General features: G+C 39.2%; 23 protein-coding genes, 3 long non-coding RNA genes and 3 pseudogenes across 37 annotated transcripts; 16 read left to right on the plus strand and 13 right to left on the minus strand.

The window, feature by feature from the left end:
* The first annotated feature begins 3,909 nt into the window (after positions 1 to 3,909).
* LOC121804203 (agamous-like MADS-box protein AGL62) lies at positions 3,910 to 4,709 on the plus strand. Its single transcript, XM_042203732.1, has one exon. It carries the CDS (start codon positions 3,960 to 3,962, stop codon positions 4,707 to 4,709), a length of 750 nt encoding a protein of 249 aa, XP_042059666.1. The 5' UTR covers positions 3,910 to 3,959.
* Positions 4,710 to 4,985: 276 nt separating this feature from the next.
* LOC121804205 lies at positions 4,986 to 17,659 on the minus strand (annotated as a pseudogene).
* A 13,483-nt stretch (positions 17,660 to 31,142) lies between these two features.
* LOC121804206 (agamous-like MADS-box protein AGL61) lies at positions 31,143 to 31,787 on the plus strand. The gene has a single exon (XM_042203733.1). It carries the CDS (start codon positions 31,143 to 31,145, stop codon positions 31,785 to 31,787), a length of 645 nt encoding a protein of 214 aa, XP_042059667.1.
* An 18,417-nt stretch (positions 31,788 to 50,204) lies between these two features.
* LOC121804207 lies at positions 50,205 to 51,686 on the minus strand. Its single transcript, XM_042203735.1, has one exon. The coding sequence runs from the start codon at positions 51,684 to 51,686 to the stop codon at positions 50,205 to 50,207; it is 1,482 nt and encodes a 493-aa protein (XP_042059669.1).
* Positions 51,687 to 56,655: 4,969 nt separating this feature from the next.
* LOC121805783 lies at positions 56,656 to 58,552 on the plus strand. Its single transcript, XM_042205780.1, has 2 exons — positions 56,656 to 57,282; positions 57,690 to 58,552. Exons 1-2 carry the CDS (start codon positions 56,720 to 56,722, stop codon positions 58,378 to 58,380), a joined length of 1,254 nt encoding a protein of 417 aa, XP_042061714.1. The 5' UTR covers positions 56,656 to 56,719; the 3' UTR covers positions 58,381 to 58,552.
* Positions 58,553 to 63,537: 4,985 nt separating this feature from the next.
* On the minus strand, positions 63,538 to 67,331 carry LOC121805653 (dentin sialophosphoprotein-like). The gene is made up of 2 exons (XM_042205595.1): positions 67,074 to 67,331; positions 63,538 to 65,305 (listed from the first exon to the last, which is right to left on the minus strand). Exon 2 carries the CDS (start codon positions 65,256 to 65,258, stop codon positions 63,798 to 63,800), a length of 1,461 nt encoding a protein of 486 aa, XP_042061529.1. The 5' UTR covers positions 65,259 to 65,305; positions 67,074 to 67,331; the 3' UTR covers positions 63,538 to 63,797.
* Positions 67,332 to 68,206: 875 nt separating this feature from the next.
* On the minus strand, positions 68,207 to 71,911 carry LOC121804208 (pathogenesis-related leaf protein 6-like). Its single transcript, XM_042203736.1, has 2 exons — positions 71,868 to 71,911; positions 68,207 to 68,756 (listed from the first exon to the last, which is right to left on the minus strand). Exons 1-2 carry the CDS (start codon positions 71,909 to 71,911, stop codon positions 68,207 to 68,209), a joined length of 594 nt encoding a protein of 197 aa, XP_042059670.1.
* A 2,523-nt stretch (positions 71,912 to 74,434) lies between these two features.
* LOC121804209 (pathogenesis-related leaf protein 6-like) lies at positions 74,435 to 75,114 on the minus strand. The gene has a single exon (XM_042203737.1). It carries the CDS (start codon positions 75,112 to 75,114, stop codon positions 74,620 to 74,622), a length of 495 nt encoding a protein of 164 aa, XP_042059671.1. The 3' UTR covers positions 74,435 to 74,619.
* Positions 75,115 to 76,798: 1,684 nt separating this feature from the next.
* On the minus strand, positions 76,799 to 80,115 carry LOC121802045 (protein trichome birefringence-like 13). The gene is made up of 6 exons (XM_042201589.1): positions 79,666 to 80,115; positions 79,155 to 79,332; positions 78,328 to 78,465; positions 77,801 to 77,921; positions 77,386 to 77,520; positions 76,799 to 77,210 (listed from the first exon to the last, which is right to left on the minus strand). The coding sequence occupies exons 1-6, from the start codon at positions 80,084 to 80,086 to the stop codon at positions 76,947 to 76,949; spliced, it is 1,257 nt and encodes a 418-aa protein (XP_042057523.1). The 5' UTR covers positions 80,087 to 80,115; the 3' UTR covers positions 76,799 to 76,946.
* Positions 80,116 to 81,515: 1,400 nt separating this feature from the next.
* LOC121805655 (probable pectin methylesterase CGR3) lies at positions 81,516 to 85,513 on the minus strand. Of its 4 annotated transcripts, none has more exons than XM_042205599.1 (7): positions 85,409 to 85,513; positions 84,551 to 84,686; positions 84,302 to 84,341; positions 84,079 to 84,120; positions 83,011 to 83,385; positions 82,282 to 82,337; positions 81,516 to 81,795 (listed from the first exon to the last, which is right to left on the minus strand). In XM_042205599.1, the coding sequence occupies exons 2-7, from the start codon at positions 84,668 to 84,670 to the stop codon at positions 81,643 to 81,645; spliced, it is 786 nt and encodes a 261-aa protein (XP_042061533.1). In that variant the 5' UTR covers positions 84,671 to 84,686; positions 85,409 to 85,513; the 3' UTR covers positions 81,516 to 81,642. The 4 variants fall into 4 exon arrangements, with proteins under 4 accessions (XP_042061533.1, XP_042061534.1, XP_042061532.1 ...); XM_042205600.1 differs by having other exon boundaries at positions 84,551 to 84,689; positions 85,409 to 85,490; XM_042205598.1 differs by lacking the exon at positions 85,409 to 85,513 and adding an exon at positions 85,113 to 85,402 and having other exon boundaries at positions 84,551 to 85,030.
* A 1,956-nt stretch (positions 85,514 to 87,469) lies between these two features.
* LOC121805320 (probable LL-diaminopimelate aminotransferase, chloroplastic) lies at positions 87,470 to 91,534 on the plus strand. Its single transcript, XM_042205128.1, has 9 exons — positions 87,470 to 87,765; positions 87,917 to 87,984; positions 88,589 to 88,705; positions 89,112 to 89,174; positions 89,339 to 89,443; positions 89,549 to 89,599; positions 89,986 to 90,306; positions 90,666 to 90,872; positions 91,030 to 91,534. The coding sequence occupies exons 1-9, from the start codon at positions 87,603 to 87,605 to the stop codon at positions 91,321 to 91,323; spliced, it is 1,389 nt and encodes a 462-aa protein (XP_042061062.1). The 5' UTR covers positions 87,470 to 87,602; the 3' UTR covers positions 91,324 to 91,534.
* Positions 91,535 to 91,793: 259 nt separating this feature from the next.
* Positions 91,794 to 93,405, plus strand: LOC121802291 (UDP-glucose flavonoid 3-O-glucosyltransferase 6-like). The gene has a single exon (XM_042201926.1). It carries the CDS (start codon positions 91,915 to 91,917, stop codon positions 93,325 to 93,327), a length of 1,413 nt encoding a protein of 470 aa, XP_042057860.1. The 5' UTR covers positions 91,794 to 91,914; the 3' UTR covers positions 93,328 to 93,405.
* A 5,607-nt stretch (positions 93,406 to 99,012) lies between these two features.
* LOC121803500 lies at positions 99,013 to 101,916 on the plus strand. Its single transcript, XR_006051028.1, has 7 exons — positions 99,013 to 99,278; positions 99,917 to 99,981; positions 100,064 to 100,125; positions 100,209 to 101,097; positions 101,190 to 101,268; positions 101,346 to 101,459; positions 101,533 to 101,916. It is a non-coding gene; the product is annotated as an uncharacterized LOC121803500 (long non-coding RNA).
* Positions 101,917 to 117,434: 15,518 nt separating this feature from the next.
* LOC121804210 (protein ACCELERATED CELL DEATH 6-like) lies at positions 117,435 to 119,157 on the plus strand. The gene is made up of 4 exons (XM_042203738.1): positions 117,435 to 117,834; positions 118,019 to 118,545; positions 118,622 to 118,685; positions 118,727 to 119,157. The coding sequence occupies exons 1-4, from the start codon at positions 117,435 to 117,437 to the stop codon at positions 119,155 to 119,157; spliced, it is 1,422 nt and encodes a 473-aa protein (XP_042059672.1).
* A 516-nt stretch (positions 119,158 to 119,673) lies between these two features.
* Positions 119,674 to 121,760, plus strand: LOC121805371 (malate dehydrogenase, glyoxysomal-like). The gene is made up of 9 exons (XM_042205189.1): positions 119,674 to 119,831; positions 119,908 to 120,117; positions 120,209 to 120,523; positions 120,761 to 120,850; positions 120,940 to 121,023; positions 121,102 to 121,137; positions 121,214 to 121,303; positions 121,380 to 121,474; positions 121,568 to 121,760. Exons 1-9 carry the CDS (start codon positions 119,772 to 119,774, stop codon positions 121,638 to 121,640), a joined length of 1,053 nt encoding a protein of 350 aa, XP_042061123.1. The 5' UTR covers positions 119,674 to 119,771; the 3' UTR covers positions 121,641 to 121,760.
* A 978-nt stretch (positions 121,761 to 122,738) lies between these two features.
* Positions 122,739 to 129,041, plus strand: LOC121804211 (annotated as a pseudogene).
* Positions 129,042 to 129,902: 861 nt separating this feature from the next.
* On the plus strand, positions 129,903 to 132,428 carry LOC121805512 (L-galactose dehydrogenase-like). Its single transcript, XM_042205396.1, has 5 exons — positions 129,903 to 130,141; positions 130,369 to 130,597; positions 130,909 to 131,208; positions 131,402 to 131,530; positions 132,098 to 132,428. The coding sequence occupies exons 1-5, from the start codon at positions 129,966 to 129,968 to the stop codon at positions 132,227 to 132,229; spliced, it is 966 nt and encodes a 321-aa protein (XP_042061330.1). The 5' UTR covers positions 129,903 to 129,965; the 3' UTR covers positions 132,230 to 132,428.
* A 4,854-nt stretch (positions 132,429 to 137,282) lies between these two features.
* LOC121801862 (soluble inorganic pyrophosphatase 6, chloroplastic-like) lies at positions 137,283 to 140,001 on the plus strand. Its single transcript, XM_042201303.1, has 6 exons — positions 137,283 to 137,639; positions 138,164 to 138,324; positions 138,706 to 138,806; positions 138,934 to 139,115; positions 139,533 to 139,631; positions 139,733 to 140,001. The coding sequence occupies exons 1-6, from the start codon at positions 137,394 to 137,396 to the stop codon at positions 139,823 to 139,825; spliced, it is 882 nt and encodes a 293-aa protein (XP_042057237.1). The 5' UTR covers positions 137,283 to 137,393; the 3' UTR covers positions 139,826 to 140,001.
* A 1,809-nt stretch (positions 140,002 to 141,810) lies between these two features.
* LOC121805661 (probable sphingolipid transporter spinster homolog 2) lies at positions 141,811 to 149,242 on the minus strand. Its single transcript, XM_042205609.1, has 16 exons — positions 148,911 to 149,242; positions 148,401 to 148,532; positions 147,434 to 147,535; positions 146,674 to 146,778; positions 146,502 to 146,577; positions 145,831 to 145,905; positions 145,537 to 145,636; positions 145,403 to 145,465; positions 144,941 to 144,995; positions 144,702 to 144,778; positions 144,422 to 144,498; positions 143,574 to 143,687; positions 143,292 to 143,411; positions 142,980 to 143,108; positions 142,715 to 142,793; positions 141,811 to 142,197 (listed from the first exon to the last, which is right to left on the minus strand). The coding sequence occupies exons 1-16, from the start codon at positions 149,114 to 149,116 to the stop codon at positions 142,082 to 142,084; spliced, it is 1,626 nt and encodes a 541-aa protein (XP_042061543.1). The 5' UTR covers positions 149,117 to 149,242; the 3' UTR covers positions 141,811 to 142,081.
* Positions 149,243 to 152,190: 2,948 nt separating this feature from the next.
* LOC121805662 (disease resistance protein RPP13-like) lies at positions 152,191 to 159,696 on the minus strand. The gene is made up of 2 exons (XM_042205610.1): positions 159,106 to 159,696; positions 152,191 to 153,867 (listed from the first exon to the last, which is right to left on the minus strand). The coding sequence occupies exons 1-2, from the start codon at positions 159,218 to 159,220 to the stop codon at positions 153,083 to 153,085; spliced, it is 900 nt and encodes a 299-aa protein (XP_042061544.1). The 5' UTR covers positions 159,221 to 159,696; the 3' UTR covers positions 152,191 to 153,082.
* Positions 159,697 to 166,109: 6,413 nt separating this feature from the next.
* LOC121802503 lies at positions 166,110 to 169,754 on the plus strand. 5 transcript variants are annotated; one of them, XR_006050787.1, is made up of 6 exons: positions 166,110 to 166,612; positions 166,845 to 166,871; positions 166,951 to 167,042; positions 167,968 to 169,141; positions 169,241 to 169,297; positions 169,392 to 169,754. XR_006050787.1 is itself a non-coding variant. In XM_042202185.1 (4 exons), exons 2-4 carry the CDS (start codon positions 169,097 to 169,099, stop codon positions 169,659 to 169,661), a joined length of 381 nt encoding a protein of 126 aa, XP_042058119.1. In that variant the 5' UTR covers positions 166,110 to 167,042; positions 167,968 to 169,096; the 3' UTR covers positions 169,662 to 169,754. The 5 variants fall into 5 exon arrangements, 2 of the variants coding, with proteins under 2 accessions (XP_042058119.1, XP_042058120.1); XR_006050789.1 differs by having other exon boundaries at positions 166,110 to 167,042; positions 167,968 to 168,627; positions 168,970 to 169,141; XR_006050788.1 differs by having other exon boundaries at positions 166,110 to 166,871.
* Positions 169,755 to 174,348: 4,594 nt separating this feature from the next.
* LOC121803090 (MADS-box transcription factor 23-like) lies at positions 174,349 to 180,895 on the plus strand. Its single transcript, XM_042202799.1, has 9 exons — positions 174,349 to 174,431; positions 174,530 to 174,749; positions 177,830 to 177,908; positions 178,635 to 178,696; positions 179,907 to 180,006; positions 180,083 to 180,124; positions 180,207 to 180,290; positions 180,384 to 180,511; positions 180,599 to 180,895. The coding sequence occupies exons 2-9, from the start codon at positions 174,568 to 174,570 to the stop codon at positions 180,612 to 180,614; spliced, it is 693 nt and encodes a 230-aa protein (XP_042058733.1). The 5' UTR covers positions 174,349 to 174,431; positions 174,530 to 174,567; the 3' UTR covers positions 180,615 to 180,895.
* A 15,966-nt stretch (positions 180,896 to 196,861) lies between these two features.
* LOC121802740 (zinc transport protein ZntB-like) lies at positions 196,862 to 201,337 on the plus strand. 2 transcript variants are annotated; one of them, XM_042202434.1, is made up of 5 exons: positions 196,862 to 197,304; positions 197,487 to 198,387; positions 199,815 to 199,894; positions 200,310 to 200,574; positions 200,661 to 201,337. In XM_042202434.1, the coding sequence occupies exons 2-5, from the start codon at positions 197,640 to 197,642 to the stop codon at positions 200,927 to 200,929; spliced, it is 1,362 nt and encodes a 453-aa protein (XP_042058368.1). In that variant the 5' UTR covers positions 196,862 to 197,304; positions 197,487 to 197,639; the 3' UTR covers positions 200,930 to 201,337. The 2 variants fall into 2 exon arrangements, with proteins under 2 accessions (XP_042058368.1, XP_042058369.1); XM_042202435.1 differs by having other exon boundaries at positions 196,862 to 197,100.
* Positions 201,338 to 209,569: 8,232 nt separating this feature from the next.
* Positions 209,570 to 212,868, plus strand: LOC121805666 (heat shock 70 kDa protein, mitochondrial-like). The gene is made up of 6 exons (XM_042205613.1): positions 209,570 to 209,747; positions 210,298 to 210,365; positions 210,455 to 210,533; positions 210,629 to 211,195; positions 211,274 to 211,894; positions 212,015 to 212,868. Exons 1-6 carry the CDS (start codon positions 209,673 to 209,675, stop codon positions 212,639 to 212,641), a joined length of 2,037 nt encoding a protein of 678 aa, XP_042061547.1. The 5' UTR covers positions 209,570 to 209,672; the 3' UTR covers positions 212,642 to 212,868.
* Positions 212,869 to 213,785: 917 nt separating this feature from the next.
* LOC121803473 lies at positions 213,786 to 220,552 on the plus strand (annotated as a pseudogene).
* A 244-nt stretch (positions 220,553 to 220,796) lies between these two features.
* LOC121805668 (transcription factor GTE2-like) lies at positions 220,797 to 223,439 on the minus strand. Its single transcript, XM_042205614.1, has 4 exons — positions 221,702 to 223,439; positions 221,379 to 221,619; positions 221,122 to 221,276; positions 220,797 to 221,043 (listed from the first exon to the last, which is right to left on the minus strand). Exons 1-3 carry the CDS (start codon positions 223,226 to 223,228, stop codon positions 221,218 to 221,220), a joined length of 1,827 nt encoding a protein of 608 aa, XP_042061548.1. The 5' UTR covers positions 223,229 to 223,439; the 3' UTR covers positions 220,797 to 221,043; positions 221,122 to 221,217.
* A 10,817-nt stretch (positions 223,440 to 234,256) lies between these two features.
* On the minus strand, positions 234,257 to 236,837 carry LOC121802332 (transcription factor GTE2-like). 2 transcript variants are annotated; one of them, XR_006050763.1, is made up of 4 exons: positions 235,038 to 236,837; positions 234,717 to 234,957; positions 234,496 to 234,627; positions 234,257 to 234,429 (listed from the first exon to the last, which is right to left on the minus strand). XR_006050763.1 is itself a non-coding variant. In XM_042201977.1 (3 exons), the coding sequence occupies exons 1-3, from the start codon at positions 236,592 to 236,594 to the stop codon at positions 234,569 to 234,571; spliced, it is 1,857 nt and encodes a 618-aa protein (XP_042057911.1). In that variant the 5' UTR covers positions 236,595 to 236,837; the 3' UTR covers positions 234,257 to 234,568. The 2 variants fall into 2 exon arrangements, 1 of the variants encoding a protein (XP_042057911.1); XM_042201977.1 differs by having other exon boundaries at positions 234,257 to 234,627.
* A 9,012-nt stretch (positions 236,838 to 245,849) lies between these two features.
* Positions 245,850 to 246,890, minus strand: LOC121803267. Its single transcript, XR_006050947.1, has 3 exons — positions 246,677 to 246,890; positions 246,415 to 246,505; positions 245,850 to 246,016 (listed from the first exon to the last, which is right to left on the minus strand). It is a non-coding gene; the product is annotated as an uncharacterized LOC121803267 (long non-coding RNA).
* Positions 246,891 to 253,297: 6,407 nt separating this feature from the next.
* Positions 253,298 to 255,212, minus strand: LOC121803122. Of its 3 annotated transcripts, none has more exons than XR_006050917.1 (4): positions 254,994 to 255,212; positions 254,118 to 254,902; positions 253,835 to 253,955; positions 253,298 to 253,741 (listed from the first exon to the last, which is right to left on the minus strand). It is a non-coding gene; the product is annotated as an uncharacterized LOC121803122 (long non-coding RNA). The 3 variants fall into 3 exon arrangements; XR_006050918.1 differs by having other exon boundaries at positions 254,118 to 254,913; XR_006050916.1 differs by having other exon boundaries at positions 254,118 to 254,918.
* Between the last annotated feature and the right edge of the window lie 10,907 nt (positions 255,213 to 266,119).

Here is a 266,119-nt window from a genome sequence, read left to right on the forward strand (position 1 = left end):
ATACATGTACAAGTATTGGAGAACAAATTAAGACGATTAATTGTACAATCAAATTGATCATGTCTTGGTTTTTTCGATTAACCTGAAAGGTTAAAAAAACTTCACTCTTCATATTTCACACTTTTTAAAATGTTTAATTAGATTGATACGGTAATTTTTAAGTGACCCGATAATTATGTATGAAAACAAGCAAGTCAAGTGAGATAACCCTATAACCATCCGTCCAGAGCCTTTGGCAAGGAGCTTATATATTTTTGTATGAGGTGCTCGGGTTCGAGAAAAAAAACCCTATAACCATCCCCACTCTTGGTATTTAGAATAGCTCTATTTTCTTGAAAAGAGAACACATTTCCTATTCTATCCACATCTGCCCTCCAACAAAAGCATAGCTCGAAAAATTTCTGTATCGATTACCCATTCCTTCTTCAATAGTTCGACCTTCTTTCCAAGACTACCTCTCCGATGAGTACCTATCGTTCCGGCAAGCGTTGTAGGCCCCTGATTTCTGTAGCACCTCCGAATCAATATCGCTTGGAAATTCTTCCTTCAATCGACGAAGGAGATAACAATGAGTATAATTGGGATTAGATCGAAATCAATATTTCTAGTGTCATAACTATCTCATAAAATTGATGAACTATATCAAGCATTTTGTAGTTTGTAAAAAGATTGGATTTCATCTTTTTTTTGGGCGAGGGCAAAACACACGCACAATGAGCGCCACAACATTATTGGCTATGGCACACTGTACACAACATCTCGTCCTATTGTGCATGAATAAAAAAAGTCCAAGGGCTTTAGCAGCTTTGTGCTCCTGTAAGAGTACAACACGCACAATGGACACCACAACACTATCGGATATGGGCACACAAGATTTTACACAACATTATATGGCATGTGTACAACACATTACGATTAACAAATTACAAATCAGAGTTATAAACTTTCTAGGGTCTCAACCTGTTTTGAAATAATTTAAATTCGTTAATTTTTTCTGTCATTATATTTTAGATTTATAAACTGTTTTTAATTGTTATTTATATGGAGCATTTAAATATGCTTTGTATGTAAATTTTTTTTATCATTTTTATTTCTTAATTTATTTTTAAAAGATTTTAGATTTCTACATTTCTTGATTTTTTTGTGTTTCTGATTTCTTATTTTTTTTCCAGTATTACTTATATTAGTATTTTTAAATTGATTAAAAAACTATTAAAGAAAACAAATAAAAACTCATTTAATTTTATAATTTTAATTATGTGAAGTTATGCAGTATTAGATTTTTTTTGTAGTTTTCATTTTGAATTAAATAATTTTAGTATTTTAATCATATAATTTGTCGTTTCTATTGATCAATATTAGGATTTTAATCGTACAACTTTTATTTTCAATTAAAAGCATATTTTGTTTTAATTATAATACTGTAGTAGAATTCTAAATTACATGAAATAGAAATGAATTGGAAAATAAGAAACTAATTATATACTATACTTTTATTGTGCAATGATATAATTATAGGATTTGAATTATTTTTTTACGTTTAATTGTAATAAAAAAACGTATTTTATTTAATTACTATAAATCACCAACTGATCACACACATAAATCACCAGGTCTCTTAGAGCATCATTAACCCCGGCCCGGTTTCAGGACCCAAGTTCCCTCCACGTCATCATTCCCTCAAATTTGAGTCCCAGGCCTCAAATGCTCTAACCCTGCACGCCACAACCCGGGCCGCAACTAATAAATGACACTATTCACAACTTCAACCTATTTTACACGTAAAATAAAAAATGCCAGAAATTTATAACACGGAAAAGTTAATTTTCGATCGAAGATTGAAAATTACAACATAGAAATTTAAAAATACAAAAAAACCATTAAAAACATATCGTCAATGCCGGAACAGTTGGTGCGAGTCCAAATCTCTTCGATTAGATCGGCTTGGATGCGAGTGTGTTGTTCCTCTTGGCGCATCACAGCTGAACAAGCAATGACATTGCGGATGTCGGGAGGAAGGCCCTGCACGGGCGGGGCGGTGACAACGTAGTCACTCGCGGTGCTGGCGAGTGGATCGTCGCTCCACAAAGTGACATTTTCTTCATCGTCCTCAACGATCATGTTATGCATTACGATACATGCATACATGATGTCGGCGATGAGTGAACATTGCCAACCACGGGCCCGCTCCCTTCACAATAGCCCACCGTGCTTGGAGGACTCCGAATGCCCGCTCCACATCTTTCCGAGCCGCCTCTTGCCTTTGGGCAAACAATGCCCTCCGTTCCGTTGTCGGACATGTGATAGTCTTCAAGAACACGGGCCATCGAGGGTACGTCCCGCCTGCCAGATAGTACCCCATACTATACCGACGGAGGTTGGCCGTGAACTCTACGTTCGGCTCTCGCCTGACACACAAGTCATTGAACAATGGAGACTCATTCAACACATTGAGGTCATTGTTGGACCCCCGCGACACCAAAGTAGGCATGCCAGATCCACAATCGTTGGTCGGCTACGGCCTCCAACACAATCGCGGGATGTGTGCCCTTGTGCCCGCTAGTGTATTGTCCTCTCCAAGCCGTTGGACAATTCTTTCACTGCCAGTGCATACAGTCGATGCTGCCAAGCATCCCCGGGGAGCCGTGGGTCCGCTCGTGCAAGTTCACCAACTTCCTAACGTCGTCGGTCGTTGGCTTTCTCAAGTATGTATCCTTGAATGCTTCAACGACTGCCCGACAGAATTTAGCTAGGCACTCCCGTCCAGTATGCTCGCTTACATGGAGATACTCATCGAACATATCTGATGTAGTACCGTAAGCGAGTTGATGTATGGCAGAGGTGCATTTCTGCAACGTCGATATAATCTGCCGGCCCACATCATCGGTGGTTTGGCAGAAATACGAGTCGCGAGCTACAACTGCGTTGACAATGCGTAGGAACAAAGGCCTCCGCATCCGGAACCGGCGACGGAACATCTGATCACTCCATCGCGGATTGGTAGAGAAATAATCTGTGAAAATCCGCAAAGCAGCTTGTTTACGGTCTCGGTGAATATACATCCAAGAACGTGGTTCCCGGATTTGTTGTTCGTTCCCAGCTTGAATAGCAGCTTGGAATCGTTCCACTTCGTTGTTGATTTCTTCTTGGATTGTCGGCACCGCCTCTTCTAACAATCGGGACATTTCAGCTTCGTTGCGTCCCGTCCCGAACCATCTAACGCGAGCCTGGGCCGGACCCCGGGACCGTCCCCAGGCCGCAACTCCTCCCCCTCCAACGTGACGCTCGGGCCGGGACTCGCTTTTTGCGGCCCGGCCGCGAGCGTTAACGATGCTCTTAGTTTCACTCCAATTTCATTTATTAACGCCCACCTCACAATGTGCAGACACAATGATATGATTTTTTCTTAAGATAATTATTCTTCATTTTATATCGACAATGGTTTAATGACAATAAATAGAAAACTGTGCAGAAAACATGACTCTTTTCCAAATTAAAAGGTGCGTTCATTTTGGTTGTAAAAAATCTCATAAAAATATTAATTAATTATCACATTTATATGACGATCACTTGACGTTAATGTAATCTGAGTGCTGCTAAATACATTTTCAATTTTTTTACGCACCGAAATGGAGCTCTACCGGGTACAAATTCGAACACATTATTACCCAAATTAGCCTGAAGAGTGAAGAACACATACATTCAACCGAATTATTACCCAAATTAGCCTAAATAACATACATTCAACCTAAATAAATTTTGTCTCGCATCAATGTATCATCCCACTCATAAAAAAACACGAACAAAAGCAATTAACAACATACCTAAAAGAGACACATATTAACTCCAAAGACTTTGTGAAAACTCAAATACTCCTACCAATTTCAGATCAAAATCCTCCCCCATAAATACCTGAAATCCCACAAAATCATCAAACCAAAAATCACCAAACCATAGACATGAACTCCTCCTCTTCATCAAAGCAAAGCGCCCCAGCAAGAAAGAGCAAAGGCAGGCAAAAAGTTAAGATGGTGAAGATGGAGAATCACAGCAACCTCCAAGTGACCTTCTCGAAGCGCCGCGCAGGCCTCTTCAAGAAGGCCAGCGAGCTCTGCACCCTGTGCGGGGCCGAGGCCGCCATCGTGGTCTTCTCCCCTGCCAACAAGGTCTACTGCTTCGGCCACCCCAGCGTCGAGGACGTCGTCGACCGCCTCTCCGCCCCTCCCCCTCCCCCTCCCACCCACCTCCTCATGGAGGCCCACCGCAACTCCAACATCCGCGACCTCAACATCGACCTCACCCGCCTCGAGACCATGCTCCGATCCGAGAGGGCCCGGGCAGGGGAGATCGACCGCCTCAGGGAAGCCGGCCGCCACCAGGGCTGGCTCCCGGCCTCGCTAGATGGCTTCGACCACGCGCAGCTCGGCGCGTTGAAGGAGCGCGTGGCGGGATTTAAGAAGGAGCTTGATGATAAAGTGCAGAAGGAGATGGTTAGGGTTTCGGAGACGTCTCAGCGTTTGCATTGCCACAGTGGTGATCCTTCGTGGACGCTGTCGCTTGGATTCGATCATCTCTTGCCTTATTCTACGATGAGCAATGAAGGGTATTATCATGGGTGGAGTGGTGGTGGTGGTCATGTGTTTAATGGGAGTACTGATGGCGCCTCTTCATCTACACTTCCTAATCATATGTTTTTTCCTACTATTTAGATTCTTCCTTTTTTGTTAATTTGATTTTGATGTTTCCTTCCATACTACTCTATATTTGTTCTTCTTCAATTAATTCTTGTATGTGGAATCGGCAACTGATCAAAAGAGGAATCAATAATTAAATACTACTACTATAGTAGTATGTTGTTACCTACACACATATGATATGACTCACATAGGCATTGATTGTTCCATACTACTCAGGAGCATAATTAAGTAGCTAGGTATTATTCACCCACTTAGTTTAAACTAGGATTGTAGTATTACACATGTGTTTCAAGTAAAAGGGTGGAACAAGCAGGTGGTCATATTTCGATAAATTGTGTTGTGTGTTAAGCCATGTCCATCTCCATAGTGGTACATATACTGTGCCATCCTTCCCATATCCACTGCACATTCTATAAAATCCTTGCAAAACGGAGAATCCTTCGACACCCTCTCCTTGTTCATCGTCTTCCACATCTCCCCAATCACCCATTTCACATGCTCTCGCGCCTCTTCCTCCGTAGCATTGTTGTCGTTCATGTAGCACTGGATTGATTTTGGTACATCCCCTCTGCTAACTTCATGCTGACACAAAGTAATTAAAAGTAGGGTTAATTAATTGGTTGTAAATTACTCAAGAACTTGTTAAATCAATCAATGGAATTATATATGTTACCGAAGAGGTTCCTAGATCATCAGCAAGCCGCAAAATCATTGATGAGCAACGAACTAAATCGTTGTTTCCGAAAAATCTGTCGACAGTTCCTTTGTAAGAGATTGTGTTACTCCAAAAAATGCTGTGTTAGTACAAGAGGGCCTGACACTGAGGTCCATGAGTTATTCATATACTCTTCCAGACTTGGTTTGTACCCACTGTGGTACCACTTAGCCTCCACCAGATATGCCTCCACGAAATCCGTCCACTACAATTGTTATGATATAATAGAGTAATTGTGTAATCGAGACAAACAGAAATGTAAAGAGACACAAATTTAGAACAAATTGTATTCAGATTATTTTCGGATTACAGAGTTATGTGTCCTTTTTAAATAGGCACACTAGACGGGCTAGACCCAATATAACAATTAGGACCCAAAACAGAAACATAATTTGGCTAGCGGCAAAAAATAAAGATTTAAGGCATACTAACAGCAATTACCATATCATATTAATTAATTCATTTTATTCTTTTTCATTATTTGCTTAATGCAATTATCGATAATAAATTTTAATTTACCAATTTTCGTACCTATGGGATGATGTTGAAACCTTGCTGTAGGGATCAGACAAATTCCAGATTCACTATTTACCGAGACCTCTTTGGTCTTATTACAAGATGGCTCAGTCAAACCATCAACCAAGCGACTGATATATACAACGAGTCTAGCTATTACAGTCAAATACACAATAGCTACTACAAACTAAGTCCTTGAGCTTAATCACTCCAAGATAGGCTTTAACAACCCTACACACTCAAAACCCTCGTTAGAAACACAAGGTAACAGATCCACTCGGATCCAGTGCAAACAATTAAGGAATACCGAAAGAAACACAAAGAAGACAACAATCAACGACTCAGCCACCTGCCGATGATACAAGCCTATTCTCCAGAACACAGATCCAAAAGGAGCACAGCCGAATCTACCAGTGATTAACCTCACACTCCAGATTCCAGGCCTAACCGACTCCTACACCCCAGATCTACACCGTTCGAGAATAACCTCACACATAAACGCTCCGAACAGGAAACCCTAGTTCTCAACCAACACCAACAACCGAAGTGGTTGCCTCCTCTATTACTGTAGCAAGATCTGAAGCACTTTCAACCGTGCAAGATCACACAGAAATCACCAGAGAACCGTCGGAGAAGAAGGGAAGAAGAAGAGCGAAGAACTCTGAGAGAGAGAGAAATATCTGAAGAGAGAGAGTGAAGTGTGTAGAATGAATTAGGGAATCAGAAGACTCACACACATAACAAGCACACTTCGCAATCCTATGGCTGAGAGCCATGATCCGGGTGGGAGTACACGTGGCTGCATCTGGAGTGGAAGGCATAAGTTTTGGGCCAAGCCCAAATCAGCAACACATGGGCCAAACATAAAATCAGCCCAAATGAGAGTCCACCAAATATTCGACATGCTCCACCTTGGACTTCATTCTGGGAAACCAGCTTGCACCAAACGGCTAAGGTGTAAATTCATCACAGCCTACATGGTAGCCCCCTCAGCCCCAAAGAATAAAGTTCACTGGCATTTTGGGAACCACCAAGTTGCATCTAGACACCAGAGGGTTGAAAACCCATTAGTCTAAGAGGACTTGTTGCCTCAAGTCACCTATCACCATTACCACAGTAGATAAGGTACCTGAGGACTTTCTCCCCGGGACATGCAACCTATCCTAGATCAAAGTGTAAGAACTTTATGCAGAAGAGAAGTTTCTCAACATGTAAGCTTTTTGTCTCCATATCAGCAGGGTTTTTGTCAGTATGAACCTTTTAAAAAAACACTTCACCCTTTTCTACAATATCCCTAATGTAATGCAACCTTACATCAGTGTGCTTAGTTCTATCATGGAAAATAGGATTTTTACACAGTTGTATAGCAGATTGAGAATCAGAAACCACAACAGGAGGAGTTTTCACAAAGTTCAGTTCAGAAAGCACTCCCTTCAACCACACTGCCTCTTTCATAGCTTCTGTAATGGCAATGTATTATGACTCAGTAGTGGACAGAGCCACTATGTGCTGCAGTTGTGACTTCCAACTAATGCAAGATCTGCACATAGTAAAAACATAGGAAGTGGTGAACTTCATCTTATCTCTGTCATTAGCATAGTTAGAATCAACATAACCAGCAAGTTTAACACCTTCTTCACACCTAGAATAGCATAGACCATACTTAGCAGTATGCTTAAGGTATCTCAATAACCATTTCAAAGCTTCCCAATGCACAGGACCAGGATTGGACATATATCTACTCAAGCAAGACACAACATATGCAATATCAGGCCTGGTACTAACCATCAAGTACATCACAGATCCAATAGCATTAGCATAGGGAACCTTATTCATAGCATTGATGTCATGTTCAGTTTGAGGACAAAGGTCTTTACTTAACACAAAATGACCAGCAAGGGGTACTGAAACAGGTTTAGCTTCATGCATATTAAACTTTTTCAGAATTTTGTGCACATAGGGTTCCTGATGCAAAACAAGAGCATGTTTTTTTCTATTCCTGAAAATATTGATTCCTAATATTTTCTGAGCATCCCCTAAGTCTTTCATATCAAAATTCTCACTCAAAGCAGCTTGCACAACACTTATGGTTTTCAAACAAGGACCCATAATCAGCATGTCATCAACATACAAGAGCAGGAAAACAGGAACAGAACTCAGATTCTTCACATACAAGCAAGCATCAAAAGTACTTCTAACAAAGCCCAATTTATGCATACAAGTATTAAACTTAATGTTCCACTGCCTAGGAGACTGTTTTAGACCATATAAAGTTTTTTTCAACAAGCAAACATGATTAGGAAACTTTGGATCTACAAAACCTTCTGGCTGTCTCATATATATAGGTTTATCAAGATCACCATGCCAGAAAGCGGTTTTAACATCCATTTGCTTTAACTCCCAGTCAAAATGAGCACACAAAGTAAGCATCAACCTCACAGTAGTGAATTTAACCACAAGAGCAAATATTTCAGTGTAATCTACCCTCTCTTGTTGAGTAAAACCTTTGGCCACTAATCTGGCCTTATACCTCAGCCCCTCCACCTCATTCTTCAGTTTATACAACCACCTACAGTCAACCACAGAAGCACCCAGAGGCAGGGGCACAAGGATCCATGTAAGATTTATTTTCAGATAGTTCATTTCTTCCACCATAGCATTATACCATTTATTCCAGAACTTAGACTTTTTAGCCTGATTGTAGGTTTGAGGATCATCCCCATCAGATTCATGCACATTAAAAGCCAAGTTAATCAAATCAACAAGCCCTACATATCTAGTAGGTTTTTGCACATTCAGCCTTCTAGGCCTATCTCTGGAAAGCACATAGTCATTCAAATTTGGTGCATCAATAGCATTTTGAACTCCAGAAGGACTGTTTAACACATTCTGAGCAGGTAAGGGAACATTTACTCTTATAGGACTAGCATGCACATTGACATCAGGTAGAGGCACATTGTTAACAGTATCATCATGTAGATTTCCCTCATAGGGTGTGTCACTAGGAGTATAGGCTGACACTGAGTTCCAAAAAGGTTGCTCCACCTCACTTGAAGTATCCATTGGATGCTCCACATCAGTGGGTAAATCTGTGGACTCCACCTCACTTGGAGGGTCACTGTCCACACTCTCTAGAGCTGAATTATTAGTCAATTTCAGACAGGGAAATTCAACCTCATTGAACACAACATCCCTGCTGATAATGACCTTAAAACCAGGCTCATCTCTCAGCCAGATCCTATATCCTTTGACACCCTCAGGATATCCCAAGAAAACACCCTTTCTAGACCTAGGTTCAAGTTTGTCAGTCTTAGTATGCACAAAAGCAGAACATCCAAACACTCTTAGGTGAGAAAGTTTCAAGGGCTTTCCAGCAAACACATATTCAGGGCACTGCCCCAATAAAGGCACAGAGGGAGACCTATTTACCAGATATGCAGCAGTTAACAAAGCTTCACCCTAAAATTTCTTTGACAAACCAGATTTTGAAAGCATGCATCTAACCTTTTCAAGTAAAGTCCTATTCATTCTCTCAGCTACTCCATTTTGTTGAGGAGTATAGGGTACATTTCTATGCCTCTTAATTCCAAAACCAGCACACAGGTCATCCATTTGTTTATTACAAAATTCAAGACCATTGTCAGTTCTGATTCCTTTAATTCTCTTTCCAGTCTGGTTTTCTATCAAGGTTTTCTAAGTAGTAAATTTTCCAAACACATCATACTTATGTTTCATCAGAAAACACCACACTTTTCTTGAAAAGTCATCAATAACAAAAAGAAAATAGACTGAACCAGAGTGAGGTGACACAGAAGCAGGTCCCCACACATCCATATGCAGATATTCCAACACATTTCTACTCACATTAGCAGGAACATGAGTTGGAAAAGTCACTTTATGTTGTTTACCAAGCACAAATGTGTCACAGAAAGGTAATTCACCATGGACATCAGAATCAGACAGTATGGCATGTTTTTTCAGAATATTCATCCCCTTTTCACTCATATGACCTAGCCTATTATGTCACAACATTAATTTGTCAGTTTTTACAACATTGGCACAAGCTTTTTCACTAGTAAGAGGAACAGCAGTACAAACATACAAGCCACACTTTCTTTTAGCCTTAAACAGACACATAGACCCCTTACAAATTTTCATACAACCGTCCCCCCACTTACGACCCATTCCAGAGTTTTCAAGAGCAGTGCATGACATAAAATTATAGCATAGATCTGGAACATATCTAACATCCTTCAAGTTTAGCACATAGCCATTATCAAATTTCAAACACACAGTGCCAATACCAAGAATTTCACACTTCTTGTCATCAGCCATTGACACATAAGTATTTGACACATGCTTTATCTCAGTAAACACTTCTTTGAAGGGACTCACATGATAAGTACATCCAGAATCACATAACCAGTCATTTGAAGTAAAAGGACACATAGGGGAGGCATTTATATTCAGCAAATCATGCACCATAAAAACAGATTCATTGTCAGCCTCATATTTGACCATATTTGCAACATTTTCAATCTGGGGGTTGGAATTGTGGTTTATGTGATTATTATGGTTAGGAGGCCTATTTTTCTTTGGCTTAGTACACTCCTTCTTGTAGTGCCCAGTTTCTCCACAGTTATAGCATTTCCTTAAGGATTTAGGGTCCCTACTGTTAGACCTAGACCTGTTATTCCTCCTTTTAGAATTAGACCTAGAACTGGAACACCCATTAGATTCAAATCCCCCTCTTGAGTTAGATCTACCCCTAACATTAACACTTTGTTGGCAGTAGATTTGTCAAAACCCCTTTCCCTTAATTCAAGTTCCTTAGACTTAAGAGAGCTTATAATCAGTTCTAGAGGAGCAGAATCTCTGCCATATTTAATGGCAGCCTTTACATCACTATAGTTATCAGGAATGGCATTCATTAGAGCAATGCTAGTATATTCATCAATAGTCTTATCACCAGATATTTTTATATCTTGAACAAGCTTCTGAAACCTATCCACATTATCATCTATATCCTTAGACAAATCAAGCTTAAATTTGAACAGCTTTTCAAGCAAATACATTCTGGAGGACATGGAAGTTTTAGTGAACAAAGTATCAAGTAATTTCCACATTTCAGAAGCAGATTCAACATGATCAACCTTTCTAATCACAGAATCAGACAAATTGAGAATTATAGTAGCCCTGGCCATCTCATTCATTTCATCTTGTTTTTCAGGAGAAACATCATCAGACAAAGTACCATCAACAGACTTGAAAACCTTTTGCTGAATCAAAATACACTTCAATTTTTGTTTCCAAATCATAAAGTCATTTTTCCATTAAATGGAACCAAACCAATAGGCTGAGACATTTTGGACACCAATTCAGCCAAAACACAGTGAGCAAGGTAAGAACACACAACTTTGCACACAAGAGAGAACATAGACATGCACACAAGGCCAGAAACACAGATTCTCACATAAGTCACCCAAGAAAACAGAGAGCACAAGAACCACACAGGTCAGACCTCAATACCCTGACTATCACGAGCAACACTGGCTAAGGCTATCCCAGTTCGCAATCACTCACTCTTGGAGGGCGCAGGGGGTCACTTAGGCAGTATAAGATGCTTGGTGACCAGGTGAAATGAGATCAGAGATCAGAGAACACCAAGAAAACCACGGAAGCAAGTAAAACACACAGGGAAACACAGAGAAACCTTAAGCCTTGCCAAGGCTGTCTACCAGCAGCAAAAAACCCAAACCTAGAGTGGCACTAAACAGGAAAAACAAAACAGAGAAAGAGTCACAGCCAATTTACCAGAGCAAACCCCCACTCGAGGGAAGGTTCAACTTGCCCACCTCCTTATAGCGACTCGGCGTGCCGGAATCGTCCCCCCGTGGCTCTGATACCACTGTAGGGATCAGACAAATTCCAGATTCACTATTTACCGAGACCTCTTTGGTCTTATTACAAGATGGCTCAGTCAAACCATCAACCAAGCGACTGATATATACAACGAGTCTAGCTATTACAGTCAAATACACAATAGCTACTACAAACTAAGTCCTTGAGCTTAATCACTCCAAGATAGGCTTTAACAACCCTACACACTCAAAACCCTCGTTAGAAACACAAGGTAACAGATCCACTCGGATCCAGTGCAAACAATTAAGGAATACCGAAAGAAACACAAAGAAGACAACAATCAACGACTCAGCCACCTGCCGATGATACAAGCCTATTCTCCAGAACACAGATCCAAAAGGAGCACAGCCGAATCTACCAGTGATTAACCTCACACTCCAGATTCCAGGCCTAACCGACTCCTACACCCCAGATCTACACCGTTCGAGAACAACCTCGCACAGAAACGCTCCAAACAGGAAACCCTAGTTCTCAACCAACACCAGCAACTGAAGTGGTTGCCTCCTCTATTACTGTAGCAAGATCTGAAGCACTTTCAACCGTGCAAGATCACACAGAAATCACCAGAGAACCGTCGGAGAAGAAAGGAAGAAAAAGAGCGAAGAACTCTGAGAGAGAGAGAAATATCTGAAGAGAGAAAGTGAAGTGTGTAGAATGAATTAGGGAATCAGAAGACTCACACACATAACAAGCACACTTCGCAATCCTTCGGCTGAGAGCCATGATCCGGGTGGGAGTACAGGTGGCTGCATCTGGAGTGGAAGGCATAAGTTTTGGGCCAAGCCCAAATCAGCAACACATGGGCCAAAGATAAAACCAGCCCAAATGAGAGTCCACCAAATATTCGACACTTGCTCTTTCAGGACATCATAGGCTGTCATTGATAAAGTTGTCCAGTCCGAGAAAACACAATTGCATGTAGCTAGGAAGTTGGTCGATTGAATTGATATCCCATCTGAGATTAAATTAAATAACATTAGTGTTATGCAGAAAAATAGTTTCTCTATATATAAAAGTTGGTTTAAGGGGTGGTGGTGCACGATTAGAGTACACCTTCGTACGACCTGTGTGAATTGTTGGAGTTCTTCTAAGGTACCATAGACATCATAAACGTCGTCAATAACTGTTATAAGAATGATGGATTTGTCGACTGCCATTCTCCCCATTCCATGCTGACGAGGTTGCACGATCCCAACCAGGGGCGGATCTATGTAGTGTATTAGTGTGACAATTGCCCCTCCCCAAAAAATATATATCAATGCTATTTTTTTTTAAATTTACCAATGTACTTTTGATTTTCTCTTAAATGCCCCTTCTCAATATTTCAAAATTTGTTAGATAATATATTTTTGCCCCTTCTCACATCAATTCCAGGCTTCGTCCCTGATCCCAACGCCCCAATAGTAACATTCCACCAACCTGTCTCTCACGAAGGGGAGCATCTCCGCAAACCGGTCATTTCTCCACCACCTATATGTGGATAATCAAGGATTAATTAATGAAAATTTAATTAGTTAGTTAGTATATTTTCTCATTTTTCCTTCTTGATCTCAGCCCCACGATTTTATCACCCGACGGTTAGATTAGTGCCACGTCATTTAATAATGCAGATTTTCCGTTGAATAATGCACACCGACTAATAATGCACCATTATAGTGTAATAATGCAGATTTTTAGTTAAATAATGCACACCGACTAATAATGCACAATTATAGTGTAATAATGCAGATCATCTGGACCGTTGATGAATGAGATCTAACGGCTCATATAAGAAGAATAAAGGATCTAAGGGATGAATAGGAGAATAACGCTCCCCTATATATATATATATATATATATAGGTTAGTGATCAAGATATAACTAATTTTAAGTGTATAACTAGAGAACAAATCTCAGCCACTCATTATCTTAATCCAATGACCAAAATAAGTAAGCATTTTTAGTTAATAAAAACTGCATAGGGGTATTTTAGGAATCAACCTTATTCTCATATTTTCACATACACACTATTCACACTCACACACAAACACGCACTCTCTCCTTCTCTCACGAAAGAGGTGGCAGAGCAGCTTGCACCTCCTCTCCGGCGGCACCCTCCTCCGGCGCCGGAGGGAGAGTCCACAAGTGCGCCATCTGCCACAAGCGCTTCCCCACGGGGCAGGCATTGGGAGGGCACAAGCGCTGCCACTACTACGATGGCACCACCGCCGCCTCCAGTTCGTCGGAAGGGGTGGGGTCCACTGTTAGTCACCGGGATTTCGACCTCAACCTGCCGGCGTTCCCTGATCAGTTCTGGCGGAGATATATGTTGTTAAGGCAGCGAACCAATGGCGAGAGCTGATGCCGCTTATGCAGCGGCCGTCCGCAATTGTTGATGGCGAAAAATAAAAGATATAATAAAAGGATGCAAAGGGATGAAGAAAATGAGAGAAAAATGTGAATAAAAAGATATAAATGAATCAAATTATGATGCCAATTATATCATTGAATGATTTGTACGTAGTCCACTATATTAGCTTCGATTTCACCGATATAAGAATGGAAAGGTTCATAATTTGTCATTCAAAATTTAAAAAAAGTACGATCATATATGAATATAATTTGAATTAGATTGAATAATTTTAGCTACGATTATCTCATTTCATAATCATTTTCATACATCTAAATTTTGTTTGCCAACTCCACAAGGACCTCAATTCGTTGTTTATATCTTGATAATACGATTTTATCTGCTAATAACAGTTACTGTTTATTAAAAATTTTACAATGTTGTCGTTTCTTTACTTCACTCTTACTATGATTTTACTTCACTCTTGTTTGCAAAACACATCACTCTTAGCATGATTTTACTTCACTCTTGTTTACAAAACAATCACTCTTAACATGATTTTACTTCACTCTTGTTTACAAAACACTGATACTCTTTGCATGATTTTACTTCACTCTTGTTTGCAAAACACATCACTCTTAGCATGACTTTACTTCACTCTTGTTTACAAAACACATCACTGTTAGCATTATTTTACTTCACTCTTGTTTACAAAACACATCACTCTTATTATGATTTTACTTCACTCTTGTTTACAAAACACATCACTCTTAGCATGATTTTACTTCACTCTTGTTTACAAAACATGTCACTCTTATTATGATTTTACTTCACTCTTATTTACAAAACACGTCACTCTTAGCATGATTTTACTCCACTCTTGTTTACAAAACACATCACTCTTATTATGATTTCACTTCACTCTTGTTTACAAAACACATCACTCTTAGCATGATTTTACGAATCACATCACTCTCAGCATTAGTTCTATTGTTTACGAATCTTAGACCTTATTTCGGCTGCAACAGCTTCATGGATATGAGAAAATAAAATCACTCTTAGCATTAGTTCACTACACTGTTGTTCACAAATCACATCAGTCTTCGCATTAGTTCACTTCACTGTTGTTCACAAACCACATCACTCTTAGCATTAGTTCACTTCACTCTTGTTCACAAATCACATCACTCTTAGCATTAGTTCACTTCACTCTTGTTCACAAAGCACATCACTCTTAGCATTAGTTCACTTCACTCTTGTTTACAAATCACATCACTCTTAGCATTAGTTCACTTCACTCTTGTAAGCCACAAAGCATGGATAATTATCAAAATGAACATAATAATTTCTCTTGTAATAGAAAAGTAATCTCTGGCCTAATTAATACTAATATTATCACTGTATAAACCAGTCATACAAGAAAGTTTAACTATTTTTATTTCATCATCAACACTTTCTGCTATCTAGAATTCAGTACCAGATTTTTATCTTATGCCTTGGAATCATTCACATTACTATCATCAATCATCTTCATCTCTACTTCGCAAACTCCCTTCCACACAACCTCTTTCTCCAGTTTCTACTGCTTCAAATCCACCATCAACACGACCCTCAACGCCTTCCCCAACCTCAGTCCTATCATGTTCATCACCAGTATTCGGAGCTAACCAATGACTGCTGCTCCATCCTCTCCTCTGTTTACTTACCCTTTTGTCTTTCCAATTGCTCCTACGACCTACAGAATTCCAGTCTACACGCGAAAGTTTCATGGCGTTACCTCAAATTAGGGATTTCAAATTGTTGCTGCGCTCCGATTCAGTGGAGCCATTTAAATTCGAAAATCAATCAAATCAGCTTGGCAATCGTTGAATTTTGCAGACCTAACCTGATGTTGCGTAAATTCAATTGGATATGCAATGACCATAATACCCCTGCCTTGTTATTATGGAGTAAATTTGTGATTGATGGAACTAATTTATCCTTAAAATTCAAAAATTAACCCTAGCCCTTGATTTTGTTGATCTTGTGGCTGTGATTTGTTCTCTAGTTATAGGTTTAAGGGGATCTTGCCCTAAATCACTACTCTCTCTATATATATATATGTGTACGTTGCACTTGACTGTAAGACTTGTTTGAGTTCTTCTTGATATTGTGCTTGTACAATATTGGAGTCGAGTATGGCAAGCTCCAACACTGTTGGATTCATGTCGGGATTCTTCTTATATGAATCAATCCACACACTTGTGTTTAGCCTCTCAATCCTCCAATGGATTGGGATATCAAGAGAATAGCGTATCGATGATACTAGGTTAGAGTAATCAATATCACCATTCACTAGTTTTTGCTGCAGAATTTAGGTTGCAAATTCTCTAGCTAGCTTGAGCGTGCTTTCACCTTCCGTTAACAAGAATGAAGCTTCGTAGAGTTGCAACATGCCTCTTGTGTCATCAATAAGGCTTTGTTTGAACTCACCCTCCTCGTTCTTGAAGCTGTCAAACACATCTGCCAATAACGATCGAGGAATTAATTTTAACTGAAACGTAACATGAATTCATCAACTTGAATAATTAAATTTTGATATACCTTGACCAACTTGATAACCATGTTGTCTTAGGAGTTTGAAGGCAAGAGCTGTGGAGTACAAGTCCATATTACTCTTGTCATGTGTAGTATCCAAATATATAGAGTTTAAGATTTCTTTGAATTCATTCTGCAAATGCTGAGATAGACCTAGTCTTTGCAACTCATCGATCAACTCCAGCCGTCGGATGGGATGGTTTCTTTCTCCACCATCTTCTTCACTTGCATAACTAGCTCTTTTCCTGTGCCTTTCCTCCTGCAAAAATTGAATACTATTACTATATATCACACTAGAGAACTTATTCATCAGTGTATATATATCATATAGACATAGTAATTAATAGTACCTTATAATCACTGTGGAGTGATTGAATATAGTCGACATCCCAACGGGAAGGACTGTAGTTTCCAGATCGTCGTTCTGCAGCTGGGAGCTGATCAGCATTGAGTTGCAAGGAGCAACGGAGGCGGTGACAAGCATTACTAATTCTGTTAGTAGAGAGTTTTGAAGACTTGTTGTCTGAGTTATGAGAACGTTTAGTTGAGTTGCTAGGAAATGCCATTTGCATTACAAGGCTACACATTTTGATATTATAATCTTTTTAATTTCCTCTCTTGAACTGTGTTTTTTTATATTGGGGACATGTAATAGAGGGTGATGTTTCTTTCCTCACGTGCTTCAACTACCACGTACAATTGTCTGAGTTGGTTGTCTTCTATGCAACGCAACTCTACATTTAGAAATCGTTCGCTTCTCATTAATGGAATTGAATACTACTCCAATGAACAATGTTGAGAAAACCGGGTAATTTTCTCTCAAATAGTGAAATGAACCGATTTAGTAATTTCAGAGAACCCAATGGGGTCTACTCGATAAAATTACTTCTCCAAATAAATTCTTTGGAAAGACTGGCGGGGACACTGTTTCTCTTAAATACCAGATTCCTAACATAATTTATCAGTCGGTGTATTTATCACAATATAAAAACACCCAAAAGAACCGTACAAAACACTACTACCAAACCCGCAAATAATATTGAATACAATATCCCAACAGAAAATAAACCCAGAAATAAATGCGGAACAAAATGAATAATAAAGAAAGAACACACCCGAAACTTTGATAAAAGAGTTCGGCCAAATTGCCTACGTCTCCGAGCACCCTCTGCAGAGCCCGCTTATATATAGACGGAGAAGAGAATACAATATTTAGGGATGTGTTACAAAATGGGGGGTGAGCTCCTTTTATAGGCAGCCAACCCCCCCATATTTCCTACTCCCCACCGATGTGGGATGGAAAAATTTTGCCAATAACCAAAAGTCCACAATTGTGGGCTACAAATTAACAAATCTCCACCTTGGCAAAATTTCAAATCACACTGAACACAAATCTTCCCCATCCAAACAAACGACCTGCGGTGCTTTCATATTGGCGCAGTCAAGCGCCAACTCCAAATCGCAGAATATTAACCAAGTCCAAACAATGTTCAAACTTGGCCCTCGTCACCACCTTGGTCAACATATCTGCAGGATTCTCCAAAGTCGGAACCTTTCGGATGACAATTTTCTCTTCTTCGAGAATTTCCCGCACAAAATGATAGCGAACATCAATGTGCTTCGTCCTTGCATGAAAGACCTGATTCTTTGCTAAATGAATAGCACTCTGGCTGTCAGAATATACTTCAAGTTGTTTCTGACCAACACCCAATTCTTTCAGCAACCCATGAAGCCAAATCGCCTCCGTCACAGCTTCAGTAATGGCCATGTACTCTGCCTTTGTCGTAGACAAAGCTACCGTTGACTGCAAGGTAGACTTCCAACTAATTGGCGCACTCGCTAAAGTGAACAAATAGCCAGTAGTAGATCTTCGCTTATCCAAATCACCAGCATAGTCGGAATCACAATATCCAACTGCAAAATGACCAAGTAATTTATCCTGCTCAAACAACAAACCAATATCTACAGTATCTTTGATATACCGCAGAATCCATTTCACAGCTTGCCAATGACCCTTTCCTGGATCATGCATGTATCTGCTCACAATACCAACGGCCTGTGAAATGTTTGGTCTTGTACACACCATTGCATACATCAAGCTTCCAATTGCGTTAGCATAGGGAACTTTCGCCATATATTCTCGCTCATCTTCCGTTTTTGGAGATAACTGAGAACTAAGTTTCAAATGATGAGCAAGTGGGGTACTTACAGATTTGGAATCATCATTTACACCAAAACGTTGTAGTACTTTGATCAAATACTGCTTCTGTGTCAGCCAAAGCTTGCCTCCCTCTCTATCCCTTGTAATCTCCATACCGAGAATCTTCTTGGCTTCCCCCAAATCCTTCATCTCGAACTCTTTACTCAACTGAGCCTTCAATCTGTCAATTTCAACTTGGCTCTTTGATGCTATCAGCATATCATCAACGTATAAGAGTAGGTAGATGTAGGAACCATCTTGAAGTTTGCGCAAATACACACAGTGGTCGTATTTGCTTCTTGTGTACATCTGATCCTTCATAAATTTGTCAAACCGTTTGTACCACTGTCTTGAAGACTGCTTCAATCCGTACAATGATTTGTTCAACTTGCAAACCCAATTTTCTTTACCAGCAATCTTGAATCCCTCCGGTTGGGTCATATAGATTTCCTCCTTCAAATCACCATGTAAAAACGCGGTCTTCACATCAAGTTGAGCTAGCTCCAAATTCAACTGCGCTACCAAAGCCAACAAAATTCTAATGGATGAATGTTTAACAACATGAGAAAATACCTCATTGTAATCAATTCCCTCCTTCTGGGCGTAGCCTTTAGCTACCAATCTTGCTTTGTAGCGAACATCATCTTTGTCAGGAAATCCCTATTTCTTTGCAAAAACCCATTTACATCCAATTGCCTTCTTGCCTTTCGGCAATGGCATCAGCTTCCACGTCTTGTTCTTCTGAAGAGATTGCATCTCTTCTTCCAAAGCACCTTTCCAACCATCACTTTCTGAACTTTCAATAGCTTTCGAAAAGATACATGGAACATCATCAACAACTGGAAGCGCATATGCTACCATATCCGCAAATCGAGCAGGTTTCTTATTTTCCCGCCTCGTTCGCCTAACTGCAATTGGCTCTGATTGCTGCGAAGGTTCTTGGGGTGGAACCTCTTCATCATCTGACTCTTCTTCTTCCGTAGGATAGTCATTTGTGGTGTTCGTAGTTGGGATCACAACTGCTTCTTCGAACTCCACCTGCTTCGGTGTATACTCCACCTGCTGCGAAGTATCACTACTATTTGGATTTACCTTATTCAACATGGAAGATTCATCAAAGGTAACATCCCTACTTACAATCATCTTCTTAGACTCCAAACACCATAACCGATATCCTTTAACACCAGCACTGAAACCCATAAACAAAGCCTTCTTTGCACGTGGATCCAACTTTGATTCAGTCACATGATAATATGCAATAGAACAAAAAATATGCGAAGAATCATAATCAGTTGCAGGTTTACCGGACCATACCTCTAAAGGAGTCTTGCCATCAATGGCAGAACATGGCAAACGATTGACAATATGTTGAGCGTATGTGATGGCCTCAGCCCAAAATTTTCTGTCTAGCCCAGCATTAGACAGCATACAACGAACTTTCTCCACTAGTGTTCGATTCATACGCTCTGACACTCCATTCTGTTGTGGTGTATTTCTCACTGTGAAGTGCCGAACTATGCCACACTCTTGGCATACATCTTGGAAAGGATCACTCTTGTATTCTCCACCGTTGTCAGATCGGAGAACCTTGATCTTCCTCCCCATCTGATTTTCAACTTGAGCTTTCCATTTCAGAAAAATCCCAAGGACTTCATTTTTGCTCTTCATAGTGTACACCCAAACTCTCCTGGAAAAATCATCAACAAAAGTGACAAAATAGTGTCTACCTCCAAGTGACGGAGTCTTGGCAGGTCCCCACACATCTGAGTGCACGTAATCCAGAATTCCCTTCGTATTATGGATTGCAGTGCCAAATTTTACTCTTCGTTGTTTTCCCAGAATACAATGCTCGCAAAACTCTAATTTGCAAGACTTCGTACCTTTCAATAATCCTTGCTTGGCGAGAATTTGCAATGATCTCTCACCAGCATGTCCCAATCGCAAATGCCAAAGCTTCGTCGCCTCTGCATCCTTCTTATTACTCGAAGTTGCAGTTGCTATTGTCCCAACAACTGTACTACCTTGGTAGTAATACAAATTGTTCTTCCTCACGCCTTTCAACATCACCAATGCTCCTGAAGTTGCTTTAAGAATTCCATCTCGCATCATCACAACTAGGCCTTTAGATTCTAAGGCCCACAATGAGATGAGATTCTTCTTCAACTGGGGCACGTACCGCACATCCTTCAGAATTCTGGTGGATCCATCCTGATTCCGTAGCTTGATTGAGCCTATCCCGTCTGTCTTACATGGACTGTCGTTTCCCATGTAAACAAGTCCGCCATTGAGTTCTTCAAAATCAGAGAACCACTCCCTGATGAGACACATATGATAGGTGCAACCTGAATCCAATATCCACTCGTCTGGATGCGATGTTGAAGGTGAAACCGTCAAAGAACAATCTGACTCCGCATCATTTTTGCATTCAGCAACATTTGCATCTTGCGAAGCCTTTTCTTTCTTCTTCAACTTTGGGCAGTCTTTCTTCCAATGTCCTTTCTCATAACAGAAAGCACACTCATCTTTGGCAACTCGCCTTTTCGATTTGGACCTTCCTCTTCTCTCCTTTGATCGGCCTTGTTGACGACCTCTTGCCACTAATGCTTCATCTGTAACTGCTTTGCCTTTCATTTTATCTGCCTTTCGCAATTCATGACTATACAAAGCAGAACATACAGTATCTAAAGACACATTCTCTTTACCGTGGAGTAATGTGGTCTCCAGATGTTCAAATTCATCAGGTAGAGATGACAACAACATCAATGCCAGATCCTCATCCTCAAATTTCACATCTAAATTTAGCAGGTCTGCTACTAATTGGTTAAACAAAGTAATGTGTTCATTCATAGTGGTACCTGGTCGGTATTCAAATCGGAACAACCTTTTCTTCATAAGGAGCTTATTCTGACCACTTTTCTTCAGAAATTTGTCCTCAGTGTCTTCCACAATCTATGTGCAGAAGTCTCATTCTTGACAGCATACTTCTGCTCCCTGGACAGACACGACCGAATTGTTCCACAAGCTAACCGATTTATGGTACTCCAATCTTTATCATCTATATCTTATGGTTTCTTTTCTTCAATGGCAATGTCAAGACCCTGCTGGAAAAGAGAGTCTAGAACCTCCCCCTGCCACATATCAAAATGGCCAGTACCGTCAAATATCTCCACCGTCAATTTCATGTTTGACAGTGGAAACCTCGACCACGATGACGAAGAACTAGCCTTGTTTACTTGATCATTACCCTCCATTATAGACTCAAAATAAAGTATTCAATATTACAAACAAACAGAACCAAGGACGAACCTTTGGCTCTGATACCACTTGTTGAAAAAACCGGGTAATTTTCTCTCAAATAGTGAAATGAACCGATTCAGTAATTTCAGAGTTAACCCAATGGGGTCTACTCGATAAAATTACTTCTCCAAATAAATTCTTTGGAAAGACTGGCGGGGACACTGTCCCTCTTAAATACCAGATTCCTAACAGAATTTATCAGTCGGCGTATTTATCACAATATAAAAACACCCAAAAGAACCGTACAAAACACTACAACCAAACCCGCAAATAATATTGAATACAATATCCCAACAGAAAATAAACCCAGAAATAAATGCGGAACAAAATGAATAATAAAGAAAGAACACACCCGAAACTTTGATAACGGAGTTCGGCCAAATTGCCTACGTCTCCGAGCACCCTCTGCAGAGCCCGCTTATATATAAACGGAGAAGAGAATACAATATTTGGGGATGCGTTACAAAATGGGGGGTGAGCTCCTTTTATAGGCAGCCAACCCCCCATATTTCCTACTCCCCACCGATGTGGGATGGAAAATTTTTGCCAATAACCAAAAGTCCACAATGGTGGGCTACAAATTAACAAACAAAACCTCTCTAGCTATGAAAAAATCTTAAGTAGGTGTACTATTGTTGTCTCATTAATGGAGTAGTACTATATTTCGACTTAATTAGAGAGTAGTCAAATTGGATCCAAAACCTCTCTATGAAAAATTCTTTAATGCTTGGAGTTGGATGTCTCCAATGAACATTTCTCGAATTCACTTTAATATTTGAAAAAACTCAATAATACAAGACAACATTAATATCATGCAAAAAAAGACCTTGTTGTATGCATAAAATATCATACTCTGTATATCATTGTTTTTAGGTCGTCCGCGGAAGGGGAATGTGAAGCCAAGAGCCAAGCCAGATACCGGCAGGCGTGCTGTGCCTTCGCCCTCTCGACCAACGATGTGGGTGCGTGGACGACATGCGAATGAGATGCATCGATTTGTTGTTTTGTTGTTGCCGATTTTAATTGTACTTTTATTTTAAAAAATTGTCAATTGTTGCACTAGTTTTTTTAATTAATTTATAATTTGATTATTATTTTAATTATATAATTCTTTGTTTTAATTATGTAATTTTGGAAATTTTAATAATTTATTTTATATTTGGAATATCACAATTTAAATAATTATATCAAAATTGCAGATTAAGAAGGATGAATTAAAAATTAAGTGGCGAGACTATGAATAATTAAGGTATGATATAATTTGTTATTTGGTGGTCGTTGGTACTTGTGGAGTTGTAGTAAGGTATAAAAGCTGAAGTGAGGATTTAAGGTATAAATGATTTTTTATTTGAGATTTTGGATTGCCTTAGGGACAATTAATAGTTTTTTGTGTATACACAGTACTCCTTAATTAACACACTACATACTTAAATTACTACATTTAATTGTAAAATAATTTTATAACTTAATCCTTCATTTCCTTGAAAAGTATGAACTTAGTTTGACAAGGATATTTATATATAATTATAAAATATGAGAGAGATAAAGGGTAGTATATATGGTGTTAGTGGAGAGTGAACTCCACATCATTAGTATTGTAGTACTCCCTCTATCCACGAATATGAGTCTCGTTTTGCCATTTTGGTCCGTCCGCGAATAGGAGTCCCGGTTCATTATTTCTATAAATGGTAAAAGGTCTCACATTCCACCAACTCATTCCACTCACATATCATATAAAACTAATATATACAAGTGGGGTCCATATTCCACTAACTTTCTTTCACCCACAATTCTTAACATTTTTTAAAACCCGTGCTGGAAATGAATGAGACTCCTATTTGTGGACGAATGGAGTATAATAGTATAAGTTATAATTAAAATAATGTATAAGGGTAATATATTGTTTAACTATTTCAAATTTATATGAGTAAATTTATTCAAAATTCTAGTATTAACCAACAATTATGATACATATTTGAATTAAATCTATATCTTTCATATTTTAATCCAATAGATAAAATTTAGTCTTAATTATGTATTGTACTCCCTCCATTTCAACTAAGTTAAGTTAAAACTTTTGAGCATAGAGATTAAAAAATTGTGTTGAAAAGTAGGAGAACAGTTAATGAATAAAGTACGAAAAATAAAGAGAGAATAAAGTAAGTGATGGAATAAAGTAACAGTGATTAAATATTTTATTTTTTATCAAAAAAAGAAATGACTCAACTTAGCTGGGACATCTAAAAAAGTAATATGATTCAACTTAGTTAAGATAGAGAGAGTATTAAAGATGTGGTTTCACCTTAAAGTAGAAGATGGATCATGACAGAATTTTTCTTAAAGTCAAAACACAGACCTATATCATTTCACAAATACATTAATATCACAAAATATATCATTTTTTACTTAATATTAGTTCACTAATTCCTGAAATCAGTTTGAGAGTATTAAAGATGTGGTTTCACCTTAAAGTAGGAGTTGGATCATGACAGAATTTTTCTTAAAGTCAAAACACAGAACTATATAATTTCACAAATACATTAATATCAATTAGTAACACAAAACATATCATTTTTTACTTAATATTAGTTCGCTAATTCATGAAATCAGCTTGTTGTATTTTCTGACACAATATCTGTAACTGATATGTTGATTCATAAAATCATTTTCTGACTCAATATTAGTAATTGATAAGTTTTATGATGTCAAGGACAATGATAAGTTTTATGATGTCAAGGACAACCCTAATATCATTGTATCAAGGACAATGATATGATTTTTCAGTTTTTAAACTCATTCTAAAAAAATTCCCATCACTCCCCCTTGTAACTAATATCATTGTATCAATGACAATGATATGATTTTTCAGTTTTTAAACACATTCTAAAAATATTCCCATCACTCCCCCTTGTCGTAACATTATCATGTCTAGAAAATCAAAATCAGGTATACAAAATAAAGTAAAATTTTGGCAATTAACTTTGTAATTATTTTTTCCATGAAAGCTACTCACTTATATTCTCCCACACTAACCTAGAGCTCTAAGTGAGTTTTCCCGGCAGACCTACAATATATTAGCATAACTGCAATAAAGAAAAGGGTGTTATGAGTATATATAGACTAAACACATTCATAAATTAAGTTTTCCAACGTGTTTATTACACTAGTAGATCCAACTATTTTTATGTAGTAGTATTTAATGACACGAAACTTTAGGAGATATTGTTTTATGTATTATGTGGGGGAGAGAAAATATTTATATTAATATAAGAGAGATTAAAAAAAAAGAAATGTGATATTTTTTTTAGAAAAACTAAAAAAAGAAAGTGTGATGTTTATTATGTGATGGAGGGAGTACTATATATCAGGTGATATCCACCAAAATACTAGTACTACTATACAAATATATATATGATAATAAATTAAATTTTAATACATTGGGTCCTATGTTCATATATTTGTGCAATGAACTATATAAGAAAATTATTAAAAGAATTAAATATTCCTCGTTTCTTTTTTTTATCTAAAAATATTACTATGATAGTAAACAAAACTATAACTTTTGATGAGTAATCAAATAGTTAACATTTGTGAAAATTATTAAAAGAATTAATATTCTTCGTTTCCTTTTTTAACTAAAAAATATTACTATGACAATAAACAAAACTATAGCTTTTGATGAGTAATCAAATAGTTAACATATTTGTGAGATAAATATCTCCTGATAGTGATTTCTACGTTCTCACGATAAGAAAATTTCTAATTGAAATATTATAGGAGTAGTAGATAATTATATTTTGGAGTGAACTGCCTCAAAAATTTCTAACTATTTGGGCTGTGACATTATAGATCCCTAACAAAAATAAAATAGCGCCAGAAGACCCTAACATTAAATATAATCACGAAACATATTTTTTCGGACCAAAACACCCTCAGGCCCTAAAAGAGCATTTTTGTCACTTTATTATATTGCTGACACGTGATTTCTGTCACATTTCTGTCAGCAACTTCTTATGTAATTTTCTAATAAGTTCTGTTACTTTATACGTAATTAAAATTTTATCATTATTAAACTTTCTAAATTTTTTTATAATATACAGATTTATCATTATCTGCAGTAATTAATACAAAAATAATAAAATCAGACTCTTTCTTCCTTGTAAAACTCATTTTTCTGGTATTTTTCCGTGTTTTTATTTTCCCTAATTTTTATTTATTTTTACCTTGATTTATGGATCAATTTTATTTATTATGAAAATATCCCGATTTTACAGTATTAATTCATAAATTTACATTGTCTTAATTTCAAATGCTATTATTAATAAAAACCAATGATTATATAACTAATATCACATGCTTGAATATTTTCAAAATATTACTCATGTTTCAGTTTTATCATGAATGACAAGAAACTATGCAAATTTATATCTAAAGATTGAATGTTATGTTAAAAATTTCATTTTGAGCTAAACTAAAATTCTCAATAAAATATCAATCATAAAAATCGTCTTAAAGTTAGGCTTATAGTAACAAATTAGTTCGATGATATATAATGAAATAATATTTTAAATGTCAGTGTTTTCAAGAAAATAATTACTGTATCATTTAATTAAATGTGAAATATTTTTATTATGTGTATTATTGATTCGGATTTTGTTGCATAGATAACTTCACTTTTCATATTTTTTGTTGTTTCTCAATGAATTTTCTACATGATATAACTAGTATATTATTACCACTAACTAGAAATAGAGGGATATAAGAATTTTTTCTGTACAAATATTGACAAAGCTTTAATCACGTATGAAGTACCAGAACTTAATAGGAAATCACATAAGAAGTTGCTGACAAAAATGTGACAAAATTCATATGTCAACGAATTTAGGGATTGCCAAGAATGCCCTTCAAGCTATTTGGGCATTTTCGTCCGAAAAGTGGCTAAAATAACTTTATTCGTGATTATATTTAACGTTAGGGTCTTCCGAAGCTATTTTTTTTTTCGGGGTCTGTGGTGTCACAACCCAAAAAGTTAGGGACTTTTGAGGCTGTTCACTCTATATTTTGGGTCAGTTGCATGTAAGGGCTCAAACTTTTAACTTATTTTTTTTATTTTTATCTCAATTTTTTAAAAATCTAAATACATGAACTTTAAGTTTTTTTTTTCTCAAAAAATAATTTTTTTTTTCAAATTGAAGCTGGCGTATTCATCGGAAGTGCCAGCTTGGCATAAAACGGTGCCTATGAAAAAGCCGTCATTTGAATATAGAAGGGTAATTTGTCTAAAAATACATGAATTTTAAGATTTTCTAGAATTTCCCCCAAACTTACGGATTTTTTTTATTTTTCTTCTAACAATAGATTTTTTTCTCAATCGCTTAATGTCCAACACTTTAAAATTTGTGTGAGTGAATTTTAAAGCACATCATTTAACTAAAGAAGAATATATAATCAAAATATAATTTATGTGCAAATTTATATATAATTATGTTACTGTACATAATTTTATGTGCAAATTTTTATATAAATTTATGTGCACATAAATAAATTTGCACATAATTTCTTCTTTAGATTTATATAAAAATTTATGTGCATATAAATTATGTGCATAAAATTCTATTTATGTGCAAAATCTATTTTAAAGCACATCATTACTTCCTATAATTTACCGTTTTTTAAATTGTAATTTTTGGTTGTTTTAGAATTTTTTAAAAATTATGTAGAGAAAAGCCTGAACTAAATTATTCTGTCTCTTACTTTACACTCTCACCACTGTAAATATTTATTATTATTTTTTACAATACGAGTGCAGAAACTAAAAGTGACAAACTTTCAAGAACGGATGGAGTATTTAATATTGAATTATATTTTCCATGGTTTATTGATTTATCATACTTTTGCTTAGAATACTATTATATTTGATTTACTAGATTTTGGAAGGATATTATTGTATCCCCACATATTATAAATATGTGTAAGAGACCTTCATATTATTCATTCAAGAAATATCAATTCAGTTTATCTTTTATTGTTCATTTATCTTTTCTGCGTTATTTTCTTCTTCTGCAAGTTAACGAACCCTGCCCAACTCGACGAATCCCTCACCTCATCAACTGATTGGAGTAGCATCGTATCAACTATCAACAAATTACGGAAAAGATAATTCAATACTAAATAATAATAGGATATTAGGGATATTACCGAAGAAATGCTCGTATCATTCTCTCATTTCCTTTCTATTTTTCTCTAAATTTTTAGTTACAATCTTCCTCATTTCTCTGAAGTGAAAATGAAGCTACCTTTTGTGGGGTCTGGAGGCGGAGTTGCCCTCGGTTGAGTACAATATATAATTTTATTTGTAAATTAAATGCAAATAGTAACGATGATATTTATAGAATAACAAATAAATGTATGTGATATACTAAAAATGTTAACAAAAGCATCATCAAACAAATAATAATAATAAAAAAGTACTATATCCTTTCCACATTAAGTGTCACATTTAGAGTGGGCACGGGTTTGAAGAAATATAAAGAAGAGTGGGTTGAATAAGTTAGTGGATTATGGATCCCACTTATATATATAATAGTTTTATAATAAAATGTGAGTAGAATTGGTTGGTGGAATGTGAGGTCTACTTACCATTTATAGTAAAAATCAAATGAGACTCTTATTGTGGGACGGACCGAAATGATAAAATGTGACACTTATTGTGGGACGGAGATAGTATATAATAACGTACTGGTTTCATGATAAGGGGTATTCCCCTTATCACGACATCGGAAAAGATAAAAAGAAGTCTCGGGAGGTGAAATCTCGTCAACAACTAGGGTGAGGACAAATTGCGTAAAGAAACAAAAATGAATAAGCGAAAATTCTAATATTCATTGATTGGAAAAGAGTATCACACGCCTATTTATAATTCTAAGGACCCTAGGGTTGGTTCGGCATAGGTGCCGGGAAAGAACCAATAAAGAAAACCCGGTACAGAGCGTGGTATCTTGCTCGACACAATAGTTTAATTAACTGCAATAATTCCAAAAGAAATTAACTGGTAAATTTTTTTAAAATACTGCTTTTATATATGTAAAGATAAATAGATAAAATAATTTCACTAACAAATTTTTATTAATATGATATTTTTGTTTTTCGAAAACGTTTTTTTTTATATATGTATAGATTTCTACTAATTTTGGAGTTTCCTCCATACAAAGAATACATTTAAGTGATATAATCATGGAAAAATAGTACGTAATGATGTTTACTTTAACCAAACTAGTACTCCGTAACTTATTATTGAAAACTTTTTGTTGGGGTCAGTGATAAACAAATTCACAACTCAAAATCTATTTATCTGATTAAGTGGATTAACTTAATCCCGCAATTCAAATTCCAATTGAGGAGAAAATGTCAAAGTGGTCTTGTATTAGACTGTCTGTCTTCTCATAGTCGGATCCCCAAGTTTTTAGAATGCGCCAAATTCTACTTGAGCATCCAAATCGGGGTCAATGCCGGCACGTGGAATCCCGTGTTAATAAGCAAGGACCACCTTGCAAGGCTAAATACTCCCGGGTGATAGTAAACGACTTTTACCTCATTTTTTCTATTATTTCCCGTTTTTCTCCATTTTTGTCAAATTGAAGCCTAACGCAAATAGCTCATATCATACCTAATAAGTTTGTGCAAGAAGCCAATACCACCCATTTTATATATTTATGCGCAATGGCTATATATTAATTTTCTTTGTGGCCATTTCAATTATGGATGTTCCACATGCCACATCTATAACAATGAAACCTAGTATTTTACTTAGAACGGTCACACTTCTATTATTTAATATATTATGAGTTCATAACAAAATTCCTCGAATTGAAATTTGAAATCGAATACTACATAAACAAATTAATATGTGGTTCACACACCTTTAACTTTTTCTCTCTATTATATTTTTCAGATATTTAATTAAATATTGCAGACTTTATGAAGTAACGGATGCATTGCACTATTATGTTGAAATAACTTACAATCGTCTCTAAATAATCATTTCACTCTAGATCATGAGTATATCCTATCAATTTAATACATATGCTTTTAAAGAAAGTTTATGTTACAAAAGGGATTGAATTAATTCATGTTTTACTCTTCACAATCTGCATCAATGTCAAAATAAACGTTTCCCCTTCCTGATTCTCTTCCTTGATACAATACACAATAAAGTGATAAACAATTCGAAGGTTGACCAAGGCACAATAAAAACAAATAAATCATGCTAAAATCCCATGATGGTAAGAAACATTTTATATCATGTTGACCTGAGCTTCAAAATAATCAATTTAATTAATTAATCATCATTCAATAGGGACAACTATGAAACAAACTCACCAGAAAAAAATCCACCCAATAAAGGAGCAAGATCTCGAAACTCCCAAATCATATGCAAAGAAATGAGTTTTAATGATTGAATATGTTCCAATCTTTAATGATTCTAGTAATTTTATCCTAGTCTTTCAAATTTATCCATTTATTCCCAATTTTAATAATTATACTACTTATTTATATCTTAGATTAATTTTTTTTGGCCAATTTTTTCAATATTTTAAAAATAAAAATATCAATATTTCTGTATACAACCTATTTTTAGTGAAAAATAATAAATCGCACACATCCTTTTATTGGAGTGATATTCTAACAGAAAAAAAATACTAATACATGGAGTATTAAAAGATCCATTAAAACAATTAAAGATGAGAATGAATTCCATCATAAACCTCAAAAAATTGCAAGCTCCTTCCAAAAACACCTATAAATTCACCACAAACCTCCCATTCTCTTTCTCAAACCAACTCACATCACTCACCTTCTCACAAACACACAACAAATCACTCAACCACCATGGCAAAGAAGCCCAGCATGGGGAGACAAAAGATCAAGATCCAGAAAATAGAGGTGAAGAACCACCTCCAAGTGACCTTCTCGAAGCGTCGGTCAGGGCTCTTCAAGAAGGCGAGCGAGCTCTGCACGCTCTGTGGCGTGGAGATCGGCATCATTGTCTTCTCCCCGGCCGGGAAGGTCTTCTCCTTCGGCCACCCCAACGTGGAGTCCATCATCAACCGCTTCCTGACCCGCAACCCGGTCGCCAACGCCCACGACCCGTTCCAGCTTGTGGAGGCGCAGAGGAACGCCAGCGTGAGGGAGCTGAACCTGCAGTTAGGGCACATGCTCAACGAGATGGAGGCCGAGAGGAAGAGAGGGGAGAGCTTGGACGTGATGCGGAAGGCGAACCAGAGCCACTACTGGTGGGAGTCGCCGGTGAGTAAATTAGGGTTGGAGCAGCTGGAGCAGGTGAGGGACGCCATGGAGGAGCTCAAGAAGAATGTTAACCAGCAGGCCGCGGCGAACTCGGTTTTCATGGTGAATAGGGTTTTTGAGCAGTATGAGGCCAAACCGATGCCTAGCCATGGCTCTAATATTAATAATATTGCGGCGGCGGCGGCCGCTGCTAACTGCAGCTTTGGATATTGCCATGGATTTTTCTGATCGTTTTCCTTTGCTAGTATCTCACTACCTTTTTATTGTTTTTTTAATATATATATATATATATAATTATATATATATATATATATATATATATATATATATATATAATTATATTTTGTTAAGTTTGGCATCACAGGATTATATATATGTAAAGGCAAATAATGGTTGATACGGGTGTGGTCTTATTAATCATAGGCAGAAAAACTCTATTAAATTCAGATTCTGGAGTGGTTGCTGACCCTATCAAAGGTTGAAGGTCACTCTCGTTCTTGATGACAATCGACCACGAGATAGAATGATCACACGATAAAATGATAAAATTCACAAAAGCCTTAGCTTCAAGGAATTGTAATGAATCAATATCAAAAACTGCTGCAAAAACTGCTATTCCCACTATTTATAAGTGGTTCCAAAAACCCTAGAGATATGGAAGGAAATAATACGGAAATTAAAAGAAAATAACTAAAAATTTAATGAAAGTAAATTAGGAAACTCTTTCCCGCTGACTGCAACATACTCCCCCTCTTGAAGAAGACTCGACCTCGAGTCTGCCTTGGCCCCATCAGCTGCGTCGTCCCCTTCATCTGCGGCGTCGGCATCCTCGCCATGATACGGTGACAAAACTGCCACATTAAATGTAGCCGATACATTATACTTACCCCGCAGATCCACCTTGTTAGCGTTATCATTGATGCGCTTCACAATTCGAAAAGGGCCATCTGCTCATGGTTGCAACTTTCCCCAACGCCCTCCAGGAAAACGTTTCTTCCTTAGATGAATCCAAACCAGATCTCCCTCTTCGAAAGCCACCCTATTGCGCCTCCTATCAGCTCGCAACTTATAGCCATCATTCTGTCGGATAATGCGACGTCGAACCTCCTCATGCAACTCCTTAATCTGCTTGATCCGTTCCTCCGCATCACCACTAAACTGTGTCGTTGTAGGTATAGGTACCATATCCAATGGGGTAATTGGATTTCGTCCATAAACAATTTGAAACGGGCCCTTCCCTGTGGTTCTGTTCGTTGACCGATTATAGGAAAACTCTGCTTGTGCTAACACCAAGTCCCACTGCCGTGGATTATCTCCAATCAAACTGCGAAGAAGACTCCCCAAACTGCGATTAACAACTTCTGTTTGTCCATCTGTCTGCGGATGGTGTGAGCTACTAAATTTAAGCTGCGAACCCAGTCGTCTCCATAACGTGTGCCAAAAGTGACTCACAAACTTCACATCACGGTCAGAAGTTAGAGATTTGGGAACTCCATGCAGTTTCACGATGTTAAGAGCCTCCTGCTCCTAACGGTGAATTCCGTCCGAATTAACAACTATAACACCGCAATTCCGGCGCCCTCGTTTAAGGGTCAGCGGACAAACGATAGGGCTGGCGCGGAGGAGTCTCCGTCGGCAGCGTTGAGAGTTTAAATCCGTTGATTAATCCGGCGCCCAAGTCTTGGGTCGGCGGTGATCTCCGGAGATAGAGCTGGGCTCAAGAATGAATCTTGTCGACAGCGATAGATAATTTTGGATGCTTGATACTCCACAAGTGGGCAAACGATAATGATTTTATTAATTGATTGAATGAATAAAAAAGATGACAGTCTATCCTATTTATAAGGCTACTGACTTAATGAACAAGAAAACAAAGATATAGAAAAAGATATGCTAAATCCCTATAATATCTAAACTAAATAATAATAATAGAGGTTTGTATCAACTCCCCCACGGTTAAAATCCACTTGTCCTCAAGGTGGGAACCACGAAGCAAAAAGGAGAGTTGAAAGCAGAAGCTTCGGCGAGGCAACTCCTCCTGGATCAAACACACACCGAACAGATGAACGTCTCCCTTCTTCACTTCCATAAAAAATCAACAAAGGAGACCCAACTTTGTCGGAAAAATTCCTTGCCAAATCGAAAAGCTTGTCCACGCCTCCCAAAATGCCCAAGCATGGCATGTCATTACTCGGAGGGATCAACCTTGCATCTTTGTCGAGTGATGTTGATCGATGATTCATACTTGGAACATCACCGACATTCAAATCCACACAGACACAAGCAATTACGGGCAAATCGGTGTAAGCACCATCTCATTTCTTGCCCCAACAATTTCCAACAACATTTTTGGATGACACTTGAACAACATTGAGTGAGGCGATTATCTTCTCCACTTCACCAATAGAACCATCCTCCTCTTTATCTTCTAGCAACGTCTCCTCCTTTTCACCAATCTTCTCATCATATACCCCAACGAGCACTTGCGGTGGCTCACTGTTGTTCTTGACAATCCCTTTGTTCTTGAGGAACTCTCCAGGGAACTCGTTGTTTTGAACATCAAGAGGAGCGCCATCATTGTGAACATCGGCAAAGTCATGGGGAACATCATCACCGAATCCTATCGTGGGAGTATTATCAGTTTTCTCTTCGGCTAAATTCTCATCTCGAATGTTCTCCTCAAACTCCTCCCCATCATCCGCATAACAGAGAATGCGTTGTTTACACACATGTCCCATCACCCATTTCTCGGGACAGTGCCAGCAGAGACCCAACCTGGACCGTTCTGACTTCTCCGCCTGGGAGACTCATATTAGCGGCAGGCGTGGCTGCTCCGGAGTTTGACTGGTCACACGTGCGGGCTGACTGTACAGGTTCCGCGTTGGCTTTTCGGTGGAGTAGTGGGGCTGGTGGGAGGCGGGCTGGACTCGCGCTCTCCTCCCGAGGGCGAGGTCAGTCCCGGCACGTCTCCGAGCATCGGGGACGGTCAACGGTCAGGTAGCCGCAGTTCTGCTGTTGCGTCGGTGGGTCCCAGCACGTTGGGCGGTGCCGCTGCATTGCGGTTGTCGGGTAGCGATCAAACCCTAATTGGGTCTGATGATCTCTGCGATTAGATAGGTGGCCACCCCTCTCAATGTAGCCACCGCGGTGTCGAGGCCAAGCGTCTTGCGCGCGATCGCGGTACCCGATGGGCTGGTATCTCGGCCGTGGGCAATGATCAGGTGGATCCAAGTGGTGTGAGACGTAGGGTGATTCTGGATCAGGCCACGACGGCGGGCGGAGTACTTCCACCCGGATGCTCGGAGGGTCCCAACTGGTTACACGACGAGGTTGGGATGGATGGTAGGGACAGAATGGCCGTATGGCCTGATGATCGTCTGACTTCGATGCGGCACACTGGAATCCTCCCTGTCGGGCGTTGCAGAAGTAGTGTTGTCCTGCGGCTAGAGCTCGGCGGACAGGCGGGACTCGACCACCAAAGCAGTTGCTGTGCGCAGAATGTTTTCCGTCGGGCAGCGGTGTAGCTTAGGTTCGAGACGGTGGGAGGGTCAGCTCTCAATGAAAGCACCAGTTGTTAAGAGCCTCCTGCTCCTAACGGTGAATTCCGTCCGAATTCACAACTATAACACCACAATTCCGACGCCCTCGTTTAAGGGTCGGCGGACAAACGATAGGGCTGGCGCGGAGGAGTCTCCGTCGGCAGCGTTGAGAGTTTAAATCCGTTGATTAATCTGGCGCCCAAGTCTTGGGTCGGCGGTGATCTCCGGAGATAGAGCTGGGAGCAAGAATGAATCTTGTCGGCAGCGATAGATAATTTTGGATGCTTGATACTCCACAAGTGGGCAAACGATAATGATTTTATTAATTGATTGAATGAATAAAAAAGATGACAGTCTATCCTATTTATCATGCTACTGACTTAATGAACAAGAAAACAAAGATATAGAAAAAGATATGCTAAATCCCTATAATATCTAAACTAAATAATAATAATAGAGGTTCGTATCACACGATCTCCCGAAAATATAATAGTGCAACTTGACTAGCGTCGAACGTTTTATTGCAAGGAACAAAATGCGCCATCTTTGAGAATCTATCCACAACAACCATAACTGAGTCTTTCTGCCTCTGTTTACGTGGCAGCCCTAACACAAAATCCAAGCTGACATCCTCCCACGGTGCATTTGGAACATGAAGAGGTTTGTACAAACCGGCATTGGAGTGATGAGTCTTTGCGATGTGACATGCCCGACATATCTCCACAAATCGAGCCACATCTTGCTCCATTTGAGGCCAATAAAAATTAAGAGCAAGTAAGGAAACGGTCTTGTCCTTACCAAAGTGACCAGCAAGGCTGACAAACACAGATTTTGCATGTTTTCAAGGACTAGATTTGACTTGTTTTAAATGTCAATCATGCAAATTATGTTCTTAAATTGCAAATGTTATACATTTGGTATTTTTGACATGTTTGTTGATAAAAAGATAGAAAAAGGTGAAAAATGGCCAAAGTGCAGCAGCCTCTGTTCGATCCCATTCTGACAGCGATTTTGAAGTCCAGTCAGTGCTTACTACACTCCATTCTCTTCATCTTCAAAAGAGCTTCGCGTGAATATCTTGCAAGTCTCAATCGAAGTTCTGTGGAGAAAGTTATGACAATTCTACGAACGTTGCGTAGTGCAGTCAAAGCTGACGGGAATTTATGCGGAAATTCACGGAAGAAAAGAAATTATTATATTGTGAAGCCAAATCTCTCATATTTCTTGTAGGGCACAAAATTTATCAAAAATAAACTGTCACGACCGCCCTTTATGGTTAATAAAAGTGGGCGATCGTGATTAAAAGGACTTAATGAACAGACATAGAAGACTAGGGTTTCAATAAGTCTGACCAAGAATTTAAGTTTAATAAATAAAAAAAAACTAAAGGTTTAGCATTTATTCAAAAGATAATAAGTTTTCAAACATCCCAACAAACAGTTTCATAGTAAAAAAAAATAAGTAAAGAAAATATCACAGCGGAAACATCCAAGAGAATAGTGAAGTCATGTGTGAAGACACAACGACACTCGGAGTTTCAAAACAACCATAGTATATTATTAATTCTGCTCAACACCACCAACCGCTCGTCGCCGCTCAACCTGCACATAGGGAAAACACATGCAGGGCTGAGTACTATAAAAATACTCAGTGGCTCATGCCGAAAACATTTTAAATAAGCGTATATGTTATCATGCCATACGTAAGTAACCATCGGGGTTTGAGCTTTAGAAAGGCCCGAGGCACCCAAAATATTTTTCATTGTTCAAAATAGCGACTGCGCAGTCATTTTCCCATAGACGTCAACCATATCTGCTCATACATGACAAGGAATGCGGCCGCAAACAAGGTCACTAGAGCGGCCAGCCCGTACGCTAGCACACGGTCTACCATAGGTGTACACTAATCCTAGTAGAGTTTGCGGCTCTACAAGGATCCGAATTCGATTTATATAAAAATGGCAAAAGTCATTTCAGATAGGCACGTAAAAATCAAAGCACGCATGATAAGCATAATTTCATTTCCATTAATAAAATATTTAGGACGATGTCCTTATTTAAAAGAGAGCCCACCTCGACCGTTTAGATTTCAAGTACTGCTTTCCCTTTGTTATCACGCTTCGCGCACGAGTTATCACCTTTAGATAGTATGTATTACCAATCAGTCACAAACATTGACTCATAATTATGCATGTCCCCACGTTTTTCCTTTTTCTCCATCGACAAAAGGAAACACACCATAGCATACATCCTTGAATAACACATCACTTCATCATAGAGTGGTTCTTTAACACATATATAAATCATGTATATCACTTCACGTAACAACATAGTTGTTTTTTTGTAAAGACAGAAATCTGGCAGCACTGCGATATCATTTTGTAAAAATCATTAAAAATTTACCCGACTTCCGTTGGGGCTAAACCTTTAGAAGAAAGCAGTAGACTCATCAAATAACTTCCAGTTAAAAATTCACGTCAAAATAACCTTTTTAGGTCGGTCCAATCGAAAACGTAACCTACTGGTCGATAAGACATTTTCGGCAGAACTGCGCAGATAACTTCAAAAATTTACCAAAAATTCATCCTTTGTCCAAATGGGTTGAAATTCACTCACAACACATAAGACACCATGAGGTTTACACAGAAAAAGGAATCGAACAAAAATGAGTTCATTTGGTCGGTCAATACGCGTCAGAGCCTACTGTCCGAACTCACCGTTTTTTCATGTTTCAAAATTCGAATTAGGGTTTTATCCCCATTCATTCAAACACACCCTTTTAATGCTTCTAACACACAAACATGCTTAAAAGAGTCCTCACACTCATGTTTTCATATAATCACACATCATTCACCAATGATTTATTTAGACTTCACGTAATTGTATTCAAAACGCATACACACATACAAACACAAATTCCCCACCGATTACATTCTTAGATTTGAAATCCCTACACTCACTATATGCATGAGGGAGTCAAAAGAATGCTTGAATGGAGAGGATGAAGAATAGAGGTTTGATTGTACCTTTCTTGATTAAAACGATCGGTAGAACAAATATAAATCTCGATTCTTCAACAACTCTTGGCAATGAAAGAGTGGAGTAGAAGAACAAGTGGAGAGGATTGGAGAGGGGAGGGGCGTATGTGAGGGAGAGAGAGACGTGAGATTTGGGGTTAGGGTTCTCCTTCCCCTCTTATTTATAGGATTAGAATAGGCTCTCAATTAATTAGGAAGGTTTGGAGAATTAATTGCATGAATATTTGATGGAGATTTGGGGAGATTTGAGGGAGGTAAATCAACGTGAATTTGGGGAGAAATAAGAAGGGATTTTAAAAAATTATAGCTAATTAATTAGCCTATCATTTTATTTTGTACTTCATGGAGTAGAATAAAACAATACGGAGCAGAAAAATAATAAAATCCTCCCAAATTAATAGGAAGTAGGCGTGTGATTTTTGGTTCCTCCCCCAAGGAAAAATTTCTAAATCTTTAATAAAATAAAGTAAGGTAAGATTTGCTAGGATATTCCAATTCATTCATGGAGAGAAATAAAGAAGGAATCAATTATATAATAATTAATTTCTGCTCTCCCAAAATTAGGAGATTTCAAAAATCTCCATGAACAAGTCATAGGGGTCGAAATTTCCATGGAGGAAATAAAGAATAATTGGCGTTGGATTTAATTTGGATAATTATCCCAAGCAAATAATTAAATCCAAGAAAATAGAATTCCTCTCCATCAATTAACAGTGGTCAAAAATTTCTCAACAAAAGGGCAAGGTAATTATTGGTGATCCTATTTAAATCTCACTCCCCAAAAAAAATATAATTTACTGCAATATATATTTCATTCAGCATCAATTAATTAAAGCCACGTCATAAATCGACGAATTTGACTCGGTCAAAGAAGAATTAGGTCACCAAAGCAAATACATAACAATTTGTCATTTAATTGCAGCAATCAAAGAAATAAAAGCAATCGTCTTAGGTTTCGAAAATTAGGGTTCGAAAAGTGGGGCGTTACATCCTACCACTCTTAAAAGAAATTTCGTCCCGAAATTTGGTACCTTCATGGGAAGAGTTCTGGGTATAATTCCATCATCTTGTCCTCAAGCTCCCACGTGGCTTCTTCGTGCCCGTGGTTTCTCCACTGTACTTTCACGTAAGCAACTGGTTTATTTCTCACGTTCTGGACCTTTCGGTCAAAAATCGTTTGGGGTCTCTCCTCGTAGCTCAAGTCCGGGTTCAACGCGACTTCTTGGTAGTGAATCACGTGCTTTGGGTCAAACACGTATTTCCGTAATTGCGACACATGAAAGACGTTGTGCACGTTCCCAAGGCTTGGGGTAGCGCCAAACGGTAGGCAACAGGACCCACTCCTTCAAGGATTTCATAAGGCCCAATAAATCGCGGTTTCAATTTTCCCTTGACACCAAAGCGCGTTATCCCTTTCGACGGGGATACCTTGAGAAAGACCTTGTCGCCCGCTTGAAATTGTAAGTCGGTTCGTCGTGCATCCGCGTATGACTTCTGTCTGTCTTGAGCTTCTTTTATCCTCGCACGAATTTGTCCAACGATTCCAACCATTTCTTCGACTGCATCGGGCCCTAGTACCATTCTCTCACCAACTTCGTCCCAGTAGAGCGGGGATCTACACTTTCTCCCGTACAAGGCTTCGTACGGCGCCATGTTTATCGTTTCCTGGAAACTGTTGTTGTAGGCGAACTCAATTAGCATGGCTCTTAACATATCCTCGAGGGTTTGGATCATTCTTTCGGATTGCCCGTCCGTCTGCGGGTGAAATGCTGTGCTGAAGTTCAGTCGAGTGCCTAGCTCACGTTGTAGGCTGATCCAAAATCTTGATGTGAATTTTGGGTCACGGTCAGACGTGATCGTCACTGGGACTCCATGCAGTCGCACTATTTCCTTTATATACATTTGAGCTATCTTGTTTGATCCATAGGTTATGGGAATCGGTATGAAGTGTGCACTCTTGGTGAGTCGGTCTATAATCACCCATATGGCAGTATTCCCTCTTTGCGTCTTTGGCAATGTGCTCCCATTTCCACTCCAGGATTTCTAGTGGTTGCAACTTCTCGTACGATCGTTGATGTAGAGCCTTCACCTGTTGGCAGGCTAAGCAGCGCTCCACAAATGCCGCTATATCCCTCTTCATACCGTTCCACCAAAAGGACTTCTTCAAGTCTTGGTATATTTTCGTACTTCCTGGGTGGGCGGTGTAAGGAGTCTCATGTGCCTCGCTCATCACTTCGTTTTTGAGCTCCTCGTTGTCCGGCATGCATAGTCTTCCTTTGAAGGTAAGAGCATTGTCACCTTCTTCACTAAAGTTTCTAGATTCGCCGGTTCGCACCTCTACACGTATTTCCTCTAGTTTCGCATCCATCCGTTGTGCTTCAACAATTCTCGACCTTAGATCAGGTTCAACAACTAAAGTGGCGATTCGCGCTTCCACCGTTTCAGGTGCTTTCACTACTTCCAAACGCATCTTACTAAACTCGCGGACCAGGCTTTCTTTGTTGGTGAGAAAAGTGGCCAGTTAGGAATGACCCTTCCGGCTCAAGGCATCTGCCACTACATTTGCCTTGCTGGGGTGGTAATTGATGCCACAATCGTAGTCCTTCACCAATTCGAGCCACATTCGTTGTCGCATGTTTAAATCCTTTTGCTCAAAGAAATATTTCAGGCTTTTGTGGTCCGTAAAGATCTCACATCGAACTCCATAGAGATGATGTCTCTAAATCTTTAAGCTGCTAACTCCAAGTCGTGGGTTGGATAGTTCAACTCGTGTGGCCTCAATTGTCGGGATGCGTATGCAATCACCTTGTTGTTTTGCATCAAAACACATCCAATTCCCACCTTCGAAGCGTCCGTGTATACCACGTAGTTCACTCCAGGTTCTGGCACAGCTAAGATCGGTGCACTAGTTAGCTTTTCCTTCAAGAGTTGAAAACTTGCCTCGCACTCGGGAGTCCAATTGACTTTCACCCCCTTCTTGAGTTGTTGTGTCATGGGTCTCGCTATCTTAGAGAACCCTTCTATAAACCTTCGATAGTATCCCGCCAAACCTAGAAAACTCCGAATCTCATTTGGTGTTGAAGGTGCTTTCCATTATTGCACCGCCTCAACCTTAGCGGAATCTACTCGAATTCCTTCTGCCGACACGATGTGACCAAGGAAATTTACTTCCTTAAGCCAAAACTCGCACTTGCTGAATTTGGCGTACAACTTTTCGCTCCTCAAAGTCTCCAAGGTGATTCGCAGATGTTCCTCGTGCTCTTTCTTATTCTTCAAGTAAACAAGTACGTCATCTATGAACACCAAAACGAACTTATCCAAGTACGGATGAAACACTCGATTCATCAAGTCCATGAATACCGCATGTGCATTCGTCAATCCAAACGGCATTACGACAAACTCATAGTGACCATATCTCATTCGGAAGGTCGTCTTGGGTATATCCTCTCGTCGGACTCTCAACTGATGGTATCCGGACCTTAAGTCCATCTTCAAGAACACACCGGCTCCTCGAAGTTGATCGAATAGGTCATCTATCCTTAGCAGTGGATATTTATTCTTGAGAGTCATCTTGTTCAGCTCCCTATAATCGATGCACATTCTCATCGATCCATCCTTCTTTTTCACAAAAAGCACAGGCGCGCCCCACGGTGAAACACTGGGTCTAATAAAACCCAGGTCCATAAGCTCTTGGAGTTGTATCTTGAGTTCCTCCAACTCCTTAGGCGCCATTCGGTATGGTGCCTTGGACACAGGCGCCGACCCTAGCGCTAGGTCGATTGTGAACTCCAATTATCGATCTGGCGGTGGTCCAGGTAAAGCTTCGGGAAAAACGTCAAGAAATTCCCGTACGATGACTACGTCTTCCATTTTCCTTTCTCATTTCTTCTCTTCTTGTAGATAGACAAGATAAGCAGGACGTCATTTCCTCACCATCGTACTAGCTTGGAGCGCGGAGATGATAGAGGTTTGTCGGTTCATCGAGATTCCATGGTATATGGTGGGTCCCTTGCCTGGGGCTTGTAGAGATATTTGTCTCTCCTTACAACGAATCGTCACAAAATTCGAGGTCAACCAATCCATTCCTAAAATTACGTCAAAGTCTCCGATCGCCATAACTTGCAGATCATGAGCGACTATCTTAAGGCCTCCCATAACAATTTCTATGTTCGGGCATGTTCGTGAGATTTCTATTGTCCCACCCACTGGAGATGACACTACCATCTTATGTTCCGATTTGCTAACAGGCAAGCTCAAAGTATCCACACACAAGTCAGATATGAATGAATGCGATGCGCCCGTATCAAACAACACAACGATAGGAGTGTCGAGGATTTTTCCCATACCTGCCAGGTTTCCGTTCTCTTGATTCCCTTGTTCGATCTTTGGTTGTCTCCGACTCAAGGCATATGCTCGAGCCTGAGGAGGAAGTCTTGGCGATAGGGTTGTTGCTGTCGAGGAGGTTGATCGCGATTTCCCCTTGACTCTATTTGTGGCGCCCTTGGCTGCATGCGGGGTCCTTGAGTGTTCTGCCTCGACTCCATTGCCCCCCTCTTACTCGGACACTCTCTAGAGAAGTGGCCGGTTCCCCCACAGTTAAAGAACTTAGTGGTGCTCTGGATTCTACACTCTCCAAATTGGTACTTGGAGCACACGTTGCATTGGGGTGGCTTGGGTCGGAAGTTGCCTCTCTGGTTAGATGAGTTTTGCCCTCCCCCATACTGCGGTTGGTTCTGGGTGTGCTGATACCTCTTGTTCATATGGGATTCTGTTTCCTTCCCACTTCCTCTTCTCTCGGGAGTGGTGTGGTGGAGGTGGTGCCAAAGCGGTGTTATCCTTCACCCTCTCATGGGGCATAGCTGCCTCAATGTCTAGTGTAAGGGCCAAAGCTTCCGCGTAGGGTAGTTTCCCACGACTAGCCAACGACATCCTTATCTCAGGCCTTAGTCCTCCACGGAACTTTTCGGCCAGCTTTTCTTCGGTATCGGCCTGATCAGGTGCGTATCGAGTCATGCTGCTGAGTGCACGATCGTACTCGGTCACAGTCATGCGTCCTTGGGTCAGATTGTAGAATTCGGACGCCTTCGCCTTCCGATAGCTTTTGGGTACATACTTATTGTATATCTCGGTCTTGAAACCTTCCCAAGTCATCCCCGCTGCTTTCTCTCGGGGAATTATCTTCATTCGGGTATCCCACCAGAAGTGGGCGGCCTCGGTTAGTTGATAGGTCACACAGGTTAACCGTTCTCTATCGTTGCACCCCAGGATTGCGAAAATGCATTCCACTGAGCGTATCCATGATTCGGCCCTGGCCGGCTCTCCCATTCCATCAAAGACGGGAGGTTTCTGACCTAAGAACAACTTCACGATCTCACAGTCGACCAGAGGTGGAGGAGGTGGTGGCGGAGGGATGGGTTGTGTCACACTTCCTTCTACCGTCTGAGGGGTAGGTTCTGGGTTCTCACGCCTTATGTTACGTCTTGGCGGCATTCTGATTTATTATCACAAGAATTATTATTGCATGAAATCCCAAGAATGGTTATGTGGTATGGTTGAAAAGTGGGGATCAAGGGAGAATTGCATCATAGAATAATGAGGAGCTTTTGCAAAACAGGGTATCAAAATACAACTGTACAAGGTGATAGCAAGAGAGTAATTGCAGAGTAGCATACCAAGAGGCAATTGTGTCACAAGATGGCAAAAGAGGGATTGCTCCACAGAATAATAGAAGGTAATCGTTCAATAGTGTAATAGGAGACAATTTGTACAATAGAATGAAAAATCACAAGTATTCAACAGAACGTAAAAGACAACGATAGTATGGCAGTGTATGATTGTGCAATCGGATAGCAAAAACAGTTTGCATAATGGAATAGTTAGGATGATTTCAACTTATGGCAGGAAGCAATTGTACAATCGAGCAGCAAAGGTAGTATGTCAAAGGTAAATTGTGCAATTGGGAAAGGACAATTACAATATAGTATAGCGAAAGGTAATTGCGCCACAAGTTAGCAAAAAAGGAAATCGCACAATTAGATAATAAGGAATGGTACCAAAACATTGCACAATAGGATAGCAAAGACAAAATTTCCATAGAATTATCAAACGTCGCCTCCAAGAGGTCTTAGTTCCATCATGAAGAAAACAAAAGAGTAAAACAACGTGGAAAAAGAAATGCCAAAGTCAAGCAAAACGGTAAAGTATCAAAACGTGGGACATCGTAATAAGGTATTCTAGAACCATCATATCTAATCTTTTCCACCCCCATCCTCTTTCCCTTCGGTTTCTCCAACACCTTCTTCATTTGGGTCCTCCTCCTCCTCGTCTGGATCCTCCTCCTCACTTTCCTCCTCAGCACCTACGAGTGGAGGGGTCATCCCGAGCATCCCATTGACCTCTCTGTCTATTCTTAGAGGGGCTGAGATATGCATCCCGAGTCTCATTCTCTTAGGAACACGGGAGACATGTGGCTCCTTGTCACAGCGATTCTTCCGCATGCGGGCTTGAATCGGTGGATAGATATGTGGAGGTGGGTCACGTGGCGGTCCGTCAAATGCAGCTGTCATAGCCTGAAGTAGCACCTTTATAAGGCCAACCAAATCCCCCCGCGCGGTGTATTCGGGCGGGCTATACCATATGAAAAACTGAGATGCCTGAGCGGTCCACTCACTCCAAGGAGATGGTAGAGTGTGGATGAGCTTTTAGATCCCCTCGTGATGGGTGACTCCCCCATACGCATAGGCGTTCATCCATCTATCGTAAAATTCGGTGACGTAGGACATAAGGAAGCGCTTCCCATCCCACTCATAGTCTTGGTAACGCTCAACTGGGTGGTCCCTATTGCTGGAGTAGCGATTACGCATCGGGGCATAGTAATGATGGACCATCTAAAGGGAAAAACAAAGAAAACTCAGCATCAGTCCAAGGATAGAAGGAAACAATGGGGTTTAAGCTTAAAAAAAAGATGCTGAGAACATGATGCCTATGAAGATGGTTATATATCAAAAGACTTAGGTATGTAAGTAGCATCATGCCAAGAATTTATATCCCAAGGTTATTTGTTCGCGCGTTTTCGCATTTCGTCGAGTCGTAGTATGCTGACTTCCCCATAGGGCTAATAAAAGCGGGCGATCGTGATTAAGAGGACTTAATGAACAGACATAGAAGACTAGGGTTTCAATAAAATTCTGACCAAGAATTTAAGTTTAATAAATAAAAAAAACTAAAGGTTTAGCATTTATTCAAAAGATAATAAGTTTTCAAACATCCCAACAAACAGTTTCATAGTAAAAAAAAATAAGTAAAGAAAATATCACAGCGGAAGTATCCAAGAGAAGAGTGAAGTCATGTGTGAAGACACAACGACACTCGGAGTTTCAAAACAACCATAGTATATTATTAACTCTGCTCAACACCACCAACCGCTCGTCGCCGCTCAACCTGCACATAGGAAAAACACATGCAGGGCTGAGTACTATAAAAATACTCAGTGGCTCATGCCGAAAACATTTTAAATAAGAGTATATGTTATCATGCCATACGTAAGTAACCATCGGGGTTTGAGCTTTAGAAAGGCCCGAGGCACCCAAAATATTTTCCATTGTTCAAAATAGCGACTGCGCGGTCATTTTCCCATAGACGTCAACCATATCTGCTCATACATGACAAGGAATGCGGCCGCAAACCAGGTCACTAGAGCGGCCAGCCCGTACGCTAGCACACGGTCTACCATAGGTGTACACTAATCCAAGTAGAGTTTGCGGCTCTACAAGGATCCGAATTCGATTTATATAAAAATGGCAAAAGCCATTCAGATAGGCACGTAAAAATTAAAGCACGCAAGATAAGCATAATTTCATTTCCATTAATAAAATATTTAGGACGATGTCCTTATATAAAAGAGAGCCCACCTCGACCGTTTAGATTTCAAGTACTGCTTTCCCTTTGTTATCACGCTTCGCGCACGAGTTATCACCTTTAGATAGTATGTATTACCAATCAGTCACAAACATTGACTCATAATTATGCATGTCCCCACGTTTTTCCTTTTTTCCCATCGACAAAAGGAAACACACCATAGCATACATCCTTGAATAACACATCACTTCATCATAGAGTGGTTCTTTAACACATATATAAATCATGTATATCACTTCACATAACAACATAGTTGTTTTTTTGTAAAGACAGAAATCTGGCAGCACTGCGATATCATTTTGTAAAAATCATTAAAAATTCACCCGACTTCCGTTGGGGCTAAACCTTTACCACAAAGCAGTAGACTCATCAAATAACTTCCAGTTAAAAATTCACATCAAAATAACCTTTTTAGGTCGGTCCAATCGAAAATTGTTTTTCGGCAGAACTGCGCAGTTTTTTTTTTTTTTTTTTTTAAATTAACTTCATATATTTATATCTTATATATGAAGGAGGAAATTACAAATCAACTCCTATAACAAGGAGGAAAGACAAATTACGCCACCCAGGGTTCGAACTCGAGACCTCCAGGATAGACGCGGTATCCAGCACCCTTTACCGCTAGGCCAAGGGGCTTGGATAGCAGAACTGCGCAGTTAACTTCAAAAATTTACCAAAAATTCATCCTTTGTCCAAATGGGTTGAGATTCACTCACAACACAGAAGACACCATGAGGTTTACACAGAAAAATTCATTTGGTCGGTTAATACGCGTCGGAGCCTACTGTCCGAACTCACCGTTTTTTTCATGTTTCAAAATTCGAATTAGAGTTTTATCCCCATTCATTCAAACACACCATTTTCATGCTTCTAACACACAAACATGCTTAAAAGAGTCCTCACACTCATGTTTTCATATAATCACACATCATTCACCAATGATTTATTTAGACTTCACGCAATTGTATTCAAAACGCATACACACATACAAACACAAATTCCCCACCGATTAGATTCTTAGATTTGAAATCCATACACTCACTATATGCATGAGGGAGTCAAAAGAATGCTTGAATGGAGGTTTGATTGTACCTTTCTTGATTAAAACGATTGATCGAACAAATATAAATCTCGATTCTTCAACAACTCTTGGCAATGGAAGAGTGAAATAGAAGAACAAGTGGAGAGGATTGGAGAGGGGAGGGGCTTATGTGAGGGAGAGAGAGACGTGAGATTTGGGGTTAGGGTTCTCCTTCCCCTCTTATTTATAGGATTAGAATATGCTCTCAATTAATTAGGAAGATTTGGAGAATTAATTGCATGAATATTTGAAGGAGATTTGGGGAGATTTGAGGGAGGGAAATCAACGTGAATTTTGGGAGAAATAAGGAGAGATTTTCAAAAATTATATCTAATTAATTAGCCTATCATTTTATTTGGTACTTCATGGAGTATAATAGAATAATACGGAGCAGAAAAATAATAAAATCCTCCCAAATTAATAGGAAGTAGGCGTGTGATTTTTGGTTCCTCCCACATGGAAAAATTTCTAAATCTTTAATAAAATAAAGTAAGGTAAGATTTGCTAGGATATTCCAATTCATTCATGGAGAGAAATAAAGAAGGAATCAATTATAGAATAATTAATTTCTCCTCTCCCAAAATTAGGAGATTTCAAAAATCTCCATGAACAAGTCATAGGGGTCTAAATTTCCATGGAGGAAATAAAGAATAATTGGCTTTGGATTTAATTTGGATAATTATCTCAAGCAAATAATTAAATCCAAGAAAATAGAATTCCTCTCCATCAATTAACAGTGGTAGAAAATTTCTCAACAAAAGGGCAAGGTAATTATTGATTATCCTATTTAAATCTCACTCCCAAAAAAAAAAATTTATTGCAATATATATTTCATTCTGCATCAATTAATTAAAGCCATGTCATAAATCGACGAATTTGACTCGGTCAAATCAGAATTAGGTCACCAAAGCAAATACATAACAATTCGTCATTTAATTGCGGCAATCAAAGAAATAAAAACAATCGTCTTAGGGTTCGAAAATTAGGGTTCGAAAAGTGGGGCGTTACATAAACCTTTTTTCAGCATATAAATACCTCTGAACCTAATTCATAATCTTGAGCTCAGAGCCTCCAATCCTTCTCCCTCTCTACACTTCTTCCATTCCATATTCCACCCTTAAATTCATCCATCTTCCATTGGAGCGGGGTTCTGCAGATCCAGACAAGAGAAGACTGAAGATTGAAGATTCAACCTTGGATTTTATCAATTTCTTTCATGTCTCGTACTTTATTTGTAGTTTTTACTTGTCTATGAGTTAAACATCAATTGTGGAATTTTTGGTGAAGATATTCGATTGATTTTCCTTGTTAGCTCTTGTAGTTATTTGATTTATCCTTGCGCTTTCTATATTCAATTGATTAGCTACCTCTTGAATACATGTTAGAGTTTATTAGAGTACTCGGGCGACGAAATAGTTGACTTGAAAAATGGATAATTCACACTTTAATTCAATAGAACTCGGGAGAGTTGAGGTTTCACGTGAGGTCATTGGTCTTAACGATCTTTTAATTCAACACCTAATCTACGGATTTCTCACCTCGGGAGAGGGTTTACTCCAGTTAAGTGACCGACTTAATAACTCTAGAGACCGTAATTCAAGAAAGTCGATTGTGTTTTGGATCCTAATATTCTACATTCATATGTCTGCTTTGTATCATTGTTTACATGCTTTCTTTTTATTTGTTTATTTATTTTTCAGTCTAGTTTAATAAAATCAAACCCAAAAAAAAACATCTGTGTCTTTAAATAGTATATGACACTTAGTATATGATAGTCAGTTGCAATCTTATTCCCTATGTTCGATATCCCGGTATTGACCTTTAGCTATACTAGATCTACCCTGTAAACTTGCAAGTATTTTTAGTGCTAATAAATAGTGCATCAAGTTTTTGGCGTCGTTGCCGGGGAATATTATTACTTTAAGTTGATATTGTAGAACGGTTGATAATACTAATTTAGAGTACAATATTTGTATAGTTTTATTTTGATTTTTTTATCTGTTTTACAAGGGTTGCTATTTGAGAAGAGCACGAAGCACAACAATGGATTACCCTCCGCTCCGGTACAAAAGGCATCCCAAAGGAAGTCCCGAGAATGGGGGCTAACTTATGAGTTTCAAATAACGTCAAGCTAAAGACGTTAACCAAGCGCTTTTTGGGAGGCAACCCAACATCGGTATCATTTTTTTTCATATTTAATTTTGTTTTAGTTTAATGTGTTTTCTTAGTTTACTCACGTCCATACCGACTTTACAAACTTATTCTTAACTTAGTTTTGAATAAGTTTGGGGGGATGAAGTGGTGGACCGTGAGTTTAGTTGTTTTTTCTTATTTTTATTAGTTTTATTTTATTTAATAAACCCGAGGTGAATCTTGTCTTGAACATAACATAGAAAACTTAGAAATACTCATGTTTAGGGACATCAGACCGAGTTGCCTATGATAAAAATTTTGTTTATGTGTTGGTTGAGTTGACTTGATACATTGATTTGAGAGTTTTGTAAAAAGGTGCATACATAATGAATTGTTTGTTTGCCTTGAATCATGCTCATACCTTGTAAGACTTGAGCCATAAATTTATTTCTTGTGTGATTTATCTGCATTCATGTATTTGTTTCTAGAACTTGCTCCTAATCTGCCTAAGTTTACATAGTGTTTAAATGATAAAAGAGGACGTTAGGTCATCCTTCTTAGCTACTTTATATATCCAAATTTATGACCTTATTCAAAATATTTTTCCCTAGCTAGCCACTTTGAGCCTTTAAAGCCTTTTTCTTTGGAAGCTAAATAAAAGGGAATATCCATACACTCTTGGTGAATTTTAGTTTATATTTTGTGAAAAGAGTTGGAGAGATAAGGTAGAAAGAAAAGTAGTGTGCTTAGTTGTCAAAAGTGCATAGACATGTGTGATTTGAATAAGATAATTGGTTGTGCATAGAAAGAAAAAAAAAGATGTACAAAAGAAAAAAAAATCAATGGAATTTGGGAAGTGAGAAGAAATTTGATGGTAACCATCCACTCATACAACCCATCACGCGTCTTGAAGGCTGTTTTCCACTCGTCTCCCGGTCTTAGGCGAATCTGATGGTAACCACTGTGCAAGTCAATTTGGAGAATACTCGCGAACCATGAAGCTGATCCAACAAGTCATCAAACCGTGGGATGGGAAATCTGTATTTGATAGTGATCATGTTGATTGCTCTACTGTCCATACACATTCTCATTGACCCATTCGCTTTCGGAACCATTAACGCCGTGACAGCACACAGACTCATGCTCTCTCGAATGACACCTTTCTCCAATAACTCCAACACTTGCTTCTGTAACTCTTCATGCTCCTTTGGCCGCAAACGATACGCAGCCTTGTTAGGAATGGGTGAACTTGGAATCAGATCAATACAGTGTTGTATATCTCGCATAGGAGGCAAACCCGACGGAATGGCTGCTGGTAAAACATCCTCATACAAGTTCAAAAGTGGTTGCACTGCCTTAGGGATCTTCAACTCCACGCTGTTGCTCTCGACCACGACTAACACGTAGCATGTTGGCGCCTCCGATGCTGCTGCCACAAAAGCTGATCGTGTCAGCAGGTTACTATTCTCGTTAGCTGTTTTGTCAACAACAGTATCACACTTCTTATCCGGACAAGGGCACAAGGTGATAGTAGCACCATCTTTTTTTAATGTGTATGTATTTTTAAACCCATTATGCTTGACCCTACGATCAAATTGCCAAGGACGACCAAGCAAACTATGACAAGCATCCATAGGAATTACATCACACCAGACCTCATCTTTATATCGCTTCCCAATGGAAAATTGAACTAAACATCGCTTACTAACCTTCAATTCATTGCCTTTGATCAACCATGATAGCTTATAGGGCTGTGGATGAGCAATCGTACTTAATCCCAATTTTTCCACCATGATCGAAGAAACCACATTCTCACAACTACCCCCATCAATAATCACGTTGCATATCTTTCCTTGTGCAGTACACTCGGTCTGAAAAATATTATGCCTCAACCATAGCTCTTCCTCTGCAGCTGCTACATTCAACACACGGCGAACCACCAAAGTAGCCCCCTGATCCGCATACACCAACTCGGTACTCCCATCTGATAGTTCATCCTCGTCATCTGATTTGTCAAACGTAGGAATACTATCGTCACCCACAAACGTGATCATCTGTCGATTGGGGCAATCAGCTTGAATATGCCCAAAGCCTTGACATTTAAAGCATCGCACCGGTGTTCTTGATCGCTGCCCAGATTCTCTCGGTGTAACCGCCACTGGCTGTTTTGCTGTCGGAGCTGATGGCTTGGTTTGACCCGTGGTACTGCTACTGCCACGAAAAGGTGTTGCGTCTTTCCCTGACCAGCGGTTAACTGCCTTCTTCCTTGTCAACTGTTTCTCCACCTTCAAAGCTAGCCTGCACACGTCTTCATACGTCCAATATTGTTGTAACTGCACAACATCAGCGATTTCAGGGCGGAGTGCCCCAAAATATCGAGCAATCGTTTGCTCATCCTCCTCGTCAACATCGCAATGCATCTTCAACCGATCAAACTCATTCGTAAAATCCTCCACAGACAGATCCCCTTGCCTGCAGCCGTGATATTCAATAAAAGCCTCCTGCCTAAAGTGAGCTGGGAGAAATTTTTGACGCCATATTTTCTTCTTCTTTTCCCATGATTGAATTTTCTTTTTGCCATCCCTTGATCGTTGCCTTTTAGTGTGTTCCCACCAAATTGAAGCATGTTTCTTCAACTTAATTGCAACCAATTTCACCTTATCGCTATCACTGATGTGTTTAATATCAAACACCCGCTCAACCGTATTCAGTCAATCGATGAATTCGTCAGGCTGGGCTCGACCTTCAAATTTCGGAATCTCAACCCTCATGCCGATATCCCCTGCCGGATCACGTCTGTATTCACCACGTCGGGTACCGTTCAGGTGAGCGAATGGATTCTCATCTTCATCTTCGTTAATGAGGGACACATCTGTATCTGAATTTACGTCTGTCGAGGTCTCCAATCTATCCAAGCGCTCTTGGAGAACTCGCACTTGTCTTCGCAAATCGTCATTCTCGACGTCACGCAGATCTCGTTGTCGGTTCCCGTCATCAGCAGGGGGTTCCTCTCCACGACCGCTGCCGCCACGACTGCGTCCACGAGCACGTTCGGCCATGGATTATCAACCTGGATCACTGATACCACTTCATGACAATCGACCACGAGATAGAATGATCAAACGATAAAATTCACACAAGCCTTAGCTTCAAGGAATTGTAATTAATCAACGTCAAAAAATGCTTCAAAAACGGTTGCAAAAACCCTAGAGATATGGAAGGAAATAATACGGAAATTAAAAGAAAATAACTAAAAATTTAATGAAAGTAAATTAGGAAACTCTTTCCTGCTGACTGCATCAGTTCTTTGTCTGTCATGTCATTCGGTCGCACTGACATGCATCAGATGTTGCTAGCCACAATCTTAATTTAGTAACTACATGATGAGTATAAGGTATATATGGATTTTTGCTATATCAGTTTCCTAATGTGATAGGAGTATAAGTTGCACGGGTAACGGAAACCTATTTTGATTAATTCTAATGAAGGTAGTAATATCAATACACATACTACACAGAATCGATACACCCACACTAGAATTTGATGCACAGAGATAATTGACACACACTCTTCTAATTATTTCTTATTCTTTTCTATTTTGTGCTGCACTACACTATTAAAACTGAATAAATAGAGATTAATCAGGACCAAATGTATCCATTATTAATGAAGTTAATTATTACGGAGAAATACTTCTTCCGTCCATTAACGGGGACTTACTTTTTTAAGCCCAGGCTTTAAAAATGTGAAGAAATATCAATTGAGAATATTAATGGAACGTAAGTTTTATTTTTATATATTTATTTTATAATAAAATATGAATGAAATGGGTTAATAAAAATGAAATAATATTTTTATTGGGTAATCGTTCATAATGGCAAAAATAGATTTCTATTAACCTATCGATCAACTTAAATCATAAGTCAAGAGCCATATGTAGCAATCAAAAATATCATTTGTAGAACGGGTATATATACGTTTAAAATATGCTAGATGAGTCCAATGGTACAGCAGGTTTCAATTAATTTAGGCTTTCATTTCACTCTATTTTTTCTTACAACTATATTTTCCAAAAACTATTCTTATTTGCATTTGACTTTAAGAGTTCGATTCTTAAAGAATTATATTTTTTTTATCATTTATATTTTATTTGTTGAATTTTTTATTCTATATTTTTTACATTCCTAAAAATTAGAATTCAAGTCTTTCTTTTCTCCTAAAATTTATGTTTTTTCTTCATTTTTACTCTCATCTTTTCAGATAAACTTGATTTTGAACGATGTCATTGCTTTTATCAAGTGTTAACAATCACCCTACACATATATCTAATTTTTATATTGGTTCTCTAATTCGCGATGCTAAAAAAACACCATACTACTATGAACACTGGAATTGGACCCCAACTATTTGAAATCATCATTAAGTTCTCCAAATGTGATTGTTTTTGAAGTAGTTTGTTTTCTAATTATTTCCTAATTATTGTGCATAGTTATCAGCCGATTTGAGTTATATCTTTATGCAGTCTGACCACTTTTGTATGTCTACCGAATAATTTGGTGATTTCTAAATGCCAATTTTTCACAGTGGAAAACTGGGAATAATGTAACTGATTAGGAAATAAATACAAGAAGTCAGTATCTTTACCCCCCTCGTATAAAATCATGAATGCCAAATTGAAGCATTTTATTTCAATTAGTGATCATGATTTCTATAAGTGAGTGTATATAATGCATTCCAAGCTGGAATTTCTATAAACTATCATTAATCTTATCATTATTAGCAAGAATCACGAAAAATTCATAATAAATTTTTTTTATATCCCGATGGATTTGATGCTTTTACAGAATTCACAACTCTCGTTTGAGCAATTTAAATTTATTATTGTTTCTCTCTTAGAATCTCCAGCCTCTCTCAACACAATTTCTGTGACTTAGTTCGTTTCTTGCATAATTTCCACAATTAGTTACGATCTAAACGATTATGGAGTATATATTAAAACCTCAAATTATAAAACTTTTAATAATAATGTAGTATACTAGGATTCGATTTTTGGTAATGTAAAATCACTTGGCACACTAGAATGCAAACTGAATTTTAACAAAATAATTGGCTTAAAAGTTGCATCAAGATAAATATCATTGTTATGGGATCGAAACGGTGATGTTTTGGTGTCAATTTATTTTTAATTCTTTTCTCAAAATATATTCCAACTTTTGGAATGCCCGTAAAACTTTCATCGCCAATACCAAACCTCCTTTCTTAATATCGAAAATTTCGATTGTTCGGATATAGATGCTCCAATATTAGTAGATATCGCAGAAGAAGACCTAAAATTGGAAATTAAATACGTTTAAGCAAAACAATTAAAAAAATAGAAGCTGGTTGGCATGGTAGGTGAGGGTGGGTGATACGAGTCTTCATCTAGTTAGATATATTAGGGATTTGAATATCTTTCCATATATTATTTTCTTATTTGGTAAGTTAGGGTTTAGTATTATAAATAGGGAAGAATGAACTGTATCAAATTAAAATATATGTTGTAAAGCTTTCATCTTAAGTTATGGTTTTATGGATTGATAGATGATTTACTGATTAGGGCCCTAATCTCCTATACTCCTATCAAGAGTTATAGAATAATGTGTTTGACTTTATTTTCAATGGTTAAACCAAATAATAATAAAAGGAATCACTATAGTTGTGATTTGTGAAGCGCCATATTCAAGTTTAAACCAGTGGCGGACGCAGAAATATTTTTTGGCAGGGCTTCATTAGTATATGAAAAAATAATATTCTCCATGATTCATTTAAGATAACTCGTTTTCTTTTTTGACATTCTCTCTATTTTTTCCTTTCTTAACTTAACTCTAAATAAAAACCATATAAAATTATAGAAATTTCGCTTTAAGCAAAATATTAAAACTATTTATGTTGTATTTATATTTGTTATTGTTTGATATATATGTATTTACATAGATTGAATTATAAATTTTCTTAAAAGTGTATTATGATTTGAATCTACTTCAAAATATATATAACCTGGCATAAAAAATTTTAACCCTAACATTTTTAAGTCAAGCAAAATAATCATAAATTAATTATTTTTTAATAAATTATACTCCCTCCGTTCCATGTTAATAGAGTCATTTTTCTATTTTGAGAAGTTCTAAGTAAATTGAGTCATTTTTATTTTTGGCAAAAAGTAATTATAACTCTTCTTTTATTCTCTCTTCATCTCTCTTACTTTATTCTTTCTTACTTTTCTCACCATCCATTAACTCACTACTCTCAAACCTCGTGCCGAAGAGAAATGCATCTGTTAATAAGGAACGAAGGGAGTACAACTTTATATAAATTATATTATTATACATCCGATGCTTATTTTTTTTATATTTTATTCTCATATTTCCATAATAAAGTAAATATAAAGAATTATAAAAAAATAATGCTTACATAATTTAATAAAAATAAAAATCAAGAAAAACTGAACTTAAAAATCAAAATTGGCTAATGACAAATTTTAACTGATTTTGTGGGAATAAGTTGAGCCACTAAATTTCCCACAAACTATTGATCGACATCGATTTTTTTGTTTTTTTAGTAAATTAATGTGATTTATTATAGAAATATAATAGATATAGTATTTCTTTTAAGTAAAGTCAATAAATGTCAAAGGCACAGCAATCAATAAAGCATCACTTAAATTTTCACAAACCTTTTATAATATAATAATTCTATATTGATTGTCAGATGTCATCTTCTTCCTTCGTATGTTTACGTTTGGGCGGCCATTTTCTTTCTTTATTTTTCTCTTTACGTTTTCAATTTGCAGGTTCAATTCAGCCCTTCCTACCATTAAATTTTTGTTGATTTAGTCTTCAATGGCCCTATCTTGACATGAGCTGGAGCTTGCTTTTGAAATTTTCAAAAAGCTTTGAAGTAGAAAAAAGAGAAGAAAATAACTTGTTGGCAGGGGCTTAAGCCCTCCATTCTGTATTACTGTGTCCGCCACTGGTTTAAACGTTTTAACGAGCGTTAGAAAAAAGGTTCCAGCTATTAATTAAAGAAGCGGTGTTTTAGTTGAATTCATAATAAATTGAAGCTATACAGTTTATAAATAAAAAAATTTATTCGAATATTTGTTACTCTTTAGCATAAGATTGATAACCTTTTTTTTATGGAAAAAGGGGGATTATTACCATAAATAATCGAAAATGAGTTTTCGTTGCAGCATTAAATAAAACGATTTCTTCGTAATTCGGTTTCCTTGTATTGTATCCAATGAGAGACTAGTCTCGCCCAAGTCCAACCCTAGTCGATATGTTACGTGCACCTCCAGCTCATACCCCACGCACAGCCTGTCTCCACTCCATCCATCCATCCATCCATCCCCACTTTATATATATACCTCTCTCTCTCTCTACAATCCTTTCACGCCGTTTCCACTCTCATCACAATGGATCCCTGCCCTTTCCTGCGGATTGTCATCGCCAATTTGGCCCTCAAATTCCCCCCCAACTCCCAAACCCCTTCCTTCTCCCACTACTGCAAAATCAAATTCAAAGGCTTCCCCACTCAATTCGCCGACGTCTCGCTCCACGCCGACGCCCTCGACAGCCGAGTCCACGGCTGTTTCCTCTTCAGCAAGCCGGAGCTCGAAAAATTAGCCGCCAAATCGACCAAATTTTCGTCTCTCAAGATCGAGATTCACCGGCGGAGCGCCCGAGGCTGCGGATTCGGCAGCGGCGCCAAGCTGCTTGGCTATGCGGTGGTGCACTTGGATTTGAGGGGTATTCTCGACGATATGGGCAAATGCGTCATCCAAAACGGGTGGGTCGCGGTCGGCGGGTCGGGTGTCAAGTTGCACCTCAATGTGCGGGCCGAGCCCGACCCCAGATTTGTCTTCTTGTTCGACGGAGAGCCCGAGTGCAGCCCGCAGGTTTTTCAGGTCAATGGGAATGTTAAGCAGCCGGTTTTTACTTGCAAGTTCGGTTTGAGGAATTCTACCGAGAGATCTAGGTGAATATCTTCATTCAATTACTCTTTCAACTTTGAATTAGAACTCTAGCTAGTTTTATTGCATCATCAAACCTTTTTCTAAATCCTGAATTGTTTATTGAGTTGCTATAGTTGAAATTTGTGTCACATTCTAGGATTTAGGGTTCTGAATTGTTACTTGTTTGTGAATTTTTTTTGTATTAGATCACTGATATATCTAGGAAGGAAATTAAATTCAGATATTGTCCCAATTAGTAGTATGCATTACAACCAATATTCGATGAAGATTATGAACAGATGTAGAATTCATTGATGCTATATTAGTTTGTCAAATTGTACTTATTTGACAATTTTGATATTCGGATTCAATAATGGCACCTTAATTAGCAGTATTTGGTTAGTCTAATCGTTGATTTGTTGTTGAACAGATCTTCACTATCAGAACCAAGCACCTCAGTAAGCTGCTTCGGCTCCGGCGGCAAGGGGCATCCCATAAGAGAGAGAAAAGGATGGTCCATCACCATCCACGACTTGTCCGGATCCCCGGTTGCCGCCGCTTCAATGGTGACGCCGTTCGTGCCATCACCGGGAACAGACAGAGTGAGCCGGTCCAACCCTGGGGCGTGGCTGATCCTGAGGCCGGGGCACAGCACGTGGAGGCCGTGGGGACGGCTCGAGGCGTGGAGCGACGGCAACCACCTCGGTTACCGCTTCGACCTCATACCCGACGGCGGCATTGACACCATCACCCTCGCCAACTCCAGCATCCCCACCAAGAACGGCGGGAAATTCACCATCGACGTCAACAGCGGGCCAACGCCAATGACGAGCCCCAATAACAGCTTCGACCTCAGCTCGGGGTCGGGTTCCGGGTCGGATCTTGGCTCAGCATTGGGTTCCGGGTCATGGGCGCATCTGTTGTACAGAGGGTTCGTGATGTCATCGACAGTGCAAGGCAATGGCAGCCCGGAGGTGGAAGTCGGGGTGCAACACGTGAGTTGCACGGAGGATGCGGCGGCGTTCGTGGCGTTGGCAGCTGCGATGGATCTCAGCATGGATACTTGCAGGCCGTTTTCAAGAAAGCTCCGCAAAGAGCTGCGCCAACCGGATCTCGAATAGGTCCATACCCTCTTCAGTTCGGGTCGGATCGGGTCTATACCCTTTTGAAGTATACAATCATCGGCAGCTATTTGTTTTTTCTTCTTGAATCATTATTTCCACTGGGTCAATTCTTTTGTATTACATGAACGAGAAATTTTAATTGAGCAAGTATTTCTTTGGAATGCTGTTATTTGTGAGCTTAGCTAAGAATGAGAAAGAAAGTATTGGTGACAGGTTTGACATATATTTCAACGTGGTCAATATATGCATTGAAATTTTGTCTATTTTCATTTATAATAACTAGTTGAGAGTTCACATTTCTCACAACATTTTTAAAATTCAATCACATATACTTTGTAATCTTTTTGGGATATTATTTTGTCCATTTTAATTTACACAACTCATAGTATTCTTACATAGATTTCAAAATTCAATAATTATTCGTAGTACTACCAAATACCAATCCCAAATTAAAGATAATCTGAAACAAAATCTTAAGGATCTGCAACAGTTGTCTTACTTAATAGCATGCTCGTGTCGCTGGCATGACAGCGCGCGAACTCGTTGCTTCCCTCTGCCGTGCAGAGAGTTTCGTTCGATGGAACGGTACGACGTGCCCAATTCACGTGGCGTGACGCCCACTCGCCCCTCCGCTGCCAGTAGACGTCGTTTTTTATCTGGTTAATTTATATTTTTTAAAAAAATATCATAAAAATCAAAAAAATAACAGAAAAAAATCTAACTTTCAGACTATGACCTTTTTTTAAAAATCATTTTTTTAATTCTCAATTCATCCAAATAATCAATAAATACCCTCATTCACCACCCATTATTTTACATCAAACCAACCTATTTTTATTTTTTATTTCTAGGATTTAAATTATGCAATTTTAAACTTTTAGGATATAAATTATGTAAGTTTTAATTTTTTAGGAATTTGCAATGTTATATTCAAGGTTTTTAATGAAGTTTTATTATTAATGAAATTTAAGGGTAATTGTAGTTTAATAATAAATAATAGAATAGTGAGACTAGTGAAAAGCATAATCTTGAAAATAGCAGTTGTGTGTTATGCCTTAATTAAGAGCATAAAATAGTACTTCATCCGTCCCATAAAAATATGTGCACTTTCCATTTTCGCATGTCCCATAAAAATATGTGCATTCTATTTTTGAAAAGTTTTATCAATTTAATAATGTAGGTCTCACTATCCACTAACACTACTTTAACTATCATTCTCCCCATCTCTCTTATTTTACCATATCATTCTCCTTCTCTCTCTTACTTTACTAATTTTGTTTTAATTTCTGTGTCATACCCGTTGCCCATATTTTTATGTGACGAAGGAAATATATGAATAAAAATAAGATTAGATCCATAAACAGTGAAAAGCATACTTTGGAAAAGAAATCGGTGCTCATGCTCTAAGAGCATGCACAACCGTGCTCTTGCCAACGAGCACGGATGTGGGCCCGACCCATTTTTCTACCTCCTCTTAGGCAAGAGCACAACACCCACATCCGTGCTCTTCCGCAAGGACGAGCAGAAGGGTCTCACCATTCCATTATTCAATTTAAATAAAAACAATTCCACAAAATTAAAATACATTAAAAATATCCGGAATAATATTACAAAATACATTAAAAATTAAAAATTACATAATTAAAATCCTAAAAAATAAAAATTACATAATTAAAATCTTAAAAATTAAAAATTACATAATTAAAATCCTAATCAATAAAAAATACATAATTCAACTCCTAAAATAAAAAAAAACCACTACTCGTGGCCGAATTTCTCCTAAATATGTTTGATTAGGCCTTCTTGTAGCTCAACGTGGGTTCAGGTATCGCGCATTGTGTGCCTTGTTTCGATCCTCTCACCCACCGTCGTATGCACACCTCGGCGTGGGGGAGACCTCGCGCTTGAGCTTCCGGCTTCATCCTCGTCTTAAAAGCTAGCCGCCCTCGGTCATTCGTCAGCTATAATCATGTTGTGTAAGATAATACACGTGTACATGATGTCGGTGATAGTTTTCACGTATCACAACCGAGGCGGGGCCTTCACAATGTTGAATCGGGCTTGAAGGACCCCAAAGGCTCTTTCAACGTCTTTCCGCGCGGACTCTTGACGCTGCCCAAAAAGAACCCGTCTCGGGTCTTGCGGGTTGTTGAGCGTCTTCACGAAAGTCGACCACCTTGGGTAGATACCATCGGCGAGATAGTAACCCCATGTGGTATACATTTCCGTTGACAATGAAGTCGAGCGCCAGAACTACACCATTCAACACATCATTGAAGAGGGGTGAAGAATAGAGCACGTTCAAGTCGTTGTTGGATCCGGCAACACCGAAATATGCATGCCAAATCCATAGGCGGTAGTCGGCGACTGCTTCAAGGATAAGTGTTGGGCCGCCGCCTTTGTGGCTGCTTAAGTGTTGCCCCCTCCAAGCAGTCGGGCAATTCTTCCACCTCCAATGCATGCAGTCAATGCTGCCTAGCATACCGGGAAAGCCATGGACTGTTTCGTGAAGACGAAGCAACCGTTGACAATCATCGGTGGTGGGTGCCCGAAGGAATTCATCACCGAAAGTTGTACGAATGCCCTCGTAAAAATTTTTAAGACAAAGGATTCCAGTGGACTCACTGACATGCAAATACTCGTCGAAGAGCTCGGCCGTTTCCCCAGTAGCGAGTTGTCGGATGGCACACGTACACTTCTGCAACGCCGAGAGACTTTGCCGACCGGCTGCATCTGGACCTATTTGGAAGAATTCAACACGAGCGGACAATGTGTTGACAATACGCATAAACAAGCGCTTTGACATGCGAAAACGGCGCCTAAAGTAATCTTCCGGAAACCGCGGCGGGTCGGCAAAATAGTCGGCAACGAGCCTTTCGTGGGCTCCCTCCCGGTCACGATGGATGTAGCGGGGGCGACATATACTTCATAAGCGGCACGATGTTATTCGTAGTATTCTTGTTCTTCGTGTTCCGCTTCTGCAATGAGATGAGTGAAATCCATTTGAGGTTTTGAGTGAGAGATTAAGGTGTAGATATTAAGTTGTATGAAAAATATGAATGAGAGATGAATGAGAGATGATTTGATGTGAAAAATTGATGATGAATGTGTGTATTTATAGATGATTTTGGGGGAAAAAATAATTAAAAAAATACAGAAAAACCGGCAAAAAAACGACCATTTTTTTGGGATTGGGAAAATATTTTTTTTTTAATTTTATGGTATTATTTCAATTTTTTTAAAAAATAAATAAAAAAATGATTTTCCAACTGATATGTCGTTGGCCAATCACACGCTGCCACGTCGCTTGCACGCTGGCACGGACGTGTCGATGCATCGAGCAGCGCCGTGCCAGCGGTAAGAGAGCAGCGGCGGACAGCTCTTCCTCGCCGCTGGCACGGACGGACGGACGGACGAACACATGCTCTCCGTTGTGGATGCTCTAACGAGCATTCCAAGTTCCTTGTTTCTAGAAAATTCACTATGTTGGTAACCTTCTCTAAACAAACAAATAAAATAACAAGGATAATATGTAAAATCGTCCAATTATTAGTGGTTGACGGTTCAAATTGCACGGCTTTTTTCCTGCCCACATATGTTAACCTACCCACTTTATCGTTTATTTCATGAAAATTTACTATAGCTCGCCCCACTCATCCAATATGAACTTTATCTGTCCCAGTCTAAATATGACATTTTCCTTTTTGGCATCTTAACATTTTTTTTTGGTAATAATTAATTCGTTTATCTATTTTATTTTATTCTTTTATCTCTCTTATTTTTTTATTTCTTCTACATTATTCTTTCTTTCTCTTTCCTATTTTATTCTCATTTTTAATTTATTCTACAATTCTCCTTCTTAATTTAATATATCTCTTACTTTACTATTGATAAATTGCCTATTCATCATTACCTAAAATCTTGTGCTAAAATAGAAAACATCTCAATTTAATGGAGGGAGTGTTAGAATTTCAAAGTTATGTTTAATAAGAACTAAAAGCTTTTAAAATGATCAAATTTTAAGAGTTTCATTTCATGAGTGTAGGTTTCATTTTCTTTATAAGTACATTGATTTGGTTTGTATATGCGTCACTGTTTGATGTGGGATCAACTTTGCTACCAAACAGAATTGACAGCTTTGTAATTACTAGTAACAGACTGTATTTAATATAGCAATTTAATCAAATATGATCAATTACAATATCCAACTAATTGCCATCAAATGACGGACAAATTAAGAGTAGTTGTTATATGATGACTGACATCACAATCATAATATTTAGTTATTAAATGATAGTAGCTGGTTGTATAGTCCGGCTGATCAAACCAATAAAATCATCGATACCGACGGCAATAATAATATTTACAGGCAATTGTCGTATTTATTTCATATTTGAGCTCATTATTCAAATATGTTCCAATTTTTAAAGAATTCTCAAAATTAACCAACTAATATGTTTTAGAGTTACAAATGTTAGGATGGGACATTTTAGGCCAAAATATTAAGACGGTTAGATATAATTATGCATAGGTTGAGACATTTTAATCTGGAAACGATATGTTGGTTACTTTTAGAAAATTATAGTAAGCCATTTTCGAATAATGAGCTCAAATGATGAAATAAAATCAACCATTTATTCTACACCATATTTGTTTGAGGATAATCACGACTATGAGGTTGGATGAGCTTTCTATAATTTTTTTTCTACTTTTCAATCCCTCTTTTTTTTTTCTAAGGCTTAGTTTGAAGTTTTGAAGTGGATTAGATAAATTCTTGACTAGAACAAAAGTCTTCAATGCTTCCAGATGATGGTGCACCCAACCTGTACCATAATGGAGTAACAAATTCAACTATAAAATGGAGTATTAACTACTATTAACCACACCAAATATTTTGAAAATTGCATTCGAGAAAACATTGGAATTGATTAGCAAAATAAACAAGTACAAAAGTCCTTTCATACTAATTTTGATATAAATAACTTTACCTAATCTTAAACCAAACTACTACATGTCTAATGCTACACTATCTACAACACCACATTTTGTCTCCAAAGTGCAGCATCTTTGAGCCCCTAAATAGAGTTGGAAAACACAGTCCCTTTTTGTCAATGACTTCAAATGCCAAGCATGATTCATATAAAGTATGAAGGATTAAAGAACATGGTTGCAAACTTAGTAACTTAAGCAAAAACAACATGAGTTGGCTGATACATTATGAGCCAGAATCCGGTCGCCATCACCTTGCCTAAGTTCTACATGCAAAGTCGAAAGCAAAAGCTTAACATTTTCACACACAAGAAAAAGGACCAAAAATATACTATAAGGACCCTGATATTTAAGGAAGAATACATGGGGTGAAACTTAAATTCGAGGAAATTGATGTGATTAACAGTACCCTGCTACCTCTATATTCACTCTGCAGCAACATCTTCGCTACTACTTCCCTCTGTTTGTATGTCAGGGAGAGTGTCAAGATCCACCCGTACATCTTTCTCCTCCATGGAATTGGAAGTATCAGATATATCAATAGCATCCGCTTGAACTTCTTCTTCAGCATTATCAGCCGATGTAGAATCCAAGCTTTCATCTCTACCATCACTTGTATCTGATTTCTCAGCATCGAATTCATTGTTCTTTTCTGAGGAGGACTCTGTAGTGTTGTTCCCTTCTTCATTCGAAGCCTCTGATCTTAAATTTTCTGATACAGAAGAGTCTGTACTATTATCAGATAATTCCTCGGGGAGTAATCCTGCGTCTTTTGTTTCACCAGAGCTTGTTGAATTAGAGTTCGAATGAGTACTGTCCACAGTTAACATAGAATTACTGCCCTGCTCTGGATCAACAGTTTTATTGTCAGATCCTTCAGCAGAAGTACCCTCAGTGCCTAACTCAGGCTTGCTGTCTGTTGAATTATCTGAGGGCAACACCTTGCTCTCAAATGTAACCTCAGTAGTTGTGCTATTACTTATCAAAGGATCAGTGGATCCTTCTGTGGTTGCATTATTAGGAGTAGAACCATTCTCAGAGTCATGTAACGTGTCATCCTTGACTGAAGTGGTTGTGATATTTGGTTGATGAACATCACCAGCTGCCTCACTTCCATTCACCTCCAAATCTTTCCTGTTCTCACCTTCATAAGTTTCTTCACTATCATTCTCTTTCGTCTCCTCTTCTAAAATATTTCCAGGGTGTTCGTTAGAGTTCTCAACATGTTCATTCTCGTTTTCTGTCTCCATTTGTGTATCATGTGTCACAGCACTAGAAGCGTCATCTGCCTTGTAATGTTCCTCGCGTGCTTCGTGAGCACTCATATCTTTTGCATCATGATCAGTATCGTCAGAAGTACTTTCCTTCTCCGTTTGGTCATGACTTTCAGAATCTGTTTCTTGAATTTCATTATCCTCCCCATCTTCTCTCTCCCCACCATCAATCAAACTTTGTTCTTTATGAACTTCTGTATCAAGTTTCTCTTGTTCGTGCTCTTCCCTTTCATCCTCTCTATCTCCTGCCTCGTCGTCATCCCTCTCTTCGACCTTCTTGTCTTCTGAATCATCTTCACCATGCTTATCTTCCTCTCCTTCTTCAGTAGTTTCCTCTTCTTCTGATGTTTCATCATGAATCTCATTCTCAGAGTCCATTTTGTCAACTCGAAGACGGATATCTTTCCTTCCAAGTCTTATAAGTTCATCACTACTAGTTTTTTGAAGTGAGCTTTTGGCATCAGTTTCATCAAATCCTGTCTTCTTGTCATGGGAATGTTTAACTTGGTATAGCAACCAAAAGCATGCAGCCAGCAGCAAACAAACTTGCAGGACATACTTAACCTTAATCCCTTTTGATCTTTGGTTCCTGCTGGGTGATTGTCTGTACATAATGATCTCTTCACGTATTCTCTTTTCTCACTGCTATTTGAAAGAATCTGCCATTTAATAAAACTCTTTAAGAGAAAAACATCCACGTGAATTTAAATTTTACATATGAAACAAGACTTCTTACTCACTTTAAGAAGTTCACATAGAGCATATCAACATTTTCTAATTCTCTTTCAAATTACGTAAACAAATAAATGTGAAAAAAATATCATTGTCATGATTACGATCAATCACACATTTAAAAACTTGTGATGACCAGGAAACCCTTTCCACTAAGAAATTCACAGCATTGCATGTTAGAAGAGGATCATTCATGAAAAATATCTACCCATGGAAAATGGTTTTTATTCAAGACATGGTTTCATATATTTGGGTTCATGCAAGAAACAAGTTTGTAGACATGCCCAAAACAGAAATTTTGTGTCATATTCAATTGTATAGAAGCTTATATTTAACAGAAGTTAGAGGATGCTAAATTTATCATGACATAATTGATACAGAGACTGACAGACAGCAAAATATCAATATGCCAAGGGTGAGATGGACAAGGAGACTGATACACTCCTTAACTAGTGAGAGTGAGAAACTTTCCTAATACAGTTTACATCACCACAAAAGATCAAACTTCACCAAATTTCTAGTCAATCTCTCTTGCAGTGTTCCACAATATATGATTCGAGAATTCTTTATGTAGATGAATAGTTTTGTTTCTATCATTTTTCACCAGAGTACACAAAAAGGGGAATAACTGTACATGAAATTTTTTGGGACCCTATTTACATGAGTCATGACACTGAGTAACAAACCAAGCTCGGCCCATTACCATACCCCTTTAAACCACACTCCATGACATTGAGATGGTATTGTACCGGGAGAATTATAGAGTGCAAAAGCAATGGACTAAGTTGTACATATGGAATGTAAACCTCGCAGAAGCATCATTTTGAATAACATAACGACATAACATATAAAAAATGATACTCTTGTAAGGATAGTAGTTGCAGAATGCAATCTAGAAGAAGAAACAAAATTATACCACCCTTCTCTGTAAACATAGGGTATCTAAGAAGATACTAAAACCCCATTCCCTATATAATAAAAAGTTCTTTGGAACTTATGTGATTCAGTCAATAATTCTTCCATATTGCAAACTAAAACTTTATTCAGTGACCACCTTAACTACCTCGACCCCTCTGGAGAGCAAGCAAGCTTGCATTTGACTGAATCTTAAGATATACAGAAAAATTAGAGATCAAACTACTCCTAATGAAAGTAAATGCTGAAAGCTTCTTTTTAAGTAGCCTGATTAAATTATGCTCACTCATTATAGTTTTGACAAAGCCCTAAGAGCTCCACGTGCTTAATTCCAACAACAAGCCTCCCAGAAGTTCGCCCAGCATCTCAATCTAGCTTAGATTCTTAGGTTTTCTCTACCGTAGTCAACAAATGTAAAGAAAAAACAGAAATCTACCAGAGCAAGAATTTAGGCATAAATTAGAGCAGTCAATTGTAAAGGATCTAACCCAAGATACAAGCATATATAGAAAATGAGAAACTACAAAACATTCAACACACAACTCAACAAATCGTCGAAGCAAAATCTCAAGGAAATGAAGTCAAAATCGAACCTCCAAACATTTTCCAAAGCCAAGCCAGAAATAATTCATTAGAAACAAAATCACTACGACATTAAAGGTCGCATGATTCAGCTCATTCGGAATCCAAAACAGACCATAACTAAGTAAAAAAACAGTCAACAAATTGCGAATTAAATGATCAATTATGAAGTTAAAGAACACGAAAACAATGGCATACCTTCAGCGGATAAGAGGTCTGATAGAAAAACAGGAAATTGGTAAAAAAAAAAAGAAAAGAAAAAGGAGATGGATACTTAGAAACTCGAAATTGCTGGAAAATCAGTCTTAGCTGTATATAGAAGCCTAATCAGCTCCATCACCAGACTCTCTCTCACACACACACTCTTCTCTCACTCTTTCTCTCCCCTCTGATATACTGATAATAATGGAAGAAGGTTCTTCTTTGTTGCTACTGTAAAACGAAGACATACAGTTGGACTGGGACAGCACAGCGGCTTTAATTATTTCGGATTTCGGGTCACATAATGAACGGGTCATCTTCGGTTTCTTCCATACAGTACTTTACAATTTCGCTATAAGACGCTTTATAGTTAATGAACAGTATTTTAAGGCGGCAACAATGTTTAAATTCTGTTCAATTTTAATATTGAAATTTTAGTTTAGTGTGCTTACTATTATTAGTATTGCCTCAAACACCATATTTAATATACTTCAATTGATGCATTTGAGCAGACACATTTATTTAAATAGACCACTAAAGTTTGAGAATAATAACTAATGTTTAGTATGAAACTTATTTTAAATCAACTAATGTTTATAAAACAATTTTGAATGTAAAAAGTTTGGTTATGCATGTACAATTATGTATGTTTATCACTACCCAATTAATAATTATATTAGTACGTAGATGTTATTTTATTAATAATTACAGTAAGATTTACTAAACTAGTAAGGATTCAAATTATTTTCTTACATTTACGTTGCAACCTTTTATTACTAATTGACTAATATGGTTGCTTAATCCAAGCTGTTAATCCATAAATATGGTACTATAATTTGTAAGTTTGCCTTTACTAATAAACGTTATTTAAGGCCCACATCATATACTTATAAATTTAAATTATATAATAAAATCTAAAAAATAATGAGATTAATATTGCAAGACAAAAGTTGATCAACAATTACACATAACCAGAAACATTTGAGCTGCAATTAGCTAGCCCTTACAGTAATACATTAGTTTTTCTTCATGGCTATAAAAGAGTGCCTCAATTTATTATAGAGCAGAAACCTTATATTTCCACTGCTTTCATCTGTTTATAAATTAGCTTAATTATACTATTATAATTATTAATAAGGCATCTCCCCTTCCCAGTTGCCTGGTTGATGGTAGCTGCAGACGACGTAGTACCAGCCATTGTTGCACCGCACGCGGGCACACCCTATCTGGGTCGAGTCGTGCCACACCACTTGTGTGTAGTGAAGGCACTGGTTCGTGCCGATGCAGCAGTTGTTTGTGTGGTCATAATATTGCTTCTCCGCGGCCCACAAGTTCACCGCAGAGACGCCCGTGAAGGTGCTGCTGCTGCCCTTGGCTAGGTTTTCCCCGTAGGGGCCGTAGGAGTGTGTCAGCGCGCAGTCCCCAACCCTAGAGTTGGCGTAGTTTAAGGCGTACGTGGCCAGTGTGGCATTCCACGCCACCGCCCCCACGCCCACTTGGGTCCGGGGGCTATTATGCGCGTTCACATAGTCCTGCGCCGCGTTTTGGGCACGTGCAGTACTTATTAGGCCTAGAATGGAAACAAGGGTGATCAAGAAATAAGTGTGGCAAGCCATTGTCATTTGTGAATGTGTATGGAATGTTTTTGAATTTGAGTGATTGTGATGATGGAGGGATAACCTATTAGGTATTTATAGGGAATTATGTGGATTATTGTATGTAATTGTGCCCTAGTATTAAGCAAATGACATGTGCATGGAAAGGGGCATTTGTGACTGCATGTTATGTTACAACAATTTTAAGTAACCTAAAGTTGCTAATCTGAAACAACATTTGTTTATTACATATTGGGGGCCTATTAATTACTACAATATTCTAAATTGCAAAAGTTTGTGTACTAATTAGCAAAAGGAGTATAATTACTCCTTTTAGATGATAATTCAGTTTTACTAGAAGGAGGGAATTAAGTGTTGCTAAAGTGCCGGATAATTTCTTCAGGTGGTTGTACTTTGTTAAGTCTTCACTCAAATCCCTAGAAAAAGTACTTGGTGTATAAGCATAGTTTTTTTAATCAGATGCAGCTCACTTGGGGTATTATCAATTTTGACATTTTAATAGAATTGACCAACTTAATTTCAAAATAAAAAATATATGTAAATGCATGCACGTAATATAGGATTCTGCATAAGTGGCAAAAGGCTTAGTATGATTACAAACTTATTTGTTAGTGGTTAATAATCACAATATATGTTATCCTGCCTTTTTTAATATTTGTAATAATATTGGTCAAATAACTTTCTTAGAAGACACATAAGTTAACACAGTTTGAAAGAAAGAGGTATATATACCACGACTTTGAATGCAAATATTCTAAAAAGAAAGATCTTGTTGAAGCTAGATTTGCATTTAAATTCTAATAAATATACAAGAATGAAAAAGTTAAAATTTAGGGATGAAATCAAGTTGAAACAACAAAAGAAAGGGAGGTGGCTGTAATTTGTTAGTCTCTACTCAAACCCCTAGAAAATTTGTCAAGAGTAATTAGAGCCTGGTCAATTGAAAAAATTTGAACTATAATTTCAAAGTGAAGAGATAAGTAAATGCATGCATGGATCAATATGCATGAATTGCAAAATGCTTATAATTGGTTGAAACATATTTTTTTATAAGATATCCTATATTAAATATTTATAATAAAATCGGTCAAATAACTTTGCTTGAAAGACACACATTAACACCATTAAAGGATAGAGTCGCGTAGACCCGTAATGCATTGAAGTAGCTAGATTATAGCATATTCTTGTCATAACGAAACAAAAAAAAATTAAAGGAATACCTAGGGATTAGATTAATCAAGTTTAGCTTATTGATAATTTGGCAAAGAAACTTAATTAATGATGGCTTTAAAATTGTCGATTAACGCAGTTCAAGGCTATGGTTCAGTTGTCGTTTATCTGGTGGATGAGGTTTACAGCTAAAGTTAGGATGGTTCTGATACAGACCAAACGGGAGAACTCATCCCAAAATACTAGCCTGTTAGGAGAGAGAGCTCATTTAGTCTATATACCTCACATCAGTTGTTCTCACAACCGATGTGGGAATTGAGTCCGTAACATTCGACCCTCCTTTTAAGGGCTAACGTCCTCGTTGGTCACGGCCACGTTGGTCACGGCTGGTTCTTTGCCAGGCCACCACTCCGAGTTCTCGTTGGTCACGGCCACGTTGGTCACGGCGGATTCTTTGCCCGGCCACCACTCCGTGGGTCACCACTCCGAGCGGTCCCAAACGCACTCGTTGGTCACGGCGAGTTCGTTGCCCGGCCACCACTCCGAGCCGTTTGGGCTCTCAATGAAAGCACCAATTGATACAGACCAAACGGGAGAACTCATCCCAAAAGACTAGCCTGTTAAGAGAGAGAGTCCATTTAGTCTATATACCCCACATCAGTCGTTCCCTGTCCCTTTGCTTATTTTTCTTGTGCTCGTCATCTATACTTTTATGTAGTGGAGTAGTAGTTTTGGGTATAACGTTCATTTTTATCTGTACAATATCATCTTGACTTCGTTTTTGTTGTTGTTATATTCCAAATTGTTTATGTACCAGTACTCAGTGGCGGACGTAGAAAAAATTGTGATAGGGGCTGAATTGTATATACTTTCTTGTTCGCGAATAATTATCTCATACGAGTATTTTCTTATAGTCCATCATCGAAGAATAGTTATATCTATATCATCTTAGAGCATCCACAGTGGTGCGGATGTCTCGGTGGACATCCCGACGGACTTCCCAAAAACACCTTCTGCCATGCCATAAGGACCTCCCACTGCATTGCCACGTCATAAGGACATCCCACTGCACAATGGCAGACATCCACAAGGACATCCCGACGGACATCCACAACAATAAAATTCACAAATTCACCAAATTAAACAATTTACGGAATTAAACAAGTGGTGTGAATGAAATGAAGTTCAACGGGCCGTATATATAGAGTTTGTTTTTTAAAAAAAAATTAAAAATCGGGACGTCCATTGTGGCACCGCAATGGCTGACGTCACGATGGACGTCCCGACGGATGTCATCGGAAAGCCGTGGAACTCCGGTGTCCGCAATCGACGTCCACGTCCGCCGGTCCAACGTTCGCCAGGACGCCCACCGCTACGGATGCTCTTATACTTTGGTAATTCGGCTCCACATTTCATTAACTTCCATAACTCAAATTTTATGTAAATTAATATATAAAGTAGGAGTATTACATAAATTTCATGAATTTTTTCCACTCATATTTCTCTATAATTCTTTAAACTCGAACATAAATATAATAAAAAAATTAAAATAATATATCATGGACTGAGAATATTTTTATAGTAATATATATAATATATATGTGAAAAAATATATATGTATTAAATAAAAATATTAAAATTTCAATTAAAACACCTCAAGATCTAATTATAGAACTACAAACTCTATCCACGACATCTTAAACTTAAATCATGTCAAGATCAATTAATTACAAATCCTATACGAAATAAGTTACACATTCAATCCATGATATTTTTTTAAAATTTCATTTTTAATTTTTACACCAATAAAGTAAATATTAAAAATTCTTATAAAATAAATATTTACATAGTTGAATTGAAAAGAAAATGAATAAAAAGTTTAATTTATCACTAAACTTAATTACAAAATAGAAGTATGTACCAATTTGAAAATGTGAGACACGCACAACTCTAATTTGTAAAACTAAAATAACACTAATTAAAAATATCATTTATTAGTATTCACCTTGGGAATTGAGTCATCTTCTTCCCCAAAGCTATATCAGCCATTTTTATTTAACTTAAGTTCAGTTCCTCACAAACACACACAACAACCATTTTAAAAGTTTAGCCCTTCCTATAATTCAATTTTTAGAGATTTATTCTTCATTGGGAGGGGCTGATATGAGTACTTGAAAATTTTAAAATTTTTTAGAGTAGAAAAAAACACAAAAATTACTTCTTGGGAGGGGCTTAGGGGCTTAAGCTAGTAGAGACTCTGCTAGCTTATGTACTATACCTAATTGTTCGAGCTTACCATAAGCTGTAAACCTAGTTGTCCAATTTTAGCAGCACGAATAGGAACAACATGCAAACGACGCCCTTTATTTTTGAACTAACGTACCTTATCTATACTACTAAAAGGGACGGTTGGATGGAAAGTCAATGTTGCCATTTTTGGGTTGGAAATTTTGAAACTATTTTGTTTACCCTTTTGGTTATTTTGAGACATTTTTTGTGAGTGGTTTATGACTGTAGTTCTACACTCTAGAGCCATGTCAAAAATAATTGGACAAAAAATGGTCCAATCAAATGTAAACTTCTTGAAGAAGATTTAAAACACTTTTAAATAGATGGACTAGAATTTGCATTTTGTGGACTGATTTTCTGATTTGGTGATTGTAGTATAGCAAGTGTGGTTCTGCTTGGAATCCAGCGACAGCTGGCGGGTGAGGCGACGAGAGAGATGCCGGAGATGAAGAGGAAGTGGCGGCGATAATGCTGTGCAGGATGGGTTACAGCGGCGGCGGCGGAAGCGGAATAAAGAGAAGGAGAGCCGACGGCGGTGGCGGCTGGACTCGCACGCCGGCAAGCCCGATACCTGAGAGTTAAGAGAGAGAGGGGTTGGTGACCGGCAATGGTGGTTGGGTGGCGTGGAGGAGTCCTCAAGCCGGTGGCCGAGAGGTGGAACCGCGAGAAGGAGAGAAAGGAGAACGATAGGCGGCCGGCGTTGCCTGCCAAGAACAGTGAGACCGATAGTGCAGAGGCGCCACTGCCCTCTGTAATATCTGTACATGATTTTGAAATAGTAGGGTTTCACTTCTATTTAGTTGTTGGGCTTATTGTTTGGGCTAAAAATTATTTAATTGTTTTACTTCTATTTAGATGATGGGCTCTTTGTTTGGGCCATATTTAGAGGTATAGGAAGCATAGGGTTTAGGGAGCATACTCATACGAATTCGTTTTGCATGTCCAAGTACAAATACCAAATACTGAAAATTATATTTATCCTATGTTGAAATTAAATAGAGTCCAAGTTTTTAATTATTTATTTAGGTTATTTGCAGCCCTAATTTCAAATTTAATTTGTTCTTGCATTGAATTTGGATTTATATGATAATAATTAATCATTAATTAATTATTCATACACCCACATAAAATTGTTGGTTTAAATAAGAAATTAATTACTCTTTGGTATACTAAAATTATTATTAGCATATATTTGTATATAATTTTTATTTATAATTAATATACAAGCTATATAATATATACATAAATTATATATTTATATATACATATTTAAATTACTTAAGTTATTGTTATAATTGAGTTATACTTTGATTTATTCTATTAAATTATATATTGTTGTTCAAACCTTTTTCTGATATCATTTTTTAGATTTCTCAAATTTTATATATATATATGCTAATTTAGACTTTTAATTTATTGGACTTTGTATTTATTTTTAAAATTACCATATTATTTAATTAAATACATTGTTTATATATTAATTTACTGAATATTTTTTATTACTCCTTTGTATATTGAAATGATTTTTAGATTATATTTGTATATTGATTTTTATTTATATTTAATATTCAAGCTATATAATTTATAATAAATATATGTATACATATTTATGTTTTTGTTCCTATATACTACCTCCGTCCCACTTTAGGAGTCCCGGTTGAAATATTCCATAATTGGTAATAGGCCCCACATTCCATTCCCCTTTTTCCACTCACATTTTATTATAAAACTAATATATAAAAGTAGAACCCACATTCCATTATCTTTTTTCACCAACTTTCCTTTACATTTCTTAAAACCCGTGCCGAACTCAACCGGGACTCCTAAAGTGGGACGGAAGGAGTATGACTCTTTGTGTTTTGTTAATCACAATTGTTGAGCTATTTGTATATTCTAATTATCTGATTATTTCTCTTTGATCTCTACTCACACATATTTTCTTTATTTGTACTATATCTTATTCTGACTAATCAATACTAGTTGATCATTAGTCACACATTTCTTCCTTGCCATTTATTTTACTCCACTTATATTATAATAAATTGTTTAAAATCGTTTGCCGAATTTGAAATGTTTCATTTATTAGGGAGTAGTAAATTCTTCATTTAGAATGAGACAAGATAAGTACATTTCTGTAATCTTTATATTATTTTGAAGTCTTATTTTCTATATTTTCATTAGAATTTGTATTCATTATTTGAAAATTTTATGTCTCATGCATAGCATGGGTGTTAATACTAATTTAATTAAAATTCACACAATTTAAGTTAAATGCCTCGTTTATTTCCACTGCCTTAAAAAACATCTTCTCCAAATGCTACTAAACATGCAAAAACAAGCTAGATATATGTCCTAATTTTATAAGGTACACATTAACACAAAAATTAAGCAATAAAATGTCATGAGCTCAACTAGAAATCAGCGTTGAAAATGAAACAAAGCAAGAAAAAGCTACTCCACAAATTCATTTAATAAGGACGTTGGCCAATATAGTTCCCTGGAGGATCATAGTTGCAAGAGATGAACCACCAACCATCATTGCATCGAACTCTAGCGCAACCGACATGTGTCGAGTTGCGCCAAACCACCTGTGTGTAGTGGAGACACTGCCCACCAACACAAGAGTTGGAGGAATGAATATAGTTTGGTCGTTCCTTGACCCACAACTCCACGGCCGCACTACCGGTAAAATCTTTGCCGCCCTTGGCAAGATTCTCACCGTATGGCCTATTAGTAGAGTGGATAAGGTTGCAGTCCCCAACCCTTTGCCTGGCATAGTTACGGCCAAAAATCGCCACTTTTTCACTCCACATTATGGGCCCGACCCCTACCTTGGCTCGGGCAGCGTTGTGAACGTTGATGTAGTCTTGTCGAGAGTTTTGCCCTAGACATGAATATGGTACCATGGTGATGAGAAAATTGAACAAAATATTTGCAAGTGCAAACTTATTGTTCCTTTTCATTTTCAATAGTGACACGATGTTGGTTACGCAAATCTTTATTTGTATAAGAGTGGGTGGGTATTTATACCAAAAGAAAGTAGCCTTATCAATTTTCGGTCTTAGTTATATACATTCAAACGTGTAAAATGATTGACCGTGACTAGTTTTATTTGTGCATATATATGTATCAAATACCTTTTGCAATTGCTGCATCCGTGCTACTACTATAAAGCTAGAGGTTTAAGAGTCATTTATCATTAATTGCACTTAAAGTATGGCCGCATACTTGTAAATTTGTATATATAGCATTGCTTTGAAATTATGAATTAATATTTAATACTATTAGCATATTGACTTAACCCTAATTTAAGAGTATGATATATATTGTGCAAAAATCACATTGATGAAATGGTGTATTGTCGGAATACATATTAAGTACTAAAAAATACAGTTTCCTTTTTTGCGTCTAAAAGAAGATAAGACTAAGAGCTGGAATACATGAAACTAACAAACTTTTGGCGTACTTATTTTTTTCACAGACAGTTTTTTTTATGTAAATATACGAAGGTTAAATTTATCTAAAATTTCTCATGAACTGAATTATCTCTAAATTAATTATGATATACGGAAAAATTGAAATTGGGTAAGAATTAAAAAAACGTCATTCTAATATATTAATTTCATTTTTTACATCAAATTTTAAACAAAAAGTTAATGTGTTTACGTCCTAAAAGAAATTGGTCGTCGCGTACAAAATTGGTCGTACTAAACTATGTTAATGTAGGTAGCTAGTCCAACTAATTTGGCCAGTGTAATTAATTTGTTGCAAAATATAGGGTATGCTAATCCAGGTTAACTAGTTAAATAATTTAATTGAGCATTGAATGTTAATTCATTTAATGAAAGTCATACTAATAATGTCACGCTCAAGTGAACCACTGAAAATCCCAACTAAAACTAGCAGTAGGCTTCATGTATTACAATTTTTAATATGGCTGGTAGGCGATAGCAATGATTTAAAAACCATAAGGAAATCGGTGAAGCTAACGATTCACGATACATTAGTCGGATCAGTTTGAAAATATTATTAAATCTATATTATATAAAAACCCATTAAATTTAGTGAATGATAAAATATAAATTAATAATACTTATATCATAAAAATATTAAACTCATATATAATTAATCAATATATAGTATAAAATATTGCTACTAATAATAAAATATAATTCAACATGAATTATTAGTTCGTTAGTGTAGAAAAATATTGATGTTTTATAATACAAGTGTAGTTACTTTAAATTTAATGAACAATACATAGTATAATGTAGTGGATTATAATTAAACTATGAAAATAATTAATTATACACATAAAAATATATATATTTAAAACAAATCATTAGCTAGTGTAAAATTTTATAAATAAGTATATCATATTATTTCACAAAATAACCTGTTACGAGGTAAGTGTGCTTATTACAAGTACAAATTTAAGATTATACTAAAAAATATGAAAAAAATGATTCACGGTTTTCCGACCAAGGCCAATTCCACCAGTTTAAACGGCGCGATTGCCTAGCAGTTTTATAGGTAGAACCGGACCAGAGAAGACACTGATTTGCGGTCGCAACATCGGTCCGGCCAGATTTTCAAAACATTGACTAATGATTCCATAATTTAAAGGAAAGATGCTCAAAATCTTGATTTAATTAACATATAGTAGTATATCTAACTTTTCAACAAATAACATACATATACTAAAAGATACAGCAACGGTCGAACCAAATCTCATAAAAAACTACTCCTACAATGTTAAATAAATAGAATTATATCGAATGACATTTCGAATTAATCAGTGCCAACCTTTAATGCTGGTTAAATGTGCTATGAACAAGTCATTCCATGTATCGGTAAGTCCTGGTAAGCACCAGTGCATGCAATCGTCATGTCTTTTCCCACCAGCCGCAGATGGATGGGCATCAGCTCGGAACTCACTCATCCGGGTTATGTCTAATATTTGGAATTTCGAACCATCAAGCGCTTTGTATAGATGACCATTCACAAGTCGTGTTTCCACATTTGTTCCGTTGCTCTCAATAGAGAAAAGTTGTTCAACCTGGAGACAATAAAATGTGAAGTTCTTGTTTGGATATGCCAATACAGTGTGGTATGTAACTCAAAGACCTAAGATTCGGGTACATCCCGTAGCTCTATATTACAAGCATACATATAAACTCAATATGAATTGTGCAAACAGCACCTGACACAAAACACCAGAAGGAAAAGCTTACCTCTTTTGGTGCTAGAGGCTGTAAGCGAGGACATGAGCCACCTTGGTCCCAATCGCCTCCTTCAAAATGCCTTGGCGATTGTGTTCGAAAGAATAGAATAGCATTTTTCCGTGCATTCTTTTCCACAAAAGATACCTACATAAATACATTTCTGGCATGAATCTTGTAATAAGAATAAATGAAGCAACAGCCTAAAGAGGAAAACAATACTGAACTATCAAAAAGTAACATATTAAAAACATTAATTTTTTTTTCATAACAAAGAACACTTGGAGCAGCAAATGAATTGGGTAAAATGGAACAGCTTGAGTTTCAACGAAAATGAATCCATTTCTTCAAAGAACTGATTTAATATAGTTTAGTCAGGTATTAGATTCAAAGTCAGCATCTGACAAAGAGAAGCATGGAGTTATACCATGTGTCGTAACACCATATCAAGCCCAGCATCTGGGGGAAGTGGAGGAGTCACAGGTACACCGTTCTCAAAGAAGAGCATTGGTGTTTTCAATGGATCAAACTTTGAAGGAGCCCACCACCTAAAATATTAAGCAAAAAAAAAACAAATTAAAACCTATAAATTATGATATCATATGCAATGAAAAGAAAACAAAAGTATGATGCTTTAGTTTTTAAAAGGAAAACTACAAACGTGTAGAAAAAAATGACGCTATAACTTTCAAAAGATACTTTATAACTGCTTGGTTTGGGCCCATCCCTTGCCCTAGATATATTTATCAGTAACTCAGCAAAAGATATAATGTACGATTAATAACTAGCAGTTTCTAATCACCTAGTACTTCACAAGGCAGGAAAGGGCTTCAACTTAATAGAGAGATTTTCATGCAATATCAGTAATAGGTCCTAGTTATAAGAACACAAAGCTTTCTACAGCACTAACAATGATCCGTCTACTCAAACAAAACACATTAAACACTGAATTACCAGTGTCCTGTATTGAAAATGAGTATGTCGTGGAAACGTGGAGCAGCAACCCAAGTTCCGTCTGGTATATCAACATCAATTCTATACCCATCCTTATAGCCAAGTGACTCTAATATACCACTGGTACCACCTGTCCACCTGGAAAGAACACAAACAAAGAACTACAATGTCAAAAGGTAAAACGTACAGTATAGTGAAATTGTTATCTCTGTGTCATGATTTTATTGTACGCATATAACAAAAATTATATCTTAGCTCGAACTCATAAACAGAATGTAGGGGGACGCACGAGCAGGACTAATTTTTTATAGTTAAATCATCACAGGAAACACAAGTACCTAAATTTAACAAGAAACCACTCAAGCATATTTGCAATAAATATTCAGCAGGGCAAGTGACAACTCTGAAATGGACCTATCTATATGCACAAAATTTTATCAGTTTGCACTTAAAAGGAGAAGGTAAAAGGAAAGAGAATTCAAGCAATCAGCAGGTTTGCATAATGTCTTAATAGTAAAATTCATCTCACAGTGAAAACTCAATAATCTTCACTAAAATTCAATTTTTTAGTTCCCAAAGCAACCCTATCTAATACAACTTGACTGATAAATGAGTGACCTCCAAACACAATATGAAGATTCAATGCACCCATATAATCTTTATCAACATAATTAGCTCCAAACATAGCATGTCTTCTGAAGCACAACATCAACACAGTGTAATTATTTGTTCTCACTGGGAAGGTGAGAAATGGAAAGCAACACAATGTACCTACATCACCGGGGGGGAGGGGGTGGTCTTGACTCAAGTTGTTGTACTTAGCTTACCTACCATATCGAGCCAGAAGATTCGTTCGATGATATGCAATAGTTAGGTTGTACTTAAGGAAAGTAAAACCGCGATCAGCTCCTGCAGGACGCCACTTTTTCACCTCAGCAGAAACTTTTCTCAAAGCACAAAAAAGAGAAACAAACATGTTCCTATTCAAGGAGTCCCCAACAAATCCTGCACTGTTAAAGATACATTAGGTCTACAAGCAACTCTACTATTACACAACACAAAATTCGTAACACTAAGGAGTTGAAAGTTTATAGTGGCGACAGAGTTAAATACTAGGTATTGCTCCAATAGAATAACCTCCTTTACTAGAGTTTGTAAAATAACTAAGTATCAAATTAAAACCTTTTTCTCTACTCTGCTAATTGTTTCATAAAAAATCTCTAATTTAGAGTATCCGAATGCATACCAAGACGATGATTATAATACGGGATTCCTCAAGAAAAATTAAGCTGAAAATATATAACACTTCCAGTTAACATAATGCAGTGGTGCACTCACCAATGCTGGTGTCTCGAAATTGCTCAAGGAATCGTGACGGATCAAATGGCGGCAGATCGCAGCCGTGGGGTTTCCACCGCCACTTGATAATGTCGAGTGCGTTCGACTTGTTACCTGCGATGCAATTCCATCCTTTGAATATCTCCTTGCACGTGTGGTCATAGCGCGGCGGAGATCTGATTGATGGATCATAGATCCAGCGTCCGTCCGAGTAGTTGCAGGCACCGTTTGTCGTGGCAGGCACCACGGGGTAGAAAAACGACGGCGGCGGAGCATCCTTCCGGAAGAGAGAGAAGCAGAAGTAGAGAGAGACGGCGCAGAGGAGAGTGATAAGGGCGCGGGGTGCGAGTGAAGAATTGGAAGGAGCGGGTGGTTTCTTGGAGCCGTGAAGCGGTGCTCTAGTGGCCATGGCCAATGCCATCTAGCGCGACCGCTACTCACGCTATTGGATCTTAGATAAATCACCGACACGCAAAATTTATTTATATTCGATTAAGAATTTATTTTGTTCCAATTAGTAATCTTCGTAATATTTTATTTTACTAATCTTCGTGGTATTTTTTTTAGTAATCTTCGTAAACTATATTACAGGTTTTTATCATTTTGACTAATTAAGTGATATACTTAATTAATTAAAAATTAACAAAAAATTAAATGGTAGTATAAATTTAGGAGTTCCTCCGGTTTTAATTTTTGCTCACAACTCTTAAACTTGATTCTGAATACATAGATTTTACATTATTTCTAATTCTAATAATAGAAAATTACCAAATTTCATAAAATTAAAATAAATTTTATATTCATTTAGTGCACAGTTATAAAATCTAAAATATGTAATTTGTACTTTAACTTTTTATATAACTTATTTAGCATATTATTATCAGAAAAATATGTTTATATAACTTTTTTATATAACTTCGCCGTTAAAAATGTGGATATTAGATTTCACACCCACATTGCAAGGAAGAAAACAGAGTATTTAACTACGTGTTTTGTGCATAAATTGAAAATAAATACTTATTTATATAGTTAAGAGAATGGCCGGTCACAAGAATGGCAAGCCACAACGCATCGCGCCCATGCCCACGAGCCACTTCACCAAAATGGCAAGCCACAATTAGGGGTGAGCAAAAAAAACGAAAACCGAATATTCGAACCGAACCAAACCGAAATTTTGAAATTCAATTCGGTTCGGTTCGGTTCGGGCGAAAAAAAACCAAAAAACCGAATTATATTTTAAATATAATATTATATATATTTATTCTATTAATTTAGTACATTATATCATATATATAATATATATTCTTTTAATATATTTTTATATAATACGTATTATACATATTCTATTAATTTTATATTATATATATTTATATTCTATTAGTATATATAAAATAAAATGAATTATATATATTAATATAAACTATTTTTTTGGTTTTTTCGGTTTGGTTCAGTTTTTTAAGTTAGGTTTTTCGGTTTTTCGTTTCGGTTCGGTTTCAATTTTAGCCTAAATTCGGTTTTTCGGGTTCTGTTCGGTTTGGGCGAAAAACCGAACCGAAACCCGAATGCACACCCCTAGCCACAACGCGTCTCACAATGGGTTCCGAGTGACAGGACAAGCCAAATCAGGCGTGCTGCTGAGTGCTGATGGCTAGCTTTGATCCGATTTTAGTTTGTTGAACTTTGTTCAAATATTTAGAGGAAAAATGATGTGTGTAACTAAATTAAAATAAGCAGCTACCGAAACATTAGAGAACATTAATTGATTTATTTCTCAAGTGGAGAGGAGAAGCTACATTTGAGTTCCAAGTTCACTTACACAACAGAGAAGTACAATTTTGTATGACACTGAATTAAGATAAACAAAATTTTGAATTCAAGAATAGATCAATGTCTCGTGTACGTATACTATAACAGATTAACAACATACAATAACTTAACAGTGTAAGAACTAAGAAGCATGCATGCTAGATGGTTCCATTACTGCAAGGGTTTAAGGTGAAAAACTTGGCAGGCAGGCCTGTAAGATTGCTTCTTTGTCGCCTGTTCGAATTTCTTGTTCGCAGCTTCATTCTCTTCTAAGCTGGTTTGGATGAAAAACCTAATCCACCATGATGAGCTCCGGAATTTGGCCTGAATAACAAACACGCCCACTAGCAGATTCAAGGACTCGCTTATTTTGTTTTTTAAAGCAAACAAACACAAAAGAGAAAACCAGCAAAGATGAACCAGCTTTCCATCACCGAATTTTGTATAGCGGGATATTTATGGAAAACGTTGAAAGTTGGGGACTATTGATTAAAAAAAAGGAAATTTGGGACATTTTTTGGAATACACTGAAGGGATATGTTTATCAGGTGTTGTTCAAATTTTGGGGGCTGAACTAACAGTAGATTAAGTGCTTGTGTATTAAGAATTAGGAGAGGCACTCAGGCACAAGCCTCTGACCCCACTAAATTGAGGTGTGATCAGCCATTATCATTCTATAAGTCATTCTATAAGCATCCGATGGCATGGTTTATGTGCGTGGGAAGGTTGGTGAGTGAGAGAGCGAGTGTAAAAGTCGAATGTAAAGTTTCCAGGTTAAGAATTGCATGTAAAAAGATAGGATATACTTACAGGGCGTCCGAACTTGGACAGCTCAGCCAATTTAGCTCTTTGATGACCTGGATAACCTACAGTAACATAAAATTGGTAAACTCGGTTTTTGAAGTAACATGGGCACAGCAGGCAGTCATGCCATTATCTTATTCTACTAAAAGAGCCTAAACTTTTGCAGACAAAATAAAAAAAATCTGCATGGTACACATGGGGATTACCATGTAACAGCAGGAAATTACAAGTATGGTTAGGACTCGCTAGTCACTACCCTCAATCATTCGGTTAAAAGAGCTGTGACAAGCATCCTTGGATAAAGAGTGACAGAAATTGTTAATTATAAGCTTAGATAGGTACCAACAGAATACTTAAGATCTTTTATTGTGCACAAAACTAAGGAAATGAAAATGGTACTGTATCATTCATGTTTTCTCTATCTGCGTATTATGAATGTTTTATCACTGGGAAGCAGGAATCAGACTGGAAGGAGCACTGCATCACTTGATCACAGTAAGCACACACCTGATGCTACAAACCGGATAGGCATGACACTTTGGTACAAGACACAGTTCCTGCTACAGTGCTACTAGATGCAAAACTATGCCAATCAGAAAACTGGTAAACCTGCTCAACCATGTCCAACTTACAAAATGCTAAAGACTTGGTCAATTAAGATCAAAGAGATGAAAATATGATCACACAGACAAGACTCATCAAAGGAAATCAAAACCAAGATTTCTGAGAAATTACCAGATAATAAAACTAAGCCATCAGATGCCACTCGCGCTAAATCCGGAACAGTTTTATTAAGATATTTTGGTGACAAGTAATCCAATGCATCTGACACAACAACAAGAGAAAATGACTTGGGCTTGTATGGAAGGGGAAACTTGATATCAGCCACACGTACAACGGCCTTGCTCACAAGGCTCCTGCAGTTGGCATCAACATCATATAATTCATATGGCTCTACACCCCAAGCTTCAGTATCATCTTCTTTTAATATTTGAGAGACTATTGAGCATGTTTCTGGGCCAACATGCAGTACCTTCCGCATGCTGTCACCATATGATTTCTTAAGGATAGGTATCAATCTTTGAAGTTCTAGAGTACAGGAAACCCCACCTGCAGGAACAAATAAACCCAAGAGCAATCATCATATCAGAGGTGATTCGTCTATTCATGAAATAACTCTGAAAAAGATTAAGTAGTGTTCCAAGAATTATTTGAGCAGTTAAAAAGTAATGGAAACTCTATAGAATTCAGATCACATCAATAACATTACCTAGTAGACTAAATGCAGAATAGCTAGCAGAACTCACATGAGTTAATCCAGAGCCCTTCAGAATAAACTGCCCTATGTTTTTCATGTATTTTACCAGAAAAAGTATATTTTTCGGATTTCAATATTTGTAATAACAAAGTATACTTTTCAACATAATTACCAAAACTTGGCACTAGAGAAAAAAATTAATGGCAGCTAAAATTATTGCAATACAAGTTTGGAATTTTCTTATGCATTGCTTAATCCTGATTCTAGTGGAAAAGGAATGATGATATTAATTGAATGGAAGTACCATTGATGTACCAACAATGAATGACTACTTTTTGTAAGAGAGAGAAGAAGAGAGTGTTTTTTAAGAGGATGTCTTCATTGGTAACTAAGATATGACATTAATCCTTAAGCTTTGACAAAAAAATTGAAAAAATAAACACAAAAGAGTTTCCCTTATAGCAAAGAAAGGAAAAAAGAATGGAAGGAAGGAAGGAAGAAAGAAACTTCCTAAAACTAAAAGAAGGGGTGCGCTTGGCAGTTACCCTCGAGTCGATTCAAAGCGGCAATATCCCTACTCCTGCCACCTGTCAGGAAGCAGTTTAAAAGTCAATTAACACCAAAAAATAACTTAGTACCAAATTCTTCGAGGATTATCAAAAGCAACAGTAGCAGTCATTACGTGTTAAAAATCTTGCCCTGTCATAGCATATTTGATCATTTATCAATAAGATGTGCTTTTAAAGTCCAAACAGACCAATAACTAACCTGAACCATGATACATATACCCAACAATGAGCAATGCTCCCTGAAAAAATGCAGAAAAGCAAGTCACAAATTTTCTTGGGGTGAAATCTAAAGTTACAGTTACAGCCACCTCTATCAATGCCAGACAGATCTTACAAGAAGTGGAACAGTAAGAAAATGTGTTTACTTGTTAAGCAGTATGCATGAGGGTGCATACATGTTTAGGTGCACATGAGGTAATGCAAAAGTAAAAAAAGTCACAGTTTTTACCACCACAACGAGTCCTATAGATAGTAGAGGGGATGGACGAGACTTGTGATGCAATGCGCCCATAAAGGGAACACCACTATCTGTAAAGCGACGGGAAGTATTGGGTCTCCTTGACGTCATTTGCAGATGTAATAACCTGCTAGATATTGGATTAAAAGCACTATAAAATAAATCGAACTCTTTGTCATGATAAAAAAATGAACCAAATAAGTATGATAGATGTTCCAGACACAAAGATTCAAAAATTATCGACCGAATCAGCATGCACACGGACAAGCAATAGTAAAACAGCAATAGACGATCAGCTTTATTCAAATCTTAGTTCAATTAGGAAACACATATTCCTAGAGGTAATCTTGAAAACTTAGCTGATGCTAGCACACAGAAGAAGCTCAGAGTTGAAAACTGCAGTTGTATACTATAAGTTATATCGATCACAAAAGCTCAATACAAGTAAACCATATCTCTTCATCCGCTGATCTACAAACAGAAATCGAATATCAACCGATACGACCAAGGACACAACCGCATTATAAGCACATCAATCTTCCACAAGACTCACAAGCCAAGTAAATTTAAACTACAACAGAGGGTCGGCTAGTTCAAGTCGATCAAAATGGCGGGTAAATCTGCATTGAGGCGGGAAACTAATAATCTGTCAGCTAAACGCAGTGCTCTACAGCTCAATTTCACGCAATCAACAACCGAAAAACATAAAAAAACGAATCTATCATCCAGCAGAGATAAAATGCAGAATCTCTGGAACAAATATAGAAGTACAATTTAAATAAAAAATACACGAGAAATCATCAATTTAAATAGAAAATTAAGGAGAACAAAATTAAGCGAAGAAGCTACCGGGAATAGAAAATCTAAAGAAAGAGCACGAGAAGTGGATGTGGGATCTAGATCTGCGGATTCGCTTTGTGCTCCGAGTGAAAAAAGCGCTCTTACCTTTATACTCCATTTTTTCTTTTATTTTATTTACTTAATCCATTTACTACTAGTAGTACTAGTATTTTATTTTATTTTATTTTATTTTATTTTATTTTATTTTATTTTATTTTATTTTATTTTAGTTAATTAATGTACTCCTACTAGTTGATTAATGGCTAAATCAGTAAATCTCTTAATACTAGTACTAACTGTCTAAGTGAAAGGGTGATATATAATAATGAACTTAAGCATACGCCTGTGAGTCGTTGGTCTCTATGAACAGGCCATTTGGCGGCATTTTCAACGATAGACCAGTCGGCTGTGAGGTAATTTCACCTCTAAAACTAACTACATAGTTTAGAAGCAAACTCGTTAGCTCCTACTTGATAGGGATAATTATATTTTACATGCAAAATGTTTCATTAGGGCTTGATTGATTGCATGGAAAGGAAAATATAAGACATGATTGTAATAAGTTTTTCTAGATTATTTGGATAGAGTTAGTAATCTCAATCTAGTGTTTGATTACCTTAATTGGAATCCAACGTTTGACAAACGGGTGTTTGATTGGCATGGTAGCTAACTTGGTTTACCAATACATTTTCCCAAAAGTATCCTCAAAATAGCATATAGCGGGAATTAAAATTTCTCAAAAAATTTTCCCTCTCATTTCAGCAATGTCTTTTTAATCTGAAAACATCCATCAATTGAGAGAGGGCTTTCGCTGGCAATCGCAATGTCTCCCTCCTTCAACCAAGACTGGATCCGATGGGCTGCACTGCAAATGAGGACAAAAATTACAGAGATGACAAAAGAGAGTGATGTGTGTGCAACCTTCTACATCGACTCGTCTTCTGACCGAAACATGACAAACACAAGTTGTGCAGCTCTCGATTGAATTTTGGGTGAGAACACACGAAGAAGAAGAGGAGGAATTGGGGGCAATTTGGTCTGGAAAGGTTAAAAAATTGAATCTAGATTTTTGGGTTACACACAATCGCAGGGGTGGAGGTGGGTTTGGCTTATCTAGCTAAGGAAGATAAAAATCCAAAATTGAGCGGGTCAAAAAATGTATCCCGGGTCTTGTGGGTAGACAACCATCCCAATCAAACAGCTATAAAAGCATAGATAACTTTCTGTATCCAAGCTTTTCTAGGCAATCAATCAAGCCCTTAGTGTTTCAAAATAGTACAAAAAGTCATAATGTTATATAAATCATACAAAAAGTTTCATTAATGTTTTAAGTTGTTAAAAAAGTTTAAACATGGCTAGTTTTGTTAACTATCCTATTTAATTTATTAACAGAATAATAGGAGTACAAGAATTAATGAGTTAATGCAATTTATAAGTCTGAAGAGTATTACTCCGTATCAATTAGTGAACAAATTCGTTCCCACAATTCCACTACTCCAAAAATGAATCTGGAGCACATTTCTGTGGTTTACATGTGAAATGATTGACCCATAAAAATCTAACTAATTTGTCTACAGTTTTTGCTGGACTCTGAATATTACTATGCCTTTTATGATTTTCAACTTTCGATTAGTATTTTTATTTAAAAATAATGTCTAATGATTATCGTCGTGAGAACTGAGTTTATTTGACTTTTTGATGGAAAGTTTCGGAATGATTTTTTTGGCCAAACTTTTTTGCTTACTTTGGTTATTATATATTTCTCGTTCTTTTGGTTAACAAAACTAACGGTGTTTAAACTTTTTAACAGAATGTATTAACTTAAAATAACTTTTTATACTATTTTGAAACATTAATAAAACATTTGGTATGTAAAATGTAATTACCCCTACTTGATATGGTGGAATGGAATTGGAATGAAATGAAATTCCTACATCCATTCCTTTGCTTGATAATTTTTTTTTTTGTTAAGAATCACCGTTCCATTTCATTTTCATTTCTTCTTATTTAAATTTAATTTTAAATTTTTAATAATTCACACTCACACTCACACTCACACTCACTAGTCTCAAAGAATGTCTAGGGTTTGAACTAAAAAATTGCAAATCAAAAATCTCATTTCAATAGAGTTTATATTAACACAGTCTACTCTCTCATCTCCAGTTCTCCACACACACTATTTCTCTGAGCTGACTTTGCCAAAATGTCTGCGATTCTTCAAAATGTTTCCACCTCTCTCTCTGCATCGACCTCCACTTTTCTCGGTCACAACAATCTCAAGGCCATCAAGCCTTCTCATGTATCCATGGCGGGGAGAATGAGCGCGGTCGTTAAATGTGTCGCGTCGCCGTCAGCTGAGAAAACTGGTAACTGATTCACCTCGTTCTTAATGTGCTTTTTCCTCACGTTCTCATGTATCCGCTATGGAGTAATTTTTGTTGTATAGTTACACGAGTACTATTTAGGTTGTTCAGACTTAATTTGATATGCTGACTGTCGATGCTACTTTTAATGAAGCTTACAAGACAAATGTGGCACGGAATGAAAACCTAGCGAAACTTCAAGCTGGCTATCTCTTTCCCGAGGTCTGTTCAGAACTATTGTTTTTTTTCTAATTGTACATCTGTTTGGTAATACTTGTGTTATTTTTATCGGAATCTCAATTTGCCTGCGCTTCATTTCAATTTGCACATTAGCAAGTATTGCTTTCCTAAATCCTAATTTGGTTTTCCTAGTAGTTTATTTGAGAATCCTTGAAATCTTCGGAAGCTTCTACGGAAGTGCATAAAATGTTCCCTGTTAAACTGGAAAAAATATGTTATCCCGGTCTATCTTTAATTTTCGGGTCATTATTTATTTCCAGTCCCGAAAGTATTGTGGCTGCTCCAATTTCAGACACAGATTGTCAAACATTCTGTGAAACAAATATTTGATGTGTGTGGCTCTATTACACCTATATATGCTCAGAAGTTGCTGCATTCTGTTATTGCTTTCAGTATTACAGGCTACTAGTACCTTTTTTTATAAATGTATATGTACTATGTTTTTATTTATGCAGTAATGTGGTGGTTTCCTTTTGTTCTGGATTAAGAACCATCAGAGTCAGACATTTGTTTCTCTATAAGTATATTGTATCTAATATCAATATGTAATAACTGGATTAAAAGAATGCAATTTTGTAATTATTAGATAGCAAGGCGAAGAAATGCACACATTGCTAAAAATCCAGACGCTAAAGTTATCAGCCTTGGAATCGGTGACACAACTGAACCAATTCCAGAAGTCATTACCTCTGCAATGTCAAAGGTATTATTTTCTGAGCCTCATCAATAATTCATAGTTTTTCTGTTCTATGAGGGTAAGTTTGATGTGTCCATTGAGCATCTGCATCACCGTATCCTGCTTCTGGGCATGAAACCTCACTCTTATATAGGTGTGCCACCGTGTGCACATGAACTGTTACTCTGGGCAGTAAATTTAACCCGAGATTTATGTAATCGTGTATATTCTCCTTATGTGTGTTTGCAGCAGTGGAAATTGTGGTCCTGGTCCCACTCCAACCGGCTGTACTTGTGTAACAAGTTAAATCCAAATTTGTTAGACTGGGACATTGTTGTTTCTACATAGATAGCATTTATGTTTTCGTGCTCTTTTATCTTGTTGATTGCTGATGCTGTTTCCCGGATTATGATGAACTTTGTTCTCATATCAGAGATCAGAAGTGCTGTCAACGGTCGCTGGTTACAGTGGCTATGGTGCTGAACAAGGTGAACAGGTAGTAATCTTCACATCTTTCCTGTTTTGTGCTGTGTTTTCTTTCGCCCTCTTTTCCTCCACCAATGTTTTTTTTAACCTGAGTGTCCATTGATGTTTCTGGCTTCCATTATTCAACAGATGGAGAAACAAAGGAACTCACTTTTATAACTTTATTCTTAACAGAAATTGAGAGCTGCCATTGCCTCAACCTATTATGAAGGCCTTGGCATCGAAGAGCATGATATATTTGTATCTGATGGAGCGAAAAGTGACATATCTCGCCTCCAGGTTAGCTTTTTTCGCTTCTCTTACCGTCTTGCGGGTATAGATAGGGGTATTTGTTACTGGATATAACTTTGTTGGTTGCTAAAGTTTTTTTTCCTTTTCTGGCAGGTCCTTTTTGGTTCTAATGTGACGATGGCTGTTCAAGACCCATCTTACCCGGTAAATATATTATGCTTTATTTGGTGAATAAGAGTTTAGCTATTAATTTATTATTAAAATATAATTAGTCTTCCTGCATGAATGTTTAAACTTGAAGTGTCAGGGTCTATAATATTTTGATGTTGCCATCTTCTGTCCTGTTATTTGGTTTAACATGGTTAACATCAGAATCACCTTACACCTTATAAATTAAAAACTCATCATGATGAGGTAGCACACACACATACTGAATAACATCTTGCCTCCTTTTGTTAATTGTGTTACTGGTAGTGAACTGTTAAAACTGTTAGTAGCATGAGAATCTGTTGGCTGTTCCACAAATAACTTTTAACTTGTTATCTTGTCCTTCTTTGAAATTTTATAAAAAATTGCTTATCTGTATGTAGGCTTATGTGGATTCGAGCGTTATACTGGGTCAGACTGGTCTGTTTCAGAAGGATGTGGAAAAGTATGCCAATATTGAATATATGAAGTGCACAACAGAAAATGGGTTTTTTCCTGATTTATCCACTGTTCGTCGGACAGATATCATCTTCTTTTGTTCTCCGAATAACCCGACTGGTTCTGCTGCATCAAGAGAGCAACTAACCAAGCTTGTACAGTTTGCTAAAGAAAATGGTTCTATCATAGTCTATGATTCTGCTTATGCTATGTATGTCTCAGATGATAGTCCGAGATCAATTTTTGAGATTCCTGGAGCCAAAGAGGTTCGTGCTATATCTGAATTTTCTAGTCCATTATTTGTGTTATTGTCTCTTGTATTTGTGTGATGTTCCTCAGGTTCAGGAATTCTTTTTTACAGTAAACTCTAATCATGGTATTCTCGTTGTAAATATGTAAAAGCATTCTTAGTCAGCTAGTCGAATATTACATAAAGAACGAATGCCTTCTTGTGCACTGCATTTGCTTGTCCACTCGTGAAGATAGTTGCCCTTATCCCCTGACTAACTTTACTTCTCAAGTTGGTTATTTCTGTTGATTGACGTGCCAAATATAATTGAAAGATTTTAGCATTACTAATTTTTGAGAAGCATGAATCACATTTACTTCTTTATAATGGTTGCAGGTTGCACTTGAAGTTTCTTCCTTCTCCAAGTATGCTGGGTTCACTGGAGTTCGTCTTGGTTGGACAGCAATTCCGAAAGAGCTCCATTATTCTGATGGTTTTCCAGTGGCCAAGGACTTCAACCGCATAGTGTGTACTTGTTTCAATGGTGCATCTAACATTGCTCAAGCTGGTGGTCTGGCATGTGTTTCACCTGAAGGCATTACGGTAATTCCTTTTCGGTTTGCCTATTTAAAAGTTAAAATACCGTAAGCTACATAACATCAAACTCAAGAAAGCTTAAAGATGAGTGAAAAAGGCAACAACAGTGTCAGTAAGGCTGAAGTGATGCTTGGAGTAATGAGCATTAATCTGTCATGTGCAGGCAATGCATGAGGTTGTTGGTTTCTACAAGGAAAACACAGCTATCATCGTCGACACATTCAATTCCCTCGGGTTTAAGGTTTATGGGGGCAAAAATGCACCATATGTTTGGGTCCACTTTCCTGGCCGTAGCTCATGGGATGTGTTCAGTGAGATCCTGGAGAAGACTCATGTCGTCACCACTCCTGGAAGTGGTTTTGGACCTGGGGGTGAAGGGTTCGTCCGGGTCAGTGCTTTCGGGCACAGGGAGAATGTTATCGAGGCCTGTAGAAGATTCAAGGAGCTGTACAAGTAAACCTGAGGCTCCTCGGACGAATTCTTCTAGGATCAATCGGATTATGCATGTGAGTATGATGTCACCAGTGTTCGTAATGCTTGATTTGCACTTACTGACTTTTGTTTTTACAGGATTCTACCTTGTAAAAGTAATTTAATTTTTTATTTTGAAACTAATTTGTTTAATAGTTTATCTAATAAAAAGTACATGGGAAATTTAAGGACTCTTATTTTCTGATTTTTCTTAGGTATTTTTTTCTCGGATTTTAAAATTCTTATATTTTAAAATATTTAAACGTAGTACTATTTTATTAAACTAGAATACTCCATTAATATTAATTATTATTATTAATTTATTAAGCAAATTTAAGAATTCTTTCTTTTCCTTCCTAATTATTTACTACTACATGAATTATTGGAATGGTTATACTGTGCAATTTATTTATGAATCCATAGTTGAGCAAATCCCGAAAGTAATCATATAACATTTCCTGTTACCCCAATAATAAATTGAACCGTATACACTACTTTATTACATAGGAGTGCTATAAAATTGAAGCTCCCTACCACAAGAAGTAGAGGATAAGAAAATTGTGGTGGAGAAAAAAATATGAACAAATCCGAACTTGTATTCATTCCATCTCCCTCGCTAAGCCACCTCATCCCCACCGTGGAGACGGCCAAGCTCCTCCTCCTCCGCGACAGCCGCCTCTCCGCCACCATACTCCTCCCCCCTCCCATCTTCGCAATCGACACCAATGCTGAAACCTACGTAAAAGCCACCTCTTCAAACCCTACATTTTCCTCACGACTTAAATTCATCCGCCTCCCCCACATTCAACACTCAAACAAACATTTCTTCGAGCATTACAACGTCCAAATCCCCAACGTCCGTCAAGAAATCTCCAACCTCCTCACAAAAGACCAAAATCCCCGCCTCTCCGCCATCGTGCTCGACATTTTCTGCGCGGGGCTCGTCTCCGTCGCCGCCGAATTCGGCCTCCCGGCGTACCTTTTCTTCACCGGCGGCGCCATCTGCCTCGGCGTGTACCAACACCTCGTCTCGCTGCGATTCGACCATAACGAAGATGTCACGAGGTACCTAAACGCGGAGGTAGACTTGCCGGTGCCCTGCTTTTCTCTTGCGGTTCCGGCAAAAGTCTTGCCGGCGGTGACGGTGGATGAGACCTTCTCCCCAGAGATCTTCTTGAGCCATTTCAAGATGTTTTCTGAGGTAAATGGTGTTTTGATCAATACGTTTTACGACATGGAACCATACGCAGTTGAGTCGCTCTTGTCCGATGATAAGACGCCCGAGATTTATCCGGTTGGGCCGGTTTTGAAGGTGGAAAGCAAATGGTTTGACGAAGACGTCGATGTGAAGAAATGGCTTGACGATCAGCCGGAAAATTCAGTTGTTTTCTTGTGTTTCGGAAGCCTCGGTATATTTGGTGAAGAACAAGTGAGGGAAATCGCCAAGGGTTTGGAGAATAGTGGGAGTCATTTTTTGTGGTCGTTGAAGAAGAGTCACGATCCCAAGTTAGAGAGAGAAAGATCCGAATATTTCGAGGGTTTCTCGGAGAGGACTAAAGGGTTTGGGAGAGTGATGGGGTGGGCCCCGCAGGCGGCCGTGCTGGCGCATCCTGCGGTGGGAGGGTTTGTATCGCACTGTGGGTGGAACTCTACTCTCGAGAGTGTGTGGTTTGGAGTGCCGATGACTACTTTTCCTTTGCACGCGGAGCAGCAGCTGAATGCGTTTTATCTGGTCAAGGAGTTGGGGATGTCAGAGGCGATTACGTTGGATTATCAGATGGATTTCACGGGAGAGAAGCCGCCTGAGAGTGTGGGGTGGGAGGTGATTGCAGGGGGGATAAGGCGGCTGATGGCGGAGGAGGGAGGGAGTGGGGTGAGGAGGAAGGTGGAGGAGATGGGGAAAAAGGCGAGGGAAGCTTTGGTGGAAGGTGGATCTTCTTACAATGCTCTAACTCGTTTTATTGAGGATGTTATGAGAAGTATAGATTGATTATGCATTTGATTCTTGTATTTTTTAATATGAAGTTTGGTATTGCTAGAAGATTAACTAGAATAAATATTGTTATAGTAAAAATCTATTGAAGAAATTGATATTTAAAGATTAAATGATGAGAGAATAAAATAAGACTAAGAAAAAAAGAAATAGAAAGTAAATTTGAGAAAAAATAATTTTTTTTCAAAAAAAAGAACAAGTAGCCTAGGACAGAGGGAGTATTTAGTGAATTTAATTTTGATGGTATGCTCTTCATTCACAAAATTAAAACCTATTATTTATTTACTCCATCCATCCCTGAAAAGTACTCCCTTTGTCCTGCCGAAGATGATATACTTTCTTTTTTGGTTTGTCCCAACTAATATGACTTATTACTAAAAATGAAAATATTTTTATCTTTACTTTATTCTCTACTAAACACATAAAAGTAAAGTTGTATAAAATCATGTGCCGCCCAAGGACATATGTCATCTTCCTTGTGATGGAGGGAGTATGAACATTTGGTTCGGCATGAGTTTTAACGTATAATTGATAAAGTAAGAGATCCATAGAGATACAAAATAATTAAAGAGAGAAAAGACGGTTCAACCTCTTTAGAGAGAAAATACTCTTTAAAATTAGAATGGTCATACTTTTCAAAGACGGACTAAAAAAGAAATTATTTATATTTTGCAGGACCGAAGGGAGTATTTCGAAGCTGACGGTATGTATTTTAAATTTATATTATTTATTTTAAAATGCTATTTCTCTTATTATTCTCTGTTATAGTTTCGTAATGTTCATGTCGAGGTTATTTTGGCATCGTAAAAACTAAAAATATGTTACTCCCTCCGTCTCCCATTAGGAATATCGGTTGACCATTTTAATTTGTCCGCCATTAGAAGTCCCGACTCATTTTTACTATAAATGGTAGGTACACCTCACTTTCCACTAACTCATTCAACTCACATTATATTATAAAACTAATATATAAAAATAGGCTCCATATTCCATTATTTTTTCTGCTCCATTTTCCTTTATACTCTCTCCGTCCGTGAATAGGAGTCATGTTTTTCCATTTTAGTCTGTATGCGAATAGGAGTCCCGGTTCATTTTTACCATAAATGGTAATATGATCTCACCTTCCACTAATTCATTCTACTCACATTTCATTTAAAACTAATATATATAAGTGGAACTCTTATTCCACTAACTTTTTTCCATCCACTTTTCTTAACATTTCTTAAAACCCGTGCCGCCAAAAAATGAGACTCCTAATGATCAATGGATAGAGTATTACTTAAAATCCGTGTCGAACTCAAATAGGACTCCTAAGAGCATCCACAATGGCGGCGAGCGGACCGGCTAGCCGATTCCAGGCGGTGGCCGGTCCGCTCGCCGAACCATTGCAGCAGGCGAGCGCCAAATCGGCGAGAAAAACGGCGAGCGCACGCCGATTCCCGGGCGCTGCTCGATTCGCTCGCCGATCGGCTGGCTGCCATTGCAGGCTCCCGATCGGCGAGCGATCGGCCAGCCGATTTTTTTATTTTTTTATTTAATTTTCGAAACACTATATATACGCGATTTGCACGTCATTTTTATTCGCACCACTTGTTTTAACGAGTTTTCTCTCTATCTTAATTTCTGTACAAGAGCAACAACGCAAAATGGAGCACAACAACGAGTCTACTCCAGTGACGAGCGGGTCTCAAACTCCCACGATACCTGTGGGAACTGGATGGGGTCTGATGGCCGGGTACTACAACATGTACCATTGGCAGCAAATGATGCCCGGGATGGCATCCGGGGCTAGTATGCCGGGACGGCAGGGGATGCAGGCGGACCAGCAATGCCGGGCGGGCAGGGGGTACCCGGGATGCACCCCGGAATGCAGATGATGCCGGGGTGGCAGCCGGGGATGCAGGGGACGCCTGGGGGGGGGACAATGTCTATCGCCCCGGTTTTGATTTTTTGACTGCTTCTTCGCACACATCGACCCCATCGGAGACGCAGTTCACTGGGTGTGATACTTTCTCCTTAGAGGAGTTGGGGATAGATCTCGGGGATGCGGACACTCCCGTTCAAATGGGGGGAGTAAGGCGGGGTCAAGGCGCGCCAAAGAAGAAGAAGGGCAAGGGCAAGAGGGTGGTCGGCGAGTCGTCGCAGCCGGCTAATGACGAGAGCCCGGCACGGAGAAAGTGGACGGATGCAGAGAACGTCGCGCTGTCCAAGGCGTGGGTGAGTGTTTGCGATGATCCCCTCGCCTCGAACAATCAGAGGATCGTCAACTTGTGGGCTAAAATAGCAGCAGCCTACAAGGCATTTTGCCCGGAGGAGAGGCCACGTAGCGGGGAGGAGTGCCGGAAGGGGTGAGACCGAATTAGGGCTGCGGTCTCCCGATTTTCGGGCTTGTACACCAACGCCCTCCGCATACAGACCAGTGGCCAAACTGACGAGGACTGCAGGAGGATAGCGGAGAAAGCCTTCCCCGTGCCCGGGCTTTATAAGGAGTTCACCTACTGGAACTGCTATGAGGTGCTGATGGACTTTGAGAGTTTCGGGCAGGTGTCAATGCTGGCTGGCCGAAGAAGCAACGACTGAACTATACCGGTGATTACAGCGGCGGCAGCAGCGGCGGTTCCCACGACCTCCCCGAGGATATTCAGGAGTTCCCGTCCCCTCCTGCGTTTACTCGCCGTACTCGCCCGGTTGGTCAAAGGCGGGCGCAACGGGCTCGCCAGGGGTCCCGGGAGGTCCAGTCGGCATCCCCCCTGTTGGCAGGTCGACAGCCGAGCTCTCCTTCTTCGCACGTCAATAAATGCGGGCTCAGATGTACAAGATCTTAGCTGACTGGAAGGCGGCAACTGACCCCGAGGAGATGAGTTTTCTCCACTCAATGCTCGTGAGTATGCGGGCCGATTTGAATGCAGCCGCGGCACAGTTGGGTGGCTCAGACGCGGGCTCAGATGCCGCAGATTTGGGGGTCCCGGATAGCGGCGACAACGGCGGCGGCAACGGCGACAACGGCGAGGTGTGAGGCGGATGCGGGGGGGCTCGTGTGTGGATGAGGAGTTTTTTTATATTAATGTATTTTTTTTAAAATTAATGTACTTTTAAAAAATTTAATATTATTATTGAATTTTTCCGTATCTGTGTCGTAAATTTAATTCCGTATTTTGTGTGATTGTTAATTATTTGTTTTTTATAATTTTATTTATTGTGGCTAGGCTATGGCTGGCCTATTGCTTGTCCAGTTGCTTGTCCTGATGATGTGGCATGAGGAGTTTTTAGTGCTGATGATGTAGCAGGTGGAGTTTGTGGCTAGGCTATGGCTGAGCTATCGCTGACCTATCTCTATTGGAGATGTTCTAAGTCCTAAGAGCATCTCCAATAGCAATAGCCCAACCACAAACTCCTCCTGCCACATCATCAGCACTAAAACTCCTCATGCCACATCATCAGGACAATCAACTGGACAAGCAATAGCCCAGTCATATCCCAGGCATAATAAACAAAATTATAAAAATAACAATCACACAAAATACGGAATTCAACTTACGACACAGATACGGGAAAATGCAATAATTTCATTTAAATTAAAAAAAGGTACATTAAAAAATTACAAAAAAAAAACTAACGCCGTGCAGTCCTCCGCGCCCACAACTCTTCAATTAAATCCTTTTGGAGTCGAATATGAGCTTCCACTTGACGCATATCGGCATGTGCTTGGAGGCGGCCGGCTTCATCGTGAGGTACCCCACTTCATACGCTGGGGGTGGCCACGCCGTGGCTTGGACCGACTTCATTATCGTCGTTGGCCCAACTAGTCAGTTGTACACCTTCATCTTCGACAATCATGTTGTGCATGATAATACAGGCGTACATTATATCATCAATGCAGTCAACATGCCACAAACGCGTTGGACCCCTAATTGCCGCCCATCGAGACTGGAGCACACCAAATGCGCGCTCCACGTCCTTGCGCGCCGACTCCTGCCGTTCCGCAAAGTAGGCCTTCCCCGCATCTGATGCGCATCTGATCGTCTTCACAAAGACGGGCCACCTAGGATATATCTCATCCGCCAAGTAGTAGCCCATATCATGCTGGTTCCCGTTGGCGACAAAATTGATGGCCGGACCGATGCCCTGGCACTGCTCGTTGAAAAGGGGCGACGAATTGAGGACGTTGAGGTCGTTGTTCGACCCGGCTACCCCAAAATATGCATGCCAAATCCACAGCCGGTAATCAGCTACGGTCTCGAGGATCATCGTGGGATTCTTTCCCTTGTAGCCGGTCGTGTAGAACCCTTTCCAGGCAGGGGGGCAGTTCTTCCACTCCCAATGCATACAATCTATGCTGCCTACCATACCCGGGAACCCATGCTCGCCCCGTGCATCTGCATCAGCTCCTGGCAGTCTTCAGGGGTAGGGCTTCGAAGGTACTGATCACCGAATATTTCAACCACGCCCTGACAGAAATACTTCATACATTCAAGGGCTGTCGACTCGCCGATGTGGAGGTACTCGTCCAACATGTCTGCCGCGCCTCCGTAGGCTAACTGTCTGATTGCCGCAGTGCACTTTTGAATAGGTGTGTGGCCGGGTCTGCCAGCCGCATCGTGCCTGAAGCGGAAACACAGATATCGACGCTCTAAAGCGTCAACAATACGCATAAACAGGGCCCTACTCATCCTAAAACGCCGCCTGAAAATGTTGGTGTTAAACCACGGCTCCGGTGCGAAGTAGTCGTCAAATAGCCGCTGATGTGCAGCTGCGTGATCCCAATCAATCACTGTTCGGCGGTGGACAACGGGTCGAGGTCGAGGTACCGCCGGCTGCAAGGCCCGTTGTATCAGCCGATCGATCTCTCGGGACGTATAGGCCTCCAACTGTTTGTTCAAACGCCGTTCGAACTCCTCAGCATCCCCACCACTACCGCCACTACTACCACCTGCGTTACTCATTCCGCGTTGTTGATCTTGTACAGAAATTAAGATAGAGAGAAAACTCGTTAAAACAAGTGGTGCAAATGAAAATAACGTGCAGATCGCGTATATATAGTGTTTCGAAAATTAAATAATAATAAAAAAATTCCGCTCGCCGATCGCTCGCCGATCTGGAGCCTGCAATGGCGGCCAGGAGATCGGCGAGCGCATCGCCGAGCTCTCGGGAATCGGCGTGCGCTCGCCCGTTTTTCTCACCGATTTGGCGCTCGCCGGCTGCAATGGTTCGGCGAGCGCCAAGAATCGGCTAGCCGGTGCGCTCGCCGCTATTGGAAATGGCAAAGGAGGGAGTAACAAAAGTTAACATTAGTTTGTGTCAGTATCAAAATGCAGGATCCAGCATAAAATATACTCTTAAATCGGGGTGGGACCAATGTCAACTGATTAAAAACTTACATAAAATATACTCTTAAATCGGGGTTGGACCATGTCAACTGATTAAAAACTTATTTAACTCTTTTGAGTGAATGAAGAAAGAATGAAAATTGTTTTTCTAAGTTTTCAGAAATTTTACTCACAACTAACTACTCCATTTATTGAATGGCTTATTAACTGTATGTTGGCCCAACAATTGTAAGCCCAAATTGTATTCTCTTAGTAGTTCAAACCAACCACGTTATTCCAACGGCTACTTTCAAAGACGCCTCAAATTTGAAAATCTCTCTCAGTTCTTCTTATGCTGTCGCTTCATACAATCTCAACCCTCTGTATCCCTTCTTGCTTCATTAATTCACACACACTCACACACACTTATGTACATAGAGAGAGGTTCATAAACTGTAAAAGGATTAAATCATACTGCAAAAAATGGATGAGCATCTGGAAATTCCGAGTAAGTTGTTTTCGTCATCAGAAAATCGAGATTCGATCAGGTTTACGATAAAATCGAGGCACCGAAGTTTGTCGACTTCACTGTGCCCGATCACTACAGGCCCGATGATCGTTATTGGTTTTGCCTTCGCGTGGGTGAGTCTCCTCTTCCAGATTTCGTCTCTTTTCTCTACTTTCGAATTCCGATTTTTTTTCTCATACTAGCTTTTGCAGCTTGACTTAATTGTTTCTCAATCAGAGCGTTTCCTTGTTTACATAGATTCGTTTTGGATGGATGAGATTTGTTTCTGTTATTGATAACTTTGCCTGATCTCTACATATGGATGTAGAAGAATGAAAAGGAGAGTGATTTTTCCTCAGTTTACTGCAAATTTGCGAATTACGAGCTCACTCATTGTATTGTTGACTGAATTGGCATCAGAAATGGGGGATTTTACGATCTCTTTCAGTTCATCGGATACGGATATTTCTTCGATGATTTGGAATTCTTTTGTCTAATTACGATGGATCTGGTTTAGCAGTGAACCCTAAATTCCTTTTCAGAACAAAAAAACTGATTGGCATTGGATTAGATCTTATTTCACATATCGTATTTCACATAACTGATTGATTTTATTAGATAAAATCTTTCAAGCTATATGTCTATTCTTCTATAGATGTGTCAGAATTTTCAATTCCTGTGAAATTGATCTTCATTTTCTGGATAACATCCTGAAAATCATCATATAGTAAATAGTAGTGTTTAAGAAGAGGAAGACTGATTTGTGTTTCAGGATGTGATCAAAAGGATGAGGAAGAAATGGATTCTGAAGTAATCTACAACAATTTTGTTCTTCCGGTTAGTCATCAAATCATTGATTTCACTACTGCCTCTGGATTACTGAATCTTTTTTGCACTGCTATAATCTCTGCTCATACAGGTAATGACAGCCAAGAGTCCCAATGTAAGGCTTCGGAAATCACTTGATAAAAATGCTTCAAGGTACGTTTTAGATAGATTTTTCATTTCAATCTCGTTATCTTGCTTCTTGAGATGACTGCAATATCGTCAACTATGTTTTCCAGAACACCTATCAAATGACCACTTTCAGCTCCCCCTAAATCGTCCAAGCCAAGACTGTCAAGGATGGCTGTCATTTCATCGATTTCTAAGAAGATCGTCGAGGACAAGAAAAAGGTCGCCCGGCCCCTTTTGAAGCCTGGATCTACACCCGCTGACAAAGACGAAAACCAGTTGCTGCAAAGTATCTTACGACTCCAAGGAACAAAAAGAGCACATCAGATCAAAGTTCATTTCAAAGTGTTCAGCATCCAAAGTCTATCAATGTTGAAGTGCCAAAGAGTCTAATAGTGGCAAAGGCTTTGGTTTTTCGCTCTCCGAAGAAGGCCATTAAGGTAAAGACATCTGTTGAGCTGCGTACACCTGTCTCAAAATTATGCCAAGGGATGAACAGGCTTGATATTTCTAGTCAAGAAAGCGTGTCTTGGGCTATTCTTGCAACTCATCGAAGAAGTTGAGTGATAACTCATCAAGGAGACAGGTGAGCAGTCAGAAGTTGTAACCTAAGCCTGAAAAACCTCCTCAAACTTGCAAAGTTCAAGATGCTAAGTCTGAAAGATCGATTAGAACTAAGATCAAAGGATAGCTATCTCAGCAGAAGGAGACTAAGAGCTGGGAATCTAGTCTGGACTTCGAGAATCTAGTCATGAAGACACATGTAAGCGTTCAACAGTGCCACCAGTGACACAATGCTTGGATTCAGTCTCACTAGATTGCTCAAAAGGGGAAATTAGCCTTTTAATCTTAGAAAGAAGAGATGATCACGTCCGAAGTTACCAAAGCTCAGGAGAGTAGTGGTAATAATGGAAACAATTCCTATGAAGGGGAACGGAGCGGACTTGACTCTGAGGATGGAGATGATAAAGAAAATGCTGCAACCTCTGATGAGAACAGGTTCGAAACTCTATAAACATGTTGAAAACATACTTCCAGCAATTTTTGAACCTGTTCAAGTGATACTAATCAGTAACATATATCGTATGCAGGATATTAAACAGAATTCTGAAGCAAAATGGAAGAAAAATACTTGAAGTGCACGGGAAATGTGACAATGTTAGAAAAAAGGTTTATAATTTGGAACTATGTTGTTTACATTTATCGTGTATCGTGTTTCTGATTGAAATACACTGTTGATTGCATAGGGTACTCAACTACGGGATACTCTGAAAGAGGGTTCGTCAGTTTGTGTGGTCCAGTGACTTAAGTTGAAGAAACCAATGGCCACGAATCCTAAATCATTTAGACTAAGAACTGATGTAAGGATCATCCGTAGTTAGCACCTGAACTTTTGAAACAACAATCATAAATCTAATAACATTGTAATTTCAGGAGAGAGGAATCCTCAAAGAAACCATCTTGGATAAAAGAGTCGTCCATCCCCCAGCCTAGCCACTGTGAAAATGCAAATGTGAGTAGTACCCCAGGTGGGAAGTTACTGCAGAAAAGTATTCAAGTAGGCATTTTTGTTTCATGTGAGACTTCTGTGCATTTGGTGTAGTAGTGAAGAATGTAGGGGAAGAAGCTGACAAAGTTGAACTTTTGCTGAATGGGAGCATGGCAGTAGCTTTTAAGGCTCCAAAACGACAGGAGAGTTCAAAGTCAGCAGCTTCGATGAAACCAGAGAGTAATAAATCTAAGAGCATCCGCACCGGGATGATCTTCCGGACAGCGGAGCCGTGCCATCGGCACGGCGACGGATGGACACGTGGCGTTTTCGGCTGGGCAGTGACGCCCAATCACCCCCTGTGACTGGGAGTCCTGCCTAGCCGTTGTCAAATATTTTTTTTTATTTTTTTCAAAAAATTGAAAAATCTGAAAAATTGGATTTAAATAAAAAAAAATATTTTTTCACTTTCCAATAAAATATATCCGTTTTTTCCCCGCTATTGATTTATCTTTTCATTTTTTTACCCCAAACTTCACATTTTCATCTATAAATACCGGAGTTGACTCCAAAAAAATCTCGCCACGCCCAACAACTCTTTCTCAATCTCATTTTCTCTCAAATTCTCACTCTCTTCTCTCTCTTGCAAACATGTCCGGCGAATACCCCTTCGGCTCCGGCGGATGGAACCACGATTGGTTCGGCGGTTCGTCATCCGCCTCGCCGGATACGAATTTCTCGTCCCCTCTTCCTACCCAAGAGTCGGGTATTCCGGGTGGCTACTGACCTTATCTTGCGGCATAAAACGATAAACCGTGAGCGAGTTCGATGCACACGAACTTGCGAACGGAGATAGATTTTTCAGTCCCTCAAGTGCATTGTTCTCAGCGCGGGTGCATGGGTTAGGCCGGACCCTCTCATACCGTGATCGGATGTTTCTACCATCCACAATGTCGACAAGGTTTGTCCTTGGATCAGTAGTCGAGGCCCCTTCAGCCGGGTTGGCGTCGTCGTCCGCAATGAAAAGTTTACGACGCACACCTATTTTGGGGGTACAGCCGGAGAGTTTACCTCGTCTTTGTCGACATCCACATCCACGTACTCGACTTCATCTGATGAAGACATGTCATCATCCGAAGATGATATCTCTATCACGTTTACCGTCGGCGGCTCCCTTTTCTCCCCACTTCCGAACAGGTTACAAAGACGGTAATATTCAGGCTCGCCATGATAGTAGTACGCGGCTGCGAATGGGTGAAAGGACCTGGGTGCGTAGGTGTCGTTCAAGCAAGGATATATCCTACTGATCAGGATAGAGATCCTAACTAACCTAGACCTTGGTTTCAAAGATTCCTCAATCCACTTCTACTGATCAGTATAGTGGTGGTAAGGGTCGAATCCCACAGAGATAGTGCGTTCTTAAACTACCGTGGTGACAATTGGAAGATTTGGTTAGCTACCACGCTTGGGTTGAGTTTCTACCTAGGCTGGAACTTAAAGGAGGTGTTCTACTGGTCAGACGGTAAGGAAAACATTTGGAATGTAACTGTGTACGTGGAATGGGGAGACAATTTTGTAACAGAAAATATTTGGAAGGTACGGGTTTCTATTTTGGGCTAAACAGAATATTCAGAGTGTAGTGGAAGTTTGAAGACTAGGCTGACAGGGCTTAACTAAAAGTGAAGGACAAAAGCAAAAGCATCTCGAAAAGTAAGTGGTCCCCTCCAATTGAAATAGACATCATCTTCTTCAACAAACACTTCCAAAATTCAGATAACAATTCCAGATTCAACACGGAAAACTCAGATTAACAACTCACAAACACAGATCCAAAACTAAGAAATCAAACACTGAAACTGGACTTCTGCATACTGGTCAACATGAAAGAACGATTCAGAAATTAAAACTAAGCTTTGCATGCAACGATCTACTTTCCGATCAAACAGTACTTGTTTATCTATCCTAAAGAAATTTGTTACGTAAACGGAATTGAGAGATTCAGCACTTTAAACACCGAGAAACTTTAGATCTAAGCTAACTAGGCAAGGGAATTAAGAAACACCACAATAAACGAAACGGAAATCAACTTCATAGCATAAACACGTTCGGATCTTCAACAAAGTACTTCAAAAGCAGAAAATATCCAAAGGCAAACAAGATCCAACGTAAGGAAAACGAGAAATTTAAAACTACGAAAGCAATGTAAAAGTGTTTTGCCACTCCGGGCGATGAGACTCTAAACTACGATCTTGCTGGCTGGAATGGACGATGACTGGAATTCTGGGAACATCTGAACGTCAAGTGATCATGGCTACGGCGAGGCAAGAAGCGGGACACGGCTGAAAGACTGAAACTACCGAGAAAACTTTCTACCTAAAGATGGTGGTGAATGAGTGAATGTGTATATGTGTATATGTGTCTATGTGTATCTCCAATTTGGCTTCCTTTTATAGGGAGGCTACCCTTGATTTTAGGGTAAATCCTCGTTGCAATTTGACTTCTTTGCCCTTAATTGTGGGTAATCCGTCCCAGCTATCCGTCTTCTCCATCTCAAGCCGTTTTAGCACGAATACTGATCAGTATGAGATCATGCTGGCGCCTCCTTCACCTGAACATTCCGAAACTTCCCTACTGGCTAGAATGCTTAACCTGCACACTTTAAACAACTGTTTTGCAAATATAATCAATTAAGCACATCATACTGACCCGTAACCAAGGCCTAGAATACGACTTATCAATGGGTTGTTCTACAATTCCAACCCGGTGCAATATTTAATATCATAGAGATAAAAAAATGTTAACATTAGAGTTTAGGGATGTGTTTGCACCTCCATGATCGTAACTCAGACGGCGTCGGTGGCGTACACAATGTTGTCAACCCTATCCCAGTAGGTACCTTTTGCTGAGATGATCTCGTAGAATGTTCGGCGTGGGACGGCCAGGAAGCACTTGCGAACAACGAGTGGCGCCTCGGTAAATGCCAAGCCACACCTATCATGAATCTCCCGGGATACGTATGACATCAAATAGGTAGGAAAATCATCGTCTTTCCACCACGTTTCATTCTTAATCCGCAACATGGTGTCGATGAGCACTCCATCAACTTTGGCTGACTAATTTCCATTGTAGAAGTAGTGAGATTGCAATGGAACATTAAGCAAGGTACTGAGAGAGTTGTAAGGTGTGGTTAAAGGTCATGGATATGAATTGATCATCAACTAATGTGCTATATATATTAACAATAGGATTAGCATTTAATTTGTGATGGACTTCTAACTACTACAATCCATCATTAACCTATGTACTTATTACCACTATAGTCAACATATGCTTCGATTCCCACTTCCCCACTTCTAACTACTACAATCCATCATTAACCTTAAACCCGTTAGCCTTGTTATCTGGTCCCGGGTCTCCCTATTCTCCTCCACCATCTCCGCCACTGCCCAACCATGAGCAGACGTGTTACCGACAGAAGAGCTCAAGAGTGTAAAGAGGAAACTAGTGCTGAAGAACGATCCAAAAGCAAAGGGTCAACAACCGAAGCGTACATCAAAAAGACGCCTAGGGCGTGAACTAATGAAGAAGAAGGGGAGGTAGCGTGACCTCTGAAGCAGTGGAAATTTCAAGTGGAGAAGAGAGGGATTCTCCTACAAAACCTGGGGAGGATCCCCAATCAGTTACCGCCTTAGTCAGAAGCCCGCCAAGATTCTGAGCTCACGTCACCAGACCCTACAGGCCAGGGGAAGATGGGGAATCCTACAAAACCTGGGGAGAACCCAACTATAACTCCTCCCCAGCCTGCACAGGAGGTGACTGTTGAAGCCCAACCGACCAACCCTACTGCCCGGGAAGAGCCATCAGCATCAAAGAAAGTGAAGTCAGATAGTAAAGATGAGGAAGAACGATACCAGCTAGAAAGGAATAGGAAAGGAAAAGTGCCAGCAAAGAAGCAGCAAGAAATCGAGAGTAGTCCTCACAGCTGTGGTAATCCGAGAGCCGAGACAGGAGAGCCGGTAGCCACAGGCAAAGAGCAGTGATGAAGGATATACCTCCGACAAGGAATCAACCTTTGAGGCTGACATATCCTTAGAAGACGAGGAGTTTCATGACCAGAAGCTGGACAATGAGCACTTCGAGCTTGTCTACCCTCCCATCGAGAGGGTGGAGTACTTACCATGGCAAGTGGAGTTGGATGATGACCTGATGGAGGCCATGAAGCGCTTCGACACAAATAACCTACAAGTCGCATTTGAAGATAATGATGACAACAACAAGCAAGTAAATGCGGAAAGGTACTCTATTTTCCCCTCCCTTGATGAGTTGGTAGCTCGCGGTCCCTTTCTCTCTTACATGCATGCTTTGGGTTTAGATTGGTTACTTGAGAATGGAGATCCCAACATACCTGTTAGGTAGGCAAAAGAGTTTTTCACCACATTTAGGTTTAGGGTTACTACTGACTTGGATGAGGTGTCTATTACTTTTCGGGTATTTGGGAGGGAACTCTCTATGAGCCTGGTTGAGTGAATAGTAAAATTATGAATGTGTACTCTGGAAGAAGCGATCAGTCCTGAATGGAAAGACATGGAGAGAGGTATACCTAGGAGGCACGTCGATTTTGACCCCCAAGTAGCTTGGGAAGGAGTTAACTCACCCCACTGTTGGCCAGTTTGTTTCCATTCAATCCCGTTCCATCCATTTCAGCAACCCCATTTTCCGCCTTGTCCAACTGTACCTAGACTACAACCTTGTAGGCCAAACTAACTCTGTCGTAAGAACATCCATGACAGAGCTGTATCTCTTGTGGTGCGCGAGGCGCAATAGAATAATACACTTAGGATTCTAGACCGCGTACCAGTGCTACCTCATTACCACCCACCCAGCTAGAAACCTATCAATGTGCAACATCTTGGGAGCTTTTGTGCGCAATAATATTGCGATAATCAAAACCGAGTACCTCTCCCCGATGTTCATGGTAGATCCCCAGGCCTTTTTGATATACATTTTTTCACTCGTACACATACTGTATATAGGGGAAGACGTCCCCCATTTCTATACTATGGGTGAGGCTGCCATTCCAGCTGGTAGAGTGAATGCAGGTCAGGGAGGACAGGTATAGGAGTAGAAGCAAGCTGAGTTGGAGAGGGCAGTGGCAGAGATGGTGGAGGAGAATAGGGAGACTCAGAACCAGATAACAAGGCTAGCTGAGTGAATGAACCCCAAGAATCGGAAGAGGTGGCTGATGAATCCCAGGATTCCGAGGAGGACGCAAGTGAACAACCTGAGACTGTACCAGAGGCAAAAAACCGCACCAGGCTCCGGATTGAGGAGGAGCCGACGTAGGAGATGGCCAACCAGACTTACTGACCAGTTAGTTTTCTTTTTAGTTTTTATGTTTTTCTTTTTAGTTTAGTTGTGTTAGTTTTCTTTTTAGTTTTTCTATTTTTCTTTTAGTTTAGTTGTGTTAGTTTGTGTTATGTGTGTTCAGCATGCGTGAATCCCTCATTCATAACACTTAGCTTATTTTATAGTGTAAGTGTGAGAAGACGGAGGTTTGCAACGTTTGATGCAGGTTTAGAATGTTTCTTTGTTTTATGTTTTCTGTGAGTCCTTAGCCTTCTCCCACTTAGCCTATTGCATAGTCTAAGTGTGAGAAGTTTTTATGTACATAGTATGTTTTTCCTTGCTTTGTGTGATTTTGTGTTCCTGAGGGTCGTTATACTAGCCATCCTATTTTCCACTTCACCGCCCATGCTTGAGGGCAAGCAAATGTGAAGTGGGATGAGGGATAATGGCCAGTATAACATGTATATGTGTTGTCGTTTGTGTCAGTCCTTAGTTTAGGTTAATTTCTTTTTTAGGTTTTGTGTTAAAAGAATCGGCTTAAAACTCAACTGAGTCAAACTAATGGCGAGAGAAATTGATGGAAATAAAGTATGCTAAAAAGTAAAACCACCTCCCCCATTAGTTCTAGGCCAGTATAAACGAGGCGAGTTAAAAGCCTAAAGCAGAACACTTTCTGCTAAACACTTATAAGAGTGGCTACCATATGATGCTTAGGGTAAAGTGACTTCGAGTAGTAAGTCTTTAGGGCAGTAGGAAACCCCCCCTCCCAAAAAAAAGAGACACACATACCCATCTTTAGAAACCCATTCGAGCCTACTTTTAACACTTTCTTTCTGTAACCCAAAAAAAACCCACAAGGGACGTGTATGTGAAAGGTACGAGGCATGGGGCAACTGACCAGGAAGACAAAAGCACAGAAACCAACTGGAATAAAAGAAATAAAAAAAGAAAAGAAGAAAGGCAGAAGAACAATTGACCTGGAGATACACTTGGTCCCAAAAAGAAGAGAAGAAAAATAAATAAAAGAGAAAAGAAAAAGGAAGAAAATGACCAGGAGAAATGTATGGCCTCAAAAAGAGAAGGAACAAATAAAAAGGGCGAAACCACCGAAGGCCCTACTGACCAGTTGGTGGAGCAAAAATGCAATAATCAAGCCAAATCAAGAATGTTACCCTGCAAGATGCCTGAAACATACATGCTTCCTCCTTTCACCGCAATAAAAATAAATTTTGAACCTTAGAGCCTTAGGAACATCCTACCCGTACATTACAAACCTACAACCCCATTACAAACCTTGAAAGGCCCTTAAGAGCTACTTGTGAGATTTAAGTCTGACGCATCTATGGTCTAGCGTTGATGAGAGAATCAGTCCTAACATTTCTGGTGAGGCATGAGTGACTGAGTGAATCTATTGTTTAGCTGATAGTTTGGGCGATCTTGACAAGCAGATATACTGGCTAGGATTGAAAAGGGGGGTGGCAGAAGTTCGAGGCTGCTTACAGCCGGATTGAACTCAGACTAGAGGGGAGGATTGGTTGAAAATATATCCTGTTCTATATGTTTATGGTTTCTTTTCTTGTGTTTCCTTTCTTTTGTGTTTTTCGTTATGTCAGTAGGTGTTTTAGAATGTTTTGAGTTTTTTAGTTTTAGTCTTAGGTCAGTTGGTCAGGAAGAGTAACCAGGCTAGAATTCGACTTATTGCTTTATTTTGACTTGTTTCTTCATACTTGAGGACAAGTATATGTTAAGTTTGAGCAGTTTGATAAGTCGCATTCTAGGCCTTGGTTACAGGTCAGTATGATGTGCTTAACCGTATATTATGTACAAGAAAGTTGCTAAAGTGTGCAGGTTAAGGTACAAGCCAGGAAGAAATGTGTCGAAGTAATTCAGGTGAAAAGGACGCTGGAATGGTGCAATACTGACCAGGATGCACGCCGCAGAGCTCTAGCTGGAGAAGGAAAGGATCGCTAGAAAACGACCAACTATTGAAGGGACAAATACGACATTTCACATGAAGAGGCAGCCCTAGAAATTATGGCAAAACACCCTATAAATAGGAGGTCACATGAAGAAAGAAATGACTTTTTTGAGAGGTTTTGGCTTTCTAAATCTACTTGAAAGCAAAGCATCACGAACCAATCTTAACTACTTGTGTACGGGGCTACTGTAGCAAATAGTAAGCAAAAGTATTGTATCCACAGAGACAATGAGTATTAACCTAAGTACCACGAACCAATCTTAACTACTATCTAGAATCAGAAGGTTTTGGCTTTCTAAATCTACTTGAAAGCAAAGCATAAACAACAATTAAAGCAACTAAAAACAACTTAGACAAATAAAAGGTAACGAATGTAGATCAAGGACGAGGAAGGTTTCTTCCTACGGGATCGATAGCAACTATCCTATGCGCAACTAGTTTTCAAACTATGCCAACAAAGGGTTATTAAGCTATCACTACGGTAAAACTATATCTTCTCCCGAAGCATACAATTTGTAGACTGTTACCTAGAACCGAAGTGTCCTTCCTAGAACTAAGGCAACAACTCCTAAAAACTCCTAAGATACTTAGCTTCATTCAAAGGCTCAAATCTCCTGATTATATTGGCAAAGACATCAACTTCTCTTCTTTCAAATTAAACTACTCATCTCCCGATTATTATAGTAGAATCCACATGCATTTATAAAGTGATCGGTCAAATAAATGTATAAGCACAAGAGAAGTCAAAATAAACATATGAGCCAAGGCATAGAAAAAGGAAATCAATTAAACGTAAGAATCATTGTATCTCTCACGTAGAACTCTACGGAGGGTTTAGCTACTCATTCATCACAAAAGTCAAAGAAATATTCAAAAACATTGTTTGAACAAAAATAAAACTAAAATATGAACTCCTAGAATTGGATTAGGCAGATTGGAGGCCTCATCTTCAACGTTGCGATGATTACTCGTCCTCTGCTCGTTCTTCTCTTCTTCCTAGGTGAAAAACTGGTATTTTTTGGGGTAGGAGACGTGTAGAATCTGTTGGGAGGTGTTTCCTAGGCATATATATAACTAAGGTTGACTTTGGGTGCAAAATAAACTGTCGGTCGAACCTGGCGGGTCGCCAGGTTCGTTGTGCGTCGAAGCTGGCGAGTAGCTTTTGTTCAGATCCGAATGTTTCCTAGGCATATATATAACTAAGGCTGACTTTAAGTCCAGATCCAAATGTTGCAAGTTTAACTCGAGCTTTTGTTCATGGAGTCTTTGTTTCTCTGCATTTTCGTATTACTTGGTGAGGAAGATAATGTCACCATCTGATTTTGGGACCACTTTATTTTTTTAGCCACCTTTCACCTTTTGTCCTTTTACTTTTTTAGCTTTTTTTGCATATCTGATAGTTAGTTGGTCAGTGCAGTCTGATATTCTCTTTTACTTGTGTCTGTCCATTTATAGTAATTTATCACTTTTCACATGCACCCAAGCAGTCCAGCTCTTATTTTTACGTACACAACCATATCCCGAGATGATAGTAGCTTACTGGTAAGAATAGTATAGGTCCTCTTTCAGTTTCATGTCTTGATTAAACTAAATCCCAAGTGTGGTAGCAAACCAACTCTTCCAGAATGTCGTCTCAATTGTATTACGCCTACATCAATCTCTGTAGGATTCGACCTTTTACACCATTATACTAGCCAGTAGAAGTGGGTTGAGGTTTTGATAACAAGTTTTAGGTTTCGTGCTAACAACACGACTAGGTCTAGGTTCCCTCCTGCCTAGTTGAACACACGGCCCTGCACAAACTTGCTCTTTCAGGGTCGTTTTATACTACCCCTCTGTCCACGAAATAGTCTCATTTAGCCATTTAAAACCCGCGCAATCATCTACAAATGAGACTATTTTTATGGACTGAGGAAGCAGTGAAAAGCCCTAAAAATTACCATTTCTGGTCAAAGTCTCCCATTTGATAGCTAAGAATAACTTGCTAAGAGCCTTTGAGCTTTTAGTTTCTAGGTGTTTGTTGTGTTTTTAAACAATTTTTTTTGCTTAAATTTGAGATGCTTCTTGATGAAGATTTTTATTCCTCCGAGATACCAATTATAACTGGTCATGTTCTGTTGAGATTTTATGAATATGGTTGATTCAGCGTATTGTTATTTTTACTAAATAAACGTTGAATTTATGCAGTCCATAAATTGATAAGGAACTTGGCAGCATACTTACTGGCGATTTGTCAAAGATAAATATGAATCAGATAAAAAAGGCATTAATTGGAGGCTAAATATGTCATTGTCACCCCACTAATAATTACAGCTGAACCCATCAATATATCAAACTAAATTAACTAAATGACACCAACAAAGCCTAAATTATTTTTTGAAAATCATAATCAGAAAATAAGAACGCATTTTTCTGGTCAAATTCGCAATTCTTTCTGCTCGAGCCCTATTCTTGACTACACTATCAAACGATTACAACAAAAAAGAAAAACTGAATACTTGGTATGACAAATTGCAGGTAGCTATCCTCCTCGTTCAACTAAGAATCACTGGAGTAATTAGATAATTTAAATTACTCCTTTATCAAAGAATCTTGTCGCCATGGTCTTGCACTGCATCATCTTCTACTCGAATTATAAATTAAATACAAAGAAAATTAGAACGCATAATAATAAAATATCAATCCTTGGAGTTTAATAAATTAAAGTCCCACTTTAATTGTGGACATTTAACTTAAAGCTGCGCGAGCTGCATGTGGAATTGGTTCACTCCTAATATTCTTCTTTTGTGTTCCCACATAATTTGTATTCAAGATTCATTTCTTCTTTTGAATTCCCACACAATTTCGATTTTCAATATCTCAACACAAAATCATTCTATCTATAAATCGCGAGCAGATGCAGATGCTGTTGGAAATTATTTATCATAATATATTCAAGAATACATAATTGAATATGAATAAAGCAAGATCTTTGAACATCATGTATTTCACGTATTAATCATAAACATAATGGATCGGAAACTTACCTTTATGATACATAGCGGAAGCGATTGGGGAAGACGAAGAGAACTTCCTCGGACTTTCTTTGGCTTAGTGACGCAACTCCAAGGATATGTTTCTCTCTCTTTCCCTCGTTTATGTGTTCTCTATAATGTGTGTAATTTGATGGGATTACCACACTTGTATTTATAGGCAGAGAGATGACAAACCCTAATTATCAAACCTTAACGCCCTTTCCATCAAAGTGGCTGCTTTCTTATTGATCAAGAATACTATTGATCACAATTAATCAATATGCGCGTTTCATTGGTACTACTAATTTGATCACATTCAATTATTGCAATCATTGCCATATATATTCAATCTTATTGTGAACGGCTACATCAAACATAATATATACACACCCATTTAACTTGATAGTAATAGGAATAAAATATTCTTTTTACTTATGGCAACATACCTTTTGATTTTTGCCAATTAATGGTTTTGTATATTAGGCAATAACATTCGGCCAATTAAGACGTTAAATTGATTGAATACCAATTTGAAAACGTCTCATTTCTGTCCCAATAAATAATTAATTGATAGCTAATTAGGGAAAATGTGTCTTATACCAAATTCATGTATTATATTAAAAAATCCAATTTTATTTAGGATTTTATCACATGTCACATATGTGTGACATAAAACTTACATTCTCCCACTTGGCGAACATGTGGGACACAAAGTTTTCGATTCTCCCACTTGTCACACTTGACAGAGCCACAGTAAAATAGACATAATAAACATAAGGCGTGCATAATATTGGGCTTTATAAATACTTTCTTCATTGGCAAACATAAGTATTATATTAGAGAGACTACTAATGTGGGTCATGGCGGGCGTATATCATTTAATTGACATAGTTCCTTCCATGTACCACATCACCAATAACTGCACTAATATAATCTATAAGTGACACAATGTCCATAATTGTCTTATTTCAAGACCTCCTGCATTAATACTAAAAACGTATATATGCATATCAATAATAAGTTTATGCAGGAAAAATAGAAACAACTTTATTGAATTCAAAATATCCATAACTTAAGTGTCTGAACCGACATGGAAACATAAAGATTAGACGTTTCCATACCCAAGACCCATTCTGTTAACTTATTCCATAAATGTCTTAGGAGGTAACGCCTTAATCAATGGATCAACTACTATAAGCTGTGTGCTTATATATTTCATAGATATTATTTGTTCCCAAACTTCATCTTTCACGATAAGAAACTTTAATTCCATATGTTTAGCTCCTTTGAATACTTGTCATTCTTACAGAAAGATACAATTGCACTATTATCACAATACAATTTCAAGGACATGGATATTGAGGAGACAATACCAACGTTTGAAATAAAATTTTGCAATCATTAATGCTTCAAAGCAAGCCATAAATTCAGCTTTAATGGTGAATGTTGAATTAGAACTTTGCTTTACACTTTTCCATGATATGGCTCCTCCAGCCATAAGAAGAATGTAATCAAAAGTCGCTTTTCTAAAGTCAACACATCAATTATAATCTGAATCAGAATAGCTAATCACTTCTAATTGATCAGATTTCCTAAATGTGAGCATAAAATCTTTTGTCCCCTTTAAGTATCTCATTGTCTTCTTTGCAGCTCTCCAGTGTTCAACACCAGGGTTACTTTGGTAACGACCTAGCATTCCAACTGCAAAGCTGATGTCTGGTCTAGTACAGACTTGGGCATACATCAAACTTCCCACAATAGATGCATAAGGAATATTTTCCATCTCTTTACGTTCCAATTCAGTTTTTGGACATTGATCCAAACTGAATTTGTCGCCTTTATGAATTGGAACAACACTTGGAGAACATGCACTCATCCCATATCTCTCTTCTGAGACAATCCTAACATTCCACGTGATCGATCACGTGATATTTCTATCCCAATCACGTAGGATGCCTCACCCATATCTTTCATGTCGAAGTTTTTAGAGAGATAATTCTTAGTGTCATGTAGTAATCCAAGGTCACTACTAGCAAGCAATATGTCATCAACACACAAAACCAAAAATATGAACTTGCTCCCACTAACCTTGAGGCATATACACCGATCAACGGTGTTTTCTTTAAAACCAAAAGCAGTAATAGTGTCATGGAATTTAAAATACCATTGCCGAGAAGCTTGTTTCAGTCCATAAATTGATTTCTTAAGTTTGCAGACTAAATGTTCATTCCCTTTCTTAATGAAGTCTTCAGGTTGTTTCATGTAGACTTCTTCTTACAAATCGCCATTTAGAAAAACAGTTTTTCACATCCATTTGATGTAGTTCCAAGTCGAAATGGACTACAAGTGCCAAAATGATTCTAAGTGAGTTCTTCTTTGGTACATTAGTGAAAGTCTCTTTATAATCAATGCTATCTTTCTGAGTATAACCTTTGGAAACAAGTCTGGCTTTAAATCGTTCGATTAAACCATTCATGTCGAATTTGGTCTCGAAGACCCATTTACACCTAATGCATTTGTGTCTATCAGGTAATTCAACAAGGTTCCAAACTTTATTATAATCCATAGATTTTAAGTCTTGTATCATGGCATCAATCCATTTATTAGAATTATTACGCTTAATGGCTAGTGAAAATGAAACTGGATCGTTATGCATACCTATATCGCATTTAGATTCTTCGAGTATATCACATAGTCATCAGAAATGGCCAACCTTCATTTTCATAGAAAACGCCTTAATAGCACTTCTGTAGATGCTTCTTCCACACCTATGTTCAATGACTTTGGCATCATCATTAAGTGGTTGGTCATTCAAATATTGTTAGGCTGTTCAATAATATTTGGCACACTTAATTCTTGAGAAAATGAGGGAAGAAGGTTATACCCTTATTTCATTAATGACCACATTACGAGTGTTAGAACTCCCACTGATCTCACCATTCTCAAAGAATCATATATTTCCAGTTTCCACAATTCTCATGCTATCATAAGGACAATAAAACCTATACCCTTTAGATTTTTCTAGTAACCCATAAAATAACCACTAATGGTCTAAAATCCATTTTTCTTTTCTTGCGAAGAGTATACTCTAGTTTTCGCTGGACAACCCCAAACATGAAGGTGTTGCAAACTGGGTTTTCTACCTGTCCAAAGTTCATAAGAAAGTCTTTGGTACAACCTTACTAAAAACTCAGTTTAATACATAAATAGCGGTTCAAGAGCATAAATTCACAACGTTATGGGTAAGGTAGAATTATCATACTTCTAACCATTTCCATAAGAGTTCGGTTTCGTCTCTCAGCAACATCATTCTGCTGAGGCGTACTTGGCATAGTATATTAAGCATAAATGCCATGCTTTTCTAAGTACTTGGCAAAAGGTTCATGTAATTGACTTATTTTAGTGGTACGACCATAAAATTCACCACCTCTATCAGATCGAATAATTTTCACCTTTCTATTTAATTGCCTTTCAACCTTAGTCATAAAATGTTCAACTGTGCCTGAGATTTTTCTTGCAATAAATAAATCCATAACGCGAAAAAATCGTCAATAAAGGTGATAAAATATTTTTCTCCACCAAAAGTCGAAACGCCAAAAGGTCTGCAAATATCTGTATGTATAAATATAAGGAGCACATTACTTGTTGTGGATTTATAGTATTGTGTTTGGTTTGTTTACATTTAATACAATCCTCACAAACGGTAATGCTTGTAAAGTCTAAATTCGAATGAATATTATCCTTTATAAGCCTCTTAATTCTTTCACTAGAAATATGATCCAGTTCCTTTATGCCATAAGAATGATAAATTCGAATGAATATTATCCTTTAGATGCTCCTTCGGTTGCAATGTGAGCATGAGATGCACGCTCCTCCTAGACCAATACGTTTCCCAATTCTTTAAGAGTCTACTAATCTTTTATAGTGAATCAATTTGGAATGGTCCATATTGAGGAGGTAAGGAAGTTAGGATGAATTGGACAAGGAAATCCTCATCCACCTATAATCCTTTTTTTTTGGAAGAGATGTTATTTATGTCCATCACATGCTCGTACATAATCCGAGAACCATTATATTGCATGCTCATGAGATCCTTCATAAGTTTTCCTGCAATAGACTTATATGCAGTTGTGAAGCGATCCTCAACATTCTGCAAACATTCTTTTGCAATGTCAGTAGTTGAGAGACTTTATCTGCAATGAACATTCTAATGAACTGTAAACTTAGTACTTTTAGATTTTTCTCAAGCATTATGGGCAATCAGCCAAACTACTTTGATCATAAGATAATTGGCTTATTATTCAACAGTGCTAAGTCCAAGTCCATTACTCCCAGAGTGAACTCAAGTTTCTCTTTCCATTCAGAAAAGTTAGTTCCATTAAGTTGGGGAACGCAAGTTGGGGAATGTTTGAGGTAAACATACTAGTAGAAAAAAATGCTTGACATTATAGGAGCAATTAAAAGAATGAATGCTCACATATAAAAGCTTTGAATAATAACACGAACATTAATTTGAAAACCCATATCATGAGGCAATTATGAAAACTCCTTTGGGTAGTCTTCATACAATAATAAAAATCATGTTTTTAATATCCATATCTTAGTTCAACCACTGAGTAATAATAAATTGGCGTTACCTTTGGGTAATCGGCACCAATTTAAATTATTAACTCCATTAGTGTTCATTATGTCGCAAACACTATTTCCTTTGGGAATCTAGACCTTTTATGACAAACAAACTATTTAGATAATGAATAGCCACAACAAGCATGATGATTAATTGCATACATAGATTTTCATATTAACTTGATTATAAACTCTTCTTATTTTACCTCACTTTGGTGATTGCAAAATAAACATAATATAATCAAGAATGTATAGTGACTAATTGTTTAAGCAGATTTCACTTAATTTGGTTATAAACTCTTATTATTTTACCTCACTCTGGTGATGGCAAAATAAACATAATATAATAAAAAACGTATAATGATCAATTGCTTAAACATATTGATTGAATACCAATTTGAAAACGTCTCATTTCCATCCCAATAAATAATTAATTGATAGCTAATTAGGGAAAATGTGTCATATACAAAATTCATGTATTATATTAAAAAATCCAATTCTATTTAGGATTTTATCACATGTCACATATGTGAGACATAAAACTTACAGATGCAACTCTCACGAGGCCACGATGTTCCAATCCGAATATGGAGTCGAAGCGACGAAGAAGCAAAAGAGCATTCTCAATAAGAATGTCGAATGCAGATGATCATGCAACAGAGATTTACAAGGACAAGATCTGTACCTAGCAGCCAAGAATGGCAATCTTGATGAATTCACAACACTTCTCTAACAAATTTCCACATCAACTTCCATGATATCTTAACTAGATCCACCCCTATTGGAAACACATTCCTTCATGTAGCAGCCAAGCATGGCAGACTAAACATAGCCAACTTCATAACTGCATCCCAACCCTACTTGGCCTTGTCCAACTATTTCTATGGAGAAACCCCTCTGCATCTCGCTGCGGTGGAAGCCCTGGTCAGAGTTCATCGCCACCACCAGCTTGACGACGAAAGAAGCCACTCTTCTACTCGCGAAGAACAAGAGAGGCACCACTGCCTTGCATGAAGCTTTGTTGACCTTCTTGGAGAATAAGAGAGGGAAAGCATCCCTTCATGGATGTTGGATTAGGATTTCCGAATGTTTGATTCACAACGATCCTCATCTCGGGTATTGTACAAACAAGGATGAAGAATCTACCTTGTATTTGGCTGCAAAAGCCGGTCTTAAAGATTGCGTGTCTTTGATTCTTCGTCTCTTGCCAGACCAAGAATGCTTGAATGATCTCTTCAACAAGAAATCTCCTATTGAAGCAGCTATCCAAGGGAATCACAAAGGTATGTATGTATGTGTTTCGGAATCTAGTTCAATCTGAGATTTATAGATTAAATGTGCTCTGTCTCCTAATAAGATAGTTTTTTGGAATGAGTTTTCGTATTTGGTATGTAACAGTAAAATGTTGTGATAAAAGTTCTCTTCATGCACTCATATAAGGAGTTATGTTTTCTTCATAATTTACAGATGTTTTAGAAGCAATGCTTGACACGAACCGGAGCTTCTTCCATCTAAGAGACAAAAACGGAAGAAATCCTCTTCATCACGCGGCCGATTATGGCTACCTTGAAGGCGTGAATCTGCTGCGCATCCGCTTCCCTGAAATGGCAACTCAGAGAGACAAAAGTGGCTCATTCCTAATCCTTGTAGCCTCAAGTGAAGGCCATGTTGACGTAGTCGAGGTTCTGCTTCAAGACCTGCCCGATACAGCAGAAGTGCTCGACACGGATGGGCGAAACATCCTGCACCTCGCAGCCAGGCACGGGAGGACTAATGTGGTCCGTTCTGTTCTCAGGAACCGCCATCTCCACGAGCTCATAAACATGACAGACGAGGCTGGGAACACTCCCCTGCATCTGGCCACCAGACACTGGCACCCCATGGTGGTCAGAGACTTCACCTGGGACAAGAGAGTCGACGTTTCCATAATCAACGACAACGGGATGACAGCTCTGGACGTCGCCGAGTACCACATGCAGCTCAAGGATTTCCAGGTACACTCCTAATAAAAAATAAATTACTGGAAAAATTGTAAAGACTAAATTGTACTAACAGTCTTATCTATTTCAGTACCTGACTTGGACTGCACTGATGGCAGCCAGCACCCCACGGGCACTGACAGGCAACACCTTAGGCACAACCAAGACGCACCAGATAGATGCGTTCGAGCGCCAGGTGAACTAGTTGCCACGGTGACGTACGCAGCAGGGTTCACAGTCCCTGGAGGGTACAACAGCTCGGACAACGACCACAACAACACGCCGGGTCTGGCGACAATGCTGAGGCACATGGCGTTCCAGGTGTTCGTCCTGACGGATGTGCTGGCCATGTACAGCTCCCTCACAGCAGCGGTGGTGCTCGGGTGGGCGCTGTCGTTCGACTTCGTGTTGGTGGTGAAGGCGCTGCCGCTCTTCGGGGGAGCCCTGATGATGATGTGCATCGCCTTCACGGCGGGGATATACCTGGTTGTGCACGATATTTGGTGGGTCAGAACAGGTGTTTTGATCGTGGGGATACATTTTGTGATCAAATTGGTGCTGCTTGGCCTTCCTTTGTGCTTCCCTGTTTCTTCGCCTAATTTGTTCTTGCGCTACATTTCCTACTAATACTATCCTTTCTATTTCTTGGTATTACTAAATACCTAACATCTTGGATATTTCACTATAGTTGTAGGAGTATTATTATCTTAATCTTTCTCCTTACTTACCTATGTTTCCAATTTGAATATTGAAATGCAATCTTTGCTCAACCACAATTATAATCTGTTCATTGTTCTGTGGTGGTTTAGGCTCCGATTTTGTTAGGTTTCTCATGCATCAATTCCTTTACAGAACCATAGTCAATATTTGTAATTGACAATCAAGTGTATGATTTTGGGCTATATTATGATAGTATAAAAAATTAATTGTTAATTTATTCAAAATTTTCTAGATAAAATTGAATTAAAACTCAAAAATCAAAATTCTAAATCCAAAAAATTTGGACTACGATATTTTTGTCTAGTGATCCACAGTTTTGTTCGTTTATCTATGCGACAGCAGTTGGGAGAAGAATAGCCAACCAAAGACCGATTTCCGACAGCCACATACACTGGATACAAAAATAAAGGCTCACAATTCTATTCTAAATTATCATCTTTATATTTTATAATCCCATTTTCTTTCCCACAATATCCCTTTTCAAAACTCTCAAAACCAAATCATCTCACTTCACCAAGAACATGGAAGCTAACAACCGTATTTCCCGAATTTCCGCTCACCTCCATCCTTCAAATCCACAGGTAAGCAAACTCGAATGAATTTTAATTCAACTGAAAAAAATGGTAGTGATTTCGAAGCTCATGTTTGCTTGCACAGATGGCTCCGATACTAAGTGCGGCAGAGTGCAGAGCGAAAGGCGGCGCCCCGGGCTTCAAAGTGGCGATTTTGGGAGCCGCCGGAGGCATCGGGCAGCCCCTCTCCATGCTAATGAAGATGAACCCCTTAGTCTCAGTCCTGCATCTATACGACGTCGTCAACGCCCCCGGCGTCACCGCTGATATCAGCCACATGGACACCGGTGCAGTTGTGAGTTCATACAACTAATCTAATCACACGCCACAATATAAGTATTTGCCTTTGTTGAAGAAAAAAATGAAGTTGGCATGTTTGGTTGTAGGTGAGAGGGTTTCTGGGGCAGGGGCAGCTGGAGAGCGCGCTGGAAGGGATGGATCTTGTCATAATACCTGCCGGTGTTCCGAGGAAGCCCGGGATGACTAGAGATGACCTCTTCAATATCAATGCCGGCATTGTTAGGACGCTCTGTCAAGGGATTGTCAAGAGCTGCCCTAACGCCGTTGTTAACTTGATCAGCAACCCGGTGAACTCCACCGTGCCTATTGCCGCTGAGGTCTTCAAGAATGCTGGCATCTATGATCCCAAGAAGCTCTTGGGAGTCACCATGCTTGATGTTGTTCGAGCCAACACCTTCGTGGTACGATGCTTTGCTCTAATTTAGTAGAGTTGAGATTCATTTGCAACCAGATCTTGGTTAGGAATAGTTTTTGTTGAAGTCACCATGGTGCCTTCAGTAGATGAGTTTGTTTGTCTTATGTCATGCTTTCAACTAAGCTTATATATGTCTTCACTTTGAAATGTTTTAGTCTATATTTATAGCTCAATCATATATACTTGAGTTAGATTATATTAATTGATGCAAAGTTGTGTATAGGCTGAAGTTTTGGGGCTTGATCCTAGAGAAGTTAGTGTTCCTGTTGTTGGTGGGCATGCAGGGGTCACAATTCTGCCCCTTCTCTCACAGGTATTCAAGATAAACTTTGCTGTTTCTACATGTATTCATTCATTTTAGTTGCAGATCTGCATAGATTTGAATGAAATCGTCGTCTGTAGGTGAAACCTCCTTGCTCTTTCACACCAGAGGAAACGGAGTACTTAACAAAGCGTATTCAAGATGGTGGGACTGAAGTAGTTCAGGTAAAATCCATTGCTGTGTTTCTTGAATAAGTAAAACAAAATATGCCATTGAACAAAAACTGGCCACCATCATTGCAGGCAAAAGCTGGTGCAGGCTCGGCTACTCTGTCAATGGTAATGATTCTGATTCAATGTTTAAAAGAAGAGGGAGAAGCAGGTAACTGACATTAGAGATGAGTTAAATTTGTAGGCATATGCAGCAGTGAAATTTGCAGATGCATGCCTTCGAGGCCTAAGAGGAGATGCTGGCATTGTTGAGTGTGCTTTTGTGGCTTCACAGGTACGTCTATCGAGCTTTATGAGATCCACTTTGTGAAACAGTTGGCTGACGTGCGCTTCTCAATGATCGTTTGCAGGTTACAGACCTCCCGTTCTTTGCAACTAAGGTGCGACTTGGGCGTGGAGGAGCTGAAGAGGTGTACCAGCTAGGACCTCTGAATGAGTATGAGAGGTAAGACTTAAAGAGTGTTTGTGACATGAAAAATTACTACTATACTGGTTTGGTAAAAACTAAATTTACCGATTGCTGGATAACTGTGGACAGGGTTGGATTGGAGAAAGCAAAGAAAGAACTGGCAATAAGCATTCAGAAGGGAGTTTCCTTCATCAAAAAATGAAAATGGAGATAATCAACCCTATGATATTAATATAATAGCATATCAAGAATCCCTTCTTAAATATGTTTTTACTTTTTATATCTGTTGCCTGATAAAGTCTTTAAGATGTTTCCATGTGCAGTTTCTTTCTGTGCTATCAGTAAATTTCATATACAATAGAAGTGATTGATACAAAATCATGAATCACATAACCTCATGGCTTTTTGGAGAATGGTGTAACTATATTTGCTGTAAAATACAAATTTAATTAGGATTATATTCTCACTTTTTTGTTAGGAAAACTTGAAATCGAGAAAATTTCCTACAGTGGAAGAAAATATTCCACACTATACCCTACAATATCTTAATTAATCTCAAAGTGAAATTAATAAATATAATATTCATATTAAAAATGGATATATCATACTACTGTTTGCTTTGCTATAAATATTTGACAAATGATCATTAAATATTTGGCCGGAGAACCAAATCCATTAGTTGACTATACAATAAAATTAAATATTCTCTAATTATTTTTTTAATCAAAATAATCATATTAGACCATGTGCCCAATTGGGTATATAAAATACTCTGTGCCATATAGGAAAATGATCAATACAAAACTTGATCTCAATACAAAATCCTGACCATGAGATTTGACAATCTAATGGTCAATAATTAAACAAAAACACGGAGGGTCATTGTAAAGCAGTTTTAGGTCATATTATAAACTTTGGATTTGAGGTCATGTTAAGATCATTTCATGTCATCCTTACTATAATGACGTAAAAATAAGCTTACAATGACCTAAAAATTACTTTTGTATGCTTGGTACTGCATTTCTGTATTAAGAATGCTTTTGCATGGATCAAAACCCGTGCCATATATATATATATATATATATATATATATATATATATATGTTCGGTCAATGAAAAGAGAATCGAAATACATTGATTTGAAATAAAGTGTTGAGATCAAAAAGGAAACCATTATTGCTAAAGTTATTCCGTTTGATCAAGTAGTTGGATCCCATTTTTGGGATAAGTACTCATTTCTCCCAACAAAACGGAATTATTAATTTAATACGTATATTATTGATGCTAGATAAGTTGAAAATAAATTTCCCAAAAGGAAGTTCACATCTGCAGACTATAAAATAAAATAATGTGAGAAAGATGTACAAAATCACATAGTTAGACCTATAAAATGAGCACAACTGCACAAGTCTTATCAATTGCAATAAAATTTAGGATTAACTCTTGAGTGGCAATACATAGTTTTTTTTGTCCATTGAATTGGAAGGTAAGTTGTTCATTTCTCCAACTTTGACAAACTTGAAAAAAAAAATCAACATCTGTGGCACAAATTGATTGTTATTAATTTTAATCTTATATATGCAGGCTAAGGCTACCATAATTATTAAGTAGATCATGGAGATTGCAACCTTCAGAAACATAGCTGATTTCGTGAGTAAACTAATAATCTTTAAAAAAATTTCAATTAAATTTAGTTATTTAGATTTTTTGCTTAATTGCAGGGAATGGATGATCCTATCTTCTTCCAGCAATGGCCAGTGGACCCAATCGATGATTTCAACACGATTTCTTGTGCCTTTTCCCAAGGGTTTCATCACTCCTACGCCCCCAGCAGCCTATGCCAGACTTCAAGAAGCCGGCAGAGGCGTCTCCGGGCATCGAAAGCCGGGCGTGGAAGCAACTGAAAGGCTCAAACTGGAGCAGCTGCAAGCAAGAAAGAATGTCAAACTCACCTCCTCCAACCAATAGCCTTAAAGAGGAAACATAGTTCTTTCACAGTGATCAAACCTCAAACTATGTGCTGAAGCCATGCCAAGGCATCAAGAGAATCACCCCCAACACCAAGCTCTCTCAACCACAGGACCACATCTTAGCTGAGAGAAAGAGGAGAGAGAAGCTCACCCAGAGTTTCATCGCCTTGTCTGCCTTAATCCCCGGCCTTAGGGCATCAGTAACCCCGTCCCCATTTCCGGCCCCAAGTCCCCTCCACGTCATCATTCCTCTACAGTTGCGGCCCAGGCCCCAACTGCTGTAACCCTGCGGGTTGCGGCCCGGGCCGCAACTAATAAATGACACTATTCACAACTCCAACCTATTTTGAAAGTAAAATAAAAAACGCTGTAAATTTATAACACGGAAAATTTAATTTCATCGAATACTGCAAAATTACAACATATAAATTTTCAAACTGAAAATAAAATACATGAAAACATAACGTCAATGCTGGAAAACGTTGTTGCGAATCCAAATTTCTTCGATTAGATCGGCTTGGAGGCGAGTGTATTGTTCCTCTTGGCGCATCGCAGCTGAACGAGCCATGACATTGCGGATGTCGTGAGGAAGGCCCTGCACGGGCGGCTCGGTGACAACGTAGTTACTCCCGGTGCTGGCGAGCGGATCGTCGCTCCACAAAGTGACGTTATCTTGTTCGTCCTCAACGATCATGTTATGCATTATGATACATGCATACATTGTGTCGGCGATGTTTGACCGCTGCCAACCACGGGCCGCTCCCTTCACGATAGCCCACCGCGCTTGGAGGACTCCGAATGCACGCTCGACATCTTTCCGAGCCGCCTCTTGCCTTTGGGCAAACATTGCCCTCCGATCGGTTGTCGGAGCTGTGATAGTCTTCACTAACACGGGCCATCGAGGGTAGATCCCGTCTGCCAGATAGTACCCCATACTATACCGACGGTGGTTGGCCGTGAACTCTACGTTCGGTGCTCGCCCAACACACAAGTCGTTGAACAATGGAGACTCGTTCAACACATTGAGGTCGTTGTTGGACCCCGCGACACCAAAGTAGGCATGTCAGATCCACAATCTGCAATCGGCAACGGCCTCCAACACAATCGTGGGATGTGTGCCCTTGTGCCCGCTAGTGTATTGTCCTCTCCAAGCCGTTGGACAATTCTTCCACTGCCAGTGCATACAGTCGATGCTTCCAAGCATCCCCGGGAAGCCGTGGGCCCGCTCGTGCATGTCGACCAACTTGCTAACGTCGTCGGTCGTTGGCTTTCTCAAGTACGTATCCTTGAATGCTTCGACGACTGCCCGACAGAATCTAGCGAGGGACTCCCGTCCAGTAGGCTCGCTTACATGGAGATACTCATCGAACATATCTGATGTAGTTCCGTAAGCGAGTTGACGAATGGCAGACGTGCATTTCTGCAACGTCGATATACTTTCCCGGCCCACAACATCGGTAGTTTGGCAGAAATACGGGTCACGAGCTACAACGGCGTTAACAATGCGTATGAACAAAGGCCTCCGCATCCGGAACCGGCGACGGAACATCTGATCACTCCATCGCGGATCTCTAGAGAAATAATCCGTGAAAAGCCGCAAGGCAGCTTGTTCACGGTCTCGGTGAATATACATCCGGGTACGTGGTACCCGGGTTCGTTGTTCGTTCCGAGCTTGAATAGCAGCTTGGAAGCGTTCAACTTCGTTGTTCATTTCTTCTTGGATTGCCGGTACCGCCTCTCCTAACACTCGGGTCAATTGATCTTCGAATATTCTTTGACGAGGATGCATTTTTTCGAATTCTAGGAAGAGATTTGAAGTTGAATGTGAAGTTGAATGTGTATGAAAATGGTGTAGTATTTATAGAAAAAAAAATCGAATTTAAAACTTCAAAAAAAAATTTTGGTTGCGGCCCGGCCCGTCACCGTGCAACGCTGGGCCGGGACGCGGGACTTGCGGCCCGTCTCCGTGCAACCCCGTCCCGGGCCGGGACTCGGGACGCTCCCCAGGCCGGTCACGCGTCACCGGGACGGGCCTGAGCCGTGCCGCCCTTCCGTGTAATGCATGGGACGGGCCGGGACTCGCAATTTGCGGCCCGGCCCCAAGGGTTACAGATGCTCTTAAAATGGTGATAATTAATACTCCCACTTTCCCAAGATAAGCGAGTCATATTCATTTTCTCTCTCTAATTTAATTCTTTAAATATTAATTCCTTAAATCTCGTGCTCAAAAAAAGTGCTTCACTTATCTTGGGACAACGTGTAAATTACTGAATTTAGTTAAATCTCACATAGTAGAATTGTTGGAAGAAGATCACGGAATATCTCGCCATATCCGGAGGAAGATACGCCAGATTATATTATACCAATCATAGGAGATTTGAATCATGTAATTAATGGTAATTAGGTTTTCCTTGTATAGTTTTTTTTCCTAAGTCTATATAATAGTGCCCAATGTACAAAGTTATATATCAATGAATAATATTATCTCCTTTACCGATCCGTTCATCATGGTATCATGAGCAGGAACGATTTTTGGCTCAGAAAATCTTCATCATAGCCGGATTATACCTCTCTCGGCCATTTTGGTTATACCCTTTCTCGACCACTTTTTTAGCCCAGAACCAAATCAGAAAACCAGAACCTACATATCAGAAATATGTCAGACACAGAAGACATCAAAACCAATCCATAAAGTTCGACGAGATTGAAGAACAGCAAGAATGTCATCGTGGCGTTCAAGCTAAATGGAAAGAATTACCCAATGTAGTCAAGACTTATGAAAGTCAAGATCGGAGGGCGAGGTGCTTATTCGCACATCAGAAATAACCCTCCAGAACCGGGAAGTAAAGGATACGACGATTGGGAAGAAGACGACTTGGTGGTGTTTTCTTCAATCGTAGACAACATCGAGAATGACTTATCGCTGATTTTGCCCACCATCTGATATCGAAGGTGATGCGAAGCATATTTTCTATTCTTTACCCCGGTTTTTATGTTAATTGTAACTCACCAAGTCGTGCTTTGAGTGTAGTTTCGGGTGTTAGAAGCTGGAAGTTCTTCGGAAATGCATAGCTGAGATTCCAGAGAGTTCGCCCGGTCGGGCGTTTCCATTTGTGCATGCGGAGTCCAGAAAGTTCGCCCGGTCGGGCGTTTTGATTTCAACTAGACGCCCGGTCGGGCGTTTCCCGCTAAGCCATGCAGAAGCCTTTCGCCTGGTCGGGCGATTCCCTCTTCTAATATCGCCCGGTCGGGCGTTTCGGAGTAGAACTGCAATTCGGCAGTTGGACGATTAAAAGGAGGAGAAAACAGACAGTGTCATAAACGGTTTTTGACAGAGGAAAAAAGGAGAGAAAAAGGAGACAAGAGAGAAGGAAGAAGAGAGAAAGAAGTCCGGCCAACTTTCCGACGATCCGACCCCAAATTCCAACTCCACTCATCGAGAGCTTGAATCCTACGGTTTTCATTGTTATTTTCACCATGTGTTTAGGCTAGACTCTCATTATTGCTCCAAGTTGTGATGTAGACTTGTTCGAATTTATCTACAACTCTTAATTCATGTTTTGACATCGTTGATGTGTTTGATTCTAATGTTTATCACTTTAGAGGCCTCTATCGTTATAGATGTTTAATCCTTGTTTATCGTCTCTTTAACATAGACTTGGATGGATTAATCAATTGATGTGTTGTTAAATTAGAATTGTTCAGAGGATAATTTGACGACGGATTAGGTAAGTTCTTATAGTAGATGATATTTTATTCCCGCGCTTCCGCAGGAATTTAATATCGTTGAAAGTTAATTCATGGAACAAGTGTTCAGCTGACTGTGAATTATACGTCGCAAACATGTTCAATGCACGCGATTAGGTTGATTAATTAATCCCAAAAACTTGTGATATAGTTGTAGGTAAAATGGTTCACGTCTAACGAGCAACTTGGAGTGACATTTTTTTCTTTCCATTCTTCGTCAATTAGCTTGTAGTGTTCTTCTTAGCTCTTAAAAGTAAAAACCTGACTACACAACCCATCTCTTATGTTTCTTGCTCGTATTGGAGTTAAATAAACTTTACCTTCCCTGTGGATCGACACTCGAAATATCGCAATCGACACTGTATTCTTGCAGTATTGTTGTAATATTAGAGCTATCTTTTTAAACTTGTGTGTTCTAAATCCCTTAATATAAAAGTTTGAAAATTACACATCAGAAGGCACTATGGGACAACCTCGATGTGTGCACTATGGGACAACCTCGATGTAACATTCGAGAACAAGGCGGACAAATATCATATCTACGATCTGGAAGAAAAGGCAATAAGCATCAAACAGGGAAACCTCGATTTGGAGACTTATTACCGGAGGATCCACGGGTTGTGGATCAACATCGACAGAAGCCAAAAGCAGCCGATTAGTTGTTGTGATAAGGGAATCGATCAGTTTCGAACACACTCGAATGAGAAACGATTCATTAAATTTTTTACTGTATTGAATCAGTAGTACGATTCAATTTGGAGGGACATCTTGAAGGAGGAACTGACCCCATCAGTGGAGGCAGCCTACGGATGGGTGAAGACGGAGGTGGCTCGACGTCAAATCATGCCACCGGCGTCGCCTCCACCCACTATAGATGCCGACGGCGGGAATACCGAATCATCATTTGGGGAAATTGTACATGGGCTTGCCGCTCAGAGCAATCGGCCGCCGCATCGGGATCGACCTCAACGCCCCGGAGCTACCGGCCGACCGGGAAACCGGCAGGACAAGTCCAATCTCTGGTGTAGCCACTGCCAGAAACCGAAGCACACGTACGAAACGTGCTTCAAACGATTGGGATACCCGGAATGGTGGGAAGAGAGACAGAAAACGAAAGCTGCTCAACCCCAGTCAAAGATGGCGGTCGGCTCAACCCCAGACCGGAAATCATGGGGGAATGGCTAATCAAAGGCCGGCGGTGACTGGGGAGTCGGCAATTTCGCCGAACGGGTGGAGACGGCGCCGCTAACAGGAGGTATCGGGTTTGGTTTTAAACCAAACCCTAGCACCTTTTCTAATTCATGTTTTTTACCTCAAAATTACATGAATTTAGAAATTATACCCCATTCTCTTAGAAAGGAACCCCGGACTATCTGAAATTATGTATTGACCCCCTAAGTATCCAAAATCATGATATACACCCCAAAACAGTGAGAAAACGTGAAATACACCCCAGCCTATGCAATTATGTGTCGAAAAATCCATTTGCTCCGTTAGAAAAATTATCCGCTGCATTTCTTGTGAATAAAGGGGTTGAAACAATAAAGAGGTGGATTTTTTATTGTGGGGCGACTGATACTATGACCCCGGATAAGAGTGATTTTAGTAACATGAGTGGAGTTACAAAGACTTATATTAAGACTGCGAGTGGGGAATTGATTACTGTTGATCCGGCACTATTGAAATCTCTCCGACTCTTAAACTCAGAAATTGCTTATATGTTCCGACTCTGTCTCAGCGTTTGATGTCTATAAGTCATGTGACGGAGGAGTTGAATTGCACTCTTCTAATTCATCCTGATTTTTGCATTTTACAGGATATTCGGAAGAGGAGGATTCTTGGACGTGGTACTGAGAAGCATGGACTCTAATACGTGGACGAGATAACTCAAACTGGCAGTGCGATGCTGGCTCACGGGTCCACGAAATAAGAAATTTGGCTGTGGCACCGAAGATTAGGACACCCTTCTCCTAGTTATTTTAAACTTCTTTTTCCGAACCTTTCTATTCCTACCAATTTTTCATGTGAGACTTGTGTTTTGGCCAAGAGCCACAGACAATCTTTTAAACTCTCGAACACTCGTATGAATTCTATTTTTTCTTGGTACATTCTGATGTGTGGGGTCCGCACCTACTGTTGGTGGGGAAAATTTTGATACTTTGTGATATTTGTTGATGATTGCACTAGGATGACTTGGATTTATTTTATGAAACATAAGTCTGAAGTTGTGGATAAGTTTATTTTATGAAAATGACGTGCAAATCGCGTATATATAGTGTTTCGAATTTTTTTTTAAAAAAATTAAATTCGCTCGCCGGTCCTGAGCCTGCAATGGCGGCGAGCGCATCGGCCAGCGCTAGCCGATTTTTCGCCGAAATGGCGCTCGCCGGTTCCAATGGTTCGGCGAGTGGACCGACGAGCGCCGGAAATCGGCTAGCCGACCCGCTCGCCGCCATTGGAGATGCTCTAAGGCCTTTTAAGGGGGTGAATGAAGTTCGATATGTGAGTGAAGTCTGATGTGTCATTCCTGCCCACAAAGACTTTTTAAGGGGTAAGTGACTCATTTCTAATAACATATTACGTTGAATATGATTTTTACACGTACATAATAAGAGAAATGCTCTTAGATAAATAAAATGAAAAGATAAAAATATGCTAAAAATATAGTAAAAAATTTAAAAATGTGATTTTTGTAAATAAATAAGGGTATTTATCAGGTATGACGAACCACTCCACATATAAGCTCACCAAACACACCCCTCATTACCCAGCATTGATTATCTTCGTCTCTCTCTCACTCTCCATCGATAATGGCTCTAACCCCACTAGAGCTCCGGCCGTTGGGCAATACGGGCCTTAAGCTCAGCTCCCTCGGCTTCGGCGCCTCACCACTCGGTAATGTTTTCGGAGTCGTCTCTGAAGCCGACGCCATCGCCACCGTTCGCCAAGCTTTTAACCTCGGAATCAACTTTTTCGATACATCACCGTAATGCACTCAATTTATCTTTTCTCTTTCTTTTACTTTTTCACCTGTCGATTTGATTCACCTTTCAATTTCTGTTTTTATATACTACTTCAGGAAGTTAGATTGTGTCGTCCAAATTGCATAGTTATAATTAGGGGTGCTAATTACTTTATGTTTGTTACGTTAAATAAATTTCTTTACATTTTAGATTTGTTGATGATTTAATTTTGATAAATTTGGAATTTTAGGTATTATGGAGGAACATTATCTGAAAAGATGTTGGGGAAAGCATTGAAGGCTTTGGGAGTACCTAGAAATGAGTACATTGTGTCGACTAAATGTGGAAGGTATAAAGAAGGTTTTGATTTTAGTGCTGAAAGAGTGACGAGGAGCATTGATGAGAGCCTGGAGAGATTGCAGCTTGACTATGTTGATATCCTGCAATGTCATGATATAGAATTTGGCTCACTTGATCAGGTTCCATTTTGTTTTTATCTCCATATGCTTGAAGATTAATCGCTTGAGCTGTTATATGTGTTGTTTCTCAGTGACAGCCTACATCATATGCATATACTATGTCATTAGTCAAATTAGGTTTCTTATCTGACAGCCTGAGAAATGTCTCTAAGAAGCTGTGCAATTTTAATCTTTCTGTTCTTTCTGTGAACTTTAATCTGGCAGTATATATATGTTCAATGTGAGGTTTAGACAGTCCACCTTCTGATCTCATTGTTTGTAGTTCATCTGTCGGTTGATTTAAAAGTTTTGAGTTGGTTTTCTGTGTGCAGATTGTTACTGAGACGATTCCCGCACTTCTTAAATTGAAGGAAGCGGGGAAGATTAAATTCATTGGTATAACGGGGCTTCCGTTGGGGATATTCTCTTATGTTCTGGATAGAGTTCCACCTGGAACAGTTGATGTAATCCTATCATACTGTCACTATGGTATAAACGACTCCACTTTGGAGGATCTCATCCCATACTTGAAGAGCAAGGGTGTTGGTATAATAAGTGCTTCTCCACTTGCTATGGGACTTCTTACTGAAAGCGGCCCTCCAGAATGGCACCCTGCTTCTGTGGAACTCAAGGTGATCCTGACTTCTTTAGGCCTCCATCTGATTCTTGGACTTCCAAATGCTTTCAAAATAATATTTGTTTCATTTTGTCTTATATGCAAGGAGAAACTTCTTTTTTGACTAATATGTTAAATCATCAATTCTAAGTTACAAGTCAACCTTTTGAATGCTGCTTGCATTGGTTCTGTAATTATATTCCTCTCAGGCTGCATGTCAAGATGCTGCTGCTTATTGTAAAGAGAAAGGGAAGAATATATCAAAGTTATCTTTGCAATACAGCTTATCAAATAAAGATATTTCTACTATCTTGGTTGGGATGAATTCTGTCAAACAGGTATATGCTAATCCCTTTTCACTGGCCTCTAAAATGTTGCTTTTATTATCACAAATGACTTGAAGCCTAGTCTCTTTTAACTGTGTTTTGATTGTTGTTCTAACTATTTTCCTGCGCAGTTGCATTAGACACATTATTGATATGGCTCCTCGTTAACAAAGATCTATGGAAGTCTCTGAGTAGATGTGCCAGTAGTTTTATTAGATAGATAGATGGTAAAATAGAAAGTAGTATCCCAATTTCTGTTCTCTTGAGTTTTACTACAGTGCTTGTTCGTTTTTCTTTTTCATATTGATTTAGTTAGGTTGTCTGTAATACCTTAATTTAACTTCTTAAAAGACTATTATACTCTTCTAAACATAAATCACTTTGGATCTGTACAATTGGTATGGCTCACTGTTTAGAGAGGCTTATCAAGTGTCGAATTACAAAAACCATGTTTCTTTATCAGACACTACCCGAAAGATCTTGATCACGACTATCATACATTTATGTGGCCAATTTACGTGTAGTAACTTGTAAACAAATTACATGGATCTGCATCGAATAACATATGTTTCTCGGCAGGTTGATGAAAATGTAGCAGCTGCAGTTGAAGTTGCAACAGTTGGGAAGGATGAGAAGGCCATATCAGAGATTGAAGAAATTCTGAAACCTGTGAAAAATCAGACATGGCCTAGTGGCATTCAGCAGAGTTGATCATTTCATACAGCTAAAATCTGGAGCGATGCCAACCCTTTCCATTTTATTCGTCTATTATTCCTCCTTTGTAAGTAATTGTGTTTCTTTATAATAATCATGTAATGCTACGGTTGTTGCTTTTAACATTCATGCTACCGTGGATCACTCTTGTATTATCATTCACGTGTTGTCATATATTATGTTCTGTCCTTAATTATTCCCCGCATAAATGAAATACTCCCTCCCTCCGCAAAAATAGTCCCATTTGTGGACGGCACGAGTTTTAATAAGAAATTGGTAAAGCAAGAGATATGAAGAGAAAAAGTTGGTAAAGTAAAAGTGTCTACAATAGCGCAGCCACGCCATAGCTACAAAAGCTTGTTCACAACCTCAGAAACTTGTACAATAACCGCTACTATCACAAATCACATTATTTTATTAATTGTTGGTATATTTTAATTGGACTGAAACAAAATTAATTGGACAAAAATAAATAGAAAGGAATGCCATGAAAAAAATGAATTGGGAATAGATATTTTATAGATAAAAATTTTAAAATAAAAATAAATAAATAAAAATTTAAAAACACGGCCAAGGCTCCGCCACCACCGCCCTGTCCACGTCGCGTATGCGGCTCCTCCCCCTCGCCGCGGCGCCCCCCGTCCAGATGCACACCGTTGCGGCGGTGCTATTGTGGACACTCTAATAGTGGAACAGCCACGACTCAATCACAAAAAAAAAAAATTTGTACGCCCAGTCATCACAGTCATGCCTCAGCCACAAAAAAAGTTGTCCAACCAAGCCACAGACACAAATCACATCATTTTATCATTTGTAGGTACTATTTTAATTGGACTAGAACAAAATTAATTGGACAAAAATAATTATAAATAAAAAACATAATTCATTCATACATAAAATAGAAAGACGGGAATCACACACGAAACTAATCATGATGTGCTCGCTCCCCTACATGCCATATCTCTTCAACCATATCATCCTGGAGCTGGAGATGTTCTCTTTCCTTGTGTATATCAAGGAAAACCCAGAGTAAGTCTTCATCAGTACGCGGTACACTCATCTGCAGGGGGGCGGTGGCAACACCATGACTTGGCCCAGCACCATTGTCCTCTGTCCAACTCCACATATGGACCTTCATCATCTACTACATGTTATGCAATATGATACATGCATACATGATATCAGCGACGTCGTCTGCGTGCCAAACTCGCGTCGAGCACCGTATAATGCCCCATCACGCTTGGAGCATACCAAATGCTCGCTCAGCATCTTCCTCGCACTCTCTTGCCGTTGTGCGAACCAAGATTTCTTCCGACCAATGGGATGTTTGATCGTCTTAAAAAATACGAGCCACCGAGGGTATATCTCATCTGCCAAGTAGTAGCCCCTATTATACTGTCAGTCGTTGGCTACGAAGCTGATTTCCGAGCCCTCACCACGACAATGCTCATTGAAGTGAGGCGACGACTGCAGAACGTTGATGTCGTTGTTAGACCCTGCAACCCCGAAATACGCATGTCAGATCCACAACCTGTAGTCAGCAACAACTTCCAGGATCATCGTCGGGTGTTTGCATTTGAATCTGGTAGAGAACTGCCCTTTCCAAGCCACCGGGCAGTTCCTCCACTCCTAGTGCATGCAATCTATGCTACCCATCATCCCTGGAAAATTGTGCTCCCTGCTGTGTATAGCAAGCAGTATCTGATAGTCGGTGGCGGTCGGCTTTTGGAGATACTCTCTACCAAATACTGCCCTGATGCCCCTACCGAACTGCCTCAACACCTGTAGACTACTCATCTCACCCATGTGCAAGTGTTCGTCAAACATGTCAGCTGGTCCGCCGTAGGCCACCTACCTAATTGCAGTGGTGCACTTCTGTATCGTCGACAGGCCGATCCTGCCGCTAGCATCAGATCACAGGGTGAAACAATTGTACCTCGAAGCCAATGACGATGCTATATGTAGGAAAAGCCGTCGAGACATATTGAAACGCCGACGGAAAAGCTCTAGCGAAAAACGAGGGTTTTCGCCAAAGTAGTCATCCATCAGCCGCTGGTTAGCCCAAATATGGTCGCAGGGGATTGTCAGCAGATGCTGGATCGTACGAGGGACCGCCGTTGCCGCCAAGCGCTCCTCCTGCTCTCTATGCCCAACCTCTTCAACCAACACGTCATAGGCCTAATCTCATGCGCGTTGATACTCTCATCATTGAAATCCATTTTTGGAGAGTGGATTTGAGAAAAATATGAGATTTGAGATTGAAATGGAATGAAAAAAATGAATTGGAAATATGTATTTTATAGATAAAAATTAAAGAAATAAAAAACAATCGGAAAAGTATCGCCGCGGCGGTCTCGTAGCTTGCAATAGGCCGCCGCCGCGCGTCATACGCCACCGTCGGGTACCCGACTCTTCCACCACCCCCGCGGCGCTTCCTCGGCTTACAATAGGGCGCTGCGGCGTGCCTATCGTGGACAATCTAACAGAGATATGGAGAAAAAGTGGAAAAGTATTAGAGAGAAATTTTCCATTTTAAGAAATGATATTATTTTTTATGGACATTTTAAAACGGCAAAATGCCACTATTTTTCATGAACGGAGGGAGTAATACTTTTTCAACCAAATTCTTTCTAAATAATATGCATATATCTTATTTTCATAGTACCATTAATCTGACAGGGCCCTCGAGCATCTAAATCATGCTCAAGATTGCGTTCAAATCTATCTCAATCTCCAACGTATCTTTTAATAGTATTTGATTTGATTTTGCATGTCTTTTGTAATTTTTTTATTTATTTATTTTGCTTGCTTAACAAGATTTGTTTTAGGGTTTGAAATTCTATAAATAATATAATTTTATAGTATTTAGATTCATTGAGAAATAAAGTTAATTACTCGTTCTCACTCCCCGGTTCGGACGGAAATCGCCCCCTAGCACCTCAACTAGGGTTTATCTTGTTCTTCGTAATCGTTCGAGTGCTCTATTGATGATCGATAGGATACAAAATCCTATCATAATCCTGGGTGATTTATTTTGTAATTGGCTAATACAATGCCAAAACTTATATTATCTGTTTCAAAATTATTGATGAGTATTTCCAAAACCATATGAGAACATAGTCGAGAAATACATTTGTATTCACATCATATTGTTTTTTTTCATCTGTAATGTCGCATTATACAAGTGGATATTAACAACTAATTACATTAGTCTATTACGCTAACAACGAGGGGCTTTTCTATTATTCATATTCCCTCCGTTCCATAAAAATATATGCACTTTCCATTATTGGCCGTCCTATGAGCATTTCCATTTATAGAAAGTTGTCGCTAACACTCCTTTAACTACATTCCTCATTCTCTCATTTATTTTACCAATTGTGCATTACTTTCCGTGTCATTTCAAATGCACATATTTTTATGGGACAGAGAAAGTATAAAAATAATGAATGAAATATCGAACTATGTGTCAAACATGTGAAAATAATAGATACTAGTTGTACGTACGTCTAATCCATCAGGCCGATCCATTAGGTTTCAGGTTTGATTCACTTGGGTTGTGGCCTAATCGGGTTGTAATTTTATCAAGTTGAAAATTTTCAAACTTAAGAATATCTCCAACTATTTACACAAAACTCAAACTCATCTTAGGGTAAATGTCACATCAAATATGATTTTACTACAACAATTTACATTAAACTAAAATTTAAATATTCTCTATATTATGCTTTTTTTACTCACAAAATTTGAAAAAGTTTTTGGTTTTGGTTTAGTGTAAACCTAAAAATATGTATTCCCTCAATCTCCAAAGAATATGCACTTTGGGTTCAGTATGAATTTTAATGCAAAATTGATAAAGTAAGAGAGTTGTAGAGTGAAAAAGTAATTAAAGTAATGTTAGCGGAGAATGAGTCACACCTCAATAGAGAGAAAAAAAGTTTCCTAAATTAGAAAGTGCATATTCTTATGGAAAAACTAAAAAGGAAAGAGCGCATATTCTTGTGAGACGGAGGGAGTATGATTTTTTACTCAAAAATAAAAAAAATTGGATTGATTTTACAGTATTATTGGAGCTAATTACCTATCTCATTTTAAGTTTTAATGTACTATTGAAGATAGTCTAACTCTCTAAATTTAGTGAACTATTCGAGCTAACCATATACCGTGGGCTACCTTGATTGTCCGAACTAATTATTTAGATGTAGATGTGTCCCTTTAGCTATTTAGAGGTAGACCGTAGATGAACGGCTAAGTTGCTTGGAGTAATATATTATCAATAGTTTATTACGTAGCAGGAACACCTAACCTTCATATTATAATTAAAGGCGTCAAAATGACGTTACGTGACCTATTTTATTAAATAGAGAATGCTCTTTTGAATGTAAACTCCATTAATCGACTTCCGACATTTCTACATCCACGCCAACTCTTTCCTTTATAGTTTTGTAAAAGGAAAATGGGAAAATAAAATAAGATCACAGTTGAAAATCATACTCATACATCTAAAGCATAATTTTGAAAACATGATTGGGCTTGAAAGGTTGAAATATGAGAATCATGATATCAGTTTATCTATTTTTAGAGTTACCACAAATCATATGGGAATATCCCGAGCATAATCCGGCGAAAGATGCATACCAAATAAAATCGTGATTTTTAAAACCTATAAAAACCTCCAATAAAGAAAATATATGTCAAAATAGTGCAACTTTCATCCCCGTATCCAAATCTCACCTGCGCACTCCTTATATGGAATTAAATCGTTTTTTAGTAGTAACATGAAATTCCATTAAATTTCTTTACTACTTACTAGGACATGAAAATATAAAAACTTATAATTCAATATCCTATCAAAACAACGTTATTTTGATATTAAGATCAAGGTAAGAGAGATTGTGGATGCCAAATCAGTTACTACTTCTTTGAGTGAAGACATAATTATAAAAATATCAGTTACTATTCTATAATATAACCCCACTCTCTCTCTCACCAAAAAATATAATCTCACGCATTTAATACTAATAATCCCCCAAAACAAGAAATTTATTAAAAAGATGCTGGAAAACTCAGCAGCCAATCAGAGGTGAGCATTTGTGGTAAAATAGTGGAAACACAGTCACCACAAAGCTCTCTCACTACACTCACCACAAAGAAATTAGAAATGGCGGCGACCAGAGTCATAGCTTCGGTTGGCAACGCCGTCTCCGGCGGTTTTCTCTGCAGAGGCCAATTCCGGGCTGCGCCACAAAGCCTCAATCTCACCTTCAGAAACAGCAGATTGCTGACGCATAAAAGGCGCCTCTTTACGTGCAATGCCATACAAACCCCCCAAGTTCAAATCAATGAAGAGGGCAAGCCCGAGTCCTTCGATTACCGCGTCTTCTTCCTCGATAATTCCGGCAAAAAGGTATGTCAAACTCGCATATAACACGTTGTTTTATGTCCTTTTCTCTCTGATGTTTCAGTTTTATTGGAAAGTTACTTTAATTGGAGGATGGTATCTGATATTTGGGACCTTTTCTTTCTGTGGTGAATAGTGATTTTACACTGGTTTTGAATAGAATCTAGCACGATTTGACTCTTCGTATCTTTTTCATACTTCTTCTATTCAATTCAACAGAAATATAAACAGTATTGATGATTTTCTTTATAAGTTTTTCTTAATAGCTGCTAATATTTCTGTTGAATTGGATGGAAGATGTATGAAAGATACGAAGAGAAATTGGGAATTATTTTGGGCGTTTATGCATTGGCTGATGCAAATTCCTTAACCAGGCTATTATGTGTGAGAAGTACATCGAATTATTGATTTCTAGCAAATTCGTATAGATAACTTTGCTGTTCATTTGGAATTAATGGATGCTGGTTATGTAATAGTACTTCAAATTGTGAGTTCATATTGATGACAAGTGCTGTGATTGTTTGACACAGATTTCCCCCTGGCATGATATTCCACTGCACCTGGGTGATGGTGTATTCAATTTCATCGTGGAGATTCCAAAGGAATCGAGTGCAAAGATGGAAGTTGCTACAGATGAAGTGTATACCCCCATTAAGCAAGATACAAAGAAGGGAAAACTCCGATACTACCCGTAAGATTGCTCTAATTTCACTTTCCTACTCCTTCATGGCACTGGAACATAAATTTGCTGTTTCAAACCAACAGAATTAGCATCCCTGTTTTTTAGGCTGTCTATACTTTTGGAATTGTGAAATGGCTGACTGTGATATAGTATGTTGAAGCAATGGTCTCCGAAAGTGAATAAAAGCAGAGATGGAAATGGAATTTTAGTTGCTTTATAGGAATTGCTGAATTGATACCTCTATACTTCCATTCTACTTATGAGCCCTTTATCTTCTTCTCTTGCTATATTAACCTAATTATGCTTCTCTGGCTTGTTTTACCACATGTTTGTTTTCTTATTCTGAATTTTCCCCCTTCTGAACTGTGCTCGTCGTATGCCCTTCTGTAGATACAACATCAACTGGAACTATGGATTGCTTCCACAAACATGGGAAGACCCTTCACTTGCAAATGCTGAAGTTGAGGGGGCATTTGGAGACAATGATCCAGGTGCAGTATCATGTTATTCAACATCATGCTTTTAATAGGTTGTTAAGTAAACATCCGTATGGAAACTTATATAGGAAATAAAGTAAGGGAGCAAGTTTAATCTAATTGTAATATCCTTTTCTTATAGTTGATGTTGTTGAGATTGGGGATAGCCAAGGCAAAATTGGGCAAGTAATGAAAGTGAAACCCTTGGCTGCTTTGGCAATGATAGATGAGGGAGAGCTTGACTGGAAAATAGTTGCCATTTCATTGGATGATCCCAGGGCTTCCCTTGTTAATGATGTTGATGATGTCGAGAAGCATTTTCCAGTAAGTAATATCATATCCATATGATATTAGTCAGCAGGCTTTTCTACCTTTACTAAAACTCTACTTCATCATTCTCCTGTTCTATCACATACAGAGCTACCTTGATTTCTAACTTTTAAAGAGTGCTTAAAAAGTTCATCTTTCTTGATTTAATTTGAACTTTCTAGGACAGCTTGAATGATATCAAGTCCTAATTTGTCACACTTCTGCACATTTAAATTTGTTGATTGCCATTTACAATAATAGTACACAATCTACTTTTTAACTGGTGATTTCTTTGCTTGGCTTCTATGAAGAGTGTAGTGGATCAATCTACATAATATATTAATAATACATCTCACAAGTCATAAGTTGGTTGGTTCTGTAAAAGCTTGAAACAGATAAGTGCCATACTCAATTACTGGAACTCTTTTGCAGGGAACTCTCACTGCAATCAGAGACTGGTTCAGGGACTACAAGATACCCGATGGAAAACCTGCCAACAGATTTGGCCTTGACAACAAGCCAGCAAACAAGGTATTGTTTCAGCTATTTATGCATCTGAAAAATGTCTCCTCTATCGATCCTATCCTAACCATGATTGATCTGGTAAATATTTCCTTGTTCGGTGAGTGCAGGATTATGCACTTAAGGTTATCACTGAGACAAATGAATCGTGGGCTAAACTTGTGAAAAGATCCATTCCTTCTGGTGAACTATCTCTTGTCTAAATGAAGCTAGAGTGTTTGTGCTGCATGCATCCCTGGTAACGCGGTGTACTTCTTTTGCTGGCAATTTGCCGTATTTATTTTTCTGGTACTGAGAGATAAAATATTTGAGCAATGTAACTATTGCTTGTGTATTCACCTCGGACAAGTTTTTCATGAATGAAGAGTCTCTTTCCTTACCCACCAACTCCTTATATGCTTGTGTTGTACTCTATAATTAACAAAATTTGATCCATCCATATAAAATATGCCACATTCCCTTATAGTAATGTACACATTAGGCCATCCACAATGTAGTCGCTTCAGGCGCGGCTGCATTGCAATGCATCAATCAACGCAGGCACTTGCCGTTCTACCCCCACCCACCCGGCACAAAACCCAGCGGTCTGTGTGGGCTGCTGACGTTTTTATAAGAGTAAAGGTCAAAATTGGTCCTGAACATATAGCCATTTTACGATTTTGGTCCTAAACATTATCTTTTGGATTTTTTGGTCCTGCACATATGGACATTTGATCATTTTGGTCCTCCGTCAATATTTCCGTTAAAAACTAACGGTCAACATTATCTTTTGGATTTTTTGGTCCTGCACATATGGACATTTGATCATTTTGGTCCTGCACATATGGAATTTTGATCATTTTGGTCCTCCGTCAACATTTTCGTTAAAAACTAACGGTCAACGGCCGATTTTTGACTAAAACAATGGGTTGGGTCGGGTCGTGTTTGGGTCGGGTTTGGGTTACACGTTAAGAAAAAAATAATATTTTTTTAAAATCTAAGCATAATATTTTCGTTAAAATCTAAGCATAATATTCTTAAAAAATTAATTAATATTTTTTAATTAATAAAATTAAAGTATAGTATTTTTTAATTAATTTTTTCATGAATTTGAAGAAAATGTTATGCTTAGATTTTATTAAAAATAATTTTTTAATTATTTAATTTTATTATATAGATTTAATATTAATATACTTTAATTTTATTATTTTGATTAAAAATGATTATTTTAATTTGGTGATTTTTTATTTTATTGTGTAATATCATGTTTAAATCGTATAATAACATCATGTTTTAGTCGTTATAATATTTTTAATCAACAAAAATAACTAAAAATTAAAGTTTTATAATTTTTTAATTAATAAAAAATAATTATTTTTTTTCTTAACGTGTAACCCAAACCCGACCCAACCCATTGTTTTAGTCAAAAATCGGCCGTTGACCGTTAGTTTTTAACGAAAATGTTGACGGAGGACCAAAATGATCAAAATTCCATATGTGCAGGACCAAAATGATCAAATATCTATATGTGCAGGACCAAAAAATCCAAAAGATAATGTTGACCGTTAGTTTTTAACGAAAATGTTGACGGGGGACCAAAATGATCAAATTTCCATATGTGCAGGACCAAAATGATCAAATGTCCATATGTGCAGGACCAAAAAATCCAAAAGATAATGTTTAGGACCAAAATCGTAAAATGACTATATGTTCAGGACCAATTTTGGCCTTTACTCTTTTTATAATTTTTGAATTACTTTTAAAACTCTAAATTCTAATCCACTCATTTCCTACACAGTTTTTCACACTTACTCTTCTTGCACTCTTTTTTATCGTTTTACAAATTTGTCAAAAATAGATCCAAGTATTATCTACACAGTTTTTCACACTTACTCTTCTTGCACAATCTCTTTTTATTTTTTTACAAATTTGTCAGAAAAAGATCCAAGTGCGTTGTAATTAAGTAAAGTAAAAAATATTGACATGACAACTGAATAATAGTAACTGTTATTGAAACGAGGCTATGGATTGCAGGGCAAAATTATGGATGCCTTATAGACAGTGGATGACAGGAGTATTACTGTCAACAAACCCCACTTAACAACGAGTACTTAATACTACTGCTTGCATCTGGACAAGAAAAAACCATGTCTTGCGATTCCCTTATCTGTCCTTTTCTCTTGAAAGAAATTACGGTTAGCCATCACAGTTACAAATTCGAAATTTCAATAGCAAATCCCAATATTTAGGAATGAAAACCAGTCCAAATACTATTAGTACAAGGCAAGTAATGCCATAAAAATATGGACATTTCTAGGGAAATATCAGTTTATATACATGATGAAAATTGAAAGGAAGAATTTACACAAACTAGGTGAAAAATCCAACCATGTCTCCCACTTGCTTGTATGCCAAAAATAGCTTAGCGAAGTCGGACCTCTAGCTGAGGAAACGACACTGCGACGCAAATACTCCAAACCCTAAGCTGGTTCCGCCATCTTCTCCGTAAGCAACGGAGTGGAATTCGACTTATCCACCAACGGAGCTGGGTGCTCAGCATCTTCGTTATATCTATCCACAGCAGGCATGAAAATTCCTGTATATACAAGATGTGCTCATTGTCTAAAGCTGAATTCGTTCTTGGCAGTACATACATATGAAAGATATTCATGTTCTAATGTAGTGGAGGATCCATTGGATCGAAATGGTTTGCACCATAAAGTGAACGAATTGGAGAAGGGGAAGAATTTTTCACTTTAATGAGGAATTGTAATTTCGCAATGTGAAGTTTATAAAAAAAATCCTAAAATGAAGCCCTTCGATGTCTTAAAATTTCTGCAGAGAGGGGGAGACCATGTCATTTCCGGCTGAGCCTAAAGGAAAACTAGGCCATCATTCTGGTGGTCGGGGGGTGATCGCCCCCTCTTGCCCCCACTAAATCTGTTGTTGTTCCAATGGAGTACTTTTATGAATAACTTAGCCCAATAAAAACAATATATGCTAATCTACCACATACTTTGTGGATTGAACAATTTTACGCATGTTCGATCATGTAGTTAGTCAAATACTAAATGATAGTAGTATGTATTTGACAAACGTATGAACATACGTACCTATAACCCAAATTGCACCAGCCACGAATAGAATAGACGTCAAAGTAAGGGCAGTAACCCTCCAATTGTTAATCCGATCCTGCAGAAGGTAACTCTTATCATGAGTACTACTAAAAACGGGTCATATGAATCTTGCTTGCATCTAACCAACATTCAATACATTGTTTTATATCTTGGTTACCAAAAGAAGAGTGGAAAAAAAATCCCACAATCCAGTGTAGGACAAAATATATAATGGAATATAAGATGAAATTAGAAGAGAAACCTGGAGAAGCCCGACAAGGGGAGAGGAGGGCACATCACCAAATATGTGAATTGATACAGTAGACATTGCCATTGATAGTGGTCGAAGACTAGGCTTGACACAATGCAGACAAACGAAATTTACAGGGGCCTGCAAAGGGCATTGATGGAATCATATTTTCACATTTGAATTTAGATAATTTAGGTCAAAATGTAGGGATGAAATCTAGGAGCAATGATAATAAGACCACACTAAATGAACTATATCTAACGGACCGAGAATGCGACCAAGATAGAAATTTGAATATACAAAGATGACTGGGAAGAACAGTACCTGGGTAGCAAATACGAGCAACTCTCCGATTGCAAAAAGTGCCAGAAAAACATACAGGCTATGGAAACAAAAGGCAGCAAAGCAGAATGCTGCTCCAAGGAGTGTAGCAACTGACAGAAGCTACAAACAGAAATAACAAGAATAAATACCAGACTCAGGGAGAAGGATAGGATGAATTCCACTTATAAAAACCGTAGTTTCATTACAACACGACTTTGAATCCGGATTACATTAAAACAATATGTATAAAGAAACAATATGTATAAAGGAATGCTGAATCACCTTAAACGCATTGGGTAATGTGGAATTCATACGATCAAGAACAAGACCACCTGCTATTGACCCGAAGACTCCACAGATCGCCGTAACTCCACCAAACATATAATCTGCATTGCTCTGGAGAAAATAACAACTGATGTTTAGCCCAAAAAATGGAAGTAACCATCCAACAGCAGGATTTATTACATGGCACATTTAGATAGGCCTGTCAAATCGGGTACCGGCAGATACCCGATACAAAAATTTCGGGTACCCGATCCCGAATTTCCCAAAATCTAATACCCGATACCCGATCCGAAAATGATTTCGGGTACCCAGATACCCGACTCGGGTATCCAGTCCCGATTTTGGATTTTTATTTTGATTTTGATTTTATTTTTTTAACAAAATTAACTACAAACTTTTAGAAATACAAACTTGTAATAGTTTGAATTTGATACAAACTTGAATTAGTTTGATTAAGAGAAAAAAAAACTACTACAAATTTTTAGAAATAAAAAATTCATAAGTTATAGCATCCATCATTCATCAATAATAAACATCACAATTCATAAATTAACCCTAAATGTGACTTAAGAGTGAAAGATTTTGGGACTAGATGTAATTATTTAATTTTTTAAATAATAGAATAAATACATAATTTATTGAATTAAAATTTTTTAAAAAATAATCGGGTAATTCGGGTAATCGGATATCCGATATCCAATTACCCGATATTTCGGGTTCGGATATCGGGTAACCAATACCCGATATCCATTTTGACACCCCTACATTTAGATATTTCTCCACATAAAAGCATTCAGATGCATAGCCTATTTATCATTTCCATTTTAGGTGCACAAAGAGCTTACCATGTGGTATATATTATAGCCCGCCTTAGGTCCCCAGTAAGAATAGGCACCAATCACAAAATTATATGCAATATACCCTGCAATCATCATTGAGAAAGAAGAATTACAAGGACACATAGTAGTAGTAAGGAAAAGATCTTCCTTTATAGGCTTGCAAGCAACTGACTGGGGGTCGGAAACCTTTTCTTCGATCATATTTTTGGTCAAAATATCATAGTATACCATGCTCCAGATAATCACTATTTTCATTGTTTATGGCTTCAGAAGAAAGAAGATTTACCAAGAACATTAACCACGTACACCTTGTTAAGCAAAAGAAGTTGCATATCTTTCCCAAATGTCGTTAAAGCTCCGAACCTGAAATATATAGCATTTATTCAAGAAAGGAAAAAAATATTCATATGTGCTCTATATCAGATCATCTAATAAATGGAAATGTTAGTTTAGAAAGATTTTTCCTCTAGAAAAAAACTAGACTTCTTAAACCAGAGTGATGATGTTAGCTCATACATTCTTTACCTCAAAGATTTTGAACTTTCATTGCCAACCACTCCCCTTGTAGCAAGGTCAGACCCTGCAAAGATAGTTGAAAATGGTAATCTAATTAAGAAAATCTTATATAGTTCTTCTAGAGATGAAGCTCCGAAGGAGACTAAGAAATTACGCACTTATAACAGGTATTTGTCAAAAAGGGAAGTAGGAAACCAAGATATGTATAATATATACATATCGATATTTCACCAATGAAGTCCACCCAAGAATATTACAAGTCCATTCGTATATTTTACTTGAACACAACCGATTATGTGACACCAATAAACCTAAAAAGGTCACCCAACATTTTTCAGGTACGTAGTCAAATCATGTTATAAGCGGCAAAAATTTAATTACCCAAGATTTAGGACACTGGTATGATACTCTCACTTAGCAGATAGGAATAATAAAGTAAACATCTTTCTGCGGTGTAAGATTAGCTAGCACCTTGATCTTCTGATGTATCATCCGCTGCTGTCAAAGGCTGGCTAGCTTCAGCAGGACCAAAACCTGGATAAAATAGGCTTCAACAATCAGCTAATAGATATAGTTTATGCAAAGTGTATGACTGGTTCACTGACCTTTCAACTGTAATGGTTTCATCACAAAGCCTAAAATAGCAAAAGGAAGCATCAATAGTGCCTCCACCCAGAATGCCCATCGCCAACCAAAGGTACTAATCTGTAATCAAGTACAAAGTATTTGTGAACTGAATCAACTAATACGGAAACATTTTAATTAATTTGATATCAGGACAACAATGGAGACGGAATACAAGAATCAAGTCCAATGAGATATGTAATACCACTTGATGCTTGATCAAGGACTAATCAATAGAAATTAGCAGATATAGTAGCTATCGAGCATGAACGTACCAATCCACCATAAACGTACCCCACTGCAACACCAGTTGGTATACACATGTAAAATGCTCCGAGCCATGCTATTCTCTAGGAAGAGAGAATGTCAAAAGGAAAAGGTCAATTCAAGAACAAAACAGCACAAATAAAGGTTGAGTAGAAAATGATGGACTAGATTCTACAGGGAAGGGGAGAATGTTTCCACTTGAAGACCAAACTCATGGATTGAACAGCACCAGGCTTTATAATTAGTATAACCACATTACCAATAAAATAGACATTGAATGTACCAATACTAGTATGTTGAATAGGCGAAACGAATATAGCTACTCATATTTGTCTTTTCAAATGCCTAAATAGATATGCCAGTAAAAGTCTGTTATTAGATTTGCAGTAATATGCAGGCCTTGGGTAATTTATAATTTTCTGTCAAATTCTATCATTGAAAATCATAACTAAAATAACCTATTTGCAGTGCTTAGTATATGATGAATTTATTATACATTGCTCTAGTGAATTATATAAAAATATTCTATATGCAGCAATCAGCATATTTCCAACGAAACTTTACCAACTCAAAGGTTTTAGAGTATACATAATGTTGATAAAGGGTTTAATAAACACAATGAATAATGATCTGAGGTCTTAATAGTCTTATGCATGAATGTTTAGGACAGACATCAAACCTGTGTGACTGGGGCATTGTCATCTATGAAAGGAGCAGCAAGACTTATGAATGAAGCCTCACCAACACCCACTAGCCTACAGAAACGAACTCCAGAGACAAATTAAGTAACAGCACAAAACTAAGGAACAAATCCTCAACATATTCTGTGTAATGAGAAAGATCTTACTTACATTCGAGCAACAGCAATGGACCAAAAATTAAATGAAAACCCACAAAAAGTAACTGCAACAGTCCAAACAGTCAAGCCAATTCCAATGAGCCTAAAAGGATTGACACTGCAGGTTCAAGTAAACACAGGAAAAATAAGACAAACTTAGAGGAACTAGATTCTTGTTCCAAGGATGCATAAAAAGATGGGCAATCTTCAGGAGCGCATTATCCTTTCTCTTCACATTCTACACATTTATATTGATACTGAAGGCATGGATATTAAATACTATTCCCTCCGTCCCTTAAAAATATGAACTTTTGAAGGTTATTGGGTTTTAATGCACAATTGGTAAAGTAAGATAGAGATAGAAAGAAAAAAAGTGATTGAAATATTGTTAGGGGAGAATGGGTCACACCTTATTAGAAAGAAAAACGTTTCCTAAGTTAGAAAGCTCATAATTTAAGGGACGGAGGAAGTAGTATACTACTAACGGAGAACACTCAAAAGCAGATCCATGTTTCTATGGGGGATTTTCCCAGCTAAATGTGAATCATAGACTAAGACAAATTATGCCTGAGAAATGTTTCCATGAAATTCCAAAGCATAATGCTACATGATATAAAAGGCGCGGGGTAATAAGGGCTCAAATGGTAGATATTTATAGACATCCAGATCATGGCTGTTCTTATTTGATGGTCAGTCATTGAAGACAAATTTTACTTATCATGGCCTAGCAGGGCCACTATGGAAAAACAGTCATGAGTTTGAAGATTTATTACCTCTTGGCTGTAGATGCAAATATCGGAGATGCCACAAGGAGGCCAACCATGAAAGCAGATGATATAACTCCATCCTCAAAGTTAGTCATGTCAAATTCACCCCTACATAAAGATAGGGAGAGAAATGAAACTTTCTTGGAATATTAGCATTATGTTCAACTTGATCACGATTCATGCTATTAAGTTGGAATAGTTATTACATTGAAATCAGATTACTACTTTGGAAGTGAAGCCAAGAAAGATATTAGTACTTGGTCTTCTTGTTCAACAATCTCGAGGAAAGACTGAAGCATATGGTGCCAAAATTTAGTAAGAAAAGAAAGCCTTTTTCATACTCATTCTAATAATTCCTCTGATACATAATGACAAAGGAAGAAAACAAGGACATGAGGCTAAAGCCAGTGAAGAAGACTGGAAATCTGACATGAGATTTATTTTTATTGTGAATCAGTGATATGGAAAACTGAAGCTATTCAGATGTGTCATTTTGGATCATATTAGCATAACGAAATTCAATATTGAAGAAAGCAGTAAGAAGAGAAGAACAACCACCACCATCACAGGCTAAAAATATGTGAAAACAGTGTTATCAATCTCGCATGGCGGCTTATGGCGGTTCGCCTAAAAACCGCCACAGGGATATGGCGTATTAGTATGGCGGATATGGCGGTCAATAATTAAATAAATAAAATAATACTTATTATTTATACATAATTCAAAAATTGGAAAATAACATAAATATAACATCTAAAACTCTTAAAACAATTAAACAGCCATGTTTCTTGCATAATGCCCCATTCCTAAAGGCAGTACACACGCAATGCTGTCAAATGGCGGATATGGCGGTGCTATGGCAGCGCCATGTTGCTATGGCATTTCCACCACAGAACGCCATGCCATAGCGCCATGGCGCCGCCATATCCGCTATTTGATAATATTGTGTGAAAATGCCAAAGGATAGACTTACTGAATTCCACTACCAGGTGTGCATACACCACTTTCTGAGCAAGTTCTGACGCTCCCATTTACACCATTACTCGCTATAGCTCCACGATCTATGTAATTTATCAAGTTGATCACACAAAAAATAGCAAGAAGCCTGCCAAATACAGCAAAAAAGTTACAAACAACAGAGAAACAAATGTCAAACATCATGAGTGAACAAGGTCAAGAGAGAGACAACTAAGAAATCATAAGAACATTTCCACAAGTCTCATAGTAAAGATATCATTTTCCCCTTAACTTAAACCAAAATTATTTACAGAACCCATCACACAAAACAAATTGCTGCTACATTACTCCCAAGTAACCCCACCCCAATTCTTGAAAACCAAACCCAAAAAGATTCAAACTTTTTCAACCCCTCCACCATATATTCTCCAATTCACCAAGAATAGCAAACATATCATCATAGCTATATTGAACTACAACCATGGTAATTCAACATAAAATAATAGGCAGGAGAAAAAAGGTTGACCTTTTCGGAGTAAACCAAGAAGGTTTAGGGGCTAAAGAGGTGGAAGCTCTAGCCATATCTGTACCCGCCTCTTTCTCCGTCTCCAAAGTCACAGCTGCAGATTGAGCCCCTGGGGCCTGGCTCAGATCCGGGTTTGGATTAGGCCCCGGATTTGAATTTGGACTGGGATTTGAATTGGGGTCTTGTGTGTTTTCTTCTTCCCCCATCAAATGAGAAATATCTTGGAGTATAAATATAGAAGTATTATTGTTTGGTTTGACTGCACCGATGTTAAACTGCCCGTCTTCTTCCCTTATTTTATTTTGCTTTATATAGTTTTTTATTTCACCTTTTTCACTTTGTATGCTTTTGATAGAACCAAACTTCGTCAATGATTTACAGAAATCATTCTGAATTCAGCTTAGGAAGGATACAATTGTTGTTGATGTTTGTTGAGAATTTTGGCTCGATGGAATGGGATCTTTTGAGTATTTTTCGTTGGATTTGTTGTGTGAAGCCATTTCAAATTTTCAATCATTATCCTCTCCTTTATTTCCATATGTCCAAATCTATTTCGGATCATAGCTGGTGAATTTAATTTTGGATTTTTGAATTGGATTCTTGTTTTGGGCATGATTTTCAAATATTATCCTTAAATATATTAATTTATGACTATTGTTTTGTAATTTTGGGTGACACGATGTATACTGGTTTTATGGCATAGTATTTATTTTTTCCCCATATCTTGCAAGTTGCAACGAGGGATATCAATCGGGCCAACCCACTCGGGTTTCCGGGCTATTTGGGTTATAAATTTTTCGGGTCATAAATTTTTAACCCTAACCTGCCGGGGTTTTGCTAACCCATCGGGTTATTCGGGCCTAAAAACTTTCAAAAATAATCTCTTGTATCAAAATTTTCTTCTATAAAATTATTTAAAATTTTAGATATTTTTTAATTCTTAGTTTTAGAATCATATAAAATCTTCAAATTTTCATAGTTTTCTTCAATAATAGTTGGAGAGAAGCCTTTCATCTCGATCAACTACAACATAAACAAAGATAAATTAAAATTAAATCAATCAATTTGAATTAATGCTTGTTTTCGTGTCATTATTTTGGTATTGTTCATAATTAATTATTTACGAAAATTAAAAATCATATCTTAAATTAATAATTATAAAAATGATAAATATATTGAGATTGTGATGGGTTTTTAATTTTGTCTTGATTGGCTTTGGTAGTGGTAAGACAGTAGTTACAGATGATGGGACGATGTAATAATGAGTCAGTGTGGAACTTGAATGTTGATAGTGTGAGACCAAGTGAAAAAGTGTAAAATGAAGATTGAAGAAGACCAATGATTGTACCTCATGAAATTAAAAAATACAAAAAATCTCTAAAACCTAATACTCCGAACATAATCCCGAAATACGAATTTGGTCCAAAACATTCACTTTTTGAAAAACAGGTCCATAACAAATGAAATTCGTGTCGATCCGATCCTTTTTTGACAGTGCCGTCAATTTCTGACGGTCAACCGTTAATTAGTGTTTTGTTGACTGGATCAGCCATTTTGTTATTACTGTAGCTAATTTTTTATTTTTTTAATTTCTGAAATATTTGTAAAATAGAAAACCCTTAACATAAAAACATGAAAAACATGGATTAAAATCAAAAAATTCTATTCTCATTCTCTTTCATTTCTTCTTCCCCACAGCACCAAGAACCTAATTTTCTTTCTCTGCAACTTAGTCCAAATTTTGTGTCACGACCCAATTCTCGTTAAGGATAATAAGATTGAGTAATTCGCGACTAATGGGGGATTAAAGAAGCGAGGATAGAAAAGGGGTAGAATCTGAAGAACTTGTCGAAGGCCAAATGTGATATTACCAAAATAACAGTCAAGTATCTGATACAATCTCAGAATAGAATAATTTGACATGTCAACTGAATCAGAGTTCAATGATGATGAGACATTACTATTCTCATTCAACAAAACACAGCGGAATAGGTCCCTACTGAACGACTTCGTGTATGAAGACACGAATCGTCGAGAAGTCCACACGATTATTTAATAGCATCGACTCCGATCAAATCTTCTCCATCTTGACGTTCAACCTGCACATTTATAAATACATGCAGGACTGAGTACAGGAGTACTCAGTGGATGGTGCCGAAAACAAAACATACAATTATAAGTTGTCATCCATCAACAGTATCACACGGGGGTTTTCTTAAAAGGCCCGAGCATACTAAATTCTTTTGTGATCTTAAAAGTCCAACTTCAGTCTAAGTTCTCGATATATTCCTCCATGTCTGAGAATCCAGTGTGCCGTGAAGGTGGCCGCCTTCAACAAGCACCCTCGCCGGCCAACCTCTCTCTAGGATGGCTCACAGCGCTCGCGCACGTAACTCCGAATAGGATTTGCGGTCCTATTGGAAACCGAATTCGTTACCAAATTTTTTGGCATCGCCAAACTCCCCGCATATAGCCCTCACACACAGGTCTCGAAAACAAACATTTTATGGCATGACAACAACTTTAAAATAAATCACATCTCCATTTTTGAGAAAAATGGTATTTCATAACTTCAAAATATTTGCTTTATATCCACACTATAGTGTTGGATATTAAAAGAAAGCCCACCTGGTATGCTTATCTCCAATTAAAATCCTCGTTTGGCCTCACTTGCCCTTGAAATAATTCTCCTTTAGAAATAAATAGCGTAACACGCTAATTAGTACTTGAGCTATTTTTCTGTGAAAAGAATACATACACCCTATAGGATAGCATCTATCTCTTAGTCTCGGCCTATAGGATTTTTCCTTAAATCCTAACTCGGCTATATCATGCGGCCGCATTTAATTATTCGCTTTACTTATCTTGGAGAAATTCTATTATCTCAAAAAAAATATGGATTCTTAAAATCCCTCCTTAAATTCCTTCTTCTTCAGATTTTTCTTAAGGCCGCCCATGGCGTCGCGGGGCGACGCCGGTCGGCCCTTCGCGTCTCCAACTTCAACATTCTTCCATATTCGGAAACTTAGTAATTTAATCGGGAATTAATTAATTAAGCTCCAACTCAACCCTTAATTAAATTCCGTTCCACATAAAATTAAATTCCAAGTCCACTAATTTCCTCCATTTAAATTCCAGGCCCAAATCCTCTTAATTAACTTGAAATCGGCTCAATCTCGAATTAATTTAGTGGCCCAACTTTGAATTTAATTTGTGGCCCAACAACAAGTGAGCCTACCTCTCTCTTAACTCTCGGCTCTAATCTCTCTCTCTTCCTTCAAGAATAAAAATCCCCAAATCCCATTTCTTCATCCCTCATTTCAACCGCAAATTCCCCTTCTATCTCTCTCATCTCGTCGCCACTCCGGCGAGAATTAGTCGCCGTCGTTCACGCCTTCCTCCGGCGTCTTCCCTCTCTTCACGGCGGTTTACCGACTTGGGGGAGGCGTCGCCTCTACCCTCTCTCGCTCCGGCGAGATGCCGCCTCGACGGACGCCGGGCTCCGCCAAGCTCTCCGTTCCAGCGGCGATGCCTAACCAGGGTAGTAGCCATCGTTCCTCCGCCGAGCGCCATGCCGAGCCCAGACGGTCCAGCTGCTCAGCAGCTCCTCCGTCGCCATCCCCGTCAGCTCTCTGGGGCTCCGTCGTCTAAGCTAAGTCCCTTCCCCCCTTTCCCCGTTCGTTTTCTTGTTAACGGGTTACAGCAGTATTTGGTGATTAGGGACTTTGTCTAGTTGTGATCCAAATTGAATTTTTGCTCCTTGGTTGCTACTGTGAGTTGAGCAGTAGTTATGTGATATTGGGATTATTGGTGCATGAACTCGATTGATCTACTGGGGTTACGGTGTCTAATCGTTGGTGATACCTCTATGTTTTCTATGTTCTTGATACTCGAGTGGTAGCTCTATATGATGCGAAGAGGGGTCGTTGAGGGGATTACCTTGATCGATGAACTCTTTCGGCCTGCCCTTCTCACTGCCGCTGCTCCGCGCCGCTGCTCCTCACTCCGCTGCACTCCCTTGCCTTGCGAGAACTTGGCAGAGTATGTGTGTGGAGTGGGGAGAAGGTGGCGGTATTTATAAGCCCTTCCTTTGGCTTCTTGTGGCAGCTCATGGGGCATTGGGCTCCTATTTTCGGTGTCAGGCAAATGGTTGTACTCAAAGCAAGTATGTGTTAAGTCTGTCGACACTGGTCTGCTTCTTCCATCACCAGTGACCCCACACTTTGGGCAACTGATTCCCAAACATCTATTTTCTTGTTCATCTTTGACAGAAGCCCTCCTAAAACAACTATTGTTAGTGGCAGACCATGGCATTTATAGGCTATTTGCTTTCCAACCTCCACCATATCCCGAGGACAGGATTCACCACCCACAAAGATCTTTGAGCTTAGAAGCTCCCAACTTTCATGCATACTCAAGCAACGCAGGCAGTGGGCAGGAGTGTCTTCACTTGCATGAACAGCTACTTCTTGAAGCCGACTTGTAAGAATAATTCTACTACCATTCTTATAATCAGGAAATACTCTCTTTAATTCATCCCAAGCTTTAGTATCCCACATATCATCTAGTACCAGGAGATACCTCTTCTGCTTTAAAATCCTATATACCTTTTCTTCTAGTTCCTCCTCGCTCCTCCCTTGCAAATCAAATGAATCTTCATTGGCAACGCAATTTAGAATTGTCAACAAGATTTTTCTGACTTGATATTGCTGTGAGACAGTAACCCACGCACGAATGTAGAAGTGGTGAACCACAAGAGGATTATGATACAGTTTGTTGGAGAAAGTAGTCTTGCCAATCTCAGCCATACCGATGATTGGGAAAACTTTTAGCTTGGATGGATGCCCAGTTAGACAGTCCAACATTGCTACAAACTCATTTTCAAGACCGATCATTTTGGCTTCTGGATTTACAGTAGTTGTCAATGGAATCAACCAAGATGAGGGATTATATGCTCCTAAAGAGCAAAAGCTAGTTAATAATACAAAATTATAGGAATCACAAATTGACTAGAAAATAAAGGGCAAAGAGTTTAGACAAATTCTCTGATATATTTAAAGATGAACGAGGAAAAGTGAATACTCCACGCAATCGAGATGTTGTGATACGACCACAAGTTCCGAGCCTCAAGAGTCACTCGTACTCCATGAGCCTTGGGTAGATTGGGGTCCTAGAACGATGAAAAGGCCATGACAAGGAGCTAAGATGTAGCTGGGGTCTGATTCAAGCAGTGATCTGACAAATCAAATGACGTCCAAATTCTCTTCCAAGGCAACCGATGTCTTTGTCTTCGAAAGAGGGTCGCGTGAGTATGTTTCACGCCTCAAACGGAGTTCGGATGAGAGAGATATGGCCGTTTGAAGAAAGCCGCGCCATGCAGAACAAAACGCGCGGGCGGGCGTTTTCCCTTATGCAAAACGCCCGGTCGGGCGTTTGTGTCCGATTTTAAGAATTTAGGCAGAAAATTCGCCCGGTCGGGCGATTTGCCATTTTCTAAACGCCCGGTCGGGCGTCGGCACTGTTTTTGCCAATTTTTCACTTATTTTGGGCCATTTTCTTGGGTTTCCAACCCTAGCTATAAATACCATTTGTGAGACATTTATTTGGAGACTTTGATGAATGTTATGAAGACTCCTTTGAGAGCATCTCCCATGTGAGATTTCTATCCAAATTCCTACATTGTAGGTTGCTTGTTTTATGTTCATTTGGCTAAATCAAGTATAGGTATGCATTTATGGTTGTGTAGTCATGAATGTGGAGCCAATGGAGTGTTTGCTTTGGGTGAAAGTAGCCTAGGGTTGCCCACATCTTTTTGTGGGAGGTCATAGGTCCTCAAAGAGGATTCCTCCTTCTTTACACTTTCTTCTCACCTTCTTTCTCTCCATCCAAAACCATTTTGAGTTTAGTTTTTGTGGCTAGCTCAACTTATCTTTACTTTATCTTTGAAAACACAAAAAAAATTGAAATCAAACACCGCTTTGGGTATTTCTTGGGCACATGGAAGGTTTCCCTCACAAGGAACCTTATCATTTGGTATCAGAGCCTAGGTGCCTACCAAGTGTTTGATTTTAAACCTCTATGAAATTTCCTTTTCCTTATTTTTCCTTATTTCTTTTGTTTTAGTCTTTGCTTGTTTATTGGTCAATTGTTGTAGGATTGAGCTGATTTTTGGTGTGCATGAACCTTGATATATGAACTATTTTCCTGAAAAATCTCAGCCAAAAATTCTATCATTTGATAGGTCAAATTAATGTGTGAAGTTGCTGCCCTGTTTTGTGCCCTAGTTTGACAGATTTGGGGAAAACGTAAAATCGAGGGTCTTCTCGAAAACCTGCTATATTGGGGATATTTTTCCCTCATTCTAAACCCTTTAATCTTGTTATCTACCAAGTTTCATCAATTTTGGGGTTGGGTAGCCATATCAAAAAAATTCCTAAAGATCAGCCAAGAGTTACATAAATTTTCAGCTCAACTAAGTTTGTTTGTTAGCTTCCTTAGGCATTGAACCTTACTTTCACATGCTTGATTGGCTTTACTTGCTTGGTTATATTGTCTATGTGTATACCTTGATTGATTTGTCTTAGCACTTGCATTTTGGAAGTTGGATATTGAGAGTGAGTGAACCTAGCCCTCACTATATTCTAAGCTTTGTTCCGAGTGACATTGGTGAGCGAATTGGGGGTGGGATTATCATTTGGGAAGTGAGCTCTTACTAAAATCTCCTCTTGTTGTGTGGGTGAGTTGTGTTTTTGCTAACCACACTTGGACTAGCTCCTAGTGTATTGTTTGTTATTTGTGTAGGTACACCTTTATGGATGTTTACACTAAGGTCCGTGATTGGCAACTTAACTCATTGAGGAGTGAAAGGAGGATAGCTTGTGATAATTGGGGTTGAGGAGAGCAAGAGTTGGAATATGAAGAAAGACCTCATCAAGATTATAAGTGCTATGAAGAATATAGTCGAGAGAGGCATGGTAGAGGTGATTATGTGTCAAGGGGGCATGATAATGTAATTAATAGAGGGATTAGAAGGGAACGAGTCTCAAGGCGTTATGAAGAGCCTCCTCGTAGAAGCAAAAAGAGAGAGTTTTGTAGAATTCCGGGGCTTGAGAGGGAAATTGAAAGAGAAGTTCCATGTAGTGTACGTATTGGTCCTTTTGATCGACATGGTGGTGGGGACATAAACCAAACATTCACCTCATTAAGTTGTAAGGGCACATCCTCTTCTTTCCATACCCCGAAGGTGCCTCATGGTTTGTGTCCGGATGCCTCATCTTCATCGATTTTAATCCAAAGTGATAGAAGAGATAACCGAGAGAGAGAAAAAAGGCTTGAGAGTGAAAGTGAGTCTAAAAAGCCAAGAGAGCGTGATAAAAGACAAGAGTGTGAGGTGCAAAAGTCAAGAGAGAGTGGTTGGGGTGAGAGAAAAGAAAAATATCAAATGAGAGAAAAACCACAAGCACAAGTGAGTAAAGGGTGTTTGTTAGATTCTAAGGCCAACCTTGGGTGGGCACCAAATGAACCTTTGCCTCTTGCCCTTGGTGAGGAAAATAAGTTTTTACCTACTAACACTACTTGTATGTCTTCTTGTGTTGATGACTTTGTAGTGAGTAAAGTTAAAGACATGAAAGTGAAGTATCAAGTTGCACATGGCTTGGAAACTATGCCCCCGGAAAAGGATCAAGAGGAACGAGGGCAAGTGGATGAACTCCTTGCCCAAGGTTCAAGTGCACTATCTTTATCTACTTGTGATGATTCTTTGAGTGTGATTACATTAGAGAAGTCCCTTTGTGTTGATAGATTTGTTAATGATGATTTGTGTAAAAAGTGGGCTCATGAGCTTGAATCTTTGGAGGATAAATCTATTTTTGCCTCACATGTTGATCCTTTTGGGTTAAATACTAGCATTGATAAACATGACTACTCTCTTGTGAAATCTACCTTGAATGTTGGAGTGACTTCCTTTCGTGCCAAGATGCCTAAGCTTTCATTTGTTGGTAACTTTGAGCTTCATGAGTATGTAGATGAGAATAGTAGGACGAAGAGAAGTGACATGGATAGTGACTTTAGAACTTGGTGTGGGCTATGTTTTCAATGCAAGGTGGTTAGACCCTTCAATGGGATTGGAGTGTTCTATGGCCGTTTTGTGAAGGATTTTTCCACTCATATGTCTCTTGTAGATTGTGTTGTGATTAATGGCATAACAATGTATCGTTCTCATATTTGTGTTCATGCTTTGAGATTGTTGGGGCAATTGAGTGAAATCCTTTTTGATAAAATTGGTTTGTTGATTGACATATCTTCTTGCAAGCTTGATGTGAATTGTCATGAACCTACTTTATGTGTTGGACAAAAGTTTGTCAATTTGAGGAAGAGTATTCCTTATTTGAGCAAGAATGATGTGTTAATGATTATTGATGGTCTTCCCTTGTATGATCTTGAGGTTAGAGATTTTGTGCTTAGGTTTTTCTTGGTGATATTCGACTATGCACAATATGAATACCCTTTCTTGTGTACCTTTATCCCTAATGTGAATGTCAAATCTTTTGTAAAGATATTCAAGAATTTGGGCATAGATAGTGTAGGGATGATTGAGCCAAATAGAAACAAAGTGCTTGGGGTATGTGTGTTTTGGCATGTTAGTTGTTTTTATTGCATGTCAATCAAGCCTTTCAACGTAATTGGGATGTTTTATGGTCCTTTTATTAAAGACTTTGTTTCTAGTGGTCTTGTTTGGGATTTCATTGTTAAAGAATGTATAGGCTTATGTGCACCCACATCTAGTGCCGATATTTTGAAATTATTTGAGTATTGGCATGAAGGATATCTTGATGAGCTTGATGTATTTTGTTATGGTGATCGCTATTTGAAGTGTTCTAATATCCTTGGTCACATGTTAGCTATTGAGAATGTCTATTTGCATGAATATGTTAGTTTGCCGTTTGGTTTTGTGCATGATTATACCCACCTTATTGGTGTGATACCATATTTTGGATGTTGTGGTGGTCATAATCCCTTTTATCGTACCATGATACTTGATTGGTTCATGTTCACTCTTGTAGGTACGCGCGGGCGGGATTTGAGGACAAATCCTTTTCAAGGAGAGGAGGATGATATAACCACGTATGCCGGGCATCAAGAGTCACTCCGAAGACGTGAGCCGTGGGTTGATTGGGGTCCAATGATGGCCTCCCAAGGATGATAGGAAAGAAGAACGCTCGGATTTGAGGACAAATCCTTCCAAAGAAGGATAGGATGATACGACCACAAGTTCCGAGCCTCAAGAGTCACTCGTACTCCATGAGCCTTGGGTAGATTGGGGTCCTAGAACGATGAAAAGGCCATGACAAGGAGCTAAGATGTAGCTGGGGTCTGATTCAAGCAGTGATCTGACAAATCAAATGACGTCCAAATTCTCTTCCAAGGCAACCGATGTCTTTGTCTTCGAAAGAGGGTCGCGTGAGTATGTTTCACGCCTCAAACGGAGTTCGGATGAGAGAGATATGGCCGTTTGAAGAAAGCCGCGCCATGCAGAACAAAACGCGCGGGCGGGCGTTTTCCCTTATGCAAAACGCCCGGTCGGGCGTTTGTGTCCGATTTTAAGAATTTAGGCAGAAAATTCGCCCGGTCGGGCGATTTGCCATTTTCTAAACGCCCGGTCGGGCGTCGGCACTGTTTTTGCCAATTTTTCACTTATTTTGGGCCATTTTCTTGGGTTTCCAACCCTAGCTATAAATACCATTTGTGAGACATTTATTTGGAGACTTTGATGAATGTTATGAAGACTCCTTTGAGAGCATCTCCCATGTGAGATTTCTATCCAAATTCCTACATTGTAGGTTGCTTGTTTTATGTTCATTTGGCTAAATCAAGTATAGGTATGCATTTATGGTTGTGTAGTCATGAATGTGGAGCCAATGTAGTGTTTGCTTTGGGTGAAAGTAGCCTAGGGTTGCCCACATCTTTTTGTGGGAGGTCATAGGTCCTCAAAGAGGATTCCTCCTTCTTTACACTTTCTTCTCACCTTCTTTCTCTCCATCCAAAACCATTTTGAGTTTAGTTTTTGTGGCTAGCTCAACTTATCTTTACTTTATCTTTGAAAACACAAAAAAAATTGAAATCAAACACCGCTTTGGGTATTTCTTGGGCACATGGAAGGTTTCCCTCACAAGGAACCTTATCATGTTGTTCTTGCCTGTGGAAGAGGAGTGGTGAAATATGTTAAGCTCGTGATTGATGGCGATCATCTCTTTTGTGATTCCAGCGAGGCTAGGGGTTTCTCGCATGGCTATGGACAAGTTCCGATTCATGATGCCCTTCAGATATGCAACTGTCTGTCCCAAAAGTCGAGATATTTCGTAGCATTATGAGCCAAAGATAGGATCCTGTTGTCGGAGATTGGATTGATGAGGTGATAATTGTAAGTGAGTCCCGAAGAATGAGTGAGGAGGAGCGAGTGCATAGAAGTGACTGCATCGTGCAGAATTAGAATCTCCCTCTTGCTGAAGGGAGCGGAGTTCCTAAAGATGAGATTGTTAAGGCAAAGGTGCTGCTGCAGCTCCTCTACCAGACTAACTACGGCCATGTAGCATCCGCCTGTATTCTTCTCCATCACCAAAGCGTCTGCACCAATGTTTTGTTTTGGATGCTTGTTCTGAGTTACTACTATCATTGACCATATCTGTATGCAGTAATTTTATTTTTACTACTACTCACTTCGTCCATAATTGGAGTAAATACATAACACATACAAAATGTTTCACATTTATTTTATATTAGTACAAAAAGTTTGAAGTTTACATAAATCATACAAAATGTTTCACTCGTGTTTCAATTTTGTACATTCCGTTATTTTTGTTTGGATGTTGTTAACTCTTTATCTATGTGAAGTACAAAATGTTTCATAATTGTTTCATGATAATACAAAAAGTTTTATCATTGTTTCATATAGTACAAAAAATTTCATCATTATTTTATGGTTTGTACGTCACATAAGTGAAAAGTTAACATCGTTTAAACACATGTAACGGAATGTATTAAATTGAAACACAAGTGAAATATTTTGTATGATTATGTAAACTTCAAACTTTTTGTACTAATGTGAAACAAATGTGAAATATTTTGTATGAGATATGTATTTACCCCTCCACAATTTTAAAATCCATTTATCTGAAGCAAATTTTTGGAAATTGTTTAATTTAGTTTTAAATGAAGGTTGAAATGAGTCTTATTTTGTTAAATTTGTTTGTTAGAATGACATGTCAAAAATTAAATATTTAATTTAGAAAATTAAAACAATTTAATTATTATAAACAACCTTAGTTTAATTAAAGTAGTTGTAAGTTGGTGGTGGTTTGTATGATCGAAAACGCAGCAATACAAGAACCGAAAAACAATGACACCGGATTTACGTGGTTCGACGTAAAAGTCTACATCCACGGGAAGTGCTCTCGATCTTATTCGCTTCTCTCGGCTTTACAATATGAAGAAGAAAAACAACGCGTGTGCAACTATGAATACAAAGAAGATAACTCTCACAAAATCGATGTGAACCTCACACACTCAAAGAACTCTCAAGGATCTTGACGTGGTAAATAATCTCTTTCTTCTCTTGTATCTCACGGTTTCTCTTGACTTCCCACGCAACAGAAACCCTCTTTTATACATGCATTGGACAGCCCCGATTGCTTCACTTCTCGCTCCACATCTCAGCCGTTCAATCTTCACAACTAACTTCAACAACCTTTTGAGTAAGTAGCCGTTATGTAACTGAGCTTCATGCCTTGAGCAATTCAGTGATCAACCGATCTCAACAGTAACTAGCCGTTATGTAACTGAGCTTCATGCCTTGAGCAATTCAGTGATCAACCGATCTCAATAGTAACGCATGGAGATGAATTTAAAATAGCACCGACAACTTGACGGAATTCCAACAACTTAAGCAAACAAAACTAAATTAATGCAAAGCTATGTAAAAGATAGAACTTGAGAGAAGATTAGACGGCTGTTGTGTGTTCTACTTTATGACATGAAAAGCTTTGTCATCAAGATACTTTATGGAGTAAAAGATTTGAAGGATACCCCGAGCAAAAGATCAAAGCCCACATAAAAAAGAAAGAATTCTTGACATTTTGCCAACATATCAATTGCCACGGAAAGCGGGTCCCACGTAGGCATGCACAAGGGTCAGAAACCGCCGGTTCCGGTTCATGAACCGGCGGTTCATGGTTCATCATTCCCATGAACCGGAACCAGCCTGCCAAGGGTCCCGACGGTTCCGATCCCGGTTAAAAAAACCGCCGGTTTACGGGGAGGTTCAAAACCGCCGTTTTTTTGCCTGAATCGCCTGTTCCGGGCCGATTCGGCGGTTCGTCAATTTTTTTTTTGCATTTTTTTTGTTTATCTATGAAATGTGCGTAAATAAAATAAAAAAAAACACGATGAAAGTTGCAATTTTATTGAGATTACAAGTTACAACAATTACAAATCACAAAAACCTTGAGGTCTTGAAGTCTTAAACAAAAAATTAAATACAACGAGACTACTAGTCAACAACGAAGCTAATTACAAATTACAAAAAAGACTTAGAAGTTCTGAACAATAAATTTATAAATACATATACTCTTAGTCGACGAATGAGATCTTTCTACATAACTAAATTGAGGACACCTTTAGCAATCCAACTTTAAATGTTGAGTTTAGTCTAACAATCAACAATTATAGCAGAATTGTCAAAAAGTTTCTCGGATTTAGACTTATAGAGAAATATATTTCATCAACTAGAGTATATACAAATACAACTATTTAATTGTATTTGCATATTTTTTAAGTAGAAGTAAATGGGAAAGAAAAAAGAAATAAAGGAAAAAGGACTTCAGCTCAACTTATATTTAAAATTTAGGTTGAGGTGCCTACGTATCCCAAATGCTCATTTGCATTAGGGAATCAAAGCCCACGTAGTTCTTTTACCTTACTTACCTATTTGGATTGGCCGGCGGTTGACGGTTGGCCTACGATTCATCCCCGTTGAATTCTTCTTGTGATCCCTCCTGACGATCATCCCAATCATTTTCTTGTTCTCTGACGTCAGCTTTGACTCAATCATCAAGTAACATCACGGCTTCCATATTTTTCGCGGAGAGCTTACTTCTTGATTCATCCAACACATGCGAGCCAACACTAAAAGCGGACTCGACGGCTACAGTGGAAGCCGGAACAGAAAAAATCTCCTTGGCCATTGACGCAAGTATGAGAAAATCTTTTTCGTGTGTTCCCCACCAATCGAGGACGTCGATTTGGGCAGGAGGAGTAGGACCTTCATCACTGACACACTTGGATTTTACATGGTTTTAGAGGGTGGTTTTGTATGAATTTGATCATATTTCATCTATTATTAGGCGTGTTTACATCTACTTCTGTATTATGTTGGTATATTGACCATTTTGTTAAGAATGTGTAGAAAAATGTGCAAAATAGGTGGATGTGCAGCAGTCTTGGCTTGAGACAATTTTACTGGAGATTTTGAAGTCCAATCAACCCCCAATGCACATCATTCTCTTCGTCTTCAAAAGAGCTTCGCGTAGGTACCTCACACGCCCCAATCGGAGTTCGGATGAGAGAGATATGGCCGTTTTACGAACACTGCGCTGTCCAGAAAATCTCACGCGGCCGGGTGAATTATTACCCTGTAAATCCACCCGGCCGGGTGTCTCAAATGGAGCAGAATCTGGTCGAAAATCATCACCCGGCCGGGTGAATTTTACCCTTTATAATTCCACCCGGCCGGGTACGTTGTTTTGACGTATTTTTATGCCAAAAACGCGATTTTTGAAGGGGATTAAGAGGAGAAGAAGCCTAGGGTTCATTCCACACCACACCTAACGCCTCCTACACTCACACACCACCCCAAGCACACCTTTGAGAGAGAGAATTGAAGATTGAAGACTTCCAATCGGGAGATTGAAGTCCCTATCCATTGATTGATCTCACAGGAGTCTTACTATCTTTACTTCATGTATTTGTTGAATTCATTTGTTTTGAACATGGTTTTCTCTATAAACATGAGTAGCTAAACATCTCTTGTAGAATTCTTGGTGATGATGCACTGATTTCATAGTTTTTATCCGATTGATTTTGTTCTTGCCTTGCTCTTGTAGTTATTTGATTATTCTTGGGTTTATTCCTTTCAATTGCTTGATCACCACTTGATTGTGTAGGATTAATTAGATTAATCGGAAGATGAAATAATTAATCCGGAAAGAAGAATAATTCACACCTTAATACAATAGAACTCGGGAGAGTTGAGGTTTTGAGTGAGGTCATTGACCTAATCGAGCTTTTGGGAGTTAGGAGTTTAGGATTAGAAGGGGACTTCGATCCTAGCACCTAATCTACAGGTTTCTCACCTCGGGAGGGGGTTTAATCTATAATTGTGGTCGGCTTAGTAACTCTAGAGACACCAAAAGGTAAAGCGAATTGACTGGATAAGAGCTTGGAATTATGCATTGGATCCTTGAGTTCTGCAATTTTCTCCATATTATCTTTTCACATCCTTTTTACACCGTATTTCCTTGTTCTTAATTATTACTTGCTTACTATATGCTTTTATTAGTTGTTAGAACAAGCCAATCTTTTCTTGATTGTCTAGATAGTAGTTGATTTTTGTTCGTGGTAGTTAAGTGATACAAAATTGTCTCTGTGGGATACGATACTCTTGCTTACTAATTGCTACACTAGCCCCGTACACTTGCGGGTATCACTTGTGTTAAAATAAGTTGAGTCAATCACCAAAGGAAAAAAGAGTGAATCGAAATATAAATCTAACTCACTTACCATACCTGAGGACCTTCCGCCGGTGTTGTAGCTGTATAGGTCGGCTAATTGGGATTGCGAGTCGGGGTAATCATAATCGGCATGAAATGCGAAGCCAAAGTTATGTTGTTGAGGAGGGGGAGGTCTTCTGACTTGGTGGGTACTGTTATACTTGGTTTCATATTCGGTGTAGAGAGCACGCAAGTTAAACTCGAAGGTTTATTGGATAATTGACCGGTTCGGAAGGTTTATTTGAAATATTTCTGAGAGGTCTACTCCGAATTGCAATGCTTTAAGTGGACCAAGATCGGATACCAGTGACGAATTCGTCACTGGTATCCGATTGCAATGCTTTAAGTGGACCAAGATCAATATAACTCAAATTGTTATAATAAAAATCTAAAATCTTGGAGGTGCTGACTAATTTCCATTTTGGATCCAAGACCTTTGCAATAAAAAACACCGTTGGAATCTCACTGAAATACTTAAGCCATTTCTCAATCATATAATATAAAACACACATCAATTCAGGTGAATAGTAAGCAATTTTCATTGCAGTTTTAAAACCAAGTGATATATACATGCAATGCTCTAAAACACGAACAGCAGTGCAATAATAATCACCCGATAATTCAACAGTTGCATTTTTCAAATATTTGAACAATTTAAATAAAGCCACGCTATGTTCCCAACAACTATGCGAAAGATATAAATCATGAACGGTATAGGTTCTAAAAAAATCACATAAAGAATCTTTATGCGTCAAAGTAGAATTCAGACAATTATATGTCGAATTCCATCTATGAGACACATTCATAGTAAAATTCGTATCTCTTATATTCTTTTGATGGCAATATTTCTTCCAAACTTTGCCAATAGCTGGCTTTAGATGGATTAATCTAACTGCAGTTCTAATAGTACTAACATGCTTTTGCCATAATTAAAGCGCATCTTGTACACATAAATTTAAAATATGACATATGCATCTTTGATGAAAATACTTACCTCCAATAACCGGAGCACAAGTCGCAATCAAATCACTAATACTTAGTGTTAGCACTTGCTTATCAAAACCAACAGAAAATATCTTATTGCAGAATTGAAACTCATTCAAAACTTGAATAATTAAAGAAGCAATTTTGGGTGCAGTGTGGTGTCTCAAATTCTCTAAAACCAATTAAACGTTTGTTCAAAGTCCAATTATTGTCCACAAAGTGAACCGTAATGCCCATGTATGAATGCCGGTTAAAATAATCAGTCCATACATCTGAGCAAATGTTCACTTTGTAGCCCAAGTTAAGTAAATAACGAGATAATTCAACTTTTTTATCTAAACATTGTCTAACGGTAGATCGTTGAACGGTCATTCGACCTACTCTTTTGATAGCTACGTTTAAACCACTTTGCATAGTTACCTCAAATTTTTTATCATCATAAACATTAAATGGAAAATGCTTCATTGCAGCCCATTTAGTCATAACGTCAGCAAAATATTTTTGATCATATTTAAAAAGAGGCGTACCTGACGAACCTCCACCGGGTTGGAAGTTTAGTTGGGTTTGGGTAGAGGTAGTGCCACATTCTACCGGATGCTTTGTCAACAAATGACGACGGAGGGTGCCATATCCCCCACCACTCGCAAATTTGTAGACTTTATCACAATAGTTACAATATGCATGAAACGTCGATGTCTCTTATTGAGAGTGCGGATCATGAGGACTAATCACCACTGGAACATTCTTGTAGTGTTTAACAAAAATATCAGATTTCAAAGCTTTTGTAGTGTTAGTGGGTGGAGGGGGATGAGGCATCTCCTCATTTCCGCCGGTGCTAGACGGAATACGAGAATGAGATCTATCATCACTGTTGTCCGAGTCCGACGATATAGACATGTCGTACTCGTCATCTTGTTGTTGGGAACTACCACCGCCCCTCCCCCCACCTTGATGCATTTCAGCGAGTAGCATGGTCATCCTATGATCTTCTTCTATCTATAAATATTATATAAGTTGAAGTTATAAGTAGGAACACAAAAAAATTTTAAAAACTCAATCTTATGAAATTATGAATTGTAAAAATAATTTTTTAGAACTTATTTGTATGTGTTCAACCGCCACTCGGGAAACCTCTTCTATAACTTCTCGACGACTAGGTCGCCTTGATTTTGAGGGACGACTACTTTGATCTTGAGAAATTCCTTTGCCCCGATCACCACGTCCCGGTCCACCACGAGAATAAGACATAGTGATAAATGAAAGTTGTATGGATGGAATAGGAGTATTGAATAAATGGTAAATTACGAACACAACAACAAATATAATAGTAAGTAGTAACTAGTAAACAACTTGAGCAATTAGAGAGAATGGGGAGAGAATAGAGAAATGAAGATTGAGAAGGAAATCCTTGTTAACACAAGAATGGGGTGAGTAAAAATGATGGAGGAAGTGGGGTATTTATAGGAGTAAAATTGGAAGAAATAAAAAAAATTCAAATTTCAAATTCGGCCGGTTTACTGCCTGAACCGACGGTTCAGTCCACGGTTTCTGATGGAAACCGGCGGTTTCTGGCCCGAAACCGGCGGTTTCTGGCCGGTTTTCAGGCCTATACACTGCCACCTACGCTCTGCCACCTGAAAAAGCACCGGACCCGTCGGAAACCAGCGGTTTTCGTCAGAAACCGCCGGTTTTTCTACACACCTCGCCTGCAACCCTACGCCGGAATCTGCCCGTTGGGACCGTTGAACCGCCGGTTACGGTTCGTCATATTCCCGAACCTGAACCGGCCCGCTTGAACCGCCGAACCGCCAGCCAGTTCCGGTTCCGGTTCATGAACCGGCAGTTCCGAACCGCTGGTTAACCGCCGGGCCGGTTCGGTTTGTGCATGCTTAGCAGGTACATTTCAATTTTCAACAACCCCTTCCCTTCCCTTTCTACTCATTCTTTACTTTTATTTAGCAGTGATTTAGTATATTCAAATGCATACGCCTGCAATTCTTTAATTGAGTTCTTCAGATTGATCGACCATAATTTCGCCTTCATTTACTTGATTTTCCCTCATATAAATAAGACGTACACATGACACATGCATGTATAATCTATTTCTCTTTCTGAACATTGGATGCAGGCCTGCTATTGCTCTGTGCTATCCCCTGTAAGTTCTGTCATTCTGAAATGTAGAATTGGGATCATTAGATGATTAATAAGTTTTAGTGCTTGATTTCTTTTTTCAGGCTTGCTTCAATCTGGGCAGTTGAGACTGGTTCTAGATATCACATGAGGAAGATGGTCGAATATTGGACACTTTTCTCATTGTTTTCTCTCTGTGAGTATGCATTTTTGAAAATCAATGAGTGGTCAGTGTTGCCCTTATAGCTCTACTTCTATTATGATTGCCTTTCTTTTCTGTGGAAATGAATGTTAGTAATTAGCATGTGTTTTTTTCTTGTTTGATTGCTTTCCTTCTATGCCATTTGTTTGGCGAATGTGTGGATGATCCTGATAGAATAAGGTGATAGTACGTACAAGTTCCGTTTCATGTATGATTGATTTATGCGTCATTTCATTTGTTTTGGACAGAACACCTTTCTGGTCTGGCGTAAGACTTGCAGTTAGTTTGATGTTAGTGATGCCTCTGTTTGAGGGTGCAGGTCTTGTAGTTGTACGGTCATTTATTTACGGGTTTGGCATTCTTAATGAGGAGAGACTTTTGTATTAATGAATGATCATTTGAGTGGTTACATTCTATTCAAGTCCTATGGTACCGTTGAGTAGCAAGAATGTTAGTATTAGTTTGATCAGAAGCTGCAGGTTCTCTGTAAACAGTCAATTTCTTGTGCTCTGGTTCTGAATGTAGCATATGCCGTTTCTAATGTTATACAGATGACACAACCAGAATCAAAAGTGCAAAATAGAGACACCCTGAGACTCCTCTCCTCAATAAATTGAATTTAAAATTGCTGCTTTTGTTTCTGGAATATATTTGAAAATATAGGAAACTGATATGCAGTTCCTTATTATCCTTTATGCGACTCAAAGCAGGAACATGCAATCCCTTTATTTTCCTTTAAGCACTTCAAAGCTATCACAGGCTTCTGTCAAGTTCTTCATGTTTAACTCCCTTCACAACCTCTCACCCTATGCCGATCTCACCAATCACTGTTCCTTTCAGTTGTTATGCTTGTTCAAACTACCTAGGAGAAATGTTGAGCAAGGTTATTTTTTCATTTCTATCTGCAATGTTGGTGCAGCACATGGAACCAGTTTCTGCTGCTTGTGACCTGAAAGCAACATATGCACCTTCTGAGGCTGAAGAAATAATGCCCCCAAAAGAAACTGCTAGAAAACCCCCTCAAGAAAGCTCATCAGCCAGAATGGACCGGTGATGTATGCAAGGTTACTACTGAGAGTGAGTCAATGTCGAATGATCATACTCAAGGGAGCCAACATAAGTCCAAGCTTGGGACTACCTTGAAAGCAAGCTTGCTCGAAGCAAAAGATACAGGACCCTCATCTTTGGTAACTTGTGAATCACAACGCACCAATATATATTGATTTTTCTTGTGTGCTCAAGTATTCTTTTTAACATTGCTGCTAAGAAACTGAGCAGCAGTCCCTTATTGTGCCTTTATGCACTTCATGGCAGGCACAGGAAAATTCATCTTTACCGGCTGGTTTAACTTCTTTAACCACCTTTCACCTTTGCTGATTTTACTAATTACTCTTCCTGATTTCTTACATTTGTTCAAGTCCACTGAAAACCATTGAGCAAGATTATTTTGTCATTTCTATCTGCAGCAGCAGGTGCAGCACATTGCAGCCCATGTTGTTTGATTTTCTTCAAGAGAGCAATCAAAAGTCCAAGCTGGAGACAACCCAGGAAGCAAGCTATTTTGATTTTGTTTGCGCAAGTATTGATTTTAAAAAATGATGCTTTTATTAGTGGTTATTTTAGGATCTTAAATCTGAGAAACTGAACAGCATTCATAATTGATTGTTACATGATTGAATATTTTTCTGCTTATTACTAGGATTTCCACAATCGTACCTTAGGATGTTCCAAGGTTCTAATTCATCTTAGTAAACAATATACTCCACTATTTAGTGTATACTATTTTTATCTATCTAGGCTAATCCCCAAAGGTCTTCATAGCTGTCGCAGGCTTCTGTCAATCTCCTCATCTTTGCAAATCAGAGTAATTTCTTTTACAACCTGTGTGCTGATCTCAGCAAACACTTTTTTTTCCTTTCAGTCGTTATGTTTGTTCAAAGTAAAGAATGCTGAGCAAAAATGGACCTGTGATCTATGCAACGTGACAACCTCTAGTGAGATAACATTAAACAGTCATCTTCAGGGGAGAAAACACATGGCCAAGTACCATGGAACAAAACTTGTTTGAACTTGAAAAGCTTACTGTAAGCAAGGTTAGCAGCTATTTTTCATGATAGATTCAGTTCTACTGGTGTTTGCTTACTCGAAGCTATTTGTGGAGTCTCCGATTAATTCTTTTCCCTTGGACACAGACTGGACATGTAGATTGCAGATATTCTCACAGAGATGTCCAAGTTGTAGAATCAGAGGTAAAAAAAAAGGTTCATTGGCATTACATAAGATATGCTCCATTCATTTGTTTGCTAGTCTCATTCAAGCTGTTACACTTTTAAGCATGTTCAGTTGAATGCTCATCTTCTGGGAAGAAAACACAAGTCCAAGCTTGAAATACTGACAACAAGGAAGGGAGAACTTGTTATTTTACAGGTTGATGGGAAGTTTAAATACTGGTGCATTTTATGTGCTGCAAAGCTACCTAATGATTTATCTTTGGCCTGTCACGTCGGAGGGAAACGGCATGCCTCCAACATCGATGATAAACAGACATTTAGGCTTTCAGAAGCAAAAATATGGACATCCATTATTGAATTCAATAGTGATGAAAGATTGTAGGACCTATCTTTCCTACTATGGATTGAAATATTGGAATGGAATGAATGTGATGATGTGAAACAAGAAACGTGTGTCAAATATCATAACACAGCACATCTTGTTCGTATGCATTGCAGTTAACAAATTGTGCATTATATAGTCAATTATATCCATTACTCGTTACCATGTGAAGATTACATACATGTCTACGTACTATACCCAAGCCCCTAAGCTTATTAAACCCTTAGGGGTAACAAGAAACGTGTGTCAAACATCATAACACAGCACATCTTGTCCGTATGCATTGCAGTTCACATATTGTGCATTATATAGGCAATTATATGCATTACTCGTGACCATGTGGTGCATTATTCGTAGCGGTTTCCAACCATTATTAGATTACTATTGTACCCTCATAATGCACAAAATAGGACAAATAATGCAACACGGGATTAATTACCCAATGTTGATCTTGACCGTCCATTTTTCTAATCTAATGGTTGATATTAAGAAGGAAAAAGGAGGAAATATAGGAAAAGGAAATTAATACATCCCTATATATATATATATATATATATATATATATATATATAGGGATGTATTCATTTCCTTTTTGTATCTTTTGTTCTTTGTTCTTTTTAATCTCAGCCCCACGATTTTGTCATCCGACGGTTAGATTAGTGCCACGTGTCATGGAATAATGCAGATTTTCAGTTGAATAATGCACACCGACTAATAATGCACCATTATAGTGTAATAATGCAGATCATCTGGACCGTTGATGAATGAGATCTAACGGCTCATATTAAGAAGAATAAATGATCTAAGGGATGAATAGGAGAATAACGCTCCCCTATATATATATATATATTGGCATGCGATTTTATATATGTTATTTAGGGGGAATGATCAATTACTAACTCATCATTTAATTGCTAACTACAACTAATTTAAGACAATAAAATTTTAGAAATCTTGTGGTCTATAATTTGCCATGTGTAATTTCGTTTTTTATTTTTTAATATTAAAAAGATAATATCAACTATCAAATTTAGGGTTTAGAAATACAATGTCAATACAATGTATGAAATACATCAACACAAAGACATGACAATCTCAATACAATTTCATATTGACATTGTATAAGCATTTTGACATATTATGTGTCGTGTATTGATATAAAGCTGTTAATGAAATTTATGAAAAATTTTGAATTTTTTTTCAAATTTTGACATCGGAACATATGCAAGTGAGATCTCGTTAGAATCCTTATGAAATTATCTTTAATTTGATATATGTTGTGCGAAAAAATAATTTAAATCGAGAAAGTTATATGCCTTTTAAAGTTATGAGATATTTTTTAAAAGTTAGTTACAATTGTAAATTGACCTTAATATCCTTATTGATGTTTGGTTGTTAATTGTATTGACATTCTGGGGAAGATGATCTAGACCTTTGATTTGAATATCTAATGACTATTATTTAATTATTGTTAGACATTAAGTATTGGGTTAGTAATATAATACGTTAAAGTAGAAGATATAATAATGTATAAAGAGTGATGTTTTTAATTTTAGAATTACTTCAATTTAATAGAATATCTCAAAATGTATAATGAGTCAGTGATACTAATAAGTACATAGTTCTATATAAATGCATTCAATTATAAAATGAGAAGCTATACATTCGACATTGATGTCACATACAATTTGAGCTAGTACAAATACTAATTTATTAATGTATAAACACATGTAGTATAAAAGATGTTACAATTGAATTATATACCAAAAATAAACTAATTTTACCGGTTTTAATCTATCTCATAAAAGTAAACACTAACAATATCTCAATTACTTTTCTTTTCTATATCTGTAACCTATTTTACCAATTAATCATTGTCACCCTAAAATGTGTGTTTTATGAGACAGAAGTAGTAGTACTTTTAAGGCCAGTGATACTTCTAGTTTCAACTATCACAATGAGCTAGTAAAGAAAGCGTATCCACAATAATGAAGGGGAAGAAGAATGAGAGCGAAATTAGGAGGTGGCAAGGAGTTAGAGAGAAAAAGTGAATTTTGGTTCTTGTGTTTGATACTTTGAATTCTTCAAATTGGTGTAGGAATCAATTTGGGCTAGGACGACTGCGATGAGGAAGAAGAGAGAATGATGAAGGGGAAGAAGAATGAGGGGGAAACTAAATATTTTAATGAAGAATACTAAGTAAATAGGCTAAATTACCTTTCATAGCCATAAGGGTATTTCTATCCAAAAAAATAAAAAAGTAGCTCAAATGATATTAAGTCGAAGTCGACAGACTTCAAAAGATATTTTCAAATGTTATGGACCAAAATTGATAGTTTGGCAAAGTTTGCGGACTAAAAAAAATGTTCCCTCTAAAAAAAGTACATTTAATTTTAGTTAAAAATAAGTGATAGACCCTTTTTTTCCAAAGATATTCACATTTAAATTATCACATAGCACAATAAAAAGAGATCAACTTAAATACTCGATGAATAGTTTTCTTATCACTAATTGATTTTAGTATGAAATCTCACTTGAAGTTGATTGATTTTGCCTTCACGTATTAGGTACGGTTGAATGAATGAGATTGTATATAGCCCCGTTAAATCTAATATGGTATCAAAACAAGCCTCATACTCAAGACAAATGTACCATCACAAGTAATGGGGCACGAGTGATTATGTTAAGATATTGCGGGGTATCAAAACAAGCCTCATGCTAAAGACAAATGTACTGTCACAAGTAATGGGGCACGAGTGATTATGTTAAGATATTGCGGATTGTCGACTGTAACATGCGTTTGATATTGTCCGCTTTAGGTCAAGCTCTGGGTCACTCCCAAAAAGCCTCAAACTAATTGGGGTTGGACAGGAATTATACACCTTTCAACTTCCCTCAGACTCCCGATATGGGATGAGTTTGTGCTCAACAAACCTCCCCCTCAAACCAGATCACAGACCCATCCCACTCCCCCTCAAACCAGAACACAAACCCATCCCACATCTAGACATTACGAGCCTGACAACACAAACCCTTCCCACATCGGGAACAGACATGCCACAAACCCAATTTGATCCTCCAATTTGCTAATATATTAAGACACTTTTTAAAAAATGGTGCATCATTCATCACGTAATCGTGGTGGTAATTTGATCCTCCAATTTTATTGATTAAAAGAGAAAGTACATATCAAAAACTTAATCACTTGAAGAGGGTTTATATGGTCATTCTTAGCTGATAACCAAGGCCAAACATCATGGGACCATGACCCGTGGGGGATCTATCATCTATATATAATTAATTATACATTATCATCGTGGGGGATCTATCATCTATATATAATTAATTATACATTATCATGATATTTTTAAAATAGTAAAGTACATTATCTTCGTGTTTAACAATCGATATCCTTTTAAGAGCTGTCACATGACGCCAGCTTAGCTAAGCTAGGGTTTAATTCTACTAAATTCAATGAGAAATATATTTGAATTTTCAGGTTTACCAAAAATTCTTATGTATCGATGATTTTCTATCAGATTTTATTCGTCTCTAGTTAAATATCAATTTAGATTTTTTTTATATACATCTATTGATGTGATGATATAATATTCCAGCTTATAATTTTTATAAGAGAGAAAATACTCAAGCCTCATAATAGGACAAACTTACAATTTTACCTAATTAAAGACCAACAAAAATAACAAAAGTCTGCTGCGACCGAATATATATGCAAATACACATAGAAAAGGCAGCGAAGGATTTATATATGTAGCTCCAAATGCTTAGGAGTTAGGACGACATAGAGAATCCAATTTGGATTTATATCTGCGCATTTTTGTTGTTTGATTCCTTTATTTCTTTTTGTCGAATTTTATCATGTTTTGTGACTCTCCTCAAATTGTTGTTATTGTGAATTACATATATTGGAAAATGTGTTGATAGGAGTATAACTTTTTTTTTAATTTCCATATATTATGATGATGTTATCTAGTATATTTATCGTGCATCATCATTATTCGTGAAAACTAATGACACTTGTTTTATTTTCTTGTTTTTGTTGTACGTTTCTGACAATTTAATGTATAAATTGTCAGTGTAGTCTATTACTAAAAGTACTAGTGTCCACTTTTAAATTTTGGAACTTGTAAGAATATATAAAATCGATTCCTATAATCTATACTTACTATTTAAAAATTGAAAAGGACAAAAGAACATTAAAAGACATTAATAATTATTTTGAATCCCATGCCATTATTTATAGACATATATAGTACTAGTACAATTCAATTGGTCGAAACAACTCAAACCAATCTGGCCATATACGTGTCGGTCATCTATTAGTTAGACAGCGACATCAATTTTCTAAATTCATTTTGCACAAACCAATCCCACCTGTCACAATTTAAAGGGTTTTTCCCAATATATGTATGTACGAGGTAGACACAACTCAAGATTATTTAACTCTCTAGTACAAAGAGTGAATGTACTTTCTTGGCCTCCTCAATTCCCATTGGTTCCTCGTCTCGGTTAGGGTTTAACCTTAGTAGTCAATTGGCATTGCTCGCCACGCGTCATAATATCAGAGCGAGAAATCGACAAAATTCAATCTCATACGCAACTAATCAGACAGACTTGTAAAACACGCGGTACCTACACGCCAAATACACTTTGTGGAAACTACCTTTCCTCCTTTCCACAAAAAGCTAAGAACAACTATCCCAAGATCCATTTCTTTCCAAAGAGAGTTGTTTTCCAAATTAGTAAAGGGTACCCTATTTATTGTCTCTTTCCCTTTTCTTGTACTCAATAATTGCTTCAAATATAATTTGTCCAACGTTGTAGTGATATGTCTGACTTTGTTGTAGAAAGCAGAAGAAGAAACCCTAGAATTAGTGAGGAGGAGATGGGGAGGGGCAAAATAGCAATTAGGAGGATCGATAACTCGACGAGCAGGCAGGTGACCTTCTCGAAAAGGAGAAGTGGGCTGCTCAAGAAGGCTAAGGAGTTGTCAATCCTGTGTGATGCTGAGGTTGGATTGATTGTGTTTTCCAGCACTGAGAAGCTCTATGATTTTGCAAGTACCAGGTTTCATTTCATTTCTCTCTAAACTTTGCAATATACTAGTACTATGCTTCCTTGCATTTAATTTCAATATCTATATCTGGGAAATACATATAATTAATACATGTAGATAGATGTGTTTTGTTGCTTGTTAGTATTAAGTAAGTACAGTACTTCTTAATTAGATAGAATTTTTTTTTTACCAAGCTCCCCCAAATTAATCCACAGTCCATGGCTCAAAATGCATGTTTTTTTCTTTTTTGGTATTCCGCATAATTGCTTATTTCCACAGTAATTCTAATAAAAGGCAAATATGAAAATTGGAAAAAAAAATTATTACAAGTCAATACTAAATTAAATTCGTGTTTTGCTTCTTTCTGATAATGAAACAGATATCTAATTAATTCAATATAATGTGACTGCTAATAAGCCAGATTAATTGTTCTATAAATCTACATTAATTGTTCCTGAGACACAAATTACCTTATATTTTTTATTTGCATAATATACCTTTAATATTTTAATATTTAAGCTTAATAATTAAGTCAATCTAAATTCATATTTGTTTTTAACTCGAAGGCGCATTTGATGGTTACAAATGACAACCATTTGCCAATGTATACGAAAAACAGGCCGTTTCACAATATTTGAGGTGATTACATAGATTTACCCTAATAAAATGGTCATATGGCTGCCTTTAGTATTATTTTTTAAATTTTTTTTATGAACTTCAATATATTCCAAATGTGAAGTCACATCCACGATGGCAGCCACGTGTCATCGCTCCTGTTTAATTGTATTTTGCGACAAAAAAAAATCACTAATGTACAGGACTAAGGGCACCCGCAACGCTGTGCCGTTGCGGTTCCTATGCCGTTCCGGCGGAACGGTTCCGCGGCGGCACGCGTTGCGGGGTGCGTTCCGTCGCGGTTCCGTGCCGTGCCGCGTTCCGTTCCGGAGGAACGCGGAAAGGAACGTTCCGCCACGCGCCGAGGCGACGTGGCGGCCTCCCATTCGACGCGTGCAGCCCACTCGCTGCCCTGCGAGTGGGCTTCGTCCGGTGACGCAATAATTAATTTTTTTAAAAAAAATTCGAATTTAATAAAATAAAAAAAAAAAATTTGCAACGGTAATGAGACCGTTTTTTATATCCGTTTTTTATTTTTTTTTTAATTTTTATTTTATTTATTTACTCTATAAATACTCCTATTTCATACTCATTTCAATCACAAACACACATCTATTCCTCTCTATTTCCACCCCAATTTTCATCTCAAATCAACTATATTTTCCTTCTCCCAAATTTAATCAAACTAATGGATCCTTATGAACAAATGCGTCAAATATTGGAACAATCACTTGAAGAAGATCGATGACGGGAGGCGGAAGAAGCCGCGCCACCCCAACGACGCTCCCGTACGTGCATCCATCGTAACCGGGAGGAAGCCGCCGCAAGGTTAGTATGCGACCACTTCTGCGATAACCCGGTTTGGGGAGATACGTACTTCCGTCGCCGTTTCCGCATGGGGAAACCGTTATTTCTCCACATCGCGAATACTTTGGCAGCCCGGGAAGAGTTCTTCCAGGAAGGGTTCGACGCGGTCGGCCGTCCCAGCCACACGACGCTGCAGAAATGTACTGCAGCAATCCGCCAGCTTGCGACTGGACAAACGACCGACATGTTCGACGAATACCTCCACATCGGAGACAGCACTGGGCGAATGTGCTTGCTCAAATTCTGCCAAGGCGTCCGGGCAGCCTTCACCGACGAATTTCTCCGAAGGCCAAGCACGACCGATTGTCAGTTCTTGCTCAACCTTCACGAAACAGTGCACGGATTCCCCGGGATGCTCGGCAGCGTCGATTGCATGCACTGGCAATGGAAGAATTGCCCGGTGGCGTGGAAGGGGTCCTACACGAGCGGCCACAAAGGCACCCACCCAACCGTTATACTTGAGGCCGTTGCCGACTACCGCCTTTGGATCTGGCACGCGTACTTCGGGGTCCCCGGGTCGAACAACGACGTAAACGTGCTCCACCAGTCCGACCTCTTGACCGAAGTTTTGGATGGTAAAGCGCCGGCCATCAACTTCGTCGCCAACAACCGGCTTTATAAAATGGGGTACTATCTCGCCGATGGCATCTACCCGAAGTGGCCTACCTTCGTGAAGACGTGCAGTGGGTCTGCGAACCCAAAGCAGACTCTTTTTGCGCAGAAGCAGGAGGCTGCTCGCAAGGATGTGGAGAGGGCGTTCGTGTTCTCCAAGCGCGCTTCAACATCATCAAAGCCCCGGCTCGTACGTGGTTCATTGAAAACATGGTCGACATCATGTATACGTGTATAATCTTGCACAACATGATTGTCCAAGACGAAGGACCCGAGGCGGGAAATTGGTTCGACGACGAATCCCCCGGAAGCTCAACCGCAAGTAGTCCGCCTCGAAGTGGAGCGCATCCGTCTATACAAGAACGGTTATCTATTCGTGCAAGGACACGCGACTCTAGTGCCCACACCCAACTCCAACATGATCTAATTGAGCACATTTGGGCAAATTTTGGCGGATGAAATTATTAAAATTGTGTACTTTTATTTTTTTAGGATTTTAATTGTGTGCTTTTTATTTTTTTACGTTTAAGTTGTAATTTTTTTTAATGTTGTGTGTTTTTTTTAATAAAGTGTGTTTGTTTTTTAAAGTGTGTTTATTTAAATTGAATTGGGTTGGAAATAAAAAAAAAATGAAATTGAATGAATAGTAATTTAAGGAACGGTTAAGGAACGGTTAAGGAACGGAGGGTTGCAGGTTCCGTTCCTTAGTTAAGGAATGGAGTAAAAAAGTACAGTGGGGCCCTCAAATAGTGGTTTAAGGAACGGTATAAGAACGGTATAGGAACAGCGTTGTGGATGGCCTAAATGAAAACTAAGAGCTTTTATAATTAGTTCGATTGCAATCTGCTATGAGGGATTAAATTGCTCTCCTAATTGAATATGTGATGTTGTTGATAATGTTGCCAGTGTTTAAGTTGTGATGTTGATGAGAAATTAATTACTGATAATTGAATATGTAAAAGCATTAGATAACATATATGGTGTTATTGTGTGGCAGTATGAAATCGGTGATAGAAAGATACACGAAGCTTAATGAGGAGAATTACCCTCTCAGCAATCCTACTTCTGAGATCAAGGTACACTCCACTATTAATTCCCATGTTATTTATCCGCAACGCATCTCTTAACCGTCTCGGTCTCGTCTCGGAGAGACGAGACGGATAAGAGACGGCGTTGCAGCCTTCCTTCCCGGTCTCGTCTCGTCCCGGAGGGACGGCTCGCGCGACAGGTCGCCACGCGCCAGCGCCGCGTGGCGAGCTGGCGCTAGGCGTGACGCCCACTCGCCGGCCTGCGAGTGGACATCGTCACGCTGACGCAATAAATCATTTAAAAAAAACGATTTTAATAAAAAAAATGAAAAACGGTAATATTACCGTTGATTTTTTTTCTTTTTTGGGTAAAATTTGGCAACCAGTAGACGCACATGATCGCCATTAGACAACTATTTTTTATTTTTTTAGATTTTATTAATGTGGTGTTTTTATTTTTTTAGAATTTTAATTTGTAATTTTATTTTATTTAATGAAGTGTGTTTTTATTAATTGAATTTGTTGGAAATAAAAATAAAAAATGAAATTGAATGAATAGTTAAGGGATGAGATGGTTAAGAGACGGTTAAGAGATGAAGGGTTGCAGGTATTGTCTCTTAGTTAAGAAATGAGATGAAAAGTACAGTGGGTCCCATGAATAGTGAAGAGATGAGACGGATAAGAGACAACATTGCGGATGGCCTAATCCTCACTTAATTCCCTGCCTTAATAACGACATTGCGGATGGCCTAATCCATTTTTTCTTTGTTGCAGTTTTGGCAAAGGGAAGCAACAAGCTTGGGGCAACAGCTGCACTACTTGCAACAATGCCACAGGTAAATGCGAATTTGCATTTGACATGTTATGCATAGTTGTTGACTAAAGTTTATGTATATTGAAATCAATGATACCATAATGAACACGCCAAGGAGTATGATAATGTGGTAACATCTGACGAGTTTCTTTTTTCTGTGCGAGTAAGATGATAATTGATTGCAATATGCAATGAGATATGAGATACCAACAAAACTCAAAAGTGATATTCTCATATTCCACATCACTCCATCCCTCCTCCAATAGTGTCCTACTTGTAGATGAATTATGTTAGCAAAGGTGTCTCATTAACAATTTATAGCTATATATTATCCTCGCAGGTTATCAATGCCAATTGTTCATATTTTTTTTAATTTTCAAGGTAATAAGTCATATTCTTAAATGATAGCCTGAATATTTTAGCACAAAATTAAAAATATTACAAGTATACTTATTTCTCTATGTTATTCACTTATTAAACTGAGTCACAAATTTTGGGTAATTTAAGAGAGTTTTCGTTGTTTTCATCATATTAAAAGAGTATTACAGGTTGTAGACGTGTTCCACTAGTTGCTCTTATGGACATAAGCAAAGGCTATATTTGTTTAAGTTTGGACAAAAAAGTTTCCATGGGTTAAAAGTACAGACTATAATTTAAGAATATCAATGTAATAATTAGAGTTCTAAGAGAAAAATTGTCCATTTTCTTGGTGTGTGTGTTTCAAAAGACAGGAGACAGTTATTGGGAGATAAAGAAAGCATATATAAACAAGATGCTAAATTGCAATTATCATGATTTCATCTCATATTGAAATGTGAATTCATTATGTCATAATTTTCTTCTTCTTTTTGTTTGGAGAAGGTGCTGAGTAAAGTTAGAATTGTTTATGACAGTTAATCAAATACCAGATATACACAAATAGTCAATTCAAAGAACTCATTGTAGATCACCTTAAAATGCTAAAAGGCTTCGAGGTTACTATTTCTTCTCATTATACTCAGTTATAGTAGTACTTGTCTTAGAAATTAAGGAACCAAATGCATATTTTCAGTACACATCAAGTAAAGAATAATGGAATTTCGAGAGTACAACCAAAAACATTAGAAGATTGATGCGTTAGACAACATTTGGCCAATGAGATTTTAAGTTACCATCAGTATAGAGTAAAAAATATCTTGATATTGAGATGAGAAACTAAGAATATACCACATGCCCTTTTCTGATAAGTACAGGCAGCTTTTAGGAGAAGAGCTTTCAGGATTGAGCATCAATGACCTCCAAAATCTGGAAAATCAGCTCGAGAAGAGTTTGAAAGGAGTGCGAATCAAGAAGGTAAACACCTGTTTCTGTTTGACATTTTAAACAGCTACTTACCTACAGATCTCCCGCTAACATTTTACTCTCATAGGAACAAACTCTGAGTGAGGAGATCAAAGAGTTAAACATGAAGGTATTCCTGTGAGAAGTCCATATAACTCATGTTCTTATAAAGAATTAAAGGTGAGTGGATAACCTCATCACACCTATCGCAGGGAAACCTCATTCAACAAGAAAACATTGAACTACACAAGAAGATACACGTTGTAAGTCAAGAGAATGCAGAGTTACAGAAAAAGGTATTGGTGGGTTAGATGTTGCGTTGAATACAAGTATAAATCAGGGAAGATAGGGGGACCATATCTTCTCAACTAAACCCACATATGGAACAGGTCTATGGCCCAGAGAGAATAAGTGCAGTGAATGGTGCTCTTAAAGAATATGATGCGAAAGCAGCAATAAACCTCGAGCTCAGTCAATCACAAAGTGAGAATAGGAAGAAGCCAGATGTGAACTTGGGGTAATTCTACTTTCTGATAAGTCATAATTAATATTATAAGAGGTCTTCAACCACTAAGCATCTGTATAATATTGGTTGTTTCAACAGGCTTCAACTGCATTAGAGTTGGTGAGTTTACCAGCTCCATAACGAAATTTACCCGAATTTCAGACTTTGAAGAACCAGGTTCAAACACTGGTAGAAGAATTGTAAAGTGACAGGATGGATTCACAGATCTGTTTGATGAAATATGTCAATATGATTTACTGTTTTTAGAAGATACACTAGGAAGCTATGTAAAGTTATAATATATGGTGAGGAGAGAGAAAAATAAATCTTCTAAGAAACTCTATAGCTAAAGCCATGGTTGATTTTTGTATATTATCGATACCCTAAATAACTGAGTTACTGCACAACCGCACCCCATAGTTTGATGATTTCACAGATGAAAAAAATAGGTATATGATGGGGTACGTACTAAACAAGCCCAATAGCAGTGACGGCCTATCAGCCCAAAGCCCAAGGAAGAGTATCAGTTCGGCATTACCAAAGAGTTCGGCCCTAGCCTACAGCTCGGTAAAAGCCGACCAATCAGTTCGGCATTACCAAAGAGTTCGGCCCCAGCCTACGTCTCGGTAAAAGCCGACCAATCAAGCTCTACTCTCAGATCGGCAAAAGCTGCTCGGCAATAGTTCAGCAGTTCGGTCTCAGTCTTCGACCGAACTGGGAGATAGTGGACCCATGCAGAACCTCCATGACATCCACGACATACTTAGTGGTGATGTAAGCCACGACCTAGTTAGTGGTGATGTAAGCCACGACCTAGTTAGTGGTGATGCAAGCCACGATCTTAGTTCAATGTATAAATAGAACTTAGATCAGAAGAAAAGGGGAGCTCTCTAGACATAAAAGATCATATAGCAAGTTTGTATTGTAAGCTGTAGAAAACAGATCAAGCAATACAATTCTGCCCTCTTTTCTTCCCGTGGACGTAGATTTACCTCAGTAAATCGAACCACGTAAATCTCTGTGTCGTGATCTGCATTTTCCTGCATTCATCACCATCAAAAATTCGCCAAGCCATCACTGGCGCCGTCTGTGGGAAACAGAGAACCAAATTTGTGATAAAGCGAATTTTTGACCCTTTTTCCACCCCAAAAAAAAAATGCATACCAGATCACATACTACCCGTAATACCGTTCGTGAAAATCATGAGGAAGCTAGTCCAGCCCGCAGGTCCGGAAAACAGCCTCGGGAGACATCTACTTCCAGTTTTCATGATGAAGGAACAAGCCGCTCAAAAGGTCCACACACCGAGTCTTCCCAGCAGCCTGATTTGAATGAGGCTGTCAAGCTGTTCTTGGCTGAGAAGCAGGATGAGTTCTTAGCCTTCCTGCAAAAGAGCCAAGAGCCGAAGACGAAAACGGTGGATTCTCCTTCCTCATCCAGACATGAAAGTCACTACCGCAGTAGTGCCGTGTCTTCCAGGAAGAAGAATCCTCAACCCCGACATGTTCCTGTTCCTCCTCGGTACCGGAATCACAGGAGATCTCCATCTCCTCCATACCGAAGAGATGTCGGGTTCGCCATGTACGGAGCATTGAAGACTCCGTTCTCGGACGATATCACCCGAACTCCCCTTCCACAGAACTACCGAACTCCGTCGATGACTTATGACGGGTTGGTGAATCCTCATGACTTCCTGGGACGCTATCAGTATAACATGGCGAACCAGGGTCTCAATGAGGTCCACATGTGCAAGCTGTTTCCCGAGCTGCTTATCGGGAACGCAAGAAGGTGGTTCGATAGCCTCCCCCAAGGCAGCATTAGATCTTACCGAGATCTAATGGATGCTTTCCACAGGAGGTTCTTTCAGAAAGCGGAAGCCCGAATCACTTCGGCTCAGCTGCTTTCTATACGTCAAGGTCGCGACGAAAAGATCAGCGACTTTATGACGAGATTCCACAAGGAATGCCTACAAGTAGATGATCTCAATGATCTACTTGTCATTTCGGCATTCCAAAATGGAATCCTGCCCGGAGCTCTCTACAGAAAGCTCGTGGAATGCAGTCCGCAAACAGCTCAACAGATGTGGGACATTGCGGACCAGTTCTCCCGTGCCGATGAGGCAGACCGTCGCAAACGGTCTTTAGACAGCTCATCCCGAGGAGACAGGAGGAAGCCCGATCACAGCGATCAGGGACAAACTCGCCGAACTCCTTTTGGCGATCAGGGACATCCTCGCCGAACTCCTTTTGAAAGGATTCAAAGGACTCCGGTGCAAGACCGATTGGGGCCACGTCTCAATCCTGAGAAGCCGCCCGCTCAGTTCGTACCATTGAACAAGTCAAGAGCGGAAATTTTCGAACTGCATTCCGATATGTTCGAAAAACCAAAGCGGATGACGAAATCGGCCGCGCGTCGACCTCAGGATCAATATTGCTCCTTCCATCAAGACCACGGTCACGATACCGAGGAGTGCCGACATTTGGCTGCAGGTATTGATGCTCTTGTGAAAGCAGGGACATTAAAAAAATACCAAAGCAAGCAGCCGAAAAAGAACAAAAAGCAGAGAGGTGCGAACTGCGCTCCTCAGGATCCGAAAAGGCAACAGGATCCCGAAGACGATGACGAGCAGCAATATGATGGAGTAATCCTGACTATTGATGCTCTCCCTGCCGGGAAGACTAAATCGTCCCTGAAGTCAGAGCGCAGAAGCTTCAATCGAGAGGAGCCAACGCATAAAAGGCTGAAGCAGGACGAAGTGATTACATTTTCAGATGCAGATCCCGTCCCGGCCATCTCTCCTCATCAAGACGCTATTGTCATCCAAGCCGGAGTGGCAAACAAACTGATCCACAGAGTGTTTGTGGATACAGGAGCGTCAGTCAGCATTCTTTTTAAAGAATGTTTCGATAAACTAGAAGTGGATCCAGCTCGGCTTAGTCCGGCACCACTTCCTCTGAAAAGTTTCGCCCAGGAGGACACCCGCCCTGAAGGTATTATCAGCCTTCCGATCACGGTGGGAAAAGCGCCTACAAGCTCCAGTACGATGATCGAGTTCTTTGTGGTAAAAGCTCGGTCTCCGTACAACATCATCCTGGGAAGAGACTGGCTCAACGCAGTTCGGGCCGTTTGCTCTACTTATCATCTCACCATCAAGCTCCCCACTAAAGGGGGGATAGCGGTCATCCGAGGTGATCAAAAGAGAGCAAAAGAGTGTCTGCAGATTGCGCTTAAAAGTGCCGAGCAATCAGATCGGCATCATCAAGCATAGCAATCACAACAGCCGGAGTCAGAGGCAAGCGAAATGACCGAAGTCACACCAGAGCCGAACTCAATGACCGTTCAGTTATACGAAGATGATCCATCCAGAACGGTCAAGATCGGTTTCGCGGGAACGCCTCTACTCCGGGAAAAGACCATCCAGCTCCTCAAGGAGTACAAAGATGTCTTTGCATGGTCTCCGTTGGACATGACCGGAGTGCCCTCTGAGGTAATCACTCATCGGTTAAATATTGATCCATCAGTCCGGCCTATAAAACAGAAGCAAAGACTCTTTGCGGCAGAAAGAAATCAAGTCATCCATGACGAAGTCCGCCAATTACTGAAAGCGGATGTATTATTCGAGGTGAAATATCCCTCTTGGGTGGCCAATCCTGTGATGATCAAGAAAAAAGAAGGAGGATGGCGGATGTGCATAGATTTTACCGATCTAAACAAGCACTGTCCTAAAGATTGCTATCCCCTTCCGAACATAGACAAAAAAGTAGAAGCTTTGATCGGCTTCGAAATTTTCTGTTTTCTTGATTTATACAAAGGCTACCACCAAGTCTTAATGGATGAGAATGATGCTCCAAAAACGGCTTTCATTACTGACTTCGGCATCTTTGCTTATAAAAAGATGCCGTTCGGTTTAAAGAATGCCGGAGCCACATATCAAAGGATGGTAGATAAGCTTTTTCGGCATTTGATCGGAAAAGAGGTTGAAGTGTATGTTGACGACATAGTCGTTAAAAGCAGAAGCACTTCGGAGTACGAAGACAATCTCAAGTCCACTCTCGACGTGCTCCGAAAAGCCAACCTCAAACTCAATCCCCAAAAATGTACCTTTTTGGTAGATTCGGGAAAGTTTCTAGGTTGTTGGGTTTCAAAGGAAGGACTCAAGGCAAATCCGCTAAAAGTTCAAGTTGTTCAGAACATGGCAATGCCGAAGTCCATACATGATGTGCAAAGGCTAACTGGATGTCTAGCCGCACTGAATAGATTCCTTTCCCAAGCAGCCGAAAAGCAAATGCCATTCTTCAAAGTGTTAAAGAAGGCACCAAAGTTTGAGTGGGGAGTCGAGCAGAAAAAGTCTTTTGACGAGCTCAAAAGTTATTTAGCCGAGCTTCCTATTCTCTCTGCTCCAACAGATGCTGAAGTGATATTCTTATACTTAGCGGCATCGGATCAGACCATTAGCGCGGTGCTTGTACGAGAAGAAGGCCTAAAGCAGCTTCCCATCTACTTTACAAGCCGAGCATTAAGAGGTCCAGAAACAAGGTATCAACCTCTGGAAAAAATTGCTCTGGCATTAGTAAATGCAGCAAGGAGACTGCGGCCATATTTCTATGCTCACAAGGTATGCGTCTTAACCGATCTTCCACTTCGGCAAGTTTTGACCAAGCCAGAAGCATCAGGCAGAATCGCCAAATGGGCCATAGAGTTGGGAGAACACTCAATCGAATACCTACCTCGGAAAGCCATCAAGGGACAAGCCTTGGCAGATTTTCTTGCAGAAGCAAAGTTCGATCAAGCAATCCCTGTCATTGCCGAACAGAAAAATTCTACCAATGCCGAACTAGCACAGCCCCTGGAATCCGAAGTAGAGCCACCGGACTGCTGGAGCGGATTCGTAGATGGAGCTTCGAATAAAACGGGAAGTGGAGCTGGTATTTTACTTATCGCTCCCGACGGACACGAGGTAACTTACTCACTTCGGTTCTTATTCCCAACTACTAATAATGAAGCCGAATACGAAGCTCTCCTTGCCGGACTCAAGCTAGCGCAAAGTCTATTTATCAAGTCTCTCAAAATCCATTGTGATTCACAAGTCGTAGTGAATCACATGTTGGGTACAAGTGAAGCCCGTGATGAGAGGATGAGGAAATATTGGGACAAAGCGCAAAGCATTAGCCGAAGTTTCTCTTATTTTCGGATAAACCGCATTCCCAGAGCGGAAAACAGCCGAGCAGATATTTTAAGTAAGTTAGCCTCATATCCAAGTTCAAAGGTGGAGGAATTGATGCACAGAAGCATTGATGAAGCTGAGGTACTTTCAGTAGCCAGCTCGCCGAACTGGATGACGCCGATCTTACAGTATCTAGATCAAGGACAACTGCCCGAGGATAAGAGAGAAGCTCGGAAAATCACATGCCGAGCCCTTCGGTACGAACTTCATGGAGGAGTCCTATACAGAAAGTCCTACCTTCAGCCGTTATTGCGATGTGTAGGGCCAGAAGAGACGGACTACATCCTTAGAGAAGTTCATGAAGGATCTTGCGGTAGCCACATCGGAGCTAGAGCTTTAGCTAAAAAAGTTCTGAGATGGGGGTATTATTGGCCAACTTTGGTACAAGACGCAGTGCAGCTCGTCAAGACATGCACGAAGTGCCAAATCCATGCAAATATCCCAAAGATGCCGCAGACCGATCTATATGCTATGCAAAGCCCTTGGCCTTTTATGCAATGGGGCATAGACATAGTGGGACCACTACCACAAGCTCCTCGGCAAATGAAATTCCTTATCGTTGCCGTGGATTACTTTACAAAGTGGGTAGAAGCTGAACCATTAGCTACGATAACGAGCTCGAAGGCATTGGATTTCGTCTGGAAGAACATAGTGTGCCGATTTGGCTTACCCCACATCCTCATTTCGGATAACGGGACTCAGTTCACCGACAAGACATTCAAGAATTGGTGCCAAGAGCTGAATATTCAACAGCGGTTCACTTCGGTCTCCCACCCACAAGCAAACGGACAAACGGAGGTAACAAACCGTATCTTGGTGAAAGGGTTGAAAGCTCGGTTAGAACAAGCCAAAGGACAATGGGTAGAAAATCTCCCTCAAGTCCTATGGTCCTACCGAACTACACCCAAAGCTTCCAACGGTGAAACTCCGTACAGTCTGGTGTACGGCGCTGAAGCCGTGATTCCGGTTGAGATCGGCGTACCCAGTCCCCGAACTCTAAATTTCTCCTCAGAAATGAATGATGACGGACTGAGAGCCGAACTAGATCTGGCCGAAGAAAGAAGAGAATTGGCCTGCATAAAAGCAGCCAAGTACAAGGAGCAAGTAGCCCGGTATTATAACCAAAGGGTGAAAAAGCTGCAATTTCAAGTGGGAGATCTTGTCTTGAGAAACAACGAAGTAAGCCGAGCAGAAAAGCTGGGCAAGCTCGAACCCACATGGGAAGGTCCATATCGGGTGTCAGAAGTCCTCGGCAAAGGGTCTTACAAATTGACTCACATGTCAGGAGAACAAGTACCCCGAACATGGCACATTTCCAACCTCAAGAAGTTCCATTTGTAAGAGACAGTCCGGTCAGTCCGTCTTGTGTCTAGTTCGGTCCTAGAGGTATGTGTTTTCTTTGTTTTTTTTACTTTGTTTATGTGCGTCTTGCTTGTCTAGGTGTGTTTTGTCTGTCTATGTGCGTGTCGTCTCTTACAAATGTTACTGAGGTATCTTGTTCTTCAAAGGCTGATCCCCTTTTTAGAACATATATAAGCCAACGATTGTGAGTCCAAGCTTCTAAGGAGGATACAAGACCACAATTCAGCTTAAAAAACAAGCAGTTCGTCTGAAACGAACTGCAACAATAAGCCAACGATTGTGAGTCCAAGCTTCTAAGGAGGATACAAGACCACAATTCGGCTTAAGAAACAAGCAGTTCGTCTGAAACGAACTGCAACAAAGGGAAAGTCCGATCCACGCGATAAAACTCGCCGAATTAGGACAAGGGAAAGTCCGATCCACGCGATAAAACTCGCCGAATTAGGACAAGGGAAAGTCCGATCCACGCGATAAAACTCGCCAAATTAGGACAAGGGAAAGTCCGATCAGAGCGATAAAACTCGCCAAATTAGGACACAAGCTTAGTCCGGTCAAAGAAATTTACTTCATAAGACCAAAGACGAGTCCGGTCAAAGAAGTTTACTTCATAAGACCAAAGACGAGTCCGGTCAAAGAAGTTTATTTCATAAGACCGAGGACTAAGTCCGGTCAAAGAAGTTTACTTCATAAGACCAAAGACGAGTCCGGTCAAAGAAGCTTACTTCATAAAACCGACGACGAGTCCGGTCGAAGAAGTTTACTTCATAAGACCGACGACGAGCACGATGAAATTTTTTCGCTGAGCTGTAAATACGCAGTGATAGAAGCGAAATGAAGATTTCATTTATTAAAACTTGTTCGGCATACAATTCTGCTGCCCTACGAGAAGGCGTTACGCCATTACAAAGGACTATTCTACTGTCCCTGGTTGCTAAAGTTGAGCCATCTATTCACAAAATCCTCGTGGAGCCGAGTTCGGGCGTTCTCGGCAGCTGAAGAATAAGCAGGTCGACGAGATGCTCTAATCGACCTACCGCCTCTTCCCTGAGCCCGAGAAGCTCTAGCACCTCGGCGGCGAAGAGTCTCTTCACGAAGCATTTGTTGATCTTGCTCACTCATAATCACAGCTCCTCTACGAACTTCAGTCCGTCCTTGTCTTGACGTTTCCGGTTGCTCCTGAGTCCGTTCTCGTCTTGACGTTGCAGGCTGTTCCTGAGTTCGTTGCTGACTTGGAGTAAGGTTTTGAGCAAGTGAATCAGGGGTTTGAGCTGGAGTGTGACCATCTGTTGACGGGAAATGCCTAAGGAATCTCTCGATTGAGGGACGCCGGGAAAGAATGATGTCGTACCGAGAAGCCCAGCGCCGCAATGATTTCACGACTTGTTGGCAAGCCGAGCTCTCCAGCGCATTGTTCCTCCGGAGTACATGATATTCCTCCCACAGTTCGTCAACTCGTTCCTGAACTTCAGAGATGGTCATTCCCCCGCGCCTGCAGATGAAATCCTCATACGCAGTCCTCTCAGCGACGGCGGTATTCAGCTCGGCCTCCAGATCTTTCTTTTCGGACTCTAAGTCCTTATTGTCGGCCTCCAGCTTCACTGAACGAGCCAAGAGTTCGTCATTCTTCACCTGGTCAGCTATGGCTCTTTTCTCAGCTTCGTCTAAAGCCGAAGAGTACAGCCGCTTCCAGTGAAGTACCTCCAGCTCCTTAAGAGTTCAGAATATAAAGCAGCTATGTCAGTTCGGCATTTCAGATTACTGAGCAGGTAGTAAACCACAACAGGAGTAAAAGAGAGTACGAAAGGCTATACGAAGACACAAGAGCAGAAAGAAGAATTTTTTCATTCATAAGAAAAAATTTTTTCTACACAAGGGCTTCAAGGCCATTTTACAAGAAGGAAGAAACTAAACTAAGAGAAGGGAGACGAAATCATACTCCGCCAGCTTCGTCTCCGCCTTCTCGGTGAGGTTCAGCTTCCTTCTCCTTGTCTGCTTCAGCTTCAGCCTCGGCCTCCCTGCTCTCCCCAGCCTGCTCGGCGCCACCGTAGCCGATCTGCTGCGCCTCCTGCTCGGCCTGCTCATCGCCGGTCTGCCGCTCATGCTGCTCGGTCTCACCCTCTCCATGGAAAATTGGAGCGGGTGAAACTGACCCTATGGAGGCAAAGATAGCCTCCATGTTCTCATCGCGGTCAGCTCGGCAACTACGAACTTGGTCTGCAGAAAGCAGGACCGAGGACGAAGCAAGCTCCTCAAGCACCGGCAGACTCTGAAGCCGAGCTGCTATCTCTCGGCCGTACAACGGCAGGATGACTTCGGGACCCTGCTCGGCTTTATCGGTCATCAGTTTCAGCAGATCACCGACAAAGGCTGAAAATTGGTTGCTCAGAAAGAGTTTCTCCGCGAAAGCACGGAGAACCTCCCCTTGGGCAACCACGGCGGCAGCATCCCTCCGTTTCGTCTGCTCTCGCTGGATGACGAGCTGGTTTTTGGCAAACTGAGCTTCATCCTGGGCCGAAATCCTAGCAGCTCTGGCTTTCTCAAAGTTTGCCTCAGCCTGCTCGGCCCGGTGACAAGCAGCCGCCAACTTCCTCTGCATCTCAGCATAGTCGTTGGACGCTTTGGAGAGTTCAACGGCGACGAGCTTGGAGAGCATATCGTTCCTCTGAAAATGGAAAAAGCAAAAAGTCAACAGAGGGGCCACAAAAAATACAGGAAAAAAAGCAAGGCCAGAAAATCAAGAAGAGAATTCACCTCGGCGAAGTCCGTGGGCCATAAAAAGGGCTCACAGATATGTTCCGAAGGAGGCGCCAAGACCACGTCTTTCTCTGGCGCTCTCGGGGGCTTCTGGGTCTTCCCCTTCCTACTTGCCGAAGTCGACTCCGGCTTCTTTGGATCCGAAGAGGTCTTTTGCCTCTTCGGATTCTTCTCGGCATCAGGCGCCGAGCTGGTAGCCTTCTCTTTCTCCGGCTCCTTAAGCTCGGAGGATTTGCGGCTAATCTTATTCAGCATGTACACTGCCAAAAAGCAAGAAAGCAAGGTTAGTTTTCGCCGCTAAAGCAGTAAAGCATAAAAAAGAAATCCTCACCCTCAGTTTCTTCGTCCGAAGACGAGATATTGAACACGAGGTCGCCCTTGACGAGCTCAGTTTCCGAGTACTGTTTCCTAATCATAGGAATCTTATTGAGCTCGCCCTCGAGCTCGGCCAACGGTTCTAACCGAGGATGAGGAATCACGGACTTCGGCCCTCTCCAGGGAAAGCCCGGAGCCGCTGTCCTATTATAAAAAAAGAAGCGGTTTTGCCATTTCGGCCATTTGGTTTTGCAGAAGGCCCTAAAAGGCTGTAAAGGGATCAGGTAAAACCAAGATCCCTTCCTCTTAAACTGGAAAAAATTAAGGATTGCCCTCAGAGACAGATCCTTATCTAGCCTACGCAGTTCGGCAGCAAAGGCCGATAAGTGCCTCCAAGAATTCGGAGTCACCTGACCTAAAGGGAGTTGAAAGAAATCAAGAAGCTCTACAAAAGGTGGGGGAAGAGGGAAACGAAGCCCACATTCTAAGCAGGCTTCGTAAACGGTGGCATAACCCTCCGGCGGCTCGTTAGCCCTATGATCGTCGTCGGGAACCACCGCCTTCCCCCTGGGAAGAAGATATTTTTCGTATATGGATATCACAGTATCCTTACTCAAGACGCTGTGAAAATACTCTACGGTCTTCTCCCCAGATTCTTTCCGGCTAGAAGACCCCTTACCCCTTTTCCTACCGCTACCTGACTCAGAAGAAGAAGAAGAAGACATAGTTCTTACTCTTCGAAAGTCTGAAGAAATTCTCAAAAAATTCTTGAAAGCGGAAGAAAATTTTTACGCGAAGGAGATAGAGTGTAGAAGAAGCTATAGCAAAAGTGTTCAACTGATGAAGAAAGGACGTATTTATCAGATTCGGAGAAGATTTCAAAATCATCGCACCGTTTCGAATCCCACCTTTTCAGGATTCAACGGCCGAATTTTACTGTCGCATTTAATGCAGTCACGCGCAAGGCACGTCCCCTGACGTCAGCCTCCCCCGTACCTTTATCCAGAATGCCGAAGTGACTCGCTTCGCCGAAGTGATTCACTTCGCTTTTCGGGGGGGTAGTGATGGGGTACGTACTAAACAAGCCCAATAGCAGTGACGACCCATCAGCCCAAAGCCCAAGGAAGAGTATCAGTTCGGCATTACCAAAGAGTTCGGCCCTAGCCTACAGCTCGGTAAAAGCCGACCAATCAGTTCGGCATTACCAAAGAGTTCGGCCCCAGCCTACGGCTCGGTAAAAGCCGACCAATCAAGCTCTACTCTCAGATCGGCAAAAGCTGCTCGGCAATAGTTCAGCAGTTCGGTCTCAGTCTTCGACCGAACTGGGAGATAGTGGACCCATGCAGAACCTCCATGACATCCACGACATACTTAGTGGTGATGTAAGCCACGACCTAGTTAGTGGTGATGTAAGCCACGACCTAGTTAGTGGTGATGTAAGCCACGACCTAGTTAGTGGTGATGCAAGCCACGATCTTAGTTCAATGTATAAATAGAACTTAGATCAGAAGAAAAGGGGAGCTCTCTAGACATAAAAGATCATATAGCAAGTTTGTATTGTAAGCTGTAGAAAACAGATCAAGCAATACAATTCTGCCCTCTTTTCTTCCCGTGGACGTAGATTTACCTCAGTAAATCGAACCACGTAAATCTCTGTGTCGTGATCTGCATTTTCCTGCATTCATCACCATCAAAAATTCGCCAAGCCATCAGTATATGAGAAGAAATCTACTGGGTCCTACTACAAGCATCAAAGCAGGAAATTTGTCAAAATGCAAATACAGCAGTAGCACATACCATGAGTTCCCAGAATTAGCTATGCAAGTTATTAGAAAATCAAATGTCTTAAATCACATGCTTTCGATTGAGATTTTTGCTTAGTCGTTAGTCCTAATGTAAATTTAGCAGCAGCACATACCTTGAGTGTAGAAAAATCCTCCCAGAAGCTATGAACCTATGTGAGTCTTCAAGGCCTTAACTTATGTCACCACAGATATAAGTTCAAACTGACAATTTCCTAGTTTCCTACAATTAACAAGATGGCCCGATTCAATTGCATTTAACTATGAAACTGCCTCCGGGTGAATGAATTCTCACATAGAGAGATGAAATTAATTAAAGATCAAGTATGGGTTGGTCATAAGCTAATAAAAAGAATGTGTTGGTCATCGATTCAACACCACAAGATTTACCAGCAGTATGTCTTTCCAATGATTAAATGAGTTTCTGGAAATTTTAAACATGTTAAAGGGCCAGATATTGCAAGCCATGCTCGACACTAATTATTGAAGCAATGGCATGTTACAAGAAAAGATTGTGCATTGAAAGATCAACCTCCATCACATCTGGATTGATTCACCACCTCATGTTTGAAGTTAAGGCATATCTTATGCTAAAATCTCAGCTTCAAATTAATGTTGTAATGCATTTTAAAAAACGAACTTATGCTTTCATTTATTTAGTATCACCAAGATATACACCAGATGTGGTTATTTATATTAAGGTTGCTAGTATGGTAACCAATATTTTGGAACAAACCTGCACATAATCAATTTTATCATCCTACGCCATGTAGATAGTGTTAGGTTTTGTATACTGAAAAGCATGTTTCGAGCAAGTTCGCACGAATAGAATCTTGCTTGTATACGAAAAACTCTACAATCTACTTTAACCCGATTCATTATTATTCGAGCAGTTTGCACGAATAGAATCAGTATATTATTACATTGTGTTTGCTTGTTCATTTATAAGATGTTTTATAAACATTTAAATGCATAAGAAGCAAACAAAGCCTAAGTCTTTTGCTTAGTAGACTGGTTGTGAACGTCGTCCACTTTAAGGTAACTACAGTCGGTTCTATACAATGTTTTGCAAAAGAGAAAGAAGAATTTCACAACCTAGATAGCTTTGACTACCTATCGCAAAAGGTTGCAATGTCAGTCGATTATTTCTAAGCCTTATTGAAATAAGATGACGTTGGTGTAGTATAGCACTGAATGGATCTAACAGCAAGACATGCCTTTATGCTATCTACTGAAAGACAAGGTCTTGATAAATAACTATTTCTTAATCTACATACGTTAGCATTGAGTATACGGTATTGATTATGCACTACTTTGACTTATCAAATGGTGCGGGTTTTTTGCAACCCAATAATCCTGATATCTTGGGTAGTGGTGATTAGTATCTAGCGGTGCTAGGATTGCTATTATGTTGAATCGTGCGCGATGTGAGTCTCGTTTGATAATATCCTCAAGAAGAGCTTGAACAAGGTTTTATTATTCGGAAAACTAGCCAGTTGGAATTTAATTATTCCATGAATAATAAATAAGTGTTTCTTGTTAAGTCCATTCTTGGAATTAATAAGATGTTAATTAATTAAGTCCATAGCAGACTTCAATTAATTAATGGACATTTGTATCTTAAGTGCGAGAAATAAACATTTAAAAAAAATGGAAACCCAAACTACTTGTAATTTCTGATTTGGATGAGCAGTGCAATATTATTTCTGTAGTGACTGCTAATAGTATTCCAATATAAGCTTGTATTAAATTGTGGGTTCAATTTAATTAGTAAGAAGCTAATTGGGTGAGGCCACATCCAAACCTCCATAGATCCCTGACTTGGCCAAAACATGAACTTAATAAAAATAGGAGAATAAAGGAGAGACAAAATTAATTAATTTAGAGTCATAATTTTCGTCCCCCTCTATTTTAGAGGAGCTCGAAAATTCTCTCAGCTCTCCTCTGTGAGATTTTTCTATCTTCTTTATTCGAGTCCTAGTATTTCGATAAGATCAGCCCACACTGATTTCGGAATACAGTTCGGGAACCAGTCAGAAGATCTGTGGTCTAGTATTGAAGATCATCATCGTGGAGAAGGCGCAAGCAATCGGCGATTATTTGGAGAATCAAATCGGTAACTCTAAACCGTAGTATTCATGTTTAGGATTTACTTTCTTTGAGCATGAATTATTTGCGTTCTAGCATGCAATTATATGTTTACCATGTGAATCGATTAATCACATAATCGGTCAAATAGATCCTTATCTGATTTATTTGTTTTGTACAAGTCTTCCGCTGTGAAGGAGATTCAAACCCAGCAGATAGTGCACCTTATTTAAGTTGCTTAATTTCTAGTGAAAACAATTTAATAACTAATTTGGACACATTGCCTATGTGCCTTAAGCCTTTAAGCTACTCTTTCATGCGGTCACCAACAATGACAGTATTTCAGCGAACTGTAGAGAAAGTTAGTGCTTTCCTAAATCCTAGTTGAGTTAGGACCTTGCCTTACGTGTATATATAGGTGCTTTTGACTATGTGTATTGAACCAGTTGAATTGTTCCTCACCATTCATAAGTATTATTACTTTATTCATCTACTTATTAATCATCGATGTAAGATCAAGTATGACTTTATAGCTTAGCCACCCATCTCTATCCAGTTGAGCAACTGGAATCTTTTTATTTTCCAAAATTGTTCTTTTTCTTTTTATTTGCATTACATTAAATCTAGATGAATTGCATGGCTGACTATGGAAATTTAATATGTTCTTATAGGCGCTAGCTCAATTTTGATTGTATATCCAACTTCCAACCTCGGATTACTCTTATAACTTAGTACTGCACAAAGATCACACACACAGCTACTTAATCAGATGATATAAATTTATTTTGACGCATCATTGACCACATAAACGTGTGCTGTGTTGCAAGTAATATGATATGAATATTAATTTTAAAGATAAATATGTCTTAAAAATCCTTACACAGTCATTAAATTAATTAAAATTCCATATTTTAGAAGTTAATGTTCGGATTGTCGACTGCAACAGACGTTTAGGCTAACTGATTTGGATTGTAGCAACAAAATAGCTGTAATTTGGATTAAACTAGTTGAATAAATACCCAAGAAGAAAGTGAAACAAAAATGATGTTTGATAGGAAGGCCAACAGCCATATTTAAAGGAAGGGAGTAAAGAAGAAAGCACCATGACAAGGACTTGTATACATTCCATTGTGTGGCTTATGAGACATGTAAAAATTTACTCCATTTTTTAGTATAATATCATTAATAAAAGCTATACTATTTTAAATGGATACATTAGTGCTACTCCAAAATAAAATAAATTAACTCAATATATACATGTAAAATAATCATGCATCAAATAATAAACTAATTGAAATGTGCATTTTAAAATAAATCTTATCAAATTAGTACTGTAGTATAATGTATTCAACATAAATTCGTAGATTAATATAATTAAAAATGTTGATGATTGAATAAAAAACTGATATTATCTCTATATTTTGAATTGTTTCATAATAAAACAAACACGAAATTAATTAGAACTAATATATTTAAATTTTAAATTATATAAAATCAAAATGATTTTTATAATTATAGTACTATAAGTTGATTTATAATTTATTTGGTTTTTATCTTTAAACCAAAAATATAACTAAATGATAAAAAAACTACACACAAGATTAGGATTTTAGATTTTTTAATGTTAATAATTTGTTTTATTTCAAAAATAAGAAAAAGATGAAGGAAAGGGGAAGAGAAAGAAATCCATGAAAAAGAACGATAGAGGCAACAACGCATAAATTTAAAGTTAAACAATTAATACTTTGTTTATTTTTTAAAATTGGATTGAGTGGGCTTTGAACGGAACATCTATTCGAATAATTTAGCTTATGCGTTTAAATGAATCAATTCTAATTCATAATGACTTATGATTAGTAGATACATTAGATTTATTTATCATGTACTTTTTAGCAAATTTTTTTTAATAAGTGCGAAGAAAATTAAATGGACCGGCTGTGATACTAGTATATTTAAAATTTGTCCTTGCATCCAAAATATAACGTAAATCATATAAACTTTTAAATTTCAATTTTTTAAATAATTTTAGTTTGATCATGAATTTGAATCACCATACAATATCTTTACCTACTTTTATATATATATATATATAGGATTGTGATCAATACCGAACCACTCTTAAACCTTAAACACCGAACATAGATTCTTTTTGATCGCATGCAAAAGTGATTGTAACAAATTATACACCCTCCATCCCAAGATAAGCGACTCACATTCTTTTTTAGGATGTCCCAAGATAAGTGAGTTATTTCCTTTTTTAGTATTTTCTCTTACTTTTTCTCTCTACTTTATTAACTCTCTTACTTTATTCACTATCTACTTTACAAACAAAACTCAATTTCCTTAAATCTCGTGCCGAACCACTTACATACGACATATCAATAAATCTCAACAAACAATTCGAATATCTATACATATTTTCTATAGACTATATGAGTAATTACATAGTATTTCATAAAAAATTATAGTATAAAGAAATTAATTTAGCATAATTGATACAAAAAGTTCAATTCAATTTTATTAGCTGGGCTAGGATACAACATGTCACTGAACCTTGACTTATACAGCAAAAGTATAATTAACATAATCCGTATCAAGTACATTATAATTATATAGTACATATAAAAAATTTCACTACTTCATATTGATATAAAAAATTTAAATTAAAATAATTAATACTCCACAAAAATATCAAATGAAATTTTTTTGTATCATATTATTATAACTCCATACTGTACAAATTTTTTTATAGCAGAAATGATAGTGAAAACTTTTTATACGCTCTATACCATATTTGACCTGTTGGCTGCATTTCAAAATTGTCAAATCCCTAATCAAATAAATCTCCATTATAAATGAATTCACTCTAATCTATTGAGTATAAATATAATAAATATAGTATGCATAGTTGTTTCTTGCAGGTTATGGAGGTGCATGAAGAAACTTCCAGGAAACAGCAATCTCTAGTCTCCACGTTGAATATTATTTAGTCATCTTTTGTTTTTCTGCTGCTCTTGAATCGTTCTCGTTTTCTCCACCTCTGTTTGACCCCAGTTGTATGTAGTTCTTGAATAAAGAGATAAGATTCTGTTTTCTATATTTGGTCCTTTTGTTATTTCGGGGTTTGTTGGATGAGAGTAGGACTCTTTCAAGATTGAATCTTTAATTTAGTTATAATTTGGGTTTTCCTCTGATTTTATCTGGGCTATATTCGTTCAAGTCTTGCCATTTTAGTGTTCCGAGATTCTGAACTAATTCAGGTGAGTCTTTTGTTGATTTGATCGAATGGCGTCGTTGCTTGATTTTGTTAAGTGATTATGTATCCTGTTTTGTGGGATTCTCTCCCTTTTTTATGGTTTATAATGATGCATGATATTGATGGCGTTCCAAAATAGGAAGTCATTTAGTAGTATTGATTTCATGATTTTTCTCTTCTCTTCAGGAGTGAAGAATGGTGATAAGAAATCCTTGATTTGATTCAGGAGTAGATTTTTGGGGGTTTGACCTATGAAATCGGGGATATAAGTTGTATAACAGCCGCTCAGAAAATTTTTTCCCCCAAAAACTAAATCCATAGTCTTCGATTTTTAGGAAGATGATGGAGCTCACTCATGTAAATGGTGAGGGAGAGGTTGCAGAAAGTGAAATATCTGAAGCGAAAAGTTTAAGGAAAAACTTATTTCACCAATCACACTACTCTGGTACTGTGAGAAAGAAGGCATACATATTTGATGGAGATGGGAATTACTTCAACAAGGAATGGGATATTGTTCAAGGTTCAGGCAAAGAGTTCTGTTGGTATCATGTTGAGCTTCCAAAAGGGAATCATAAACTCTCACAGTTGGCTCAGCATCTCATCCATGCCCTATCCCCGCCCCTAAAGCTCCAGGACATACTCTCACTCGTTAGCAACGGGCCATTTTGTGGGCACGTAGATGGTGCTCTAGTATTCAGAGTTAACTCACCTGGCCCTGCATCTAGCAAGTTCACCTTTAGGATCGCAGCAAGAATCACCGAGAATTCAGTTATCACGGTATCATTAGGACGTGTTCCTAGACTGGGCTTCTCTCCAGCAAATGAGTCTTTGCTGTCAGAGATTCCGATCACAGAAATTTCGAGTAATGGCAGTATTGAACGTAGGGATAGGGGAGGGATTGTGATAAGGGAACATGTGCTAGATTTTCTATTGACTATGAATCATTCGGAGGAAGCTGATAACCCTGTGCCTAAATCTGTTGCAAATCTTGTGGTACACATCATCGATACACATATGGATCACCTTCAGGATGTTGTGACCAAGCTTGAGATTGAGCTGGATGCAGTCGAGTTAGAGCTGGACAGAGGTATGTCTCTTAGGATTTTCAATTTGGCATTCTAGTGCATCCATTAAAGTCAGCAGCTTATTTATGCTTTTTTGTTATATTTGTGCTATATCTGAGAAGTACTGATCAGCATTGCTTACTTGTGGTGCAGTTTTGGGGTCTTGGCACGTATTTTATCTTGATTAACTTGTGTGTATTGTGATCCAATTGAGATTTTTATTAATGAATTTGTTACTGGTGTAAAGATTGTTTATTGGTTCAATGGAACAACACATTATGAGTATTTGTTACTCCATTAGGACTTCTTGTATTAAAAGTAAAGGAAATAAATATAATAGGTGCAAAGAAGAGTGTATTTTGATGGAAACTAAAAGAGATATGAAGTTAATAGAAATTCATGTAATTTTGTAATCTATGCCTCATCTTCTGTGAGAACCATTCCAGAGCAGGAACTTCAGAATTTGGATGCAGTATATATTTAAACTGATGTAGTGTTTGACTTGAGTGCAAAATGACACGACTTAACAGTATAGATGACTTCAGGTGTAAAATATTACATATCCTTTCAGAAGAAACATGTGCAGTGATGCTAAAAATGTGCAGAGAGTAAATTGACACTAGGATTTGACCAGTGTTATGACAGATACTAGTAGATAAACTGAAAAGGGGAAGATTTTTAGAACTATGAGATGCATTAGAAGTAGTTTAAAATGCTAGAATCATGCATGACATATTGGCATTTCTAATCTAGATATTTTACAATAGACATCTGTGGAGCTCTATATGCATTGCTGAACTAGCATGTTCTTTTATGCTAGTTAGGATTTTGATTAGTTAGAGAATATTTCACTGGTTGTTTTTTTTAACTTGGAACGTACTTGGCTTAGCATATGACAATATAAACAACCAGCCATTGGAAGAAGAGCAGTGGTCTCTTTCTCTCACTCAGACATGGCACACAGTAGTACTTTTGTAAACTCTTGTGATTGTAAAGCTTTAAACAGTAAAGAACCAATCTTTTCATTTGAGAGTGTATCACTTTGTTAAAACTGGTACTATAGTTTTCTTTATGAATCTTTTCGTGCCCCGCCAAATAATAGTCTATATTTGCATTTACTCACATCCACTTCATATAACGGCTGTTAAGTAGTAACAGTCCATAAGTACTTACAAAAACTCATGTGATTGTGAGATTTGGTGGTGTTGTTCTGCGTGCCAAATGTAGACAGTTGTTGGGGAAAGATAACAAATCTTGTCTTCAATATGTTGTTGGATTTAGTCCTAAATGCTCGTCCTATATATCCAGCTCAATGGATGCCCTTAAAAGAAGTAGGCTATTGTATCTCAGAAAAAAACTATATGGTACTCCTGAATAGGATCAGTTGATCTTAGTTAGAGTACTCCTGACTTTTAACTTCAGTATATGATACTCAGTGATTCTTTTTTAGGTGGTTTTGCTATGAAGAAGCAAATGTTAGATAGCCGAAGATTCCCAAAAATGAATCTCGACTTGCAGCGTCTACTGCAGGTATTTCAATTTAATCCATGCTCTGGTAACCTTTCTCTAAAAGCCTTTGTGTAGGAGTACATGTTTTTGCTATATTATTTATGGTAAACATAATACATGACCATACACTCCTATTTTAGGCTGCATTTTGTTTGAAGGATTTAATATGGATAGACAATTTTATAGAAGAATTTCAAGTGGCTCCATGCTATGTAGGGCTGGTTTCGAATCCGCCTAAATCTCTCTTATGAATAATTCAGAAACAGAGTAGTGGTTTTCATATGTTAGTTTGAATTTCAAATGTGCCCTCCGAATTCTTTAATCCCAATGCAAGCTTGAGTGTTTTTTGATATTTTAAATGATGATACTGTAGTTAAACGAATATGAGAAAATGAGTTGAGAACATATTTAAAGCAATGATCTGGGCAAACTCCAGGTGATTGCACACGGTGAACAAGTATTTCCCCGAGTCAAGGAAAAGTGTTCTTCTAAAGAATGGTTTGGGAGTGAAGATATCAATGCGTTAGAAGAGCTGATTGGTCGTATAAGGAGATTAAAGGAGAACGTTGGTTTCATAGCCAACCGCGTCACTGCAATTCAGGCTGGCCTCGACAGCTGGCAGTCCGAGCAAATAAACAAAAAGCTATACTACCTCTCTTTCCTCTCCATTATATTTCTGCCTCTTTCAATAATAACCGGAGGTCAGATTTTCACATTAAACTTGAATACATATTTCCTATCATGTCAGAGGCATTTGGCATAAACATCAGCTGTTTATTGTTGGCAGTGTTTGGGATGAATGTGGGTGGAGTTCCTTGGACCGGGCAAAGAGACCCCACAATTAAGGATGGGTTTCGTAATGTGCTGATAGTCTGTGCAGCCATGCTTGGGGTTGTTCTATTGTGCTTTCTTTTCCCGGCATTGTATAGCCGTGTAATGGCCTGGCGGAGAAGGCAGGTCATGCAACGGAGCTGGTCCCTCAACCGGAGGTCCTTCGTTAGGAGAGCCGGGATGGTTGGAGAAAGAACAGAAAGAGGGGGATACATACGACTTTAGCTAGGCTGCAAGAGTGATGATCATCATCATCCTACATGGTAAACGTGATTGATCTTCTCCCTCGTTTGCATTTCATCCGACGTCGTCTTGCTTTGGACAGATTTGATCGTTTCTTGTACTTATAATTGATCATCTACTATTTTTTTATACACCCACACGCCAATTCTTGGTTTGCTGGATGTAGGCTAAGGCCATTCCTGCATTGTTTTCCTCTTGAGAAAGCTCGATTTTTCTTGTATAGTATCTTTGGTTGCCAGCTTTTCAACCTCATTTCTTCATAAGGGTGGATGTTGTTTAGTATTAATCGACTAATTCTAGTATAGTCTAGAGTGTGTAATTGTTCATTTGAGTTAAGGAAAATATCACTTTCCATTTTTCAACTCAATGCTAGCCATTTTTTTCTTAAAATAAGTAGTACTACTTCCTTTATCCCTAAATAAGAGTTCTATTTGGTCATGACATGGTTTTAAAAGAAACATAAAAAAAATAGATTGAATATTAATTTTATAATAAAATATGAGTGTAATAAGTTAATGGAATATTGGTAAAAATGAAATAAAACTCTTATTCATATACGGACGTAAATAGCACAAAAAAAACTCTTGTTCAAAGACAGAGTACTATTATTTACAAATTACTAGTATTTATTTTGAGACAAACGTGCAGTTTCAATCTCGATTGCTACTATTCATAATTTGGTATTTTTTGAGACAAGCATATAGATTATGATTTTTAAATTGATATTATAATGGATTACTATTTAAAATTGGAGTATGAAAAAATTAACGAGCAATCTCGATTTTTAGCGATTTTATATACTACATCATTGTCACAATTGACATGTATAAGATGTATCCAACTAGGCATGCACACGGTTCAAAAACCGCCGGTTCCGGTTCTGAACCGGCGGTTCACGGTTCACCATTTGCATGAACCGGAATCGGCCCGCCAAGGGTTTCGGCGGTTCCGGTTCAAAAAACCGCCGATTTTTTGCCGAATCCGTCGGTTCCGGGCTGATTCGGCGGTTCGTGATTTATTTATTTATTTATTTTGCGTTTTCTTATTTATTTATCTATGAAATGTGCGTAAATAAAATTCAAAAAATCACTATGAAAATTGGAATTTTATTGAGATTACAAGTTACAACAATTACAAATCACAAAAAACTTGAAGTATTAGACAAAAAATTTAAATACAACGACACTACTAGTTTACAACGAAGCTAATTACAAATTACAAAAAAGACTTGAAGTTCTGAACATAAATTTATAAGTATATATACTCTTAGTCGGCGAAGGAGATGTTTCTACATAACTAAATTGATGACACCTTTAACAATTCAACCTTAAATGTTGAGTTTAGTCTAACAATCAACAATTATAGTTGAATTGTCAAAAGTTTCCTAGATTTAGCCTTATAGAGAAATCTACTTAAGCGACTAGAGCATATACAAATACAATTATTTAATTGTATTTGCATATATTTAAAGTAGAAACAAATGGAAAAAAAGAAATAAAGGAAAAAGAACTTAAGCTCAACTTAAATTTAAAATTTAAGTTGAGGTGCCTATGTATCCCCAATGCTCATTTGCATTAGGGAATCAAAGCTCACGTAGTTCTCTTACCTTACTTACCTATTTGGCTTGGCCGGCGGTTGACGGTTGGGTTGGCCTACCATTCATCCCCGGTGAATTCTTCTTGTGATTCCTCCTGACGATCATCCCAATCATTTTCTTGTTCTCTGACGTCAACTTTGGCCCAATCATCAAGTAACATCACTGCTTCCATATTTTTCACGGAGAGCTTACTTCTTGATTCATCCAACACATGTGATCCAACACTGAAAGCGGACTCGACGGCAACAGTGGAAGTCGGAACCGAAAAAATCTCCTTGGCCATTGACGCAAGTATGAGAAAATCTTTCTCGTGTGTTCCCCACAAATCGAGGACGTCGATTTGGGTGGGAGGAGTAGGACCTTCATCACCAAAGGAAAAGAGTGAATCGAAATATAAATCTAACTCACTTACCATACCTGAGGTCGACCTTCCGCCGGTGTTGTACCTGTATAGGTTGGCTAATTAAGATTGCGCATCGGGGTCATCATAATCAGTTTGAAATGCGAAGCCAAAACTATGTTGTTGAGGAGGGGTAGGTCTTCTGACATGGTGGGTACTGTTATACTTGGTTTCATATTCGGTGTAGAGAGCACGCAAGTTAAACTCGAAGGATTGTTGGACAATTGACCGGTCCGGGAGGTTTATTTGAAATGTTTCGGTTAGGTTTACTCCTCATTGGTCATTGGTATCCACTTGCAATGCTTGAAGTGGACCAAGATCAATATAACTCAAATTGTTATAATAAAAATCTAAAATCCTGGAGGTACCGGCTAATTTCCATTTTTGATCCAAGACCTTTGCAATCAAAAACACTGTTGGAATCTCACTGAAATACTTAAGCCATTTGTCAATCATATTATATAAAACACACATCAATTCAGGAGAAGAGCAAGCATTTTTCATCGCATTTTTAAAACCAAGTGATATATACATGCAATGCTCTAAACCACGAACAGTAGTGCAATAATAAACACTTGATAATTCAACAGTCGCATTTTTGAAATATTTGAACAATTTAAATAAACTTATGCTATGATCCCAACAACTATGCAACAGATATAAATCAAAAACGGGATAGGTTCTAAAAAAATACACAAAGAATCTTTATGTGTCAAAGTAGAATTCAGACAATCATATGTCGAATTCCATCTATGAGACACATCCATGGTAAAATTCGTATATCTTACCTTCTTTTGTTGGCAATACTTCTTCCAAGCTTTGCCAATAGGCGGCTTTTGATTGATTAATCTAACTGCAGTTCTAATAGGACTAACATGCTTTTGTCATAATTCAAGCGCATCTTGTACACATAAATTCAAAATATGACATATGCATCTCTGATGAAAATACTTACCACCAATAACAGGAGCACAAACCGCAATCAAGTCATTAATACTTGCAGTGTTAACAGTTGCTTTATCAAAACCAACAGAAAATATCTTATTGCATAATTGAAATTCATTCAAAACTTGAATAATTAAAGAAGCAATTTCAGGTGCAGTGTGTGGTGTCTCAAATTCTCTAAAACCAATCAAACGCTTGTTCAAAGTCCAACTATTGTCCACAAAGTGAACCGTAATGCTCATGTATGAATGTCTATTAAAAGAATCAGTCCATACATCTGAGCAAATGTTCACTTTATGTCCCAAGTTGAGTAAATAACGTGATAATTAAATTTTTTTCTCCAAACATTGTCGAACGGTAGATCGTTGAACGGTCATTCGACCTACTCTTTTGACAGCTACGTTCAAACCACTTTGCATAGTAACTTCAAATTTTTTGTCATCATAAACATTAAAAGGAAAATGCTTCATCGCAGACGTTCAAACCACTTTGCATAGTAACTTCAAATTTTTTGTCATCATAAACATTAAAAGGAAAATGCTTCATTGCAGCCCATCTAGTCATAACGTCAGCAAAATTTTTAGGATCATATTTAAAAAGAGGCGTACCTGACGAACCTGAGCCACCAGGTTGGAAGTTTAGTTGGATTTGGATAGAGACAGTGCCACATTCTACCGGTTCGGTTTGTGCATGCTTATGCATGCCTATCCAACGTACCCAATATAGATAAATCTTTACGATGAACTATTAAACTGAAAATGCTAGTGACACGTTCCTTTATTTCTCAATATAAATAGATGGAAAGAGAATAATGAATATTGTGGCCACGGAACAAAAGGGAAGGTCGAGTGAGAGGTGGCTGCATTTCCACCATTTATGACCCTTTCTCACCTCATCGTGTAACTAAATAATGTGTTACATCAGTTACAAATAATTAATGTGAGAAGTATTGAACATATACCCAACACAAATGAAATAATTCGATAAATAATAAATATATAGGCTTGCGTTAGTGTCATAACTAATTTACAGTAATAACTAATAATTTTCAATTCTGTGTATTAAAATTATCAACACAAGGACATAATTATATCAATACAACATGTAAATTTAAATATCAAAGCAAAGACATAAGTTTATCAACACAATAAGATTGATAAATTTATGTCTTTGTATTGATAATTTTAACATACAAAATTGACAAGTTATTAGTTATTACAGTAACTTAGTTAGTATTTGATCACACATCAACATAGGGTTATATATCAAATTATAAAAATAAGACTTATGTTACACTTAAATATTTTTACTCATTTTCATGGAGTATATATTTATGCCATTAAAAGCAATTAAAATTAAATTAAATTAAATTAAATATAAATATAGTAGTGGAGGCGCTTAGAGCATCCACAATGGAGAGCACGCGCTCGTCCGTCCGTCCGTCCGTGCCAGCGGCGCGACACCGTTGTCCGCCGCTGCGCTCTTGCCGCTGGCACGGCGCTGCTCGATGCATCGAGCACGTCCGTGCAAGCGAGCAGCGTACGTGGTAGCGTGTGATTGGCCAACGGCATATCCGTTGGAAAATCATTTTTTTTAATTTTTTTAAAAAATCTAAAATAATACCAAAAAATAAAAAAAAATATTTTCCCAATCCCAAAAAAATGGCCATTTTTTTGCTCGTTTTTCTGTATTTTTTTTATTTTTTCCCCAAGATCATCTATAAATACACACATTCATCATCCATTTTTCACAGCAAATCATCTCTCATTCATATTTTTCATACAACTTATCTACACCTTCATCTCTCACTCAAAACCTCAAATGGATTTCACCCATCTCATTGCGGAAGCGGAGCGCGAAGAACAAGAATACTACGAACAACATCGTGCCACTTATGAAGCATATGTCGCAACGAATACCCCCGCCCCTCCTCCTCAACCAACTAGATCAACTCGCCGCTACATCCATCGTGACTGGGAGGGAGACCACGAAAGGCTCGTTGCCGACTATTTTGCCAACCTGCCGCGGTTTCCGGAAGATTACTTTAGGCACCGTTTTCGCATGTCAAAGTGCTTGTTTATGCGTATTGTCAACACATTGTCCGCCCGTGTTGAATTCTTCCAAACAGGTCCAGATGCAGTCGGTCGGCAAAGTCTCTCGGCGTTGCAGAAGTGTACGGGTGCCATCCGACAACTCGCTACTGGGCAAACGACCGACCTCTTCGACGAGTATTTGCATGTCGGTGAGTCCACTGGAATCCTTTGTCTTAAAAATTTTTGCGAGGACATTTGTACAACTTCCGGTGACGAATTCCTTCGGGCACCCACCACCGATGATTGCCAACGGTTTCTTCGTCTTCACGAATCAGTCCATGGATTTTCCGGTATGCTTGGCAGCATTGACTGCATGCATTGAAGGTGGAAGAATTGCCCGACTGCTTGGAGGGGGCAACACTTAAGCGGCCACAAAGGCGGCGGCCCAACACTTATCCTTGAAGCGGTCACCGACTACCGCCTATGGATTTGGCATGCATATTTCAGTGTTGTCAGATCCAACAACAACTTGAACGTGCTCTATTCTTCACCCCTCTTCAATGATGTGTTGAATGGTGTAGCACCGGCGATCGACTTCACCGTCAACGGAAATGTATACCACATGGGTTACTATCTCGCTGATGGTATCTACCCAAGGTGCTCGACTTTCGTGAAGAAGCTCAGCAACCTGCAAGACCCGAGATGAGTTCTTTTTGCGCAGCGTCAAGAGTCCGCACGGAAAGACGTCGAAAGAGCCTTTGGGGTCCTTCAAGCCCAATTCAACATTGTGAAGGCCCCGTCTCGGCTGTGGTACGTGAAAATATCGCCGACATCATGTACACGTATATTATCTTACACAACATGATTATAGCCGACGAAGGACCGAAGACGACTAGCTTTTACGACGAGGATGAAGCCGGAAGCTCAAGCGCGAGGTCTCCCCCACGTCGAGGTGTGCATACGACGGTGGGTGAGAGGATCGAAACAAGGCACACAATGCGCGATACCCGAACCCACGTTGAGCTACAAGAAGACCTAATTAAACACATGTGGGCGAAATTCGGCCACGAGTAGTGAGTTTTTTAATTTTATGAATTTAATTATGTAATTTTTAATTTTTAGGAGTTTAATTATGTAATTTTTAATTTTTAGGATTTTAATTATGTAATTTTTATTTTTTAAGATTTTAATTATGTAATTTTTAATTTTTAACGTATTTTGTAATATTATTCCGGGTATGTTTAATGTATTTTAATTTTGTGGAAATGTTTTTATTTAAATTGAATAATGGAATGGTGGGACCCTTGTGCTCGTCCTTGCGGAAGAGCACGACTGTGAGTGTTGTGCTCTTGCCTAATAGTAGGCAGAAAAAGTGGGGTCGGGCCCACAACCGTGCTCGTTGGCAAGAGCACGGTTATGGATGCTCTTATATTTCTTGTGTAAGAGCATCTCCAATGGCGGCGAGCGGACAGGCTAGCCGATTCCCTACGCTGGCCGGTCCGCTCGCCGAACCATTGGAACCGGCGAGCGCCATTTCGGCAAAAAAATCGGTGACTCGACGCCGATTTTCGGGCGCTGGCCGATCCGCTCGCCGGTCGGCTGGCCGCCATTGCAGGCTCCCAATCGGCCAGCTCAATTTTTTTTTAATTTTTCGAAACACTATCTATACGCGATTTGCACGCCATTTTCATTCGCACCACTTGTTTTAACGAGTTTTCTCTCCATCTTAATTTCTGTACAACAGCAACAACGTGAAATGAGTAACGCGGGTGGTAGTAGTGGTGGTAGTGGTAGGGATGCTGAGGAGTACGAACGACAAATGAATGAAGAGTTGGAGGCCTATACGTCCCGCAAGATAAACCGGTTGATACAAAGGGCCTTGTAGCCGGCGGTACCTCGACCTCCACCCATTTTCCACCGACGAGCAGTGATTGATCGGGATCACGTAGCTGCACATCAGCGGCTATATGAAGACTACTTTGCGGAGGAGCCGAGGTTTGGGGCGCCTCTTCTCAGGCAGCCTTTTAGGATGCGTAGGGCAGTGTTTATGCGTATCGTTGATGCTTTGGAGCGTCGATATTTGTATTTCCGGTTCAGGTACGATGCGGCTGGCAGACCCGGCCACATACCTATACAAAAGTACACTGCGGCAATCAGACAGTTTGCCTACGGAGGCGCGGCAGACATGTGGGATGAGTACCTCCACATAGGTGAGACGACTGCCCTGGATTGTCTGAAGTATTTCTGTCAGGGCGTCATTGAAATATTCCGTGATCAGTATCTTCGAAGCCCTATCCCTGAAGAGTGCCAGGATCTGATGCAGATGCACGGGGAGAAACATGGGTTCCCCGGGATGTTGGGCAGCATAGATTGTATGCATTGGGAGTGGAAGAACTGCCTCGCTGCCTGGAAAGGGTTCCACACGACCGGATACAAGGGAAAGAATCCCACGATGAACCTCGAGGACGTAGCTGATTACCGGCTGTGGATTTGGCATGCATATTTTGGGGTAGCCGGGTCGAACAACGACCTCAACTTCCTTAACTCGTCACCCCTTTTCAACGAGCAGTGCCAGGGCGTCGGTCCGGCCATCAATTTTATTGCCAATGGGAACCAGCATGATATGAGCTACTACTTGGCGGATGAGATATACCCTAGGTGGCCCGTCTTTGTGAAGACGATCAGATGCGCATCAGATGAGAGGAAATCCTACTTTGCGGAACGGCAGGAGTCGGCGCCAAGGACGTGGAGCGCGCATTTGGTGTGCTCCAGTCTCGATGGGCGGCAATTAGGGGTCCAACGCGTTTGTGGCATGTCGACTGCATTGCTGATATAATGTAAGCCTGTATTATCCTGCACAACATGATTGTCGAAGATGAAGGTGTACAACTGACTAGTTGGGCCAATGACGATGCTAATGAAGCCGGCCCAAGCCACGGCGTGGCCGCCCCCAACGTACGAAGGGGGTACCTCACGATGAAGTCAGCCGCCTCAAGGCACATGCCGACATGCGCCAAGTGGATGCTCATATTCGACTCCAAAAGGATTTAATTGAAGAGTTGTGGGCGCGGAGGACTGCACGTCGTTAGATTTTTTTAATTAATGTAATTTTTTTTAATTAATGTATTTTTTAAAATTTAAATATTATTATTGAATTTTCCCGTATCTGTGTCATAAATTTAATTCCGTATTTTGTGTGATTGTTAATTATTTATTTTTTATAATTTTGTGTATTGTGACTAGCCTATTGCTTGTCCAGTTGCTTATCCTGATGATGTGACAGGAGGAGTTTTAATCATGATGATGTGATAGGAGGAGTTTGTGGCTAGCCTATGACTTGCCTATTACCATCGGAGATGCTCTAACAATCCACTAGGACAAAGGATGGCACTACATACGGGATGGGATCCCCTGCTGTGGTGGGAGCACAGCAGGGGCTGCTACCCTCACCCAAACAAATTTTTTATATTAAATTTTTTTTTTTTTATAATATAAATTTATTATTAAAAAATTTGGTTGTGTGAGGGCAGCAGCCCCTGCTGTGCTCCCACCACAGCAGGGGATCCCCATCCCACTACATACATCTAGAATATTCTGACATTTCATTTCTCCATTTATTTTCTATTTATGATTTTCTTTATATTCTAAACCTCAGCTACTTGTATCCGCCTCTCAACTCCCACAGCTCCTCTTTCATAAACCCTAAACCCTAGAGATACACTCTCAATTTCAATACAGCTTTCCATTTCAATGGCGAGCGCCGTCCTCCTCCGATCTCTCCGTCGCCGTGAAGTTTCCTCCGCCTCTAGCTCTGCTTTCCGAATAGTACGTCTCGCCGATTCTCCGATTTTCTTTTCCCTTTACTCTAACGTTTGATTCGTTTCTGTGTGATCTGGTGTGAAGCTTTTTTTACCGTCTTAGATCTGGTCTGTAATACGTTTTTATTGAAATAAATCTTGTAGAGAATTTTTACTTCGTTTTATGTGATTTACTGGTGATTTTCTCTGAGTTTATATTGTGAATTTCGTGGTTTATTGTCGTCCGTTTTGGAATTTTAAACCATCTTTGTGTAGAAATATTATTATTTATATTTAAGCGATTACCCTATTTATTTACTTTTCTATTGTCTTCTTAGATTCTTTACTGAAATTCAGGGAGGTCCAAGCAGTACTTAATATGTCTTACTCTTGTGGACTGTATTGTTTTTTCGATACTATTTGATTAGGAGATGTGAGTAGTCAAACTATTTACTGCTTGGGTGAAAGATCATATTTCTATGGATGCAACACCTTTAAAACTTAGTGTATGAAGATTATACTAGTAGCAATAAGAACCTTGTGATCTTTTGGTGCCTACTAATTTTTTTTTATTTCAGTTAACTGGAAACAGTAAACCATCTTGGGCTGTAAGCAACAACTTGGCAGGTCTTGTAAGGCCGTTCAGGTACATGCCATGTTCATCTTTTGTATATCAGGCATTAGGTCATTGTCTTTTTTCTGTTTTTTAATTCAATTCTATTTATTACTGAGCAGTACCAAACCGGCTGGAAATGATGTGATTGGTATTGACTTGGGTACCACAAATTCTTGTGTATCTGTCATGGAGGGAAAGGTGCCAGCATTTTTTCTCAATTGAATTCTGCATCATACTATTTGATCCCAATTGATTACTTACATGTAGTATAAATTGTACAATATTTCTAACAGACTCCAAAAGTTATTGAGAATGCTGAGGGTGCTCGGACAACGCCGTCAGTTGTTGCTTTTAGCCCCAAAGGAGAACTGTTGGTTGGAATACCAGCAAAGAGACAAGCTGTCACCAATCCTACCAACACAGTCTTTGGAACCAAGCGGCTAATTGGTAGACGTTTTGATGACCCTCAGACACAGAAGGAAATGAAGATGGTTCCTTACAAAATTGTCAAGGCTCCTAATGGAGATGCATGGGTTGAGGTCAATGGGCAGCAGTACTCACCAAGTCAAATTGGTGCTTTTGTTCTGACTAAGATGAAGGAAACTGCTGAAGACTACCTTGGGAAGACTGTAACCAAGGCTGTTGTTACCGTTCCAGCTTATTTCAATGACGCGCAGCGACAAGCCACCAAGGATGCTGGGAGAATTGCAGGGCTTGATGTGCAACGGATTATTAATGAGCCTACCGCGGCTGCACTCTCTTATGGCTTGAACAATAAAGAAGGCCTTGTTGCAGTTTTTGATCTGGGAGGTGGAACATTTGATGTATCCATTTTGGAGATTTCCAATGGCGTCTTTGAGGTGTGACATGTTAAGCACATTTTTAGTTATTTCCTTCTATGTTTTATGTTGTTATACTGAACTCATGTTTTCCTGCAGGTGAAAGCCACTAACGGTGACACATTTTTGGGAGGGGAGGACTTTGACAATGCTTTGTTGGAGTTTTTGGTCAGTGAATTTAAGAGAACGGACAATATTGATCTGTCAAAAGATCGTCTTGCTCTGCAGAGACTACGCGAGGCAGCTGAGAAGGCAAAGATAGAGCTCTCGTCAACAACTCAGACTGAGATCAGCTTGCCCTTCATCACTGCTGATTCAACTGGTCCAAGGCATCTGAATATCACATTGCCAAGGTCCAAGTTTGAGGCTCTGGTTAACAGCTTGATTGAGAGGACTAGGAATCCTTGCAAGAGTTGCTTGAAGGATGCTGGCATCTCCATTAAGGAAGTTGATGAAGTGCTCCTTGTTGGAGGAATGACCCGTGTTCCCAAGGTTCAGGAAGTAGTTACTGAAATATTTGGCAAGGCCCCAAGCAAAGGGGTCAATCCAGATGAGGCTGTTGCCATGGGGGCTGCTATTCAGGGTGGCATTCTCCGAGGTGATGTCAAAGAGTTACTTCTCCTTGATGTTACACCGTTGTCTCTAGGCATCGAGACACTTGGAGGAATCTTTACCAGGTTGATCAACAGAAACACCACAATTCCAACAAAGAAAAGCCAGGTCAGTAGCTATTAGCATTTTATGATTGTGTATTTTCTGACATTATTGTACTATTTGACTGGCAAATCCTTTTTGTTTCTGGTTCAAAATTTTCTGATGCAAGTCTTGTCATTATTTCAGTCATTCTCGACAGCTGCTGATAATCAGACCCAGGTCGGCATCAAAGTGCTTCAAGGAGAGCGTGAGATGGCTACAGATAACAAACTCCTTGGTGAATTTGAGCTCATGGGTATTCCTCCAGCTCCTAGGGGCATGCCTCAGATTGAAGTCACTTTTGACATTGATGCCAATGGTATCGTGACTGTTTCTGCAAAGGATAAGACCACTGGCAAAGAGCAGCAGATTACAATTAGGTCATCAGGTGGTCTATCGGAGGATGAGATTGAGAAGATGGTCAAGGAGGCTGAGGTACACGCCCAGAAGGATCAGGAGAGGAAGGCATTGATAGATGTCAGAAACAATGCGGACACCACCATCTACAGCATTGAGAAGTCCTTGAACGAGTACAGGGAGAAGATTCCAAGTGAAGTAGCTACTGAAATTGAGACTGCTGTTGCAGACCTGAGAAGCGCGATGGCTACGGAGAACATAGATGATATCAAGGCTAAGCTTGATTTGGCAAACAAGGCCGTGTCGAAGATTGGACAGCACATGTCTGGTGGTGGTTCAAGTGGTGGTCCCACTGGAGGCTCTGAGGGAGGTGACCAGCAGGCACCCGAGGCAGAATATGAGGAGGTAAAGAAGTAGATTAGATGGCTGATGTGGGATTATAGCCAGTTGAACTGAGTTAAATTTTTTTTGGCGGTTGTTGTATTTACATTACAAGTAGTTTGGTTGTAGTTGTTGGAGTTCGATTAGAAATTTCCTCGGGCAGAATTAAGCATCGGTTTTTTTGACATAAATTTGGCGAAGATTGATTTATGCTAAAAATATACTAGTATAATAAATTCTATTCCCTCTGGGGATTGAGATTATTTTTCACTGTATTTGATTTGGAGGTGCCATATGTTTGTATTAGTGTCTACGTTTATGCTATGCTATAGGACTAAGATTAAAGAGAGAAATGATAAAATTTTCTATTTATTCATTAAATAAATAATCATTGTAGGTAAACTATTTTTCTAATTCAAATGTTAAAGTAATTAGTTTTAAATGATTAATTAATATGGTTGAAGTGACTAAGCCAATCAAAATATTTTAGAAGAGACCGTCAAATATGGAACCTTTGTGAAGTGAGTTTTGTACATATTAATTATCCTCTCTATCCGCGAATAGGAATCTCGTTTTTCCATTTTAATCCGTCCGCGAATAGGAGTCACAATTCACCTTTACCATAAATGCTAATAGTGCTTCACATTCCATTAACTCATTCCACTCATATCTCATTTAAGACTAATATATACAAGTGAGACTTCTATTCTACCAATTTTTTCCACCCATTATTCTTAACATTTCTTAAAATTCGTGGCACCCATAAATGAGACTCTTAATGGCGGACGAAGGGAGTAAATTGTAATTTTTTTTAAAAAGATTGTCTAAGGTAAATGAGTTTTTTTTGTAATATTAATTATTTTAAACTCACGTCCTCTATTATATCTTTAATAAAATGCTTGTATATGTCTTCCTTGAGAATTGATGTGCTGCGCGCCACTGTATGAGCGTTTTGTAAGCAACTGGTGATGTGACATCAACTCATTAAGGTTTGGTCCAAATCCATTATTTTCGTGCGGATTCGTGCCGGATCAAAAACTGCCCAACTCTAGCTAAAATTTTCACCCTTAATAAATCCGGTTTTTTCCATTTTTATATTGCCAATTAATCAACAAATTTATAAAGATCGTTAGCAAAAAACATTGGGTCGGGTGGACGGAATCCGTATCCGAATAAAATACATCACGTAGGTTTCAAACATCAGCCTCCCTCTCTTCCATCTCTCCCGTTTTGCTTTCTCTCTTCTACTCTTTTACTGTGTGTGTTTGTTTTTTGTATTAATTTCTAGGCAGGTTTGTGTTAGTTTGGTTCTGACGCTGTGTTTGTTATAATTAATCAATCAACGGCATAGAATATGATGGTTTGTTTTTAAAATTTGTACAGTTTTAAGCTGAGGTGAATGGGTAGCATTAGCAAGAAGAGAGAATCGCAGGAATCCGCGTTTGAAAATGGCGAAGATAAGCAAAAATTGAATGCGGCGGATGTCGAGCCCTCGAGAAAGAAAATGAAAAAGGAGAAAAAGAAGAAGGATATTGAGTTGCTGGAGGCTGAGAATGTGAACGGTGCTGATGCTGCACCGGCATCTTCGAATGCTCATAAAACTCCCTTGAATTCGATGGAGAGGAGGAAACATAGGAAGTTGCAGGATAAGGTGAGGCACGGTGGAGATAAGCGGATTAGTGATTCACGGCCTGTAAAGATGGACGTGGAATTGAAAAATGAGATTGGTGGAACGACCAGTAGTGGTAGTGGTAGTGGAGTGTTGCCTGAGTTCCACATTGGGGTGTTTAAGGAGCTGTCAGCTGCGGATGCGAGTGTGAGGGAAGCGGCAGCTAAGACATTGGTTGTGGAGTTGAGGGAAGTTCAGAATGCTTATGATACCTTGGAGAATAAGGATGAGGTGGAGGATAAGTCGAAACTTGAAGTGGAGAAGGATGATGGCTTGAATAACTGTGCTCCCTCTGTGAGGTATGCTGTGCGGAGGCTTATTCGTGGCGTTTCCTCATCAAGAGAGGTGCGATTTCTTGTTTTTTAAACAAATAGGCAGAGAAAGTTGTGGTACACTAAATAGAAAATTTGACAAGAAAGTTCTTGGAGAGTTATTTTATCCTATTTTTAACTTCATGAGAAAACATGTTCCATATGGCGCAGTGACGATTTTATGTTCTTATGTTCAGTCCTCACTCTTCAGATATGATTTCTTTTAGCGTCCGACATGGTATTGACATCTTGTGATTTCGTTGTTTCTTTATTGTATTGCATATGTACTTTAAGGATGGTTCAAATTTGATTGGAATTCGGATGCAATGCTTATAGGTTGTGTTCTTTTCTCTACTGTTCTATTGCAGTGTGCAAGACAAGGGTTTGCATTAGGTCTCACAATGTTAATTGCCACGGTTCATAGCATAAATTTAGAATCCTTGTTAAAGCTAATTACAACTTTGCTGGAAGTCTCGTCTTCCATGAAGGGTCAGGTGAGTAATGGTCATTTCTCAAATGTAGTCAGTAGCTGAGATTTATGTTTTATTTATGAGGAATCCTTTTATCTATAGGAGGTTAAAGACTGCTTATTGGGTCGTTTATTTGCTTATGGAGCTCTTGCAAGATCGGGAAAGTTCACTGAAGAATGGACTGCAGATAATAATAGTGAACTCATCAAAGAATTTACCAAATGTCTTATTGATCTTGCAGTTAAGAAACGGTACTTACAAGAGCCTGCTGTTGCTATTTTATTGGAGATAGTTGGAAAGGTAATCCAATGCATTACCTGCAGCACATTATTATTTTTGCCATCATTGTGAGGAGTGGAATACTTTTGCATACAATGAACAGATGTGCATTCTAGTGGTCATGAGGACTAGGTCAATGACTTTTAGCTCTTTTTTTGTATAATCTTTTCTAAGTTTTGTGTATACGATTAGGTTTGCAGTAGCAATTCTTAATATTTATACTTCTGTAATTACTCTATTAGATCATGCTACGACATAACTTGTACATCTTCATTAATTTACTATAGCCACCTTTTGTATTAGTTATAGGCCTTCTTCAGTGCCATATCTTTTCAGACTTGTTCATTTATTGGTTTTGTACACTTCACTAAATATTACCCTGTATTAGTGTCATGGTTTAGTTGCCTGAGGAAGCACTGCTAAAGCATCTCCTTGAAGCACCAGGGCTACAGGAGTGGTTTGAAGGAGCAACAGAAACTGGAAATCCTGATGCATTAAGTTTAGCTCTTAAAATACAAGAAAAAGTTTCTATTGACCATTGATTCAGTAAACTGTTGCCTTCCCCCTTTAGCAAAAGTGCCCTTTTTGCTGCTGATTATTTATCCACTATTTCCAGTTGCCTGAAGGTACTACGCATATTTGTTTCTTTATAGATTTTATTACCGGTTAAGTGATATTTTAATCTTTGCTGATGTATATGTCTGGGATATTGCAGGAATCTACCTTCTGTCAGCCAGAGTGCATAGTGTATGGCCTGTTTTGGTTAGTTATCACTTACCTGATGTCGTATGAGATGTTGATTCAGCATCAGGTCTAAAATCAAGTAAGAAGCACAAAAGAAGTCGTAAGTGTAGCTCTACTGATGAAAATATGGAAAAAAATCTGCTATGCTTCTGTGAAACAATAATTGAAGGGTCACTTCTAACCTCATCTCATGATCGCAAAAAGCTAGCATTGGATGTGCTGTTGCTTCTGCTTCCAAATCTTCCTGCTACTTATGTGCATGTTATATTGTCATACTCTCCACAAAAGATTCTTTGCTTTATAAAGTTGCTCAACATTTTCTTAAAGAACTGTCTGAATGGGTAGTGCATGATGACATGAGGAGGGTTGAGGTTATAATGGCTCTGCAGAAACACAGCAATAGAAAATTTGATTGCATCACCAGATCAAAAACAGTGAAAGACCAGATGTCAGATTTCAAAACAGAGTCTGGCTGCATTCTGTTCATTGGAAGCTTGATTACCATGTTTCTTGATGAAGGTCAATCTTCAGAAGAACCTTCAGATCAGATTCAAACTACTGACACTGGAAAATACTGAATTCCTTAAAAGTTGGGTTGTGGAATCCCTTCCTGCTGTTCAAAAGCATTTGAAGCTTGACCAAGATGCTGCAAAATTCCGTGTGCAGAAAGAAGTTCTGAAGTTTCTGGCAGTTCAAGGTCTATTCTCATCATCACTTGGAACTGAAGTAACGTCTTTTGAACTACAAGAAAAGTTCAGGTGGCCAAAATCAGCAATTCCTAGTGCATTGACCCATACGTGTATCGAACAGCTCCAGTTGTTGCTTGCAAATGCACAGAAAGGAGAGGGGCCTCAAGCTGTGGCAAGTGGTGTGGAGGCAAAGGATCTTGGGTCTTATTTTATGCGGTTTCTGGGTATATTATACAACATTCCTTCAGTTTCTTTGTCAAGGGCTTTGAATAGTGATGATGAAGAAGCATTCAAGAAACTGCAGGCCATGGAAAGTCAACTATCGAAAGAGGTACTCCCTTTGAATGTATGCTATGGCCTACATCCCATAATGATAGTCCCTTGTTCATCTTTTTTCTGGTCCAAAATCATAGTTAACTTGTTAAATGTGCTTTATATTCTCCTTTTCTTTAATCCAACCCTGATTGATAACTTTGAAATTAGCCATCTTTTTATTTTCTGTGAGTATATAGGTCTAGTAGGAAATCTTTTATGTAATGTAACTAATTTAAGTGCAGAAAATACATTTTCAGCTCTCAGTTACATAAAATTCGACTATTCCAAGTACATAAAATACAGTTTCATAGTGTGTGAAAGACGGGAATGATCCTTTTGAAATATTCTAAACTAATTTATCATCTATTTATAAGTATTATTTGCAAATTGCTCATTTTATTTTTGACTAATGCCTTGAAATTTGGAGGCCTTGTCGACCTCCACTACTTAAATCTTGGATTTTCTTTACAGGAACGTAATTGTGCTATCACCACAGACGCAAGTAAGTTACATGCTCTGAGATATTTACTTATCCAACTACTGCTTCAAATCATACTTAGACCTGGAGAGTTCTCCGAAGCTGCCTCCGAAATTGTCATGTGTTGTAAAAAAGCTTTCATCTCTTCTGATCTTGAGTCCTCTGGAGAAGATGAGTATGAGGGGGATGGTGGCCTGAACTGATGGATGTACTCGTGGACACAATGCTTTCTCTGTTGCCACAGTCATCTGCTTCGTTGCGATCTGCTATTGAGTAGGTACCAAATAAACATTTATGTCACTTCCCCGTAGTTGAGTGCTGTAAATATTTTATTTGTCTTTACATCGAATATCTTAATGAATGATTCCATTAGCTGACTAACTTTGGCATATCTGAGTAGTGGGGTGTTTCTGCAATTGACTGAATAAATTCTAGTGTTATATACTCCCTCCGTCCCGAGATAGATGTCACAATTCGGTGATGACACAGGATTTTAGGAGATGTTGTTTTGTATTTTAAGCAGAGAGAGAAAGTATATTTAATGTGAGAGAGAACTTTTACCTGGGCAGTGTATGCTGCAATCTTTAATGTAGAAATTTTTTTGGTCAAATTATCTTGTTAATGATGGCATTGAAATCTTCTAATGAATTACACTACATGTTTTGGGTACAAGTAAGATCAATCGTACGCTAATATAGATGAAGGATGTTGTTCATATTTATTGGCATCCCTGTGTGTTAAGAAACACTTAATTGATTTTGTGGAATCGATAAGAGACTTAGTTTGGCTCTGTTGCAGCAAGGTGACACCAGACCAACTTTTTTTGTTATGAGTTTGTGTTTACGATGTAAATAAGGGTCAAAGATTAGTGTGATGGTGTGAAAATTCAAATCTAGATAAATTAGCAGTTTAACAAAATTCTGTTTAATGAAAAAGATTGCATGAGTTGTTCAAGACCATATCCTACTTCAGAAGTGAAGTGTCTTGCATCAAATTCAAGAAATCATGTACTATGAGTTTTAAAATAGACTGTTGAGCTGGAATTCATTAAACTGATCAGTTTCTTGGTATGAAATCTTCATATGTAAATACGTTATTTGAGCTTTTCAGATATTAATTTTCAAGTAACTGCTATCATCAGCATCGATAGAAACTGTCATGCTTACTTGCCTAGAAAGTGATACCCTGGTTTTATTTTCTGATAATTTGCTTTTACTTAATCGCTCATCAAGCCTGCATTAAATCGGACGTTGAGAGTTGTCAAAAAGGATTTAAAACCTGCTCGGCACCACAATACAGATAGTGAAGATGATGATGCTGAAGATGATCTTCTTGGTCTTGAAGAAGCTGAAGAATCTGATGAGGCTGAGACAGGTGAAACTGTAGATAGCGATCAGCAGACAGATGAGTCTGAGTCAGTGGTTGGGGTTGATGTAGTTACTGCTGAACTCCCTGATGCCTTGGATGATGAATCTGACGAGGGAATGGATGATGATGCAATGTTTCGAATGGATAGAAGAACCAAGCAGGAGGAGAAACTGCACATTCTCAGCTTGTCCTCTTTAAGCTCCGTGTCCTCTCGTTGCTGGAGATTTACCTGCATGAAAATCCAGGCAAGTTGAAATGATATATAACTTGAATTTTGATCCATTCCTAGATCTCAGCTCGATGCCCTCGGCTTTGTGCTCTTTGATCCATTCTTTAGAGCCTCTGTTAAGACTTATGATAGATATATAACTTGAATTTTGTCAATTTCTTAGTATTAACATCGCGTGAAGGCATTATAATGCTGGATTTACATCAACTTCTTCTCCGTATTTGATTCTTGAATGATTCTGAATCAGACCTAGTCATCCTTGGTTATTGTTGATGCAGGTAAACCGCAGGTGATCAAAATATTCTCAAACCTTGCTCAAGCATTCACTAATCCACACACAACAGAAGGAAGCGCGCAGCTTGGTCAGCGCATATGGGGAATTATACAAAAGAAAATATTTAAAGCAAAAGAGTATCCAAAAGGAGAAACAGTGTCAGTTGCTGTACTTAAGCCTCTCCTGGAAAAGTATCTGAAGCTGGCAGCAAAGGCCTTCAAAAGAAAAAAATCTGCTTCTAATCCATCTAAGAAGAAACAATTTGCCTCCTTGAGTCGGCATAAAATGATCAATTCACTTGCCCGAAGTTCAACATTTTGGATTTTAAAAATCATTGATGCAAGCAACTTCTCGGAGTCTGAGCTACAAAGGGTCTGTGATACACTGCAGAATATTTTAGTGGACTACTTTGATAGCAAGAAATCACAAATGAAATGCGAGTTCCTGAAAGAAATATTCAGACGGAGACCATGGATAGGTAAACAGCTATTTGGTTTCCTATTAGAGAAATGCAGTTGTGCCAAATCACAATTTCGGCAAGTTGAAGCTTTGGATTTGGTGACGGAAGTGCTGAAGGCTCACGGTAGTGTTAGTGGCAAGGCATCCAAAAAGTTTTTGAAAAGCCACATTTCAAAGATAAGCCATTTGATAAAGCACCTTGTGACGAATATGCCGGAAAAGCAGGCAAGAAGAGCTGCTGTTCGTAGATTTTGTGGCAAGGTGTTCCAAATGCTAACCACTTTTTAAGTTCAGTTCTAGCTTTGTTGATGCTTTGGAAGAAGATGGTTGTGCTGCCTGTCAAAATCCCAACTCGGTGACATATTTCTTGCTCTCAAGAAACAGCAAGTTTGAGAGAGGGAGAATTAAGTGATACATTTCTTGATCTCAAGAGGCCGCAAAAGAGAGGCAAGTTTGATTCTCTAAACTTTTTAACTTTGTGAGATTATTTACTGGATCCACGGAGCTTGCAAATTTACAACATAGGACCAACACACATAGAGTCAGTTTTGCACCTTATGTTTTCTTGTAGGCTTAATACTTTTTCTCTTTGTCAGTTGCCTTATAATTTTAGTTGAGATTGAGTTTAGTTTTGCTTTATCAAATTACACCTTCAGTTCTTATATAGCCTTATAACTCTCTCTCTATATGTTATGTTGCCTCATAATTTTAGTTGAGCTTTGAGATTACATAATTATTATGTGAAACTGACATTGTATATTGTTGTGTTCAGATTTCAGTGTCTGTTGTCACATCACATAAATTTAATTGAATTTGAGTTTGAGTTTGAGTTTAGTTCACTATTTAAATTATGTGTTTGGTTTCTTATGTTGAACAACAAATCTGTGAGAGTTTCTCAAAAGCATATTCAGTGGAATTGTTGTTAATATGCAAAGGGCAACAAGCTGTACAAATAGCTTTGTTTTACTTGGTAGAACTACCCAGCATTTCTGGGAGGACAAAAACTGTAACAAATTAACTTAACCAAACTGACTACAATCTTTTAACAATTACTACACTATTCGTCACCTAAGCTTAAGCTGATACTTCCAATGGAACACATTAATCTCTTATCTTCATCCTCGGCATCTACAGCAACAACTCATTTGCCATTCTGCAAAGTCAAATCAAATATTCTTCAGGTATTGTACATTACCAAAGTGACAAGTAAGCCATTGCAAGAAATACAAACCTCATGAACAAATATGCTAATTTGTGAGAGTAGCCAAAAATGCCCGACCAAAGTAGGCACTCAATTCATTTCAGATATCCTCAAAACGCTATCAAGTCATGACTGTGCATCATCTGCGTCGGACTCACTACCCGAGGAACTCCCTGAATCAGAATCTGTAAAAAGCAAGCTCAAACGAATGAACATCTGTTTGTTTCTGTTTCCATACTTTCACCCGCAACACAACGTAGAAACGCAAGAAGAATCAGTATCAATACCACTCGAGGACGAGCTACTTGAGCTGCCAGAACTGCTTGAGCTACTGCTGGCATTGCCTCTACCATCATTCTCCTGCTCAACAACACCATCATTCTCCTGCTCAACAACACCTTCTCTCTCAATCTCAATCTCCACAGCAGGGAAGCTCGCCGCTGGCATATCGTCATCAATATCTACATCTTCTTCATCATTTTCTTTCATCTTCTTGCCACAATCATCATTCTTGTCACTCGATGCGCCCTACACAACATTACCAACAACATGAATACACAGTGAAAACACCACAAAAAAAGACGCAAATCTTGATGCAAATTAAACTTACCACATCCGCATCGGTAACAGGACTGGAGGGAATAGAAACTCCAGCAGCTGGATTGTTGTTCATCATCAACGCTTGCCGCTTTGTCTTGCTCACCATCTTCTTCCAATTGGTAACAAACCGATCAAGTTCCCACAGCGTCTCCGTATCAAGAGCCTCAATATCAAGCTCAATTTCATCGCCATCCTGTGCCAAATGCTCATCCCTCTTCCTGATTATCTGTACAAGTTGAGGCATCTTCTCTTGGGGTAAATTCTGCAACCCAAATCCAAGTTTCTGCTTCTCGTCCATACTCATATCTCTCTTATTAACATCCTTAGCTCTTGGCTTTGGCTGTTTCGGTGTCACTACTCTTCCAGGTTTCTGCTCCTTCGCCGCAGGTGGAGGAGGAGCCCTCACTGGCGAGGGAGGTAATGGCTCCGGTGGTAATGGTTGCAGATTCATCAGCAGTGTTGATGCAGTAGAATGGTCTTGCATTCTATCAGACTTCTTCATAACATGGGAAACAGGAACATCTCCACCTTTCCGCTTCGACTTCTTTGCAGCCAGAGCCTGACAACCATTACTATTCCAAGAGCTGCCCTGCAATTCCTCAACCTCCCGGAACGGCAAATCATCGTTGATTTTGAATTCATGGGGCTCATTCTTGGGCAGCTTCACGAGCACGCTGTTGAACTTCTCCTGTACAGGCCTGAACATCTCCTCGAACCGTGCCAGAATTTCCTCCGTCATGCCATGAACAGGGTCCGTCTTAGGGTTGTAGAGCAACGCATTGTTAAAAGTTAGCCTGACGTCAGCTGCGAATTCTACAGGCGTCCGATACAAAGTCTTCGCCAGATTCGCTTTCACGGTGCCGAGATCCATTGGATGCTTCACAATCAGATGATAATCGACAAGCTTTAAAGCCACTGCATCCACCGGATCTTTGAAAACATAGCCGAATTTGCCTTTGATCAATTTAGTCACAATCTTTTCGCATTCTTTCAACAAATCCCCAAAATTAACCGTCTCCAAGCTGCTATTTTCATATCCATCGTTCAATCTCTTGGGAGTGGATCTAATCGCAGGTCCGGGACGTTTACTGCCACTATATTTCTTTGATTTCGGCTGATATCTAGGGGTTTCCCCAATGTTGAACCGACCAAAATCAATCCGATCACGCAAATCACGGATTTGATCGAGTTCGGCAGAGAGGCGTTTCCGGAGCTCCAGAAGCTCTGATTTCGTGTACGTCGCAACATAGAAGGTCAAATAGCCACCGTAATTCCCCACGTTACCAGCCGCAGGCGTCTGGTTGAAAGAATTTGCATCATCTGACGCCGTCCTCGTGACGGCCGGCGAATCGACGTTGTTGTTGCTGATGCTGCGGTAGCGACCGGCGGCACCGTTCGCTGGAGACGGGTGGAATTGCTTCTGCTTCTTCTTAGGGTTAGGATGAGGGTTTGGATTTAGGTGGGGATTCGCGTACTGCGTCTTTCCCATGAGGGCCCAGCTCGACTCATTCTGGCTCCCTAAAACAGCGGACGCCATGAATCACACCGTCGGCAGCGCTCAGCTCTGTTGAGCCTCCGGCAGCGATTTCCCCCAAAAATCATGTATTGAATCTTCCGCAGAATTCCCTCGCCGAACGGTCTGAGTCAGCTCGGAGCTCAATTTAATTGAGAAATGGGCTAGAATTTGGGTGAAAACAAAAAAAGATTTTATACTGGACTCTAATTTCACGAGGTTGAGGAGATATTAGGGTTTGAGCGAAGAAATACGAAGGAGAGGGCGTCCTTCTTAAAGGCGATGAGATCTGCCCGATTATATTTCGGGCAGAATCGCAGCCGTCGATAATCCAGGTGACGGCAATCTAACGGCAACAGTGGATTTGTCTTCTGGCTGAGAGTTGACCGAGACATCTGTCATGGACGGCCGCGATGGGGCTGTTGGAACACGTGGCGACTAAGAAGCCGTTAGGTTTAGTTTGAATGGGTCGGGTTAAAGGTTTCTGTGGGGCCTCTGGAAGTGCTGACATGGCAATGAAGAAAACTCGCTTTGGCATGTGACGTGTCAGGGGATCTCGCTACGACCAGAGGGTGAAAAAGACCGACGAAATAACTAAAATGCCTGCAATTAATGGAGGTTGCCTTTTTCCACAAGTGTTGATCTTTTTTTTTGTAATTTTAATTTAATTTCTTTAGAGCATCCACAGTGGTCGGCGGACAAGCAATAGCTCAGCCATACCACATCAGCGGCACTAAATTCCTCCTGCCACATCAGCTGGACAAGCAACTGGACAAGCAATAGCCCAGCCACAGCCTTACCACATCATCAACACTAAAAATAATAATTAACAATCACACAAAATACGGAATTAAATTCATGCCACATATACGGGAAAATTTGATAATTTCATTTAAATTAAAAAAGGTACACAATTTAACAAAATTACATAATAAAAAAATTACATAATTTAACAAAATTACATAATTAAAAAAAAACCTATCGTCGTGCAGTCCTCCGCGCCCACAACTCTTCAATTAAATCCTTTTGGAGTCGAATATGAGCATCCACTTGGCGCATGTCGGCATGTGCCTGGAGGCGGCCGGCTTCATCGTGAGGTACCCCGCTTCGTACGTTGGGGGCGGCCGCGCCGTGGCTTGGACCGGCTTCATTATCGTCGTTGGCCCAACTAGTCAGTTGTACACCTTCATCTTCGACAATCATGTTGTGCATGATAATACAGGCGTACATTATATCAGCAATGCAGTCGACATGCCACAAACGCGTTGGACCCCTAACTGCCGCCCATCGAGAATGGAGCACACCAAATGCGCGCTCCACGTCCTTGCGCGCCGACTCCTGTCGTGCCGCAAAGTAGGCCTTCCTCTCATCTGATGCGCATCGGATCGTCTTCACAAAGACGGGCCACCTAGGGTATATCCCATCCGCCAAGTAGTAGCCCATATCATGTTGGTTGCCGTTGGCGACAAAACTGATGGCCGGACCAACGCCCTGGCACTGCTCGTTGAAAAGGGGTGACGAGTTGAGGACGTTGAGGTCGTTGTTCGAACCGGCTACCCCAAAATACGCATGTCAAATCCACAGCCGGTAATCAGCTAAGGCCTCGAGGATCATCGTGGGATTCTTTCCCTTGTAGCCGGTCGTGTAGAACCCTTTCCATGCAGCAGGGCGATTCTTCCGCTCCCAATGCATACAATCTATGCTGCCTAACATACCCGGGAACCCATGCTTCTCCCCGTGCATCTGCACCAGCTCCTGGCAGTCTTCGGGGGTTGGGCTTCGAAGGTACTGCTCACCGAATATTTCAACCACGCCCTGATAAAAATACTTCATACATTCAAGGGCAGTCGTCTCGCCGATGTGGAGGTACTCGTCCCACATGTCTGCCGCGCCTCCGTAGGCCAGCTGCCTGATTGCCGCAGTGCACTTTTGAATAGGTGTGTGGCCGGGTCTGCCAGCCGCATCGTGCCTGAAGCGGAAACACAGATATCGACGCTCCAAAGCGTCGACAATACGCATAAACAGGGCCTTGCTCATCCTAAAACGCCGCCTGAAAAGGTTGGCGTTAAACCGCGGCTCCGGTGCGAAGTAGTCTTCGTATAGCCGCTGATGTGCAGCTACGTGATCCCGGTCAATCACTGCTCGGCGGTGGACAACGGGTCGAGGTTGAGGTACCGCCGGCTGCGAGGCCCGTTGTAGCAGCCGGTCTATCTCTCGGGACGTATAGGCATCCAAATGTTCGTTCAAACGCCGTTTGTACTCCTCAGCATCCCCACCACTACCACTACTACTACCACCCGCGTTACTCATTTCGCGTTGTTGTTGATCTTGTACCGAAATTAAGAAAGAGAGAGTACTCGTTAAAACAAGTGGTGCGAATGAAAATGTCGTGCAAATTGCGTATATATAGTGTTTCGAAAATTAATAAAAAAATCGCTCGCCGGTTCCTCGCCGATCTGGAGGCTGCAATAGCGGCGAGCCGATCGGCGAGAGAATCGGCGAGCGTCCGAGAATCGGTGTAGCCTCGCCGAAATTCTCACCGATTTGGCACTCGCCGACTGCAATAGTTCGGCGAGCGCCAAAAATCGGCGAGCCGCTCGCTCGCCGACCACTGGAGATACTCTTAGTTCTAATAGTATTACGTTCTATTTTAAGTGAATTAACTTTTTTTTGCGATATCATATTTTAAATAATATATTTATAAAAATATAAATATCATTCACTTTTTTTTCTTACTTTTTTCTCCATTTAATTCACAAAACAACATTACATAAAATTGTATTTCGGTATAGAAATGCTCCAACTTAAGAATATCCACAATAGGGAGCCGGGGCTCTCGGGCATGGGACTTGGCCGAGCCGCGGCTCCTATAATGGAGGACAAGCAGAGCCGTGGCGGGGGGTAGCCCATGGGCGCGTCGACCAGTTGGTCAGGTTGGGGCTCTTGAGTGCGAGCCGCGGCGCCCTATTGTGGCGGCCGAGAGCCGGTCCTTAGCCCATGTTTTAATATTTTTTTATTTTCTTATTTATTTCTTATAAATATACCTATTATTCTCAATTTTTTACCTCATTCCAATCTCCACTCTTTTCTTATAATTTTCGTTGTATAATTTCCCATTTCTATAACACAACGAAGAATTGGATTAATTTTTTTTTATTAAATTATGCATTATTTTTATTATTATAGTCCGATAATTTTTATTCTAGTTAAATTAAAATATACCCAAAATGAAAAAAATAATTAATTTGTGGCTTGTGCTTGTCCACTATTAGAGTATCCACAATAGGGGAGCCGCGGTTCCCTATTGCTGAGGACGCGGAGGGTCGCGGCGGGGGGGCGCCCATGGGCGAGCCACGGTGACGGCTCCGCGACGCCCTATTGTGGCGGCTGAGAGCCGCGGCTACGCCCAATTTCGCTTTTTTTTTTCTTATTTCTATAAATATACTCATTTTTCTCCATTTTTTACCCCATTCCAATCTCCACTCTTTTCAATTTATCTCAATTCTAACTTCAAAAAATAAGTTCTGACGATGAGATTTAACAAATGATCAATATGGAGTTCGATGAACTGGGTGAAGAGGTGCAACGTGAAGCTGACGAGGAAGCGGCGGCGGTCCCTCGGGCGATCCATCATTGGCGGGCAATCCGCCGTGACCATGTCGGGGCCGACCAACGGCTAATGGAAGACTACTTTGACGATAACCCCTGTTATCCGCCAGATATTTTCCGTCGGCGATTCAGAATGTCGCAACGGTTCTTCATCCATATAGCGAAGTCATTGGCGCAGCGGTACAGGTGCTTCACCCTACGACGTGATGCCAGCGGCCGAATCAGATTGTCGACTTATCAGAAGTGTACTGCTGCAATTAGGCAGCTTGCCTATGCCGGACCCGCTGACATGTTCGACGAATACCTACAAATGGATGAAACGACTTCCCTAAAGGCGCTGAGACAGTTTTGTAATGACATCCAGACTATCTTCGGTTCGGAGTATCTATGGAAGCCAAATGCCGATGAATGCCAGCGATTAATAGATATGCACGGGAGTGTGCATCATTTTCCAGGGATGTTGGGCAACATCGATTGCATGCAATTGGAGTGGAGGAACTGCCCGTTGGCTTGAAAGGGGCAGTTCAGTTCTGGATTCAAAGGGAGACACCCCCACGAGGATCCTGGAAGCCGTTGCTGACTACCGTTTGTGAATCTGGCATGAGTATCCACAATAGGGGAGGGGTTGCCCTATTGTGGCAGCCGAGAGCCGCGGCTCCGCCCAAGTTTAGATTTTTTATTTTCTTATTTCTTATAAATATACCCATTTTCTCCATTTTTTTACCCCATTCCAATCTCCACTCTTTTCAATTTATCTCAATTCTATTTTTCGTTGTATAATTTTCCCCTTTCTATAATAGAACGAAGATTTGGTTTTAATTTTTTTATAATTATTATAGTCCGGCAATTTTTATTCTAGTTAAATTGTAATATACAAAAAATGAAAAAAATAATTAATCTGTGGTTTGGGCTTGTCCACTATTAGGGTGGACAAGTTTTTTTTTGGCATGGCCATATTTCTTGGCATTGGCCAAGTTTTTGTGACATGGACTTGGGCATGGCCTTAACTATTATGGACACCCTTAGGGTGAACTAGTTTTTTTATGGTCTGATCAAGTTTTTTGGTCTTGGCCAAATATTTGTGGCTTGAGCTTGGCCATGGCCTTTAACTCGCGGACACCCTAAATGGACAGAGGGATACTTTTGAATTCTATTTATAATTATTTTGGTCCCACCTGACATGTAACTAGTTTTGGTATTAATTGTTTTCTACAATAAAGGACCCTCTCTAAAAGCATTATCATTTGATCTGGTTAGGATTTAAATAAAATTTATTCTTCCCCAACAATAAGTTGAAGGTGGTTGGTACGAGAGTATGGATTTTTTTATCAATATTTATTCGGTTGTTGCTCAAAACTAAGATAAGAATACAATTAAAAATATACATTTTTTAATCAATACGTGATTATAAGAATCATTAACTAATATATTTAATTAAAGAAAGATATATGTAATTATTAAATAAAGAGAGAAAATTACTTTATTATTTCTAAAAAATATGTTATTTTAATTAGAATAAACAAAACACAAAATGTATTATCATCTTGGCTGATATGGAGGAATATGTAATTAAAAAGGGAATTTAAAATATTAGTAAAAATTATCAATATTAGTAAAAATGGTCAAAGTATATGATGACTAGTACTCATATAGTATGGTTTTTAGCAATTGACAAAATGGGTTATTCGTAATGTTAGCTCCAAACTCTTGATGGGCAGCGGGATGAGATGGCGCACAATTTTTGGAGTTGGTTGCTGGCTTATTTGGAAGAAAAAATGTGGTTTCATTTTCAAGGGTGAGCAGAAAAGTTCAGAAAAAATTAATGCACGTATTCTCACTATGGCCAAGAATGTGGAAGAAGCTAGATTGACAGACCCAGGAGACACGAGATTGTCCAGACCACCTATGCTAGTAGGTTGGCGACCTCCCGCGCTTGATCATTTAAAATTGAATACTGATGCCTCCTTAAAGAATTGAGTCGGGTTATGCCTTTGGGGGAGGTCTGATTAGAGACGCAGCGGGATTATGGAGGTATGACTTTGTTGTTAACATTGGAGTTTGTTCTATTCTAACTGCAGAGATTTGGTGCTTGTATCACGGCCTACCTTTGGCCAATTCTATAGGTATCCGTAAGTTGGAGGTGGAAAGTGATAATTTTGATGGAGTGGCCATGATCTTGGGACACTTTGAAACTTCTATCAATTGTCGCTCTATAGTGAAGAGGGTATGTAGGTTACTTCAAGATTTCGATTTTGTGGCTCTGCAACATGTGCATCGAGAAGGGAACTTTGATGCCGATTTTTTAGCGCATTATGCTTATTCTTATCATAGAGGTGCTCATGAGCTTGAGGTCCCTCCGTCGAGGCTCTATAGCTGGATGCTGCATGATAGACTAGGTGTTGCTTATATTCATTGATTTTGTCTTTATAATTGGGTTTTGTCAGTTTTTACCAAAAAAATATTATGTTTTTTAGCTAATTTTATTAAAAAAACAATTCAACCATTCATTTTTTGATAAATATTATTATCCCGTTATAGGGTAAATGCCATATTTAAATAATGGCATATATTTTTAAAATGTTATTTGTATGTTAATGTTGAGGCAAATATATTTTTATACCCCTTTGTCACTATTAATTAGCATATGTTGACTTGGTTATGTAGTGAAAGAGTGGGAAAAGTTAGCAAAATGTGATTTCTAGTATTATATTTTCTCTCTGTTACGTTATAAGCGAAAATGTTTCCTTCAGGCATGAGATTTTAAAAAATGATACTCCCTCTATCCCGGCTAAAATGATAAAATTCTGAATCGACACAAGATTTTAGGATTTGTTGTTTAATGTGATTAATTGGAGAGAGAAAGAGTGAGTGTAAGTATTAAATGGAGAGAGAAAGAGCGTTGAATATTTAATAGGAGAAAGAAAAATGTGGGATGTATTAATTGGAGAGAGAAAGTTACCAAAAATAGAAGTATGTCATCTTGGTTGAGACAAACTAAAAATGAAAGTGTGTCATCTTAGTTGTGACAGAGAAAGTAGAGTTTAGTGAATAGAGAGTAAAATATAAGATACTCCCTCCGTCCGCGAATAGAAGTCTCGTTTTCCATTTTGGTCATTTGGCAAATATGAGTTCTGGTTCATAATTACTATAAATAGTAAAGAGACCCCACATTCCAATCAAATATCATTTAAAACTAATATATACAATTAAGACTCATATTCCATTAATTTTCTTCCACTTAGTTTTCTTAACATTTCTTAAAATCTGTGCCGGAATAAAATGAGATTCCTATTCACTGACGGAGAGAGTAGTAAAGTAGAGAAGCGAAGAGACAAAAAAGTGTTATTTTTTGATTAAAAAAGGGAAATGAGTCATTTTAGGTGGGACATCACATCCCAAAATGTAATGTGACTAGTTTATGGTGGGACGGAAGGAGTATTAGTTTAATACTCCCTCCGTCCACAAAAAAAGTCTCATTTATAGACGGCATGAATTTTAATGAGAAATTAGTAAAATAATAGAGAAAAAGTGAGGGGAAAAAGTAAAATAAAAAATGAGAAAAATGGATAAAGTAAAGAAAATTTTTATTTTTGAAATGTGACTATTTTTCGTGGAAAACCCAAAATGACAAAATGAGACTATTTTTCGTGGACGGAGGGAATAATAAATTGTGAGTCAGATGAGTTAGAGTTATACATAGTCCACTACCAAAAGTAATAAAATGTAAAGATGTCAATTAATCGTGGATGGACGAAAAAAAATGTGAGAAAGAATTTTTTTTCAAAAAGAAATTGTAACATCTTTTATGAAACAAAATAAAAAAGAAAGTGTAACATTTACCTTAAGATGAAGGGAATAAAATAATATTATAATATTTGAAAGTTGTTAAAGAATCTAAAAATAGCTTAAATTTTTTATTAGATTTTTTTTCTCCTCCCATTCATCGCCATTAACCATAGATTCTCCACCTCTTCGAGATACGACGAAAATTGTTTGCAACATCTCCATATTCATATTATGCACAAAATTTGGAGCGACATTGAGTGTATGTGGTTTGGATGAGAATTGAGATTGTTTGTTTATTTTATTTAGTTGATGTATCTATTCGAACCATAAGAATCAATGATGGGACGACAAATTCCTTTGAATCATAATAATTAAATGCTTTTGGTGGAATATGGATTTAATGTTGAGAATTTTGTTTAAAAGTCAAAGTTTGTGTTCCAATAGATTATTGTCGTTTGAATAGACTTATATAATCTTTCGTTGTAATAGATTAATGTATGATTTGTACTACAATTTTCTATTACCGATTAATCGATAAACTCATTTGTTGGAAGATTGCATAAGCTCATATAATGAGAATTTTATTTTCTATTTGGGGAAATCATTTTGACCGATTAAAGTTGAGCCAAAGATTATCATAAAGATTTGGATTTTTGAGATTATTTTTAAAACAAGCTTGTTGGCTTTATAACATAGAAATCTTATTTTTTTCAAGAACGCCCACGCCATTTTAAGAATAACAATTCTTGTTAAATGTTTGTTCCGACCCTTTACCATCTTTTCTATATTCATTGAGACTGTGTATCAAATCTATAACTCAACGGAGGCTCGAGAAATAAAGAGAAATGTATATAAACGTGACTTCCAGAGCATGAAGTAGAACTGTAGAAGGAAATGCATGTTGGAGGCTAGCATCAGTGGCGCGGAATTCCCAAAAACACCTCCTGCTACGTCATACGGACTTCCCACTGCACTGCCACATCATAAGGAATTCCCACTGCACAGTGGCGGACATCCCCAAGGACATCCCGAAGGACTTCCCACAATTAAAAAAATTCACAAATACACAAATTAAACAATTTTCGAAAGTAAGAAATTTAAGGAATTAAATAGTCGACACGAATACGGAGAAAATGCAACCACATTATTTAAAAAAACATACTTCATTATAAAAAATACATAATTACTAAAAAAATTAAATTATTAAAATAAAAACCGGCTTCTCACTCCTCGGATTCCCCGTCGCCGTCCACGCCGCCACCCCCCTCTCCGTCACCGTCCGACATGTCTCCGAACCCCAAATCGCGCCGCATACTGTTGATGAGGGGTTTAAGCGACCGCTTGTAATGGGGGTCGGTCGATTGGCGCCATTCAACCATTGCACGTAACAAGGTTTCATGTGCCGCAATGCGGGCGAATGAGGGGTTCTTGGGATCGTTTTGGGCGGGTGCTGCCGATTGGGCCTCGGCGGATCCGCTGGTGCTTCCCCTCGCCATCCGCGTCGAGGACTTTTGCCCAACCGGGCGACGGCGGCGGGCCAACGATGTGGGTGTCGGGAACTCTGCCTCGGCGGGGGGGAGTTCCGCGGAACCGGCACTGCTACTGTACCCTCCGGAGTCGCTGATCTTCGTCCGCTTCGGCCAGCCAGATTCAACACCCGCAGTGAACTTGGCCGAAGACTGCACCACAAGATACACCGCCCAATATTTGCATTCCCCTGAAGCCCAACTGAGTGTCGGGGAACTATTGATGAGACATGAGCTTCACATCCTCGGCAGACATGCTGTTGGTTGCCGAGCGGAGGTTGTTTGTGTAAATGCCGGCAAATCGGCTGAGCTGCCTCTTCAGCCGATCCCACTGTTTCCGGCATTGCTCTGCGTTGATAGCTTTGGCTAATGCGTCACCACATCCGGTCAATGTGCTGGTTCGTCCCAACATAAGGATCCTCCACTACACTGATCCACGCCTTCGCCAGCGCGACGCACTCGTCCATGATCCAGACGGTCCTCCTGTTCCCGCTGGATCCCCCCACCTCAGCGGCCCCTCCTCACCACCGTACATCAGGATGTCCCGTCCCCTACCCCTCCTTCGCCCTGTCCTCCCCCTCCTCACTGTCGCCGGTGGTGCATCGGTGGGAGAATCCCGGATCGGAGAAAGCCCCAACTCCTCGAGCGAGAACGTGTCATTGCCAGTGAACTGAGTCTCGAGAGGAGGACGTCCGCGCGGCGTCGCGACGGAATTCCGCGTAAACGCCGCGAAACTGCGGTGTCCTCGGCGGAATTCTGGCACGCCGGTGGAAATTCCGTCGGGACAGGCGCCATTGCTGATGCTCTAATTACATCAATAATATAAAAGTAGTTTACTTTTTTGTTTTTACAAATAAGAACATCCAAAGTTCTTAAAAAGAATCAAATTGAATATTCAACCAATATATATATGACTATTACTTACTATATGATAAGATAACTAAAATATGAGCAACAAACAAATCTAGCAAGTGCTTCAATCTAAGGGCATCCGCAATTTGGTCGGAATCGCGGCCCTCGGAGGCGCCGCGAAATCCAGCCTTATTGCAGGGGAGAAATTTTGCGGCCACCCGGTTTGGCAGTTGTTTCAAGCCTTATTGTAGCTCCTTTTCGCCGCGTTCTTTTGCTTGAAATCAGATTTATATGTATATATTTATACGCGTTATAATAATAGCTGATTCCGATACAAAACACATAACTTTTTAAATTTTATATATTAAAATTATCAACATAAAAATATTACTTTATTTTTTTTCCACTTCCAAAATGACTGTTTAAGGAAGTTTGCTAAATAGCGTGGGATGGAGGGAGTATGATTTAATGGCATGTGGGGCCATAAGGCATTAAACTCTATTTATAACCTACTCACCCTTTGTCCTAAAGAAGATGATCACTTCCTTGGCAAACATGAGATTTTATGCAGTTTTAAGAAAGTGATACTTATTGCTTACTTGTTATTAATAAAAATTGCTATCTATCCTTGGGACGGAACGAGGATTTCAATTCAATTTTTTTAAAAAAAATTACTCTATGAAATATATATTGAGGAGAGGCAAATGCCCCTACTAGATCCGCCCCTGATCGATCCTCTGCATTAATAAAAATTGTGAGGCTTACTTGCCAAGAAAGTGATACTCTGGTTTTTTTTCTGATAACATTTTGTTTTTACTTTATTACTTTGGTGCATTCCCCCGTTGCTCATCTATCGTCCTCCTCCTCCAAGCTAAATAGGAGTACTTGGTTTTATCTTCTAAGTGAAGTTTTTCAGATGATCTTTTTGGTCTTGAAGAAGGGAAAGCGATCAGCAGACAGATGAGTGTGATGCAGTGGTATGCAATTACTGATGATGAATCTGACTGATGCAATATAGAGTATGTTTCGAATGGATACTTATACTCGGAAAAGAAGAAGCAAGCAGGAGGAGAAACTGCACATTTGTGCTCTTCAAGCTGAGGGCATGGAGCTGAGATCTAGGAGGGTCTCTAAAGAATGGACCTGTGTCCTCTCATTGCTTTGATGACCATCCCTCTGTTAAGGCTTAAGATAAATACGTTGAATTTTGTCAATTTCTTCGTATTCGACTCTTTAGTGAATCTGAATCAGTCGTGTCTTTGGTTATTGCTGATGCAGGTGTTCAAAAATAGGCTTTTTTCACTAGGTAGAAATTCCCACCATTTCTGGGGAAGAAGAAAACTGTACTACAAATTAACCTATCTACTTCTATTTTCTTCACCTAAGCTTAAGCTGAGATTTAATCTATTTTCTTCATCCCCCGCATCTACAACCACCACCTCATTTGTCATCCTGTAAAGTCAAACCAAATATTCTTCAGCTCTTGCACATTATTCACAAGAACCAAGAAATACACACCTGCTACAGCACCCAAATGCCGGAAAGAAGTAGCACTGAATTCATTTCAGATTTGCTCATAACAGTTGTCAAGTCAAGACTCTGCATCATCTGCGTCGGACTCACTACCCGAGGAACTCCCTGAATCAGAATCTGTAAAAAGCAAGCTCAACCAAATGAACATCTGTTTCTGTTTCCATACTTTTACCCGCAACACAAGCAAGAAGAATCAGTATCAATACCACTCGAGGACGAGCTACTTGAGCTGCCAGAACTGCTTGAGCTACTGCTGGCATTGCCTCTACCATCATTCTCCTGCTCAACAACACCATCATTCTCCTGCTCAACAACACCTTCTCTCTCAATCTCAATCTCCACAGCAGGGAAGCTCGCCGCTGGCATATCGTCATCAATATCTACATCTTCTTCATCATTTTCTTTCATCTTCTTGCCACAATCATCATTCTTGTCACTCGATGCGCCCTACACAACATTACCAACAACATGAATACACAGTGAAAATACCACAAAAAAAGACAAATCTTGATGCAAATTAAACTTACCACATCAGCATCGTTAACAGGACTGGAGGGAATGGAAACTCCAGCAGTTTGATTGTTGTTCATTATCAACGCTTGCCGCTTTGTCTTGCTCACCATCTTCCTCCAATTGGTCACAAACCGATCAAGTTCCCACAGCGTCTCTGTATCAAGAGCCTCAATATCAAGCTCTATTTCATCGCCGTCCTGTGCCAAATGCTCATTCCTCTTCCTGATTATCTGTACAAGTTGAGGCATCTTCTCCTGGGGCAAACTCTGCAACCCAAACCCAAGTTTCTGCTTCTCGTCCATACTCATATCTCTCTTATTAACATCCTTCGCTCTTGGCTTCGGATGCTTCGGGGTCACTACTCTTCCAGCTTTCTGCTCCTTAGCCGCAGACAGAGGAGGAGCTCTCACTGGAGAGGGAGACAATTGCTCCGGCGCTAATGGCGGCAAATTCATCGGCGGTGGAGGCAGATTAGAAGCCGTTGAAGCAGTAGAATGGGCTTGCATTGATGTATGCATTCTGTCAGACTTCTTCAAAACATGGGAAACAGGAACCTGTCCACCTTTCGCCTTCGACTTCTTCGCAGCCAGAGCCAGACAACCATTATTGTTCCAAGAACTGTCATGCAATTCCTCAAACTCCCGGAAAGGCAAGTCATTGTGGATTTTAAACTCGTGGGGCTCCTTCTCACGCCGCTGCTCGAGCACGCTGTTGAACTTATCCTGCACCGGCTTAAACATCTCCTCGAACCGCGCCTGAATTTCCTCTGTCATGCCATGAACAGGATCCGTCTTAGGGTTGTAGAGCAACGCATTGTTAAAAGTCAGCCTGACGTCAGCTGCGAATTCTACAGGCGTCCGATACAAATTCTTCGCCAGATTCGCCTTAACGGTGCCGAGATCCATTGGATGTTTCACAATCAGATGATAATCGACAAGCTCTAAAGCCACTGCATCCACCGGATCTTTGAAAACATAGCCGAATTTGCTTTTAATCAATTTAGTCACAATCTTTTCGCATTCTTTTAATAAATCCCCAAAATTAACCGTCTCCAAGCTGCCAGTTTCATATCCATCGCCCATTCTTTTGGGAGCGGATCCAATCGCAGGTCCGGGACGTTTATTGCCACTATATTTCTTTGATTTCGGCTGATATCTAGGGGTTTCCCCAATGTTGAACCGACCAAAATCAATCCGATCACGGAAATCACGGATCTGATCAAGTTCCACAGAGAGGCGTTTCCGGAGCTCCAGAAGCTCTGACTTCGTGTACGTCGCAACATTTAAGGTCAAATAGCCACCGTAATTCCCCGCGTTACCAGCCGCAGGCGTCTGGTTGAAAGAATATGCATCATCTGACGCTGTCTGCGTGACGGCCGGCGAATCGACGTTATTGTTGCTGATACTGCGGTAGCGACCGGCGGCACCGTTCGCTGGAGACGGGTGGAATTGCTTCTGCTTCTGCTTAGGGTTAGGGTGAGGGTTTGGATTTAGGTGGGGATTCGCGTACTGCGTCTTTCCCATGTGGGCCAAGCTCGACTCATTCTGGCTCGCTAAAACAGCGGACACCATGAATCGCACCGTCGGCAGCTCTCAGCTCTGTTGAGCCTCCGGCAGCAATTCATCCCAAAAATCATGTATGGAATAGCCGGAATCTTCCGTTATACCCCCTCGCCTAACGATCTGCGGCAGCTCGGAGCTCAATTAAATTGAAAAATGGGCTACAATTTAGGGGAAAACAAAATACGCAAAAGATATTATACTGGACACCATTTTCACGAGGGTGGGGGATATTAGGGTTTGAGCGAAGAAATCAGACGGAGAGGGCGTGCTTCTTAAAGGCGATGAGATTTGCCCGCTCATATTTTGGGCAGCATCGCAGCCGTTGATTTCCAGGTGACGGAAATCTAACGGCAAAAGTGGATTTGTCTGCTCGCTGAGAGTTGACCGAGACTTATTTCACGGACGGCCAAGATGGGGCTGTTGGAACACGTGGCGGATGTAAAGGGCTTTCGGGTTTGAGGTAAAATGGGTCGGGTTACAGGGTTTGTGTGGGTCAGAGGAACTCGCTTTGGCACGTGACGTGTCCGGTGTATCTCGCCACGCGAAGAGGACTTTGTATTGAATTCACCAAAATGCCCTAGCCGTTAGGGTATCCACAGTGGTGATAGCCCAGCAATAGCCCAGCCACAAACTCCTCCTGCTACATCATCAATACTAAAAATCCTCCTGCCACATCAGAAATAGCCCAGCCATAGCCTAGCCATATCATAAATATCGCAGCCACATCAATAGCCACATCACTAATAACACAATATACGGAATTTAATTTACGAGACATATACGGGAAACATTAATAATACTATTTTAATTTTAAAAAAGTACAATAAATTAAAAAAGTACAATAAATTTAAAAAAGTACTAAAATTTTTAAAAAGTACATTAATAATAAAAATTACATTAAAAAAAGTACATTTTACAAAATTACATAAATAAAAAAAAACTAACTCCGAGCAGTCCTCCGCGCCCATAACTCTTCAATTAAATCTTTTTGGAGTCGAATATGAGCTTCCGTTTGGCGCATGTCGGCATCGCGTAAATATAGTGTCTCGAAAATTTAAAAAAAAAAACAAAAAAACCGTTGGGCGATGCGCCGGGCGATCCCGACGCTGCAATGGCGCCGAGCGGATCGCCTAGCGCATCGCCCAGCGCCCGTCGACCGCCTAGCGCTAGGCGATTTTTAATTCCGAAAAACCGCTTGGCGGTTTTCGGAAGCTGCAATGGTTCGCCTAGCGCCGGCGCTCGGCTAGGTGGTGCGCTAGGCGCCATTGTGGATAGCCTTACTGGAGGAGAGTGGAGATGCCATTTTCTACCTTGTCTTTTTATTTTTATTTTTATTTTTATTTTTATTTTATAACTATTGCTTTTATTATAAAGGATTTATTTTACTTTTGATTATTTTATTTTAAGGTATTAATTTGTATTTTTAGCAAAAAAATAATATATTTATTTTTTCTTATTTAATTTGTATCTATTTTTATTAGTTTATTCTCTCAAATTTTATTTTCATTACTTAAATTAATAAAAAACATTTTCTTAAATCTTATAGTACTTAAAATAAATCAATTAATTATAACAGGACTAAGAAAGTCTTTGAATGCCAGTCCTATATATAATTAAGAGTGAGCTGCACCAAAATCCCACCAGATGCCCCTAACTTTTCGCTGTGTAACAGCAGAGGCCCCTAACTTTTAAAAATCCCACCAGATGGATCTAACAAAATATGTAATCACAAAACGTGTATATTTTGCCATTTTTTAGACGAAAATGCCCAAATGGGCTGAAGGGCAGTGTAGACCTTTTACGTACTACACCTGCTCCCTATGCCTGCACATAGTCTGCATGTGCAGGGGATGTCTATTTTATTTAGTAATATTAAGTATGATCTTCTTCATTCTCACGATAATTTTGAAGATAATAAGTTAAATATAGTAGAAATATATAATACTATAATATTGTAAAGTTCGCATATATAAATAAATAGTAGTAGTACTCATTTTGGGGAGTTCTACGTCATTATTGAAATTAATGCGTGACAATGTGATTTGTTAATATATGGTTACATTAGATTTTATGAAAATGTAACCTTAAACGAATTAGGAAAAGTAAATTAACTTTAAATTGAGTGGCGTTCCTATCCGTTTTAAATAGAGTGGATAAAGATAATTATTAGTTGTATTGTGGAATGTGAATGTCTCCCATTTTCCACTTCCAATTATGCCACTTGACCTTATACCTGCCTCACCCTCCTTCATTGTCATGTTTATTTGATTACATTGCATAAAACAATGCAAGAGAGTTTCTAATTTAAAAAAGTTTTTAGTATTTTAAAAAATCAAGATAAATACTCCTATAAGCTTATTAGGAACTTTATTGTAAAATAAACTATTTCCTAATAATCTTTATACAAACTCAATTAACCTATTTAACTGATACATAGGAGTAATATTTTGCTAGTCTATACATAAGAAAAAGAAATTAACTAACAATCTTTTAGTATTAGCAAGTAAAAGGTTCCCCCTAAGAATAGGGGGATAAGAACCATGTTTTGCTGTCACATCAATTACTTTCGCAGGTCCCATCAACAGTGCATGCAGCTGTGGCGGCCATATAAAAGGGTGGTTTTGCCCTTCCAAGCCCTGAGGGTGTTATGGTCCGAAAAAACACGATTTGTGATTACATGTTTTGTTAGATCCCTCTGGTGGGATTTTTAAAAGTTAGGGGCATCTGCTGTTACACAGCGAAAAGTTATGGCTTTTTGGTGCAGTTCACTCTATAATTAATTTGGTCCCCACCTGACATAAAACTAGTTTTGGTATTTGTATACTTTCTCCGTCCACAAAAAATAATCATATTTGTGAATGACACGAATTTTAATAAAAAAAATTGGTAAAATAAATGACGAGGAGAAAAAATAGGTAAATTAAAAAAGATGAAGAAAAAGTAGGTAAAGTATTAAAAGAGAATCGATAAAATGAGTAAACTATGAAAGAGAAACTTTTACATTTTAAAAAATGTGACTAATTGTGGACATCCCAACATAACAAAATTGGACTATTTTTCGTGTACAGAGGTAATATTATTTTCTTAGAAAAGGACCTCATCTAAAAGCATTTTGATTTGAATCGATTACAATTTAAATAAGATTTCATTCTTCCTCAGCAATATGTTGAAAGTTGTTGGTAGGATAGTGTATGGAATTTTTGTTAATAATCATTTGGTTGTTGCTCAAAAGTAAGATAAGAATACAACTAATAATAATGTAACTACAAAGAGGAGAATTAGAAACATAAGTTTGTATAGAAGATATTGCTTTGGATCACAAAGTTATAATGGATAATTGTGATTAGAGTGAGATTATGTAATATATAAGTAAAAAATAAGTATATGACTCGTACTTACAAAAGTATATCGTTAAAGAATGTAGAAATTGTTTGTGTATTCTCTATCTTTACCCCTAACCATTGATTATCTGCCTCTTCCAGATAAGGTCCGCGAAATCGAAATCGAAACCAAAACCGTATACAATGTCTCCGGGGGAGGATCGCCTGCTGTGTTAAAAAACACAGCAGGGCCTGCTGTAGTTTAAACGCAGGGGCTTCCAAATGAAACGCAGCAAATGATTTGGAGTGAGAAATTGTGGGATGGCAGTACTCCCTTTTGTTCACCCTCTTTAATTCATTTCTTTATTTAATTAAATAAGCGCTCGGTCAGGATAATATTTGGAGGAGTAGCTATTAAAAAAAAAATTTAGTATTTTGTTTTACAATCATGATATAGTCGTAATAAATTACTTTGCATATGTAAAATTTCCAACATACAAACACAAGTTTGCATTTTTTGTTATTGATGCATCAACAAGCAACACAAACGTTATTTTCGTTCAATTACTAATATCAGTGTATTGATCTAACGACAACTTAATTCATAGTTGTAGGATTAGCTATTTACCAGATACACACAATAAATTATTTGTATATTTTTCTAAAATAAATTATGAGCTTTGAATAGGTAAAGAATAAAAGTTTAAACTTTATCCTTTCTCCAACCCTTAAAATATAAAATACTTTCCTTATAAGTTTTGTTCCTTAAAATTATGATTTTTTAAAATTTAGGGAATATTTTTATCTAATGAGGTGGGACTTTCTAATTTATTATAACATTATCAAAATTTTTAAGTGTTTTAACCAATAAATTTAAGTGAATTTTATAGTACTCCCTCCGTCCCATGTCACTCGCAATTTTTTTTAAGTCATAAATTTGGGATAGATTTTTAGTGTAATTAAGTTAGTATCTTAAGTGTAATGAGACATCACTTAATAGGGGAACACTTAATTAACTCTAACATATATTAATTAAAGAGTAAACGCCAAAACGGGTCCTAAACATATGTCCATTTTATGATTTTGGTCATATACTTTATCTTTTGAATTTTTGCATCCTGAACATTTCAACTCGGATCACAATTGGTCCTACACTAACAATTTCATCAATTTTCAAATGGTTTAACCTGATTTTGACCGATTTTTAAACGGCTTGAACTCGATTGAGACTGTTAAAACCATCAAAATCGGTCAAAATCGGGTTAAGACCGTTTAAAAATTGACGGAAGTGTGAGTGTAGGACCAATTGTGATCCGTTGAAATGTTGAGTATGCAAAAATTCAAAAGATAACGTATATGACCAAAATCGTAAAATTGGCACTTGTCCAGGAGCAGTTTTGGCATTTACTCTTAATTAAATGCCCTAATTCTCATTTAAAATAGAAATGATGTAAATAGTTTGAGATGAGCTGAAATAAAAAAAATGCAAATAATAGTGAGGGAATACTATATTTTTATTTGAATAAAGGAAATATTGCAAAATAAAAAGATTGCATACTTTTTTTATAGCTTGCGAAAAATGAGAACGGCCTAGAAAATTAATTAATAATTACAGAAATGGGGTTAAAGCAATTAACTTAATGGTATTGCTTAATATGTCTATTTTAATTAGTTTTTAACTTTGTTATAAATAATACTTTTTAATAGGTATATAAAGTAAAAGTGGTCTTGGTATCATGATTAAAATAAAATACTGTACTAAAAAAACATCCATGATAATTTTAAAAGCTACTCAGTGAAGTAAGTTACCCTAACCGTCGACTGCTATTTTAATTAAATAAAAAAATGGATAAAAAAAGAGTGAACAAAAGAAATAGAAATATATGCGTTTACTATTCTTCCATCCCACAATTTCTCACTCTAAATCATTTGCTGTGTTTCATTTGGAAGCCCCTACGTTTAAACCACAACAGGCCTTGCTATGTTTTTTAACACAGCAGGCGATCCTCCCCCAATGTCTCCATATTCATATCATGCACAAATTTCTGGAATGACAATGATATATCTAGCAGCTATTTATGTGTTGATTTTTTGTTTTCTTTTTGGATTTTGATTTTATTTGGTATTTGATGATGAAATTTGGATGAGAATTGAATTTATTTTATTGTATTTTATATTCATGAGATTGGTAATAGAGTTGATGCTCGTTGTGTGGGGATTTTTTCACAATAGGATTTTATTCGGTTTTTTTTTGTTTGGAATGTTTTGAACTTTTGATGTCGATGTTTATTGGACAAAAAATTTAACTGAATGTGAAATGTTGAAAAATATGTGTGTCTAGATAAATTGTTATGGTATTTATGAATTATGACAGGGGGAGAAGAATCGTGTTATTTTGTGCATACTTTTGAGTAAGTTTACGTGTGATTGAATATGAGCATGGTAGTTTTCGTACTTAGTTGAACATTATACTTACGCATAATATTCAAATTCAATTAATAGTACTTGTTTAGAAAATTATTTATATTATTTAAAAACTAAAAACAAGTCATCGAGGCAAACTCTGATTATGAAGATGACATGCTTTGTTGGTATGCGCAGTACACAATGTGCTCAATGAAATGCGGGGCACTCCGTTGCTGATGTCTTATGATAATCCTAAATCCACATCTCTTATGTCCATTTTCTAAAAATGTACATATAATTAACGTTCAAAGTACTAATAAAATAATTAGTAAATTAATGATGCACTTTTTATTATCATCAAGTAATCTATCATGATCTAAAGTGCCAGTGTTAAAAAGGGCAGCTCCAAGGGAGAACTGGTATGAATCAGTAAATAGTGTTGCTAAATAAACCAGAACTCATTCCAATAAGCCATAAGAGATTTAGAACATAAAAACAAAAAAGGGGGGAACTAGCTCAATAGCAAGGAAAACAACTGGAAAAAGGGAAAGAAGACTTAGCTAAGTAATCAGGGCTGTCCTCCGAGGCGACCACACCGCGCCGGAGTGGGAGACTGCCCGTTAGTTTCCCCGCGATGAGCTGGAACACGACAAAGGTTCGACGACGACGACCCCGTCACAGCGAAGAACGGGAAACGACGAAAGGGCAGCGACTCCCCATCGACCGGAGGGAAGTCGACGCCTTCTCTCCAACCGAGAGCTCGACGGAGAGAGAGAGAGAGATAACTCGACAGAAAGAAAGAGCTTGAAGGAGAGAGCTCGACGGAGAGATGGCGTGATTCGCCGGCGACGGTGACAGAACCGTGAAGGGTGGCGCGGATTTGAGAAAGAAGAAGACCGCCATTGATTTTGAGTTTGTGAATTGGGGAAAAATTTAAGAAAAAATGAGGGAGGAAGCGAGAGTGACGAATTGGGGGTAGAAATTGGGGCTCCCTGATTTGGGCCTCTTTTAAGAAAAGTAAAGTTTGGGCCATGCCCATTAAAAATTGATTGGAGCCATGACAATTAAATTCTGTTAGGCCTCAATAAAAAATATAAAAAAAAGAAAGAAAGAAGAAGAGTTGGACTCTTTAATTAAATTGGGCCACTGCCTTAGATAAATTTGAGACTGAAATTTAATTCTGTAAGTCACGGAAGAAAGGAAAATGTTAGCCACGTTAACATAATGTCCAATAAATGATTAAATTGGGCTTTTAGTAGTCAAGTAAGTATTTCAAAATACTTAAAGAAAATAATCCGGGAATATAATATACCCGAGCAGTTCGGCAAGACTCCGAACTGCTAAATTTAGAAGGCATGAAGTAAAATATTAAGCACACGCTTAGACATGTATACATGCAAGATAAATAGTTACTTAAAGCCTAATTTAAGTATACCTAGGCATGCATACATGCAACACTATATTACTGTTGGATAGAAAAAAGGCAGCTCCTATGGAGCAATAGTGGCTTCTTAAATAGTCCAACCAAATGCAAACTTCTTGAAGAAGATTTGAAACAATTTTAAATAGATGGACTAGAATCTGTATTTTGTGGACTAATTTTGTGATTGCAGTATAGCAGGTTTGGTTCTGCTTGGAATCCGGCGACAGCCGGCGGGTGAGGCGACGAGAGAGATACTGGATGAGGCGACGAGAGAGATGCCGGAGAGAGAAATAGAATTAGAGTACTACGTGTTTAAAATTCTACAATCCTATTGCTTTTTATATGATAGTGGTTACGTTTAACCATAGCAACCCACGCTATGTTATAGTATAACACATCAGAGGATCTCCCCATCTTACACGTGTTTTTATTGAATGTGTCTTTGTTATATATTTCTCATAAATCAAAACGTCTATTAAATTTTGATGTTTGTGTAGTGTTTTTTGTCATTTGTCACTTTGTGTGTATTTGTGCCTTTTGTATATGCATTTTATTTTTGTGTGTACTAATGTAATAGTTGGGTGAAAGATATAGTCATACATGATTTATGGTTTTATATATTCATTTATTTTGTATTTATAACTTGAAACTTTTATGTGCCGTGCATAGCACGGGTGTTAAAACTAGTAACAATAGCATGCAAGTGGATAGTATAATTATGATATAGCTAATGGATGATTATCCTATCCACACAGACGGTAATGTAAATTTTGAATACTATTGACTGCTAAAGGTGGGTTTGGTGTTTATACTAAACAATATTTGAAACAAAAGAAAATAAAAATCTATACAAGGAGAGTTTTGGAGAAATTTACAAGATTGCCATTTAATTTAAAAAATTATATTAAATTAAATATACCATTAAATGTGTGATTAAGTGGAGTGAGTATGAGGTTTTCCTATGTCATGTGTGATTAAGTGGAGTGAGTGGGAGGTTTTAATTAATAGATCATAAGGGGTGTGTTATAATGTTAATTTTTCTTAAATTGCTAACTCATAGTGTATTAAAAATGTCAAGACATATTTGTGTTGACATTTTAACAAACGGTGTTGATATTTAAATATTAATGTCAATACAATGTATTAAAATATCAACGTAAGTTTATGTTGACATTTCAGTATCATTGTGTTGACATTTTTAATACACTACGTTGATGAGTTAGCAATTTAAGAAAAGTAAGCAACGGATCACAACCCTAGATCTCATAAAACATAAATTATGGTTGGACACAAATCAGAAGACCATATCAATATGATGAAACATGGTAATACCTTGGAGGTGCTTGTTGAGAAAACCGGGTAATTTTCTCTCAAATATTTTCTCAACAGTGCTGACGTATGAATACAATCAACAGAAGCAACGAGAAAGGAAGGACCTGCTCGATCCAACGAGCAGCCTGCTGTATACATATCATATCTCTGGTAAGAGGAAGACGAATCCCTATTATTGGCGCCAACTCCCTCCGCACCTTCTGCATCACCATCTGCATTTGTCGAGTTCGTAGCCCCATCTCCAGAATCTCTATCACTCCGCAGATCAACCTAACTCTCCATTGAGGAGATTCGGGGATGATTAGAGGTGTTCAAGAAAGAAGACGACGATGAAGAGGAAGAAGAGGAGCTTCGGTACGGATGATCGTTTTAATACACAAACGAGTTATTTTCACTATGAGTTCTGTTGAAGAGTGACGAATTGTGAAGAATTGAAGGTTTTAGTATATAATGATAAGATTGATTTTAATTTTAAAGTTAATGTAGTGTATAAAGAAGTTTTAAAAATGATGAGTAATTATCCATTGTGTTTAATTCTTTATTGTGATAGATTTTTATCTTTCTACTCCATGATTTAATGTTTAAACATTATATTATGCGATTTGTTTCAAATTTATTATAATTTATATAGATTTTTTATTCTTATAGAACTAAAATTGTTACTCATTGTTAAATATTGATTCTAATTTTGTTAATTAATTTAAAATTGAAAATTAATATTTTAAAAATATATTAATATGTGCATACTAGTAATACATAAAGAATGAGATTTAATCCGACAAAGAAGAGAATTCTAGAGTTTTGGGCGTTAGTCTATAGAATACATAAACATTTACATATAATAATTTTGAAGTAGTCATATAAAAAAGATTAATGATTACACACAACAACAACAACAGAGCAATTCGCAGCATCCATCCAGCAAGCAGCAGAAACACATAGTCGCAAGGCTGCACCACACAAACACACCAACATCATCGGAATGAAGAAACGATCGATGCAAGAATAAGGACGAATTAAACCAACAGAGAAAGAAACTAATCTTCATTAGATAGAGACCAAATAAATTATTTACCTTTTTTTTGTAAGCATGAACAGAATTATGTATAGAGCGTTGAGTGAAATAGAGCAGAAGTGATCTACCTATAAGGCTATAATAAACATTATATTTTGTATATTTATCAAATATTCAAGATAGACATCAAATAAAAGCATCATTGAAGAAGGAGAAGAATGCAACTACATTGTGAAAAGTTACACATAAATTACATAACAAAATAGAGACTAAGAAAGAGAAATAGCAACTAGTTTGGACTTTAACAAGTCAAAATAACTTAAAAGCACATACCACCATTCCAAGATTCCGGTGCCCCTCCTCTGAGGCTGCGTCGCAGACGCATACTGAGGCGGCGCCACCACCGGTGGTCCCTGGTAGTCTCCTGTACATAAATCAAAACAAAACCATAACTATCTAAAACGAAAAAAAAATACTTTAATTTACTCCAGCGTAGTATTTATGTGCCAAGAAGAAAATCATAAAAGAGACAAAAATATTTTACAAACCCAAGCCAAGACCAAGTAAGAATCTAAAGAGAGAATAAAAAAATTACCTTGAGCAGGATAGGGGTTAGCATATTTTGGTGGTTCACTCATCTCTAACTAGCACAACAAATTCAATCAACTCAATGTAACAAAAGAAGCAGGGATTTAGGACTACTCTCTCTATATATGTTTGTGCATAATAGGAGAGAATAATAATGAATCAAATTCTTTACTGGGTTGAGAGGATATTTGTAGTGAGGATGTGATGAAAGAGCTCTCAAAGGTTAGTTAGTTACCATAATGAAATTGAAATAATGTGGGCTGTCTGATTTAATAAATGTACCATCTCACAGTTACACTTCTTACACATATGTGGGCCCTACCACGTGCCACTCTTTAAGTTTAGATCATCTTTGGAGCGGAGACTTAGGGCATCAGCAGTGGGGCGCCCTATGGCGCGCCACGTCATCAGTTTTATCCTCCCACCTCCCCACCTGTAGTGGGGTGCCCTAAGGCGCGTCACATCATCATTTTTTTAATATTTACAAAATCCATACAAATTTAAAAAAATTAATAAATTAAAATACGAATTTCAAAAACTTCATTTCATTTAATAAAAATTAATACATTACAATGCGAATTAAAAAAAACGCAAACTCAGCGACGGCGGTTACGAGTCACACTTCTTCAATCATGTCGCTCATGAGCTGCGCATGATCTTGTTGGTTGCGCATTGATGCCTGTCTAGATAGAACCTCATTGAAGCCTAACGGTAACCCTCTATCGGGTGTCTCGGTCGACGTGCCGGACGAGCTAGATGCACGGTCATCTTCATTCCAATCGGTGATGCTTCCGCTTTCATTCTCGACTATCATGTTGTGCATGATTATGCACGCATATATGACATCGGCGATGACTTCCTTGTACCAGGAACGAGCCGGCCCTTTCACAATTGCCCACTGTGATTGGAGCACACCAAATGCCCGCTCGACATCCTTCCGCGCCGACTCCTGCTTTTGCGCAAATAAAACCCTCTTCTCACCAATTGGGCAGCTGATCGTCTTTAGGAAAACTGGCCACCGTGGGTAGATGCCATCGGCCAAGTAGTACCCCATATGGTATTGGCGTCTGTTGGCAGTGAACTCGATGGCCGGGCCGTTGCCGTTACATTGCTCGGTGAAGAGGGTGGACGAGTTGAGGACGTTAATGTCGTTGTTCGACCCGGCTACGCTAAGTAAGCATGCCAGATCCAGAGTCGATGGTCAGCGACGGCTTCGAGGATCATCGTCGGGTGGCTGCCCTTGTATCCACTTGTGAATTGGCCTCTCCACACCGTCAGACAATTCTTCCACTGCCAGTGCATACAGTCGTTGCTCCCGAGCATCCCAGGAAACCCGTGCGCCGTCTCGTGCATCTGCATCAGACCCTGACAATCAGTGGCAGTCGGCTTGCGCAAATATGTGTCGCCATAGGCCTCTACTATCCCCCGACAAAAGCGCTTCAGACACTCGCGACCTGTAGAATCCCTGCAGTGGAGGTACTCGTCAAAAAGGTCCGTCGTGGTGCCGTATGCCAACTGACGAATAGCAGTCGTACACTTTTGCAATGGTGTAAGGCCGGGTTTGCCGATGCCGTCCTCCCGAAACGTAAAGTATTCATCACGTGAATACAATGTCCGAACAATGCTGAGAAAAAGGTACCGCGACATTCTAAACCGGCAGCGGAAAACAGTCGGGGCCCATCGTGGTTGATCGGCAAAATAGTCTTCAACCAGACGTCCGTGAGCTTCCGGGTGGTCGCGTCGGACATACGTCCTATGTCGAATAGGCCTATGGACTTGCTCAGCCGCCGCTGCCGCCGCCTCCTCCTCGCGCTGCATTGCCGCATAGCATGCCGCCATGGCCTCTTCAACGACTGCATCTAATGCTTCTGACGTCGAACTACCGGACTCGGACGAAGTAGAACTACTGGTGTCGTCGCCGAGATTCATTTTGGTTGGATGTTGAGAGAGAATATGTAAAGGGATAGTCGATATGTTCGTATGTACAAATGAATGAGAAACAAGATTTAAATAGAAATTAAAAAACGCGTGCCATCGTCCGCGACCATCGTCCGCGTAGCCCACAGTGGGGCGGCCGATGGCGCGGCCGATGGCCTATCGTCCGCGGCCATCGTCCGCGTAGGCCGCAATGAGGCGGACGATGGACATCGTCCGCGCTATACTCCGCGCCCTTAGTATAGGTCGCGACGATCGTCCGCGGCCTATGTCACGCACCCGCAATGGGGCGGACGATGGCGGGCGCGGACGATGCGCGCCATTGGGCGTGCCATCGTCCGCCCCATTGCGGATGGCCTTAGCCCAAGAGATAGACTTTTCAAATTTGGCCATTGGGCCCGCCATCGTCCGCCCCATTGCGGATGGCCTTAGCCCAAGAGATAGACTTTTCAAATTTGGCTTCCTAAATTGTAGATGATCGATATATCTTATGATTCTTATTCAAGGTGGAGATAGACACAATGGAACACATCATGTGTTAGCTACAAAATTTTCAGTAAACTCTGGCATCATTGTTATGATATGCTATTCACTAACCGAATAATCTGAAGACTTGTTTTTTTTTCTTGGTAGAGATATATTTTTGTAAAATTAATAAAAATAAGTGGATTTTATGTTTTATGGATTATTATCTCATGGTCCATCTCCGATATCCATAACAAAGTAGTGTTTCGAAACTGATCGAAACGGGATTTGGAAAATAAACTCTTCTGTATCATACTAGTACGTGGATTAGGCCATCCGCAATGGGCGGACGATGGCACGCCCGATGGCGCGCATCGTCCGCGCCATTCATCGTCCGCCCCCACTGTGGGTGTGTGGCATAGGCCGCGGACGAGAGTCGCGGCCTATGCTTCGGGCGCGACTTAAACCGCGGACGATGTCCATCGTCCGCGCCATCGTCTGCTCCATTGCGGACGTCGCGGACGATGGTCGTGCACGATGGCCATCGTCCGCGACATCGTCCGCCCCATTGTGAAGGCCACGGACGATGGCACGCAGACGATGGCACGCGATTTCGTTTATTTATAAATAGCGTTCATTTGTAACATTTCATTTCACATGATTTCATCTTCGAAACTTACATTTACATAATTACTACGAAATGGATTCAAGCCCCAATAGCCCTACGTTTAGCGAAGAGGCGCATTGGCCGGGTACAGAACCCGGCGATTATCGTTCGTTCGGCGACAACACCCATTACGACCCCGATTTCAGTACGGAATCGTATGGGTTGTCTGATATAGAGCCGTTGCCGCACCGCCCAACCGCATCGGCCGATCCCGCCCCCGCAGCGACCGGTGCCGCCAAGGGGGAGGCGAAGCGGAACCGGCAGCGGGCACAGAAGTTGCCGCCTCCCGGTGACTACGATGAGTACGCCCTCGGCCGTACGAACTACACCGACGACGAAACTCTCACTTTGGCCCAGTGTTGGGTAGATATATCGGAAGATCCGATATTCGCCAACAACCAGAGACAGACCGCGTACTGGGAGCGCATCGCGGACCTCTACAATTCGGTCAAGCCGCCGACCGCGTACAAGCGCAAGAGTGAGCAACTCCGCAAGCACTGGGATCAAATCAAGAAGCAAGTGAACTTGTACTCGGCGGAGTTCGAGAAGTGCGCGCGGTCACAGGGGAGCGGCGAGAGCGTGCACGACGTGCGCTCTAAAGCGATGTTGTCGTACCGGTCGATGTTCGGCGAGTTCAAGCACGAGGCCATCTGGGCGCTCTTGAGGGAGAAGCAGAAGTTCCAAGGTGAAATTCTGCACACTGGTGCCCCAAAGAGGACGAAGGTCACCGAAGCTGGTGACTACACGAGCAGCGGCAGCGGCACTAACCCGGTTGACCTCAACCGAACGTACGTGGATGAAGGGAGTTCCGGCACACCGGTGTCCTCCCGGCGTCCTCCTATCATCAAGGCTGCGAAGGCCAAGGGGAAGTCGACCGCGACGTCATCGTCGACCGCTGCAACCCCTATTCCGGACCCGGATAAGCTCCCGACGCAGACGGCCACCGCGTTTGCGTCGTTAGCTACAGCGTCGATGGCAAGGACGATGTTGCAGACGCACAAGGCCCTCAAGAAGTGCACCGACCCCGAACAAGCCGAGTATCTCCGTGCATTACTCGATGAGTTGCGTAGGAAGTTGGGAATTGGCCAGACATAGTTTTTTTCTTTTTTTAGTTGAATGGTGTAATTTTTTTTATTATTAAAACTTCGCCGCTTGTTATTTAGTCGTTTTTTTACTCGTTACGTGTTATTTGAAAACAGTTAAATTAATTAAACAAAACAACAAAATGATGATGTGGCGCGTCATAGGGCGCGTCTTAGGGCGCCCCACTGCAGGTGGAGAAGGAGGAGGATAAAAATGCTGACGTGGCGCGCCATAGGGCGCGCCTTAGGGCGCCCCACTGCTGATGGTCTTAGAGCATGCATAACGCAAGGGGCCGGGCCGCATCTCGCGAGTCCCGACCCGTCCCGAGCGTTGCACGGAGGAGAGTCACGGCCCAGGCTGCTCCCGGGGCCGCGTTCCCGGCCTGGCTAGCGTCCCGCGTCCCGGCCCGGGACGGCGTTGCACGGTGACGGGCCGCAAGGCGCGAGTCCCGGCCCAGCGTTGCACGGTGACGGGCCGGGCCGCAAATCCATTTTTTTTAATTTGATGTCTATAAATACGAGCCTTTGTTGTGCATAAATCTTACGTGCATTCAATTTCAATCCTACGTTACATTTCAATCCTCTATTAACTCGAACAATTATACCCTTTGTGTCGGTGTAAATGGATTGGTTCAACAGCGATCAACGTGAGATGGAGGAGTTCGTTAACTCAAACAATTGGTACATACCGGCGTCGCCACCATCGCAGCCGACGCCTAGTCCGGGAGTCGGTAGCAACGTCGACGGAACATCGCTGGTCACCACCGAAGAGTTCGAGGTCAGTGAGATGGAGCCCGCTCAAGAGCGGGGCAAGGGGAAGGTGGGCGAGGAGGATGGGCCGAAGAAGTACAGTCCGCAAGAGACAATGTGGCTTGCGAGGAACTACATCGACATCGCCGAGGATCCTATCATCGGCAACCAGCAAACCAGCAAGGTTTTTTGGGAGCGGATTGCTGAGAAGTATAACGCTGGCCGTCCTAAAGGGTCGATCGAGCGTAGCTACGTGAAGCTGCACAAGCATTGGGGCAGGGTCCAGGCGGATATGAGCAAGTGGAACGGAAAGTGGGCCAACGTAGTCCGGATGTGGCCGAGCGGGCACAGCGAGGCGGACCTCGTCCAGATGGCGAAGGATGCGTTCTTTGCTGACGGGAAGAAGGCCTTCAAGTACATCGACGTTTGGAAGCTCGTCGAGAAGAGCCCGAAGTACACCAGCGGTGCCGAGCCGGCGGCAACTGGGGCGGCGAAGAGAACCAAAGTTTCCGCCTCCGGAAACTACTCTTCGAGCGAAGGAGGTCCGGCGATCGACCTCAACGTGACGGACGACGACGTCTTCGGCTCCTCTCCTAGCATTCAGAGCCGCCCGATGGGAACAAAGGCGGCCAAGAGGAAAGCAAAGGGGAAGGCAACTGCGAGCAACTCCGCTATGGTGCCACCACCGACCAATCCGTCTCTGGATAAGATGTCCGACACTTTGTCGGAGATGAATATTACATGGCGGATGAGCCAGCTGACGGAGTTGACTGCGAGGGATACATCGAAGATGTCGGACGAGGAGCTCGAGTTGCACCGTGAGATGATCGCCTACATTCGCGCCCAAATGAAGAAGTAGTAGTCGTGGCCCGGGTTTCTTGTATTTTAAATTTGCTTCGTCTAGTAATGCAATGTTAATTTCGAATGAACAATGCATTTTTCCGGTTTCAATTGTTCAACGAATTGCGTTTTCGAGTTAAATAGGTTGGAGTTGTGAATAGTGTCATTTATTAGTTGCGGCCCGAGTTGCGGCCTGCTGAGTTACAGCAGTTAGGGCCTGGGCACTGTAGAGGAATGATGACGTGGAGGGGACTTGGGGCCGAAAATGGGGACGGAGTTACTGATGCCCTTAGAGGTTGGTGTCTGAATTTTCTTTTTGACTTAGGTCAAATATTTGATACCTTAAAAATAGTAAGAGGTGGTCGGAATCCCGTACACCTTGATCGTATAGCAGTTATTGCCATATATCTTGTTTGTGTCCCTAACCTCTTTTTTTAATAGTATTTGGCTCGACTTCACCTCTTTTATGAAACTAAATATCACTATAAAATGAATTGAAAGCAAACATTTTTGTTAACATTCTATATAGTAGTTTCTTTAGTTTTCCTACCTATTTCCCTTGATTTGACCCCTGATATAGTATATGATTTGGTCTTAAATTATGGAACATTCTCATCTAATACCACAAGGGCCTTATGTCGAGCACTAGTAACTCAATCGAGTCCTTTTATATATACAAACTATACAACATAAACAATATAACAAGCACCATAGCATAAAAGACAGACCCCTATACATAGTACTACTACTATATGTAACAAAAAAAACAATGACTAAGAGTGATAGACATCATAGACTCCAAAATAGACAAAGGTTTTCTTACTTTGTTATGTAAATTATGGTTGTGATTGGTTCATTGAAAATGTTTTTTTAGATTTTCATATAACACTTTTTCTCATTAACAGTAATTCTAAATTCTGAGTAATTAGGTGTTTGGTACAGCATAATTTCAGACTTAATCCATTGTTTGGTAAGCTATAGATATGGCATTCCATAATCATAGAAGTTATTGTGATGCCAAAAATATCCCTACTTTTTTGAGTGAAATATCCACAAAACCATCTGTCTTCCTTTATGGACAGCAAAATGGCGCCTTCATTGTCTGTCTTTGGCGCCACCTTCTCCACAATTCCCACCATATAAACACGCTTCATCCATTCACTTCACCATAAGTCCATCATAAACACATTTTGGTACAACAACAGCTCCGATGGCGGCTGATGGGAAGCGAAAGGTGATATCCGAGGGAAGTCCATCGGGTATCATTGTTTTCTTTTGCAGGTGTTTCTTTTCGTCTTCCACCAGAGAAAATTCTGAGCTTCCTCAAGAAGGCCTATTTTTCACGCCATGTTTCCATTGAACATGTCAGCTTAATTTTAAAAACAGAGAACATTTAGCTTATTGGATTTCGTTCTCGCATGTTTACCTCAGTCATGTAAAAAATGAAATTAGGTATAGTCGGCAGAGCTCTGCTTCCGACATGAACTAAAGCATCGACCTTCAGATTCTCAAACCGAACCTCGACTTTTGGAAATTCCAGGCCTACACTGCAAAGGACACAAGCAAAATTTGGGAACAAGCAGAGAGCATTATAAAATCACCTCATTGTAAAATTACTATCTATAATGTTCCACACAAAAACGGTGTACTAAATTAACACAAGCAAATTATCAAACACTTGGTATGCATAATTATGAAGAAATCCTTACACATCAAATCTCTGCCTAACTCTTCTCAAAATACCCTCCATATCTTCATTTACAGCGGCAATCAGTTTATCCAAAACCTGCTTCCGCTCATCATTGCCGATTCTACCAACATCCACCAACGCCAGCTCCCCAGCAGTGTTGCGATAGACGGCGGTTCGCGCGCGATCACTGCCGAATCTGTGTCTCGTGGTTATGGGTATGTGGTTGTAGAGGTCAAATAGTGGTGGGAGGGAGGGTGTTAAGGATCGTCTTCCTTAACGTGAATTCTACGAGCACAATCAAGAAACGGTCGTCGTCAAGATCGAGCGCCCAACGCTTGGGTCGGCGACGTTGACGGCAAAGGGCGGCTGAGCGCGAGGAATACCTCGTCGGCAGCCTGAGGGTATTATTTCTTGTTGCTAAAGAAATTGAGCCAATGTATAATATTTCATAGATGATCGATTAATTACATTGTGGCTCTATTTATACTAAAACCCTAGGGTTGGTTCGACGTAAACCTAATACGTTCGGGAAAGAACCAACTAAGAAAACCCGAACGGGGCTTATAAATCTCCCGACTCAATAACAAATAAAATAAAATAAGGTAAACAAAATAAATCCAAAGTTAAACCAACTAAACCAAAAAATAGACAAAAACGCTAAAAAAATGCCGTAGCTTTCTCCGTCTCAGCTATCGAGCTTCCGTGGAGGCTTGATGCGATCTCTCGGCCTCAACGTGCGTGTGGATGGCTCCGTTTGCTTCTTCGGACGCTGCTGCGAGGCTGGCTTCCTGGGTTCTGGCTCCCCTGCATCCACGCTATCCTGGCTCGTATCAGAGGGCAAATTAGGCATAAAGCTACAAGTCAGATAGTCGGACAAGTAGAGAAAAAATTATACCTGCTTTTATCTCCGATAGTGGAATGCCTCAGTCGCCGAATCTAATATCAAAACCAGCAAGATCCGAGATTTTTCTACCGAGTTCGCCGACAAATTCGAGTTATACCTTCAAGGTTGCAGCGAAATTTTAATTTTTTTTCGCCACACACAAAACGACGTTTTGTATTCCGGCTGCCTAGTCACGCTTCCGGCTGCCACATAGGATAAGTTTATACCGGAAAACTATCGGGTCGGGTCGTTCGGGAAATTTGCACAACCCGGTAAAAGTTCGTGATTTTTGACGCAACTTTTAAAGTTCACAGAAAAAACCTAACTATTATAAAAGTTCATGATTTTATAAGCAATTTTCCTTTTATTTTACTATTCAAAAGTTCAGATTTCGACCAGTTACAAAACTAATTGAGATTTTTATTTTTCAATAATTACAATACATATTACTTATTAGATATTTGAAAAAATATGTTTTACTTGGGATGGGGTCCAGTGAATTTGAATCCTAGACCTTTTTATAGCAGTATTACTCCAGAATTTTGCCTCCATGTACACAAATTTTCAATCGCAGAAATTTCTCATGAAATTGTAAATTTATGTCAATCAATGTTATTTAAGACGGCCATATTAATAATTATTTGAAGGACAATTGATAACCATATAAAAATTGAAACAATTGAAATTCATACACTGTACTATGCAAAACCAAAAATAAATGCGATTTTGATTTTTTAAAGATCTTTCGTTAGATTGGATTTTTTTGGTTTGATTTGTAATTCATAGAAAAATTGGATTTTCATATATTTATATTTCGTTTGAATTCGTATCTTTCCGATATTTCGAAACAATTTAGATTTATAGTGTTATCTTAAAATTTAAAATTTTAAACTAATGCAGATTAAGAAAAAAATTCCAAACGCTGTCGATATTCCATGATTTTATTTGATAGTAACAGAATCATTAAAAAAAGTGAAAATGGATGGCGATAGCAAATAATATTCAGACAACACGCCGAAAAGTCCTATTTAGAAGTAACGTGTTACCACTTGACAAGTATAACCAAAACCTAGACTATAAGCTTTGAACAATCGAATATTAAATTATGGTAAATGAAACCATAAATTAGGGCTCTTTCCCTATCACTATTTCTTCATCAACTTTAGATGGTACCAAACCAATATGATAGTATTATCCTTTAGAAATGATTGCAAAGGATAACGTTATTATTACAATTAAACCCATTTTTCTACTCTTAATTTTATATTTGTATGGTAATTTTCGGTAGCGATCTCCTTAATGTACATAATTCGCATTGAGATAATATAACAACATAAAACCGAGCTTTAGATTCTTGAGTTATTGAGATGCATTTGAGAAGGGATCAATCCAATAGATAATTAACGTGTTAGCTTACTACCCTAAAATGTAGTGAGTGTCTTTCACTTTATTTCCAATAGATAATTAACTTGTCCTATCTTATTTATTTATTGAGTATCTTTTAACTTTGTTCTATGTACCATAATAGAATAGTTATAGATTCTAATGGTCTAGATTACTCTCTCATTTTTTTTATTTAAACTCCCTCAGTCTGCTATTAAGATTCTCAGCTTGCCATTTCGATTTTTCCACAATTAAGAATCCCGATTCACTTTTATTATAAATGGTATGTAGGTCTCATATTCCACTAACTCATTACATAAATGATACGTATGTCTCATATTCCGCTAAATTTAGAAAGTTTACTTATTTGCTCAATTCACACTATTATTTACTTGAAATAATCAATAATCAATAATAAAAAGGCACATCATATTATAAAAATAACTTTTTCTTATTAATTCAAGAAATAAGGTTTTACATAGTATAAAGTACCTCAAAACATGTTTTCAATATATACCGAACAAGTAGAAGATCTATATATATCTAATTTGATTAAAAAAATGTTGAAATATTCATATGTAAGTCTAGTGAGTCACTTCTCCTATCATCCCTCAATTTTTAGATATGTACTTTATAGGATTTTATTGATCTTAATTATGAACATATGATTCAATGAACGAGAATATCTAGCTCTATAAAATTTAACATGGTATCAAAATAGATCCTACTATCATCATATCTACATTCATAAAATTTAATTATTTAATTAATAATCTGCAATAATAATATGTTCTGATGTAAGAACAATTTTAAAGAAAATTCAGTCAATATAAGTATTGTTGTTTTACTATTTAATTTGGCTAGGCCATAAAAATATGAGGAACTGAGACATACCGAATTTTTGGTATATCGCGATATACCGAATCCTCGATACATACTAAAAACCGGTATATATTGAAAAATTACTACTATATATAATATTATATTTAATATATTTATATACAAATTAGAATTAAAAAGAAAAAATCTCCAAAACTCTAGTATAATTTTTTCGGTATACCGTACCATATTTCGGTATACCGTGAAAGTGCGGTATACCATACCAACTCACTCCTATGGTAGGACATATGTGCTTCGTTTTGCTAGTTCTTAAAGTATATTTTTCTTCTCTTTTAAAATTTAAAATTTTAAAAAATTTCTTTTCCCTAGTCTTTTACCAATTTCTTTCCCTCTTTTTCATTAACACAACACCTTTGATATTTGCTTATGAATTTTTTTATTAGCAGTAAAATATTATAACAAATGTACGATACAATTATAGTATAGGCGTGAGCAGCATATTCATAAAGATCAGTAATTTAATCTTAAGTTCTGTAATTTAAATCCCTTGTACTTACTAGATTACAAAATGTGAAGAATGATTATTAAATATAAGTTGGAAAGAAATATGGAACTAAGAAACAAGTACACAAAAATCAGATAATCAAGGAAATCCTAACTAATGTAATGATTTCATCAACTTTTCCATAATTTTAATTACTTAGTTCAATGTTCATTCGAGTACTTAAGCTTTGCTAAGACAATGACCATTATAATATAAACCTCCTATCGAAGTATTTAAATTTTGGATCACACACTAGAACTAACATCATATGACTAACCCATAGCATGCAACTTCTAAGAGATCCTAGGGTTGTATCATATGTCCTCAAATCCAGACTCAAGTCAACGACCTTGAGATAAACAAAATTAGCAATAACAAAGTAAATTATGTTCCATCTAACAAAAACTAAATAAAACTCTGATGAATGAATCTTAGTTGTGCTTAATCTCCCATGAATTTGTTACTCGACGCTCCCATTTTCCAAAAGTTAAAATACTTAAAACTATTATATATGGACAAAAGTTGTATTTATCGAACTCCAAATGTGTATACATAGTTTGGGTAAAGTTGAGAGGAATTGGGGCTTGAAAACCCAAAAAAATTGACAAAAGAAGTAAAATCTCGGATGTACGTAGGCATAGGTCGCACGACTTCCGCGTGCCTCTTGGCTTAGCTCTTTTGGCAGCCTCGATTGACCCCATGGCCCGTTCCAGAGGCTTGTGGCCTCACATAGGTCGCGCGTGACCCACTTAGTCCTCTAAACATTGTTCGGACTCCATTACTACATATTTTCATCTTTCATCTAGCTTCTCTCATATCCTTAATCTCGAACTAACTGGATAATCATGCCCTAAAGCCCGATAACATCTTCTTGTCATTGTCAATCAATAGGATGTCATCCACGTAAAGTACCAAGAATACCACATTACTCCCACTAACATTTTTATACATAAAACTTTTGCCGGGACACTGTTCATATCCAAAAAATTTAACTGTTTAATCGAGCAAAGGTTTCATGACCTAGAGATTTGCTCGATTTCATAAATGGTTTCTTAAGCTTCTATATCATATGTTCTTTACCTCCGGCTTTATATTTTTAGGGTTGCTTCATGGAGATGGTCTCCTCGAGCAGAGCCAAGATTAATTATTCCGGGTTTATCTAGTTTTTGTTAGATTAAACATGTTTTAATTTGTCTTTGTTGATTTGGTTTATCAGTATATGGATAACTAAATTACAAAAATCATAAGGATTGAGAGTAATTGACTATTTTTTTTGTTGTTCAATTTAAAACTTGCTTTGCACTAATTATTCCTATACTTTTAAATACCAATTGATTATGAGGTTTATGTATGTGATAATACAGGATTCGAAAGAGGAATATTAATACATGTGTAGAAAATTAGAATATTAGTGAATCGGATCAAGAGTCTTGAAAATTTGAGGACATAGACCCCGAGGATCCTTTACTACTTTAGTAACGACTAACTAATAATAAGACATAAACATCGATTTTAGTGAGTAGTGTACGTCTAGTTACATTTGATAAGTGATGGGGTACGTACTAAACAAGCCCAATAGCAGTGACGGCCCATCAGCCCAAAGCCCAAGGAAGAGTATCAGTTCGGCATTACCAAAGAGTTCGGCCCCAGCCTACAGCTCGGTAAAAGCCGACCAATCAAGCTCTACTCTCAGATCGGCAAAAGCTGCTCGGCAATAGTTCAGCAGTTCGGTCTCAGTATTCGACCGAACTGGGAGATAGTGGACTCATGCAGAACCTCCACGACCTCCACTACACGATCTATTTAGTGGTGTCAACTCATGCAGGATCTCATGCAGGATAGCGGACCAAACAAAGAGATAGTGGACCCATGCAGGATCTCATGACCTCCACGACATCCACTACCTAGTTAGTGGTGATGCAAGCCATGACCTAGTTAGTGGTGATGCAAGCCACGATCTTAGTTCAATGTATAAATAGAACTTAGATCAGATAGACCAGGAAAAAAGCTCTCTAGACATCAAATATCAGATAGCAAGTCTGTATTTGTAAGCTGTAAACCAGATCAAGCAATACAATCTTGCCCTCCTTTCTTCCTGTGGACGTAGATTTACCTCAGTAAATCGAACCACGTAATTCCTTGTGTCGTGATCTATATTTTTTTACACGCATTTATTACTATCAAAAATTCGCCCAACCATCACTGGCGCCGTCTGTGGGAAACAGAGAACCAAATTTGTGATAAAGCGAATTTTTGACCCTTTTTCCACCCCAAAAAAAAAAAAAAATGCATACCAGATCACGTAACACCCATAATACCGTTCGTGATAACCATGAGGAAGCTAGTCCAGCCCGCAGGTCTGGAAAACAGCCTCGGGAGAAATCTACTTCCAGTTCTCACGGAGAAGGAACAAGCCGCTCAAAGACTCATCGCACCGAGTCTTCCCAGCAGCCCGATTTGAACGAGGCTGTCAAGTTGTTTTTGGCCGAGAAGCAGGAAGAGTTCTTAATTTTCCTGCAAAAGGGCCAAAAGCCGGAGACGAAAACGGTGGATTCTCCCTCCTCATCCAGACATGAAAGTCACTACCGCAGTAGTGCCGTGTCTTCCAGGAAGAAGAATCCTCAACCCCGACATGTTCCTGTTCCTCCTCGGTACCGGAATCACAGGAGAACTCCATCTCCTCCATACCGAAGAGATGTCGGGTTCGCCATGTACGGAGCATTGAAGACTCCGTTCTCGGACGATATCACCCGAACTCCCTTGCCACAGAACTACCGAACTCCGTCGATGACTTATGACGGGTTAGTGAATCCTCATGACTTCCTGGGACGCTATCAGTATAACATGGCGAACCAGGGTCTCAATGAGGTCCATATGTGCAAGCTGTTTCCCGAGCTGCTTATCGGGAACGCAAGAAGGTGGTTCGATAGCCTCCCCCAAGGCAGCATTAGATCTTACCGAGATCTAATGGATGCTTTCCACAGGAGGTTCTTTCAGAAAGCGGAAGCCCGAATCACTTCGGCTCAGCTGCTTTCTATACGTCAAGATCGCGACGAAAAGATCAGCGACTTTATGACGAGATTCCACAAGGAATGCCTACAAGTAGATGATCTCAATGATCTACTTGTCATTTCGGCATTCCAAAATGGAATCCTGCCCGGAGCTCTCTACAGAAAGCTCGTGGAATGCAGTCCGCAAACAGCTCAAGAGATGTGGGACATTGCGGACCAGTTCTCCCGTGCCGATGAGGCAGACCGTCGCAAACGGTCTTTAGACAGCTCATCCCGAGGAGACAGGAGGAAGCCCGATCATAGCGATCAGGGACATCCTCGCCGAACTCCTTTTGGCGATCAGGGACATCCTCGCCGAACTCCTTTTGAAAGGATTCAAAGGACTCCGGTGCAAGACCGATTGGGGCCACGTCTCAATCCTGAGAAACCGCCCGCTCAGTTCGTACCATTGAACAATCGGACTGCTGGAGTGGATTCGTAGATGGAGCTTCGAATAAGACGGGAAGTGGAGCTGGTATTCTACTTATCGCTCCCGACGGACAAACGGAGGTAACAAACCGTATCTTGGTGAAAGGGTTAAAAGCTCGGTTAGAACAAGCCAAAGGACAATGGGTAGAAAATCTCCCTCAAGTCCTATGGTCCTACCGAACTACACCCAAAACCTCCAACGGTGAAACTCCGTACAGTCTGGTGTACGGCACTGAAGCCGTGATTCCGGTTGAGATCGGCGTACCCAGTCCCCGAACTCTAAATTTCTCCTCAGAAATGAATGATGACGGACTGAGAGCCGAACTAGATCTTGCCGAAGAAAGAAGAGAATTGGCCTGCATAAAAGCAGCCAAGTACAAGGAGCAAGTAGCCCGGTATTATAACCAAAGGGTGAAAAAGCTGCAATTTCAAGTGGGAGATCTCGTCTTGAGAAACAATGAAGTAAGCCGAGCAGAAAAGCTGGGCAAACTCGAACCCACATGGGAAGGTCCATATCGGGTGTCAGAAGTCCTCGGCAAAGGGTCTTATAAATTGACTCACATGTCAGGAGAACAAGTACCCCGAACATGGCACATTTCCAACCTCAAGAAGTTCCATTTGTAAGAGACAGTCCGGTCAGTCAGTCTTGTGTCTAGTTCGGTCCTAGGGGTATGTGCTTTCTTTGTTTTTTACTTGTTTTTCATGTTTGTCTATGTGCGTTTTGTTTGTCTATGTGCGTGTCGTCTCTTACAAATGTTACTGAGGTATCTTGTTCTTCGAAGGCTGATCCCCTTTTTAGAACATGTATAAGCCAACGATTGTGAGTCCAAGCTTCTAAGGAGGATACAAGACCACAATTCAGCTTAAGAAACAAGCAGTTCGTCTGAAACGAACTGCAACAAAGGGAAAGTCCGATCCACGCGATAAAACTCGCCGAATTAGGACAAGGGAAAGTCCGATCCCCAAATTAGGACAAGGGAAAGTCCGATCCGAGCGATAAAACTCGCCAAATTAGGACACAAGCTTAGTCCGGTCAAAGAAATTTACTTCATAAGACCAAAGACGAGTCCGGTCAAAGAAGTTTACTTCATAAGACCAAAGACGAGTCCGGTCAAAGAAGTTTATTTCATAAGACCGAGGACCAAGTCCGGTCAAAGAAGTTTACTTCATAAGACCAAAGACGAGTCCGGTCAAAGAAGTTTATTTCATAAGACCGAGGACCAAGTCCGGTCAAAGAAGTTTACTTCATAAGACCAAAGACGAGTCCGGTCAAAGAAGCTTACTTCATAAGACCGAGGACGAGTCCGGTCAAAGAAGTTTATTTCATAAGACCGAGGACCAAGTCCGGTCAAAGAAGTTTACTTCATAAGACCAAAGACGAGTCCGGTCAAAGAAGTTTATTTCATAAGACCGAGGACCAAGTCCGGTCAAAGAAGTTTACTTCATAAGACCAAAGACGAGTCCGGTCAAAGAAGCTTACTTCATAAGACCGAGGACGAGTCCGGTCAAAGAAGTTTACTTCATAAGACCGAGGACGAGCACGATGAAATTTTTTCGCTGAGCTGTAAATACGCAGTGATAGAAGCGAAATGAAAATTTCATTTATTAAATCTTGTTCGGCATATAATTCTGCTGCCCTACGAGAAGGCGTTACGCCATTACAAAGGACTATTCTACTGTCCATGGTTGCTAAAGTTGAGCCATCTATTCACAAAATCCTCGTGAAGCCGAGTTCGGCCATTCCGGGCAGCTGAAGAATAAGCAGGTCGACGAGATGCTCTAATCGACCTACCGCCTCTTCCCTGAGCCCGGGAAGCTCTAGCACCTCGGCGGCGAAGAGTCTCTTCACGAATCATTTGCCGATCTTGCTCACTCATAGTCACCGCTCCTCTGCGAACTTCAGTCCGTCCTCGTCTTGACGTCTCCGGTTGTTCCTGAGTTCGTTGCTGACTTGGAGTAGGATTTTGAGCAAGTGAATCAGAGGTTCGAGCTGGAGTGCGACCATCTGTTGGCGGGAAATGCCTAAGGAATCTCTCGATTGAGGGACGCCGGGAAAGAATGATGTCGTACCGAGAAGCCCAGCGCCGCAATGATTTCACGACTTGTTGGCAAGCCGAGCTCTCCAGCGCATTGTTCCTCCGGAGTACATGATATTCCTCCCACAGTTCGTCAACTCGTTCCTGAACTTCAGAGATGGTCATTCCCCCGCGCCTGCAGATGAAATCCTCATACGCAGTCCTCTCAGCGACGGCAGTATTCAGCTCGGCCTCCAGATCTTTCTTTTCGGACTCTAAGTCCTTATTGTCGGCCTCCAGCTTCACTAAACAAGCCAAGAGTTCGTCATTCTTCATCTGGTCAGCTATGGCTTTTTTCTCAGCTTCGTCTAAAGCGGAAGAGTACAGCCGCTTCCAGTGAAGTACCTCCAGCTCCTTAAGAGTTAAGAATACAAAGCAGCTATGTCAGTTCGGCATTTCATTTTACTGAGCAGGTAGTAAACCACAACAGGAGTAAAAGAGAGTACGAAAAGCTATACGAAGACACAAGTGTAGAAAGAAGAATTTTTTCATTCATAAGAAAATTTTTTTTTTTTTTACACAAGGAGGGCTTCAAGGCCATTTTACAAGAAGGAAGAAACTAAACTAAGAGAAGGGAGACGAAATCATACTCCGCCAGCTTCGTCTCCGGCTCCTCGGTGAGGTTCAGCTTCCTTCTCCTTGTCTGCCTCAGCTTCAGCCTCGGCCTCCTTGCTCCCCCCAGCCTGCTCGGTGCCCCCATCACCGATCAGCAGCACCTCTTGCTCGGCCTGCCTGTCTCCGGTCTGCTGATCAAGCTGCTCGGTCTCACCCTCTCCGTGGAAAATTGGAGCGGGTGAAACTGGCCCTAAGGAGGCAAAGATAGCCTCCATATTCTCGTCCCGGTCAGCTCGGCAACTACGAACTCGGTCAGCAGAAAGCAGGACCGAGGACGAAGCAAGCTCCTCAAGGAGCGGCAGACTCTGGAGACGAGCTGCTATCTCTCGGCCGTACAGCGGCAGGACGACTTCGGGCCCCTGCTCGGCATTATCGGTCATCAGTTTCAGCAGATCACCGACAAAGGCCGAAAATTGATTGCTCAGAAAGAGTTTCTCCGCGAAAGCACGGAGAACCTCCCCTTGGGCTACCACGGCGGCAGCATCCCTCCGTTTCGTCTGCTCTCGCTGGATGACGAGCTGGTTTTTGGCAAACTGGGCTTCATCCTGGGCCGAGATCCTAGCAGCTCTGGCCTTCTCAAAGTCTGCCTTAGCCTGTTCGGCCTGGTGACGAGCAGCCGCCAACTTCCTCTGCATCTCAGCATAGTCGCTGGACGCTTTAGAGAGTTCGACTGCGACGAGCTTGCTGAGCATGCTATTCCTCTGAAAATGGAAAAAGGAAAGAGTCAACAGAGGGGCCACCAAAAAAACATAGGAAAGAAGCAAAGCCAAAGAATCAAGAAGAGAAGTTACCTCAGCAAAGTCCGTTGGCCATGCAAAAGGCTCACAGACATGCTCCGAAGGGGGCGCCAAGACGATGTCTCTCTCCGGCGCTCTTGGGGGCTTCTGGGTCTTCCCCTTCCCCTTTGCCGAAGTGGACTCCGGCTTTTTTGGATCCGAAGAAGAGGTCTTCTGCCTCTTCGGATTCTTCTCGGCATCAGGCGCCGAGCTGGTAGCCTTCTATTTCTCCGGCTCCTTAAGCTCGGAGGATTTGCGGCTAATCTTATTTAGCAAGTTCACTGCCAAAAAGCAAGAAAGCAAGGTTAGTTTTCGCCACAAAAGCAGTAAGGCACAAAAAAGAATTCCTCACCCTCAGTCTCTTCGTCCGAAGACGAGGAGTCGAACACGAAGTCGCCCTTGACGAGCTCAGACTCCAGGTACTGCTTCCTAATCATAGGAATCTTATTGAGCTCGCCCTCGAGCTCGTCCAACGGTTCTAACCGAGGATGAGGAATCACGGACTTCGGCCCTCTCCAGGGAAAGCCCGGAGCCGCTGTCCTATTATAAAAAAAGAAGCGATGTTGCCACTTTGGCCACTTGGTTTTGCAGAAGGCCCTAAAAGGCTGTAAAGGGATCAAGTAAAACCAAGATCCTTTTCTCTTAAACTGGAAAAAATTAAGGATTGCCCTCAGAGACAGATCCTTATCTAGCCTACGCAGTTCGGTAGCAAAGGCCGATAAGTGCCTCCAAGAGTTCGGAGTCACCTGACCTAAAGGGAGTTGAAAAAAAATCAAGCAGCTCTACAAAGGCAGGGGGAAGAGGGAAACGAAGCCCGCATTCCAAGCCGGCTTCATAAACGGTGGCGTAACCCTCCGGCGGCGAGTCAGCCCTATGAAGGTCGTCGGGAATCGCAACCTTCCCCCCAGGAAAAAAATATTTTTCGTGTAGGGATATCACAGTATCCTTACTCAAGATGCTGTGAAAATACTCTACGGTCTTCTCCCCGGATTCTTTCCGGCTAGAAGACCCCTTACCCCCTTTCCTACCGCTACCTGACTCAGAAGAAGAAGAAGAAGACATGGTTCTTACTCTTTGAAAGTCTGAAGAAATTCTGAAGAAATTCTTGAAAGCGGAAGGAAATTTTTACGCAAAAGAGAGAGAATGCAGAAGAAGCAATAGCAAAAGTGTTCAAATGATGAAGAAAGGACGTATTTATCAGATTCGGAGAAGATTTCAAAATCATCGCACCGTTTCGAATCCCACCTTTTCAGGATTCAACGGCCGGATTTTACTGTCGCATTTAATGCAGTCACGCGCAAGGCACGTCCCCTAACGTCAGCCTCCCCCGTACCTTTATCCAGAATGCCGAAGTGACTCGCTTCGCCGAAGTGATTCACTTCGCTTTTCGGGGGGGGTAGTGATGGGGTACGTACTAAACAAGCCC

This window comes from Salvia splendens, chromosome 5 (assembly GCF_004379255.2).
Source record: "Salvia splendens isolate huo1 chromosome 5, SspV2, whole genome shotgun sequence".
In the NCBI taxonomy this organism is placed as follows: Eukaryota; Viridiplantae; Streptophyta; class Magnoliopsida; order Lamiales; family Lamiaceae; genus Salvia; species Salvia splendens.

What these genes read in the sequence shown, in the direction of transcription:
- LOC121805655 (XM_042205598.1), bottom strand. Translation starts at nt 84,814, where the DNA reads ATGCTGATTCGGTCGATAATTTTTGAATCTTTGTGTCTGGAACATCTA. An exon ending in CTATAGGACTCGTTGTGGTG is followed by an intron (nt 84,342 to 84,550) that starts GTAAAAACTGTG and finishes GCATTTTTTCAG; the next exon opens with GGAGCATTGCTCATTGTTGG. An exon ending in TGGCTTAGTTTTATTATCTG is followed by an intron (nt 82,338 to 83,010) that starts GTAATTTCTCAG and finishes ATGTTACTGTAG; the next exon opens with GTTATCCAGGTCATCAAAGA.
- LOC121802291 (XM_042201926.1), top strand. Translation starts at nt 91,915, where the DNA reads ATGAACAAATCCGAACTTGTATTCATTCCATCTCCCTCGCTAAGCCAC.
- LOC121802740 (XM_042202434.1), top strand. Translation starts at nt 197,640, where the DNA reads ATGATGGAGCTCACTCATGTAAATGGTGAGGGAGAGGTTGCAGAAAGT. An exon ending in ACTTGCAGCGTCTACTGCAG is followed by an intron (nt 199,895 to 200,309) that starts GTATTTCAATTT and finishes GGCAAACTCCAG; the next exon opens with GTGATTGCACACGGTGAACA. An exon ending in TCTTTCAATAATAACCGGAG is followed by an intron (nt 200,575 to 200,660) that starts GTCAGATTTTCA and finishes TATTGTTGGCAG; the next exon opens with TGTTTGGGATGAATGTGGGT.
- LOC121804208 (XM_042203736.1), bottom strand. Translation starts at nt 71,911, where the DNA reads ATGGCTGATATAGCTTTGGGGAAGAAGATGACTCAATTCCCAAG. An exon ending in AAGATGACTCAATTCCCAAG is followed by an intron (nt 68,757 to 71,867) that starts GTGAATACTAAT and finishes AATACCTAATAG; the next exon opens with GTTATCCCTCCATCATCACA.
- LOC121802503 (XM_042202185.1), top strand. Translation starts at nt 169,097, where the DNA reads ATGGAACAAAACTTGTTTGAACTTGAAAAGCTTACTGTAAGCAAG. An exon ending in AAAAGCTTACTGTAAGCAAG is followed by an intron (nt 169,142 to 169,240) that starts GTTAGCAGCTAT and finishes CCTTGGACACAG; the next exon opens with ACTGGACATGTAGATTGCAG. An exon ending in TCCAAGTTGTAGAATCAGAG is followed by an intron (nt 169,298 to 169,382) that starts GTAAAAAAAAAG and finishes TACACTTTTAAG; the next exon opens with CATGTTCAGTTGAATGCTCA.
- LOC121802045 (XM_042201589.1), bottom strand. Translation starts at nt 80,086, where the DNA reads ATGGCATTGGCCATGGCCACTAGAGCACCGCTTCACGGCTCCAAGAAA. An exon ending in CTTCTGGCTCGATATGGTAG is followed by an intron (nt 78,466 to 79,154) that starts GTAAGCTAAGTA and finishes TGTTCTTTCCAG; the next exon opens with GTGGACAGGTGGTACCAGTG. An exon ending in ATATGGTGTTACGACACATG is followed by an intron (nt 77,521 to 77,800) that starts GTATAACTCCAT and finishes GTATTTATGTAG; the next exon opens with GTATCTTTTGTGGAAAAGAA.
- LOC121802332 (XM_042201977.1), bottom strand. Translation starts at nt 236,594, where the DNA reads ATGGTGTCCGCTGTTTTAGCGAGCCAGAATGAGTCGAGCTTGGCCCAC. An exon ending in CTGTTAACGATGCTGATGTG is followed by an intron (nt 234,958 to 235,037) that starts GTAAGTTTAATT and finishes AATGTTGTGTAG; the next exon opens with GGCGCATCGAGTGACAAGAA. An exon ending in AAGTAGCTCGTCCTCGAGTG is followed by an intron (nt 234,628 to 234,716) that starts GTATTGATACTG and finishes TGCTTTTTACAG; the next exon opens with ATTCTGATTCAGGGAGTTCC.
- LOC121805661 (XM_042205609.1), bottom strand. Translation starts at nt 149,116, where the DNA reads ATGGGGGAAGAAGAAAACACACAAGACCCCAATTCAAATCCCAGTCCA. An exon ending in GGTACGTTTATGGTGGATTG is followed by an intron (nt 145,637 to 145,830) that starts GTACGTTCATGC and finishes ACTTGATTACAG; the next exon opens with ATTAGTACCTTTGGTTGGCG. An exon ending in GAAAGTTCAAAATCTTTGAG is followed by an intron (nt 144,779 to 144,940) that starts GTAAAGAATGTA and finishes TATATATTTCAG; the next exon opens with GTTCGGAGCTTTAACGACAT.
- LOC121805371 (XM_042205189.1), top strand. Translation starts at nt 119,772, where the DNA reads ATGGAAGCTAACAACCGTATTTCCCGAATTTCCGCTCACCTCCATCCT. An exon ending in GTGGGACTGAAGTAGTTCAG is followed by an intron (nt 121,024 to 121,101) that starts GTAAAATCCATT and finishes CCATCATTGCAG; the next exon opens with GCAAAAGCTGGTGCAGGCTC. An exon ending in GTGCTTTTGTGGCTTCACAG is followed by an intron (nt 121,304 to 121,379) that starts GTACGTCTATCG and finishes GATCGTTTGCAG; the next exon opens with GTTACAGACCTCCCGTTCTT.
- LOC121804209 (XM_042203737.1), bottom strand. Translation starts at nt 75,114, where the DNA reads ATGAAAAGGAACAATAAGTTTGCACTTGCAAATATTTTGTTCAATTTT.
- LOC121805783 (XM_042205780.1), top strand. Translation starts at nt 56,720, where the DNA reads ATGGATCCCTGCCCTTTCCTGCGGATTGTCATCGCCAATTTGGCCCTC. An exon ending in AATTCTACCGAGAGATCTAG is followed by an intron (nt 57,283 to 57,689) that starts GTGAATATCTTC and finishes GTTGTTGAACAG; the next exon opens with ATCTTCACTATCAGAACCAA.
- LOC121805653 (XM_042205595.1), bottom strand. Translation starts at nt 65,258, where the DNA reads ATGTACAGACAATCACCCAGCAGGAACCAAAGATCAAAAGGGATTAAG.
- LOC121805512 (XM_042205396.1), top strand. Translation starts at nt 129,966, where the DNA reads ATGGCTCTAACCCCACTAGAGCTCCGGCCGTTGGGCAATACGGGCCTT. An exon ending in CTGCTTCTGTGGAACTCAAG is followed by an intron (nt 131,209 to 131,401) that starts GTGATCCTGACT and finishes TATTCCTCTCAG; the next exon opens with GCTGCATGTCAAGATGCTGC. An exon ending in GGATGAATTCTGTCAAACAG is followed by an intron (nt 131,531 to 132,097) that starts GTATATGCTAAT and finishes GTTTCTCGGCAG; the next exon opens with GTTGATGAAAATGTAGCAGC.
- LOC121804203 (XM_042203732.1), top strand. Translation starts at nt 3,960, where the DNA reads ATGAACTCCTCCTCTTCATCAAAGCAAAGCGCCCCAGCAAGAAAGAGC.
- LOC121805666 (XM_042205613.1), top strand. Translation starts at nt 209,673, where the DNA reads ATGGCGAGCGCCGTCCTCCTCCGATCTCTCCGTCGCCGTGAAGTTTCC. An exon ending in CTAGCTCTGCTTTCCGAATA is followed by an intron (nt 209,748 to 210,297) that starts GTACGTCTCGCC and finishes TTTTTATTTCAG; the next exon opens with TTAACTGGAAACAGTAAACC. An exon ending in TTCCAACAAAGAAAAGCCAG is followed by an intron (nt 211,895 to 212,014) that starts GTCAGTAGCTAT and finishes TCATTATTTCAG; the next exon opens with TCATTCTCGACAGCTGCTGA.
- LOC121805320 (XM_042205128.1), top strand. Translation starts at nt 87,603, where the DNA reads ATGTCTGCGATTCTTCAAAATGTTTCCACCTCTCTCTCTGCATCGACC. An exon ending in AGATTCCTGGAGCCAAAGAG is followed by an intron (nt 90,307 to 90,665) that starts GTTCGTGCTATA and finishes TAATGGTTGCAG; the next exon opens with GTTGCACTTGAAGTTTCTTC. An exon ending in TTTCACCTGAAGGCATTACG is followed by an intron (nt 90,873 to 91,029) that starts GTAATTCCTTTT and finishes TGTCATGTGCAG; the next exon opens with GCAATGCATGAGGTTGTTGG.
- LOC121801862 (XM_042201303.1), top strand. Translation starts at nt 137,394, where the DNA reads ATGGCGGCGACCAGAGTCATAGCTTCGGTTGGCAACGCCGTCTCCGGC. An exon ending in GGAAAACTCCGATACTACCC is followed by an intron (nt 138,325 to 138,705) that starts GTAAGATTGCTC and finishes GCCCTTCTGTAG; the next exon opens with ATACAACATCAACTGGAACT. An exon ending in ACAACAAGCCAGCAAACAAG is followed by an intron (nt 139,632 to 139,732) that starts GTATTGTTTCAG and finishes CGGTGAGTGCAG; the next exon opens with GATTATGCACTTAAGGTTAT.
- LOC121804210 (XM_042203738.1), top strand. Translation starts at nt 117,435, where the DNA reads ATGGAGAAACCCCTCTGCATCTCGCTGCGGTGGAAGCCCTGGTCAGAG. An exon ending in TGCAGCTCAAGGATTTCCAG is followed by an intron (nt 118,546 to 118,621) that starts GTACACTCCTAA and finishes TATCTATTTCAG; the next exon opens with TACCTGACTTGGACTGCACT. An exon ending in ACTGACAGGCAACACCTTAG is followed by an intron (nt 118,686 to 118,726) that starts GCACAACCAAGA and finishes TTCGAGCGCCAG; the next exon opens with GTGAACTAGTTGCCACGGTG.
- LOC121803090 (XM_042202799.1), top strand. Translation starts at nt 174,568, where the DNA reads ATGGGGAGGGGCAAAATAGCAATTAGGAGGATCGATAACTCGACGAGC. An exon ending in ATCCTACTTCTGAGATCAAG is followed by an intron (nt 177,909 to 178,634) that starts GTACACTCCACT and finishes TCTTTGTTGCAG; the next exon opens with TTTTGGCAAAGGGAAGCAAC. An exon ending in ATGCAGAGTTACAGAAAAAG is followed by an intron (nt 180,291 to 180,383) that starts GTATTGGTGGGT and finishes CATATGGAACAG; the next exon opens with GTCTATGGCCCAGAGAGAAT.
- LOC121805662 (XM_042205610.1), bottom strand. Translation starts at nt 159,220, where the DNA reads ATGAATCGGAACTTGTCCATAGCCATGCGAGAAACCCCTAGCCTCGCT. An exon ending in TCACCACTCCTCTTCCACAG is followed by an intron (nt 153,868 to 159,105) that starts GCAAGAACAACA and finishes TTTGCTCTTTAG; the next exon opens with GAGCATATAATCCCTCATCT.
- LOC121804206 (XM_042203733.1), top strand. Translation starts at nt 31,143, where the DNA reads ATGGCAAAGAAGCCCAGCATGGGGAGACAAAAGATCAAGATCCAGAAA.
- LOC121804207 (XM_042203735.1), bottom strand. Translation starts at nt 51,686, where the DNA reads ATGCATTGCGATGTTGACGAGGAGGATGAGCAAACGATTGCTCGATAT.
- LOC121805668 (XM_042205614.1), bottom strand. Translation starts at nt 223,228, where the DNA reads ATGGCGTCCGCTGTTTTAGGGAGCCAGAATGAGTCGAGCTGGGCCCTC. An exon ending in CTGTTACCGATGCGGATGTG is followed by an intron (nt 221,620 to 221,701) that starts GTAAGTTTAATT and finishes AATGTTGTGTAG; the next exon opens with GGCGCATCGAGTGACAAGAA. An exon ending in AAGTAGCTCGTCCTCGAGTG is followed by an intron (nt 221,277 to 221,378) that starts GTATTGATACTG and finishes TGCTTTTTACAG; the next exon opens with ATTCTGATTCAGGGAGTTCC.